At 55.4% G+C, this 271,929-nt stretch overlaps 19 protein-coding genes across 31 annotated transcripts; 10 read left to right on the top strand and 9 right to left on the bottom strand.

Moving 5' to 3' along the window:
• The first annotated feature begins 13,089 nt into the window (after window positions 1–13,089).
• Window positions 13,090–19,028, top strand: CSF3R (colony stimulating factor 3 receptor). Its single transcript, XM_050326626.1, has 16 exons — window positions 13,090–13,174; window positions 13,950–14,045; window positions 14,313–14,612; window positions 14,696–14,819; window positions 14,910–15,079; window positions 15,647–15,801; window positions 15,965–16,118; window positions 16,227–16,309; window positions 16,401–16,614; window positions 16,782–16,970; window positions 17,197–17,298; window positions 17,579–17,725; window positions 17,890–18,030; window positions 18,150–18,240; window positions 18,392–18,473; window positions 18,651–19,028. Exons 2-16 carry the CDS (start codon window positions 13,976–13,978, stop codon window positions 19,026–19,028), a joined length of 2,400 nt encoding a protein of 799 aa, XP_050182583.1. The 5' UTR covers window positions 13,090–13,174; window positions 13,950–13,975.
• Window positions 19,029–19,476: 448 nt separating this feature from the next.
• Window positions 19,477–24,582, top strand: MRPS15 (mitochondrial ribosomal protein S15). 2 transcript variants are annotated; one of them, XM_050326633.1, is made up of 8 exons: window positions 19,478–19,601; window positions 20,082–20,144; window positions 20,718–20,793; window positions 21,128–21,176; window positions 21,697–21,781; window positions 22,620–22,678; window positions 23,875–24,066; window positions 24,402–24,582. In XM_050326633.1, exons 1-8 carry the CDS (start codon window positions 19,511–19,513, stop codon window positions 24,537–24,539), a joined length of 753 nt encoding a protein of 250 aa, XP_050182590.1. In that variant the 5' UTR covers window positions 19,478–19,510; the 3' UTR covers window positions 24,540–24,582. The 2 variants fall into 2 exon arrangements, with proteins under 2 accessions (XP_050182591.1, XP_050182590.1); XM_050326634.1 differs by lacking the exon at window positions 20,082–20,144 and having other exon boundaries at window positions 19,477–19,601.
• Window positions 24,583–24,812: 230 nt separating this feature from the next.
• On the top strand, window positions 24,813–33,591 carry OSCP1 (organic solute carrier partner 1). Of its 3 annotated transcripts, none has more exons than XM_050326629.1 (11): window positions 24,813–24,988; window positions 26,270–26,299; window positions 29,274–29,428; window positions 29,940–30,107; window positions 30,499–30,579; window positions 31,107–31,210; window positions 31,501–31,629; window positions 32,104–32,173; window positions 32,627–32,766; window positions 33,044–33,107; window positions 33,340–33,591. In XM_050326629.1, exons 1-11 carry the CDS (start codon window positions 24,877–24,879, stop codon window positions 33,454–33,456), a joined length of 1,170 nt encoding a protein of 389 aa, XP_050182586.1. In that variant the 5' UTR covers window positions 24,813–24,876; the 3' UTR covers window positions 33,457–33,591. The 3 variants fall into 3 exon arrangements, with proteins under 3 accessions (XP_050182586.1, XP_050182585.1, XP_050182587.1); XM_050326628.1 differs by having other exon boundaries at window positions 26,195–26,299; XM_050326630.1 differs by lacking the exon at window positions 26,270–26,299.
• A 1,271-nt stretch (window positions 33,592–34,862) lies between these two features.
• Window positions 34,863–35,666, top strand: LSM10 (LSM10, U7 small nuclear RNA associated). Its single transcript, XM_050326636.1, has one exon. The coding sequence runs from the start codon at window positions 34,956–34,958 to the stop codon at window positions 35,535–35,537; it is 582 nt and encodes a 193-aa protein (XP_050182593.1). The 5' UTR covers window positions 34,863–34,955; the 3' UTR covers window positions 35,538–35,666.
• Window positions 35,667–36,496: 830 nt separating this feature from the next.
• Window positions 36,497–53,053, top strand: STK40 (serine/threonine kinase 40). The gene is made up of 12 exons (XM_050326627.1): window positions 36,497–36,564; window positions 40,351–40,463; window positions 41,849–41,968; window positions 42,774–42,859; window positions 43,072–43,215; window positions 43,717–43,944; window positions 44,721–44,773; window positions 46,955–47,070; window positions 49,386–49,530; window positions 49,843–49,962; window positions 50,215–50,299; window positions 50,949–53,053. Exons 3-12 carry the CDS (start codon window positions 41,857–41,859, stop codon window positions 51,165–51,167), a joined length of 1,308 nt encoding a protein of 435 aa, XP_050182584.1. The 5' UTR covers window positions 36,497–36,564; window positions 40,351–40,463; window positions 41,849–41,856; the 3' UTR covers window positions 51,168–53,053.
• Window positions 53,054–53,556: 503 nt separating this feature from the next.
• Window positions 53,557–56,444, top strand: EVA1B (eva-1 homolog B). The gene is made up of 3 exons (XM_050326635.1): window positions 53,557–53,781; window positions 55,440–55,556; window positions 55,643–56,444. The coding sequence occupies exons 1-3, from the start codon at window positions 53,709–53,711 to the stop codon at window positions 56,062–56,064; spliced, it is 612 nt and encodes a 203-aa protein (XP_050182592.1). The 5' UTR covers window positions 53,557–53,708; the 3' UTR covers window positions 56,065–56,444.
• Window positions 56,445–59,988: 3,544 nt separating this feature from the next.
• On the bottom strand, window positions 59,989–83,389 carry THRAP3 (thyroid hormone receptor associated protein 3). Of its 6 annotated transcripts, XM_050326619.1 has the most exons (13): window positions 83,325–83,389; window positions 79,560–79,625; window positions 76,659–76,741; window positions 73,054–73,214; window positions 69,169–70,074; window positions 67,068–67,808; window positions 66,535–66,707; window positions 65,997–66,108; window positions 65,670–65,754; window positions 63,290–63,474; window positions 62,538–62,730; window positions 61,737–61,886; window positions 59,989–61,482 (listed from the first exon to the last, which is right to left on the bottom strand). In XM_050326619.1, exons 4-13 carry the CDS (start codon window positions 73,188–73,190, stop codon window positions 61,261–61,263), a joined length of 2,904 nt encoding a protein of 967 aa, XP_050182576.1. In that variant the 5' UTR covers window positions 73,191–73,214; window positions 76,659–76,741; window positions 79,560–79,625; window positions 83,325–83,389; the 3' UTR covers window positions 59,989–61,260. The 6 variants fall into 6 exon arrangements, with proteins under 6 accessions (XP_050182576.1, XP_050182577.1, XP_050182578.1 ...); XM_050326620.1 differs by lacking the exon at window positions 79,560–79,625 and having other exon boundaries at window positions 83,325–83,387; XM_050326621.1 differs by lacking the exon at window positions 83,325–83,389 and having other exon boundaries at window positions 76,626–76,741.
• A 503-nt stretch (window positions 83,390–83,892) lies between these two features.
• On the bottom strand, window positions 83,893–98,361 carry MAP7D1 (MAP7 domain containing 1). Its single transcript, XM_050326637.1, has 18 exons — window positions 98,230–98,361; window positions 91,756–92,409; window positions 91,581–91,649; window positions 90,840–91,003; window positions 90,383–90,497; window positions 88,584–88,694; window positions 87,093–87,215; window positions 86,828–86,970; window positions 86,582–86,715; window positions 86,166–86,489; window positions 85,907–86,095; window positions 85,692–85,842; window positions 85,292–85,396; window positions 85,134–85,187; window positions 84,971–85,028; window positions 84,761–84,878; window positions 84,501–84,691; window positions 83,893–84,414 (listed from the first exon to the last, which is right to left on the bottom strand). The coding sequence occupies exons 1-18, from the start codon at window positions 98,285–98,287 to the stop codon at window positions 84,404–84,406; spliced, it is 2,772 nt and encodes a 923-aa protein (XP_050182594.1). The 5' UTR covers window positions 98,288–98,361; the 3' UTR covers window positions 83,893–84,403.
• Window positions 88,701–90,356, bottom strand: LOC126645812 (uncharacterized). Its single transcript, XM_050326631.1, has one exon. The coding sequence runs from the start codon at window positions 89,813–89,815 to the stop codon at window positions 88,820–88,822; it is 996 nt and encodes a 331-aa protein (XP_050182588.1). The 5' UTR covers window positions 89,816–90,356; the 3' UTR covers window positions 88,701–88,819.
• A 3,225-nt stretch (window positions 98,362–101,586) lies between the features above and the next one.
• On the bottom strand, window positions 101,587–106,073 carry LOC126645565 (xylan 1,4-beta-xylosidase-like). The gene is made up of 15 exons (XM_050326104.1): window positions 105,858–106,073; window positions 105,163–105,747; window positions 104,934–105,094; window positions 104,671–104,830; window positions 104,358–104,528; window positions 104,185–104,276; window positions 103,937–104,094; window positions 103,753–103,856; window positions 103,434–103,658; window positions 103,224–103,309; window positions 102,919–103,055; window positions 102,666–102,755; window positions 102,330–102,538; window positions 101,992–102,198; window positions 101,587–101,874 (listed from the first exon to the last, which is right to left on the bottom strand). The coding sequence occupies exons 1-15, from the start codon at window positions 106,071–106,073 to the stop codon at window positions 101,587–101,589; spliced, it is 2,889 nt and encodes a 962-aa protein (XP_050182061.1).
• A 745-nt stretch (window positions 106,074–106,818) lies between these two features.
• On the top strand, window positions 106,819–111,912 carry TRAPPC3 (trafficking protein particle complex subunit 3). Of its 2 annotated transcripts, XM_050326516.1 has the most exons (6): window positions 106,830–106,925; window positions 108,300–108,347; window positions 109,225–109,322; window positions 109,526–109,625; window positions 109,880–110,062; window positions 110,356–111,912. In XM_050326516.1, exons 1-6 carry the CDS (start codon window positions 106,884–106,886, stop codon window positions 110,473–110,475), a joined length of 591 nt encoding a protein of 196 aa, XP_050182473.1. In that variant the 5' UTR covers window positions 106,830–106,883; the 3' UTR covers window positions 110,476–111,912. The 2 variants fall into 2 exon arrangements, with proteins under 2 accessions (XP_050182474.1, XP_050182473.1); XM_050326517.1 differs by lacking the exon at window positions 108,300–108,347 and having other exon boundaries at window positions 106,819–106,925.
• Window positions 111,913–141,703: 29,791 nt separating this feature from the next.
• Window positions 141,704–153,558, top strand: COL8A2 (collagen type VIII alpha 2 chain). Its single transcript, XM_050326449.1, has 3 exons — window positions 141,704–141,816; window positions 144,042–144,277; window positions 148,699–153,558. Exons 1-3 carry the CDS (start codon window positions 141,776–141,778, stop codon window positions 150,618–150,620), a joined length of 2,199 nt encoding a protein of 732 aa, XP_050182406.1. The 5' UTR covers window positions 141,704–141,775; the 3' UTR covers window positions 150,621–153,558.
• Window positions 153,559–154,281: 723 nt separating this feature from the next.
• ADPRS (ADP-ribosylserine hydrolase) lies at window positions 154,282–159,279 on the bottom strand. Its single transcript, XM_050326452.1, has 6 exons — window positions 159,048–159,279; window positions 158,296–158,392; window positions 157,375–157,582; window positions 157,103–157,287; window positions 156,916–157,016; window positions 154,282–156,419 (listed from the first exon to the last, which is right to left on the bottom strand). Exons 1-6 carry the CDS (start codon window positions 159,277–159,279, stop codon window positions 156,127–156,129), a joined length of 1,116 nt encoding a protein of 371 aa, XP_050182409.1. The 3' UTR covers window positions 154,282–156,126.
• Window positions 159,280–159,389: 110 nt separating this feature from the next.
• On the bottom strand, window positions 159,390–164,315 carry TEKT2 (tektin 2). Its single transcript, XM_050326450.1, has 9 exons — window positions 164,017–164,315; window positions 163,626–163,751; window positions 162,893–163,098; window positions 162,254–162,397; window positions 161,627–161,741; window positions 161,181–161,288; window positions 160,700–160,843; window positions 160,415–160,494; window positions 159,390–159,916 (listed from the first exon to the last, which is right to left on the bottom strand). The coding sequence occupies exons 1-9, from the start codon at window positions 164,221–164,223 to the stop codon at window positions 159,715–159,717; spliced, it is 1,332 nt and encodes a 443-aa protein (XP_050182407.1). The 5' UTR covers window positions 164,224–164,315; the 3' UTR covers window positions 159,390–159,714.
• Window positions 164,316–165,602: 1,287 nt separating this feature from the next.
• AGO3 (argonaute RISC catalytic component 3) lies at window positions 165,603–197,875 on the bottom strand. 2 transcript variants are annotated; one of them, XM_050326445.1, is made up of 19 exons: window positions 197,709–197,875; window positions 191,175–191,346; window positions 189,984–190,104; window positions 189,245–189,453; window positions 187,925–188,061; window positions 186,592–186,726; window positions 184,791–184,878; window positions 184,530–184,677; window positions 184,119–184,238; window positions 183,514–183,636; window positions 183,205–183,338; window positions 182,592–182,776; window positions 182,154–182,313; window positions 181,363–181,453; window positions 180,422–180,616; window positions 179,958–180,092; window positions 179,306–179,407; window positions 178,055–178,254; window positions 165,603–177,017 (listed from the first exon to the last, which is right to left on the bottom strand). In XM_050326445.1, exons 1-19 carry the CDS (start codon window positions 197,725–197,727, stop codon window positions 176,909–176,911), a joined length of 2,583 nt encoding a protein of 860 aa, XP_050182402.1. In that variant the 5' UTR covers window positions 197,728–197,875; the 3' UTR covers window positions 165,603–176,908. The 2 variants fall into 2 exon arrangements, with proteins under 2 accessions (XP_050182402.1, XP_050182403.1); XM_050326446.1 differs by lacking the exons at window positions 189,984–190,104; window positions 191,175–191,346; window positions 197,709–197,875 and having other exon boundaries at window positions 189,376–189,394.
• Window positions 197,876–199,925: 2,050 nt separating this feature from the next.
• LOC126645724 (protein argonaute-1) lies at window positions 199,926–222,350 on the bottom strand. Its single transcript, XM_050326447.1, has 19 exons — window positions 222,228–222,350; window positions 215,354–215,537; window positions 214,582–214,702; window positions 214,271–214,452; window positions 213,882–214,018; window positions 213,647–213,781; window positions 213,303–213,390; window positions 212,071–212,218; window positions 211,857–211,976; window positions 210,979–211,101; window positions 210,464–210,597; window positions 209,069–209,253; window positions 208,756–208,915; window positions 208,523–208,613; window positions 206,719–206,913; window positions 206,457–206,591; window positions 205,520–205,621; window positions 204,519–204,718; window positions 199,926–204,095 (listed from the first exon to the last, which is right to left on the bottom strand). Exons 1-19 carry the CDS (start codon window positions 222,250–222,252, stop codon window positions 203,987–203,989), a joined length of 2,574 nt encoding a protein of 857 aa, XP_050182404.1. The 5' UTR covers window positions 222,253–222,350; the 3' UTR covers window positions 199,926–203,986.
• Window positions 222,351–223,737: 1,387 nt separating this feature from the next.
• Window positions 223,738–237,648, bottom strand: AGO4 (argonaute RISC component 4). The gene is made up of 18 exons (XM_050326444.1): window positions 237,447–237,648; window positions 234,832–234,997; window positions 234,040–234,160; window positions 233,465–233,646; window positions 232,931–233,067; window positions 232,717–232,851; window positions 232,465–232,552; window positions 231,891–232,038; window positions 231,687–231,806; window positions 231,346–231,474; window positions 231,093–231,226; window positions 230,393–230,577; window positions 229,962–230,121; window positions 229,157–229,472; window positions 228,735–228,869; window positions 227,894–227,995; window positions 227,480–227,679; window positions 223,738–227,388 (listed from the first exon to the last, which is right to left on the bottom strand). Exons 1-18 carry the CDS (start codon window positions 237,463–237,465, stop codon window positions 227,280–227,282), a joined length of 2,586 nt encoding a protein of 861 aa, XP_050182401.1. The 5' UTR covers window positions 237,466–237,648; the 3' UTR covers window positions 223,738–227,279.
• Window positions 237,649–241,312: 3,664 nt separating this feature from the next.
• CLSPN (claspin) lies at window positions 241,313–253,408 on the top strand. Of its 3 annotated transcripts, none has more exons than XM_050326442.1 (25): window positions 241,313–241,518; window positions 241,732–241,843; window positions 242,231–242,685; window positions 243,004–243,168; window positions 243,520–243,609; window positions 243,871–243,943; window positions 244,191–244,299; window positions 244,835–245,391; window positions 245,826–246,017; window positions 246,436–246,620; window positions 246,993–247,183; window positions 247,348–247,412; window positions 247,799–248,004; window positions 248,462–248,622; window positions 248,719–248,945; window positions 249,143–249,254; window positions 249,434–249,515; window positions 249,841–249,935; window positions 250,308–250,472; window positions 250,564–250,685; window positions 250,929–251,056; window positions 251,344–251,443; window positions 251,526–251,608; window positions 251,796–251,957; window positions 252,103–253,408. In XM_050326442.1, exons 1-25 carry the CDS (start codon window positions 241,516–241,518, stop codon window positions 252,214–252,216), a joined length of 3,954 nt encoding a protein of 1,317 aa, XP_050182399.1. In that variant the 5' UTR covers window positions 241,313–241,515; the 3' UTR covers window positions 252,217–253,408. The 3 variants fall into 3 exon arrangements, with proteins under 3 accessions (XP_050182399.1, XP_050182398.1, XP_050182400.1); XM_050326441.1 differs by having other exon boundaries at window positions 249,140–249,254; XM_050326443.1 differs by lacking the exons at window positions 241,313–241,518; window positions 241,732–241,843 and adding an exon at window positions 241,910–242,011 and having other exon boundaries at window positions 249,140–249,254.
• Window positions 253,409–265,779: 12,371 nt separating this feature from the next.
• On the top strand, window positions 265,780–269,216 carry CUNH1orf216 (chromosome unknown C1orf216 homolog). Its single transcript, XM_050326453.1, has 2 exons — window positions 265,780–265,978; window positions 267,102–269,216. The coding sequence occupies exons 1-2, from the start codon at window positions 265,791–265,793 to the stop codon at window positions 267,943–267,945; spliced, it is 1,032 nt and encodes a 343-aa protein (XP_050182410.1). The 5' UTR covers window positions 265,780–265,790; the 3' UTR covers window positions 267,946–269,216.
• The last annotated feature ends 2,713 nt before the right edge of the window (window positions 269,217–271,929 follow it).

Here is a 271,929-nt window from a genome sequence, read left to right as displayed (position 1 = left end):
AGCAGCTCAGCGCGGCAATCGTGCTCCCTGGCTGCGGCTCCGGGCCCTGCAGCCGCCGGAGCTCGGCGATAATGAACACAGACTGTACATTCCTGGTTACCCAGTGTTTCCAGCCCTGCTGACTGCTGGGGAACGGGCAGCCCAGGCCCGGTGCCCCTTGAAGGCTCCCAGTCCGCAGGGGAAGGGATGGTGAATTAGGGAGATGTCAGGGATTCTGCCAGTTCATCTGCAGCATGGAAAACCTGGTGTTTGGGGGTGGTTTGAAAGCCACTTTTCAAGCAATATTAGTTTTAGGTCAATCTGTGCCTATTCCTCTGCCTCAGGAGTGTCACCAGCAGGAGCTGGCTCAGAGGTGATGGAAGTGTTTGTGCCCCCTCTGCTCTGCTACCGCCCCCCGGCACTGCCCAGGCCCAGCCTGAGGGGATGGGGTGGGTGCCAAGCTTTAACTTCTCACCACAGTGAATAAATATCGTGTGCTTTTCACCACCCTGGTCCGTTCTGATTCCACCCTTACTCCTGAAAGGTTCCTAGCTCCTCTGACAAAGGCATTTTACAAGATGGGTCAGTCCTGTCTCCTGCTGTGAAAACCAGCAGGAGCATCAATGATCACAGGTGGCACATGGGAACCCCTCACCCTGGGGACCCCCTCACCACGAGAACGGGGGTCCCCAGCCGGGGAACCCTCCACAAGCCCAGTGCTGTAATCCCTCCTTAAGCACCTCGGTAATGAGAGGATTAACCAGGGATCCACCGTGCCAGGCGCAGCGGCTGAGCCTGAGAATTCCGGCGGGAACCCTGGTGCCCTCCCACATTTCCCTCCCACCGAGGGATGTTTTGCTTGTCCTCCTCCCCTGCATAAGGATGCTCCTCTGCTCCCAGCTGCGCTCCAGTCCCGGGTCGTGCCAAGCCCAGGGCCCTGTAAATGAGCAGCCCCCCGTCTTCCAGCCCTCGCTGAGATGTTGGTGGGCAGGACGCTTTTGCTCAGCACTTCTGCAGGACACCTGCAAACACGTGGAGGCTCCAAAATCCAAAGGCACAGATTATCCCCAAACTAACCCTTCCTATTCTGAACTGTCACCCCTCGGGTGCAGCCCCCTGTCCCTGGTTCCCAGCGGGATGTCCCTGGGACACATCCCCAGCTGCTGCCCAAGGGCTCCCTCAGGGGGCCAAGGAATTGTCCCACTGCTTCCAGCATCCTTTTCCACCTCTCTCTCTTCTGCCCCCTCCACTGCTGTGCAGTGGCACAGCATCTTCCCACAGCCCCCAGCTCTGCCTCCAGCACAGACATTACTTCTAATAATGTGCAAATTGGATTAGGACACAGCGATCAATCAGGGGCGAGAGGAGCCGGTGGTTCTTTGTCCAGGGGCAGGAGCTGCAGAGGAGGGAGGGAAGGAAGGCTGCAGCCTGGCCGGGCCCTGCCCGGGCGCCAGACACACAGGGATTGATTTGGGATTGTTTCTGTGCAGCAGGCGCTCCAACAATCAGATATATTTCTCTTGCAGGTCTGAGTGCAGAGCTCTATTATTCATACTCTGGCTTTAAGTTATAGCCAGTGTCGTGTCAAATGTACCAATTCCAGCAGCTTTAATGGAGTTGGCCTCTGCCCCCCTCGCCAAATGGCAGCTGATATTTTCTGCCCACGTCAGTTGTATCTACGAGGGAGAAATATCGAGTGCTCCCTGCGGGTCCAGCGCATGGGGAGGGCGGGGAGGTTTCCTGACCGCGCTGACGCCGCGTGTGCCGGTGGGCACGTGGCCAGGCACGTTGGCTCCTGGCACGTGTGGCTCCTGGCACGTGTGGCTCCCAGCATGGCCAAAGCCAGCGCTGCCACGCGGTGCTCAGCAGGGCCACGGGGCACCACGGTCCCCTCTGGGGGACCAGCCGGGCTGTGCCCCGCCGGTGGCACCCGGGGATCCTGGGCGGCCCAGAGGGACAGAGCCCAGCTCTGTGTCACAGCTTCCCCTGCCCTTTGCCCTCCTCTGTGCCACCCAACGGGCAGTGCACCCTGCCACGCGTGTGTTGGTGTGACAAGAAGCAGGACTTCCCTGGGAAGCCTGGGCAGGGAGCACACACAGCAGGATGCAGGGAGCACACACAGCAGGATGCAGGGTGCAGGATGCAGGATGCTCATTTCCAGCCGCCACTCACTCATCAGCCTCTCTCACCTGTGCATGGTGCTGCAGCTGCTGCCAGTGAAACACCTGAATGGGTGGGGGAGAAGCCTTTAAATTCTGCCACTGAGAAGCCCAGGGTTTCCCCTGAGCTGCTCTTGCTGCCTCCTCTTCCTCCTGCCCTGGCCCTGGAGAAGCTGCAGCACTGGTGAGTGTCGTGTGCTGGGCACGGGGATGTGGGGAGGAAACACTTCCCGTGGCTGGGATCACTCTCCAGAGAGGCAGTGGAGCAGGGCTGCCCCTGGGGATGAGGGAAGCAGGATGGGCTGTGCCCAGGGTGCTGCAGCCTCTCCCTTCCTGCACTCCCTGGACCTCGGTGTCTGGGAATGCTCCAGACAGCCTGAGCAGCATCTCCAGCACCCTGAGGGGCCAAGTGGGCTCAGGGCATGTTCCCATATTCCCTGCTGGGTGAAAGTCCTGTCCATGCTCCAATACTTCCCTGCAGCTGGGGCAGGGACCCCGTGAACATTCAGTTCATGCCCCGCTCCTGCTCAGAGCTCAGCCTTTGGTCCATAATTGAATCCATTGTTTTAAAACAAGCTTTGATCTCTGGAAAAGGCAGTTTTCCTGGCTGCCCTCATGGCCACGGCTCCTGTAAACAACTGGCAATCTGCCCACCTCCTAATTTTGGTAAATAATTACCTCTCGTTATCTTGCATCAGGCCGGTAGCCAACGTGTCACTAAGTGATTAATACAACACACACAGCAGCATGAAGCTGCGTCTTTCATTCACCACCAGAGTTATCCTGTTTGCCCCCTTGTTGTTTAGCTTAATAAAATGGTGAGAAAGGCAGGAAATGCAAGAAATCCATATTTGCTGTTGGATGAGCAGCTGGGAAGGCAAAGGCACAATAGGGCTGAGCCAGGATCTTCTGGGGGCAGGAGAACTGGCTCTGAGGAGTTTATAATCATGATTTAATGCACAGGAGCCTCTAGTGGGCTTGTAAATCCTCTGACCTCTGCGTGAGCAGCGCAGCCTTTGGCCTGCTGACACTCTGCAGGAGGCTTTTTAAACCTGAAGGTCTTGACCCACAACAGGACAATTTCCAGAAGAAGGAGAAATTTTTCTTTATTTGCTTTCCACAGGTTTTTTCCCCACAGCTTCTCCCATGTGGTCAGGAAGGACCCTCTTCCATCCTGTGCCATCGCTCAGCACGTGGCTGGTCATGGGGAGTGTGCACTGAGGCAATAAATTAAATTGGGGGGCTTCATCAATGTTAATTTTGATGCTACTCAGAACAGCCTGAGCAGAGGCACCAACCTTGCTCTCAAAAGCCAAAAGGACCCCTTTGTTCCCCTGGTTATGTCCCATTCCATCTGGGGCAGCCTGTGGCAGGAGCTCTGCACCTTGGCAGGGCTGCTGGGCTGGGGACATGGGTGGGCTGGGTAGGAGGAAGGTCTGGGTTGAGTGGGCAGGTTTGGGGTGTTCAGGACTTGGGGTGTTTGGGGCTCAGTCCCCTCCTTGCCCCAAGCTCAGTTCCCAACTCCTCCTGCCAGCAAGGGCAGGAGAGCACTTACAATAATGAGGAATTCAGCACTGACACCTTTTAATTCCCCAAATGATTAACTTGCAGCAGATTAGAGCTGGGAAGGCTATTTAATTAACAGACATGTCAGGCTTGCTTATGAGTCGTTAAAAAACCCCCACCCTAATGATTGACTTGTTAGAACGGAAGAAATCAATTAGATTTTTTTTTTTTTTTATTCCTCCTCTGAAGTTTTTGGCTGCAGCCAAAAGGATGGAGGAAGAAAGGATGCTGGGATTCAGTGGAGCTTTATCCTTTACAGAGGAGGCTGCAGGAACAGCTTGAGGCAGGGATTTTCAGGGTTTCTGGGAGGCAAGGACTGACCCCTGTCCCAGGATGCAGCAGAGGGCAGGAGCAGCCCCTCAACACTGGGTTGGTTGGGGTGGAAAGCTTCCCTGTCCCCTCTTGATCCCCCCATTCTCTCCTCCAGGGCCAAGTTCCAGGTGTCTCACTGCCCCTTCCCAAAGCCTCCTCCCCTGATCTGCCTGGCTCCCATGGCAGCTTTCCCAGAGAGCCTGGAAGTGGGGTGGGAATGGCTGGAGTGGGATGGGGGACACAGGAGGGCTGTCCTGGAGCTGGGGCAACTCCTCAGCTCAAAGCTGGGGTGACTGGTGCTGCTGGGGGAGGAGGGTTGTTGCTGACAGCAGCTGGGTTGGAGATGGATCCTGAAGGTGCTGAGTTAATGATGCATCCGTGGAAAACAGCGTGGCTTGGGCAGGAAAGGCCCGACCTGAGCAGGAATGGTCTGCTCAGGGAACAGCTGGGGAAGTTCCAGGGCAAAGAGGAATTGGCAGGATTTGGGAGCTGCAGCTGGGAGAGCCTCGAGCTCAGCAGGGTCAGGGCTGGGGAGGTCCAGGGGTCTCCGTGCCCCACCTGGGTGTCAGGGCACAGGGAGCTCCTGCTCCCCAGGGAAAGCACACGAGGGGTTAAATGCCTTTCTTACCCACAATTATGAATTGCTGTCTGCAGAGTCTGACTTAATGCACAGAAACTCTGATTGCTCAAGTTGTAGATTGCCTCTTGACATTAATTACTATGTAAATCCTGCAGATTAACATTGTCAGATGATGAGTGGCAAGCCTCACTCGCAGCCCATCTCCCAGGAGCGCCCCAGTTGCAGAAGTTGCCATAGCAATTTTTTCCTCTTGGAAAAAATAATAATAAAACAAACTCCAAACAAACCAGCGCATCCCTGTGCTCCTGCCAGACACTGGTGCTCTCCCTGATGATCCCAGGGCCTTGGGTGGACCCCACTGGGGCCGGAGCTGAAGTTGCATTTTGACCCGTTGGTGGGTTTAACACTCTTTAAGTGCTTGTCTGGCTCATCTGAGTGCTTCATGTCCATAACATGCCTAAATGCCCACGATGGGGAGATGATCCTGCACCACACAGGAGCTGCCTGCCTCCTGCTCCCTCACCTTTGCCCGCTCTGTGCTTCTCTTGTGCCCCTGGGCGCGGTCCCCGAGGCAGTGTGGTACTTTTGGGGGAGCAGAGCTGCAGCTGCCCCTCTGGGTCTGCCTGAGGAGGAGGTTTAATGTTATCTCAGTCTCTGAAGCCAAAGAGTGAAAAGAAAAGGCAAAAGAACTCGTTTTTTACTCGAGATTAAAGATGCATGAGCAGAATTGAGCAGGGCTCACCACGGAGTCAGGGGCTTTGAAGGTGAGCTGAAAGCTCACTACATAAATTGATAAACTGCCTCAGATCTCTGGTCAGGAGAGCACAGGCAGCCACCTTCAAGCCTCAGTGTGTCTGGAGGTGCTTTGGACTGGCCCCCCAGTCCTGTCCTGGCTCTGGTCAGTCCTGGTGCCCCAGGATACTGCTGGGGCTGCTCTGGTCCAGGACATCCCTGCCAGGGCCCTGCAGTGCCCTCCTGCAGGTCACCTAACTCCTGGTGGCTGAAATGGGGTTCCCCAGACCTCCCCAAATGCCACTGCTCTCCCAGCAGTGAGGCCTGGGATGAGCCCTGGTTCCCCAGGGATAGATTGTGGGGCTGGGTGGGCTCCACAGCGCCCGTCCCCCCCTGTCCCCCGAGGGAAGCTGCACAGCAGAGGCTGTTGATTGCCTTTGAAAGGCAAGAACGTGTTTCTCATCCATGTCACACTTCTGCAAACACCAGCCATGCTGCCCCATGTGCTGATGACAGCTGAGGGGCGATGGGTGTCACAGTGGGTGAGCAGCCAGAGCCTCTGGACCCCCGACAGGGCTGATTGTTCTGCTGGCAAGCCGTGTTAAAGAATGCCCTGTGACACAGAGGAGCAGTGATGTCAGGGAGCCCTGCTGCTGTCACCCTGATTAAATGAGTGCATGTCCTCCCTGCATCCCGGCAGTGCTCATGCCTGGGATGTGGGATATGGGATCCAGGAGCGGATCAGGGGCAGAGATGCTGCCAGACCTGCATGCCAGGGTGGTGTTCCACAGGGAATTCCTGCTCAGTCCATGGGATTTTCCTCAGCAAAAGGTAATTTGCAGGGTGGAGTGAAACCGTGCCAAACCCCATGGTTTTGACTCTGTGTTTCTCACCTCCAGAAGCCCATGGGAGTTCACTGGGGTTCCTGGCTGGGACACCCCTGCCCAGAGCTGGAGCCACCACCGCCCTCCCTGCAGACAGAGCTGCTGCCCAGCGCTCCTGCCTCCCCTCAGAAGGTAATTATGCTCTACTGGGATCTGCAAAATTCATGGCTATAAATTTCCCCACAAGAAAAAGGTGCTGTAACTCACGAAGAGTCAAATGGCAAAATGCCACTGAGGAAAGGCTGGAAAGGGCTTTAATTGCCCCAGTGAATCAGTGTCATCCCAGGTTTCCAAGGCATCACCACTTCACCCTCTGCACACCAGATCCATTGGCAGCCCCGGCTGGGGGTGCATTTTTGAAGGGGTTCCTAAACTGGCTCTGGATCCCCCTCCTCACTCCCACCTCTGGAAGCACAGCCCGAGTCCTGCATGGGGCTGGTCCTGGCTCACCACTTTGCCCCCATAAGAGCAGCATCTCTGTCTATCCGAGAAGGAAAGCACAGACAAGCCCGGGGAGCCACAGATCCAGCACCGGCGCTCCCGGCTGCAGGGATGGTTATTCCATAACTGCAGCAGCAGGGGGAGAACGAGGGACAGCGGGCTCAGGGTGCTTTAAGGAGCTGTGCAGGGTCTGCCCTGAGCTGGACTGTTTGAGGGGTGCCAACCTGCTGGGTGAGGGAGCCTGGACTCCCTTTGTGCTCGTAGCAACTGCCACCCACCCGAAGCATCACCTGCAAAATCCCAGAGTGATTTGGATTGGAAGGGACCTTAAAATTTATCTTGTTCCACCCCCTTGCCATGGACAGGAACACTGCTTGAAGCCCTGTCCAACCCGGCCTTGGACACTTCAGGGATGGGGCAGCCACAGCTGCTCTGGGCACCCTGTGCCAGGGCCTGCCCACCCTCACAGGGAGGAATTTCTTCCCAGTATCTAATCTAAGCCTACTGTCCCTCAGTTTAAAGCCATGTTTCAGGGGAGCCCAGGTCCATGCTCAGTCCATCTTGTTGAGGGCACCAAGCACAGCAGCTGGCACTGGCACAGCTCCCGTTAGCCAAGGCATGGGGTCAGCGTGCTTAACAACCTTTTTAAAAATTAACTCCCTGGGAACTTGTTATTCCAGGATTCCAGCCATTAAGGGCTAGTTAATATTTATGAAATAATTAATAGATGCACCTCTGTTCTTTAATGACTCATGTAAAGTTGTGCTGGGGAAGGCGGTACCAGAGCAGCTCAGAACAGGAGGGGCCCTTAATTATGTATTAAACACACACAGATTTATTACACAAAGTTGTGAAAAAATAAAGGCATTTAATTTAAGAAATAACGAGGCAAGTTCTGCCAGCTGGAGGTCTGTGTTAACGAGCTAACTGGCTGTAGAGCTCTGCCCCAAGGAAAAACATTTACAGGGAGGCCTGGCCCTGCTGGGGTGGGGTCTTTCTTTTTGTGGGAGATTCCGTGCTCACCACGTGGGTGTTGGGAAGGGCAGGCACACACACAAACATACACAAAGCTTTTTGGGGAGCTTTCCCACCTCCAGCTCCTCTCCATCAGCACAAGATGCTCCTTTGCTCCAGGGACCCCCCTGGAGCTGCCCCCCGTGTGGGCTGGGGGTCTCTGGAGCAGGGCTGGAGGCCCTGGCAGCAGCACACACACAGACTGCTGCCCAAACAATGATCTATATTTTCAATTTTCCAAAAGATTATGTTTTCATCTTAAAAGATGTTGTCTCCTGCTTTTTGACCTGAATAAAGTGAAAGATAATAGAATCCAGATGAAATATATATCTACATTAATCTTACACAGGGAGAGCTTTGTGCAGCTTCCAGGTGCTGTGGCAGGAGCGGATCCAGTTGCAATCAGATGCCCCTCTGGGTCTGAGCGATTCCCACTCTGATTTAATGGGATTAAGCCCTGCTGTGGCTGCAGCCAGTCCCGCTGTGGGGGGCACAGCTGCCTCCAGAGGGGGGTGGGAGAGCTCAGAGGTGCATTTACCCCAAACACAGCTGTGGGGGGAGGTGACCATGTCCCAGTGTCCAGAGGTGACACTGGGGTGTGATGGGACCTCTGCTCCAGGCTGGGATCCAGGGATGGTGCTGTGCTGGGCAGGATTGAGGCTGTGCTGGGCAGGATTGAGGCTGTGCTGGGCAGGATGAGGCTGTGCTGGACAAGATTATGCCTACTCAGCACTCGGACAGTCACTTTCACAGTGGATTTTGGCAGCTGCCAGGAGCTCCTGAGGGCTGCCCCGGCCCCAGCTGGGTTACCTGTGAGCTGCCACCTCGGTGCAGCAGAGAGGATTCACTTTGCTTTGTGTTCTCTCTGTTCCTCCTGCAGTTTGCCTTTGTGTCCTCTCTGTTCCTCCTGCAGTTTGCATTCCAAAGCCTCTCCCTGTGTCCCGGCCAGGCCTCTGCAGGCGCTCCCGTCCCGCAGTGACACCAGGGCAGGGTGAGAGGCACTCACAGGACAGGCTCCCCCAGCCCAGATCCCAGAGCCAGGCACGGCAGGGGCTCCAGCTGCAGCCAGAGAGGGCTGGGAGAAGGAGAGGGAGAGATTGGATTCAGAGGCAGCAAATGCAGCTCCCCAGAATGGATGTACATTTTCATTATACGCTGAGTAATTGGTGGTAATACAAGAGATATGGGCAGTATCATTATAGACCAGGCTGTGCTGGAGATGGATTATCATCATCTGTCATTATCTGGGCTTCCTTGTGGCTGCTAAAATTGTAGAACATGATTTTAATAACCCTGGAAGGCAAGAATCATTTTTCTTTTGTCACTTAACAACTTGGCCTCATTCACTGATACCTTTAAATAAGAAGGGGGGGATTAATTTCTAGTGGGATAAATGCAGACCTGCTTGTTTCCTCCTCTCTTCATTTGCAAAGGGGCCCCGGTGAGGCCTGACAGCTTTCAAGGAAATTGCAGATAATGGGGACAGGACGTCCGTGGGAGCCGGGGCACGGGAGCACCCGGGGGCAGGAGATGCTGAGCGGTGCCAGCCCGGGGGCCCTCACCCTGTGCCCCCCAGGCAGAGCACTGGCAGTGCTGGGAACCACAGCCTGAGCCTCGGGGGCTTTGGGCAGGAGATGTGGGCAAGATCAGAGCTCAGTCCCCTCTCGCAGGGCACAGACATGGCCCCGGAGCCGTCACTCCTGACCCCCCTGAGCACCGCCAGGGCTCCTCTGAGGGGGTCTCATCTGTCCCTGCCCTTGGCCACCGAACCAGCCAGCAGCAGGAGAGGGACAAATCAAATTACAAGGCAGCTAATGAAAATAATGGGGAGTAAAACACTTCTGGAGGCTGCTTGGTTGGATTCCTATTTCCTCGTGTCACTGGGTCTGGGCGGGGATGTTTGGAGCAGACATTTCATTGCCTTTGGGATTGGCTCAATTGCCCGTGGATTTCTGCTCTCACAGCCCTGAGCAGAGGCAGAGGAGAGGTGCCAGCTCCGAGCTGGGCTCCCACCCCACAGAGCACCCCGAGCCCCCCTGTGCCTTCCAGGGGCCTGGCACTGGCAGCATGCCCCATGGACAGAGAAAGGGGGGTTCCCCTGATGAGCACGGCCGAGATGGGGGAGCAGGAGCAAGGGGGGATCATTTGAGAGGGCTTTGCCCCTTTCCCATGCACTGTTCCAGCCACAAGCAGCTGCTGGCACCTGCCTGGGCTGGCGGCCCCCCCACCTGCCACTATTGACTCTGAGTAAATAATTCCCAGGTATCTTTTTCTCACAATGAAAGCTGATTTTTTTCCATTATTGTCAGAGGTGTTTATTAGAGCAGAAAAATAATAGTGCTGTGCTTGCAGCCTGATTGCTGGGAAGTGTCAGGAGGGGCCGTGCAGCCCCGGCAGCGGGATCAGACTCCGAGGGGCTGCCTGGCACTGCGGGCACGGGGCTGAGGGAGTGGGGGGGCAAACCCCCTGCCCTGGTGGTGTGATGGGGGACAGCATCGAAGGGAAACTTCTTTCCAGCGATGGCAGAAGGACAAGATGCTCCACAGGTCTGAGCTCTGGGGTGTCTCAGCAGAGAGGAGTGGGAATTTCCAGGAATGGCAGGGGATGAGGAGCTGGCACAGCTGGCCATGGGACACAGGGAGGTTCCTCTGCCACAGATACCTGAGCAACAGAGCCAGGAGTTCAGGGACAGGCAAGGTGTAGGTGGGCCCATGGAAGATCTCCCCCTCTCACCCCTGCACCCGTTGATCTCTCTGCCAAGACAGAGCTGTGGAGCCCTGGCATCCCTTTGGTGTCCCACAGGTTAGAGATGAATAATGGCAGCTCATCTCTCCCTCCTCCCCCTCCCCGTGCCCACCAGGGCCTCCCCAGATCTGCCACGCAGAAATTAATCCTCCTGCCTCATTAATTGCAGGGACGTGTTGGGAGCTGTTCAAGGTCAGCCCCTCAGCCCCCACCATCAATCCTCTCCAATCTGCAGCCGCCTCCCTGGGGAGGAGCTGGTGGTGGCAGAGGGCAGGGATGAGCTCGGGGCATCCCTGGTGTCTGGGAGATGGGAGCCTGCAGACAAAGGAGAGTCCCAGCTGGGCTCCTGTCCCTGGAGCAGCTCCATGCTGGCTCCACGTGTTCCCCTGTGTCCCCCTGTGCTGCTATCCCAAGTCGAGGGTCCCATCCTGACCCTCTCTGCCCACCCGTGGGGCAGCTTGGCAGGGAGCCCTCGACTCCCTCCCCTCTGCTGATGGCTGAGCAGGGGGGTTTGTTTCAATTAATCATGTTGAGCAGCAATTAACCAGCTCTCCTCATCCATTAGAGACTGCAGCAGCTTTTGCACTTAGATCTTGCATCTTACATGACTGGCAATATTTTATTTTTGTAGGGAATGAAAAGAAGAAAAGGAAAATCCCTTGAGGGGCCGGTTCTTGCTGCCAGTGGAGCTGATACATGCCAGGAATGTACTTTATTCTGCTTAAGAGCAATGATCCACCCAGCAGGGATGGAGTCAGGGGCACTGGGAACACAGGCTGCTGAGAGCCCCCCAGCACTGAATGTGGGGCTGCTGCCTGGAGATTGTGACCAGAGCCGTCCCTGGGGTCTGGCCTTGTCCGTGGGCCTTGCCCAGTGCCATCAGTCCCCATCCCACGCTCTGCAACCCAGGAAAAGCCCCACGGCCACTTCCCCTTTTCACCTTCCCCCTCGCCCCATGGCCTCGGATTTGGGAGGCTCTCGTGCCATGGACTGGGAGCTCACTGCCCCACCACCCACCCCAAAACCTGCCTCGTGAGCCCCCACCCACCATCCCCCCAGACTGCTACCCCACCCCACAGCCCGTGTCACCACCTGCCTCTGCACAGCCACGGCCTCACCCGGAACCCTCTGGCTTCAGGCCAGGCTTTTGCACCCAGGCAGCCCCCTCCCCATGCACCCTCCTGCCCCTGGGCTGCTGGGTTCTGGCTGCAGGGGCTCTGCAGGGATGGGACCCTGCACCCTCCCTCGACCCCTGTGCCATCCCAGGGCTTGTGAGGGTGACTCAGAGCTGAACGGGAACCGAGAGCAGTGTCAGGGAGGCAGGTCTGCTCCATCCCTGCTCACAGGGAGCCCCCCAGCAGATTGGAGTGCTGGGAGCCTCCTGGGACAGGCCCTTTCCCTGGGGAGCAGGGATGAGGTGAGGCTGGGGGCAGGTGGGGTCCCCTCCCCACGCTGGGCTGTGGGATCCCACTGCAGGGACCCCGTGGGGGCCCCACTGGTGGCAGGCTGGTGTCCAGCTGGGCGTTTGCAGCTACGCCCTCGTTCCCACGGAGATGCCCACATCACCATGGCTACCCGTGGATATTCCTGCTCTGCTGGTAAACAGCCTGCGCTTCCCTCCCGAAATGCTGGGGTTGCTACACCCCAGGGAGATGTTGCGAGGGCAGCTCCCCCGGCCCAGGCCGGCGCTGGGCATCGGCCCCGTGCCCCAGCCCAGGGTGCTGAGCCCCCAGCCCACCCCTGCCAGCAGCACAGCCCCCTCTGGGCAGGGCAGATTTGGGGAAAACGCCTTTGCCTGGACTGTGGGAGCTGGGAGGTCGGAGGTCAGAGCCATCCCCCCTCTGGCCAGTGCCTGGCTCTGCGGGAGGCAGTGCCAGATCCCCCACCACCCCAGGGCACTCTGCTCCCAGGGGGCTTGCTGGCCCCCCAGTTTTTGGCAGCGTGGGGCTGCGTGAGCCCTGTAACGTCCTGTGGAGGTGAAACACAGCCCTGACCCTGGAGTAAACAGCAGTTTGCACAACAGCAGCCGTGGTTGTGAAGGCTGTGAGTACGTGGTGGGTTGGGCAACCCCTGGTTACCCCTACACCAGCCCTGTCCCACCAGCCCTGGGGGTCCCTGCAGGGGCAGTGAGCCCTCAGGTCAGCCCTGGGCGAGGAGCTGCTGGAATAACCTGCGTAAACGGTCGGCACTGGGAGCACTGGTGGGAAGGTTGGGTCAGGGGCTGCCCTGGGGCATCTTGTGGGTCCCCTCACTCCAGGGCAAGCTGGACCACATGCACATGGACACAGACACGGGCTGGGGGATGTGAGCTGCACCCAGGCAGCAGCCACAGCTGAGTTTGCCTCCTGCTTTTGAGGCCACATCCCTAGCCCGTGTCCCCATGCAGGACCTGTCCCCCAAGTCCTCCACCATGTCCCCCAGCCCAGCCTGGTGGCCCCAGGGCAGTAGCAGTGAGGAACTGGTCCCGGTCCGGGCCGCTGGAGCGGGCAGGGTGGGGGCTGGCACTGCTCGGCATGTCTGCGTGCCCTGGGCTTTCCTGCCTGCGGCGAGCGAGGGGGTCTCAGCCTTCAGGGAAGTGTTTTGCAATCACCTTCTTCAGAGCGTCACAGCAATTAACGGCCCCGGTTTTGAGGAACTAACGGGGAAAGCAGCATGTTAGCAAACAGGCTGAGCACGGCCAGCCACCGGCAGCCCGAGCCCGGCGCTCGGAGCGGGCAGTGAGCGGCGACCGGGTACGGAGGAGAAGCAGGCATGGAGGCAAGGTAGGGACGATTGGGTGGTGCTCAGGTCCCACTGAGCACCGTGTCTGTGGCTGCTCTGCCCTGTCCCCTGCCTGGGACAGCCGCAGGTGCTGGGTGCTCAGGGGTGGCTGCTGTCCCGCTTTCCACACTCGAGTCCCTCATCTCCCTCTGGATGTTGGCTCTGAGTGGTGGGAGGGAACAGCTGTGGGCACCCAGGGCTGGACACAGCATGGGCAGCCCCTCCTGGGACACGGCTGGGACCCGGCCAGGGCAGAGGATGAGCCGGGCAGGGCCAGAGGCAGCCGCCGCTGGCAGGGCCATTGCCAGCCCCAGGCAGGGGGACAGCGGGGGGCGTGCGCAGGACCCCGCGGCTCCGGCCGGCTCCGCTGAGCTGCCGTCGGTCACTCGCTTCCCTCTCCCAGCTTATCGCCCTCCGCCGCCGCAGCGCTCACCCGCCCTCAAACCGCAAATCTCTGCCCGGCAGCGGCTGGAGATAGCGGAGATAAAATCAGCCCGTGCTGCGGCCGGGCATGGGGTGCAGTGCCCGGGATGGGCTGCGGGGCCGCGGCGGTGCCGACAGGCGGAGGGACCCCCGTCCCAGCGGCTCCGCTGCGCTGCCGGCGCCGGCGGGGGCGGCGGGGGCGGAGGTGTCGGAAGGGCTGGGGAGAGGCTGGCGCTGACAGCTAAAGGACATTCTGCTCCGGGAAGCGTCGGTGACGATGGAGCGCGGCTCCTCCAGCCCACCTCGCCCCCAGCCCTTGCCGACCCCCGGGACAAGCCGCTCTCTCCGTTCCAGGTGATGCCAGAGCCCCGGAGGACACCATGGCCAGGCGCGGTGCCGGGACACCCTCCCTGCTCCAGCTCTCCCTGCTCCTGCTGCTCTGCCCGAGCGGTGAGTGGGGCCCGTCCTGTGCTGTCCCCCAGCCTGTGGTCCCCGTGCCCATCCCGGCTGGCAGGAAGAGCAGCGGCACAGCGGGCACGGGCAGGATGGGGCCTGGCACGTGCCGGCAGCTTGCCCAACGCCCCGCTCTTCCTCTCCAGGGCTGGGGGGCCCGTCTAAGGGGAGAGGCTCATCCCTCTGTCCTGCCTGGGCACCGAGAAGCCGCGATGGCTCTGTCACAGCCGTGCCCAGGATGTGACACACTTTTCCTGCCTGCAGGGACTCTGGGGTGCGCCTCGGTGGCTGTGGGCTCACCCGTTGTGCCCCTGGGCTCGGCTGTCACAGCAACCTGCACCATCCGGAGGGAACTCTGCCAGGGCTTGGAGCAGGGGAAGGTCCGGATCAGCTGGATGCTGGACAACAAGCCCGTGGCTGGGAGCCAGCACCAGGGACCAGGGGGCACGGATGTGTCCAACCTCACCCTGCCCCGGTTCAACCGCACGCAGGCCAGGCTGTGGTGCTGCGTGGAGTGGAACGGGACCAAGCAGCGCGTGGGCATGGCCGAGATCAGGGCGGGCTGTAAGTGCTGCTGCCACGTGTCACCCTCCTCCCCACCCGCGATGGGCACTCGCTCAGGCTCTTCCCCGCCCGCTCTCCCCCAGACCCTCCCGCGAAGCCCCTCAACCTCAGCTGCATCCTGAACCTCGGTGACTACGGGCTGACGTGCCAGTGGGAGCAGGGAGCCGACAGCCACCTCCCCACCAGCGTGGCGCTCAAGTGTGCCGGGTAAGCCTCGAGGCCGCGTCCCCTGCCAAACCCACACCAAGCCTTGTCCCTGGTGGAGGGACCCCGAGCCCACTCCTCTGGCTGCCGCAGGAGCAGAGCCCAGGCGGTGACGGGCTGCACCCCCCGAGGCGGGCACAGCCACTGCACGGTGCCGCGCCCGCTGCTCCAGCTGTACCGGGAAATGGAGATCTGGGTGTCCGTCACCAACGCCCTGGGCACGGCCGAGTCGGAGCGTCTCTGCATCGACCCCATGGACGTGGGTGAGTGACGGCACGGGGGCCAGGGGCCAGGGAAGCTCGTCAGCGGTGACAGGGGTATTAAAGTGCCATTAAGGCACGTGGGGTTTTAGGTCAGATTTCCGGGCGGGTTCCGTGATGGATGTCCTGCCGGGATGAATCGGTGCCAGCGCCGCGTTACGCGAGCAGCGCGTGCGGCGGGTTATGAGCTGCCAGTTGACCTGGTGCACTCCACAGCTCCTCCAGCAATTGATTACCCATTTATTCAGGAGGTCTATTAATAATGGATCTAGTGCCTATAAATTATTTATAAAAGGAGCCTTTCCAGATGGAGCAGCTTATCCTCCTTGCTCTGCGCCCAGGGAAGGACTGCCCAGGAACCAGCTGAGCCCTCCCATGGCTGGGGCATGCACCAGCTCCTGTTCCCTGCCACGAGCTCTTTTCCTAAATTGTTTGAGGTGGTTTCTTGCCATTTCTTGCTGCAGCCCCCCAGCTGCAGCTCCTGGCATTAAGCAGAGACACACGTGAGGCCATGGCCTCTGGCTCTGCCCGCCAAGGCACCTCTCCAGCTCTCTCCTGCTCTTCCTCCAGCCAAGCTGGACCCCCCAAACCTGAGGAACATCCAGTCCATCCCCTTCCAGACCGACTGCGTTGCCCTGGCCTGGGAGGCGGCACGGGGCACGGAGCACATGGAGCTGCAGTGTGAGCTGCGCTACCGGGCACCCGAGGAGCCCGACTGGACGCTGGTGAGTGCAGCTGGGGCAGTGGGACCCTCCCTGTGCTCCGAGCAGTGGGAGCAGCAGGGTGCTCGTGTGGGAGGGGGACAACAAGGTGCCCCTTGCACCCACAGCAGGGCCGGCCCCTGCTTGAGGCAGGAGCCAGCACAGCCCTCACTCTGGCTGCCTCCAGGTGAGTGGCATCGTGGGCCGGGCCGGCACCGCGCAGCACTGCGGCTTCCTCTTCGGCACACGGTACCACTTCCAGATGCGGTGCCGGCGGAGCTCGGCACTGGCCTACTGGAGTGAGTGGAGCCCGGGCAGGAGCTACACCACCCATGAGAAAGGTTGGTGAGGAGTCACCCAGGGGTCCCCTCTGCCCGGGCAGGCAGCACAGTGCTGGGACATGGCCGTGCTGGCCTCTCTCAGCTCCTCCCGCCCTCCTCCTTCTGCAGCCCCCTCAGGGAAGCTGGACACGTGGTGGGGGGCTCGGCCGGCCGGGGCAGGGGGGCGGCTGGAGGTGCAGCTGCGCTGGAAGGTGAGCAGGGATGGGTGGGCACTCGGGCACTGCAGGGGCATCACCCCCGGGACTGAGATCCCCGCGGGGACTGACATCCCCCTGTGCCCAGGCCCCACGGCAGCACGAGGCCAACGGGCGAGTGCTGGGCTACCGTGTGACCCTGAGCCCCAGGAGGAGGGGCAGGGAACCCCCCACCGTCTGCAACACCACCCACACCCACTGCAACTTCTCGGCGCCCGCGGGGACCAGGAGGATCTATCTCTCCGTCTACAATGCTGCAGGAGAGTCAGCAGCAACCGAGGTTGTCCTCCTGGAGAGAAAAGGTGAGAGCAGAGCCCAAAACCTCCATGTGCTCCCCAGGGCTCTGCTCCCCCCAAACGGACTGCCATGGGGTGCACAACCAGGGCGAGGAGCAGGGCTGACTCTGGGGTGGGAGGCACAGTGGGGTGATGCAGGATGCTCCTGTCTCCCATCAACCTGTCCCATGCAGGTGAGCCCCTGGCCGGGCTCTGGGCCGGGCCTGGGGGCAACAGCAGCCTCAGGGTGCACTGGGAGGCACCGCCGGCCCCCGTGGTCGCCTATGTCCTGGAGTGGCAGCGGGTGACGTCGGAGCCCGGGCACTGCAGCGCCTGCTGGCAGATGGAGCATGATGGGGCGGCCACCGCAGCCCTCATCCAGGGTGAGTGGGGTCCCTGCCCTGCCGGGCGGTGCCTGCCCTCCTGGTTGGCTGTCCCAGGGGGCTGACAGCCGTCCTGACCAAACCCAGCCCCGAGCCCGCTCCCACCCTCCCTCCTTCCTCTGGATGCAGTCCCAGGGCAAGGCGGGCTGGCACTGGGGGGCAGGGGCGGCACAGCTGGGGGTCTCAGCAGCAGTGCCCCGAACACACCCCCTGCCCTGCATTGCAGACGGCATCGAGCCCTTCCAGCGCTACAGCATCTCACTGTACCCCCTCTACAAGGACGCCGTCGGGATGCCTGCCCACACCGCAGCCTACTGCCAGCAGAGGGGTACGTGTGCCCCCAGGGCTGCCCAGGGCCCACCACCGGGCCTCTGCCCTTCCAAAACGAGGGACAGGCACTCCCCCCGCAGCACCAGCAGGGGCTGTGCCCAAGGGCTCAGCCTGCAGGGCTGGGTTTGGCTCGTGTCTGAAGGTGTTCTCAGCTGCCCCACAGTGTGGGCAGGGCCTGATGCCCCCACCTCAGGAGTGGGACCCCCCCCACACATACCAGGCCCCACCCAAGGCAGCGGCTCTGCTCAGTGCCCGGTGCCTTGTCCTGCTCCTTCCAGCACCGTCCCATGCCCCAAAGCTCCTCCTGAGGAGCATCAGCAAGTCAGAGGCCGAGCTGTGCTGGGAGCCGCTGCCTGTGGAGATGCAGAACGGCTTCATCACCAACTACACCATCTTCTGGGCCAACAGCGTTGCCGACGTGGCCAGTGAGTCCCACCTGCAGCACCACTGACCCTGCCCTTCATCCTGCCTCGACGTGCTGGGTGTGCACATAGCAGACCCTGTGCCCTCAGAGGGGTCGGGTCTTGCCAGCAGAGACCCAAGGGGCCGTGCGGGGAGGAGGTTCCACCACAGCCCTGTGTGTCCCCAGGTGCCACCGTGAGCCCCTCTGTCAGCTCCTTTGTCATCCGGGGGCTGAGGCCCTCGACCCTGTACAAGGTGCACATCATGGCATCCACGGCTGCCGGCGGCACCAACGGCACCAGCCTGACCCTGGTGACCACAGTGCTTGGTGAGGGGGCAGCCACGTGGGGAGGGGACCCCTAGACCCCTGGTCCTGCCCTGGCCTCACGGCACAGCGCAGCTGACAGCGCCCACCGCAGTTCCCTGTGACCCTGTCCCACTTCCCAGATGACACCGAGATCCAGTTCCTGTTCCTGACCCTGGGGCTGGCCTTTCTCCTGCTCATCCTGTTGCTCATCTGCTTCCAGAAGAATGAGCGGTGAGTACCAGGAGCTCTGTCTGGGCTGGGCTGCCCCGGGAGCCCCTGGACAGGGAGCTGTGACATCCTGCCCTGAGCTTGGCAGGAGCCAGCCCAGCCCCAAGCCCACCCTTCCAGCCCCTGGCTGAGCACCCTCGTCCCTGGTCCCCAGGGTGAAGGAGCAGCTCTGGCCCAGTGTCCCCGACCCTGCCAACAGCAGCCTGGGCAAGTGGGTGCCGGCCGTGCTGCCGCAGGTGAGACCGGGGGGGCTGCTCCCCCAGCCCTGCTCCCCGCCGGGGCACGGCGAGGGCACCGGGCAGGTGGCACCGGGCAGGTGGCACCAGGGGCAGGTGGCACCAGGGGCAGGTGGCACCAGGGGCAGGTGGCACCAGGGGCAGGTGGCACCGGCCGTGACCTCCCGCTGTCCCCAGGAGCCGCTCCTGGTCCCCTCCGCGAAGGAGCCCGGCCCTGCCTCCATCTCCACCGTCACCGTGCTGGAAGGGGCCCCGGGGAAGCCGCCGGGGAAGGAGCCCCCCGGCCCGCCCGCCGCGCCCCCGGCGCTGCCCCGGCCCTACGTGCGGCAGGACGGCCCTGGAGAGCCCGTGCAGTACGCGCGGGTGGGCGGCGCGGGGTACCGGGGGCAGCGGCTGCTCCCCGAGCCCGGGCCCCGCTTCTACGAGAACCTGCGGGGCCGCGGGGACGGCGGCGGGGACTGGGGGGTCCCCGAGGAGCCCCCCGCCACCTTCCCGCTGCTGCAGGGGCTCCGCATCGGCGGGGCCGAGGAGCTGCACGAGTGCCGGGCGGACTAGCGCGGGATGGAGCCGGGCAGCGGCACCGGGAATGCCAGCCGAGACCCGGGATGCGGGACCCACCGCTGGCCGGCTCCATCCCGCGCTGCGTGTCCCCTCCTGCCACCCCTCCGCAATAAACGGGGACGTGCTGAGAGCAACCCGGGCGCCTCTGCTGGACCGGGAAGGGGCTGGGGCTGGGGATGAGGATGGGAACAGCGACGGGGACAGGGAAGAGACCGGGACCAGACAGGGGAGGGGACAGGACAAGGGCTGGGCTGGACCGGGCAGGGGCGGGGACAGGACAAGGGCTGGACCGGGACCGGACCGGGGCGGGGACAGGACAAGGGCTGGACCGGGACCGGGCAGGGGCGGGGACAGGACAAGGGCTGGACCGGGACCGGGCCGGGACAGCACCGGGATGGGGACTGATGCTCCCATCGACGCGCTCGGCGCTCGCTCGCCCCGCCCCGTCTCGGCGCTCTCCCCCGCGCCTGGGCAAGATGGCGGCGCCCACGGCGGGGGCGCTGAGCGCGGCCATGCTGGCCATGCTGGGCCGCGGCGCGGCCGCCGCGCTGGGCAGAGCGCGGCCCGGTGAGGGGCGCGGGGGCCGCGGGACGGGCGGGGAGGGAGGGGGAAGCGGGGCCCGGTGGAGGAACTGCGGAGCGGGCGGCGGGAGCGGAGGGTGCGGGGAAGGGGCGGTCCCGGGGCCTGAGCCCCCCGGCCCCTCAGCCCCCCGTGCAGGCGGGTCAGAGCCTGCGGGGCTGTGCCTGCGAACGCGGTGGAGGAACGGGGCAATAACCCCCGATTGCCGGGGCCCGGAGCAGCAGCGGGAAGAGCGTGTTCCTGGAAGGTCACAGAATAGCCGGTCCAGGCGGTGATGGATGTGTCACGCACAGGTTGTCCCCAGGGCTGAGCTCTGGCACTGGGGGTCCAGAGCAGCCCCTCCACCTCGCTCTTGACGTTACTGGAGTTCATTCATCAGCTTAAACCTTCTCAGTGAGCACATTCCTGCAGGGGAGCCTTCCCTGCAGCCTGTGCTGCTGCTCTGTAACTCTTTGTTTGTCCCCCCAGCCTGCAGCCCCGCTCTGCAGCAAGCCAGGGGCTATGCCAGACCCGTGACGAGGAGGAGGAGAGGTAGGTCAGGGCCCACGGGGCCAAATGCTGTGCCGTTGACGTGCTCAGAGTCGTACCCTCATGGCACAGAAATCATTCCAGAAATAATTCCTTGCTCAGAAGCCATCCAGAAGATTCAGCAGCTCCTGAATGTGGGAAAATCGGTGATTGTCAGTAGTGAGAGTGGGCAGGCCCTGGCACAGGGTGCCCAGAGAAGCTGTGGCTGCCCCATCCCTGGAAGTGCCCCAGGCCAGGTTGGATGGGCCTTGGAGCACCCTGGGCTGGTGGGAGGTGTCCCTGCCCAGGGCAGGGGGTGCGACTGGATGAGCTCTAAGGTCCTTTCCAACCCAAACCTTGCTGTGATCTCTGAGCTCAGTGGACTCTGTAAATCCATGTACACCACCTTGTAAGTCCAGAGTGCTGGAGGGAAGAGACTGAACCTGTTCGATTCACTCAACTCCTGCCAGCTTGGCTGGATCTGTTCAGTTTGGAGCACACAGTTTCCTTTGCAGCATTTTTCCTCTGATCCAGTTTGCCAGCTCAGAGCTCTGGCTCTGTCCTGCTCTTCCTCAAATGTTTGCCTCCTCTTTGTAGACATCCCCAGCCAGCTGGATGACCTCCCTCCCACCATGCTGAAGAAGGACTATGCCAATCTCCCAGTAATGAACAGGTATGGCACAGGGAGAGGGAGTGGCTGTTCTCTCCAGAGCTTTGTGTCTTACACAGACCCACAACATGTGGATGCTGCCACCTGCTCAGTAATTAACTAATTAATGCTCTGTGGGCACAAAAGTTGCAGTCAGTTTGAAAGGCAAATTTACAGACACAGTCAGTGATTAGGGCTGTGGGAGGTCTTTGTTTACTCCATGTGAGAGTAGTGCTCTACTCCATTGTAGAGTAAATGAAAGTTGAGGAAAGTGAGCATGTCCTGAAAACCTGAGCTCGTTTCTTTTGTTAAATAGACTTGATTCTAGCTTGTAAACTAACCTGCCATCTCCTTGCAGCGTGGATGATGTAGTGAGAAGGCTGTTGTCCCTGGAAATGGCAAGTCAGGTCAGTGCCATTCTGCTTGGGTGAAAAAAGTAGATTTAGTGAGCACGACTGTGTGAGACTTGTCTGTGTTGTTCAGTTACTGTATTTTTAAGTGACTGCAAATCTGGGGTGATTAAGTACATGAGAGTGATAATTCTTGTGGCTTCTAGAATTTACCCCCCAGTCTTCTTTAGGATAATAATTGCACATCAAAATGAGAGAAGAAAGTATTCAGCAGTCCCGGGGTGCTGAGCTGTGTTCTGTTGCTGCCAGTGGATCTAGAAACCAGTGCACTGGACAGCAGATATTCTTCAAGCTATTTTTACCTTTGTATGCCCAGCAAACCAAGTAAACAGATAATAAGGTGGCACACAGGTCTCGTCGCTCCTCACTGGTTGTCACTTCAGCTTAAAAGGATGTTAAACCACTGAGTAAAGCCCTTAATTGCAAAGCCTTTGCCTGGGTGTTTGTGGAGAGAGCTGGGTGTCTCTGACCTTTAGTGCTCCTGAGACAGTGACCAGCTCTTTGCTGTGACCCACAGAAGGAGAAGATGAAAATCAAGACGCAGCAGCTGGTGGAGAAGGTCAGGAGGTCTCCCAGCGACAACGGCTCCTTTGAGGTGCAAGGCAAGTTTAAAGCAGGAAGGTTATTGTTGGCAGATGAAACATCCCTGCTTTTATTCCGCTGTTCCCACCCCAGCACTTGCAGTTTGCTGCACAGTTTAGGAGAATCTCCTCCAGGAGAGCCCCCGAGAGGCAGGATGGCCTGCAGGGCTGCTCTGGGAGCACTGCAGAGGCAGTGCATGCTCTCTGGCAGAGGCTGCTGGGGTGCTTCCAAATTCCTGCTCCACATCCACCTTCCAAAGGCAGTGTGTGCATTACTCTGCTTGGAGTGCCCCTGGGACATTGAGCTGCATCTGTTACCAGAATGAAGCAGATTTAGCCATGGAACTCAAATTTCCCTTTGCATCAGAGAGCTGTGGCTGAAGCACGGTGTGGGGACAGTGCAGGGACAAAGGCCACGCTGCACTGACCAAGATGCATCTCCTCCTCATCAGTAAAGCCCTTCAGTTCCTCAGGATGCCACAAGCAACTCTCTCCAGAGCCCGAAATCCCAAAGAGCTGGCCTGGTGCTCTTGGAAAAAAACACCTTTATTGCTTTCTGTTCCTCCAGAGCTTGAACCACAGGGGGTGAAATGAATGTAAAGTCACTGGGAATTGAGTGCAAGAGGAGTTTCACAGATAAATTTATCCGATCTGTCGTTAAAATTTTCCCTTCTAATTAAGCAGCCTCTTAGCAGTCACAGCTCTGCAGGCTGTGTGTTGTGGTTTGGTGGGCAGTGTCTGTGTGGTGCTGTGGGTCCCTCAGGAGCAGCAGTGCTCAGCTGGCAGCTGCAGGGAAGGCAGATGATCCTGGGTCCCCTGGGAAGGCTGCTGCTCTCACAGCCCGCTCTGTTCTCCACAGTTGCAATTCTGACTGCCAGGATCCGCATGTTCGAGGAGCACCTCCAGAGGCACCCCAAGGTAACTCGGGCATCTGAGCCCACTCGCAGCAGCTGCTCCGGTGGTTCTCTTAGTTTAGAAGAAAAGGATTTTAATTCTAGGCTTTGTGGCTTTCCTGAGGAGGTTTATGGAACAGTTCCAGCTGTTCCTGGTGCCAGTGTGGGGAGCTGCTGGCTCAGGCACAGCCGGATCCTCACCGGCTCGGTGTGGAGGGTGTTCAGGTTTGTTCCTGCTGGAGGAAATGGCTGAGCAGATTGCTTTGGGCAGAGCTGAGCTCCATTTCTCCTCCCTGCAGATGTGGCTCCACTGCTTAGTTTTCACTGATTCATGTGCCACTGCAGCAGCTGCAGTGAGAGGCAAAGAGCAAAGTCTCTCCTGGTGCTGCTCACAGAAACATTTGGTGGACAGGACTGTGTGAATGTCCCAACAGCCACTTCCCTGCCTGCAGCTACCTGGGTTCGGGCCCAAACCTGAAACCTCACAGCTGAGTTTATGAATAAAAGTTACTAAAGGTTCTTTATGCAGGGCAAAAGGTGGGAAGTGAATTAACAAGTGCGTAATTGTTTGTTAATTGTGAAAACTTGAAGGGTAAAACAGAACAGAATTCAGCTTTTATTAAGAGCCAGAAGCTGTACCAAGTGTTCCAGCAAAGAGACCTTTTAGACTTCCTTGGCCGGAGCCTGTGCTTTACACAGGTCACTCCTATAGGGCAGGGAGGTGTCTCCCATGAGGGATTGCCCTGAGTGGTGTGGCTGAGGCTGCACGCATTCCCTTCCAGAGAACAACCAGACAGTCAGACAGAGCCAAGTCATGGGTTATTTTCACATTTGATTTCTGGCAAAACGAAGGTAAATGCCTCTGTGTTATTCTGGAGCAGTACACTTCAGGGGCAGCAGGTTTTAGCCAGCAGACCTTCCCTGCAGCTTTTGCCACCACCTGAAACTGCACGAGCTGAAAACAGTGTTTGGGGTCAAGGAGGAAGGGGAACGTGCAGCCAGGGAACGGAGAAAGCAATTCCAGTGCAAAGTAAATGAAATCTTCCTGGATCTCCCTGTACTGACCCGACACACTCACAGTATCTGCCAGGAAAAGCCATTCTGAGGGCCCATCCTTAACGTGGTTATTCCCTTTCAGCCCGACTGTGGTCTGTTCTCTGTAATTTGCTGGGATGGCAGGGCGATCTGCCTGCAGGCCAGTGAGCCCTGGGTGCTTTGCAGGACAAGAACAACCGTCGGCGGATGCTGATGGACGTGGACAAGCGGAAGAAGCTGCTGGGGTACCTGCGGCGGGTGCGCTACGACACCTTCGAGAACACCTGCCAGCAGCTGGGCATCCAGTACAGCCTCCCCGCGCCCTACACGCGGCGCGTCACCAAGCGCTGGCTGGTGAAGAAGGCCTTCTGCGTCAAGGTACGGGCTGCAGAGAGGGCACAGTTAGGACAGAAACCACTGATCTCATCACAGAGTCCTAATCCAGGCTTTGGGGTTGAGAATGTCGGTAGGGAACTGCCTAAGCCCAGCCGAGAGCTCCACGGGGGGCGGTTGTGTCATGGCGTTGAACACGTGTGCTGTGTTCAAGCCCTCCGGGCCGCGCTACTGCTCTGCTCGAAAAAAATGCATTTTTCAAACCAGCTTTTTTTTTTTTATCCCTGAAAGCCCCACGTGGGAATCGGAGCAGCAGGCTGCATGCGGGCAGCAGCTCCATCAACCCCCTGCCCCCCGCTTGTTTTTTTTTCCTCCCACAGGTGTTCCAGGAGGCGCGGAAGCTGAAAGCGGCGGAGAGGATGAAACAGAGGAGGGAGCGGCAGGCGAGAGGCAGGGCGGGGCAGGGGCAGGAGAAGGTGGCACAGGAGAAGCCAACACCGGAGGGGACTCCCGTCTAACAACACAGCCACTCTGACAATAAAAACACTCAAAGAACCAGAAGGGGGACTCCGTGCTCATGTGCGGGCGCGCCGGGATGAGCACCCGGGGGATCGGGGTGGGGGGGTATTGTTCGCGTGGTTTGGACGTTTAATTCCGGGATGGTCCCAGGGGATGCGTGGCCGCCGGGATGGTCCCGGTGGATGCGTGGCCGCCCCCGCCGCCGCCCGGTAACCGCGCCCCGCCGCAACCGCGCGCACGCGCGGTTGCGGCGGGCGCGGACCAGGCGGCGGCGGCGGCGGTGGCGACAGCGGGGACATCGAGTCTGGGACAGCGGGGACAGCGGGGACAGCGGCTATGTCGGCCCGGACGCTTCCTCTGCTGTTCCTCAACCTGGGCGGGGAGATGCTCTACATCCTGGACCAGCGGCTGCGCGCCCAGAGCATCCCGGGCGACAAGGCGCGCAAAGGTGGGGGTGATCCGCTCCCGCTCCGCTCCCGGCTCCCGGGATGCCGCCCCGTTACGGTGGCGGTGGTTAATTAATTAATTAATGTCGCGGTAATTAAACCCCTCGGTGTGTCCGCGCTGCCCGGCCGTGGCGGGCTCTGGGGAAGTTTTTTTGGGGATCACCCCCAAGGTGCTGCCGGGGCTGGTTTGGGAGATCCTCGCAGGGAAGCAGGGATTAAAGCCCCACTCGGGGCTTCTGGGCTTGGTTTTTGGGGGGGTTAAAGCTTCAGAAAGGTGCTCTGGGGGGCTCGAAATAACTCAGGGTCTGGTGATGCCAGCCCGGGTCATGAACTGTGCGCTTCGCAACGGGAAGGAGTTTCCGGGGATAAATTTGTGAAGCCTGCGCAGAAGCAGCACACGAAATTGTGTTGGAATTCAAATATAACACGAGCGCGGCTCCTGAAGCCCTTGTCTGGTTTTGCTTGATCTCTCAAGCAAAACCTCAATCCCTGTGCAGCCCTGTGCCTTCATGCGTGGCACCAAACTCCAGCTCACAGCCCCAACTCCTCTTTGTTTTCCACTTTAAATTACTGCAGCTTTGCTTTACAGCTCCTTGCAGCTCCCTGTCGTGGGATGGGGAAAGTGCCTGGGGAAGCTTTAGGATGTTTTAATGAAAAACCAACTTGATTTGAGCCCGGTATTGAAGAGATTGTTATGTTTATCCCTTCTGCCTGTCCTGTATGAAGTGCCAAACAACAAAGGGTTCAATGTTTAATTATCATATTATTGTGAGGGGGCAATTTGTAATTATTTATTTATTTATGGTGTGTCCTGAGAGAACGATCTGACAAAAGTTTACTGCTGTTCATACAGGGCTGAGTTTAGAGTTCAAACTAAATTACATCTCAGCAGGAGAATTGGATCTGTTCCAGTTTATCCACATGTGGATATTTATCTTCCAAAAAACTGAGTGGTAATTTCACTGAGATGTGGTTCGTCCACACCGAAATGTTTGTTAATGCTTAAAGCTGTTCACTCAAATATTGTTCACTGAAAATACAACTGAAAACTTCCCAAGCTCTATGCAAAGGGTAAAATTTGACGTGCATTGAAGCAGCAGGATTTTATCCAGGGGGAGGGCAGGATTCTCCAGTGCTACATGCTGATGAGAAGAGACAAAATCCATTCATTAGCTTTTCTATTTTTTTTCTTTTTTTTTTTTTTTTAGTTTATTTCTTTTCTTCTCCTTGCAACTCTTGTTCTTACGTCTCGAATGATGTTTTGTTTTATATGCTTCGTGTAGATGAATGGACAGATGTGGACAGGAAACGAGGTACAGTAACTGCTGGCTGCATGCACCAGTCCAACCCCACGTGCTCACCTGGGGCTCGTCCTGCCTGACCCCCCAGGCTGCTCCTGCAGCCTTCAGGCAGTGTCACACATGGACAGGAATGCTCACCTGGGCCTTAAAATGCACCCTGTAGATCTGAGAGAAAGCAGGCAGCATCCCGAAATCATAGGGCCTCAAAAACCGGTGGTTGGTTTAACAGAGACTGTAAATGAATCAAAACTTGTTATCTGAATGGCCTTTCCTGTCAAAATAATTTGTGTTTCTCTGGCATGGTTTTGATGCAAGCATGTAATCGTGTGAGCATTGTGGAGGTTGTTTGTCTGCTGAAATGCAGGAATGTTGGGGAAGCTCCGTTCTCCTAAGGCCTTTTCTAACTCGCTGCTCGGGGTCTGGACAGCTGAACTCCAGGGAGGGTTGAAGGCACTCCAGCCCTGCCTGCTCGCAGGCTGTGCTGGTGCTCACAGCTGGCAGGGTGAGCCCAAAGGAGCAGGTGCCCAGACCCCAGCCCAGCTCCTCCTGACTGGAATGATCCCGGGCTGGGGTTGAGCCCTCGGGTGTTGCAGGGGAGCAGCTGAGCTGGGAACACCTTTCCCTCGGGAACCTGCCTGGAACAGGAGCCTCCAGCAAGGGCTGTGCTGAAGGGCTGGGGGAGGAGATGAACCTCCTGAATCTCAGGTTTTTGCTCAGTGAGCACGAGCAGAACTTCCAGTGGCCTTCTGAGCAGCCCTTTCTTACGAGAGATCAGGGTTATGGTTCACCTTTTTCAGAATAAGCATCGTTGGCAGGGTTTAATGTTTACTGCAGGTAAGCACTGATGCCCTGGAGTTTGTCCCAGCTTGTTTTTGCTACCATTGCATCCTGTTTCCAAGAACACCCTTTTCCAGCCTTTAATATCTCAGAAGTTGTTCCATGTTATCCCATCCAGCGCAGTGAGGGGTTGCCTGGTTGGCTTTTCTGGTTTCCCTCCTGCCCCCCCAGTCGGTGCCCCCCTCTCTGCTCAGCTGCTTTCTGCTGTGTTGTTTGTGCCATGTCCCCAGGCCAGCTCCCCATTGTCCCCTGCCAGGGCCACACTGGTGTGTGCAGCTCCCCAGGCCCTCCCCGTGTCATCACTGAACACCTGACAGATTTATTGTCAAACTGTGGGAGATTTGCCCTTCACCGGGATTTTTTTATGTCTTTCTCAGTTCTTTTTATAGCCCACACAAGAGGTTTTAATTCCAGGAGATAATTTATGTCAGACTGGGTGTGTGGTTCACACAGAGCTTCAATTCCACGGAAAAATCACCGTACTGGGAGGTGTCTGTCTCCTGGTGGTGTTTTGGGTTATTTGTGACTCTGCAAAGACAGGAGGAGCCTTTGTGTGGGCAGCACACACAGGCAGCTTAAAAATACTTTCCTTGATAGCAGTATGAGGCTAAAGTTCTGATTTTTGTCAGAATTGACTCCCTGCAAAATGAAATAGATACTAATAATATTTGATTTTCTCCCTGAAATAGTGGGGGTTTCTGCCTCAGATTGCAAGTAGGGATCGCTTTTATGGACAGTTTATTTGAAAGGAACGGAGGAAGGAGGGATTTTTTTTTCCTGTTTGTGTTTAGGTGCATTTATAATCCACTGCTCAGACACTTTTGGGTACTTAAACCTGGACTGGGGAGCCCTGTCAGCTGCTGTGTGACCAGGCAGGAGGAACCTGTAACCAGCAGGTTTAGGGAGGACAGAGAAACATCCCAGGAGGCCCCTGCCCTCCCAGCTGTCCCTGCCCAGGCTCCCAGCATTCCCAGCAACGTTCCCAAGGAGTTAATCCTGTCAGGAAGAGGTGGAGTGACAGGGACATGACCTTTCATTTGGCTCTTGGTGTAGGACAGGTGTGAAAAGCCATGTGTCTGACCCCCCAGAGAATTGTTAGGGCAGCAGTTCAAAGCACTGATCACCACCACTATCTCTGTGTTCAATTTTTCTCTTTTTTCCTTTTCATTACTTATTCTGAGGTTTTTCTAATCCAGAAAGATTGTCTGGCATTGTGGGCTTCAGTAACAGTCACCTGCTTAGGAAGATCCATTCTTGTCCAGTAATCTGTGTGACCTGGCATTTTCATTTACCATTCTTTTGGTAGAGAAATAAATGTTTATTGGTGATAACTCTGTAGAGTCTATCAGGGAGATCATAAAATATCCAATCCAGCACAAAAGCTCATCTGCTTGAACCAGTGCAAAATGTTTTCCATCTTCTGTGCATTAAAAGCTGGATATCCAGAGCACAGCCCTCACACTCAGCACTCCTGGGCCCTACAAACTCTTCAGTAAGTCACAAAACTGTTCCAGGTCTAAATCTGCACATAAAAAAATGAACCACCCATAAGGAGGTTTGGAATTCTGCCTTTCAGCCACTCCAGTGCCTGCAGGTGTTACAGCTGTGAGAGCCCTGAATGGGCTGACATAGAACCCAGGGATATAAATGCTTCCTTAAATACCTGCCAGTTTTAATCCGTTTGGAATAAAGACTGCAGAGAGCCCTGAGTCATCCAGGAGCTTCTGTGGAGAGAGAAAAGACTGACAGGGTCAGAGGGGAACAGGCACAGCCAGTCTGCAGAGCTCAAGAGTGATGCAGAACAGTTTCCTTAGGAGGCAGAACTGGAGCTCTTCTAGATAATAACATGTCAGAGCAGCCTAGAAACGACATTATTTACAAGTGAGAAGTACCAAGCACAGCTGTAATGCCAGGGCAGCACAGCCAGCCTTATTCCCACTGGGAAGCAGGGACTGCTGCCTTCGGCTCAGGTGGTTTGTGCCCTGGGGAGCATCAGCAGGCTCAGCCTGGGCAGGGTGTTGGACTGGGAGGGGCTGTTTGTTCCCTCTCCTGGGATCTGTCCCTGCTCCTGCAGCTCCCGTGGGAGCCCTCAGTGACCCCAGGGCTGGGCTGCTGGGACCCAAACAACGGGGCCTCCTTGTCTTTGCAGTGATGAACGACATCATCAGCACCATGTTCAACAGGAAGTTCATGGAGGAGCTGTTCAAGCCCCAGGAATTGTATTCCAAGAAGGCCCTGAGGACGGTGTACGACCGGCTGGCCCACGCCTCCATCATGAGGCTGAACCAGGCCAGCATGGACAAGGTAACCCCCCCTCCTGGCTGTGCTTCCCTCACCAGGGAGGTGGGAGTGGGATTGCCCTTCACATGGGTGTCAGGGCTGCTGAAATTCATGGAATCATTGAGGCTGGAAAAGCCCTCGCAGCCCATGGATCCCCCTGTGCCCCATCCCCATCCTGTCCCCCAGCCCAGAGCACTGAGTGCCACCTCCAATCCTTCCTGGGACTCCTCCAGTGCTGGGGACTCCAAACCTCCCTGGGCAGCCCCTGCCAAGGCCTGACCACCCTTTCCATGAGAAATTCCTCCTGATGTCCCCCCTGCCCCTCCCCTGGCACAGCTGAGGCCGTTCCCTCTCCTCCTGTCCCTGTTCCCTGGGAGCAGAGCCCGACCCCCACCCCCGGCTCCCCCCTCCTGTCAAGGATTGCAGAGCCAGAAGGTCCCCCCTGAGCCTCCTTTTCTGCAGGCTGAGCCCCCCCAGCTCCCTCAGTTCTCCTGGTGCTCCAGCCCCTTCCCAGCTCTGTTCCCTTCTCTGGCAGCTCTACGACCTCATGACCATGGCCTTCAAGTACCAAGTGCTGCTGTGCCCTCGGCCCAGGGACATTCTGCTGGTCACGTTCAACCACCTGGATGCCATCAAGGATTTCATCTACGAGTCCCCTGGCATTCTGAACCAGGTGGACGAGACCTTCCGGCAGCTGATCGAAGTAAGAACGCTCAGAAAAAGGGTGGGACACACCTTGGTTTGATTTTATGGGTTTTTACCTCTTTCAAGTTAAATACTAAATACTGCACTGTACATGTCCGTGAGTCAAGTGGTATTTTGCTACTGGACCAGTTTAAATCAATATATTGCTTATTCAGCCTCATTTAAGTCTGCACTGACTTCAGCAGAAATTAAATCAGGCTTTTAGTCACAGGCATAATTACTGATAATGACCAGCAGCCCCCTTACAGCATCTCTGCTTCCCCTGCTAGTGGACCAGAATACACTGTATGTTCTGTGTGTCAGAATATCCTGAGGCACTGGTTTCCCCCTTTCCCTGGGTGGGACATGGAGCTCTTGCAAAGCCTCGTGTGATGGTTTTCCTTTTCCAGACATACAACTGTCTCTCTGATGGTGAATTCCAGCTCATCAGGCAAACGCTCCTCATTTTCTTTCAGGACATGCACATCAGGGTAAGAGCCCAGTTAAACTGGCAGGGAGAATGACAGGGAGTTGGGGCTGGAATACAGAGGGATTTGGTTATAAACACTGCAGGTTTGGGTTTGTGACTTGTGCTTTTCAGTCGATGTGCTCGTAATTGCACTCAAATTTCACAAATGGATCTACTGCAATAACACTGAATAATTCTAATATGTTATGAAAAAGGGAATCTCTACTAGGTATGATTTGCTAGTTGATAAATCTGTTTTTTCTTTTAGAAAGTTAATATGAAACTCAGAGCCTGAGCTTGAAACCTCGATATTCTCTAAGTAAACTGGTCACACTTGAGTGCATAAACACGGCATACTTTTTAATATAATTTTTTTAATCTTAGATCAGTTCCCACCCTCTGAAACACAGTTCCACACTGCTGGCTTCGTGTCCCGGTCTCTGCACAGGCATCCAAGCCTCCCCCAGGCTGGGCAGGGAGGCCCCAGCTCAGGCTCTGAGCAGTGGGGTCAGAGGGCTGGCTTTGCCCAGGCGTGCTCTCCTCTTGCAGGTCTCCATCTTCCTGAAGGACAAGGTGCAGAACTCCAACGGCCGCTTCGCTCTGCCCACCTCGGGGCCCGTGCCCTGGGGCACAGAGGTGCCAGGGCTCATCAGGTGAGTGGGGGCCCCTCCAAGTGCCATTCCTGGGGCACGGAGAGCTGGGCTCCAGTAAAATGCTCTTTAAAGGGCATGACCTGGGACTAAGTCACCCAGCAGTGAAATGCTGAGCTGCTTCTGGAATTCTCCATCCCGGTAAATGAGCTATTAGTAATTTATCCAGTAAAAGATGGATTTGCCAAGGTACAGAATAGGGTTTTAGTCCCCTCGTGTGGGAAGCAGAGGAAGTAGGGACTGAAAATCGGGAATAAAACAACTAAATGTTTCGATAATGCCTTGGTTTTAAGGATTTTCAATCAGAAAGGAGTGGAAGTTAAAAGGACTGAGTTCACCACTGCTGGGAATTACGTTACTCCCCAAAGGGAAGGATCCTTTGAGCTTTATGGAGACAGAGTCCTCAAACTTGGAACAAATATGTAAGTAATTTTTGTCCTGTGTAGAAACCTGAACCAAATGCTGATGATGTGGGTTGTTGAGAAGCTGTGTGGTTTTGCCTCTTTTGCCATTATCAGCCTGACTGTGTTACAAGGGGGCAGTGAGCATAAAGAGCTGTGGGAAAGAGCAAAACTTGGGTTTATGTCTCCAGCAGAGCTGAGTAAAGAGAGTTCTCACCTGGTGCTGCATAGTATGTGAAATGTGATTTAATTGAACCACTTTCAAGAAATCCGTGGAATTCTCCATGTTTTAACACACGTTTTCCATCCAAAGAGAGATCGCTGTTCCCTCTCACAGCTTTGTCCCCCCCACACTGCACCAGCCTGAGCTGTAACTCCTCATTGCAGCCGTTCAGAGTCTTCACAAAAATGCCCTGCAGTCCTGGATCCTGTGCTGCTCCCTGCAGTTACTGTCCTGAACCCCAGTAATCTCTTCCCTGTGTGTTTTCCCTCCAGGTACAGTGTGAGTCGGCCAGTGGAGACACACGTGGCAGGATCATCCAAAAACTTGGCATCCCGTGCAAAGGTCAGTGTTGTCATGGTCCTGTCACTGGTTGAGCTGGCCAACTTCTCTGGGGTACCTTCAAGGAAGCCCCTCTTTGTCCTCAGAGCCTCATCCAGTCCTTCCAGCTCCCTTTGGAGTCAGGGGAAGGGCACATTTTCCCAAGCAATCCACAGGCTTATGCAGGGATGTGCTTGCTTCTCTTTTAATCTCCTCAGAAAACAAAGCTGGATTTGCAGATTTCTCAGCTGTTCAATTTAGCTGGAAAATTACCTTGTCCTGGGACTGTAAATTCAAGCAGCCACTTCCAGTATGAGTCTGGTGGTTACTGGTTATGTGCACAGCCTGTCCCAGGAACAACACAGGAGTGTGTTTACCTGCCTCTGAAGAACATTTATGGGATATCAGGGAACAAAACTCCTTGCAGGCCCCATCTCCCTGGTAACTGCCCAGTGGGCCCGTTGCTGTTTCCTGCAGGAGAGCACAGTGCCCAACCCTCTTGCCAAGGAGGAGCTGAACTTCCTGGCCCGGCTGCTGGGGGGTCTGGACATCCAGAAACCTGCTGGTGGCGAGGCGGGCTTTCGGCTGAATTTGTTCACGACCGACGAGGAGGAGGAGTGAGTTCTTGTCCTGCTTGGTTTGGGGGCTGGGGGCCACGTGGGGAGCCCTCCACAGCTTTAGGGACAGCCCAGCAGGGTTTAGCCCTCTTGCTGTGCTCCAGGAGCCTCCTGTGCCCTGCTGGCAGTGCCACTTGGCTCCAAGCCCTGTTCCACCTGGCCCTGTAGACTTCCTCTGGGCATCCTGCGGGCCTACAGGAGCCTCATGAAACCTGATTTTTGTCATTGCCTTGTGTTGTTCATGGGATTAACCCCCCTTTTCATGTTTTCCGTCCAGACACGCTGCACAGACCCGGCCAGAGGACTTGTCCTACAAGGTCATCAACATTGAAGCCGCACAGGTACGTTCCGTGTCTCCCTCCGCTGGTTCTCACCGCTCCTGCCTTGCCGAATTTCACCCAGATCAGTGACTTACAAGTAGATTTTTTCCCATTTCACTTCAGTAACGTTAAGTTACACTGAGTAACTGATGGCCGATTTTCTGCCCGGCCGGTGGAACTGGTGATTGTTTACCAAGAGAACTCGGATCAGGGCAGGTTGGTGGGGGCTGAGCACGGCGTGTGTGTCCCGCAGGAGCCGGCCCGGCGGGAGGAGCTGTCCCGCATCCTGGGCGAGCTGGAGGTGGCCGAGCCGCGCCCGGACAGCGCCGGCAAGGGCGAGGACCTGCTGGCCCTGATGGATGGGCTGTGACTGGGACACAGCGGGACAGCCGCAGGACACACTGGGAGAGCCTTGGGACATACCAAGACAGCTCTGGGACATACCAGGACAGCCCCGGGACACAGCGGGACAGCCCCAGGACACACCAGGACATACCAGGACACAGCGGGACAGCCCCAGGACACACCAGGACATACTGGGACACACCGGGACAGCCCTGGGACATGCTGGGAGAGCCTTGGGACACACCGAGACAGCTCTGGGACATACTGGGACACACCAGGATACATCGGAACAGCCCCAGGACACACTGGGACACACCAGGACAGCCCTGGGACATACTGGGAGACACCGGGACAGCCCCGGGAGCACCGGGCGGGGCGCGGGGCTCGTTGGCCCCGCCCCTTCCTGGCGCGGGGCGGGGCCGCGCGTGCGCAGGGGGTGGGGCGGCGCGGGCGAGCGCGCGGGAAGGGGCGCGTGAGTGTGCGGGGAGCGCGCGGGGTGGGGGGACACGGGAGGGACACGGGACCCCCGGTGTGACGGGATGGGGATGGGGACACAGGACCCCCGGTGTGACGGGATGGGGGACACGGGACCCCGGGTGTGACGGGATGGGGGACACGGACCCCGTGTGACACGGATGGGGGACACGGGACCCCGGGATGGGAGACACGGGATCCCCGGTGTGACGGAGATGGGGGTGGGGGACACGGGACCCCCGGTGTGACGTAGGATGGGGGGGACACGGGACCCCTGGTGTGACGGGATGGGGGACACGGACCCCTGGTGTGACGGGATGGGGGGACACGGGACCCCCGGTGTGACGGGATGGGGATGGGGACACGGGACCCCCGGTGTGACGGGATGGGGATGGGGGACACGGGACCCCCGGTGTGACGGGATGGGGATGGGGGACACGGGACCCCCGGGGTGACGGGATGGGGGGACACGGGATCCCCGGGGTGACGGGATGGGGGGACACAGGATCCCCAGGGTGACAGGATGGGGGGACACGGGACCCCCGGTGTGACGGGATGGGGATGGGGACGCAGGACCCCCGGTGTGACGGGATGGGGGATGCGGGACCCCAGGGTGACAGGATGGGGGGGATACAGGACCCCGGGGTGACGGGGATGGGGGGACACGGGACCCCGGGAGTGACGGGATGGGGGGACACGGGAGGGACACGGGACCCCATGCGGTGACGGGATGGGGGACACAGGACCCCGGTGACGGGATGGGGGGACATGGGACCCCCGGGGTGACGGGATGGGGGGGGACACGGAGAGAATGGGGGTGACCCGGGAGGGGATGTGTGTGTGCGTGGGTGTGGGTGTGTAGGTGAGAGTGCACGGGGGGCGCGGAGGAGCCCAGCGTGCAAGGGTCAGGGGCTGGGGAGAGGGGCAGCGTGCGAGGAGGGGGTGAGGGCAGAGGAGAGGGCTGGTCCATGTGCAGATGAACGTGAGAGGTGGTGGTGTGTGTGTGTGTGCACGCGAGAGTTTGAGTGCGAGGGGTGTGGGAATGCAGGAATGTGCCACCCATTTGAGCGGGAAAGGGGTGGTACACGTGCGGGTAGGTGTGTCACGGGTGGGACCTGTGCAGGTGTGGGGTGTGCTGGGCGGGCGTGGGGGCGCAGCGTGCCCTGTTCCCTCAGCGCCGTCCCCCCAGCCGCCATGGAGGTGAGCCACTCGCTGACGGAGCGCACGATCGCCGAGAACAGCCTGGTGATCCTGCTGCAGGGGCTGCGGGGCCGCGTCACCACGGTGGAGCTGCGCGACGAGAGCGCGGCCGCGGGGCTGGTCACCGGCGTGGACGCCTTCATGAACGTGCGCCTGGCCGAGGTGACGCTGACGGACCGGCACGGCGCCGTGAGCCGCCTGGAGCAGCTCTTCGTCAGCGGCAGGAACGTGCGCTACGTGCACATCCCCGACGGCGTGGACATCAGGGCCACCATCGAGGAGCAGCTCCAGGCCATCCAGAGGGTGCGCTCCTTCGGGGCCCAGGACAGGGGCCGCAGGGAGTACCTTCCGGCCAAGGACAAGGGAGGGGGAAGCGCAAAGATGGGAAGCGCAAAGATGGACTCCAGTGAACCTGCCCCTTCCGTGGACTGACGCCCAGACACCCCGCGCAAGGACATCCCCCCAGGGACTCGGGGCTCTGCTGCTCCCAGGGCTGGTGCCTGCGGAGGAGCAGGGACAGTTTTTGTAATGATTGAGCCAAAATAATCCTGTTTAAAAGGCTCCTTCGTCTCTCTCTGCTCGCGTCCCTCCTCTCATGTCCAATGGGCCCTTCGGCCAGAGCTGCCATCCCGCTGCCACCCCCAGCTCGGCCCTTCCCTGCCCGCGGGGGCTCCAGCCCGGGTGCCCCAGCATGAGGGATCCCCATTCAGAGGGTTCCAGCCCGGGGTGCCCCAGCATGGGGGTTCCTCATTCAGAGGGTTCCAGCCCGGTGTACCCCAGCATGGGGGTTCCTCATTCAGAGGGTTCCAGCCCGGCATGCCCCAGCATGGGGGGGTCTGCATTTGGGGGGTTCCAGCCCGGGATGCCCCAGCATGGGGGGTCCTCATTTGGGGGTTCCAGCCCAGTGTGCCCCAGCATGGGGGGTCCCCATTCAGAGGTTCCAGCCCGGGGTACCCCAGCATGCGGGGTCCGCATTCAGAGGGTTCCAGCCCAGGGTGCCCCAGCATGGGGGGTCCCCATTCAGAGGGTTCCAGCCCGGGGTACCCCAGCATGCGGGGTCCGCATTCCGGGGGTGCCGGTCCGGGGGGCTTCTGTGGGCGTGGCCAGCGCGCCAGGCCCCGCCCCTCCGCCAATAAGCGCGTTCGAATCTCCCGCGTGCCCTCCGGTCCCTCGCGCCAATCAGCGACGGGCTCCTCGCGCCGCAGCCAATCAGCCTTCGCTGCTGCCTTCCTGCTGCGTGCGCCCCAACCAATCAGAGCCCGTCGCAAAGCCCCGGCCCGGCCTCCGCGCTCTGTCCAATCACAGCCCGGGTCTTCCCCACCGGCCAATCAGCGCCGGGACTGCCCCGGCCTGGCGGTGGCCGGCAGGGGACGGGCTGGGCTGGGCGTGGCGTCACTTCCGGTGCCAGGCGGGCCCCGGAGCGGAGCGAGGCCGGGCCGGGCCGGGCCCGGGGCCATGGGTGAGTGGGAATGGGAATGGGAACGGGAACAATGGGAACAATGGGAACAATGGGAACGGGAATGGGAACAATGGGAACAATGGGAACGGGAACAATGGGAATGGGAACAACGGGAATGCGAATGGGAACAACGGGGACGGGGCCATGGGTGAGTGAGGGGAACGGGAACAACAGGAATGGGAACAACGGGAATGGGAACGGGGCCATGGGTGAGTGAGGGGAACGGGAACGGGACCATGGGGGACTGAGGGAGTGACTGAGGGGAACAGGAACCTGCCCCAGGGGCTGAACCCGTTGAGCTCCCCGGGGGCTGAGGGATCTCCCGCACGCAGAGCCCGCTCTTGGTCCCTGCTGGTCCCTGCTGGTCTCTGCTGGTCCCTGCTGGTCTCTGCTGGTCCTTGCTGGTCCCTGGTGGTCCCTGGTGGTCTCTGCCGGTCCCTGGTGGTCCCTGCCGGTCCCTGCTCTCTCCTGTGCAGGCCCTGAGGCTGTTCGGGCTCTCCCTGGTGGGGGAGCCGTGGGGTGCCCTGGCCTGGCTGTGGGGGGATGTCCTGCACTGGGGTTGGGGGTTCAGTGCTTTGAGGAGCCTTTGAGAGCTGGAGGCGTGGGTTTCACACACCCTGCTGTGCTGGGGGTCGCGCTGCATCCTTTGGCTGTGTGTCTGTGGTGTCAGTGCCGAGGGGTCGGTCACAGCACCGTGTGCCCTAAAAGCAGAGCTCAGCTGGGGCTGATCCTCGGGATGTCCCGGAGCTGTGTCCGTGGAGCAGGCACCGAGCTGTGCTGTCCAAGGACAGGGAGCTGCTGGAGAAGTGCAGAGGAGGCACCAAGGTGATCAGAGGGCTGGAGCAGCTCTGCTGGAGGAAAGGCTGGGAGAGGTGGGATTGTTCAACCTGAAGAGAAGCTTTAGGGTGAACTAATTGTGGCCTTCTGGTGTCTGAATGAGCTGACAAGAAAGATGGAGAGAGACTATTGACGAGGGCCTGGGGTGACAGGACAAGGAGGCATGGCTTCCCACTGACAGAAGGTGGGTTTAGATTAGATATTGGGAAGAGATTCCCAAGGCACAGGTTGCTCAGAGAACCTGTGGCTGCCACATCTCTAGAAGTGTCCAAGGCCAGGTTGGATGGGGCTTGGAGCAACCTGGGCTGGTGGAAGGTGTCCCTGCCTGTGGCAGGGGGTGGAGTGGAATGGTCTTTAAGCTCCCTTCCAACCCAGACCATCCTGGGGTGCCTGAGCTGCCCACCCTGCACAGAGGGAATAAGGGGGTGTTACCAGTGCAGATATCCTGGCTGTTCCGCTGTGCCTCTCTCCTGCCCCGGAGCTCCAGCTGGAAGCTCTTGCTGGGCAGAGCTCTGTGTGCCCGTGGTCATTTCCTGCGTGAAACGCCTGTCTTTGGTGGGTGTTTTGGGTGAGCCTGTCGGTGTGTGCTGTCACACTGCAAACCCCAGCTGGCCTGGCACTGTGTGCAGGGAACTCCAATCCGCTCCTCTGCAGTCAGGGCCAGGTGAGTCACTGCTGGGAGGAGCCGGGGCCGCACCTGGCTGGGAGGTGTCAGCACGTGTGCGGGTCACACCTCGCGGGGCACAGCGCTCTGCTGCAGGGGCTGTGGCACAGCGGGGTGACACGAGCAATGAGGGACAAATAAAACCTCGGGATGCACCACACCCCTCCCCTGCTGGGGTCTGGAGGGGGAGCACAGCCTGGCACGGGAGCAGCCCGTGGCTGGGGACTGCACTGGGGCAGCGGCTCAGCCTCGGGTGCTGCAGCCACGGTTCCAGTGCTGGGAGGGTGCTGGGCTGGAGCAGGGATTTCTCCCGGGGCATGTGGCCTGTGCCGCAGCATGAAAGGGTTAAGCTGAGGTTGGTGTTTATGTAACCAAAGAGGGAACTCCCAGAGATGAGTCCTTGGCTATCTCATGTGTTGATGCATCAGAAGGGCTTGAAGAAAGCCCGGCTTGTTGCTTGCGCTGAAATTACGTACTGGAAGCCTGTGCTTCAGAGTTTCCCCGGCTGCCTGCGGGGAGCTGGGCTGGAATTTGCTTTCCCCATGTGTGGCTCGGACTGTGGAAGCCTGTTCTGTCCCTGAGGAGCTGTAGACTGGCCACAGCTGGCTGTGGGTGGAGGTAAGGTGTGCTGGGCTCCTGTACTGCCCGGTGCTGGCTGTGCCTTGCTCACGTGCCCGGGGCTCATCTGGTGGGCAGGTTGGCTGAGGAAGGAGTTTTTCTGGTGGGGGGGTTCAGTGGGGGCTGCCAGAGCCATTCCTGTCTCCCAGCTCGCAAAGCTCAGCCAGTCCTTGCTTTCCCAGGTGCTTTCTGACATGGCACAGGGGTGCCCCAGCCCCTCGTGCTGCCCAGTGCCCCGGGATTTGTCCTTCTCTGGTCAGACAGAGTCTGTGCCTGGTTTTGAGCGAACTGCTCGCTCAGGGAAGAAGTTGAATGAGTGTCCGTGCAGTTCCAAGAACCCTGTGAGTCAGGGCTCTGTTTCGGGAGCAGGCTTCCCTTCCCGGAAGGGCAGCAGAACACGGGCTGCACTGACTCATACAATGGGCTTTTTTTATTGAGACGGATATATATAGAGATACATATGTTTATTTCTCTCACAGAACGGTTCAGCTTCCAGAGCCCCGGTAACGGGAGCGTTCCTGCACAGGGAATCTCCCCCGTGCTGTGCAGAGGGAGGGGAGCAGAGCCCACCCCAGCCCGGGTGGGATAATGAGCCAGGGAAGGGCCACGGCTTCCCCTGTGCATTCCACGTTATCTTTGGGGATGGAACTGTGTCGGGAAGGCTGAGCTGGCCATGGGAGGAGGGACAGTGCAGACACGATGGGCCTGGTTTGGCGCTGAGGAGCAAAACAAAGTCCTGTGGCTGAAACTTTGAAGGACACTATGGCCAAAAAGTAACTTTTGCCTGATTAAGGGTCGTTCGTATTTTAAAATGCACGGCCTGCATAGGCTAATCAGCTTAATGAAGTACATGCTACCACATATGACTCTCACTCAACTCCCCAGGCAGGTCATGCTGTATGTGACACTGGAGGAGGAGGAGAAGGTTGGGCTGTGTATGAGGGGGGCAAAAAGTTCTCCTGGTGAGGAGGAAGAGCCAAAAGCCCTTGGGAGACAGTCAGTGGGAGACTTCCTCTCCCTGTTCCTAGGGTGGGATGATCCTGATCTCCAAGGACCAGCTGGGACACAAGGGGTGTGTTTTTGGCCAGATTTCATGCACTTAATGCAACAGGCTGCTTTCCTTGGGATGTGCCCTGCAAACATTCCCTGTAATCCCCCAGCCAGCGACTCCTCCGCAGGCCTGCCTGATCCAAGCTCCGCCTGCTCCCAGGAAAGCCCTTCCAATGGGAGCTGAGGCTCTGTCCCTGGGAGTGCTGATGACTCGGGTCTGAGCTGTCCCTGGCCAGGTTTGCCTGGGAAGGAGTGAGGCAACACTGGGACCTGCCTTCCCGTGCAGGAAGCTGGGCCGTGCTCCATCTACTGTTGTGTTCATGGAGGGTTTCTGCTCATGTCCCACACAGCTTCCCAGGAGCTGGGATTTGCTGTGAGCCAGGCTTAAACGTGAGCTTGGGTTAATCCTCACTGATAAATACTGCCCAGTGTGGTATTGGGGTGGGAGAAGATGCAGCCTGATGTTGCTCATGTGATTCCCTGTGAAGGCTGCACAGAGAGGGAACAGAGTGTGACAAAACCCTCTGGGCCAGGTCTCCAGCTCCGTCCCAAGTGCATTACTGTGGTCAGAATAACCCAGAACCGCAGCATCAAGTGCCTCTTGTTTCCTATTGCAGAGTCCTCGACCTTTTGCCCATCCAACCTTCTCCGAGGTGATGACTCCTGTCTCCTGAGACGTTGGAAAACCTAGTTTGGAGGAGGAGTAACGATACAGTTGATGCTGAACTACGTGAGTCGCTGTTTACAGTAACTCTCCTTGCGCCAGCGATTGCACAACGGGTCTATCCCAGAGTTCCTGTGCGGGGGGGTTCTCCAGTGGAAATGTTACTCACTTGTTTCCAGCAGAGATGACGATGTAGGAGGAGGGGAGGAGTTTATAAGGCACATCACATGTTGGGTCAGGGATGTGAAGGGAACAAGGAGCCTGTGGGGCTCAGGACTGTGTGCCCAGCTCTCTGGCCTGGTGACAGTGCTCTGCTGAGCTGTGAAGGCAGTGGGAGCTGGGAGTGCAGGGATGCAAAGTCTGCTGCAAGACCCCTCTCCTTATCTCCCTGGCTGTCCCTGCTCCTGGGGACAGGTGCTGCTGGGTGAATCAGTGCAGTGACATCAGCTGTGTGCATGGAAAGGGCGGGACTGCCAGAGGGGGAACTGCTCTCGGATCGAGTGCTTCATCACTCTCTTGCCTGGTGAAACACTGTGGCTCTTTTGAGACAAATAAGTGCAGCCCAAAAAATGTTTTCCACTCCACTGGAGTAACCTCTTAGGGAAGAACTCCCAGGGTTTGGTTTGAGTGAGGAAATGGAGCTGTGCTTGGTTCCTCTTCACACCCACCCCCCAAGATACCTTTAAAACGTGAGAGCACAAACACTGAACGTGATGATGTTTGTGAAAGCCTTTGAAGCTGTTTTCCAAGAGCTAGAGGTGAAGAGGTGGTGTGCTGGGAACAAAGCTTCCATTGGCTGGAGCTGGTGCATGCTGGACTCCATATTTCAGCTGCATTGGATGTAGGTAGATGGAGATGTAACTTTTTTCAAGGCTAAAAATAAATTTTTGAAAAGTCATTGTGAATTTAATTGGATCTCAGAATAACTAGCATGTTTATTTTCTATGCCCTTGTTGGGAAAGGTGAAAGATATTAATTTTTATAGTCAGTTTTGTGCATCCTTAGCTGTTTGAGGAACCAACTCAAGTCTCTGAGGGGCTTGGTGGGCGGCTGTGATGCCTTGTGGGGATCCCCCATGGAGGATCGCCCGAAAACCCCCGGCAGCAGCAGCAGCCACCCATACACAGGGATAACTTTGGCATCTTCTTTCAGAGGTTTTTTGGAATATGTTAATTTGCAAACTTGTTTTTGCTGTAAAACAAGCTTTAATTATCTTGACTTGTTCCCACTGTGTCTCTCAAACAACTGTTGTAAGAAATGTTGCTCTGAATAACGAGGCTGATTTGTGCCTGGAGTGCTCGGAGCCGCAGCCCACCCTGCTCTCTGTGTGCAGACACGAGTGGGCAGAGCCTCCAGTGCCTCTGTGGGTGAGAGCCTTCCAGCACAAACGAGGGGCAGCAGGAGGGAGGAACTCAGTGGCTCATGGGCCGTGGTGTCTCTTCCCTTTCAAGAGCCGAGGATGAAGCGGCGAGCATCGGACAGAGGAGCTGGGGAAACATCCGCCAAGGCGAAGGCTCTGTGCGCGGGCATTTCTGGGAATAACGCCAAGAGAGCAGGTCCTTTCATCCTGGGTAAGCAGGGACGGGGGCTCTGCACTTGTCAGGGGAGCTGCTGGTGGCAGAGCTGAGAACACAAGGCTCCATGGAACGAGGGAAGGCAGGTGTGGAACTTGATGTCTTTTTTTTTTTTAGTACGTTCTTAAACTTTGTTAAAGAACAAATTCCCCTGAGGGCTTTTTGGTTAAAGGTCTGGGAAGATGTTTGACCCTGCTGGCCTGGAATGTGCTGTCACATCAGCACAGGGACGATGTAATACTGCACTAGTGGCCTCTAGAAGTGGTATGTGCCAAGGCAAGGCTTCTCTGCCAGCTCTGAAGAGTTGCTAGAATAGTTGTTGTTTCAGAACTAGTTATATAAACTGTCAAAAATTGTAGACTTTACCGTGGAAATGATCAGTTGGAGCTGACTGATTTAAACTGAGAAGTAAAGACTCTTGTTAACCTGAAATTTGGGCAGATTTTGTCATGGGAGCCGTCCCTGCAGAGGTGGCAGCTGGTTCCCAGGTGTGGCAGGAGCAGTTGTTGCCATGGGTGTTGCTGTGTGGTTCAGACATGCAGAAATGAGGATTTCTGCGAACAGCTGGGCCACGTTTGGACCTTGATAAATATTTCTCCAGGGAACAAATGAAACGTTGTCCCAAAGGGTTTCAGAGTTTAAGGCCTTTGGGGTTTTTTAGCTGTCAATTTGTGGAAATGCAGTCAGGCTCCTGTGAAAAGGGAACTTGGTTTAAGCACACGTAGCAGCGTGACGCTGATGTAACCCGGGTTAGTCACTGCTGCTGGAGGGAAAACAAGTCTGTCTCTGCTTTCTGCTGTAGGTCCACGTTTAGGTAACTCCCCTGTGCCAAGTATTGTTCAGTGTTTGGCAAGAAAGGACGGGACAGATGACTTTTATCAGCTGAAGGTAAGCAAACTGCAGCTCCCAGATCTTCTGTGCAGGGAGTGGTGTGGGCTGAGCCAGTGCAGTCGGACACGGCTCAGCTGGGTCTGTGGCAAGGACATCCATGAGAGCAGTTCCATCAGCTGTTAAACACGTGGGGATGCCAGAACTGAGAGAGGGCTGGGGACATGTGGGTCTTTCTGGGAGCTGTGAAGATCTTTTCCCTTTTCCTGAAGATTCTCACCTTAGAAGAAAGGGGTGATAAAGGAATAGAAACCCAGGAGGAGCGACAGGGCAAGATGCTGCTGCACACCGAGTATTCTCTCCTGTCCCTGCTCCACAACCAGGAAGGAGTGGTCCATCACCATGGGCTCTTCCAGGTATGCTGGGCACTGTGCAGGCTGGGCAGTGCCAGGGCTGCTCGGCTCAAGGTGTCTGTGGATATGAACAGCATCAGCACTGACGTGGCACAGAGCTTCCTCTGCCTTCTGTACTCCTGTGAGGAAGAAATCCTTCCCTGGGAGGGTGGGCAGGCCCTGGTACAGGTTGCCTAGAGAAGCTGTGGCTGCTCCATCCCTGGAAGTGTCCAGGGCCAGCTTGGACGGGGCTTGGAGCAACCTGGGCTGGTGGGAGGTGTCCCTGCCCATGGCAGGGGGTGGGACTGGATGGGCTTTAATGTGCCTTCCAGCCAGTCTGGGATTCTGTTTGATTCGTGAAGCAGAGCTCCTGTATCTTTTTGAAATCCCACCTTGGGGCAAAGACCAAGCACTGTGGTTGCATTTGCGTGTTTTGAGATCCCCTGCAGTTATTTGTTCTCCCAGCTCTGTACACGTGCCCTGAGGCTGCCCTGAAGGGTTGCTGCTGTGTTTGCCTCCCCGCAGGACCGGGCTTGTGAAATTATAGAAGATCTGGAAGCCAACAGGATGGTGAGGAAGATGAAGAAGCGCATTTGCCTGGTGCTGGACTGTCTCTGTGCTCACGATTTCAGTGACAAAACGGCAGATCTGATCAATCTGCAGCATTATGTCATTAAGGAGAAGAGACTCAGCGAGCGCGAGACGGTGGTGATATTTTATGACGTGGTACGAGTGGTAGAAGCATTACACAAGGTGAGAGCTTCCTCAGCCCTTCCAGTGCTGGAGGCTGAGTTTTCCCATATTAGCATAATAGGTGCTTTCAGACTCCCCTGTGCAGGCAGTGGCCGGGTTACAGGAGATGGATGTCAGCAGTGTTCTGCATAAAACCTCGTGCCCCGAGCCCTAAAGAGCATTCCCTTCACTCCCCTCCCTGCTCCTCACGTTTCTGGATGATAAGGTGCTGTCTGTGGGCTGTGGACAGGGGCCAGCTGAGGGCAGGGCAGGGGAACCACAGCGTGGAAACCTCAGCCAGGGGAGAGCAGAGCCTGATCAAACACAGGAAACAAAAGCTGTTTCCTTTTGAAGCAAAATAAATCACAATGTAAGAATTGATTTGTGGGTTCAGAACCTCAAGCTATAAGTTTGAGATCAATGAACTAGAAACTATTGTGGTAAAAGTGGATTCTGTGGATGTTGGATTTCTTACCCAGGACACGGGGACACCTCTCCTGCAGCGCAGCATGGGTCTGGGGAGGCAATGCTCATCACAGTGCTCTTACTGAGCCTGCACACTTCAGTGTCAGGTCTCTCAAGGCTGTCTTTGTGTTCAGAGTAGCAAATTTGCTTGGTTTGTCCTGATCAAAGTGAAGTGCACAAAGTACCCAGGATGGAACCTGACCTGCAACCTTGACCTGGGTCATTTCTGAGAATGAAGTTGCCGTGATTTCTTTTTAGTGTTCTGGTCTGAGTATGGAATTTATGCTTCTAAATAGGCCTTTGCTTATGTTATACTCTTATATTTTTTGCAGAAAAATATTGTGCACAGAGACTTGAAACTAGGAAACATGGTGCTAAATAAAAGGTAAGAGTGCTGGAGAGCTGCTGTCCTGGCAGTGCTCTTGTTTCTTCCCCAAAGCAGATTTCTAATAGAAACACCACCAAAGGCAGCACTTGTTGAGCCCTCTCATGCAGGAGGGTGAGGGAAAAATACAGATCCAGCCCAAAGTTATATTAGTTCGTCTCCAAAAAGGAATTGAGCCCCACTTAGATGGTTTACTCTTCCCCCCAGCTTAGTGACCCCTTGTCAGCACTTCCTTTTGGATTCTAACTGCTGAAAACTGAATTCTGTAGTAAATGCAGAAGAAACCTTCAAGAGAAGTACTGATTTTATGTATGTTTAAAAAAAGAAGAATTATAGGTGGTGATTGGTTCTGTTCCCATCATTCGCTCTCCATTGTGCCAGAAGCATTCCCAGCCCTGCAGGCTGTCCTACAATCACAGCAGTGTTAGATCTGACTGCTGCACTGCTGTGTTTTTGCTAGCAGTAAAATATTGACTTATCTGAACAAAAGCTCTTCTGTGCAGGGTGTTTGTGTCTGAAGCAGCTCCCTCGTTCCACGGGGGGTTGGTGGAGCCTCCGTTTGTGCCGCGCCGGTGTCCGCCGGGGCTGGATGTGTGCACAGGGCAGTGGGTCATGGCCTGGCCCTGCTTGCTGGTTCCCTGGGGCTGTTCAGTGTCTTGGCTTCTGTGTTGTTTAGCTGGCACCTAGTTCAGCTCAGATATCTGCTCTGTCCTCCAGTATTACATTACTGGCTAAAAATTCTGCACTAACTTGAAGAATGAGTGGAATTCGTCCTTTTCACACTGTCTGGTTTTCTGTGGAAGGAATAAAAAGCTGGAAGGCTGGAGGTCTGCAGTCTCTGTTGTACAAAGCTTGCAGGCTCACTGGGCTCACAGCTTCTCCCTAACACTGAAAGCAAAGGGGTTTTACCTACAGAGGTTGAACTTGGTTCCCCACACACAGAACAGGTGCTGTGTGGCCACCTCTGAGTTGTTTCAAGTTGTTTCTGTAGAGCTGCTGTAACATAAATCTCTTCAGCTTGCTGCTTTGATTCTCCTCCTTGCTGAAGAGGCAGGCAAAGATTGGTGCTTTGAAGGATCCCCACAGAACTTCCCTTCTTTTGTGGGCTCAGAGTGCAGGGGAGCACCCACAGATGGGGCTGCACCCAGGGCACCAGTAACAAGGGGGAGGTATTTGGAGCTCTGTCAGCACACTGGCCAGAGTCATCCCTTGTGTTACATCTCTGGTTTTGCTTTTACTGACAAGCTTTGGTGAGGGAGGGCTGTAGCCTGTGCAGCAGTGAGTCATGGGAAGGGTGGGAGAGGCGTGAGAACCATCTCCATGGAGAGGGCCAGCCGGAGCAGGAACAAGGATCTGAGCTCACCAAGAGCCAGGTCCCTTCTCGTGCTGGGGAGTGAAGGTGGCACTGCAAGGTCCTGGCAGGCATGTCCCACCCGAGGGTCCCTCAGGCCTTGTCCCCCACGAGACATTAAAGCCTCTCAGGTTTCCCCACTAGGCAGTGCAGGAGTTGGGTGATTACAGATTAGATCAAATTTCAGGGACTGAATAAAACCGAGCAACCCTGAACATTTTAGTGTCCTGTAGAACACTTAGTCTTTTAAATCCTTAACAAATCCTGCAGCTTGTTATTCAGCCAGGGAAGTCTCCTGACAGTTGTAGCTAACACTTCTTAAACACAAGTCTGTCTGTTTTAATAACCAGCTCTCCGTTTCCAACCCACACTTGGTTCTATTTCACTTGTCTGTAAGACTGGCTGGGAAGGTTTTTTGGTTATTGTGACTGACTTAATCCATTCTCTCAGGCTCTGGTTGTGAAATACTTTTCAAGGATATAGAAATCTTCCAGACAGTGTTTTTCTGCTCACACCTTTAAGTTGTAAGTTAAAATCCAAATTATCTGATTGACGTGGGAGACTTAATGTGGCAGTAGTTTTGTAATGAGAAATGGAAAAATTCATTAATGGGAGCTGGCAGTGCCATAGGGAAGTAGGGGTGTCTTAACAGAGAAGTGTTGTGTGCCTGCAGCTCTGCCTTTTCTGTGGGAGGGCAGGCATGGGACAGCCCTTCCACTGCGTGTTTTCCCTCAGCTCCCAGGAAGTGCCCCCCAGGGCACACACCTCTGTCCTGGAGTTACCTCCCTGTGTCCGTGCTGTGTTCCCTGACACCCTGTGCTTCTCCCCAGGACTCACCGGATCACCATCACCAACTTCTGCCTGGGGAAGCACCTGGTGAGTGAGGACGACCTGCTGAAGGACCAGCGTGGCAGCCCTGCCTACATCAGCCCGGACGTGCTCAGCGGTAGGAACTGTCCCCAGCTGTTCAGTCAGCTGTGACTAAAACCACCTGTTGTGCTCCCACGTGTACCTGCCTTCATCAGGGTCCGGTTAGGAGACTTGGTCTGCTTTTCCGACTGGGAAAGTTGGAGGGAAGGAGTGAACGTGACTTTTTTTCTTAGGGCTTGTCTGGGTTTCAAAGCTAATTCAAAGCTGTTCCCTAGTAAGTCTGACTGCAGACAAGGCATTTGCTTTCCCATGTCTGCATGTTGTTTCTGAGGCTTCTCTTAAGCTGCAGGTAAATCCCTGGACCTGAGGGGCAGCCAGTCCAGATCCCACCGGGATGTCAGAGTATTCAAGCTGTGCACTAAGAGGAGCAGTTCCTGCAGCTGCTGCTCACTTCCAGCAGGAACTGGTGACCCTCTGGGCAGCTTCTGGGCCGACAGAGAGGAGTTACTTAAAAATAAAGGAATGATGATGGCAGGCCAGAGCTGTCTGGCTGGGCTGGATCCCCTCTCCAGCAGCCTGGCCTGGGCCTTGTCTCCAGCAGAGGCCTTGAGCTGAGTCTGGCACAGAACAGCATTCCCTGATGTCCTCCTGCCTTCAGCTCTTCCCAGTGCATGGGCTGTTGGAAGCAGCTGTGGTTTCTGTCTGTTCAGGAGGTTTCTCCTCCGTGAGCTGTAAGCTCTGCTCCTGTACCAGCCTTTGAGCAGGCCGTGGTGGTCCTGGTTGTCTGTGAAGTGTCCCAGGCATCATTTGGGGTGGTTTTCTTCTCACCCAGGTGAGCTGGCCTAGTGTTGAAGGGTGCACATACAGGTGGGACTGTGCCTAGGAAACCTCTCCCTCTGTAGATCAGATAGTGGGCATTAGCTCATGAGTTACCTATTCCTGGTGTCCCAGCTGTATTTCAGAAAGGCCCTCGGAGGGAGCCAGTCCTGGGACATCCAGCCCCAGTGGATTCCCCTCGAGAGGGAATCCTGTTTGTTTACAGGCAGCAGGAATCAATGTAGCTGAGCTCTTCCCTTGTGATCTGCCAGGCAGGTTGAGGTGCTTCCCTCCCGGGCAGGACTGAGCCAGGAAGGGAGCAGAGGCAGGCAGGGAGGTGGATCCCAGCTTTTTTGCAGGCCTTTCCTGTTCTGCAGGATATCCTGAGGCCCTTGTGACCAGATGGGTGACAGGAGCCAACTGCTGTGCAGGAGGTTGGAGCGGTTGTGGCTCAAGTGGTTGGAAGAGGCTGCAGGGAGCTGCTCCTTCCTGATCTGTCCGGGACTCCAGCCCAGCTGCCACCCTGTATTCCTTCTGAGGGCACTCTCGGAGGTGGAACTGGCCTGCCTGGAGGCCACAGGGCACTGAACAGGCTGTCTTGGCTGAGGTTGTTTGAGACCCTGCAAGGCACAGCCTTAGCTCAGGACTCATCCTGCACTGCCCAGCCTGGCCCTTGCTGCCGTTGCCCTGCCCCGGCTCTGGTGTCTGTGATCGGCCCTTCTCTCCAAAACGTTCTCCCAAAATGGCTCTGTCTGCAGTTCCCCTCCAAGCAGGGAGAAGTTACTTGAGGACATTCCAGGCGTCACCAGCAGCTCGGAGCATCCCTCTGTATCGCTGGTGCTCCTGTGCAGGGGAAGCTGGAACGCCTGAGGAATTAATCATTGTTGTGGGTCTCCAGGAGAAACTGTCTCTTCTGAGGGATGGCTGCTGAAATGTCACAGCAGGAAAAGTTGGAGGGGGAGGAGGGAGAGGTGCCTTTTTATGAGCATATAAAGCAAAGAATAATTAGTACAAATACCAAATGCTGCAGCAGTGACTCACTGTGTGAGTCAGAGGAAGTCGTTCCCTCAGTCCTGTGCTGTGCTGCAGCGCTGGGGTTTGGTTTGGTGACACTGGGGTTTGGTTTGGTGACCCTTGTCCATGCTGGGCTGATTGCTGTGACCGAAGGGGCTTTGAACCAACCTTTCCATCAGGTGAATCCCGGGGCTGCAGGAGCCTCGTGAATGTCTTTGTGCAGGGGAACACCCTGGGGGACGCTCAGTGAAGGGGGGCCATGCAGAGGGGACTCCAGTGCCTGCCATGTGGGGGGAGCAGGGTCCCCAGGCCTGTGCTCTGCAGGCTGTGTGTCCCCTGTGTGTCACCTGTGTGTCCCCTATGTGTCCCCTGTGTGCTCTGCAGCTCTGCAGCTCTGCAGGCTGCGTGTCCCCTGTGTGTCCCCTGTGTGCTCTGCAGCTCTGCAGCTCTGCAGGCTGCGTGTCCCCTGTGTGTCCCCTGTGTGCTCTGCAGCTCTGTAGGCCGTGTGTCCCCTGTCCAGGGCCTGTACTCTGCAGCTCTGCGTGTCCCCTGTCCCTGCAGGTCGGCCGTACCGAGGGAAGCCCAGCGACATGTGGGCGCTGGGGGTGGTGCTGTTCACGATGCTCTACGGCCAGTTCCCCTTCTACGACAGCATACCTCAGGAGCTCTTCCGCAAAATCAAGGCTGCCGAGTACACCATCCCCGAGTGAGTACAGCCTGACCCGCCCCGAGGGGGCCTCCCTGGGACAGCTGGAGCCGGAGGGGCTCCCCTCAGTGCCCCAGGGGTCGCAGCAGTCCTGAGGACGGGCTGTATGGGGTGGGCACTGAGGAGCAGCAGCACAGCTGGGACAGCTTGTGGGGAGGTGAGGGAGGTCCCGAGCTCAGCAACAGGGAATTAACCCCGGGTTAATTTGGGGCTCTCAGGGGTAGAGCAGTGGTGGCTCCTGCAGCTCCTGAGCTGTGCTCCCAGCGCATCCACCCTGCCTGCCCCGGGCTCACCGCAGGCTCTGCCCCCCAGGGACGGCCGGGTCTCGGAAAACACTGTGTGCTTGATCCGGAAACTGCTGGTCCTGGATCCGCAGCAGCGGCTGACAGCTTCTGAAGTGCTGGACTCCCTCAGCTCCATCATAGCGTCCTGGTACGTGCAAGGGGAGGCCAGGACATGCTGTCTCTGGCCACAGGCTGTGTTGTTCCAGCTGTGGTGGACTCAGCTCACCAGGAGGAGGCTCTGGGAGCTGCAGGAAGTCTTTGCATCCCACGTCTCTACCCCTGGAGAGGCCTGTGCCAATGCTGGTGGCAGCCACGGCCATCCCAGTGGGATCACCCAGGGGCCGGTGAGGGTGGTGGAGCCGGTGCCACGCTCCAGGTGCCAACGCTGTGCTCTCCCCAGGCAGTCCATGTCCTCGCTGAGTGGCCCTTTGCAAGTGGTGCCGGACATCGATGACCAAGTGGCTAATCCTGAAAACCCCCAGGAGGTAGGTTTTCCTGCTTTCCTTTCCAAGGAACTGCTTTTCCGTGCTGCTGTGCCAAGTCTGTGTGTAATGGGAAGGGATGGCAGCCCTTGTGCCCCCGAGCTGGGAAGGGGAGGGCAGGGAGGACGTGGCCGAGTCCCTCGTCACCCTGTGCAGCGGAAGGAAAGGGTGATGCTGATGGGACTGGCAGTCACATCCAGCTGGCCGAGCTGCCTGGAAGTGACTCGCTGGCCCCAGAGCCGGGGAGGGACAGCTCAGTGCACTCCCAGCAGTGCTCACTCCCTCACACAGCTGGGAATGCTGGGAGGAGGCAGCGGGGTTGGCTCCGGCTCCCGGAGAGCTCCGCCATGGGAGCAAACATCCTGTTTTCCTGCAGCGTTTCATGCTGGAGGTGCTGCCGTGGCCTGGCTGCCCGGGGACAGCCGTGCAGGATGTGCAGCAGGGATGGGGTCAGGCAGCTGCAGCCCCAGGGCCTGGCAGGGCTGGGATGAGCTGCATCAGGACACAGCCCTGTCCTGGTGGCACCGGTGGCTCACAGGGAGTCCTGCTTGTCCCGTTCCCACACGAGCACTCCCGTTATCCCGGGGTAGCCCCAGCCTGTCGGATGGACCATGGGGCTGCGGGCGTGGCTCTGACAGCTGGGTCTCTGCAGGTGAAGGTGACAGAGGAGTGCTCCCAGTACGAGTTCGAGAACTACATGAGGCAGCAGCTGCTCTTGGCTGAGGAGAAGAACACCTTGCATGAGGCCAAGAGCTTCCTGCAGAAGCGGCAGTTCGGGAACATCCCCCCGGTGCGGCGCCTGGGCCACGACGCGCAGCCCATGAACCCTTTGGACGCGGCCATCCTGGCCCAGAGGTACCTCCGGAAATAGCTCCCCACGCCCCCAGAGCACGAGCACCACCCTGCAGTCTGCCTTCACCTCGCCTGCTCCAGCCTACAGCAATACCGGTGTCCCACGGCGGGCAATAATGTAGCAATCCCGAGCTCTGTCCAGGGACACGCACTCACACCCGCTCCCGAGGGAGAAGACTTTTGGAAAAGCTAATTTTGGAAGCAGCAACCTCTCGGCATCTTCTGGAATCTGTTTTTTAAAATCGAAGCCTAGATGACTAATCTGCTTTTAATCATGACTGTAATCTACCTCTCTTGTCTTTTTAACCATGCTGTTCTCTGGATCGAGCAAAGCTTGTGGGAAAGGAGGAGACTTCCGAGGGTGAAGCTGCCGGCACAGAGCAGCCCCGTGCAGCACCCGCTCCGTGTGGTCTGAATAAGCTTGGATTTACCAGGGTTTCTCGAAAGGAAGAATTTCTTGAAACCTCCCACTTCCCTTCATCTGCATCAAATCTGTTTCTGACCTTACGTGCCACCTGGTCTGGCCGTGCTGACCAGCCCTCAGTGGCCGTGTGGCCACCGCTGTGACCAGAGAGCCATCGGGCACTCCGGCCACCACCTCGGGCAGGAGCCAAGGAGCCATCCCGGCAGCACCAGGGGTGGGATCCTGGCCCCAGCACAAAGGTTGCACAGGACTTGGCCCTCTGGGGCCTCTGCCCCCTCTCCCACCTTTCACTGATTCCTTTGGTTCATAAGAATCTATGATTTAATCTTATTTTTCAGTAGCTTGTCCCAGGTGCAGTTACAGTTGCATTAATTCTGATTTAGCGTTTTCCCCCTCAGTTGTGGTACAGATGTAATATATGAGTTATAATGTGAAAAGCTTCCCAAAGTAATCCACCTAGAGGTAGGAAGGGGCAGGCTGAAGTCTCTACTGTATTTGTTCCCAGCTTTTCTTGCCATCCCAGCCCAAAACTGGGGGCTGCCTCTGCCCTCCCGGCGTGCCAAGGTGGGGGAAGGACGTCCTGGCTTGTCACCTGGTGCCACTGGAAGAGTTTTGGCCTGTGCTGAGAACAGGAATGATTGTTTCTGAGCCTCATTTATGAACTGGATGCCTGTCTTGCCAGATGAACTGTTCTCACACAGAGCTCCCAGGGCTCACCGTGCCAGGGCTCCCGCTCGAGGCAGCGGCTCTCTGGCTGCCTCCTTCCCTGCTCCCGGCTGCTCCCAGCCCTGGCATCACCCTCCTGCCAGCCCTGGGAGCAGGGAGGGGCAGAGCTGGGGGCTGCCCTGCTTTTTGGGGCTGTCCTGCTCTTTGGGGCCACCGTGTTCTTTGGGCCCAGCCCCCCAGCACGGGGTGCGGGCAGGGAGCGAGTAGCAGATGTTTGTAGCGCGTTGTTGCCTTCTCTTGCCCCGGGCTGGGGAAGGGGACGGGGTCTAAGCTGGGCCACTGCACAGGTGGCTTTGTGGGGACGGGGATGGACCTGAAGCCTCCCCGGCCCCGTCGGGCATTACGTCCTGCCTGCGCCTCGCCAAGGCCCCGCGGGCAGGCAGGGCTTGTGAACACTAACACAGACCAGCTCCCTGCCCCGGCCCAGCTGAGCCAGTAGCCCCAGCTCTTTCGCCTTATTTATTTTGCAGATGGTGGTTCTGTCCCTGCACGCCCCAGAGTGGGCCCATCGCCCCCTGTGCCACCAGCAGCAGGGCAGGGACCCCCTGAGCACCCCACCAGGGCCCTGTTCTCTCCTCCTGGTTCTCTCCTGCCTCGCTCCCACCTCTTTATTTGTGTCTTTTTTTTTTCCCCCAAAGTTAAAGCAAAAAGCAATATTCTGGGACTCCCTGAGGCTGTGTCACACCAGGCTCCTGTGCCCTGGGCAGCACCGGTCAATCCCACTTGTGCTAAGGCAAACTGGAAGGGGGTGGTGTGGGGGCAGGACGGGGGGGCCCAGGGGCCGCGGCGGGACAGAGCCTGTTGTAAGGAAAAAAAGAAAAAGAAAAAAAAAAGAGGAAAAAAATTTGTATAAAGACGTTATTTTTGTACTACATGGGAACTGCTCCTGCATGTCGGCAATAAAACTTCATACGAGAGCCCGGCGACCCCACGGGAAGGGGTGGGAGGGGAGGGGCGTGGGGGGCTTGGGGGGCCGATGTGCTCCGGGAGCCGCAGGGGAGTGGGGCCAGACCCACGGAGCAGCCACCGTGAGTGACCCCACGGGGACCCCCAGCCCTGTCCTGCCCCAGGGCCCTCTCCGAGCCTGTCCCTCGCTGGGGTGGCCGCTGGGGACAGTGGCGGGAGGCAGAGCCTCGTGTCCCCGAGGTCCGGCCCCGGCTCCAGGGCTGGCAGGAGGGAATCCGAGCCCCTCCGACACCTCTGCCAGGGGGGTACAGGGCGAGGCGCTGCCCACGGCGTGGCCTGGCCAGGCGGGCTTGGGATGGGGCCGGGATGGGGCCGGAGCCGCCCGCGGGTCCCGGGGGAGCGGGACGAGCCCTGGCCCCGCCGAGCCCCGGCCGGGACTGCCATTGGCTCGGGGCGCGCTGACCGCCAGCCGCCTCCAAACTATTTCCTGTTGCTGCAGCGTTAATGCTAAACAGACCTTTCTCTCTCTTCCCTCGCTCCAGCCAAAGTGCAGCGGCTCCGCCGCCTTCCCAGCCCGGTGAGTACCAACCCCGCGTGGGTTCAGGGCCGAGGGCACCCCGAGGGACCCCAGGGGCACGGCGGGTGTCGGGCTCTGCCCTGTCCCTGCTCCAGGAGCTCCAGTTTGGGGGACGTGGGGCTGGGGGACACGGGAGCAGCTCAGGGACGCGTGGCTGAGTGTGCAGGGCTGGATGGAGAGCTCAGGGCGTGGGATGCAGCCAGAGAGGACGCGGAGTGTGGTACTGGCGGATACCGTGCTGAGGGACGCAGGGCTCGGCCCTTGGGGACACAGGGCTGAGTGCCTGGGGACACTTGGGGACCCCCCAGGCCCTTCATCAGCCCTGCAGTGCCGTCACCAGCACCGTTTGGGGCTCTGGGCATCCCTGGGGCCCCATGGCGGGATTGTGCCCCTCCAACCCGCAACCTTGGCGGGGCAAGGCCGGCGATGCAGCCTCGCCACGGCGAGGGCACCCACCCCTCCTGGGGACCCTGCTGACCTTGTTTTGGGGTGTCCCACTGGAGGGGCTGCCCAGCCCCGGGATGTGCTGCAGCCCCACAACTCAGGACTGTCCGGGATGGTTCTGCTGATGTGTCACATTTTCTGCATTTCTTTCCTCATTCCTCTCTCCCTGGAGCCCTTTCTGGGAAATGAGCTCGTCCCTTGTCAGGGCCAAATTGCCTCCCTCCCTGTCCATGCCCTGCCTGCTGTCCTGCCTCCCATCCTTCCCACTGTCCTGCTGCCCATCCTGCCCGCTCTCCTGGTGACCTTTGCACTGTACCTGTCCTTGTCCCTGCACTGCCGGGCCCCACGGGAAAGGGCCAAGGCTGGAGCTGGGCCAGAGCCTTGCAGGGATGAGGACAGGGACACTGACCAGAGGGGGTGTGTGGAGCACACACATACGTGTGTGTGTAGAACACGTGTGTGTGTGTGTGTGGAGCACACATATGTGTGTGTAGAACACGTGTGTGTGTGGAGCACACGTGTGTGTAGAACACGTGTGTGGAGCACACATACATGTGTGTGTAGAACACGTGTGTGTGGAGCACGTGTGTACAGCACACATATGTATGTGTGTGTAGAACACGTGTGTGCAGCGTGTGTGTGTGCAGTACATGTATGTGGGGGGGGTCACGTGTGTGCAGCACACGTGTGCATGTGTGTTTGCAGCACATGTGTGGGGGGGTTGTCACGTGTGTGTGCAGCACACGTGTGTGTGCAGCACATGTGTGGGGTGTGTGTGTGCCACGTGTGTGCGTGTGCAGCACACGTGTGTGGTGTGTGCAGCACACGTGTGTGTGTGTGTTTGTGTGTGTGTGTGTGTGTGTGCGCGCAGCACACGTGTGTGCACATGAGCACGGGCAGTTGTGTGCTGGGATCCCGCTGTGCCCCGTGAGCCACCCCAAGGCCAGGGCAGGGGCCGGAAAGCCTGGCCCGGTGCCCCAGATCCGCCTGATGCTGCGTCCAGGAGGAGCCACATCCGTCCCGGTCCCTCAGGAAGGACGGAGGGCGGTGGAGCGGGATGGCTCCAGTTCAGCATCTGTGGGATTCCAGCCCTGGATGGAGCAGCCCAGCCCAGGAATGAACCCCTGTTGAGTGAGGAGCCCCTGGGTGGGTGGGGGGACTTGCAGGAGTTCCCAGCCTCCTGCAGAGCCTCGCTCAGCCCCTGTGTCCCGCAGATGCCGAGCGTGTGCCGTCCCTGGAGCTGCTGAGACCCGCCAGGCTCAGGATGGAGAGTCGCCAGAGGGACATGGAGCTGCTCAGCAACAGCATGGCCGCCTACGCCCACATCCGAGGTGAGTTGGGACCCCAAGGCCCCCCCAGGGCCACTGCGGGCCCTCAGCAGCGCAGGCCAGTCCCTCAGCCCTCTGCTCCCCTGCAGCCAACCCCGAGAGCTTCGGGCTCTACTTCGTGCTGGGCGTGTGCTTCGGGCTGGTGCTGACCCTGTGCCTGCTGGTGCTGCGCTTGTCCTGCCGGCCCCCCCCGCGCCCCCCGGCCCGGCCCGGCCCCGCCAGCGAGGACGAGGATGAGGACGAGGACGAGGATGAAGAGGAGGACACCATTGACCGCGCGGTGTCGGAGTCGCTGCTGCCGGTGACCGAGATCCCTCTGGAGAGCCACGGCCCCGGGGACGGGGCGCTGGCCGTGAACGTGTTCGCGTCGGCGGAGGAGCTGGAGCGGGCCCAGCGGCTGGAGGAGCGCGAGCGCATCATCCGCGAGATCTGGCGCAACGGGCAGCCCGACATCCTGGGCTCCGGCACCATCGGCACCGTCGGCACCCTGGGCCGCGTCCACTACTACTGAGCGCCCTGGCACGGGGCCTGCTCCCCTGGCAGCTGATCCCAGGCCGTGCCAGGAGGGACCAGCAGGACATGGGGGCTGCTCACGGGCCCTGCCCTGGGCTGTCCCTGCAGCAGGGACAGCCGGACCACGGTGCCACAGGCACAGCCAGGGCTGGACTCTCCCGCCCCACCGCGGGACACGATGCACTTTGAGCCATTGGTACGACGGCTGGCACCAGCCAAGAGCCCCAGGACATGCAGGGACAGGGACATGGACGGGGCTGACCTTGATGGCCCATCTCAACAAGGATGGGCAGGGGTCACCCCATGGGGCAGGGCTGGGCTGTGGGTCCGTGTGAGCCCTGGGGTCCTGCCCCACAAACATGGTGCTGTTGTACACGAGCTGGAGCCCAGCGTGGTGGGGTCCTGAGTTTTGGGGGGCCTGGATGCCAGGACGGCCTCAGCCCCTCCCCGGGCCAATTCCCTCTTGGCCCCACTAAATTTAGCCGGATCCTTTCCGGCACCGCCCGCCGTGACCCAATGTCCTCCCGGCGGGACCAGGGCGGATGTTCCCGCTGGACTCTGGGATGGCCGCTGCTCCCCAGGGATGTGGCTGCTCCCACCAGGCTGAGCTGCATCCTGCCCTGCTCCCAGCCCCAGCACAGCCCCACAGGGTGCAGGGGCCCCACAGCCCCCTCCCCAGCTTTATAAAAATAGCTTCTTCCCAGGCTGGTCCCCCCTGCCGCCAGCGCCAGCAGGATCCAGATGTTTTCCAGATGTTCTTCAGTGGCTGGAGGCCAGGATGTGCTGGGCCTGGGAGTGGGGCTGGCCTGGGAAACTATGCGGGGGCTGGAGGAGGAGGAGGAGGAAGAGGAGGCCCTGTCCCAGCCTTGCTGCGGGCCCTGGTGGGACCCCCTGTGCCCAGCAGGACCTGCCCACAGGGACATGGCAGCCCCCAGCAGCTCCCTGAGGAGCCCCCACACAGAGATCCGTACCCAAAATAGTTTATTGTAAACAATTCCTATACACTCGGGCTACTGTGCCACAGGGAGCAGTACCTGGGCACAGGGTGGGCATTTTGTGCCCAGTGGGTGCAGATCCAGGCTGGGGGCAGCAGGGTTGGGGGGCACAGGGCACCATGTGCCCCCCACCTGCCCCGGGTGCAGCCCCCGCCACGCTAACAGGGCAGCCCCTTCCTCACCCGCTCGATCTCGGCCTGTGGGGAGAGGCTGTGAGTGCTGGGGGGCACAGGGGACCCCGGGACAGGGCAGCCCCTGGCAGGACTCACCTGCAGCGCCTGGCGCTGGCTCCGCTCCTGGCACAGCTCCAGCCGCAGGTCCTGCAGGTCCCGCCTGCAACGCCCGGACGGCTCAGCCGGGGCCAGCCCGGCAGGGAAGGGCCGGAGCCGCTGGGACCCCCACACCCATCCCCACTCACAGGTGCTGCACTCGCATCAGGTCCACGAGGATGTGCAGGGTCCGCACCTCGGCCTTCAGGTCCTGCAGGGCCAGCAGCCTCCCCTCCGGCCCCTCCGGCCCCTCCGCCTGCCCCGCGCTGGGGACAGGGGCACAGAGCCCGGCATGGGGCGGCCCCCAGGGCTGCTCCTCCCCACAGGGCCCCCCCGCGCTCCCCAGGACAAGGCTGGGTGGCCGCTGGCCGGGGACCCGTGGCCGTGTGGCCGTGGGGTGGCTCAGCCTGGCCGTGGTGACTGACACCGCGTTGAAGCCGTCGGCATCTGCCAAGGAAAGAGCGGGAATCGGTGCCTGGCACTGGGGGGGGGCCGACCCCCCTGCACCCACCCTGTGTGGCCACTGCACCCTACCTGGGTCACCGGTTCTGCCCCGCCCCGTGTCAGCCGTGGCGCTGGGCTGGGGGTCACCAGACCTGGGGACAGCAGAGGTGTGAAATGGCACAGCCAGTCCTGCTCCAGGGCCCAGACATGGCTGTGGGCACGGCCCCGATGCTGGGACATGGTGGTGGCTCCAGACATCCCAGCACGGCCACAGTGTCTTACTTGGTGGCCAGCACAGGGACTGGTTTGGCCTTGACAGGGACAGGGGGAGCAGGAGCCATCCTCTTGGTGAGCGGGAGCTTGGCCGGTTCCATCCTCAGCAGCGCTGGGAGCTCTGGGGAGAGGAGGCAGGAGCAGGGCTGGGGCTGGGACCAGCACTGCCAGGCACGAGCGGGGCAGGAACCTCTTCCTGCCCTGGCATGGGAGGCCTGTCCCCAGCACATCCCTGTCCTTCCCTCTCTCCCAGCCCAGGACTCACCTGGGGGCTCCCCGTCCTCAGGCTCCCTGTCCTTCGCTGTGGTTCCAACTGCCAGGGAGCAAAAGAGCTCCTGAGGCACCGGGGAAGGACCCTCTCCCAGCCCCACACCAGCCCCACACTGGCCCCGCTGCGGGCGGCGCTTCCTCTGTGCGCGGCAGAGCAGGCGAACCACGGGCACGACGTCATCCCCCCACCCCCGGCACAGCAGCATCCCTGTCCCACCGGGCCCTGGGGGCACAGCAGGGCAGGCCCACCAGCAGGGTGGGACACAGGGCACCAGGCCGTGGGCGTGTGCCAATGGGCCACCCTGTTCTCATGCCCAGCCCCGGAGCAGCTCAGCCACACACAGTGATGCTGTTGGGGTGGTTCCCACACACAGGACCCCCAGAGCAGCTGCGTCTCCCTCCTACCTGCCCTCCTGCTCCCTCCTACCTCTGCCCACGAGGTCGAGCCGTGCCGTGCCGGGCTCCCCTGGCCCACACTGCGCATGTGATGCCAGAGGAAATCGGCTCCGTGCTGGGAAGGAAGTCGAAGCAGAGAGAATCTCGGTGCTGGTCCACACCACATCCCTGTGCCCCACGGGGCTCTTCCTGCCCCTGGGCTGCCTGAGCCAGGTTGGGGTCTCAGCCTTGGCATCACGGACCCTGAACCCCGAACGCTGGGGAGAGTCAGGGCTGGCACAGCACAGAGCGAGGCACCTGGGCAGGATCCCAGCTGGCCCTGGGTGACAGCTCAGAACCAGGACAGGATCCCAGTTGGCCCTGGGTGACAGCTCACAGCCACCCGGGGCTCGCAGTGCTTCTGTCACCTTGGGCTGCAGGGGAAGTGAAACCCAAACCGCGGAGGGGCCGAAACCCACAGACAGTGAGCACAGGGGGTGCTGTGGCTGCGGTCCCTCCGCAGGGCCAGGTCAGTGTGACACTGTGACACCGCTGCTGCCGGCCCGTCCTGGCCAGCACCGAGCCCAGGGGCCAGCACAGATACTCCTTTTTTGGCCAAACGCATCTGATCCAGCAATGCTGAACCCAAGCAGGGGTTGGGGATCGACCACGGGCAGAGAAGGGCAGTGCAGTGGAGGTTCCATCACTGCAATTCCCAGGTGTGACCCCTGGGAGGGAGCTGGGAACACCGGGCACCCCTTTCCCCAGGTTGGCTCGAGGTCAAGGTCGAGGGGAAGCAGCAGCTGTTAATCCACATCCCTGTCCCAACAGCTCTTGGCTGTAACCCCACAGTGCTGGGAAAGCTGCTCTGCCCTGGGCAGCCCTGGACCCGCCCCAAGGCCACACACCCAGCACCCAGCTCGGCTGCGGGCAGGGACAGAGCTCCTCCCGGGCAGGGGTGACGCAATCCCTGCTGGCAACAGGCCTGGGAAGGGCCCACGGCTGTGTCACCTCTGTCCCCAGGCAATTAGTGCCAAAACAGGGGCTGAAAGGTCTATTAATGCATAAAAGCCAACAGGGAGTTGTTTCAGTACCTGAGTCAGGCCTTGACAAACCCCTGGTTTGTGCCCCTGCTGCTCTGTGACAGTTGAGGGCACCCGGTTGGGCTTCCCCTTCCATCCCTGGTGTCCCTCCAACCTCTCCTGCAGGCCCCTCGTGTCCCTCAGCTCCCCTGCAGCTCCAGGCACTCAGGTCCCTTGGCCTCTCCCGGCGACTCAGGACACAAAGCAAGCAGAGTTACACCTACTACGTATTTTATTGTATTTTATTTGCATAAACAAACTTCGGGGCTTTGCTAAACAGGAACTGTTCAAGTCAAAACAAACCAAACTCTAGCTGGTGTGTGGGGAACAGCACAGCAATCCTGGGGAGGGGGACAGGGGAGCGCGGGCACGGCTGTGCCTCCCCGCCCAGGCTCAAACCCGGCCGGGAGCCATCTGCAAACTGCTCCAGAAGACTTTTAGAGTAGAAGATAAAAAGAAACACCATCCTAAGGGCTGTCCTCAATCAGCTCAGGAGGGATCTGCCTTTTGGTTTTATAAAAAGATTAATAAAAAATATTGAAAAATTCTCATCTCCATTTATATTTTTCCCCAAGTAGAATTCGGAAGTTCCTTAGAAAACTGTCATCTTGGAAAGGGCACTCGGGTCACAACCAGCTGCAGGGAGGAGACACAAATGCTACAAGCAGTTTGGGGTTCAGCACACACCAGGCCTAACAGTGAACACAAACAGTGGCCAGAAGTAGGGTGTATTCTTTTTTTCTCTTTTAAACCATGCTAATTTTGTTAACTTCCAACATAAAAGGAAAACAATAATTTTTAAAAGGCCCTAAACTCAACTGTTACATAAAAAAAAAGTTTAAAAAAAAAAAAAAAAAATCATAGCAGTTTGGTCCCAACAAGTGAATATTTAGATGTTTACTCACATGCTTCATTGTTTTCTTATTTATAAGAACCAAAAATAGTTTCCAAAATTATCTTTGAATTGATGTTGCTACGTATGTAAAGGCCTAAAATAAGCAGAGTATGAATTTAGAAAACTGAATACACAATAGGGGAGGAAAATTTGAGCGGGTGAGCGAACCCCGACCGTCACTGGGTCAAATTAGAAAAGAGAAACAAAGGTCAGGACTGGTGGGGTCAGGTGGGCACAAACCGAAACCACATCGTCCTCAACGCCCATTACCAAAAAATAACCGACCGTCCATAAGGTCACAGAGAAGGGAAAATCCGGGATCTCACCCAGTGCTTGAGACCGTATCCAGTCCAGAGGGGAAGTCTTTGGGAAGAGAAACTCCAGGAGTGGATCCGAGCATAAATGATGGGTCAGTGAGTCCCAGCCCGTGCCTGGGGAGGCTGAACTCTGGCAATGCGGTTCACTAACGTCGGGATCGCTTCCGAGCTCCTCTCCAGGGCCCTGCTCAGCCCCTGGGGATCCCCCTGGCACCGCAGCACCAGCCCGATCCCCCCTCCCGCCGGGGCTCCCAGAGCCGCGCGGGCCCCGCGGCTACTCAGCCGCCGTCTGCAGGTTGTCCTTCTCCTCCCGGTTCTCCGTCCCGCTTTCGTCGTCCTCGATCTCCCCTTCCTCCCCACTGAACTTGTCGTGAGCCCACTTGGGGCTGGTGCTGGACTTGCGGAACATGAAGCGGCCCCGGCCCCGGGGGAAGGCGCCACGGCCACGGCCCCGGCTCACCCACTTGTCCGCGGCCTCGCCCTCGCGGTCGTCGTGCTGCAGGGTGAGACAGGACAGCGGGTGAGACAGGCTGGCACCACCCTGGCACCTGTCTCCTGTGCGAGACACTGGGTGGAATCCACTCTACAAGGAGCAGGAACAAGCTCTCCTTAGGCAGAGCCAGCAGCTTCCTGGGACGTGTCACCCGAAGCCTTGGCTGGTGGGTTAAGGACAGCCGGTGCTTTCGCCTCGAAAGCATCTGAGACCAGACACGCCTGGAGCACACAGATCTTTCAGCACCAGGTACGTACCAGGTAGTACTTCTTGCTCTTGGGTGTGTACTCAGGGTCCCACTCCTCCTCTCTGCTGCGCTTCTGGAAGTCGTTGTTGCCGCCGCTGTTGTTGTTGTTGTTGCCTGAGAAGTTTCCTCTGCCCCATCCTCTCCCTCGAGCTCTGAACTGCTGCAACAGCAACACAGAGCAGAAAAACAGTAAGGTTCCAGAGGCAGTGCCCTCCCATCCCAGCCACATTCCAGGGCTTCCAGGAGACCCAGCATCCCTTCTCTGATCATCCAAAACACCTCTATCATTAAAGCAAGAGGACTGCACACTTTGGGGTTTTCAGTTCATCTGATCATGCAGCACATCTCAGTTCCTATAAAGCTGCTGAGGATCACATGGAGGCATTTCCAGGGCATCCCAGAAAGCACCTGGCAGACACAACCAGCAGGTGAGACCCCTCTGTACCCAAGGCACGGGCACTGCAAACACCAGTGTGGTTGAACCCTCATCAGTCCCTGGGGTGGTCAAACCCCAACGCACTCAGGCACATCATGTGCCCATCAGGCTGCTCAGCCATCACCAACACACACAACCTCCCAGGTTTGGTTCTGCTCCTCCCATCTGGAGTTCCCTGCCCACAGCACATGCCCAGCAGCCTGGTCTGTGCCCTGTACCCACAGCGATCCCACTGGGGGCTCATCATTCACAATCAGACACTGCCTGGGGGGTTCTCCTCCAGGGCAGCTTTAACTGAAGGAACAACACACTAAGGGCCCAATTCCTACCCACTCTGGCAATCAACCCTGGGGCCAGGGGGTGGAGAACACTTACAAAGGTCCCTCTTGCTCTTCCTCTCTCATTTGGGCCAGTGAATTCCTTAGTCCCAAGCCGGGACTTGTCGAAGCCTGTGGAGCTCTCCTCCCTCTCCTCAGTCTCCTCGGGATACTCCTCTCCTTTGACTGAGTGAGAGGACCACGAGGACGACGAACTGGACCTGGATCTCTCACGCACCCGTCGGTGTTTCCTGTTTCAGTGATGGGAAATGCAGGGAGGGGGACACCAACAGGGTTAGGAACTCAGCTGTGACCCATCTGATACAGAACCACTGCCTCATCACTCCCTTCTCAATGCCACCACAAGAGGAAAAGCCATAGGAAGAGCTCGTGTTCTAACACAGGGCCCAAGTGCTCTCCAGGAGGAACTTGTTGCTCCTTCCTAAGGTGTTCACACCATCTGCTCTGAGCTAAGCATGCATCCAGACTTTTAGTGAATGGAAAATTGGGCTAACAGAGAACTATTACATTAACATCGAAGCCAAGTCATAGCAACGTGGCTGTTCTGACACAACAGGAACAAGAAGGAAAAGTGACTCACCCATCCTGACACATGGAGCCTTCCCATTTACCTTTTACAGTTACTTAGTGTTTGAGACAGATACAGTGATGAGGGGTAACTCAGGCCACAGGAGCAGTTATGTCCCAGGTGCACAGCCCCGGGTACAACTGTGTGTACGTGCTGTCGTCTCCCACCTGAGCAGCAGAGACATGAGGCAGAAGGAAATGGCTACTGGGTTTCCTACATACTTTTTCTTTGAGCCTTTGTGACTTTTCTCCGTTTTCTCAGTTGATCTTTCCCTTGAGTGACTTGAATCTCTTGAGTCCACCGACTCCCTGGATTTATCCCGTTTAAGATCTCTTTCCTTATGTTTTTTACGGCGTTCAATATCAAGGCGCAGATCAACAGGGTCATCCTTATATTTCCCTTCAGCCTACAAAGGCAGGGGAGAGGGGACAGTTGAACACAAGGTCTGCAGTGCCCCAGCTCAGCACCATTTACTTTGCTACTGACTGCACAGACTTGTGGAGAACTGGAGTTTAACTGAACTCTAATCAATATTCCATTTTAAGATGTACAATAATGCACTATTATAAAATTTAAGTTTTCATTTGTCAGAATTCAAACTTCATACACTTAAGATCACTGTTTTTTAAACTTTTAATTTCCTCTTTAAACAGCATTAGAATAAACAGCCTGGAACAGGGGAGGGAGAGACATGGAAGCTGGCACTTATTGTACACCACAGCCAGGTAGAGATGTGAACAACTTGGGAATCCCATCCAGCTGATTGTGTATCACCACTACAGCGTGGCAGAGCTGCCCAAGAGCCCGGGGATCCCAGACCTGGAAGTGGTACTTCAGGAGAAATAAGAGCTGTTTGCTGCTTGGAGATACCCAAAACTGCAATTACTGATCCAAGGGGCGGGAGAGGGAGGCCACTGAAATGCAGCACCCAGGGGGTCTGTGAGAAGGGCAAACATCCCATGGATAGGGAGGCTCCACTACGTCTGTCAGGGAGATTTACAGCTCCTCCCCCCGGGCTGGAGGCACCGTGTGACAGCTGCTCCACACAGCCCTGGCAAGTCTGCTAAGGCAAGCTGGTGTTTCACAGAGCAAAAAAACCCACCAGCTGCATGAAAAATTAAAAATAAATTTACATTGCTAATTAAAAACAAACATAAAAACCACCTGGCAGTGCTTGCTCTGAGCTGTATTTAAATGGGCACTTCAGGAACGGATTAGAAGCTTCTCTGGGAAATGAGCAGTTGTGTTCCCTGTGTCTCCTCTGAGCCCTGTGGTACCTGGGTGAGATTCTGCTGCCTGCCCAAACTGACAGTGGCTGTGGTTCTGACAAGCAGCAGGAGGGCTGTGGGAAGCCTTACACCATATGTTGGTAACAACACCCAGCCTCAGCCATCGCTACTGCATTTACACAACACTCATCCTGGGAACTGCACGACTTGATATGCAACATAACATCACATTAATCGTCTTCAATTAAATACAAAAGGATTAGTAATTCTCTAGCTGTTAAATTTTTTACTTACATGAGTTTCTAACCACTTTTTTGTTTAAATAAATATGTCAAATAACGCAGGAGTGAGAGCAGGCATTTTGTTTTGGTATTTTGCTCTTCTACTTTCCCCAGGCAAAGAGCTTTAATTTCTACTCTGAGAATAAAACTGCTCCCAACACGGTGGATGACAGATAAGTGACAAAATCGGCAGCAGCTCCCTTATGTGGCACAGCAAACACTATTTGGGGTTGGGAGGGCACGTCTGTTTCACGGAGGGCTGGCGAGCTGTTTGGAAACCACGTTTATAACACACTCTGCCAAGCTGATGCTCAGAGTTCAGGCCCATCAAATCCATCTCACCATCGTCCATGTCAAGCCACAAGTGTGTTTGGAAAAAATCGAAAACAAATATGAAACAAGTAAGGTTTCAGCAGGACTGGTTAAAATCTCTTCAATGTAAATATGTATGAAGGTGAATAAACAAAGGTTAAAATCTCAAACATTTTACGTTAAGCCTTTTTTATGATTGTTTACAGTGAGTGCAATGGCTTAACATTCATCTACTCAGCAAAGCTAAAACACTCAATCCCAAATGCTCTGGATCTAAGACAAGTGCTGAATGTTAAAGTAACAGCAATCAACAGAAACGGTACAGTAAGTTGTTAGAACAAAATTTATCATCTGCTTAACAGTGTATCTGCTTTAGCTCAGCATTTAGTTTTACTTTCCTCTTTTTGACATGCATGTCTTTGAAAACATGGTTGGCAATATTGCACGTAACAATGGAGTTAATTATACTTACAAGCAGAAAAATATCACAAAAAGTCTCTTCTCTCATCATGGGCACTTGTTCCAAAAATCCTCTCTTTTTTCTCAAGCTCACCTCAATTGACTTTGGGGTCATTTACCATAGTCTAACCACTTCACAAAGGTTGTTGATACATTTTTAATAAAAATTAACCCTTTGTAGTTCATTTTTAGAATTATGCCCATCCTTAAAAGAAAAACACAAACTTAAGTAGAGAGTAATTTAAACAAAAACATCACTGTTAAGTTCATGCCCAATGCACTCATTTTGTTGAATTAAACTAATCAGAGTAACTGTTCACCTTGAAGCCAGGATCTCTGGAGCTTTTCGATTCCTCTTGAGAGAATCCATGTTTTCTAAAAGTACTGGGAGATATATCTATCCTCCTAAAAGCAAACAAAACACAGATATAACATTACTTGTAAGAAGAATCTCAAGTTTTTAGATCAAATGCCATTTAAAGCAGACCAGTATTTCCAAAGGTACTTAAAACTCTCCATATTTTTCCATATATTTTTGGCTGAAGCCACTTATATATACTTGAATTATTCCGGAATTATTCCAGGGTTTAAGAAAATGAAATCTGAAATACCCCAGCAATGTTAAGACAGTGTCTAACAGCACCAACCTGTGGATTTCAGGGCTCTTTTTGTTTTTAGCTGCATCTTGTTCCATTCCTTTCTTTAGATATTTGGTAAAGCGTTCGTTCAGTGTCATTGTTGAGGACCCAAAGTGATGTTCTGTGGGGGGTTGAGGAAACAAGTGCCAAAACATTAGTGCCAGTTTTGTAAAAGGACAAAGACCACCCCAGATGCAGGACAGTGAAGCACCGTGGGATGAGCTCTAATGCTGCTGACAAATTCCAGTTTCAACCTTTAGTGTTTCAGTGAAATGAACCATTTCTGCCAGGGAGTCACGAATTCACCAGAACACGCAATTTTAAGTCACAGACTCTGAATATTTCTCAGGTAAAAACAGGAACAGCTTCTGCCTGTGCAGAAAGGTATTTATGTAAATAAAGGTGATCATGATCGGGCTGTTGGTCTCACCTCTGGAATATCTGCTGGAAAACCAACTCTGAGCATTAACCAGAGTGCACAAACCCCAGTTATTTGTACAAGGGAGGAGTGAACCCTCCCCTGAGGACACAGGGACTCGTGACCCACCTCTTACGTGGTGCACTATGGTCACTATGTGCTGAGCAAACAGCTCCGAGGGGCTGCGCTGCGACTGAGCCGACTGGATGTGGTGGAAAATGGAACGGAACTCCTGCTCCTTCTTGTTGCTGTGCACCAGGTCCCGGCACAGCTTGCGCTCCTGAGCCAATATGCCACTGGGACTGGGGAGAGAACAGAGCACAAGAAATGGAAGAGGGGGCTCAAGGGGAGCGGTTCAAGGTGATTAATGCTGCAGGAGCTGGAAGGACTGGGAAGGCACCTGAGAACACTCCACAGTGTGAGCAAGGAGCTTCCTTAAACACCCCCAAACACACTGATCTGGGGTTACTGACATTCTGAACTGATCTTACATCTAGTCATAGAAAAGGTCAGGAAAAAGTTAAGCTCTACCTCCCAAACAACAAACTGTGATGCAATATTGCTTAGCCTTCCTCACACTTGGCAAGCACATGGGGATCTCAGGAAGAGAAACAGGAAAAAACATCACTATTGAGGCTTTCCAAAAGCCAGCAGATCCTTACCGTGCGAGATCCTCATCGAAGGAATCCATCCGAATGTTCACCTGGGCCTCACGGGTAATGGAAAAGGAGGATTTGCCAGGAGTCAGCCCCTCCACTTTGGTACCTGGCTTTTCCTTCACCTCAGAAGGCTTCCTTGGTGGGGGGGAAGAGCTTTTTTCCTGGCTTGATTTGTAAGTGGTCACTCTAAAATTCTTTTCAGGAACAAACCCCCTGTGACCAGGTTCAGCTCTCTTAGATCCTGCTCTCTCTTCCTTTTTGGATCTTTCAGAATAGCTTTCCTCCTCCATTTCATCAGATTTCCTTTGCTTCTCTTTTCCAGGTGGCAGGAAAACCACACCTTCCCATTTTCCTGACCTATCCTCTTCTTGATTTTTACTTGAAGTCGCCACAACTTTAGACATAAATTTGGGCTCATCATCGAATTCCGAATCTTTCCGGCCTTTTCCCTTGTCTTTCTTGTCCTGCTCATCCGTCTCCTCTTTGCCATAATGACCTTCCTTGTGGAAGTCTGGGACCTTAATCTTGTCGAAGTCATCCCGGAATTTGTAGCGCTTGGGGGACTGGCTGCCGCGGTATCCCTTCTCCGAGTCGGCTTTGGAGCCGTACGAGTCAGACTTTGCCTTTCCATCAGTTGATCCCAACTCAGAGAAATTCCCTTTCTCTTTACTTTTTTCTTTCTCAACATTTGTTACTTTCTGGTCTTTGTCTTTCCCATTCTCAGCCTTCTGCTCTTCCAGATACCTGGTCACAAAAACATCACAGGAGTTTACTGATTAGAGATCAACGAGGTCAAGGAGTCACTTCAAAGAGTCAAACTTCAGAGGACACCAAGCTATGCATGTACACAAAGCTTCCTCTAGGCCCTAAAATAGTTCAAATGTCAAACTCAGCCCCGATTCAGACTTTAGTTCTCCCTAAATTCAGCAAATACACAAGGAAATGGATATGCAGGACCGATGAAATGAGGCTCAAGAACAACTCAAACCCAGCTGACCCACAGATGCATTGGAAGGAAAAGAGGAACATCTTACCCACTCTGTTTATTTACTTACAAACCTGGTTCAGGAGAACAACACATCAAACCTTTCAAACTGGGCTGTTCTGCTTTAAACAACACACTGGAAATAAAAGCCTCAAAAGCTACTTCAAATTTGGGATGCAAGTTTCATAGGTAAGCTAAATATTTCATGACAGACTGCAAATACAAATAAAAGCAAACAGGTTAACAGAGGAGAACGTGCTGCTAGGAGAGATAAAACACTTCTGGTGAGAACAATTCAGGTGGTTTATAGCATCACAACAGTTTTAAAGCATTCACAAAACAAACCCTGGCTCTGAGAAACAGAGCCATGGACATCAGCTTGGTGCTTTGGAAAGCCCAAACAACAGTCATAGGCTTTTTTTTTACTTTGTAGATTTCAGACATCCTTGATATTAAATCAGATCAAAACAACTCTAAAAATATTATAATAAATCTGAAATCACTTGTGAATGGTGCCCCATCTTTTAAAACAAAGCATCACCTTCAGGCACAATCTGCAGTGGACTATCCAAGAGAATCACAGAAGCAGATGCCTTCTGCATGGAAGGATGTCTTCATTTTAGGGACAATCTTGGTGCTTTAATTTCCCATCCTACCCACATTCATAGGCTCAAACACTGCAGCTGCACCTGCCTCGGGCTGTTTGCAGCAGGACAGGCAGTAGGATTTAATTAATTTCTTCTAATTTACGGTATCTAAGGCAATTCCATAATGCAACACTAAAAATGCCTTTTACTGACACATAAATAACTTGGGAAATGCAGCTTCCAGCTGCCAGGAAATCTCCTTGGGCACATCTTCAAGTATTCATGGGCTATGAATACTTTTGCAGGGAACATATACAATCTTTAGAACTATCCAAGTTGGAAAACCAATCCCAAGTTCCCACAAACTCAGGGCTCGGTCTGTATTCTGCTCTGGAGCTTAGACAGAAGCAGGTCCCTCAGTTGGAGCCTGCCCCAGAGCCCTCCCCCTGCTCCCAGAGAGCACCCACACGTGCAGCTGGCTCCTCAAAACTAACACAAAAGGCAGCCCAGCCCCACGAAACACATCACTTGCCTCTTGGAGAAGGCTCCTCCGCCGGGAGCTGTGCCTTCCTCCTTGGGAGTGGCCCCGTACAGCGAACTGACCGGGGTGGGGCTCTTGCACACCGGGCTCTTCCTGGTGGGGCTCAATACCGCCGAGCCGTGCTCGAAGGGGCTCTGGTGTGAGCCCCCCTGGAAGGAGCCGGAGCCGCTCTGGGCGGCAGAGCCCATGGGGGACGGGCTGGAGCGCGGCGGGCTCTGCTTCTGCACGGGGCTGGGCCGGGGCGAGCGGCGCCGCACCACCACCGACTGCAGCGGGCTCTTGAGGGCAGGGCTGCGCTCCCGCGGGCTCAGCTCCGACACCGAGCCCCGCGCCGCGGAGCCCGTGCCGTAGCCGCTCGCATCCTGCCAGGGCTTGGAGCCCTCGGGCGCCTTGGCGTCGGGAGCCCCCGCTCCCGAGAACGGCTGCTCCTTGGACTCGTCTCCCTGGCTCTCCCCCGCGGCCTGGGACGCCCGGGCGTCCTTGGAGGAGGATTTCTTCTCCTTCCCAGATTTGCGCTTGGAAGACTCAACCCGGCTGTGGTTCGAGGAGGAGCGGGAAGAGGAAGACCTCCTGGAGCGGTCGGAAGATGACTTGTCGGAATTCCTGGAGTGGCTCCTGGAGCGCGGGGACGGAGACCTCCTCTTGGGCGAGCGGGAGCGCGAGCGGCCCCTGCGAGGGCTGTAGGCCTGGCGGTAGTTCTGCCAGTTGGACCTGTAGTTGCCGTACCCTCCTCGGTTGTACTGGCCCCAGGGGTAGAACCCCCGGTTGCGGCCGCGGAAATAATACGGCCTGCGGTAGCCCCGGTTGTGGCCCCGGAAATCCCGGTTCTGGTAGACCCTGGGATGGTTCCTTTCTCTGTTGTGAGACGGAGAGTACGACCTTGAACGAGACCTAGAACTGACAGAAGAGAAGAAGTTACACAAATATTTTTTGTGTTAGTTTGTTTTTACGGTTTTACCCCTTGGCCACAACTTTGTATTTGACGCCTCGCAAAAAACAAATTTGAAAAGCTCATTTCTAGGGTTCTAAAAGTAATTTCTTTGGTTCACCCTTATCTGACTGAGGTATTTCACTTTGCCATGAATACATAGCCTGGAAATAACTTGTACCTGTGATACTGTCAAATATTTGACTCCAGGATCATTGCAGAGACTCTAATACAAGCACATGTTGCTCTCCATTTTCCTGGGATGAACGTGGTGCTATCCAGCTTCAGAAAAAGTGACAGATCTCAAACTTCCATTCATTTACAGCTCCAGATCAATCTTATACCTCATCCACAAAGAAGTATTTTTTATGCATATCACGCTGCTGTTATTGGAACAGATCCCAAATCTTCCTCCTGTGCCCCAACTTCTCGTGTACTTCAAAATTCTGATAACCAAGATGAAACCCCGCTTCTTTTGTCAGGTGACTTAAATAAATGCCACACCTCGAGAGGAGAAGGGCAGCCCTGGAGCAGAGGGCTGGCTGCTCCGTGGTTCTGAGTTCCAAGGGTGCATCCCCAGGCACAGCCCCGAGCTCGAGGAGCGGGACAATGGTGGGACACGCTGGCACCACCAGGGGGAGCTGTGGGTGCCCTGCCCGCATCCACAGAAACCCAATCCAAGAGCACAAAACCCTGGAAAAACAGGGATTGCAGTGGTCAGGCATTAGGGGCTAATTGTCCCAGCACTCTCTTCCATTAAATTGTTGGAGCTGCGGTTGTGTAACCACCTGCAGGCCCCACCGTAGCTCAGATCCCAGAGTTACAGGAAGGATTTCACAGCTGGTGGGAACACAAACTTCCACTCAAAGTCTCAGATTTTAAGCCAATTTGCATTAGTGAAACAGAGACAGTGTCCAAACTGAGAAGCTGAAACAGAAAGGAGATTTTTCCAAATGGAATTTTAGTCAATGACTTTCATTGGAACCATTTCCACAGCCCTTCCTTACACTCTGAGCTTTGGCCCTCGGTCATACTCCAATGGACGTGGCCTTCCTCACACAGACTGTGCTGCCTCTCACACCCCAAACCCCCAGAACCAGGGGAGCACCACCTGCTGTTAGAACTCTGCACCGTTAGCACACGGTGCAGTCAGAGATGCATTTCAGTTCTGTTTTCATTTCCTCCTCCTACCAAGCAGCTCATGGTTTAGCAGGAAACTCTTATTCATATTTCAGTCACTGCTAGCAAACAGTTTAATGATCATTTTAACAGATGCTTCATCCTTTAAACAACCAGAAAACTTATCTGAGACACTTCTTCATTGAAGCAGAAGGAAAAGCAGAGGGGCAGGAGGCAAGAACCACTTATAACAAGCTCTAGTCCAAGGCCCGAGGAACACAGACGCTCAATTTTCAGACAAGTGCTGCATCTGTGATCAATTATCAGCAGGGACCTGTTGCACGCCGCTTCCAAAGTCTGTTCTAGTGTTTTAGAGAGGCTGTAGCAGGAAGATTTCACTCCAAAAGTAGCAGAGACTATTTACCAGAAAATTCTTTCAAAAAATACAGTAAAAGTTACACAGTAAAAGGAACACCACAAGTGATAATTCGCCCAGCTCTGCCAGCCCCCGGAGCTGCTGGCACTGCACTGCTCCAGGGCTAAACCCCCAGCATTTACAAGAGGCAAAAAATGAGAAATAAAGTCATAGAGAAAGCAGGAAATATTAGGCAGACTCCAACATGGCATTGTAACATAGAAGAAACAGTAAACCTACTAAAGGAAGAGTAAAACAGTTTGTGGTGCATCCTGAAGTGCACAACAATGGACTTTTATGCCAAGATCCCACCAGACCTACCTTGGAGCACATCCCAAGGCCAGGCAGGGGGGCTGGGCTGGGCTGACCCCCTCCATTCTGAGGCTTTTTTTTTTTTAAAGAAGTTATTTACAATGCAAAAGTAGCTTCAGCAGTAGCAGCACAGAGGAAACAATCATGTTTGCAGGAGTTGCCTTTGTTTTCAACTGCCAAAGTTCCTTCAGAGCTAGAGGACAGTCCCAAATGAGCCTGGATCTTCCAGCATTCCAGCTCCCTTCTGAAAGGACTCGCTTGGAAGCCTCCGGGAAGTCTCCGCCTCTAATTTAGTTTTGTCATGTCACTCTTTCTCCAACTGCACATTCATTAGAGCCTCTGCATGTTAAAAATCCCTAACTGTTAACACTTGCATGAGCTCCCAGCCCAGCGTTTTCAGAATACGTGTCACTCATTGCAGAGGAGAAGCAGTGGAACACCATCACACCCCGCCCAGCTGCAACGGCTCTGCCAGGCACAGAACGCTGAGCCAAAAGGAAAGGAAAAACCAGAGATCCAGGGAAGGCACCAGCCTTTAACTGCCCTGCTCAGAAGCAATCCAGGGAGGAAAGAACAACTATTAAGCACATTAATGATTTCACAAAATTAACTGCAGCAAAATTACCTTTATCTACCTTATGCCTCCAGAAGGATCATTTCTGTTACCTGGTCCTTGCATGTTGAGGGGAGGGGCAAGGGAACAATAACTGTCCCAATCTTTCACAGCAGTGTCTTAAACTGACATTAAAACCTGTTTGAATTCATTTTTAGAGGAGGGAGGAAAACATGACGTCTGGAAAGGCCCCTCGAGTCTGGGATCAATTACATTAAAAGCCAAAAAAAACCCCAAGGTCTCAAAAGAAATATCTTGACAATAAACATTTTGTTCTCCTAATTTATTTATTTATTCACAAGCTATCCCCCTAAGTCACTGGAAACACCCAAGAGCACAGGTTGGCAGGAAACAGCCCGAGACTCGAGGTGTTATCTGTCCCAGGATCTAATCAAAGCCTCTCCCTGCAAAAGAGTTAAGTGACAAACCATCTGCACAGGGAGGAAAAGCCCCGTTCCACCCTTTGGCTCCAGGGCTGCCCACACTCACCTGAGTCTGCGCTTCCTGGAGCGGGAGACGGAGCGGGAACGGGAGCGGGACTTGGAGAAGGAACGGGAGCGCGACCTCGAGCCAGACCTCGAGCGGGAAGAACGGGACCCAGATTTGGATTTGTTAGTTTTGGACATCTTTGCAAGCACCTGTCAGTGCACCTGAGGGAAAGAGGGAAATAGAGGTATTTGAGAAATGAAGCATGTGGCTGATAGGAGAGATCAGGCACCTCCTGGCAGGCTGACAGATTCCAGGGACAGGGAGCTTGATAAGCTGGAAATAGGAATGTTTGAAGTGCCTGCTGAGAACAGATGAATGCTGCTGGGCTCAGAATAGAAGGCTTATTTCAGTCTAAGGAGGAAATCTGCAAAAAGAATAAAAGGCTTTAAACCCAGAGAAATCACAAACGTGAATGTGGCAGTGAAAAGCAGCACGTTCATGCAGCCCCACCTTTGGGGAGGCAAACCAGTCCCTGGAAGTGAAATTCCTTCTCACTCACTGCAGTCACACCACTGTCAGTACAGCCAGCTGCCACTGCTTTAAAGAACAGGGAAGAAATAAAAAGGCTTACCATTAAAAAACTCCCAAACCCCACCCCCTAAACTCTTATCTAAACTTTCAGAAGGAATCACGAAAAATCAGATACTCCAAGATACAGGAATAGGACCCCATTTGCACAGCTCTGCTCAGGTCCAACCCTGCCCTCTCTGCTGCTGCAGTTGCTGTGATCAGTCACCAGCACAGATCACCCAGTGAGGAGTTCTGTTGCAGCCAAAATAAATCAGATGTCCTTCCAAATATTCAGAGACAGAAGAGATTACACTGTAGCATTAAATGACTCAAAATAGCCATAATTATGAATTACCTGGGCTATTTTCAGGCATGTATCCAGGTAAAGATTAAAGAGTCCCTTAAAAGATGATTCAGGGAATAGTTTGACCACACAGATATTTCAGTTACACCCTCTCATCATCTGCTCCCTTATATCAACAAGCAATATTTGCATTAATTGAGTATTGCATAAGTTATCATAAAACTTTTTAGCCAAAATGACTAATGAAAAAGACCCAGAAATGAAAAGGAACTATATAACTTCATCTATTTTTCACCCACTGATTAAAAATAGAAGCATTCAGGTACATAAACACAACTGATCAAGTACTGCTGCTGTTATGTCCATTTTAAGGAAATTCCAGAGGACTGACTTGCAATGCCTTCACTTCACTCTCCAAAATTATATATATGGTTACCAAATACTGCAACTTCTGCCAGGGCACTTCCAGGAAGAGCACAATGCCCAGCCCAGGAGTGACTGCTGGGATAGTGGGTGGTGGTTCATCACCAGAAATGAGACTTTCCAGAAACGGGAAGTTGGCTTTCATTTTAAAAACTCACGTTACATGTTCCCATTCTTCCCTTTCCCTACACTGAAGATGTGATATCAATTCCAGTACTACAATACATTCCACACCAGAAAGCACTCAGGAAAAAGAAAAATAAAATTAATGCTTCCTGTTGTATTAGGAAACAATAAGTCGCCCCGGGGATGAAAATCAAAAGGCACTGTCACTGAGAACCAACGTTCATTCTTGTGCTTGGTCATTTTACAGGGACAGAATGTCTGAAAGGATCAGTCATAAGTATTTCCTTTTAATTTACTGAATGCTTCTGTTGAACCAGCAATACTTCCTACTCTGTTGGCCAAAGCAACCCAATGCTGAGCGCTGGAAACCAAAACACGAGAAAGAAGCAGAAGGAATAAGGGGTAACAGGAACTACTGGAAGACAGAAGATGTTGCAGTAACTCCCAGGAAGTCCTGAAAAGACCCCAAAGTAGATTTTAAGAGTATCACTGAGTTGTTTAGGAGTCTTTGTCTTTCACTTTGATCCCCAGCACTTCCCAGCCCGGTATGTGCGTTGTGTGCCAAACGTCTTGGAAGGGCTTCTTATCTTTGCCAACACTTTTAATGTTGATTCATTCCTAACACGTGAGGTAACTCCTACTGCAATAGAAACTGTGTTGCTGCGCTCTGTCAGCACTGAAAAGGTTAAACAAACTGAACGCTGGAGTCAGGTCAGCTCCCCTGAGTTAACTGTGCTTGTAAACTTATTGTGATGTACATTTAGTTGTTCTAAGAGTGACTGACCCAGATAAAATGTGTTCAGCGAGAAACCCTGCTCTGAAAGGATCTCTTCTTAGAAAAGGGATTTTATAAATACACTTTTTAAATAAAGAGGTGCCTGTAAGTGAAGCAAAGGCAAACTCTGAGAACAGCAGTTTGGGAGGCTGCTAACCTCCCATTCCCATTTTTCCCCTGCCCAGGGAGCTGTGCCCAAGGCACATAGTTCAGAAGAACGTGTCTGGCCCTGAGCAAGAACTGCAGCAGAAGCATTTACACAGTACTATGGAGATCTGTCCTTGCAATCTGCTCTGCCAGAGTCCCATTTCCTTCTTGTCCACAGCTACAGAGCCACCATCCCCAGCCCTGGCCCCATCTCTGCCTGGGAAGGGACACGGCTGATCCTGCTGCCTGATCCAGGTCCCCTCTCCCAGCAGAAAGCGTGACTGCACACATCTGGAGGGCATGTCCTGCTGGAAACACTGCCAGGGGTTTTCAACACTGTTTTTCAGTTTGTCTGGTCTGCAGTTCCAGCTCTGAGCCATCCAGCAGGTCTCCCCAAGGAGCGGAGTCTCGCATCCCAAATTATTGGCACTGATCTGAGTGTGCAGAGTTTAAAAGTTCTGATAAGGCATTACCTTGCTGGAAACTTGATCTGCCATAAAAACAAACTGTATAGAGCACTTCTTTGCCTTCTCCATTCCTAAGTCCTCGGGGCAATCCAGCACACCACTGGGAGATGGAAACAATAGAGGGACAAATGCTCCCACTGAGGCACCCCCACGGACTTTGCCCGGAAGACAAACTATTGTCAGGAAAGAGGGGCAGGAAAGTTAATGTTTTACCTCCTGACAGATCGCAAAAAACCAGCTCAGCTCTGCTCCACAGCAATAAAATAGGCCACCACTGAAAGTCTCTCACTGCTGTGCACTTCCACAGCTTTGGAATTTAAACATTCATGATAGTTAAGAACTTCTGTGGCCACTGACTGAAATCACTGCAATGCTCCAGCAAAAAAACAGATGTTGGAGGAGGACACAGGAGCACAATATGGGGTTTAACACCTAGACCAGTGTGACACTGAATAACCTGGCCAGTTAAGCTATCTGGGGGAAGCAGTCCTTTTCTCCCCAAAATCAACAGGGTGTAAATCCAAAAATCAGTCAATGTAGCACTAAAAAAACAAAAGCAGGTACTACTTCTTCCAGGACATCCAAGATTATTTCACTAAACTGTTCTCATTTACCCTTCTATTTAGCAGCTATTTGGGAAGACAGGTCCAAACATTCCAAGACACGAGGCAGAGATTTTTCTTCTAAACCTGTTCTGTACTTTTTGCAGAGCAACCCTAAGAACGAAAGCAGAATTCAAGCAACAGTTTAACCTGCAGCACACCCAGGGCAGAAGGGATATAAGAAGGTCTACTCCAAATCCCAAGACAAGCAGTTTTACCTCTTGTGAACACGTTTTCTGTTGAGTGCCTACCTGCTGGAGCAGGCTCACCCCTCACACCCTTCAGTCAGCTTTCAAAGTCTCAGAGCTGTCAGTTATGAAATCAGGAAGAAAACCTGAAATGAGAAGAAAACACACCTTTGTATGTGCATTTTTTGTGCTTACCACCAGTGATGAACAGGAGTCTGGCTGCCTTAAGCTCCTGCTGCACCCAAACCATTCATCAGATCCACATAAAGGAAAGCATGCACAGACTTTTTCAAACATTATTTTTACTGTTGCCTTCTCCATCTGTCTAAGTGTCCCTGAAGAAGAGAGATCTCACCTTACACCTTGAAAAGACCTTTGACTTTCAGCCTTTCACAGTGGCTGCCAGAACAGAGCTTGCCATACCCATTTTTTCTTGCTTTGTGACAGAACACTTGGTTTTTGTTTGCTTCTTCACCTATTTCCCAAACACCACCATTACCACCAAGTTTTGGCACAGTTCCCCTCAGAGGTGTTAGCCAGAGCAGGAGCTGGATTCTCCTTTAGAAAGGAAAACTGTTCTTGTACCTTGGAGAACTGCTACAGAAAAAGGAACCAAGACAACACAAAACAAGCAGGACTAGCAAACCTTTCTTCCAGACAGGGAAAGGAAAGCAGAAAACGTGGGAAAGAAAAGTAGGGAATGTGCTCAATACTCTCTGCTGAAGCACAAATCAAAGTCCAGGAGTTTCTTATTCCAGAACACCGCAAAGAACATTTCCATGTGCCAAGTCATGGGTTAACAGAAGAACATTGCTGGTTGTCACAATCCTTTTTTCCAAGAATTTGTTCCCTGCTTCCAACTGGCCTGTGTTACTTTATGGCTCTTTCCATCTTCCACTCCTTTGTTTGAAGTCTTTCAGGCAGCACTGGTTGGGATTTCAGCCCTTTCCCAGCTGCTGCAGCAGAACAGCCCTGCCCAGAGCTGACAGAAGTTACATCTGAGACCACTCCATCCCGAGGTGTCATTGAGAATTCCATACCAAGGAGCACCACAGTTTGGAGGCAAAAACACAGCAGGGACCTCCCAGCCACAGCAGCTGTTTATTTGTGTTCAGATCTGTCTGTACCACACTGAGCACAAACCCCAAACACCTGGAAACCAGTGACGTAGCTCGTGTAGGTACCTCAGACCTGAGCTCAGCACCATGAAACTCCTTACAGCGGTTTCAGTTTCTCACACCGTGTTTACAAACACTTAACTCATAAATATTAAATATTTTGTAAAAGCATTTGTAGAAAGCTCCACGGGATTGTGGTAGGAAAACCAAAATTTGCTTGTTCCTTTCTGTCCAGCTTTGGAGTGAAGCTGTGGAGGTTTCTTCTGCTGTCAGACCCAAAGCAAAGGAGGTGGCACCTCATTAGAGAGCACATTTCTGCCCGAGCCTCTTGGCATCCATTTGTGTTCTCCAGCACAGACATTCAGCTCGGGACGAGCAGCTGAGCTGCTCCTTACTTTGCTCACAACAGCCTTCATTACCAGGGAACAACCAAAATTAATTCTCCCTCAGCCAGCTCTACAATTCCTAATCCCGAGCCCCAAAACCCAAACAAGATTAGTTCACTCTAAAAAAAAAAAAGAATTATCCCACACAACACCTTACAAAGTGTGCTCTGTACAATGAGGCAACAGCAATCACAGCAGAAATGAGCTTATGAGGGGTTGCAGCTCTCTGCATGCCCCTGAAGTGCAGCAGTAAGGGCAGAGCAGAGCACACTCCAGCTCTGTTAGCTCAGAAATCCAACTCCAACACCTCACTTCCTACTGGATTCTTCCTTTTCCAGCTGATTTTTGGTGCAAGACCAAACCTTAAGCATGTTCTTGATAGCCACCTGCACAGCTGCCACTGCCAGCCAGGAGGGAGCAAATTAAAATGTCATTTCCAATCGAATTTCATTGGGGAAACAAAAAGCAGAACAATTTCTCTTCCTAGATCAGGGACCTGGTGTGTGTTTTCAGGAGATTCATGACCTGAGTTAACTAAAGCTACAACTGCACCTACCAACCTCTTCAGCAAAAAATGCCCTGGACAACACTGCTAAAAAATGACCAAAACCCCAAAACAAAGTGTTCTACTCTAACATGGGTCAAACACCCAGATTACTCTGCCACGGCAAGAGAAGCTCAGGTTTGTCAGCAGCAGCTCCAGTTTCTCTCTAGTCTATGTGCTTTCAAATTAAGATTTTCCTTCAAGTACATTTGGGTTTTCACACCATTAAATTAATCCCTAAAGAAGTTTAATCCTGAACTCCAGCCCTGGGTTTGGATAATTAGAAGCAGGTTCTATGGAATGGTTGGAAGAATATTTACAGGTCCTTCCAGAAAGGACTGATTCTGCAGACTGCAGTGCTGAACAACCCCTTTCCAAATAACTTGACCAGCTACAAACACCAATCAGTGACTTTAATCCTGAAACTGGCTACTTAATAAAAAACATTTTATGTCTCTTTGAGCTTAAAAAGTCGTATGTTGTTATTCAGACAGTTTAGTGACAGGGAGCTCAAGGAAACAAATCCAAGAAAAAGCTGATTAGAAATCTGGATGGTTTTCTTACAGAAGTCGGGCAGCTGGAACTTCTGTTACACACAGAAGAAAAACATCCATACTTAAAAAAAAAAAAAAGCAAAACCCTGTTTTATCAGCTTTTTCCTTCCAAACCTACACAACCTGGGAACAGAGAAGCTGAAAAATCAGGTGTAAGCATTTCCATGCCCTGGTGTAACATTTAACGTTCTTTAAAAAGAAATTTAAAAATCGTGGGGTTACTGTGAGCACAAGGCTCAGACCAGGCCACCCCTGCACTCTGCCAGACTACAGAGGGAACAGAGGGAATGCCTGTCCACGGGAATGCTGTACACATGGAATAAGCTTATTTGAACAGCATTTTCCACGCTGTGTTCACGTACCTTGTACAAGTGTCCTATCAATTCTGGTTCTGAACACTGCTTTTTTAGAAGCAGTTGAGCTCTCACCTAAGTAAGAAAGGGAAAATAACATTGAAACCACACAGATACCAACAAATCCTCACATTTTACCATCACAGAGAAGGACTCTGATGTTAGTCATTCACCCCAGCACCATTTCCCAGTAAAAAAAGGCTGCCAAAATAATTCAATCTAACCAGATAGTGCACAGACACATCCTTGAGTCAGGAAACCAAGCTCATGCAGAGCCCCACAGGAGCACTTACTGTAATTGCTGTAGGTGTGAATTACGATGCCCACCTGGCATGGTGTGTCCATCGAGGCACAGGTTACAGTTACACCACTACTGCTGAGCCTCACTGCCCTGAGGACACAACTCCAGCCTCACACCCCCCATCACCTTTAGTGATCCCACAGCAGAGCGCCTGGGGGGTTCCTCGCCCAGATTTCCTTCCTCCTTTCAGTCCCCCAAAGGCAGGAGGGAGTGGAGCAGCAGTGGGAGGACCCTGGGGCTGAGTGAGCCCCACACCCCTCGGTCACAGTGGGGGCTCTTCGGGGTTTGTGCAGCCACCTCACCCTGTAAATCATGGCAGGCTAAAAATGGCTGGGTGACGAATGTGGAGGTGAATTGTGAGCAGGGCACTTGCTCTGGGATCACAGAGCAGCAGCCATGAGCAGGGCTGAGCAGAGGCCTCGCTCTCCTACACCGGGGAGAGGCACAGAGTACGTTTATGTGTGACAGCAGAAAGGGCACGGGTAGAAAACTCTTCCTTGGGTGGGAAAGGAGCCCAGGCAGGGCTGGGTGTCATCTCTGTGAGCCATTATCTGAACTTTTTTGCTGTGGCCCGGCAGTTCCGGTTACCATGGAGTGAGGCAGTGCAAACACCATTCCCAGCTGGCACGAAACGTGATCCCGTGATTTCACTATTCATAGCTCTGACACGGTAAAGCTAAATTAAGCAGGAACTCTTTAACTTCTCCAACCTGCCAGCAGTGACTCCCTCTCCTCTGCTAACACAGTTTCCCAGTGCAGAGGGGAAGGATGTTTCCCTTAGGGCAGGAGACTCCAGCCCCACACACCCCGCCTGTCATCCGGAAACAAAATGGCACCGGCTCCTTCCCAGCCACCACCTCAGCCTGGCTCCAGCAGGAACACACACCAGATGAGCTCCTGGGCCAAACAAACACCTTCCTCTCTTGGGACTCGCTACAGAACCCCACTGAGCAGCCTAAGCCTCAATGCCAGGCCTGCCCAGGAGCAGGGGCAGCTCAAGGTGCAGCAGCACAGCTCCACTGCCCACCGGTCCCTGCCGCACCATTCCCTGGCACCATCACCTGGCACAGGCTCCCCAGGGACCCAGAACAGCTTCTGCAATCAGCACCACCCTCCTTCTCTCCTCCAGTACCCACGGCCTGAACTACACGGCTGAACACCCCGAAATTCCTGCCTTGGCGAGGAACCCCTGCACCCCCAGAACTCCGAGGAAACCACACCACGCTCCTGCCCTGGCACATGCAGCCACCAAACACAGCTCAGGATACTGTGAACTCCCCCAGATTTGGAGAAAAAGTTCCAGGGCTACGTGGCTGCTCAAACAATTAGTGAGTTCCAACACAAAATCTGTCGTTACACAAGGACAAAGCCAAGTGAGCTCAAAAACACTCAAACTCCTGGCACAACTGCACTGTTCTTTCAGGGACACAAGTGGGGGCCACCACGGCCTCACAATGAAAAGCATCCTCAGGCTCGTCCAGCCCTGCCCAGCATTCCCCAGTCCTCCCAAGGCAGTATTTCTTTTCCAGCAGAGAAAGAGGGAGCAGGTAGAACAAATTTAGATCTGCTGACGGACGTGGATCATCGCTTATTCTATGTCCTGATGTTTTATGCACATCACATTTTTGTTTTCCAGTAGCAGCACCCATGTGAGAAGGTGTTCACCAGCTCTCCTGAGGCACATCAGCCCCAAACACCTCACCCTGAGCCCACAGGCCTGGCCTGCCCTGAAGGACAAAGCTTTGCTTTCATGACAGAGAACAGCAGTGAAGTCAAGGTCAGGGCACACGGCTGCTCTGAAACCCCAGCACACAGGGAAACCTCTTCCCACACATCACCTCCTGAAGCACTGACAGCACCACCGCATTTTCCAGAGACAGGGAGCTCACGGAGAGCCCTTCCCTTGCTCTGTGCCAGGCAGGCTGTGAAGCGCTGGAGCAGGACACAGAGGAGCCTCGAGACACTCCAGGACAAGGCCCTGCCGTGTCCTAACGCGCGTTTTTCTGTCCCTACAATGGACTCCCCTCAAGGCAACCTGAGAGGGGAAGCTCCAAAACACCTCTTGGCTGAGTGGAGCCCAGGTCATGGCAGCCAAGCCCAGCACCCACACAGGGCAGGGAGAGCCCACCCAAAATGTCACACCCCACCAGCACTGACAGAGCACCTGTCCTCGCTCCCCCCCGCAGGGAACACTCAGGAGCCCTTCCAGGGAGCAACTGGATGATTAAACTGTCTGTGCTCTCAGCAAAGAGCAGCCTGCTGTGGCCCTGCAGCAATAAAAGCTCTGGTCTCCCACCTCAATGCACACTCCAAAATCAGGGAGTTCCCAGCTCCCACAGCCCCACGGGGAAACTGTTGCACACACACAGGCACACGGCAGTTCACCTCCCAGGGCAGGACAGGGAATGGCTCACACGGAGAGCAGGTTTAGATCAGAGTTTAGGGAGAACTCCTTCCCTGGGAGGGTGGGCAGGCCCTGGCACAGGTTTGCCCAGAGAAGCTGTGGCTGCCCCATCCCTGGAAGTGTCCAAGGTTGGTGGGAGGTGTCCCTGCCCACGGCACAGGGTGGCACTGGATGGGCATCAAAGTCCCTTCCAGCCCAAACCATCCTGTGACTCTATGGAGAACTGCTTATTCCAGACTTATCACGTCACCTTCTGGCACACAAACACCCAGAAACGCACCCAGGAGGAACTACAGTGACGATCACCTCGTGCAGAGCTTGAAATATATTTGTAGAAGCCTCCGGCATGTTTATTTCCCCAAATCAGTAAAACTGGGGAAGAAAACCTCTCATCGCCCTGGGAGAAGCAAGGCTCGGGGCTCCCACGTGGGTCTGAGCCGCCGCAGCGGCCCTGCTGCCACATCACCTGAAGTTCTGCCAAACTTCACGATCCAGCAACGCGATGCAGAGCGGGGAAGGCGAGGGCACAAACCCACCGGGGGCGGGCGGTGCCGAGCGCCGGGGACTGACCCTGCGGGAGCCGCACACCGGCACACCCGGCCCGCCCGGCCCCCCGAGCCGCGGCAGCGCGGCCGGACCGCGGGGGAACCTCCGGGGCGCGGGGGAGAACAGCGATGCCCCGGCACGGGGCAGGGGATGGGTCAGAGGGGAGCGGAGCGGGGCGCGGGCGGTGCCGGGACGGGCCCGGGCGGGCCCCACGGGCACGGGGAGGCGCCGAGGCCTGGCCGGGCCCGGCCCCGCCACGAGGCATGGCTGGGGCCGCGCCGGGCCGGCCCTGCGGGCTGCGAACGAGCCCGCCCGGGGCGCGGCGGGGCCGGGAGGGCGCGGGGAGGGCTCGGGGACAGCGCCGCGGGGAGGCCCGGGCGGGGCGCGGGGCGCAGAGCCGGGCGGGCGCGAAGGGGAAAGGGAAGGGAGGAGCGCGGTGGCGGCGGGGCAGGGTCCCGGCGCACAGATCCCCGGCCCGGGGCAGGGTCCCGGTCCCGGCCCCGCTCCCGCCGCCCTCACTCACCGGCCCCGCCGCGGCCGCTCCGCGCCAGGCGCCCCCTCCGCCGCCGCCTCGCGCACTTCCGGCCCGCGCGCGCGCGCGCTGCCCGCGCCGCGGGGGCCGCCGGGAGCCGTAGTCCAGCCCGCTCCGCGCTCCCGCCGCCCGCCCGCCCCGCCGCACTACGGCTCCCGGCGCGCCCCGCGCCACCGCCCCTTCCGCCTCCGCCCCGCCGCGCCGCGGAGGGAGCGGCGCTTCCGGGAGGGGGGCGGAAAATGGCGGCGGGGGCGGTGCTGGTGCCGGGGCTGCCCCGCCCGGCCCGGCCCGGCCTCCTCCGGCCCTGGGGGCTTCCTGGGCCTCTCTGTGCCCGGGCCCGCGCTCCCGGTTTGTCCCACGTGCAGAGGGTGCAAGGCCCTGCTGGGCGTTTGGGGCCGCGGGGACAAGAACCCCCCGTCCCGGGACGGAGCCATTGGCGAGTGGGCAGCGCTGGGGGCGAGCCCGGGGCATGGGGCCGAACCCGCCCCGCTGCTGCCGGGGGCCCGCAGAGCGCCCAGCCCGGCCCTGCCCTTCCCCGGACGCAGCGAGGCACGACACGGGCATTGTCCACTTTTATTGTTGGCAAAGGTTGTCTGGATGCAATAACACTGTCACAAGGGCACAGAGCAGCGTGGTGCCGGCCGGGCCCGGGGGCACCGGGCACACGGACACGTGGAGAGAACACGCGTGGGGATGGGGAGCTGTGACCCCTCTCCCTCGAGCTGCCCCCGGGGCACCCCCGCGCCCGGCCGGCTCTATTTACAGTATTCACAGACGTTGTACCCAGCGAGTTAAATAACTACATCGTTACACCACACGTCTGGGGCGGCTCCGGTGGGCTGCGGGGGTGGGGGCTGTCAGTCTGATAAGGTGCATGTTTAAAATAAAAATAAAAAAAACCAACAAAACGAAATAAAAACGAGGACAGAGAAGAGAGGAGCCAGGCGTCCCCGCCGGGGGGGTCCCACAGCCCCCCCGGGGGAGCGGCGAGGGTCACGCTGTGACGGCAGCTCCGGCTCCGGGCGGGCTCGGGGCGCAGGGGGCGGCCCCGTGGGGGCTCAGCCGGGCCCTCACAGCACCTCTGCGGGCAGGGAGAGCGTGGGGTGAGCCCCGGGCGGGCACAGAGCTGTGGGCACAGAGCTGCGCCCCTGCCCTCCCGCCACTCACCTGTCACCTGCGGGGGCTTCACCACGGCCTGCTTGAGGAAGGGCTCCTTGTCTCCGAAGGGGATGATGCTGCCGGGGCCGCCCCCGTGGTGCGGGAGGTCCCGCAGCTCCTTGGGGCCCTCGGTGCCCGCGAAGCCGTTCTCGTGCTTGCCGGCCTGCACGCCGTTCACCAGGGCCGCCGCCTCCTTGGCGCTGGGGGGGACGGAGGGCTGGGGTCACCCGGGCCCCGCCGCCCCCGGCCCCCGGCGGCCCCGCGCTCACCTCGGCTGCAGCCCCTCGCCCGCCGGGCCCTTCGTGCCCCCCGGCGTCCCCGCGCTCGGCGGCTCCGTCTCCGGGAGCTCCTCCGCCTTCGGGATCGGCCCCGGGTGCTTCTCGCGGCCTGGGGGGGTCACAGAGCCCTGCTCAGCCCCAGCCTGGGCCCCAGCGGGGCTGGGGGAGCGCGACCCCCGGCACCCCGAGGTGCCCACGCACCTGGGGCATCCTCCTGCTCTGCCGCCTTGCCGTTCACCACCTTCTTGTCCTCCTTCTTCTGCAGGGACAGCAGGGCCGTGAGGGGCGGCGGGGGCTGCGGACAGGGGGGTTCTGCACAGACCCCCGTGTCCCCAGCACCTCGGGGCAGGGGACAGGCCCCCACCTTGGCATCTGCTGCGTCTGACTTGCGCGTCCTCTTCATGATCTCCTCCAGGCGCTGAGGGCACACACAGGGGTCACACGCGGCCCTGGAGCCAGGCAGGACCCCCTCTGGGGAGCACCCTGCTGTGCCCTGCGCCCAGGGGTGCCCACAGCCCTCACCTTCTTCCTCTCCAGCCGCTCCTGCTCCTCACGCTGGAAGTGCTTCTCCCTCTCCAGGCGCTGCCGCTCAGCCTCTTCCCGTGCCCTCGCCTCAGCCTCTTCCCTCTGTGCCAGGGCAGGGCAGGGACAGGTGAGATGGGGCAAGGAGGGCTGCGATGGGACAGGGACAGTGGGGACAGGGCAGGGACAGTGGGGACAGGCTGCCACCCTGGGCGTCGAGGGGCTGGGCTGGTCCTCACCCCTGGATCCCGCTGGAGAAGGAACCAGAGGAGAGCATCCCTGCCTTTCCCCTCCATCCCCACCTTCATCCTCCATCCCTGCCTTCCCCCTCCATCCCCACCTTCATCCCCCACCCCTGCCTTCCCCCTGCAGCCCCTCACCCCGCACCCTGTCCCCCCACCTGTCTCTGCAGCCGCTCCGTCTCCTCGCGCTCGGCCCGGGCTCTCTCCTGGGCCTCTCTCTCCTCCTGCAGCCGCCGCTCCTCGTCCCTGCGCCGCGCCAGGGCCTCCCTGCGGCTCTGCTCCTCGGCCGCCCGCTCCTCCTGCGCCCGCCTGCGGGAAGGGGGCCCTCAGCACGGCAGGGGGCCGGGGCCGGGGCCGGGGGCGCAGCACCCACCTCTCCTGCTCCTCCTGCTCCCGGCGCTCCCGCTCCTCGCGCTCCCGCTGCTCCCGGGCCTGGCGCCGCTTCTCCGCCAGCAGCCGCGCGGCCTCCTCGCGGTCCGTGGTGCCGGCGGGGGGTCTGGCTGGGGGCTGGCCGGCATGGGGCTGGGGGCTGCAGGGGCTGGGGGCTGCAGGGGCTGGGGGGCTGCAGGGTGCGGGCAGAGTTAGGGCTGCTCTGGCTCCCCCTGGCCCCACCGCCCCACGGCCCCCCGTACCCACCTGCTGTCGGCTCCACAGGCACCTTGGGGGGCTCGGGAAGGGCTGGGGGCGCCGGGCCCCGCTCCTCCTCCTTCCTCTCCCGTGCCTTCGCTGGGCCCTCCTGCTCCCCTCGCTCCTCCCGTGCCCTGGCCCGCACCTTGGGGGAGGAGTGGGCGCTGCGGGGCAGGGGGGGCTTGTGGGGAGAGCCAAGGGCTGGGCTGGGGGATGCTGGGCGGGCTTTGGGTGTGGCAGGGGACGAGGGACGGTTCTTGGGAGTGGCAGGGGATGAAGGGCGATTCTTGGGGGTGGCAGGCGACGAGGGACGGTTCTTGGGGCCCGGGCTGCAAACAGAGCAAGAGGTGGTGTTACTGGGGCTGGGGCAGCCCTTGGGAAGGGGTCAGGGGGCCGGGCAGCCTCGGTGGGGGTTCCTGACCTGCTGTCGGCTGCAGGCAGGAGCCGGGGCTGCGCTGCCGGCAGCGACTGCCGCTTCTTGAGGCTGCGCTCGCGGGACAGGGCGCTGCGCTCCTTGGCGTTCTCCCGGTCCTTCTCCTTCTTCTCCTTCTTCTTCTGCTCCACGCAGGGACAGACAGAGACAGAGACAGTGTCAGCGCCAGGTGCTCAGCTCAGCCAGGAGCTGAGCACCTGTGGCCCCCGGGGTCCCCACAGAGGTGGCACTCACGGGCGAGGGCTCTGTCCTGCGGCGTGGCGTCACGTCGGGGCTGGCGGTGGCCGCCTTCCGCCGCTCCCAGCACCGGTGCGGCAGCCGGTGGTTGTGGCAGGGGCTGAGGGGGCTGGCGGAGGCCGAGCGGGGGCACACGGGCACTGGGGAGGAGCGGCCACAGTCAGGGCAGAGCCAGCACCAGCACCAGCTCCCTGCTGGCCCCAGGCTCCCTCATCCCAGTCCCTGTCTGTACCAGGTGTCCCTGTCCCCTCCGGGCGCTCACCCTGCTCCTTGCCGTTCCCAGCCAGCGTCACGGCACTCCGGCTGCGCGCCAGGAAGGACAGGGTGGGCGTCATCAGCCGGTCCACGATGCTGCTCTCCCACGGGCTCAGCTGCAAGCTCCGGTCTGGGGAGGGAGAGGGGCCATCAGTGCACCCTGAGCCCCCAGACCCCATTCCAGCCCCATGGCCTCCCCTGCGAGGGAACAGCCGTGTGGCTGCGGCAAGGCCGGGGCACACGTGTGGTTCCAGGAGTGCCCAGAGCTCAGACCTGCTGAGGAGGGGTCCCCACAGCCCTAGATAGCTGGAAGGGTCCCCACGGCCTCACACAGCTGAGCAGGATGAGGGGCCATGTGGGTGCATGCTGGCCATCTGTGGGACGGCGCTGTGGCAGGACGACGATGTTGTCCCCGTGTCCCACGGACACCTCAGTCACCAGGTAGCACTCTAGTGACTCCAGCCCCTCCACTGCACCCTCTCCTCGTGCTTGGCGATGGTGTGCACCCTCTGTGCCCCTGCCCTGTGTGACCGAAGACTTGTCACGTGCCAGCTGCTGTGGGGACACCGCAGTGTGCCCTCACCCCGCGGGAGCTGTGCCGAATCACCGAGTGTGCCGCAGGAGCCAGGCCAGGCTCATGGCACCCTACCAGCCACACTACTGGCTCAGCTGGGCACGGGGCTGTCCTGGCTGCCCTCCAGTGCCTGTCACCAGCACCAAACACCCCACGGCGCACGGGAAGCACCCACAGAGACGGGGCCCTCTCATCGAGGGGCCAGGCCGGGAGCAGCACCAGCTGCTGGGAGGGGAGAGCACAGACCCAGGGGTGCCACAAGGGGACAGGCCTGGCAGCGGCCCAGGGAGATGCTGCTCCCACCAGGGCAGTGCCAACAGCCCCCGGGTGCTGCCCCTGGGCCGAGCCCCAGCGCGGGGCGGTGGGAGCCGCTGCGTCACCGCCGCCTCAGCTGCTCCGGCTATTTATACCCGGCCGGGAAGGCGCCCATCGCCAGGCAACCCTGAAACACAACAGCCCCGGCGCTGGACACGTCCCTCCGGCACAGCCGCGGCCTCGGGCAGCGCTCCCAGGGCCGGGACGACCTTGCAGCACCACGGCCACGGCGCTCCATGGCACCAGCCCCAGGAGCCGGTGCCCAGCCCCGGGCGGGTCGATGACAGGCAGCCCCTCTGTGGCTGCACCTGCACCCACCAGAGCTGCCCTGGGGCAGGGAGCCAGGCTCCCATCCCTATCCTGGCGCCTCATGGGGCTGCCAGCACCCAGCTGCTCCTCCTCCTCCTCCTCCTCCTCCTCCTCCTTTTCCCAGCCTGCACAGCCTCAAGGAGCTGCCAGCCGGTTCCAGCCTCCTCCTGCTAACAGCAAACGGCTTCTCCTCTCTCCGCGGGCACTGGGGGACAGGGGACCCTGGCCTTGGGGGTCCCCAGCGCTGGGCGGGGACTGGGCTGTGCCCCCTGCGCTGGGGCAAACGCAAAGGGCTCTTACTTCTACTGGGAGAGTTCCAGAGGGTGGCGGAGGATTTGGAGAGCCGCTTGTTGATTATAGAGTCGACGTGTTTGGGGAGGTTTACAGCGGACACCGAGCACCGGCTCGCACCTGGAGGAGGGAAAAGACACAAGGGCATTAAGGTCCCAGGGCCGGGGCCAGGCCCCCCACATGCAGCATGCACGGCTGTGCCGGGGCACTGGGGTGGGAGCGGGAGGACACGGCACAGAGTGGGGTCAGGAGATGCTGGAGTCCAGGGACACGGCACAGAGTGGGGCCAGGGAGATTCTGGAGTCCAGGGACACAGCACAGAGTGGGGCCAGGGAGATTCTGGAGTCCAGGGACATGGCACAGAGTGGGGCAGGAGATGCTGGAGTCCAGGGACACGGCACAGAGTGGGGCCAGGGAGATGCTGGAGTCCAGGGACATGGCACAAACTGAGGCCAGGGGAGATGCTGGTGTCTGGGGACATGACACGCAGCACTGGCATTCGTCATGGCAGTGTCCAAACCCCACAGGGTCATGCTGGGATCATGCAGGGATCTGATCCTTGGGGAGGCAGGGCTGCTCCTGGACCATGCTACAACAGTCTCCCCAAAAACAGTCCTGGGAATGGGGAGCAGGGTTACCAGAGATCTCGGCGGCACTGGCAAGCAGCCACCCTGGGGAGCAGGGTGAGGTCCAGACAGACACAAGACAATGTCACAGTGGTGCTGGGTCAGTATGGCAGTGCCATGAGGGTGCTGGTGGCTGGCAACACCTCCACAGAGTGCTGCAATCTCCCCAGGCTCCTCCAGACAAAACAGCCAGGGGAGCTCTGGGCTGGTGGAGGTGGGACATTGGTGAGTGAGAGCTGGCAGCAGCTCCAGCAGCACATCCCTGCAGGAGGTGGCAGGGGAAGGTGTCCTCTTGCCAGACCCTTCTGGGTGTTGCACCACAGACACGTGGGGCTGTCCCCAAGTGTGCCACACACGGCACCTGGACAGGTGTACCCAGAACGTGGTGCCTGTACACACAGCCCAGCCAGCTACACACGTGGCACCAGGCACGTGGTGCCAGTACAGAGAGCCTGGCACACAACATCTGTACACAGCCTGGCCAGGTACAACCAGGAACACAACACCTGCACACAGCCCCACCAGGTACAGCCGGGGCCACCACAGCCACCCCACAGCACGAGCAGGGCAGACAGACCCTGGGGACACAGCACTCCCCTCTCTGTCACCATCCATGCCAGACAGTGCCAGCACCTGCCAGCACAGCCCTGTACCCTCAGCAGTCAGGGGACAGCGGAGAACCTCCACATGCCCAACGCTGGTGCCTAATTGCTCGAGGTATCCCCGAGGATCCCCTAAAGAGCAGGGCCACCTTCTGCGGCCACACACACGGCCACGGTCACCCCCACGGTCACTGGAGCTGGAGGGGCCAAGCGCTGCCCCACCCAGCTGGGGGACAAAAGGACAGCACAGACCCCAGTCAGAGCCTGCAGAAGCCCTGCACAGCTCCACAGCCCCTGCCTGGCTCCTCACAGCTGCTGGAGGCCCAGCAGCATGGCCACAGCATTCCACGACAGGCAGGGCTGTCCCTAAACACGCTCCTGTGAGGAGCAGGGACCGTGCTGCACGGCCTCCGGCTGGCACCCATCCCCACCAGAGCAGGGGAAAGCCAAGGGACCCCAGGGGTCCCCAGCAGAGCCCGGGGTGCCAGCAGTGTGACCCCACTGCGGTGGGGCTGCGCTGGCTGTGACGGTCCGGCGGAGCCACGGGGTCCCAGGTGCCCACGGCCAGCCCGGCACTCACCGTCCTTGTGTGCGGGGGAGCCGTGGTGCAGGGCCCCAGCCCAGGACCAGCGCTGCTGCCGGATCTCTGCCCACGTCTTCTTGGCCGACCGCTGGATCGCTGCCTCGTAGCGCTCCTGCCCGAGGGAGAGGGACAGGGTGAGCCCGGCGGCTGCCGGAGCAGGGCTGGGGCCGGCCAGAGCCTCCCGGCGTGAGGCCACCTCAGTGCTGGGTGCTGGGAGGGAAACAGGCCAGCGATGCCCACCCTGGCCAGGGCACACGTGCCAAGGAGCAGGGCACCATGGAGGCTTTGCACCGTGAGGGATGGGGCACAGCAGAGGACAGCCACAGTGGGCAGCTCCCAAAGGGCTAACGAAGCATCTCCCAAAGCACTTCTGGAGCCATAAGGACTCCACAGGGATCACATCCCGCGTGCCGCCCCAGCCTCCCGCCCACTGCACCGTGACCCCCATTCCCACCTTGTTCTTCTCCAGCTTCTGCCTCTGCCGCTCCTCCAGGACCGCCCGGCGCTTCTCCGCCCGCAGCCGCTGCTCCTCCAGCCGCTTGCGCCGCTCCTCCAGCTGCTTCTCCCGCAGCAGCCGGGCCTTCTCCTCCTTCTCCAGCCACAGCACCCGCTTGGCAGCTGCGGGGGGCAGCGGGGTCGCACCCGAGGCACAGCCCTGGGCAGCCCCGCGGCAGGGCTGTGTGCCCGAGCCGGTGGCGCGGGGCCGTGGGGCAGCGGTGGCCGGGGCACGCGGCGGCATCAGGGCCGGCCGGCCAGCGAGGGAGGGGTTTGGGCCAGGACAAAAGGGAGGCCGGGAGCCCGCCGGGAGCCCGCCGAGCCGCGCGGTGAACAATGGGGGAATGAGGGTGGAAAGAGCGCGGGGACAGGGAGGCCCCATGCGCGCGCGGGGGCCCCGCTCGCCTGGCGCCCCGAGCCACTGCACGGCTGCCTGGGGCTGCTGCACGCACAGCTGGGCACCGGGCTGGTGGCACCTGCACAGACCAGGGGGCACCCGTGTGCCCAGGGCTCAGCGGTGTGCCCAGGGGTCAGCACCGTGCTGGGGAGGCAGAGATGCCGGCACTGCAGCGCCCGCTCGGGCTCAGCCCACCACAGCTAATGGGATTGCCCATGACCCGGCAAAGCTCCTTTAGCCCCTGCCTCCCCCCAGACACTTTCCCTCCTGCCCCGCAGCCCCCTCTGCTCTCCAGCCCCATACCCAGGTACTTGGCCCGCTCCTCACGCCGCTCCTTCGCCTGCTTGTGCCTCGCCTGGGCTTTCTGGGCATCTGCAGTGGGGAGACATTGTCAGGGTATTGCCTGGCCCCTGTGGGCATCAAGCAGTGCCCGTGGGCTGCAGCATCACTGGGGAACCCCAACAACCCTGGCACCCACCTTGCTTGGGCCGGGGGCTGGCGGCAGGAGATGGTGAGGGGCGGTCACTCCGGGGGGCCACGTCCTTCGAGGGCCCGGCCGTGGCAGGCGGGGGGCTCTTGGCATCGGGGGGAGCCCCTTCACTGGCAGCTGGGGCTGGGGTTGGGCTCCCACGGGGCAGCGTCTCCGCCGGGCACAGGGCGTGGACGGGGCCCGGCTGTTCGGCAGCATGGGGCGATGCCTCTGCTTTGGGGTGCTCCGTCCCAGGGGGCTTGGGGGGCCCGGGGGGGGACTGGTCACACCAGGGGGGGACACTCTCTGCTGAGGGGGCCACAGCCGCAGGGCTGGGGGACATGGGCTGTCCTGACGGTGTGGCGGCTGGAGGGACAGGACGGTCACGCTGCGGGGGGCTGCTCTCGCAGGGGGGCATCACAGCTGGGGGGCACACGGGCTGCTGGGAGGGGGGCACGGCTCCAGGGCTGGGCAAGACGGTCTTTTCGGAGGGGGTGACGGCTGCAGGGACGGGTGGGACGGTCTTTTCGGAGGGGACGACGTCTGGAGGGGCGGGTCGGTCGCGCTGTGGGGGGGTGCGCTCTCTCTGCAGGGCATCCCCGGGCGAGGGGGGCGGCGAGGAGGGGGTGGGCACGCTGTCTCCCATCGGGGACGGTGGCTTCCCTGCAACAGGGACAGAGCAGAACAGAACAGTCTCTCAGTGGGGGAGCCCGGGGCACCCTTGTTCTCCCCAAGCAGAGCCCTCGGGGGGCACGGCCCTGTGCTCCCCAAACACAGCCCCCAGGAGCAAGGCTGCCCCTGGGTTCCCCTCTGGAAGGCAGTGAGACCCCCACCTGGGGGGCACCCATGGCGGGTGCCAGGCGCTGGGCACACAATGCACAGAGGGAGCGGCCGGCCTCTGCCAGGCACTGCCACCACAAAGCTGCCCTTCATCCCCCGGCAGCTGCCACTCAGCCCTGCCGTGGGGGGACATGGGGCCGGAGACCCTCCAGAGGCACAGGGACCCCGCTGCTGTCCCCGGAGGAGGGGGACGGAGGGGCTTCCGCCAGCACTGGCAGCGCGGCAGAGGCAGGATGGGCGCGGGCCCCCTGACGTCACCAGCCCACGGCCCCCGCTGGACCCGCAGCCATGAACTCACGGCCCAGGAATGCACACGAGGCCGCGGCAACGCAGCCCCCTCCCCGCGTGGGGCCGGCCAGGGGCTGGGGGGGCACGGGGACACTCTGTGCCCCTGAGGGGGGATCGTCCCCCACCCTGGCCAGCCCCGGGGGACCCCGAGGGAGCCGCTGTTTGTGCCGATGCGGTGCCAGCGCCCGGCGAAGCCGTGGCACGTGCCCTCTGCAGGAGTGGATGTGCCACAACTTCCCACAGTGCCACAGCAGTGGTGGCCTCCCTGGCCCCCGTTATCAGCCCTCTGCAAACAAACCTTCCAGGCACGTGCCGGGGTCCCAACCCCGACACCCACACAGTGGGCAGCACCATCACTCCTGCCCAGAACCATGCCTGACCCATGCCAGGGCACCCAGCTCCAGCCCCACTGGCACCGCTGCAGTGTGAGTCCCCAGCTCTGGGGGCTGGGATGGCAGGACCCCAGTGACCAGCACCTGCCGTGGGCTGATGTCACACGCCGGGTCAACCGTGTTTGCAGAGCTCTCCACAGCCCTCAGCGAGGGGCAAAGTGTGGGCTCTGCAAACACGGCCGGCGCCATCCTCACCCAGCCCATGGCTCCTCACCCAGCCCATTGCTCCTCACCCAGCCCATGGCTCCTCACCCAGCCCACGGCTCCTCACCCACCCCACGCCAGTGCCAGATGAGCCAGGGTCAGCCCCCCGTGTTGCAGACATGGGCACACCACAGGTCCCATGGGAGCTCCCCAGGCCAGGGCTGTGCCAGCTGGGTTCCCCCACCCCGGGCTCTGTGGGGACACAGCCAGCCCCAGCCCCCCCGCAGACCTTCCGGGTATTTTGTGCTGCAGGAAGCCGGCCCATCCCCTGGCCCCAACCCTGCACATCCCAACTCCCCAGTGCTGTGCCCTGCGGGGTGGCCATTGGTCCCATGCAGGGCTGGGACTACACTGGGGCTGCAGCTGAGGGGGTCCCCCGCCCTCTCCCCCAGGGCTGCCCCAGGTGGGCACCCACAGGCAGCGGGGCTCGGCAGCCCCCAGGTGCCAGATCCCAGGATAGTACCTGGGGTGGCACCGCTTGTGTCCCAGCTGGGAGGGGTGACCCCAGGAGCACTGCTGTGGCAGCCAGCCTGCGGGGCTGAGCAAAAAGCACCAGGGCCAGGCTGATCCTCCGAGCAGACAGAAATACCTGCCGGAGCCACGGGCGTGCAGGGAGCACTGGCGGGGGACAGCGGGTGCCTCCTGCCACGCCACACAGCCTGGCACAGAGCCCTGGGCAGGATCTGTCCTGCCCCGGTGGCTGGAGAGACGGCAGCACCCATGGCCAGGGCAGGGCAGTGGGCACGGCCAAGACCTCCAGGCACGGCCAAGACCCCAGCGCGGGGCCGGGCCAGCCCTGCTGCCATCTGTCCCTGTCGCTGCTCCAGCGCGGCAGCTGCCCTGAAACCCAACGCTGCCTGCACCCAGGCAGCGGCGCGGGCGTCCCCTCTCCCCCGGCCAGGGCATTCCACAGGGATTAGCTCCCGGCCCCCCAGACACGCAGGCACGGCCGCCCCGCAGCCCCCAGTCCCGGCAAGCCCACTGGGACGGCAGAACTGGTCCCGCTGCTGGCACCGGCACAGGGCCGTGCCCGGCTCAGGGCGAGGCGCTGCCCTCGACGCTGCGGCGCTCAGCCCATCCCGCCCCTCCCGCGGGTCCCACTGGTGCCAGTGCCTGTGCCACCGAGCACCAGTGGCACCTCCAGCAGGGCCGTGCCCGGCACAGCGCGGTTCCATGGCTGGCACATGGCCGGGGATGCTCAGCCAGGCGGAGGCAAATCCCCGGTGCCGTGAAGCGAGAGCACATCGAGGCCCGCGGGCGCCGCTCGGACCAGCGGCCCTCGTTAACCGTCCGCCACACATCCCCGCAGGGCACTGCCCATGAGGACAGGGGGGGCACCCACCTCGTGTCACCTCAGCTCCCCCCAGCTCCGTATCCTCGTGTTCCCGCTCCACGGCACAGCCGGGGCCGCCACGGGCTGCTCCACGTGTGGCACCCAGCGGGGCGGGGGGCATCAGCCAGCGCCCACCTCTGCCCTGAGGGCATGAGGAGAGCAGGGCTGGTGGGTGCAGTGGGGGTCAGTGGTGACCCCTGCAAAGCCACACAGAGGTACTGGTGTGACAGTGCCCAGCCACCCTGGCAATTGCACCGGTCCCTGCCGTGCCCAGGGACATGACCCCAAGGGGACCCCCAGCCCCGAGTGTCACTGCTGGCCTTGCAGGGCTGCTCCCCACTGCCCATGGGGACACCCACGTGCCCAGTTGCATCCCCCAACTCAATGGCAGCCCTACGGCCACCTGGAGGAGAGAAAAGATGGGTCCCAAGGTCTCCTGTTTCCAGCAGGTCCCAGTGCCAAGCAGGGAGGCAGCTGTGGCCTCTGTGTTCTGGTGCCCACCCTATCTGAGGCCACTGGAGTGCCCTGGAGTGCACGGGGGGTGCTCCAAGTGCTGGCACTGCCCGATCCCACTTCTGCCTCAACCTGTCTCGGACGTGCCTTGGGGCTGAGCCCTGCTGTGATACAGCACCCCTCACACCTGAATGACAGGGCAGTGAGCAAGTGCCCTTAACACATCCCTGGCAGGTCCCTGGCACATCCCCAACATGTTCTCAGCATGTCCTGTCTGCAGGCACAGCACTGACACACACCCTCAGTCCCAGCTCACACGCCTGGGCAGGGAGACGTGGACAGTGCCAGCAGCCCCCACCTCGGGGGCAGCCAGTGCCACCCTGGCAGCCGCCATCAGCAATGACACCCCGTCCCCCAAGGGACAGTCACCCCCAGCCTGTCCCCAGGTACACGGGCACTGTCACCCAAGGCTGGCTCCTCTCCCCGCCAGCTCGGAGCCAGTGAAACACAGATGGCAACACCAGGGCAAGCCGAGCATCAGCCCACGGTGCCCCACCACTGCCCACAGCATCGCTTCGGGGACAGGCAGGGCAGGAGGGGCACAGGCAGCAGGGCAGCTGGGAGGGCACAGCCAGGTGCCCGTGGTGGGTGCCAGGAAGAAGGAAGAGGCATCCAGCCCCCCTTCCCGAGGCCCGTGCCCTGTCAAGGTTCTGGGATGGGGTGTGGGGAGCAGCCATGGGGGAACCGCACCAACCCCTGGGCCAAGGCAGAGATCACCGAGCTCCCACGGCACAGCCGAGCTGGTGGTGACGTGCCGAGCTGGAGAGCAACAAGGGGAACTTGGGATCTCGTGGCCAGAGCACAGCCAGAGCTGCTGGGGGGTTTCCAGGGTTTAAAATACACGCGGAGGAAAGAGCTGGAGCTGCTGCCGCACCCCGGCACCCCCAGAGCAAACTGTGACTGTGGTCACAGCGCAGCCCCAAGCAGCCCAAGGGCAGGGGCAGGAACACCTGCCCACCATCCATCTGGGCACAGCAGCAGTGGCGACAGGAGTGCCCTCGTCCTTGGGGTGACCCGTGTGGCACCGTCAGTGCCGAGGGCAGCTGGCCCAGCCACAGTCCTGAGAACCTGTCTGCCAGCATCACACTGGGAAAACAGAAACCTGGCTGGAAGGCAGGGCATGGGATCCAGCCCTGCAGGGAGCAGGTGCTCAGCACCCCCCAAAAAACAGGGCCTTGCGCCTCGCAACGCGGATGCGGCACCTACCAGGGCTGGGGCCGTGCAGGATCCTGCTCCGCTCCCGGCAGGCTGCCTGTGGTGCTGCCCTGCCCTGTTCGGAGCCCTCCGAGGAGCGAGAGCTGTGCTAACTATTTTGGACGTGGCACCACGGGACTGTCACATCACCGCTCCGCACGTCGCATCACGTTGCTCTGACGGTTTCGCAGAGCGGCTCCCGCGCTGGGAGAGCTCCCGAGCTGCTGCTCCCAAACACAGGCGCTGGCGGGCAACCAGCTCAGCCTCCCTCTCCACCGTGCCAAGGGAGAAGGGTTGGAGAAGCCAGGGGAAGATGATAAGAACAGACCCCTGCCTGCTCCCCACCTTGGTCCTCGTCCCTCTGCCCGCCGCGTCCGCTGCCCACCTGGGCCGCTCCGCAGGGTCACACCCTGCCCTGGATGCCCTCTGTGAGTTCCTGGCCTCCAGTGCCGCTGGCTAACCCCACACCATAGTGGGACCCGGTCCCGGGAGTGAAATCCTGTCCCCACTGGCAGGCAGGACACGGCACACCAGGGGGGCCAGGGCACTGGGTGGCAAGACAGGGAGCAGCCAGGGCTGCCCAGCCACATGGGTCACCCACATGGGACGAGTCACGGATGGTCCTTGAAGAAGGACATGGTGCAAAACCGCCTGTACTCCTCTAACACCACCCTCTGCTCGCGCTAGAGCTGCCAGCGATCCACCCTGGGGGTGTGTGGGGGGACCAGGGTGGCCGGGAGCAGCCAGCCCTGGTCCCCCACGGTCCCGGGCAGTGCCGCGTCGAGCGGGCAGGGCACGGCGGGTGGGGAGGCGGCGAGCGGGGCTCAGACAACATGTCTGGCGCAGGACGCGTCGTTCGGGCAGTGATGCCGGGAACGGCGGCCGGCTGGTGCAGGAGTCTCCGGTTTTCAGCATCGCCGGGAGCCGCAGCCATTCCGCTCCTCCCGCCATCCCTCCCTTTCCGCGGGCCAGGGCCGTGGGCGATGGAGCACAGGGGCCGAGGGGGAGGGGAGCCGCCTCTGCTCTTCCTCCCGCGGTGGGAAGCGGCTCGGCCGCGGAGCTCTGCTTAGTCACAGCGAGAGCTGCGCTGGAGCCCCGGGAGGCAGCGCCAGCCCCGGCTCCGGCCCCAAGCGCGGCCCCGCCGCCGCCGCCCTCCCCGGTTCATCCTGGGGCAGCGGGACCGGCCCCGCCGGGACGAGCCCCGAGTCCACGCGGCGGGGCGAGGGCGGCCCCGGGCGGGCGGGGGGCAGCGGGTGGCTCCTACGGGGGGCATCGCCCACCGGCCGGCGGGGACGAGCCGGGGCAGCGCCGGCGCCGCCGCCCCGGGGGCTCCCCAAGGGCAGCCTCTCCGCACCCCCCCGGCGGCGGGGCCGGGGCCGCTCCGGCCCACCCCAAGATGGAAGGGCCGTGCCCGGGCTTGTCCCTCCCGGGAAGCCGCCCCGGCCCCGACAGCGCGTTTTCCCCCGCGGCTCCACCACCGCCGCCCCGGGCCGCCGCCCCGCTCCGCTCCGCCGCATCCCGCCAGCCCGGCTGCCGCCGCATCCCCACCGGCACCGCCGGCCGCATCCCACACCCCGGCGGACCCCACAGCCCCGGGTCGCATCCGCAGCCCCCTCGGCCGCATCCGCACCCCAGCTTCGTGCGGCCCCGCGGTGCGGGAGGGGGCCCCAGGCGCCCACCGGAGCCGGTACCGGAGGCGGTGCCGCCGCGAATCCTTACCGAGGGGCTGGGGCTGGGGCCGGGGCTGCGGCTCCCGCCCGGCGCGGCTCCGCTCCATGGCGCGGCAGGCGCAGGGGCTGGCCCAGCCCCGCTCCCCCCGGCCCGCGGGGGAGGACGCTCAGCGCTCCCCGCCCCGGCCCCGCGGTCCCGGCCGGGGGGAGCGGCCGGGGGATGCTCCGCCTCGCCCCGGCTCCAGGCGCGGCCCCGCAGCCCCGAGCCGGCGCCGCTCCTCCCGCAGCCGGAGCTGGGACCCCGCGCCCGTCACCGCGGCCTCGGGCCTGCCCCGCCGCCGGTCCCCGCGGTGCACGGTATCCCCCGGCTTTGCTCGGCAACTCGCCCGTCTTCAGCCCCTCCTCCCCCAGATTTGGGGCTCGCACACACATTTCACATTGCTTCGGTCACCCGCGAAGCGCTGGCCCCGCAGCGGCCACCGCCCGCCCCGGGCAGCCCCGCGATGCACAGCCAGCGCCAGCGGGATCAGCTGCCCCAGTCCCAGGCACCCCAAAAAGACACGGATTTCCCATCCCCGAGCCCCACCTCAGCTGCTCGAGAGGCCTTGGAGCTGCTGCTCCCCCTCCCCGTCACATGTGAGCCTTAATCACCGCCAGCAGCCGCCCCCACTCCCAGGGCTGCCCCCCGCATCCCACCCTGCCCCGGGAACCGGCAGAGAACAGAGGCCTCTCCCACTCCCCGGGCAGGGGCAGTGGCCCCGCTCAGGGGTGAAACCCCTCCTGGCCCGCAAGGAGCAGGGATGGGCTGGGAATGCTGCCCCGTCCCTGCCCAGGCAGAGGCATGGCCAGGGCAAGGGGGTATGTGGGCAGCACTAGCAGTGGGAGGAACATGGATTCAGGCTCTGAAGGGGCAGCAGGAGCCAGGGACACGTCCTTGTCCACCACGTGGCCAGTGTGCTCTGGGCATCCTGCACAGTGCCCGGGTTCACCGGGATGTGTGGATCAACAGAGCCAGTTTCCTGCAGGCAGCACCCATCAGAGATGCCTGTTTTGGGGATGATGTAACCATGGGCCAGGAGATCCCCTGCAACTCATCCTCCCTCACCTACCAGGCAAACAGGTTTCCCAAAATCCCAGCCCTTTCCTCTGGAAGCGTATTCCCCTGACTCAGAAGTGGGGAGCTCCTCAGCAGACAGGGTAGTCCCACTCTGTGATGCTGCAGGGGTGACTTTACACCCCAAATCATCCCAAAGTCACCACCTTCCCACAGCCCCCAGTCCTGTGCCGTCTCATCCAGCTCAGCCAGAGTAGAGGCTTCCTGAAACTCCCAGAGCCTCACCCTCTGGCTGACTCCCTGCTGGGGAATGCTGTGTGGCCAAGCCCTGGCTCTGGGAGCTGGGCACCCCAGGGAGATGGCAGGGAACAGGGGTGCATGGCACACACACAAAGGACTTGGCAGAGCAGGGCTGGGGCCACCCCATGACCTCTCCAAGGGTGCCCTTAGGTGGCTTTGCCTGGCAGGGCCACGTCCCTGTGGATCCTACAGCATCACCCAGAGTGGACAAACATCCTGAGACTCCAGGACAGCCTGGCACTGGGGCCAGCCATGCCTGAGGTCCTTCTCCCCACAGCAGAGCCAGCCTGGAGCGGGGGGCACAGTAGGGAAGGGGCAACTGTGAGAGTACAGGGCCTGTGGCCATGCTCTGACAGCATTCCCAGTGTGGGCAGAAGCACAGAGGACTCGTGGCCGCCACACCAGCCCAAGTCAATGGGCTTATACAAGCAGGGCATCGACCAATTGCTCCGCTGCAGGCAGAGCCCTGCTGTGTCGGGGTTCCTGGGTCCAGCCCCCCCAGTCCTGTGGTGCTGGGAACAGCCACCCCCCCTGCACTGATGGAAAATCCAATGAGCTCATGATGAGCACAGAGCCCAGCCCCAGCAGCTGCACGTCCCAGCACTCCCTGTGCTCCTCACCCCGTGGCGTGGGGTGCAGCACTGCCATGGCTCCCTCAGGGCAGCCTGGGGAGGGGGCTGCAGCCTGGGGAGGGGGCTGCACCCTGCAGCCATGGTTCTGGTCTCCTCAGCATGCCTCGACACTGCTGGTGGGGACCCAACGGGCTGAGCACCCCAAAGTCAAAGGACAACTACAGATACAGCTCGGCCCTGTGAGCCGGGAGGCTGGGAGCAAACAGGGATGAGGATAGCAAACAAACCCCGCCAGCACCTCTGGGCAAAGTATTGCGTGGGACACCCCATCCCACCCGCTCCCCACCCCTCTGCCCCCACCTCTCTCCTCATCCCCAGGACTTTGCCCCAGCCCCAGGCTGCTCCCACGCTGCTGCTCTGTGGCACTGTGGCCATGAGGGCTAATCTGAAGCCTTGTCCCCCAAACGCTCCAGCTGACCCCCACTAGCCCTGGGGCACTGACCCTGCAGGACCCTGGGGGCGAGTGTCTGTCCCTGTGTCCTGTCCTGGGCTGATGGGTACGGCAAGAGCCCGTCACCAGCAGCGTGCCAGGGCAGCCACCAGCCCCTCGGCATCTTGCCGTGGGGCCACACTGTGGCTGGTGGCAAATCCCGACTGCTGCAGGACAATCCCCCGTGGGTGCTGGTGACAAATGGGCCAGCGATGGGCTGAGCCCTGCCCTGCCCATGCCCGCTCTGTAATTATCCCAAGCCGTATCTGTAATTAGTGTCCTGATGTCATAGGGTCAGGCCTGGGCAGCCCCACGCGCTCCCCGCCACCCCCACCTTGGCCTCTGGCCCCAGGGCTGAAGGAGATCAGAGTCCTCCAACACCATCCGGAGGAGTTCCTGCCTGGCTCCAGCTCCCCGCCAGCACTGCTGCAGGAATCCTATCCTGGCCCTGTCCCACAGCCCCTAAGCTGCTGTAGGGCTGGATCTGCCCCTCTGACCAGCACAGGGCTCGGTTGCTCCCACTGCTGCACCTCTGCCCCGGCTGCACGGCTGAATTCTGCCAGGGACAGACCCTGCCTGCACAAGAGAGAGGCCAGCCTGCCCTCCCGAGCCTCCCAGGGCTGCCAGTGACCCGCTCCCTCTGCACAGGGAATGTGCTGGAGCAGCCCAGCAGCTATAAATAGAGCGGGAGGCACAGGCATGCGTGGCCACGGCACACACTGCCCGCTGGCTGGTGTGGGGCATGGGCAGGGGCTGGGGTGCAGGGGGTGGGACAGGGATGGGAGGAGGGAGAAAGCCCAAGGCAGAGAAAGGGCACTGCGGTCCTGCTGCAGGAGGATCCCAGCACTGTGCCAGGGGGACAGAGGGGAGGAGGCCCCACAAAGCTACCACGGAGCACCAGCACTTTATTGCAGGGCAGACAACCCCCGAGCTCCCCGTGGCACACCTCGCACCCCTTCCCTCGGCCAGCGCCCCGCTGCCACCGCACCCTCAGCACCCACGCAGGGGCCGGGCCGCGCCGGTGACGCCGAACCGCGCGCTCAGCACCTCCGAGGGCGCCCGCACCCGCTGGCCCGGCTGCTGCCCCCCGGCAAAGAGGGTGAAGGTGCCGGGCTCCAGGCGCCACTCCTGCGCCCACACCGCGCGCTGCTCGGCCAGCACCTGGAAGGACAGCTTGGTCTCCCGGCCGGCCAGCACGGCCACGCGCCGGAAAGCCACCAGCTGCCAGCGCGGCACCGGCACGGAGGACTGCTCCCAGCGCAGGTACAGCTGCACCACCTGCCCGGAGGGACAGCAGTCAGTGCCACAGGGACCCCTCAGCAGCCCCCTGGCAGGAGGGAGCCAGGGCACATCGGTGCCCGTGCAGCCCGCGCAGTGCAGAGCGGCCGTGCCCACCTCCTCGCCATCGCGTGGCCCCGTGTTCTCCAGCACCACAGACACCGTGAGGTTGGCACAGACAGGCAGCACCGAGGGGCTCAGCACCAGGTCCCGATAGTGGAAGGTGGTGTAGGAGAGCCCATACCCGAAGGGGTAGAGCGGGGCCTCCTGCCCATAGTACCGGTACGTCCGTCCCTCCATGGTGTAGTTCTCCATCGGCGGCACCTGCGGGACACAGGGCAGTGGAGCAGGGCAGGGCTGGGCGGCCATGGGCAAGCAGTAGCCCTGCATCCCGCCACCGCTATGGCCACTGAGGCAGGAGAGGGCTACAGGTGCCACCAGCACCCCCACCTTACCTGGTGCATGCCCGCGGGCCACGTGGCTGGCAGCCGCCCGGCTGGGTTGGCCCCTGCCTCGCCCAGCAGGACCCTGGCGATGGCCAAGCCAGTGGCCTGGGCAGGGAAGAAGCAGGCCAGGATGGCCCCCACACCATCGTGTGCCTGCGCCCAGCTCACGTCCAGGGGCCCCGCGTTGAACAGCAGCAGGATGACGGGGCGCCCGGCGGCTGCGGGGAGGTGACTGTCACTGAGAGCCCTGCACTGGCACTGCTGGGACGGCTCTGGGGTGTCCCGTGGATGGGGAACTCCTGGGAGGGTTGTGGCCCCACTCCCTGGGCCCCACAGAGCCCCTACCTGCCTGCACGGCGTCCTGCAGCAGCTCCAGCTGGTGCCCCGGTAAGGACAGGTCACTCCGGTCCTTCGCCTCTGTCTCCACATCCACCCCTGCGTGGGGAGAGCCAAGGGACAGCCCCTCACACCCACCCGGGGCACTGCAGGCACACAGGGCAGAGGGGCACTGCCTGCCTCAGAGGGAGCTCTTGGGCCCCCCTTCTCTCCCAGAGCGCTCCCCTTGCCCTGGCAGTGCCCACCCGGTGCTCCCACCTACCTGTGCCCAGGCAGACCACCACCACATCGGCCGCCCCCGCCGCCCTCACCACCTGTGCCCGGGAGTACCGCTGGCACCGGGGCTCGCCGCAGCCCGCCGCAAAGCTGACGTTGGCCCCCAGCATCTCCAGCCCCCTCCTGTGCCAGGGAAGAGCAGAGGGCACGGGGGCTGCTCTGCCCCAGGCTCGGGGCACATTGGGAACGTCCCCCTTGGCCTGGCCCCCAGCAAAGGGACGAGCAGCTCCGGCAGCAGCCCCAGGCAGTGCCCAGGACAAGCACACACGAGGTGGCACCGCGCTGTCTCACCAGGGAGTGTAGATGTACTGAGGCTCTGGCACCGGCGCGTAGTCCCCAAACAGCACCCTGGGGTTGTCGGCGAAGGGACCCACCACCTGTGGAGGGCAGATGGGTGACGGTGGGCACTGGCAGCCCTGTGCCACCTGTGTGCCCGGGTACAGAGCCAGCAGCAGTGCCTGGGTCACCGTGTCCCCCTGCCCGCCCTGTGTTGGGGCTCACCGCGAGGCGCTGGCCGGGCAGGTCCCAAGCCCGCAGGGGCAGCGTCCCCCGGATGTTCTTCAGCAGCACAAAGCTCTTGACAGCAGCTTCCAGCGAGAGGTTGCGGTGCTCGGGGCTCTGCACCACGCTCAGGTCCAGGGCACTGTAGGGGTTCATGTCTGGGGGGTCGAACTCCCCCAGCCGCATCCGTGTGTAGAAGAGGGGCCGGACCCGGTCACGCAGCATCTGTGGAGACCCCAACCCCAAAACCTCGGTTGTGCTTGGCAGGGACAGCCCAGGCTCCCTGCCCATGGCCCCAGCCCTGCTCCCCTTGGCTCACCTGCAGCGTGATGTTGCCCATGGCCAGAGCCTGAGGGATGTGCATGAAGACGTTGTTCCTCATGCCATAGGAGAGCTCCAGGTTGCAGCCGGCGTTCACCGAGGCTGCCATACCGGAGAGAAGGGAGAACGCCCGTCACAGCTGTGGGACGCCCAGGGACCCCACACCCAGCCCGTGAGCTCACCCACTGCCGTCTCCAGGAAGGTGTGTGTGTAGTGGTGCCCCAGCATGATGAGCTCCAGGGCCCCCTCATCGCTCACCACGTACCCCTCGAAGCCCCACTCGCCACGCAGGATGTCCGTCAGCAGCTTCTTGTTGGCACAGGCGGGAACACCGTTGATCCTGTCGGAGAGGGGATGGGGCAGCCCGGAGAGCCAGGCCAACCACACCATGGGCAGCCCAGCCCACGTGGTCCCCCGCCGCGCTCCCAACCTGTTGTAGCTGCACATGAAGCTGTAGGAGCCAGCACGGACACACGCCTGGAACTGGGGCAGGAAGGTCATGCGCCAGTCCCGCTCCAGCACCTGTGAGTGCCGCAGCAGAGCAAGGGTCAGCACCCGGAGTGTCACCTGCCCTCCTGCCACCCCCAGCCCCACCGCACTTGCCTTGGCGTCGAAGCTGAGCCTGGAGACGGGGATGTTCTCAGGGCCCCCGTGCACACTGAAGTGTTTGCAGCCAGCGCTGGCCTTGACGTAGCGGGGGTGTTGGCCCTGCAGCCCCTGCACAAAGCTGCGGGCCAGCTCCCCGCTCAGGAACGGGTCCTCCCCGTAGGTCTCCTGGCCAAGATGCGGGTGGGTCATCACCGAGACCCCCAGCCCCATGTCCCCACAGCTCCGTGAGCCACTGCCATGTCCAGCTGGTTGGCCACGGTCCCACATGGCCTGACCCCAGCTAGGGGCCACCCCTCCATGCTGGCACCTGGTTCCTGCCCCACAGCGGGTGCCTCATGATGTTCAGGACAGGGCTGAAGCAGCTGAGCCCAGTGTGGTCCCCGTAGCGGCCGGTGGCGGCGAAGTCGTTGTGCTTGGCTCTCACCTCAGTGGCCGTGGCGTTGGCCACCCGGTAGATGAGCTCGGGGCTGTGGGGACACCACGGGGGTTTTGGGGGGCGTGGGTGAGGGGGGACCTGTCTCACAGGTCACGTCCCACACCCCCGGGGTGCCCCGTCCCCGGTGCCGGTACCTGAAGGTGGCAGCGAGCCCCAGCGCCTGTGGGAAGGCCGTGGCCCACCCAGGCGCCTCGGCATCACCCCGCAGGCACTCCGTGTTCCAGTTGTAGGGCGCGATGCCCAACCGCGGGATGGGGGGCGCGGGGCCGTTGCCCATCGCTCCCCCCCTCGCCACCTGCGGGGCAGCGGCGCTGAGCGGGGGGTCCCGCGGGGGTCCCCGGGGGGGTCCCGCCGCCCCCTCACCTGCAGCACCAGCTCGGCGGGGCTCAGCCGGCCCAGCAGGTCATCGAGGCGGCGGTCCCAGGGCAGCGCGGGGTCCCAGAAGGGGAAGGGAGGCGGCCGCGCCCGCACCGGCCCCGCGCACAGCGCCGCGCACAGCACCAGGACCCGCAGCGCCAGCGCCGCTCCCGGGCTGGTCCCGCACGGCATGGCCCGGCTCGGCTCCCGGGGCCCGCACGGCATGACCCGGCTCGGCCCCGGCGCTGAGAGGCCCCGGCGCTGGGCGCGGCGGGGCGGAGAGTGGCGGAGCCGGAGAGTGGCGGAGCCGGAGAGTGGCGGAGCCGGTCCTGCGCCCCCGCACGGGGCGGAGCGCGGCGGGACGGGACGGGGGTCCCGGGGCTCTGTCGGGTCCCGGCCGCCCCCCGGACCCGTCAGCTGGATTCGTCGGGGTCTGTGTTTGGGGGCGGCTCCCGATGCCCCCCGGCTGCAGCGGGAGCTGCCCCACTTGTGAAGGGTCCCCACCGGGCGTCCCGGAGATCCAAGGAGCGAGGTGCCCTCTGTGCCCCACGTGCCCCCCAGCTCAGCTCGGCGGGGCACTGCCAGGGACCCCTGCGGTGACCAGGGACACAGGGTCTTTTTAGGTTGGCTATCAGGGAAATGTTCTTCCCATCACCTCCCTGGCACGGCGGAGGTGCCGCTGGCAGCCCCCCAGCCCGGACTGCCCCCGCCGTGCCCCGGTGCCAGGCCCGGTGCCTCGCCGTGTCCCGGGGACGCGGCCATGTAAGGCAATGCCCGCGGGCCCCGCAGCCCGGCCGGGCCCCGCACTGCCCGGCCCGGCGGGACGGACAGCCCGCTCCCAGCTGCCGGATTCCTGAGCAGCCGGCGGCGCTGGGGGGGACCCTCCGCGCCCACAGCACGTCCCGGCCCCGGCACATAGCCCCGGCCGAGTCACTCGCTCAGGGACAGGTCTGGAGTAGAGACATAATGGAATAAATAAATAAACAACAGGCGGATTAAAGAAATGAATGAATAAATGAATAAATTTTTAAAATTTAAATAACGCCAGGCTGCCCTTTCCCCGGGGTGCAGCCTCAGCCAGAGCCCCGAGCCAGCAGGGAGGGTGCTGGAACAGCTCTCCAGGGCAGCGGTCACGGCCCCGAGTCTGCCAGAGCTCAGGGAGCGTCTGGACAACAACCCCAGGCACAGGCGGGAATTCTGGGGTGTCTGGGCAGGGACAGGAGGGGGACTGGGTGGGCCTGGTGGGTCCCTCCAGCTCGGGCCGTTCCACACTCCATTCCCATTCCAAGGGGGCAGTGTGGGACCGGGCTGGGAGCGGGGCCCGCAGCCCAGGAGGGGCCCTTTCCCCACGGACAGAGCCTCGCTCCGCCCACGGCCGGTTCCGAGAGGAGCCACCGGCCCGGCCCCGCCCTCACCGGGAGCGGCCCGGACCGACAGGGCCGGGGGGAGCGGAACAGAACGGACCGGGCCCGGTGGGGCCTCGGCGGGGCGGGGACGCCCCCTTGCGGCGGGCGCCGCTCGGTCACCTGACCCTCTCCGCCCGCCGCCGTTGGTCGGTGTCGCGGCGGGGCGGTGGGTGCGCGGTGCACCCTGGGAGCTGTAGTCCCGGAGCGCGGGCGCGGCGCGGGGCGCGGCGCTGCGCGGACTGCGGGTCCCGGCGTGCCCCGCGCGGCCCGCGGTGCCTCGGGCGCGGAGCGGAGCCGGGCCGGTCGGGCCGGGCGGACACGATGTCGCGACAGGGCGGGCGCGGCACCGAGAGCAAGAAAATGGTAACGGCGGGGCCCGGCGGGGCCGGGGCGGCGAGCGCGGGGCGCGGCCCGGGGCGGGGGGCAGCGATCAGCCGGCACCGGGCGCGCCCGTTCGTGGGGCCTTCACACCCGAGACGCTTCCCCTCTCCAACCCCATTACCCGCTGAGGCAGGAACTGCGAGATGGAGCCCAAAGCTGCAGAGCTCGGCTCGAATTAATAAGTTTTTAATGTAAAATCGGTAATAAAGAATAAAATCTGGGTTATTTTTTTTTTTCCTCTCTGGCCGTGTGGAGGGGCTGGGTCAGGCTGAGCAGCCCCTCCGTGCCGTGGGGGATCCTCTTCCAGGGATTCAGCTCCTTAAACACAACGGTTATTTACGGATTTGGTGTTAACTCACTGGAATTCTGACACGTTTGTGTCCACAGAACACAGTATGGACACTGAGGACTGCTCTGCAGTAGGAAGTAACACAAACAATGGGAAAAGCTTTGGGCACTTTAATTCCGTCAGATGGGCTGAAAATGAAGAATTTCCGTACAAAAACGAATTAGAGGTTTGCCCTGTTTGCAGCTGTGTGAACAGCAGCGTCTCAGGCAGTGACTGTGCCCAGGCTGGGGCTGACAACAGCAGGTGACCCCTCTGTGGCCTCACTCAGTGACAGACCCTGGGAACAGCTGGATTCCCCCCTTCCATCCCCCCCCTCCACCTCTGTCTTTACTAAAACTACTGACACCCTCACAACCTGTTCTGCATGGATGTTAAAACTCTCTGCCGAGTGTCTGAGTCCAGCTGAGCCAAAGGAACTTCCACCTTGTCCTTCCGCTGGTGTGAGCTTGCCCAACCTTTAGTTTTACAAGAGAAAAGCAGAATTTTAAGTAAAAACCCACAAAGAATGTGTCAGTTCTTTAGAGCCAAAGTGGGGCAAAAGTTCCCACAGGAGCCCGACTGGTTCTTTTCTTACCTGAAGCCTTTGGGTCGTTGTTGTTCCTCAGAAATGGCAATCCCAGAATCATAGGATGGTTTGGGTTGGAAGGGACCTTGAAGACCATTTACTTCCACCCCCTGCCATGGGCAGGGACACCTCCCACTGTCCCAGGTTGTCCAAGCCCTGTCCAACCTGGCCTTGGACACTTCCAGGGGTGGGGCAGCCACAGCTTCTCTGGGCAACAGTGCCAGGGCCTACCCACCCTCCCAGGGAAGGATTTCTCCCTAATCGAGGAACAAGACAAGGTGGAATTCCCTGTGCCCTCTACAAACCCAGTTTCTGTTTGTTTGGGGGAGATTCCTCCGTGTGTTCGTTGTGGCTTTGTGTGAACTTTTCGTGGTCTGTGTTGTCACTTAACTCTGATCTTGTCTCTTTTCCCTCCCTGCCTGCTGCTGCTTTCATTCTCTAGTATTGGTATTTGCCATTCATTTCACCTTCTGCCTCTCTGCAGCTCATGGTAGGTGACAGATCCCAGATCAGCCCCTCTGATCCCCCTGCATGCCAAAACTGACAGCAGAAACCAGTGCTGGGGGTTTGTTTGTTCCCCAGAACACTTCCTTTTGCAGAGTTTCGTTCTACAGCCTGTAATGACTTTGTTAACCACTGGTCTGGCTTGATGGCTCCCAAAAAAATGCTCTTTGACATCATTTCAGGGTGAGGATCGAAGGTGGTGGCTGGGAGAGGAGAACTTTTCCCCTTGTCTGCAAATTTTCTGCAAATCTGACAACTGTGCAAAGAAAACCCGAGTGCCTTTGGTCCTGGGTGTGCACAGCACTCGAGTGCTGAGCTGGCCTGGGATCATCCTCCCTGAGCCTCTGCTGGGTCTGAGGAGCTCATTTTAATCTGTGAAGCAAATTCTGTGCCCGGAGAACTTTTTAGGGACATGAGGAGTCTTTTTTCTTAGTACAGAGTGTTGTAAATCCCTGGCTGGAGGAGCATTTTTGGCCTGTTGAAAGGAGCAGAGCTGGAGCCCACCGAGTGCTGCTTGTTTGTAACACGTTGGTGAAACACAGGCTTGAGCCAGATCTCAGCTCTAGGCCAGTGGCTGAGGTAAATTCAGGGCCCTGGCATGGCACCTTGAGCCATCCAGGAGCTGTTGGGCTCTTTCCCAGAATCCCAGAGTGGTTTGGGTTGGAAGGGACCCTAAAGCTCATCTGTAGGCAGGGACATCTTCCGCTGAATCAGACTGCTCAGAGCCCCCTTCTGAGGAGACACTGAAGTTGTTGCCAGAACTGGAGCTGGGGTCTCTCCTGAGTAGGCAGCAGATCCCTTTGGGAGTGCAGCAGGTGTCTGTCCCCTCTGTGTGCCGTGGCTGAGTCCCTTTTCCCGTGCAGAACTCGGAGCTGTTCACGCTGACCTACGGCGCCCTGGTCACCCAGCTCTGCAAGGACTACGAGAACGACGACGACGTCAACAAGCAGCTGGACAAGATGTGAGTGGATGCAGGGGTGGGATCTGCCCTGCTGGGGCCGGGATCACAGCAGGCACATCCCTGCGTGCTGCTCCAGGAGCAAAGTCCCTGCAGGCTGCAGTTACTTAGCACTGACATTTCTCAGGTGCAATTTCTCTTCTCCACTGTCTTCTTTTACAAATATCTGTTGCCTTTCTAAAGCTGTTGCTCTGGTCCCTTCCCAGGGGTTACAACATCGGGGTCCGGCTCATCGAGGACTTCCTGGCCCGCTCCAACGTCGGGAGGTGCCACGATTTCCGTGAGACTGCTGATGTTATTGCAAAGGTGAACGTCCAGGCACAGCCTCCTCGGGTTTTGGTGGGCTTTTGCATGTGAGATAGAATATTTACTACCCATGGGACTGTTCTGGCAGTCTGGCTGAGATTTTGGTGATGAAAAAGGGAGATTTAGCTCAACTACTGCTGGCTGGTGGGAACTGGGAGAAAGGAGAGGTGTTTGCAAACCCCTTCAGTAGTTTACAGAGGTAAAGCTGTGCTGTTCCTCACCTGTTCTTGTTCCTCCTCTGTTTGGCACAACAGATTGCATTTAAGATGTACCTGGGCATCACTCCCAGCATCACCAACTGGAGCCCTGGAGGTGATGAGTTCTCCCTGATCCTGGAAAACAATCCTTTAGTGGACTTTGTGGAGCTCCCTGACAACCACTCAACCCTCATCTACTCCAACCTGCTCTGTGGAGTGCTGCGGGGTGCCCTGGAAATGGTGAGCCATGTCTCTCTTCCCGTGGGATGGGGGTATGGATAGCCAGGTGCCAGCAGTTACTTTGATTCTAGTCTGTGTTCATGACTTCTGGTTCTGCTTTGGACTTGAAGTGCGTTCCCAGGGAACTGGCTGGGACAACAGAACAGCTCTGGCTCAAATTTCGGAGCCTGTAGAGCCCTGCATGTCATGCCATGTCCTCAGAGTCCTTAAGCTGGTGCTCCAGGATCATTCAGTGCCTGGAGAAGCTGCTGTGCAAAGGGAGATCCCAGCTGCCCTCTGCTCTCCCCTCCCAGGTGCAGATGGCCGTGGATGTGAAATTTGTGCAGGACACGCTGAAGGGCGACAGCGTCACAGAGATACGGATGAAGTTCATCAGGAGGATTGAGGACAACCTTCCAGCTGGGGAAGAGTGAAGCACAGCCCCATCTCCCTGGGGACTGCAGGGACCAGCTGGGCTTGGCCATTAGCTTTCCTCACGGGCCCACAGGGATCTCCTGCCCCTGCACACTCAGACTGACTCACTGACTGCTTCTGATGTTATTTTCTTCTACTGTCACCTCCATCCTCTGTAGAAGATGATTTTCTGGTTGGTGTTTGTTTCCCAGGTTCATTCTAAAGCTTTTTCATCAGGTGATGTGCTTTTCCTACTCCCCAGAGGCTTCCTGTCCTCAGTTTCCAGTTGTGACCTGGGCTGTGTGAGAACAACTGCTCAGACTCCAGGAGAGCTCCAGTCTGCTCACATCTGGATTGGTGCTGGATGTCCAGAATTGGAGACCAAGCGATGAGAGCCCACAAATTCCCTGCTAAACCCTGTCCTTCCTTAAATGAGGTGTATAAAATCCACTGGGAGAGAAGTGTGTGGTATTTCTGTAGACCAGACTGGCTTCCTGCACCTGATTCTGAGGTGACTGGTACATGCAAGCTTGATCTGAAGGGCTGGCTCGGCAGACCTGCTGCAGTGCTGGCACTGGCTCGGGGGCTGCTCTGCTCAGGGGGCTGTGGCACCACACAGGATGGCAGATTTGGGAGTCCTGTGACCTCTCCAGTGTCCCTTCCCCAGCAGCCTTACCGCTCCCCTCTCGGGAAGGGGGGGATGCTAAATTGCAGTGGAGCAGCAGGAAGTAGTTTACACAGAGAAAGGCAAGAGTGGCTCAAATGGCATCAGTGATCCACAGTGGGAACCAAACTCAGGCACAGGTCTGGGAGGTGTTAAAGGCATTTCAGACTCTCTTCTGCTGTTGGGGTGTGTAAACTGCATGGTGTGGAGGTGGTGCTGGGGTTTGTTCTCACAGATGTTCAGGTAACAGCAGAATTTCCCATGTTCCGTGACTGGCCACCTGTGGCACCTGCTACTCTGTAAAATACACAGTGTTAGACAACAAAAAGCAAGAGACTGGAAAATCAGCTCCCTCTGCCACCCAGAGCCAGCAAACACAGTCAGACATTGGGTTCCCAAATCACTTTACGTAGCATGAAGGCACAACCCCACCGAGGTCATGGGGAGCTCCAGTACCCGTGGGGTTTGGTGCCCGAGTGTGAGGTGAGAGGGAGTGACCTGCTGCTTGTTTGGGTTCTCTGGATGAATGCTGGGTCATCTGGTGCTGAATGACTCACCCTGTCCCTTTGTGGCCCAAATGAGTCCCTTTGGATGCCCCGTGAGATGTGAGGGGACAGTGAGTCACTGTAAGAGCAGCCAGAGAACAGCACTGCAGCGCGGTGTTGGGGGCAGAGGTGCTGCACAGTCACCTTGCAGAGCTCAAAACCATCCCTTGTTTCTCACTGTTGACCATTCCACATCGCTTTAAAGCTGCATTTTAGAAGCAATTGCATTAAAAGAATCCCAGTGTCAACTCTTTGGTCTCCTCTTGCCTTTGCTCTGGTGGCGGGTGCTGGTGTGGAGCAGCAGGCAGGGCTGGCAGGGTGACAGTGGTGATGGGGTGCCCGGGGCTGGCAGGGCAACAGCAGCACCACAGCAAGAATTCCTGGCTGCTGGCCCTCCCGGGAGCTGCTGCCCGGAGGAACCTGCCCAGTATTCCACACACGGAGGGCCGTGGCACTGGGGGCAGCAGAGGCTCAGTGTGGCTGGTTTGGGGACTGGCCTTTCTCTGCACTGTGAATGCTCCTGTGTGCTCAGTGGCCCGAGGCAGCCGCTGCAGAGCTGTTGGTGGGCATTCCCAGTGGCCAAAAATCACCTCTGGAGGCGTCTGCCCCCCTCCCACCCCGTGCCAGCTCAGTGCTGCTCCACGGCTGGCATCGGCCACGCGGTGCTGCTGCCGGGAGCGTGGAGACAAGGAACAGCGACGGCTGCTCTCCAGGAGCGGGAGTCTGTGCCTCCCTTGCTTGTGTAAGCGCTCCCCAGGAGTCCTGCTCTGTGCCAGTGGCCATCCCCCACTCCAGGGCTCACCCTGCAGCCTCTCTTGGCCCTGGGCACTGAGCACCCGGAGCTGTGCCCCACTATCTGCCAGCCCCGAGGACGGGGAAGTGGCAGCTTTTGCAGTGAAGTGGCTTTTCCCCTCTGGCTGGAGCTGGTGAGTGTCACGTGCCACCAGCCCTGCCAGCAGCAGGAGCCAGGCCTGGCCAGCCAGGATAGTCCTAAACAGCCCCCAAACCCACCCAGCTCCTGAGACTGTCCCCCAGAGGGTCTGGGGGGAGTGAGGTCCCGTGTCCTTGGGAGTGGATCCTGGACTCTTGCTCCCAGCCCCCCGGGAACTGCAGTAATTTGCTGGGGCGACTGGGTCAAAACCAGCCCAGACCTTCTGGAAGAAGAAAAAGCAGAAATAGCATTAAGTAAATTAAAACTGTCTACTACCGAGCAGCTCGCTGCAGACAAGGGAGAATATGCAAAAAGCTCTGTTTGAAACCTACTAAATATTACCATGTGCTGTTTATAGGAAACAAATGGGGAAAGGCATCTGCATCAATAAACCCCAACGTGGCTGGGCTTGGACTGAAGCCTTTCCCCTGCTCTCGGTTATTGAATACCCGTGGCTTTCATGTGGTGCCAGCCCTGACCCCTGACACATACCACAGAGGGGAAAGTTGACTTGTGGGAATAATAGACATTCCTGGAGAGAGATTTAACCTGGCAGGAAAAGGGGCGACTTCCAGCCTCTCACTTCCCTGTGTGATATTGGAGGTGACAACAGCGACAAGCTGAGGGGGGGACGCGGGGTGGGAGCGGTGCTGGAGAGTGATGCTGCAGGCCCCGGGTGCCTGGGGTGATCCCCCTGCCGTGCCCAGCCCCTGTGTGCCCCCAGCTTGCCCTCTCCAGGCTGAGCACCCTGAGATGGCAGCAGACAGACCCTGCATCGCCCACACGCCAGGTCCCGGCCACAGCATCGCATCCCAACCCCATCCCGCACTCCCACAACAACAGGATGCAGCAGCTTTAGTTGCCACAGCACCTTCAGAGGTGGAAGGAGCTTTCCCAGCCCTTGCCCTCCTCCAGCACTGTTCTCTGCTGCAGGACAGTGGGACCCTGGCTGGTTCCTCAGGGAGTGCACTGGCAGGAGCTGAAGTCCTGTGTGTGACTCGGGGTCCAGCGTGAGGGTTTAAACCAGTTCATGTCCCCAGCATGGAGACAACCTGGCCAGTGCTGGACAACCTGCTGCCAAACCCAGCCATGCTCCACACTGCCTCGTGCCCACAGCACCCTCATCCCACCCTTGTGCCAGCACAGAGCGAGGTGATCCCCTCTACCCTCACCACGGGCAAGCAAAGCTACCAGCCCTGCTCCTGACACCCAAACTGGGGCAGGTGACAGCCCTGGGCACCATCCCTCTGCAGACCCCACGGCCCAGAACCCACTGCAGGGGCAGGGATGGTGCCAGGATTGGATCCTGGATGGGACAGGAGACTCTCTCCGGGAGGGAATTGTTTCCGGGCTGGTGTCCTCAGTGCCGGGGCAATTCCCACAGCTTTCAGCCAGATGTGCTTGGCGCTCGCTGGGCTCTGCACAGGATGTTTCACCCAGGGGGGCTCGTGCAGTGGGGAGGGGGTTTGGTGGCAGGGCTGGCACGGTGCCGGTGGTCCCGAGCAGCCAAGGTGTGGGCAGTGCCAGTGGGGCTGGGCTGGCACCGGCACCAGCCCCTCAGGGGGCTCTGGCATCACCATATCCCTGAGCACCCAGCACAACAGGATGCTCTGGGGGTGTGTGCCAGCCAGAGATGGATCTGTCCCTCACAGGATTCCCACCCAGCTCTGTCTGACCTGGCCCAGCATCTCCCTGTGCTTGGCACCACCTCATACCAAACCCACGAGAACGTGTTCTCTGCCTGATAAGAGTCCGCAAGTTTGGGCACCTGGATGCTTTTCTAACCCTTCGCGGTCCCCTGGGCTGGCTGTGACACGTGTTTGGCTGCCCTGGAAGCCCAGGCAGCTCACAGAAATCCTCTCTCAAGGCACGGCCGCGCTGCAAACCCCCTGCCCTGGCCCAAAGGCAGTTCCCAAAGCTGGGAATGCCTCTGGCAGCAGCGCCGCGTCAGGGCAGCCCCTTGGCGATGCTCCTTGGCACCCGCCCTCCCGCAGCACCCCTTGCCAGGCCGAGGAAGAGGAGGAGGTGTCTGCAGTTCCTCCCCCGGGCCGGGGCACGCAGGAGCGACCCCGGCAGCGCCGCTCGGAGCGGTGCCACGTTCTGGTGGCGTTTGGTATTTGGGGTGACAGGAAGGAAGCTCCATTGTTCCTCTCTTATTGTTCTGTGTTTCCTAAGTGGGACCAGCACCCTCCTCCCACGCTCTGCCCGGCTGCGGAGCTGATCCAGCCCTGTGAGAGCCCGGAGGAGGCTGCTGAGAGCTGGGCAAAGGGAAATGCAGGGAGGAACGTCCCTGCTTCCAGCACTGGCTGGCACTGGCACCTGCTTTGCACCACAAACACCTAAGCCATGAGCTCTCTGCTCCCCAGAAATCCCGGGGCAGCAGGGCAGTGCTGTTACAGCCTTCCTGAATTTCCACAAAAAGTGCAAATTTCCAAGAAAAAAATGTCAATTTTCCCAACTGCAGCCAGGACCCCGAGGACCCAGCAAGGTGGGTTTGCCTGGAGGTGGCTGCTGGTACAGTGAGAGCCAGGAACAGGCAGGAATTTTGATGAGAAATGTTTGTTTTCTTTTAAAATAGTTTTAATTGTGGCTTCCAAGGAAGGGAGCCGCTGGAACAGTCCCTATTTCCCTGAGCCTGTCACAAATGAGGGGTTTGGGACGCTTGAAGAATCACCAGCAAAAGCAGGTTTGAAATAACTCTGTCACTCTACTGCTCACGGTGTAGATAAGGCACACCAAGGAAAACTGGATTAAAAGCAATCTCCAGTGATTCAGGCAGAAATGGGGACACAAAAAGGAAAGGAAGGAAAAGTCAGGGATGCAAAGGGGTAAGGGAGACCCCCTGAGCTGAGTCACCAGGTGCAGAGAGGAGCCCCTGGCTAAATTTAGCCTCAGACTGGATCACAGGTTTAAGTCTAAAGGATTTACCGGCACTTAATCATGACAATATCTCATGAACACAGCAATAGCAGCCCTTGGTCAATGGACTAATTTAACTCTGACAAAATGATTCAAATGTGATTTTCTATAACCATAACTGCAATTCAATTACAAATCCAAAGAGGCAACACTCATAACGCACATGCACATGGACATAAGGAAGGAACAGACCTGTGAGAAATTAAAGTTCATTGAAATACTCACATTGATGCATCTTCTCAGTGGTGAAGGGTTGAGCCTTGGGCAGTTGAGGGTATCATCCCACCCTGGCCACAATTCCAGTTGGTAGCTAGGGGAGTTTTCCTCAAAAAATCCAGTAACAAAAATAGGATTCCACTCGGGCTGTTGTTCAGGCAGAAAAATGAAGACTGGAGGCTGTCTGGGAGAAAACAGGAGCTTGTGAGAGACCAGGAGTTCTAGGACCAGAGAGAGTCTCATAAGCTCAAGGGGAGCCACCTGCCCAGACACCATTAATTAAGGTTTAATGAGCACTCCTGAGCCCATAGTGCACCTGAGGGAGGAAGGATGCACTGCAGAGCCACAGCAAGTGGTCAGCAGGGCACCTCACCCGCCTGCCACCCCAGTGAGGGGCTACTCTGCTGCATCTGGACTGCCCTGCACTCACCAAGGTGCCCAGTCCCTGCACAGCTGCCCCAAAGCTGCTCTGTTACAAACAGATGGGGCTGGGGGTTGTTTTTAAAGCCCCCACGCCTGCTCTGCCACTACACACATGGTCCCAACCTCAAAACACAGCCCATCCCTGATGCCACCTTGTCCCCTATCCCATCCCAACCCGTATCCCATCCCAACCCGTACCCCATGCCATGCCCACCGTGGTGAGCAGCTCACCACAGGCAGGACCGAACCAGATGCCTGGATGACCGGGGACTGCTGCAGTCAAGGCTTCCGAGCTGTTTAGTTCATAGAGAGAGGAGAAAAGAGTTCGAAAATTTAAAACCAATCCCCTCCCTGAATGAAGAGAAGGCCCAGACGTTCCTCACAGCCCCAGGATCCCGTTGGCTTCTCCCTGCCCATCACACACAGACACAGGAGCTGACTCGGGGGAAAGTGCTCGCCAGAACAATGCCTCTTCTTGCAGCAAAAAAATCCCGATTTTATTTTAATTAGTGCTAGTGCTGACACCCAAGAGCTCAGGGAGAAGTTGCCGGGCACAGGGCCGGCTCTGCCCCGGGCTGTGGCTCCGTGTCCCCATCCCATGGCGGGCACGGAGCCCCCCACGGCCGCCCGCGTGCCCCGGCTGGAGCCAGTGTGTGCCCGGGGCTGGGACCAGCACTGTGGCCTCTTGCCCAAGCTCCTGCTGGGGCTGTCACTGCTCCCCAGGCCCCGGAGCGACGAGCCATTGCTGGGAAAGCGCTTGAGCAAGAAGCCACTGAGGAGCTGGAGGGCGTCCCCTGCGGAGGGGAGAAATCCAGCGGCTTCCTCGAGCGTGGAACACCCAAACAACCCGGTGAGACCTCTGCTTGCCCGGTGCCCAGGAGCCTTCAGAGGGCAAACAGGAGGTGGGGCTGCCCTGGGCTCCTGCACCCCCCCACCTCCAGCATCCCTCCGCCCCACTCCTGCATCCCCTGAGCATCCTCCTATCCCAGGCTCCAGCATCCCCAGCTCCCCCAGCCCGGCGGGGCAGGGCACAGGGTGCTGTGCCGTGGGTGCCACCCGGCAGGAGCCGGGGAGCAGAGCGTTAACCGGGCCAGAGGGGCCGGGGAGAGGAGCCCGAGGAATGAGGAAGCCGGAGCGGGTACCGTAGTGGAAAGGGCTTGGCACGGGCTGTGGAAAATGGAGGCCTAGAGAAATGTGACAGCAGGCTGGCCTGGCCGGCGGTACCACACAGGCGTAGTTAAGCCTTCAAGCCTGCCATTGTTCTCCCCTAATTATTCCCACTCCCTGAGTATTACACCCCATAATTCAGGAAAGCTGAGTAATGGAAGAAACAACAGCAATTTTAATCTCTCAGTACCGGTGGTCTCCACCAAAAAAATGCTTTCAAGAGCTCTGCGGTTGCGACTTCCTCGGTTTGGTGGGCAGTGCAGGGGAGGGGCAGCACGGCCACCGGCCCACGGGGGCTCGACCAGACCAGGGGCCAGGAGGGGAGAGGGGCAGCACCAGGACCTCGCTCCAGGTGATGGGAGAGGAGCAGGAGGAACATGCTGGATGCTGGGAGCATCCCCATCAGGTACCACGAGCCCCGTGCCTGCAGCCAGGCTGCTGTTGGGGTGACATCCACTGGAGGGGGGGACTAGAGCCAGGCAAGGCACCCACCTCACACCACTGACTCTGTATCTTCTAGCTCTCAACTAAACCACAGAGAACTGGGCATGAGCTTTTGGTCAAAGCATGTTTTCCTTCCTGGGAACTGGCTTTCAGGAGAGGAAATTTGGAGCTCCCTAGAAATGCTCTTGCTTTTTGACAAAAGCAACTAACGGGTTTGTTCCCTGAGGAACAAGCTTTGGGTAAACACATTCCCACTCCCACAAGGAACAAGATCAGGAGTCAGCACTGGCAACACCTGGGTGATCCGGAGGAGCCCACATGGGGAGGGGGGACTCCCAGCCTGTGCCCCTCTGCCCACTCCAGCACCCCAGGCACCTGCACCATCCCACCAGCCCTGCTCCCACCGTGGCTCTGAGCATGAATAATGTGAGTGGTCGGTTGAAATGAACCTCTGGCTGATTTAGTATCACCTGCCCATCAGATCTTGGGGAGTAGGAAGGGAAGGACAGGCAGCAGTGCCATCCTTCCATCCAGCCTTTCCTCCCTCTTTCTCTCCATCCCCGCCTTCCTTCCTCCCTCCCTCCCTTCCTCCCTCTCTCCATCCATCCATCCATCCATCCATCCATCCATCCATCCATCCATCCATCCATCCATCCATCCCAGTGTCCCCTCTCAGCAGCTGCTCTGAGGTTTGGCTGCAGGATGCTCAGCCCCCTGTTCCCCTGGTGGAGGTCACATCCCTCACCCCAGGCACAAGCCTCTGCCATGCTGGGAGCCAGCAGACCTGGGGGCCAGGTCACCCTGCAGCCACGGTGATGTTTAACCCTGCTGACACAGCTCAGAGCGCTGCCCTTGGCCCTGTCCCTGTGCCCCTCGGCCCTGAGGTCCCCGAGCAGGGCAGGCCAGGTGGGCTGGGGTGGCCCGAAGGTGACGGTGGCGGCGGGCGCTGCCTCTGTGTGGTCTGAGCCATCTGGATGCACTTACAGCAAATGCTGCAGCAACTGCGGGAAGATCAAAACTCTCCGGGCCAACCTTGATTCCCAGAGCATTTTTTGCATTTTTGAGGACTCCAGTCTCTAACCTGACAGCGGGGAGGGGTGCTGCCTGCACAGCCCAGAGCCCTGGGCACGGCGCTGCCAGGCTCCGGGAGTGATGACCAGGCTGCCCTGGCATCACTGCAAGGACCCTGGGATCCTGGGAATGACCCCAAGGAAACGCTGCTGAGCCCTTTGTTCATACCTGTCACTCAGAGCTGGCACTGCTTCTGCTGGGGGTTCAAATCCCTGAGCAGGGCCATGCTGCACCCCGGGGCTCCCACTCACAGCAAGTGTCCCCATGCCTGGGGCCAGGGCAGATGCCAAGAAACAGCTGACACCCAGCCCTGGCCTTGGGAATGACACGGTCCCACCCAGCTGCCCCTCACTCCTGTGGCTTCCCATCTCCTTTGATGCTCAGATGGGAAAAATTGTCCCAGCACTCAACGTGGGCATAAAGGTGTCCTTGTGGTGGGGCAGTGGAGAGGGCACAGGGAAGGAAGAGGGGCACGGGGGTGTTGGAGGGGGCACAGGGGAGGTGGCTCCCATTCCCAGGGCAGTCCTGCCCATGCTGGCTGACTGGTTCAGTCATTAGCAGCAGTGGGGCCCTTTGGTTTTTCCCTTCTCCACCTGGAAAGGGGCCATTTACTGTTTTACAACTAAAATAACAAATTATTTCATAGAGGCTGGAGCTGCCGGGAGCTCTCAGGCCGAGCACGGTGTGGTGCTGGGGCAGGCACAGCCCCCTGAGCCCCCTCCCAGTGCTGGCCCCAGTGCTGGGACACCAGGCTGCCCATCCCCTGCCCACGTGGAGCACAGGCAGGGGCAGCTGGGTGTTGTGGGGTGACCCTGGCTCTGTGGCTGCAGCAGCCCCAGACCCCAGGATGGCATCCGCATCCTGCAGCCCTGCCCAGCAGTGCCACATCCCAGGCACTCGGCTTCCTCTGGGAAAGGGATGGCGAGCTGTGCCCCAGCTTCCTCTCCTGGGGAAGGCTCTGGGAACCATCCCTGTTCCCTGCTCCCTGCCCTGCAGTGGGAACCAGCCCTGTTCCCTGCCCCTGCCCTGCCCTCCGGAGCTGCTCACGCACTGTCTGGCCTCACAGGCGGATCTTGGGGTTCCACAGGATGCAGCACCCACTGAGCAGGGCCCCCCACGCCCCTCCCCAGGGTGACCTGCTGACAGCCCCAACAATGGCACGGCTGATAAAACCCTAAAGCCACACGTGCCCTTCCCTGTTCATCCTCGCTGTGGCCCCAAGTGCCAGCCTGGTGTTGGGGCTGGATGGGGGCTGGGGGAGCCAAGCCAGGGGTGTCAGGAGCCTGGAGCCCACCAGGACCTGGGCTGGAGCCTCTGCTCCGCCAGCCTGACCTCCTCAGAGAATGACCCTCATAAAACGAAGCAGCAGCTGTTTGGTGGATAATAAACCGTTATTTTTTTTTCCTGTTTTACAACTGGTTTACTGCATAAACGTTTCAGCAGCTCAGCAGAGCACTGGGGCAGCAAACCTCCTCCATGTGCTCTGGGCAGCTCCTGGATGGGTTCAGGACCCTGCTCTCATCCCATGGGATGAGTCCTTGGCACTCATGGGAGCACCCACACCAGTCACTGGTGCAGGAGTGGCACAGGGAGGAAGGAAGGATGTAAACTGGGAGGTGATAGCAGCTGGGTGACTGTGCTCCTGATGGCTTCTGTCCTAAGCCACCCCCATCCAGGGACAGCTGGATGTTGTGGGGTGACCCTGGCTCTGGGCTGGAGCAGCCCCCAGGACCCAGGGACTGCATTCACCCTCCACTCCAGAGGCAGATTTACTACCTCATAGCCAGGGGTGTTTATGGTGGGCTGGAATGCACGTCCCCAGCACGTGATGAATTTACAACGTGCCAACGAGTGGATTTATTCCTACCCCACTGTCAGTGAATTAATCACAGCAGCCACGGGAAAGCTGGAGGTGCAGGTGGGGAGAGGTGCCCGGAGAGGGGGTGACAGGGGCACATGGGGGGGCATCACAGGGACATCCTGGCTCTGGGTTGTGTTGGGTCATGATGAGCTCCAGGGCTGCTGTGTCCCCTCCAGCACTCCTGGGAAGGGCTGGGAGCCTCCAGGGCTGCTGTGGGGAAAGGTTTATCCTTCAACTTCCAATTCCACGTGCCATTTCCAAACAGAGGTCTGGGGGCCACCATCTCCCACCTGGGCTGGTGCTCTGCAGACAAGGGAGCCCTGGAAACCGTAGGTGAGTGCAGTTTTTCCATGCGTATGTATATAGGAGCAAAGTCAGCTGCCAAAGTAAATACAACCCTTCCCTTTCCAAAAATGTCCTCCAGGAATTGTAAAGGATCCTGGAGCAAGAATTCTGTCTCAGATCCTTTTTGCTTTCTACTGGGGGAAGCGCATAAAGCCGCTCCGATTCAGCCCGAGCAAAGGCAACGTGCTGAGAGTGTTTTTTTATGACATGCACCGAAGGTGCTGGGAGCTGGAGCCACGGCCATGTGTACCCCGGGCAGGGCTCACGCAGGAAAACAATCCCAGTAAAGAGCTTTACAGCCACCGAGGAATGTGGAACCTCCACCAGCCCGGCCGAGGCTTGCAAAGCTAATTGCTTTGGGATTTGCTCTTTGGGGGGGTCGAGTCTCCATGGTTGCTGCCTCAGAGGGTCCCGGCTGCCCTTGCGGTTCATTAGGATGCTGAGCGGGGAACTGGAGATGCTTTTAGGAGGCTGCAGCAGTTATGGGGTAAGGGAAGGAGCCCTGTGGTTCCCAGCTGCAGCCCTGCCTTCTCCCGTTACAGCCGGGGACCCTTCCTGCCCCGGCGGGGTCCGTGCTCGCAGCCGGCGGTGGCGGCGGTGGCCCCACGGCTGCTGAACCAGGAGCTGTCCCTGATTCCAGCGGGACCAATCCCTTCTATCTGACCCCCTGAGACCCATCTCAGGCTGAATCCGCAAGGAGAACCCCAGGGATGCTTTCTGAGGCTGGTGCATCCTCATGTGTCCCAGGGCGAAGGCTGCGGCGGTCGATTGGACGTGGTGCTGTGCCCGCAGCCCGTCCCCCCAGGCCCCGGCTGCCCACGTGTTTTCTTAACTGATCTTTTCTTGCTCATTTAAGTGACTTTAGAAAATGGGATTTTGGCTCTTAAATCGTTCAGGGGCTTTTGAAAATTTGACTCTAAATACTTTCCGAAGTGCATTTGTATGAAGTAATTCTCTCCAACCTCCCACAGTGGTAGTCAGATTGCATTTAATCCATCACTGAATGTTCCCGAAGGCTGGGATCTGGCACCGCGCTCCACACGGAGCCGTGGCTCGCCCCGGCACCACTGCTCCCTGCCCGGTGTCCTCCTGCCCAGAGCTCCTCTCACCTGAGCGTCACTGCCAGCAAAGCCACGGTGATGTCCCCAGGCCCCTTGTCCCTTCCCTTGGCACTTCATTCCAGCACCCTGAGTGGGCACTGCAGCTCACCCCAGCTCTGCTCAGCTCTGCCAGCCCAGCCCCTGGCCCCCTCCCACCCCCAAGGCACATTTTCCTGCAGAGCACCAAGGGCTGGTTTTCCGAGCACAATTATCCGTCTTGTGGAAACATGGAAACGATATTCCAGTGCACGGGGCTGATTCGATTACGTCCGTGACCCACCGAAATTAAGTTAAGGCATTTTTCAGCCCTAGATTGAATTATGTCTCCTCCCTCTCTTGTTCCTCCTGTATGGAGCAGAAGGATGGCTGGGATGGGGGTTTGGTGGGGGCAGCAAGCCCGGGACCCCAGGAGCAGCCCTGAGGTGCAGCAGTGCCCGGTGCTGCTGCGGCACTGGGGATGTCACTGGCTCACGTGTGGCCCTGGCAGGGCCAGCACGATGCCAGGGACACCACAGAGCCCTGGCACAGCAGTGGGTGCAGGGCTGCCAGGGGATAGAGGCAGTGGAGCCACTAAATCCCACACTAAGCCTGGCTTCCCTCTCCTGCTGGGAAGGAGAGCCCTCGGCAGCGGCTCGGCACAGTGCTGAGAGGTATCAGTTGTTTAGCTCAAATCAGTAAATTTTAACTAGAATGAGTTACACGGTTATGACACTGGGTGAGCTGGGATGTTGTTTGCCTTTCCTCACTCAGCATGAGGAGCTGGGTTTGCTGCAGCCTTGGGCCATGAGATGTGAGCTCACACCTGGACATGTTTTGGGCTGGAACAGAGTGGATTTCATAGTAATTTTCCCAGGAGCTGGTACAGTGCTGGGTTATGCCTTTAGTATGAGAACTGTATCGATAAGACACGGATGGTTTGGGGTGTTGCTCAGTAACATTCATCCAAACCTTACACTTTCTCAGTTGCCTGTGCTCTGCCAGTGAGCAGGTGCACCAGCACCCAAAACAGAGGATCAGGAGACTGCAACTGTGAGCAGAAACTGCAACTCCACAAGATGAAAGCAAGTGACCAGCCTGCAGGAAAGGGAGAAAGAATCTGATGGTGGGTTAGAAGACCCCAGCCCAAAAATGACCATTGCTGAGCAGCAGGAAGGAGCTGGTGTGGCCAGTGTGGCATGGTCAAGGTGGCATGGCCAAGGTGGCATGGCCAGGTGACAGGGCTGTACCCCAGGGTCCATCCCGGTGGAGGGACAGGCCTGCAGAGCAGGGAAGCAGCGTGGGAGCGATGACAGGAGGGAGAGGCCGGCGTGGAGCGGGGCTGCAGCTGATGGTTTGCTCTGCGGGACAGAGGAATGTCTATGCTGGTGAATGAGTCTGTGAGCAGAGGAAATGCTTTGCCAGTGAGAGCTCCGGTTAAACAAGGCTGGTCCGCTTGCAGGAACCACCGTGCTGGCAGAGGCCCCTCCACGCTCTGCCCAGTGCCCAGGGGTCTGCAGGTGGGACAAGGACATGGGAAAGAGAGCTGGCACTGCCGGGACACAGTGGTCGCAGGGCTGAGATGGTGGCAGAGCAGTTGCTGCCAGCAGCCATTCCCTGGGACTGCAGTACCCGAGCAGGTGACCCGTGCCGTGGTTCGGCCGAGTTCGGCCGTGGCCAGGAGCAGCCTTGAGGCTGCTCTGAGCTGCTCACCGTGGTCTGCGGCAGGGACCAGCCGCGGGTGGACCCCCAGCCCCGCCTGCCCGGGGCAAACGGGGGACCCCAGCCCCGTCCTCCCGAGCGGGGCACAGCACATCAGCATTCCTGGGAGCAGGGTCCGGCTGCTCGCCGGGGGAAGGCATTGAGGGGGGATTAGCCGTCTGATGCCCCCCTTGCTCAGGCGCTTAATACAGAAAACAAACACCCTTGTGCACCCAGCGGCTTCCATCCCGGCGGGCTTTCTCCGTGCCCGTTGCCTGAGCAACCCTAATCTGCCTGCCGGGGCACACCGGGGCCCTGCACCCCCGGCCCGTGCACCCCGGAGCTGCGGCAGCGCCGGCGCTGTCCCGGCTGTGCCTGGCACGCGGCTGCCAGCGGGACACCACGGCTCCTGCGCCTCGGGAACGGGCAGCACACGCTGGGTGGGCGAGGCGTGAGGTGGGGGCTGCGGGCACCCCACTGCCCCGGCATCGGGGCATCTCTCTGCCGGTGTGTGATCTGAATCTGTGCCGAGTCACGAGGCAGCAGGACCCGGCTGCACTGGCACCACATTTCCCAACCTTTCTGCCCAGGGCAACAGGATTTTCGGAGTGGTGAAGTGCCCGCACCCCAGAAAAGGGGGGCACCTATTGCTGTGTCCCTGTGACCACGAAGGGACCGGGCAGTGGGTCTGTGGGCCGACAGCACTCAGTCCCGGGGACTCATTTCCCACCCTGTGGCTGGTATTGGTGGTATCAGCATCCCCAGGGCGCTGGACATCCCTGCGTGGGGAGACGACAGCACTCCCGGGGGTCTGTGCCCACGGGCCCCCTCTCCTGCGTGGGGTGGCGAGGAGAGGGCGGGGGGCGGGGGCCGGGGCTCTCGGGGATGTGCGGTGAGTGCAGCCTCCTTCCCGCGCCGGAGCAATGAGCAGCGTGGCCGGGCTGGGACCGCCGGCGGGAGAGAGGGAAAAAGAGGGAAAAGAGAGAAAAGAAAGCAATCACAGAAGCCGGCCCGACGCGGCCCCGTAACGCACCCCCGTCCCACTCCGTATTCCCCCGCTCCGCATCCCCCGTCCAGCTTTGCATTCCCCCTCTCCGCATCCCCCCGTCCCGCTCCGCATCCTCCGCACCCCCCGCGCCCCCGGCCCCGCTCCGCCCTCCCGCCCGCCCCGCTCCGCCCCGCGGGTGCCCGGCCCGGCCCGGCCCGTCCCGCCGCTCCCGCCCGCGGCCGCCCGTGCCCGCAGCTCCGCTCCGCTCCGCCGCACCGAGGGCAAGGTAAGGGTCCGCTCCGCTGCGCCGGGATGGGGTCCGGGCTCCGCCGCTCCCGCTCCTCTGCGTGTCCCGCGGGTCGCCCCGGGCTCGGGCGGGAGTTGATCCCGTGGATTTCCCAGTCACGAGTCCCGCGGTTCTGATGCCTTTCCACGGAGGAACACCACCGAATGCTCCAACCATCCCTTCCCGGACAGGTCTGAGCCCACTTTCCTCTACTTTTCCTTTTCTCATCCTTTCTCCCTCCTTTGATCCACCTCAGTCGAGTTCCTTTCTCAGGGAATCCTCCCCGGAGCCTCTGCCATCTCCCAAAGACCAGACTTTTCTGTTGTTAGGAAATATGTTTGTGAGAGCAAAAGTGTTTTGGGGAAAGTGCCGTGACCTTTGGGACAGCCACTGCTGGCACTTGCTGCCCTGGCCCTTCCTGGAGCTTGTCCCCTCCTGCAGCTGCCAACATCTGCACCCAACGGGTCCCAGCACCATCCCTGGGTAGTGGCCTTCCACAGACACCTTGGGAAATACAAGGTGCTTATTTTATTTAGCTTTTTTTAAGAGCTTTGCTGTTAATTGGCTCCTGAGCTACCAGGTTCCCCAGCGTTGAACACTCCCAATAAGCCAGGAAAGATCCCCCCTGTACAGTAGCCTCAGGCCAGGCAATAACCTACCGGAGATATTTCTCATCTATGGGCAGCTTTGCTATAAGGAACATGTTTAATAAATCATAAGGCCGGTGAATTCCTGGGATTTTTATTGCTTCTGTAAAAATGCAGTTTTGATCCATCTGCGAGGGACACTGGGAAACAAAGCGGCTCCTTTCAGAGCCGGATCCTACGAATTTAGGACACGGAGCTGGCAGTGGGGCTGGTGGCTGTGAGCCCCTGGGGCAGGGGCAGTGTCGTGGTGGTGAATGAGGGCTCCAAGGGCTGTCCTGCCCCTGCTCTTTGAGGGACCAACGTAACCAGGGTGCCTGGAGCCCCGTCTTGGCTTCCCTCACGTCACCGGGCTGTGGACACGGCCGTGTGTGCGGAGCCGAGGCAGCGATGCCAGGGGAAACATCACAGCTGGAAACACGGCGAGGCTGCGCCAACCTTCCAGTTACATTTTTCCTCCTTGCCCTGTTGCCCAAAGGGGAAAAGAAGCAGCAAAACCCAAACTGCTAAAAAACGGGAGAGATTCTTGCAGGAAGGATCGCCTGGTTTCCATCAGCTGACTTGATCCCCCAGCAGTGGGGAGGTGGATTGTCCCAGCGAGTCTGGGCAGAGGAATGGCCGTAAAGAGATTTTCTTAGCCTGTTCCAATGTGAAAACTGGGGTTTAGGAGTGGGAGCAGAGCTGAAATGCGAACGGAGAACCTGGGAGATGTCAGGAATGCATCGGGATTTCGGAAACCGCGAGCGCCACGGCCGAGGAGTTGGTTGTGGGTTGGAGTGGGTGGTGGAGGGTGCTGGGCTCTGTCCCACCGCACTGGGCCAAACCCAGGGGCTGGGCTGCCCTTGGCTGCGGAGGCAGCGGTTTGGGGATGGGGATTTGTCCCGTCTCCTGCCATGCCTTTGTTTTAGGCTGTGCGGAGCCCGGCCACAGAGGCGGGGAGGGAGCGTTTCTTTGTACAGGGAAGCATTTAAATTCTTTACAGTGATTCATATATTCCATTCATATGAAACACAGTCCTGCAGAGTGTGAATGGGGACTGCGGGGGGATTTTTTTAAGGCAATAAGCCCTAGAAGTGTCAAAAGTTACTCACACCTTGGTGAAATCAAGGATATTTCTGTCCGTGGCTCTTGGCAGGGGCTCAGCACAGCTTGCCTTGCGTCGGGTTTTCGGTTTCCCACTTGGATACGGAGCGGGGGGAACATGGGGGCAGCACTCCCGTTGCCCCTGCCCAGCACTGGAATGTTTCTCAGGGCCAGAGGGGCCCAGCACAGGCTGTGCCCAGGGGTTGGGGGCTGTGGGGCAGCTCCTGTGCTCAGCCCCACCAGGGCTCGAACCCCTGTGGGTCACACCCCCAGAAAGTCCCAGGGCTGGGGAGCAGCTGCCCCTCCCTGAGCCCATGGCTGGGTGAGGGGCTGCCCCTCGAGTGGTGGTCACCAAGGCTGTGACCAAAGCTCCAAACCAGCTGTCCCTATGGGGGCAGAGCCTGCCCTGACAGGAACAGCCCAGCAAGGGGACAGGCCTCTCCTGGGCCTTTTCAGGGCATGCTGGGACCTTGGCAAGGGGCTCCAGGGTTCAGGCATGACCCTGGGGGCACTGACCTGCTCTGGGGGGCTGCCAACTTCCCACTGGGGTGCACTGGTTTGGGGTGAATCAAGCTGAGTGGCTGGGGGCCAAGAGGTGTGGGGGCATCACCCCAATGCCACGATGTGTCCCAAGTGTGGGGTCAGAGCCCGCCGGGGGCTCTGTCCCCCACCAGCCGCTCCGGGATGCTTTGGGCTGCTGTAAATCCTCTCTGAAGGAACTGGGAAGACAGTTTTATGGCTGCTGGGGAGGCAGATTAGCAGGGTGTTGTTTTCCGTGCTGATCCATCACGGGATGCCGGCGCTGTGTGGTGCATCTGAGCTCTCGGCTGCTGGCGGGCGGCGCAGCCTCTCCCGGGAAGGTGGAGATGAAACCGCCTGGTTTTAATGTCTGCCTGGTCCCGGGATCTGTGATGTGAGGGACAAAACCACCTCCATGGCTGCCCCATGGCTGGCAGCAGCCAGGCTCCTCATGCCAGGCAACAGCAGATCAAAGGCATTTGGGCACCTGTGGAAGGCATTAACCCTGCGGGGAGGGTGTGGGGGCTGATCCCGTCCCATCCCCACACACCCCTCTGTTATTCTCTCCTATTTCAGCTTGTCTGCAGCCTGGGAAGGAGCAGTGTTTCCATTCCCCTGCACTGAACAAAATGTCTGTGACAATAAAATCTCATAGTGCAGGAAGGGGAGGGATAAAAAGACATCAAACTGGATTTGTTTTCCCCCAGTTTCTCACTCCCAGCCCTTTTCCTGTGGGAGAAGGTGCAGGCCATTGGCTCTATTGGGCAAGTGCTGGTCTCTGAGCCTCCTCACTCCCCAGTATGCTCCATTACTGGCTAATTAGAGAGGGCAATTAACTGTCCTAGCAAAGGTGGTGGGGGGCGTTGGCTCATGGCCACTCCCTCCTTTGCACTCTGGGATTCCCTGCACTGGGCAATTGGGGAGCGGGGCTGGGTGCTGCTGGAACCCGGCTGTGTCCTGCAGCAGTCTCAGGGTGGCTGGTGAGATGGGGTGATGCTCCACACTGTTGACTCCCCAGCTCTCCCCTCCCGCCCAGGGCTCAGCTGCACGTTGCTTCCCTGCGTTGGCGACTTGGACGCCGTCACAGACATAATAAACCGCTTTTCCTTTTCCCCTTGTCACCGGAGCCGCTCCTGAGTCACATCCCTGGCTGCCTGGCTCTTCCCCAGGGCTGTCTGCTCTGCCTGCATAACCCTGTGCATCGGCTGCAGACTTCAAAGCGATGGGATCCATCCCGGCCGGGAAGGGCTGGAGGGATGGCAGCGCTCCGGGAAACATCTGCACAGGGCCAGGGGACAGCAGGGCCTGGTGGGGCTGGTGGGATGGGAGGCTCTGCTCCCCGAGGCCTGGCTCACCTCTGGGCATCACTTGGTCACTCCCAATGAGCTGCAGGAGCCAGACCCTTCACCAAATCCACCTTGTGCCCTTTACCCCCGAGTCCTCATGGGAACATCCTGTCAGGGACTCTGCACCTTCCACTGGCTGCTGCCTCCCTGCAGCACTCCTGAGCTGGGCTGGGGGCTGCAGGCTGGAGATGGGTGCTACCACGAATGAGGTGGGATTAAAAAGGAGCCAAAGGTGGCATTGTGAGGGTGTCTGTTGTCTCCTCAGCCGGTGGCCCCTGGACCTGGTGTCAGCCGAGTTCATGGAGCAAACTCCAGATCGCAGGAGCAACTGCAGCCAAAATCTGCAGAGCAGCCGAGTCTTGTCTCTGTGACCTTCCCTGGGGCTGAGCCCTTCCTGCTGGCCCATCTGGAGATGTTTGTCCTTAAAGGCTCTTCCAGGCACTTCTGTCCAGGACAGGGAGCAGTCAGGGAGGAGGACAACGACCTCAATGTCCACCTGCTGTGGGTGCAGCGGTCGATGCAAGGCCTTGCCCAGCTTGACTATTTTGCACCCAAAACCTGAGTCTCTATTTCTTGCAGTGTCTCCCAGCCCAAGCTCTGCCTTCCCTGGACAGGATGGGCCCCAAGAATTGCCCCAAACCAGCAGATTTCTGCAAACCTGCTGCACACCCGGGCAGCTCAGTGATGCTGGACCTCTGGGACCTCGCAGTGCTCCTGTGCCTGCCCCACAGAGCTCTGGCCATCGCTGAGAGCCTCTTTATTGTTCTGGGGGAGGGTTTTGTTTCACTGCTGCCTTCCAAGTTCCCAGGGATCTAAATTCTAAAGCAGGGTCTTGTAAAGAGCCCCGTCCAGATGGGTGAGATGATATTGCTGTATCAGATGAGATCTATCCCTGTCTTTATCCACAGACAATGCAGCAGTGGGAGCAAACAAGGATAGAGCTTTTCTTCGGAGGCACATTAGCCAAATAAGAGCCTTTGCTTTGTTTTGTGCTGAAACCCAAGACCTTGAGGCCAGACCACCTCGGGGAGCTGCCCCATCCCCGCAGCCACACGAGGATTTACCCCTTTCCCTGTTGCCCGTGTTCAGGCAGGGCAGGGCAGGGCAGGGCAGGGCAGGGCAGGGCAGGGGATGTCTCATTGCTGGGGTGTTCCCTGTCCTCCCCCGCTGTCGGAGCTGTGTCTCTGCCCCTGGGCTGCGAAGGTCTCAGTGTTGCCACAGGGACTGGGCAGCACTTGAGCCTCTTCTGTCCTTGGACACCACAAAGGTGGAGGATGCTTTGGCTGTGCCCCATAATTGCAGGAGAGTTGAGCCCACAGAGAACAAGTCAGGGCTGTCCGGAGCTGACGAGACCACTCCGTGCACTCACTTGTGGTGATGCTCAAACCCCGAGGCCAATTCACCTGCTTTCAGATTTCATTACAAGACCCAAAATTCAGCCCAGGTTTGTTTTAAGAAGTTACTGGAGGCTGAGAGAGCCTGGGACTGATTTATGGCTTCCCATCAAAATCATGTGGTTTCACCACAAAACTTGGAAGCTCTGGCTGCATTTTTTCCTTTGGAGATTTTGGCCTCACTCCAGAGGCGAGAGTGTGAATCCAGGGTGTGCATCAGGGCTGGAGTGTTCGGGTGCTGTGAGTGAAATGGAGGAGATATGGATCATCACAAGAATATTTAATGTCAGGACAACACAGCCATGGTTTTCAGGGAAGCACCGATAAGGTGGCAGGAGGCTTGGCATGGAGTGGAGCTGCAGCAGGTCCTTTGCTCTCATTGCAGCTTTCATTTCAACACTCACCACTTATCGCTCTCATATCCTGCTCCATGTCAGTGGCTGGAGCAGCTTCCCCCCGTGCCATTGTGCCCAGGCAGGCTGGGAAGTCCCACTGCCCTCCCCTCTCTGGACCCACGGGGTGAGGTGCTCGTGCCCACTGGGGTTAAATATGTGGGCTTTTGCCAGAAAAGCATATTTCCAGACTCAAACATGCATTGTCAAGGACTGCAGGAAGGTATTTCTCACTGCTCCATGTGCCATGAGCCAGCAGACAGAAACAAGCTGACTTTTATTGCTCTTTCTTCATATTTCCTGATATTGCCAGTCTGGCACTCACAACCCACAGGCAGATCCCAGTGGGATCCTGGGGTTGGATTACAGTGATGATACCTCTGTCTTTGCTTTGCCTTTAATTTCAGGTGCTTGGGCCCCAAAGGGCTGAGCTGATAACCGGGGAGGGCAGAGCCCACAGCCCTGAGGAGGGAAGGGAGGGCATCCAGAGCAGACCCCAAACCAGGCCAGTGATGAGGGATTGTGCCTGGGCACACAGAATCACTAAGGTTAGAAAAGCCCTCCAAGACCATCAAGTCAACCAAATACCCTCATGCCCACTAAACCATATCTTGAAATGCCATGTCTGCTTGTTTTCTGACACTTCCAGGGATCCTGACTCCACTACGGCCCTGGGGAGCCTGTCCCACAGTCGGAGCTGGGCTGTCCCCTGGTCACAGCAGCACGAGGAACTCAGCAAACACCCATGGACCCCCGAGGGTCACACTGTGGGGGGGTCTCAGCAGCTGGCTCGTGGCAGTGCATGAACAGAGGAAAAGAGCCCTGTGTTACATAAATAAGGAGGTCAGGGCCCTGCGAGCTGCTCCGGCTGCGCCAGTGCCGCGTCCTGCCGAGCATCCCCTGGCGCGGGGGCCGGCGGGACAGCGGAGTCGCTTCGGGGCTTGGGTGCCTTTGTGGTTTTAATTTAGCGTCTTTTTAAAGTCGAGATGAAAGGGAGAGCCGAGCAGGGCCACAGCAGTTCCCCTGTCTGCGTCCAAAGGAAGCCGGTGGGGCCGTGCTGAGCACCAGTGGCTCCGTGCCCGCTTCCCGAACCTCTGCTCGCTCCTTCCCACCGCTGGCACGGACACGTCTTTGCCACGAATGGACCTCGTCTGTGCCAGCACTGCACCGTGCTAGGAAGTGCCAGCTCATGGGGCAGTGTGAGATGATCCCACACGGCCCCAGTGAGGGATACTCAGTGTCCAGCACCTCTCCAACAGCCTGGCACGGTTGGTGCCGATGCCTGTTTCCATTACACCTTCTCCCATCACAGTTTATTGGGGACCGTGTGCGATGTCATTGCCAACCACCAGCTACGGGCCAGGACAAGACCCCAGCTCTCCTCAAGCAGCCATAAACTGAGCTGCACAAGGAGTCTGTAATTATTTTATGCCAAGCCTGGTATTTTCCTCCCCCCAGGGGAGGCACTAGAGCGAACAAGAGCGGGCCCGTGCCAAACCGTGCCCAGGCAGCGCTTTTATGAAATCTTGGGTTCGTCAGAATTAATTTCATTTAAAACATTCTTCTCGTTTTTCATAAAGCACAGCAAATCCGCGGTACTTAGGGCAGGAATGCAGCCAGAGCTGCCGGGCAGGCGGCGAATTTCCCGCGGCAGATGGGCCGTGACGGCGGGGTCGCCCCTGGTCCGGAGCTGCCTTCCTGGGGGCATCCAGCTGGGAAGAGGGGAGGTGTTGGAGTGACTGCCTGGGGCACAGTGGGGTGCAGGGCTCCCTCCCATCCTGTGCTCCCAAGGGATGTGGGAGCTCAGGCCTGTTGGTCCCCTAAGGTCAGTGAACGCCGTGGCTGTGGCCGTTCCCATCCCTGTGCCTGGTGCTGTGGGGCCGTGGTGTCCTGCACGAGGGGGACGTCACAGATCATCTGTTTGAGTCTCCTGGCTGGTGGCAGATGGTCCAGGAGTGGAACCTGGTCCAAAACCTAAGCAGAACTGCTCAGGTTGCCAATAATTCAAGTGAGTTTGGGGGCTGGGGTACCTGACCTGGGCTGCAGGGCCGGAGAGGTGCTCCAGGACAAGGCTGGCAGCTGGTGCTCCTGCCCTGCATGTGAAGGTGTGAAGATCAGGGCAGTGGGAGAAGCAAACCTCTGTCCACCAATTGCTGGAGGCATGGAAGGGGGATCTTCCCAAAAGCAAGACCCCTGCAGAGCTGCTGCTGGGGGGCTCCTGGCATAGGATGGCATTTTTTCCCTGGGGTCCAATCTCAACTGGAGGAATACGTCAAAAATCCCATGACTCTGCAGCACAGCCCAGCTGGGAAAGGGTTTAACTCCCCTCCCTTCACCCTTTCCTCTTCCTACAGCCCCCAGGACAGGACCCAGGTGGGCATCTCAGCCAGTGTGTCCTCTCAGGATGCAAATGGGTGCTCATGACCTTGGGTGACCCTGGGGGGTCTGGCCCTGAGAGCAGGCGTGGGACGTTCCCATGGGAGTTAGAAACCAGAGGGAGCTGATGGATTTGTCTGACTGGTCCCACTGTGGGCTGGGGTCACTCCCTGCTGTGCTGGGAACTTTGTTTGCTCCAAACCTGCACCTCCCACGGGAGCTGGTGGGCTCCAGCCTGCCGGAGAGCTGGCAGGGGTGAGGAGAGGGATTAGAGGGTTTAGCAGGTGTTGAGCCTCATCTTTCATCCTGCTCCAGAGAAATCCGTGGCTTGCTCGTTCCCGCTCCTGCAGAAGCCCCGCCAGACTGGGGCTGCCCTTTCCCTGCTGCTGACTGGGATGGACTGGGAGATGGCTTTGGAACAGCACTGGGAGTCTGCACTGTGCCCAGAGCCTTCCAGGCTTTGTCCAGCTCAGTTTTGTCTGGATGGAGCTCCAGAGGAGTGGTGGGCAGCTCTCTGGCACCGTGTGGCACAGCCAGGTGCCGGCTGGTGGTGTTTGCCAGCTGCAGGATCGGGTTGATCCATGTTGCTCCACGGTTTGCCGTGGAGTGTGAGAGTGCAGGGCTGGGCCTGCTGCTTGTTTTGGTTAAACTGAGTTTTCTCTGGGAGATTGGGGGTGCCGGGGGCCTCCAGACAAGGGGCTTTTGTGAGCCGGGCTGCAAACTGATCCCCTTTTGTGGTTTTGCTTTTTTGGATGATACAATTTGTTATTCCAAGAACTACCCAACGAATGGACCCCATTAGCCCAGTCCCTGGAGCAGCTGGAGCCGGTGCTCACGGTGCCTTTGTCTGTGCCCACCTTGGGCCTGATGGGAGCTGCTGTGCCCCTGGATGGTGCCTGGGGCAGGTGGGGGGCCAGGAGCTGCTGCCTCTCCTTGCTGGCTGTGCTGATAGGGCATCTTACGGGATTAGCCTGGACTGGGACCAGCAGAAAGCACAGGGTTTGTTTAATTCCCTGTCACACTCGTGTCCCTGGCACACACTGACAGTAACCCAGTTGTTGCCACTCTGCTGGGGGCTGGAGCCAGTGTTGGGGCAGTCCCTCTGTGGGGGTAGCCCTTTTGCCCCCTTGGACAGGGCTGGACCCTCATCCTCGTGCTTGGTGGGAGCTGTGGGAATTTACATCCCTCTCTGTGTTTGGCCATCCCGGGGGAAAGCACTGGCTGCCAGCAGGGCCCACTGTCCTGGTGAAGTGCCAGGGGAGCAGGATGGGAAGCAGGGGGAGGCTGCAGTGTCAGGGGTCCCACAGTGGCTCTGCAGACCCCGAGCAGGTCCCTGGCATGGAGCAGCAGCCCCTGCACTGGGGGTGCACACAGGGTCCTGCCAGCAGCTCCCCACCGGCTCCACGCAGCCCTGGCACAGCTGGGGCACCCAGGGCGGCTGGGTGGATGCCGTGGCAGCCTGTGCTGTGGGATCCCAGCCCTGGGGCCATGGTGCCAGGTCATGACCATCCTGCCAGATACCAGGGCTGGATGGTCCAGCCACAGCATCCTTGGCCCGCTTGGCGCTGCCTCCCTCGTGCAGGGATGCTGCTGGCTCTGTTTGTCTTGGCACCCATGGCATCTTTCCTGCATGTGAGTGACTGGAGCTGGGCAGGAGCCAGGGGGTTTATAAATAAAAGCGTCAGACACCTCTCTGGGTGGTGCTGAAATAGCCCCACCAACCTGCCATGGCATGTGTGGACTCCCTGCCCACAGAGAACACCACGGGGTCCCCGAGCTCCCTGACCCTGCCTTGGCTGGGCTCACAGACACCACTCCTGCAGCACCAGGGTGTGCTGCCCTGCCAGGGGATGGGTGCAGGGAGCATCCCTGGGGCACAGTGTGTGCCAGCACCACACAGAGGGGACATTGGCTGCCATAAAGTGAGCTCTTGGTGAGCTCTGGTTGATGGAGAAGAGCCGGGGGGAGAGCAGTGGCCTTGTGGCTTCACCTGCCGTTCCTGCCCGGTCACACACGGTGCTGGTGCCGCGGTGCTGGCCTGGCACGGGCAGGGATGGCCTGAGGCTGTGGGACACTGGCCTTGTATGGCATTTGCTTTCCATTGACTCATCGTGGCCGTGGTCTGGCCCTGGCAGAGCCCAGCGGGGGCCGTGGGAAGGGGCAGCCGTAACTTCCCAACAAAAGGAGCTCGGCAGTGGGCAGGAGACAGCGCTGGGAGCCAAGCGCCGGGGCAGGACCCCGGCCAGGACCGGCCGCAGGGTGCCAGGGGGACCACGGCGGCCTCAGCCCCCAGTGCCTCCCTTGGAGGCCAGAGGCCAGTGCAGAGTGGGGTTCCTGGCACCCAGCCATGGCCAGAGCCCTCCTCCCACCACGCCCCCGCCACATTCCATCCAGGGCCTGACATTTCAACGTGCCGAGCCTTCGGAAAACAGCATTTTAATGCTCTTGCTGGAAAGGCGGTGGAAAATGTCTGTGGGCTTGTGCAGGAAGGCTCCCAGGAGCCCTCTGGGCCGTGGGCGTGCTGGGCACTGGCTGAGCCCTGCCAGGGCAGCTGGGATGGGGTGGGAGCCTCCAGAGCCCTCTCCTCCCCGAGACACCCTGTGATGGCAGCCAGCTCTGCTCACCCTGCTTCTCTGGTTATTCCCACGGCAGCGGGGAGGCTGCTGCTGCCTGTCCTGGGTGGGTCCCACAGCCACTCAGGGCAGAGCTTTAGGACACCCCCTGACCCACCCATGGTGAGTGTGGAGGGGGCTGTCACCCTCCCTGGGCATTGCCTGCTGCTGTCCCTGCCTCCAGAGCCCTTCCCTACCCTGGTCCCACAGTAATTCGTGGTTGAAGGCTGAAGGTCTTCTTTTCCCTTCTTGGTGTTGGTTTGGGTTTTTTAAAGGATTGTCTTCTAGAAAAATGGGCTCAATCAGTCAATTTAATTTTTTCCCCATGTTTCACTGCTCATAAATGCCAGGCCAGTGTGGCACACACAGTAGATGCCCAGTACCTGCCCAAACTGGGCTGCCACGTGCCCACCACTTCCTAGAAGGCAGCAATGTGCCAGAGCCTGCCCCAGATCAGGTCTGATCCCCAGGTCTGGGTCTGTTCCCTGGGTCTGAATCTGCTCTTGTCGTGGAGAGACAATTGGGATCACCACTGGGGTTCCTTGGATGCAGTAGTGATGCCAGTCCCCTCCTGAGCACCACGGCACCCTCTCAATGCCTCTGCCCAAACAAGGGGGTGCCCCCATGGTAAGGCAGAGGGTGCTGGCTGGGCTCAGCACTGTGCCACTGGCAGGATGAGCCCCTCTGGGCAGTGGGTCCCACGTGGGGGCAGAGGGAGCTTCCCACATGACAGAGCCCAGAGGAAAACTCGAGTGAGTTGAGTGTTTTTCCAGCTTGAAGACTAAACAAAAAGTTTTGTAATAAGTGTCTCCCCGTTCCCCAGGGTCAGTGCCCAGCTTTGTGCCCGGGTGCTCCTGTTTAATCCCATCCTCCAGCAAGGACACTGCAGGGACACAGGGACAGCCCTGAGCACCACCGGCCGTGTGTCCGACCAGGGCTGGCGTCTCTAACAGAGACAAATGAGTCCCACTAAGAAAATATTCCATATATTCCGCACTGCTTTCCACTGGTGCTGGAGCTCCAGGTCCCTAATTTTGCTTGGCAAAGCGTCAGTGGTAACAGCGACGCCAAGGCAGATGCTCTGGAGCCGTGAAGGTCAACGGCTCCTCCGGGCCTTTCCCAGACTGCTCCCAACACTGTCCTGGCTGGATCCTTTCTACAGCCTGGGTCCAGAAGTGGTTCCTCCCCTGGAATGGTCTGGGACACATCAAATCCATCCCATTTCCTTATGGGCTGCCCTGTCAGGGTGTGGATGCTCCGTGGGCAGGGCGGCTCTGCCGATGGGCCGTGCTGGGACAGGTAGAGGTAGCAGGACATGAACGTGTCTGTGGGTGCAGGGTCCGGGCAAGGGGATCCTCCCTGGGACTTACTGTTGCCTCTACACGGGACTCAGGGGGACGGGGGGTTGGCCTAATCCCCAGGAAAGTGGGGCCACTGGAATTCCCCGTGAGGCTGTGGGCTCCAAGACAAAGGAAATGTGGAAACTGAAAAAAAAAAAATAATTAAAAAAAAAAATTAGAAATTTCAAATTGAAAAATCAAAGCAGCTGATTCAGCGATGGTGAAACATCTTGTGACAGTGTCACACAAATTCTTTCCAAGCAAAATTCTGGGAAAAAATCAGCTTGATTTTGCACAACCCGCGTCCGTCCCAACGGGAAGGCACGTGGGCGTTGCCCTTTGGGATGAGGGCACTGCAGGGCCCTGGGAGCACTGCCCCCCTGAAATGGGCATTACAGGGCACAGGGGAAATCTGAAATCCAGTTGGGAGTGTGGGAGTGTCTTGTCAGAGTTTCCACCAAACACCTCGGTCTGGCTGGGGTCTCACATCAGCTCACAGAAATTAAATTAAAGTAAATTAAGTTAAAGAACATAAATACAGCCTGAAACGTGCGCCCCATCCCCTTCCTGGGGTGTGGATATGGGGAAGCAGCTCCACTGCCGTGCCAGGAGTGCTCCTTTATGGTGCACAACCCTGGGGGCAGCAGGGAATGGGAACAGGGATGGGGATGGGAAAGGGGTGGGAATAGGGATGAGGATGGGGAGGGCATGGAAATAGAGGCAGGGACAGGCATGGGATGTGATGGAGATGGGGGTAGGGTTGGGATGGGGAGGGAATGGGGATAGGGATGGGAATGGGGAGGGCGAGGGCAGGATGGCACCGCCCCGGCAGGTAACCCCATCCCCCTGTGCCGCCCGCCAGGGAGGGACACAGCCCAGGCTCCTGCTCCTGAAATTTATTTTAATGTAAACCTAGCTGTAAGGCAGCTTTTTCTCATTTTTAAACTATTTCATATCAATCCTTGGCCTGCCATTTGTTTTCTTTGAGTGCGGTGGGGAGCGCGGTCGGCATTGCTGAGGATATCTCCTCTGGAATCTTGGCAGAGGCGGCTCCCTATCTTTGAAGAAACGGCAAATGCAAAACAGAAGGCCGATATTAGAGAAGCATAAACAGTATTTTCCCCCCGTTAACCCCAGGAGTGGAGCAGGGGCCAGCTCGGAGACACGGTGGTGGGGGGACACAGACCCCCCTACTGCACAGCACCTGCCTGGGCTGACCTCGGGGCAGGGGGACCCTGGCACTGCTCCAGACAGGTCCCATCAGCTGCAGCCAATGCAGTCCCCAAAGTTGTGACCGACCTGGTGGGACAGGGAGTGGTGGCAGCCAGGGAATGGTCATCCTTGGGGGGTTGCTGGTGCAGCCAAGGGGGGCCCCAAACACCGTCTTGCCCTGTTGGGGGCAGAGAGCCGGGCTCTGGGGTCACCCCCGAGGAGATGCAGCTCCAAGGGTGGAGCTGGTCTCACGGGGTGTTGTGGCAGAGGGGTTTGTGGAGGTGGACACTGAGGATGTGTGGGAGCAGCCTGGGCAGGCGCAGGCAGCAGCGCTGGCACCAGCCAGGCTCACCTGGGGGGTTGCTAAAAAGCTGGAAGAGGAGAGGAAATGGAGATCAAAGGACCCAGCAAAACCAGGGAGACAGGCTTTCAACCCCTGATGTTAAAATAAAATGACTGTTAGGATAAACACTGCAAGGCAAGTTCCCGTCCGGGCAGCTGGGGGCTGTTCCTGGAGCTCCTCGCAGGAGGGGATGGTTTCACACATTTGCTGCTGTACCTTGGGTGGGTTAGGAGCGCGGTGGAGGGCGGTGCAGGGGGTGGAGCGGCGGAAAACCGCGGTGTGGGGATGTGTGGAGGTGATGCTGTGTAGGGGAGGCCCCAGCTCAGGAGAGCCAGCTCAGGAGCTGCTGTCCCCACACACTCCCAGAGCCGGTCTCTGCCGTGGTGCAAGGTCACTATGGCTGGAGCGTGTCCATCCTGGGGCAGGGCAGGTGCTGCTGTTGAGGCTCCTTGTTGCACCCAGAGCCACCCTGGGCTCCCTGAGTGCTGTCACGGGCTCCCACCGGGATGCTGCATGGATGGGATGGGCTCCAGCAGCACCGGGGTGCTCTGTGCCATCACCCTGCTCTCATGGGGACAGCGTGGATGGGGACACAGGAGGGGGACACCCCTGCCCTGTGTGTCCCAGCCTGCAGCCCCCTGAGTGAGCTCTCCCTGCCCAGAGGGCTCTGGCCTGGGCCATAGCTCGTTCTGATGAAGCGGTGACCCCAGCACGAGGCTGGAGGTTTCGATGTCTGCGGTTGGTGGCCGCTTGCCCGCAAATTCCCTGAGACGGGAATCGCTCTCTGCAGGTCCCTGCAGGCTTAGCAGACTTCTCTGCAAAGCACCCGTTGCCTTAGAAAATGCTGTTCCTGCACAGGAGCCGTGAGGGCAAAGTGGGTCTGACCTGCAGACCTTGGGAAAATTCCCACTGCTTCCCACTGCTACCACCAGGGCTTCTGTGTCCCTGGGGCAGGGCTGGCTGAGCCAGCACATGTTCCTCAGGTAGTGACGCCTGATGCTCCAGCAGCTCACTGGGGCTCACAGCAGCTCACTGGGGCTCACAGCCCGTGTCCTTCCTGGTGGTGTCTGTGTGGATACTCCACATCCTGCCCCAGGATCCAGCAAGAAGCTGTGCTTGGTCGTGGCACGAGCCAGGGCTCACACAGAAATTTGGACCCCCACAGCCCCCTGGAGAGGGTCTCCAGACACTGCCAGTGTGGCCAAGGGGATGGGACCTTCTGAGACCCCCATCCCTACTGTGCCCCGGCTCTGGCACTTGGCTCCCGCTCTGCTCCATCCGGCCCTCAGGGACAGTGCCACCGCTGCCCTCCAGGCAGGCCAGCATCCCACTGGGAGGAGGAGGAGGAGGAGGCGGGAAGAAGAAGGGAAGAAAAAAAATGAATCCCCACAAAAATGTCTTCATAACAGGAAACGTCTCATAAAATACCTGTGGTTTGGCATGTGTGATCCGACTGGTCAAACTATGCACCTGGCAGGGAACCCTGCTATTAATGCTGCGAGTCTGGTATTTCGGTGCAGTGGAGGCTGGTGGGAGGGACGGGACCAGGGGGCTCGGGTGCAGAAACCCTCCATGGGGGCCGAGGCAAGAAGGGGACACATCCCTTGGGTCCCCCTCACCTCCATGGGAGATTTCCCAGCCATCGTTAGGTGAGGGGACTGCAGTACCCCAGGGATGCTGTGAGCCAGGCTGAGCCTCGCCCCCAGGGCAGGAACCCAGCGTTCCTGCAGCTTTGTGCCAAGGTTTTCCACCCAGACCCAGGGCCAAGCCAGTGCCAACCTGGGGTTCTCTGTCTGGGTTTCCCAAGCCCACGGTGCCCCCCATTCCTCAGGGATGGTGATGGCCAGGGCTCTGCTGTGCTCACGAGGAGTTTTGACAGCTGGAGGTGAGGGGTTAAGCCCTGAGCTGTGACCTGTGGCACACACGCCCGGGGTCATTAATCCGCCTGAGCTGAGCCCTGACCCGGTGGCCGTGGGATCAAGTGGTGGCACCAACGCCGGTGTCAGCACTGCTGCCGGACCCCAGGCTCCTTGGCTCTGGGCAGAGTGACCCATGGGCAGTTTGCACCATGTGCTGTGTCACACCATGCCATGCCATGCCATGCCATGATAGGCCGTGCCGTGCCGAGCCGTGCCGTGCCCATCCCACTCCGTGCGGGGCCAGGCGCGGGCACTGCTCAGGGGCAGCAGGTCCCTGCAGATGGGGTGGGGTGTTTTTTCTTCGTCAAGGAAAATGTTTTCTTGTTCTCTGGGCCGCTGGCGGGCGAGGCTCCGGCTCCGGCTCCGGCTCCGGCGGCGCGTACAGCAGCCTTGGATGGGATCAGGTGTCATGCAGTTAAGGACGGGCCGGTGCCAAGTCTCCCCCGAGCTCCGACGCTGCTCAGCCGAGCTGCTCCCGATGCCTTTGGCTTTCGCAGCCCGGCCTGTGGAAACAGCGTGCTGCTCTCCCTCTCCATAGCTCACTTTTCGTTTTTGACTCGGTTTATTATTATTTTTAAAGCATGTGTAGCGCAAAGCAAATCATCGACCTCCCGCTGGAGCAGGGCCAGCCCCGTGTTGGGCTTGGAAATCCTCCCTGCTTTATTTTTTATTGTAAATGACCGGAGGATGGAGCGGCTCGATGGGACACGGCGGCGGCCAAGCCCGCCTGCTCCAGCCCACCCACACGCGCCGGCTGCTCCCAGTGCTTCCCCTTCCCTGCCTGGGAGAGCGTGAGGTGCTTCCCACTGCCCCCCAAGGCCTGGGACCACTTCTGCCACCCCTTCCAGAGGCGGTGACTGTGCCTTGTGGTCCCAGAGCACAGAATGGGGACTGGGATGAGTGCAGGGACAGGGACGGGCTTGGGATCAGGAACAGGGACAGGATGAGGTCACACCAGTGGGCCTGGGTGTGCAGTTGAGGTGCATCAAATTCCCCACCCTGGCTCATCCCTCCACAGGGCTGGCACAGCCCCAGCGTGGATGTGGGACCGGAGCTGGGGTGAGGGCCAGCCAGCACACGCCGTGCCCTGCAATGACCGCGCTTTGACTGCCGGGTTTAAACAAATTCCCTGCTGCGCCGACCTTCAGTCGCAATGGCAGATCCCCCTTGGACCGCATATATTGACTTAAAAAATAATTAGCCTTGAAGGGAGCAGGCGCAGGGCCGGCCAGGCCCTTCATTAATATTTCAGTAACAGGGGCCATAAATCAGGCACAGCTCAGCCAACAGCCCCAGCTGTGTCCACAGGGAAGCACGGCCGTGGTGCTCGCAGGAACATTGCTCAGTCCACGGACATGGGAGTGCTGACACGGACACTGCAAGGAGAGGGGGTCAGTGTGAGGGCCAGCAGCCCCCTTCCATGGGGAATGACCAGGAGCAAACCAGGAGTATGCCAGGAGCTCATCAGGTTGCCCAGCACAAGCCACAGGCAGTTCTGAAGCGATGGGGGCGGCATGGGCTGGTTGTTTTCCCGCGAGAACAAGGTGACATTTCTTGTCTCTTTTCTCATGTTTTAAGTGTGAGATTTTTTTTCCCTGTTCCCGGCACTTTCATGGCGTGCCAGGGGTTTTTAACACGTCTGCTTGCTGCCTGCCAGGGGGCCGGCACTCGCACCTCCAGTGCGGCAGCAGTGGCTCTGAAGCTGTGCCAGGGGTCTCGGTGCCGGTTCAGGGCCCTGCTCCCCCAGAAGGACAGGCAGATGACCCCAGGAGGACAGGCAGGTGACCCCCAGGCACAGCTGCCCCATCCACACCACGGACCAGCCGCTGTTCACGACCTGCCCGGCGAGAAGGGAGCGTGGCGCGGCTGCTCCGTGTGATTAATTATCAGTTCATAACACAGGAGATTTCAGGCATGAAAGAGCCTCTCCACAGGCACGTTGTGCACACTTTATCCGTCATATGAGACTCCAGATGTTTCCATTTTATTCTCATTAAATCACTGCCTGGAGAGTGCGGGTAACAGGAGGCCTCCTGCCCCAGTGCCGGGCACCACTGGGGGGGACAGCACAGCACCAGAGACCCCCCCTCCTTAAGGGATGGACACACGTGCCTGGGGGACTCAGGCCAGGCTCCCCCATTGTCCCACAGCCCCTTGGGAGTGCAGGAGCAGGTGGAATGACCCGGCTGGACCCATGGAGAACACACAGGAGAGTCCGTGTCTGGAGCCACCGGGTAACAGAGGGCATAGGGAACTTAATTTTGTATCCAGTGCACAGCAAAATGTGGCCAGATTCCCTTGTCCTCCCTCTCCCTTCCCTCTGGCTCTGTTTTCCCTCCATCCTGTGTCTCCTCACAGGACAGGAGAAGCAGCACTCAGTAGTGAGGGGCTGAGCCACCCCAAGGCGCTTTTCCCATGGCAGCATCCTGAAACCAGCCTGGCAGAGGGGAGGAGCAGGGGTGACTCCAGCTCAGGTGGGAGAGGAGAGAGCTGGGAAGGGAGGGAGGCAGAGATGGAGGCACAGGGGTCATACCAGGTAAGGAAAACAAGTAAATAGCTGATTCAGGGGTTTGTTCTCCTCTTTTATTTAACAGAAACTCTATTTTTACAGCTGCAATCCCTTAAAATGGGATTCTTTTTCCCTTAAACAAATCCTTGTAAAATACTGCTTCATAAAAGAAGCGTTCCTCTCCTCGACCCTGAAGATAGAAAAACAATAAGGGCGGCGAGGCCCCGGCCGTGCTGCCAGGGAGGCTGGGGGTGGCTGTCACGCGTGTCCCTGGCAGTGCCACCCGACCCACGGCCACGGCTCCGGGTGCTGCCGTGGCTCCAGCACCGCTCCGGGCCTGCGGCTGCAGCGGGATGGGCAGGGCTGAGCTCCTCTCCCGGCATCTGCCCCAGACACCTGCATCCTCACAGCTCCAGTGGCAGGGCCATCCCTGTCCCCTGCTGCCCTCAGCTACTCCGAGGGCATTTTCCAGGCAGGAGAGCAGCAGTCAAGGCTTCCTCATCCCTGGAGACTTCAACAACCTGCCAAGCCCTTGTGGCATCAGAAACAATCTTGTGCCAGGGCTCCCCGCTCCCTTGACTTAATTTGGTTTAATTTTGTTCTAATTTGGGGGGGGGGGTGTGTGTGTTGTTTTTTCTCTAGTTTGCAGCTTTTTTTTTTCACTGCTGCTTCAGCAAAAGCAATTCAGGAAATTCTGATGAAATCCCGGCACGCAGCAGCCCTTCCCCTGCTCCCCAGCGGGACAGGCCAGGAGCTTAATTCTCATTAATAACCACCACGGGTCAATTATTGCGAGAAGGAGGAAAATCAGCAAAAAGCTCTTTGGCATCACGTGTTGTTTAAGCTTCCGAAAATAAATGTTCTTTGCAAATCAATCTGTTTGCAGCTCTGCACGTGGAGCCAGCAGGGAAAGTTGCTGGAGGAAGAGAGTATTTATAGAGGGGGTTTATTTTAAATAAACAAGCACTTAGGGCTGAGGCTGCTGCTCCCGTGTCGATCCCTCGTCCTCCGCGCGAGCTCCTGGCGCTGCCCGCGAAGCGCCGCAGTTGAGCCACAAATGGGAGCCTCCAGCTCCAGCACTGGGGGTTTGGTCCTGCACCCATCTGGGAGACTCAGCACTCACCTGGCTGTCCCCAGGGCAGGCAGAGTTTGGTGGTGACAGCCTGAGCCTCCCACAGGAGCCACGGCCACAGTGGCCACAGAGGCAGAGGGCACAAGGGGGGCTGTGGGTGCCCACTCTCACTGTTGTTTTGTCCACAGGAGCCGTGGCAGCAGGAGCAGGAGCAGGAGCAGGAGCAGGAGCAGGAGCAGGAGCAGGAGCAGGAGCAGGATGCTGCTGGACGCTGTGGCACTGCTGGTGACGATGGTGATGGTGGTTGGCCCTCGATCGGCCGTGGGAGGTGGCGTGGGGGGCTACGCCCAGGTCAAGTACATGCAGCCCATGGTGAAGGGACCCCTGGGACCCCCGTTCCGTGAAGGCAAAGGGCAGTACCTGGGTAAGGGCCGCACTCTGTGGGGGAATGGGAGGACACGGGAGAGCTGCTGGCACAGTGGGAAGGGGCTGTGGCATCCCACAGCCATTGGATACTTGTCACCCCCTACCCTCAGGATTGGAGCCCCTGGCAGTCACCTGGCACAGCTGAAGGTCCAAAACATCTTTGGCAAAGCACAGGAGGCCGTTTGAGTCTCCTTAACCCATTGCAAAAGGACAGGATGGACACAGGGAGAGCCTCAGAGGCCCCCCCTTTGCTGGGGCTGGGGGGTCACCCGTGGGTCCCTTGGTCTGGGAGCTGGGACACACAGGGGACTCCCCAGCCTCTTGCTCCCACCCTGCTGCCCATCCCAGCTGTGAGGCACAGGAGCCCCAGCACTCCCCCCCTCTGCCTCTCACTGCTGTTAAACCTGAGCCGTCCCAGCAAGGCTTTTTCCACTCCTCCACCTATTCCGTTTCCCTGTCTGTGTTTTGCACCAGCTGGGAAAGGAAAGAGTGCCAAGGCCGGAGCAGAAACCCAGACTGGCGAGGGAAGAGCAGGAGAGAGACATTTCCTCCCTCAGAGAGCAGCAACCAGAAACGCCTCACATGTTAAATCGTTCCCCATGGAGTGACATGTGCACTCAGAGGGGCAGAGGCACTGGGGCCATCACTCCACAGAGCCAGGGTTCTGGGCCTCCAGCCTTCTGTCACCCCTGCCCACAGCTGCCCTCGGGACCTGTGCCCATCCCAGGCTGCTGGCAGCACCACAGGATGGGGCAATGCTGGGTTTGGGTGCCCAGAGCTGCCAGGTCAGTGCCTGATGCTCAGGAAGAGCCATCAGAGTCTGTCTGTGGGTTCTCACAAACCCTGATGCTCCCAGGAGCTGAAGTCCTGGCTCTGGGAGGAAAACTGGAGAAGACTGAGCTGCCAGTGGCTGATTTACTGTGGGGCTGAATGGCTTATCAGGAGTTCAGCTCAGCACATGTGTCAGAAAACACACAGCAAAATCTGGAGCCGAAGCGTGCTCTGAGCCCCCCCCTCCCTGCCCCCTTCCCAGCTGTTGTAAAGCTGCTCCCTGAATCCCAGCCAGAGCCAAAACCTTCCAGCGTAGCACAGGAACACTTCAGCTGCTGGTGGGACTGGATTCAAATCTCTCCCTGCTGTTTCCCCTTCTCTTTTCTCCTTCTTCCTACGCACGGGAGCAGCCTGTGCTGCCTCAGAGCAGCACCGCTTGTGCTGGGGAGAGCAGCAAGTGCCAGGCTGGGGCAAGGTGTGGTTTGGGCAAGCTCTGCCAGGTTAGAGCAGGCACAGCAGGGACACTGAAGCAGGGCAGAGCACAGGAGTCCCATGGGCATTACTGTCCTAAACCCCTGGGAAAGAGAGGACAGGTGGGGGACAGGGGGACGCAGCAGGGACAGCTGCAGCCTGAGCCACTGGCTGCGGGGCTGCACGGAGGCAGCTGGGGAAGCCGGTGCCTCCTGGATCCCACCGAGCTCCCATCTCTGCTTAACCTCTAATTTGGCAAGGAAAATCCCTGCTGGCCTTCTGCCCTGCTCGGGGAGCTCAGCTGACTGCCGCGACGGCACAGGGCTGTTCCGTGCCCCCGCGGGTTACCCTGGCCCGGCGGGGAGCTGGGGGGGCCCCCTGGCTGCCCCAGGCCTGAGATCTCCAGCTGGGGAGGAACAGGGGGGGTCCCTCCTGCCTCCAGGTGCCATCTAGCGAGGGACAGGTGTCCTCAGGGTGCCAGACACCTTTTCTGACCCAAAAGCGGCTGCCCCAGGAGCATGGAGACAGCTCAGGGCAGGAGGTGCTGCTAAGTGCTAAAATGCTCCGAATATTGAAGCAGAGATTTGCACATTGGGGTTTATTTTTGGCATAATTGAAACCATGTCTATGGCCCTGCTGCCAGGTAAACCCACTGCTGGGTGCTGTGCTGGGACACCCACTGCCAGGGCAGAGGATGAGATCGGTGCTAAAACACCGATCCCACACAATGTCCCTGTGAAACTCTCTCACGAGACAGGGTTTGGCAGCAGCTCTGGAACGAGCTCGGCCGGGCTCCGCCACGGAGCAGCCAACCTCTCCTTCCTGCAGTGTCATCCGGCTGTGCTGGCCAGGCCTGCTGCTGGCTGGGAACCACTTCCCATCCCACTGGATTATTCCTCTGGTGGCCGGTCCGCGCTGCTGGGTCCCTCCTCCAGGCGTGAGGGGTCCTTACTGGGATGAGCACAGCTCTGGAGGGGCTGCAGCACCCACCTGGCCGTGTCCGTGCTCCTCAGGAGGTGGAACACTCCATGGTGCCCAGGTGGGAGCTCGCAGGGGCCATTCCTGCCCCGTGCTCTTCCCGCTGCCCCAGCTGGCTCTGCGTTAACATTCACGGCAGCTCGGGGGAACACAGAACCCCACGCTGCTGCTGTGAAGCGCAGAGCTCCGAGACGTGTCTGTGGTAAGACATGGGCTTTTGAAATCGGACACCAGCGTGGCTGCAGTGTCCCAGTTTCTCTCCGCTAACGGCCCCGGTTTGGTTTTCCCGTCTGCTTTTTTGGCCGCCTGCGAGCTGGCAGCTCCTGCCTGGCGTTTCTCTCCACTGCCTTGTGTGAGAGAGTGTGTGTGTGCTTTTTCCTTCCTTCGTGGGCTCAGCTGTAGATCCTTGTTCTGATTCCATGCAAAATGACCTAGAAAACTAATTCTTTTCAAACCGTTGCACGAAGAAAAAAAAAATAAAGAAAAAGTAGGGGGAGAAAACACATTGAAATAATTTTCTGGAGAAAATTTTTTCCAGGACTCAAACCCCAGAAACAGTGCAGCACAGTTCCCTCGCCCTCTTTCCCACACGGTTTTCCGGGGTGAGGAGCAGGAGTTTGCAGAAATCCAGTGGCAATGTCATGACAGACAAGTATTTCCTTCATCAAGGGAGCCAAGTGACCGCGGCTACAGCTGGGGCTGTGGGCCAGGCTTTGATTTATAGATAAGCTCTGAAAATGTTTCCATTACCCAAAGGAAAACACGCCGGCACCAGGCTGGGAAGGGCCAGAGCTAATTGCTGTGCTTAGGGCAGCAAAGCCACCTCCGATGCTCTGGGAGCAGTGCCTGCTGCTGCCACAGTTATTCTTTTCACGTGTCTCAAATCTCCCCTAAGCTTTTCCCATTGACTGAGGAAATCTCCGTGCTGGCAGACCCCAGCTTTATGGGTGTCCCTGCTCCCAGGGCCACGCTTGGCTCACTGAGGGGGCCAGGCTGGTAGACCCTGGGGACCTCACTGCCTCCTCCTCAACACCATGCCCAGGCACACAGCCTCATATCCTGCTCCCATCCCAGTCAGGATCCATTCCCATCCCACATGGGATCTCTTCCCAACTGGAATGATCTACCTCAGGCAGATTTGGTTACAATTCACCCAAGATGTCAAGGCCTTTTCCTCTGCCTTTTGCCTTTCTTGTCATCGTCCTGTGTAGGTGTGAATGTCAAGTGTTTCCTTCATTTCAAACTTCCCAAAAAAAGAGTTGGTCTGATTTATTCTTTTTCACCCATTCCCGGGGTCATGTGGGAGGTGACACCCTGCCCGGGCCAGCCTCGAGGAGTTATTTATGCTCACGTCTGCGCTTTCCATGCCGAGCTGCGGTGGGCATATCATCTGCCTCTCGTCGCCTTTGGAGACTCTCAGCCCATTAGTTTCTTTCTTATATCCGTTTGCAAAAGACCTCAATAAATTCTTGAAATGTCAAGTGGTTGCGGCCTATTCCCAGCTGGGCTGACTCATTTGGACAGAGCTGAGGCTGCATTTCCCTCCTAGCTCTTGGCTTCTCCTCCATCCTCAGTGCTTTTTTCCCTTTTGTTTTTTTCTCTGCCTTGCTGGACTAGGGAGCTGTGCCAGCGAGCACCGTGGGCATGGCCTAACCCACACATTCATCGCCTCCTCAGGCTTTCGAGTACATGTCCAAGAGTTTTCTTTCTAATCCAGAAGGATTAAAGGTCTCCCGAGGCCCTGGACACGCGGGATGGGGTGGAGGGATTATCCTCGGTCTTGGCTCGCTCTGTCGCCATCCTCTCAGCTGAGTCCAGGCAGGAGTGGCTGAATCCCACGGTGCTTTTGAGGCCTCTGGGAAGTGAGACAGTGGGAGATTTGAATCCAGCTCCCAAAGACACCCCGCAGTAACTCATCACAAAACAGTGTTGCCAGAGCCCACGGCAAGCGCTGGTTGTGCTGACACCTTCCATGGTGTCACCTGACATCATGTAAGGCTGGGATTAGCCTAGGTCTTGCCTCAGGACAGGCCTGCTGTTGTGAGCCACTGTGGCCATGTTTAAATGGAAGAGTGCTCCTGCAAGCCCAGCCCAGGCAGTGCAGAGGCCCCAGCTCCAGCATCCCAAGGACAACCCACAGTGGCACAGTCCTTGTCCACCACTGGCCCCAGTGACTCTCTGTGCCTCTTCTCTCCACAGACATGCCACCGCTGCTGCCCATGGACCTCAAAGGGGAGCCAGGACCGCCAGGGAAGCCTGGCCCACGTGGACCCCCTGGGCCCCCCGGTTACCCAGGAAAACCAGGCACAGGGAAGCCAGGAATGCACGGCCAGCCTGGCCCCGCTGGGCCTCCCGGCTTCTCAGGCATTGGGAAACCCGGCATCCCAGGACTCCCCGGAAAGGCGGGTATGAAAGGGATGCCTGGAGCCAAGGGTGAGCCTGGCATGCGAGGGGAGCAAGGGCCAAGAGGACTTCCCGGCCCCCCAGGGCTGCCCGGGCCAGCTGGACTCTCTGTCAATGGGAAGCCGGGTCCCCAGGGTGGGCCCGGTCTGCCCGGCTTTCGGGGTGAGCCTGGCCCGAAAGGGGAGCCAGGGCCCCGTGGAGAGCGAGGGATGAAGGGTGAAAACGGTGTGGGGAAGCCAGGGTTACCAGGGCCCCGGGGGAATGGGGGCCCTCCTGGCCCCGCAGGGCCCCCCGGGCCTGTCGGCATTGGGAAGCCCGGCCTTGATGGGTTGCCAGGAGCACCAGGGGACAAGGGTGACATGGGCCCCCCGGGCGGGCCTGGTGTCACCGGGGAGCCCGGCCCTGTGGGGCCACGAGGCCCCCCTGGGATTGACGGGATCGGGGTCCCGGGCGCTGCGGGGGTGCCAGGGATACAGGGCCCCATGGGACCGAAGGGAGAGCCCGGGATCCGCGGCCTCCCAGGTCTGCCAGGTCCAACGGGTTATGGGAAGCCGGGTTTGCCCGGCCTGAAAGGAGACCGTGGGCAGCCAGGGGCACAGGGAGCCATCGGCGACAAGGGGGAACCTGGCGTTGATGGGGAGCCGGGCGAGCCGGGCCCTGCTGGCATCATCGGCCCACCGGGCCCGCCAGGTTCCATGGGGCTGCCGGGCAAGCACGGGCTGCCCGGATCCAAGGGGGACGTGGGGCCGAGCGGGCCCCCAGGAATGCCGGGGATGCGTGGCGACCAGGGCCCAAATGGCTTTGCCGGGAAGCCAGGGGTGCCGGGAGAAAGGGGCCTGCCCGGGTCAGTGGGACCCCCCGGCCCGACAGGCCCCAAAGGAGAACCAGGGTTCATCGGTCTCCCGGGGGTGCCCGGATTAACGGGTGGCCCCGGGCCCAAAGGGGATGGTGGGATCCCAGGACAGCCAGGGCTGAGGGGCCCCTCAGGCATCCCAGGATTGCAAGGGCCCGCGGGTCCCATGGGGCCTCAAGGGTTACCAGGGCTGAAAGGGGAGCCCGGGCTCCCCGGTGTTCCTGGCGAGGGGAAGACTGGCGAGCCCGGAATGGCCGGACCCATTGGGCCGCCCGGAATGCCGGGAACGCCGGGGCTGAACGGGCCACCAGGCCCACCGGGGCCGCCTGGGCCACCGGGAGCGCCGGGGGTGCTGGACGAGACGGGCATCGCGGGGCTGCACCTGCCGGACGGCGGCGTGGAGGGCGCCGTGCTGGGCAACGGCAAGCCGGGCAAGCCGCAGTACGGCCGGGGGGAGCTCGCCGCCCGCATCGCGCCCGCCTTCACCGCCATCCTCACCTCCCCCTTCCCCGCCTCCGGCATGCCCGTCAAGTTTGACCGGACCTTGTACAATGGGCACAACGGCTACAACCCGGTCACCGGGATCTTCACCTGCCCCGTATCCGGAATCTACTACTTCGCCTACCACGTGCACGTCAAAGGGACCAACGTCTGGGTGGCCCTGTACAAGAACAACGTGCCGGCCACCTACACCTACGACGAGTACAAAAAGGGGTACCTGGACCAGGCCTCGGGCAGTGCCGTGCTTGAACTCAAGGAGAACGACCAGGTGTGGGTACAAATGCCCTCGGACCAGGCCAACGGGCTGTACTCCACGGAATACATCCACTCCTCCTTCTCCGGGTTCCTGCTCTGCCCCACATAACGGCTGTTGGGCACGTTTCCTTTTCACCCACTTTAGCCATAAACTCTCTTTTTTTTTTTTTTTTTTTGATAAAAAAGTGTTTTAAAATTAATACAAAAAAGAAAAGTCACTGGGAAGAACGCGCAAACCGCTGCTGTGGGACCTTGCTTCGCGCTGTTTGATCCAAGAGTCACAAGGGTAATTGGGAAGGAGATGTCTACCCATCTATCTTTCTTTTTTTGGGGGAGGGAGAAGGGAGGCAGGGGAGCAACTTCCTCAGCAAAGCATATTTGGAATAAATTTTACCCCAGTGACTGGACATCAAACACAGAAACGCGCTTGGGATGGCAAGGATCTGGCTCTGTGATCCAGAGAGGGTCGGCTGGAAGACCAGACCCTTCTGGTCTGTATCAAGTGCCCTCGTTTCCCATTTGGAATGCTGAATAAATAAATCCAGCTGTGTCACAGCTGGTGTGTTTGGTAACCTATGCAGGGTCCCAGCACTTACCCAAACCCGTACAGCAGCAGGGATCCACGCTGGATTGAGAAATTTCCTTCCCAACCATCAGATGCCCGAGTTCCAGGCTTGCTGACGCCTGTTTTTCCAGACTGTGCTTTGGGGCAGTCTCTCCGATTCACTCCGGATTCAGTGTGGTTGGATTTATAATCCTAAAAAAGTGGAACACTTTGCATAAGCACCTTCTAAGAAGTAAATATTATTTTGAACCCTCCCCCCATCACCTTTAGGAATTAAAACATCCAGGCACTGGTACCTGGGAGGATGGCACGACCTGTTCCAAAGGCAGTGAGGGAAGCTGGGACCCCTGGGATGAACAACGATCCGCTCTCTCCATTCACCTGCTGGGCAGTCCAAGGGCTGGTCCTGTCCCGTCTGTCTCTGCAGCCCAAAGACTTGCTTGGCCTCAGGAGCATCTCTGCCCACACAAGGATGGCACTGCGAGCCCGGCTCACGGTACTGCCAGCTGTAGTGACACAAGGAAGTGCCACTGACGGACAGCTTGCTTTTCCTGTTTGTTTTGGGATGTGGGAACTTTTGCATTGGTGTCCCCCCTTGCTCTGGGGATCTCAGAATTAAGAAAAAATGGGTTCTAATTGCCCATGCAGTGATTTCACCACGGTGCTATGATCCACTTCACAATGTTACTTACGAGTGTAGTGCAATATGTACCTGTGACAGGGCACCAAACACGGACCTGTGACAGGGCACCAACCCTGGTGCCACTCTGAGACTTAGGTTAAAAAAATCAGCATCTCTCTATTGTTACCACTTTGTCTCCCTAATACTGAAGCGTTACCGACCTGAGCATGAGCTGCAGGGCCAGGTGGCACCGCAATGCCCACCTGGCTGCTCTGTCCCTTGGCACAGGGAACAAGGGAATCCGTGGCTCTGCAGGTTTCTCACAGTAGAACAGTCACTGCCACTCACAGGCCAGGGATTCTGCTCATCCCGGGCCAGGAACACGCTGCTGAAGTCAATCCATGTGCATCCCACTGCATGTCCCTCTGCAAAGGCACATCCTTGAGAAACACCAACAATTTGGTCACCAGCTGAGCATCTCTGACCTTTGCATTTTCCTACAGCCTGTTCGATGGCCAAAGGAACACAGCAAGACCGGGACTGAATTTGTTCTCCAGACGAACTCTTCAAGATATTTAAACAACTTTTCTTTTCCTATTTTTGTTTTGTTTGTTTGTTTTTCTCCTCAAGCCTGTCCTGTCTTTCTGCCTCTTGCCATCCAGGGCTTCCTTTTAAAAACACACCTATTCCTGAAATTTAAAAAACACAAGAAGGAAATTGGCAGTTGGACAGGCAGTGCTCCAGCCACTGCCTGGTGGGGCTGTGTCCCCTCCTGGGATTTTCTCTCCTTAAAGTTGCAAGTTTCATGCAAAGATGAAACTTCTCAAGCTGAAAGATGTCTGATCCCACTGGACATTTTTAACTCCTGAGGGTGGGATGGGCTCAGGACCATTGGGGTTGTGACTGTAACAGGTTCTTTCCCAGCAGGAACAGGAGCATTTCCCAGCAGGAACAGGACCCGTACACAGAGAGTCCCTAAAACTAAAAGTGGAAGCTCAGATGTTTTTTCCAAGCCCAGGTTTGGGAGCGGAGGGTGCTGGCAGGGGATCTATCTCCTTCCCTGTGGAGAACTCAGCTGGTCTGGCCCCACACAACTGTGCAGGGCCAGGAGCTGCCACACCTGGTGGGAGCCTCACCCTGCTCCTCAAAGCGACTTATTTATACTGTGCCTACCCTACATCCCACCTCTTGTTGTTCTGTTCTGTCTCACTCCAAACTTCTCGTTCGAGCTGGCAAAAAGCAACGACCAAACTCCTCACTGTAACCACCCCCAGATTAACTCCTTCGTGCTGTAGATATTGTTTTGCAATTCCACTTTCCCTTCACGTGCAGAGCAAACCCATAATCACTCCTCGCAGCTATTTAACCTCTTACATTTACACACTAGTGGAAAGCAAAGATATTACACGCACATAGTTAGGCTAAAAAAACGATGCACAGGATGAGGGAGGCTGTTCACTCTCCAGAAGGATTTCCTTCTGGAATACTGAGTACATATTCGCCAGCAGAAAGGATTATTTTCTGTCGTGTGTGTGAGCGCATGGGATTTTGGTTTCAATCACAAGAATAAAAAAAAGGTTGGGTTGGATGAAGTGTCTATTTTTAATGCTGAAAACTGCATTACAATGTGCATTTTTATATACAAATTCTTACTATTTTTTTTAAATTTGCCTCTAGTATCTTCATTTCTAACCTAGTATATAGAGGTTTTTAGTTTTGTAAATACTTATTACATGCACTGTCCTAGTAAAAGTTGGTTTAAAATGCACTCTTTGTGACCCGAAACTGGCCTGCTCTTCACAACTAAAACTGCAGTACTTGATTGTATTGACAAAACATCAATAAAACTTATTGTATAAAGGTGGGCTCAGCTGTGCTTTGTCCTGGGACTTGCTCAGCCTCGCACAGTTCTCTTACACTCTCCTTCCTCAAATCTCACTCGTTCCCAGCACATTCCCCTGTTGATATCCTTATGCAAGAAGTTACTTCTTGTGATTAAGGAAAAGATTCCTGTCTCCAGAAGTTCAGTTATAAAAAAGGATGAAACCCAGACCCTTCCAGCCTGGCAGTTATTAATTTGAGGAATGGCAGGTAAAGCATTGGGGATTCCCTTCCCTTCTGTATGGGGGTTTTTCCCATGATTTTTTATTCTACAGCCAACCTCCATCCCGAATGATTCAGAAACACCTGTAGCAAAGCACCTTCTGAGGCTCAGAGTACAAAAAATAAAGAGAAGAAAACGTGTTTTCCCACCTGGCAAAGGTGTTCCTTGTAATGGGTGAAACGCTCCCAGGGAAGCCTGGCTGACATATGCAGGCACCTTCTAAAGTCACTCCAAGGAACAAGCCATCCTCGTGCTGCCAGTCCCAGGGCTCCCAGCACATTCCCTGCTCTCTGCTGGATCCCACACGCTGCATTCCAGCACCTGAACTCCTCTGCAGCCTGAGAAGGAAAGCACCTCTCCAGGGACCCTCCCTGCAATGCCCCACGTCGACTCATCCTGTTACCAAGAGCCACTCCTGGTACTCCTGGCATTAGGGAAACACAACTTCATGACTTGAATCAAAACACAAGAGCAGTGGCTAATTAACAAAGATAACTGAGGGATTTTATTTCTCTCCAAGGAAGCCAGAGCTAAAGGTTTCAGTACATGTTTAAATTTTGGCCTAAAATGAGCTCTAGTCTTTAAACAGGAGCTCTTTGCTCTCCGTGAGCTCCAAACATTTAAAATTATAAAGCTGCTTTAAAAGAAAAATATCTTCTTTTAAATAATTCCATGAATCTGGTCGCCTCTCTGGCAGAATAATGTGGAAAACCTGGCATTTTACAGCTCAGATCTGCAGCACAATACAGAAATACACAACAGACCAAAATTCCACATGTTCCCAGGACAAGAATCCACTTATACAAGGAAAACCCATTAAAGCATCACACAAAAGACTGGCACTTGAAGGAAGCAGGCTACAGGGAAAACTGGAAGGACCTGTGGCAGCCAGATTCCCACATGTGCATGCAGCCTGACACAGCCACCACGTGCCAACACCACCGGGGAGCACAACGGGCGCTTCCCGGTGTCACAAGAAATACTGGAGAAATAACAAGAGTCACACTGTCACATTCAAATTTATAAACGCTTCCACATGATGACTTTTTTGTTTTCAATTATTAAAAAAGCTTCCAGCCCTTTTCTAGACGTGCCATTCCCAAGCTGTTTCTCCCTTTTTGACCAGCTCCACCAGGAAAAGGTTTTGAATGTGAAATTCTGGAATACAGCTGGCTTAGAACATTCCTGGCCACCAGCACCAGCTGCTTCTAAACACTGATAAATTCTCCCCCAATTAACTCACCTTCCTCTCTAATTTTGGGTAATTCTTACCCAGCAGAGAGGACTAGAATTGTGAGAAGTAACTCCTGCACCTTGCTCAAGTCACTTTTATCACTGAACACAGGAGAACCAGGAATTCCTTGTAACACCAGGTTTCACAACTGTCTCCACCCTCATATTTGGTCTCCCTGGGAGCTGCACTCCCATGATCCTGGTGGGTCCCTTCCAACTCAGAGTAGTGTGATGCTGTGATTTGAACAGAAATCTCACTTGGTGCTCTGGGGATACACAGGACACTAAAAATGTGGGATGCACGAATGAGGAGCAGAGGAGCAGCCAGCGTGGCTGCAGCAGTGTGACAGCAGCTGGGCAAGGGAACACAAAGTGCAGCAGGTGACGGTGCCTGCTGGATCCCAGGGGCAAAGGACACAGGAGGAGCAGCAATCAGGGACACCCTCTCCCAGCAGGGATTGTCTGCAGGCACCAAAGGTCTCTCAGAGTGACTCCAGTGATGCAAAGAAATCCCTTCTTTCTCTGGCACTTCTCATTCTGCCTTTGGGGAAACAAATCTCCCTGGGAGGTCTGTGCTCTGGCATCCTCACTCAGCACAGGGGACAACCCAGGCCACCAGGCCTCTGGTGACTCCTGTGACATCCCTTGGCTGGCCAGCTGAGAGTGACCTGCTGCTGTGCGAGGGGTGTGGATGGGCCACCAACCACAACACAGGCCACGGACACAGGAGCAGAGGAAAACAGGGAAAAAGTCTGCAGATTTAGACACCCGCCAGTAACTGCAATGACAAATGGCACAACGGTGGACAAAGCAAGCAATCCCACGGAAAACAAGATGCTCCTGTACGCTCAGAAGAGCTGCACCCACTGTCCAAGGTGCCACGTGCAGCCACTTCCCAGCTGATCCATGGCTGCAGGGGATGTCCCCTCCTTTCCAAGGCAGCTCGTGCTCCCAGCTGACAGCAGCAGGCACCTTTCCCAGCTGAGGCTCGCTGGTGTCACCGATGGCGCGGATCCACCGCTGGATCTGACCACAAAGCCAGAGGTGACCACCCCTTTGCCTTCAGGAAACCCCTGGAGCTCCCCTGGAGCTCAGAGCCGCTGGCAGTAGAGTTCATACAAGCTCTTGGCCATCCTCTGGGTCTCCTGGAAAGCCTCACAGCTCTGCTCCCAGCTCGGGGGCACCTGCTCCTCGCCATAGTAGGCGCCGGCGATGGCCCCCGCCATGGTGGCGATGGTGTCCGTGTCCCCCCCCAGGGAGATGCAGTAGATGATGGTTCTCTGCAGGGCGTTGTAGTGCTCGGGAATGTCGGGATCAGTGTCCATGCAGCGCAGGAAGGAGTAAATGGCAGTGGGGACGGAGCGCAGAGCAGCGATGCCATTGCCTGGAACACACCCGGCCATCACCCTCAGGGCTTCCTTCCCTCTTCCCTTCCAACTGCAGCTTCCTGCTGCCACTGACTTTCCATACCAGTATCATGGGTTTTATCAGGAAAAGGTGCAAAGGTTTGTGCCTCAGAAATCCCCCCAGTTTCCCAGGATCACTCACATCCCAGAGAGCAACTCCCAGTTACACCAGTGTAGTCTGGCCATACACATCTACCTGTCCCCATTCAACATGACAACCCACTGGTCATTAAGAGATCTTCAAATATTAAGATGTATAATGCAAGACAAGTTTTCCTTAGCAAGACACAACACAGGGAATCAGTGGGTAGAGACTAGAATTCCTGACAGGTGAGCACAGGCAGCTTTTCCAGCACATTCTGTGCCCAACAGGCAGCACAAAGAGAAATCTGGGGGAAGACACAGCTACCAGTCTTGCTGAGTTAGTCCTGCTTCCAGCTCTTCCCTAATGCTAATAGTAAGAAAGGTACTCACCTAACTCAAACAACACATCTGCTTTGGGAACGCTGCTGAGCTCCAAAAACTCCTTGATTTTCTTTAGACGCCTGGAAAACGGTAAATCCTCAAACCCCAGCCTGCAAGCAGAGAGGGAAGGGGGGAGAACATGAGGAGCCAGAACAGGCCACCACAGCAGAGCTGGTGCTTCCTCACGGCTACTCACGCCCGGGCGTCGCTGAGGGACTTGTCATCTGCCTCCACGTGCTCCATGTGGCTGATGAGCTGCTCCAGGAAGGTCTCCCTGCTGAGCCCTCCCTGCAGCGCCAGGTGCACGGCCAGGGCCTGCAGGATGGCCCCGTTGTAGCCCAGGGAGTTGGCGTGGGTCAGCTCCGCGCTCAGCTTCGCAAACTGCCGAGGGAAGCCCGGCGTCAGCACAGCCATCCGGGGGCTGCCCCGGCTCCAGGGACACCCCGGGAGCCCAGAACAGTCCGGTACCTTCTTGACATCCTGGGTGTCAGCGTAGACGAGGGGGATGCCGGCCACCCTCATGGCCCCGCCGTTCCCGTAGGAGCCCTTCCCGTTGAACTGGGCCCTGGCGGGCTCGAACACATCGCTGCACTTGGGGCTCAGCAGCTTCTTGAAGACGTTGACCACGGCCATCCCATAACCCCTGTTGGGCTCCTTCTTGTACTCCTCTGCAAACCTGGCGTGGGCAGGGCAGGGCAAACACACGGGGGGGTTGGTCTGTTACTGGTGTTTGTGACTGGGTGAAGCCTCTTGCTAAACTGAATTAATAACACACGTGTGAATCAGTGACAGTCAGGGGGTCACTTCTGCCAGGAAACAATTCCTGAAAACCAGTGTGAAAGGAGGAAAGGGTGTATAAACATCACCTTCCACAAGCCACTTGTTTCCCTCTCAGCTTTGCCTCGAAATAGAAGCAAACTGGAAACATTTCCGTGGGTCACAACCACAAAGAAAGTCTTTTGTTCAAGTTCAGAGGGAGAGTTTTCTAAACAAAGAAACGCTCTCCCTTAAGTGGAACCAAATGCTCCCAGGGATGGGGATTCCAGAGGGAAATGGATCATAAACAAAGCCAAGCTGAGCTCACTCCCATTCCCTCACTAAATTAAGGGCAGTACGAACATAAATAGCAACAAATAAACATGAAATTAAGTGTTTCTGAACTCTCCAGGCATTCTGCTCCCCAAAAGTGAACACACACAGGGCTGACATGTCCAGGCAGACTCTGACCCCACACTGCAGCCGATGCTGCTGCAGGTCCAGGGCAGGGCTAAGCACACACCAAATTACAGGATCAATCATCACTTCCCTGATTTTCTCCCCTCCACAAATTACCAGCGACTCCACAGCCAGCCACAGTGATGGTTTCACCTTCAGGAGCTCCGTCCTCACCTCTTGGCCATGTCAACCTCGTCGAACTCCCCCTTGGCCAGCAGGGACTGCACCACCGACCTGCTCATGGCCGTGTCGTCCGTGTAGGGCAGCGACTCTGCGACAGGAGGGACAGGGTGACACCCCCAGCCAGGGACAAACCGCTCCTGCCCTCTGCCAGCACCCCCCTGACCCCCAAGGCCTGACTGGCACAGGGTGCCCAGAGAAGCTGTGGCTGCCCCATCCCTGGAAGTGTCCAAGGCCAGGTTGGACGGGGCTTGGAGCAACCTGGGCTGGTGGAAGGTGTCCCTGCCCACGGCAGGGGGTGGAATGAGATGTTTTTAAGGTCCTTTCCAACCAAAACCACTCTTGGCACAGCCAGGTAGCTGCACCCACAGCTAAAACCAGACAGAATGTACTTCATGGTTAACAGGATCCAGGAGAGGGTGATCGATATCCAGAAGCACATGAGAGTCAGGTCAGCACAGAAACAGAGCACCCCAGACTGGGGGGATTCTATGGAGAGAGGAGGGGGACACCCCCCCCTAAACCCCAATCCTGGGGGTGCTGAGGGGACACCCCCCCCTAAACCCCAATGCTGGGGGTGCTGAGGGGACACCCCCCCCAAAACCCAATGCTGGGGGTGCCGAGGAGGGAGGGGACACACGCACCCCAAAACCCGATCCCGGGGGGGGAGGAGGGGTATCGGGGTCCAACCCGAATCCCCGGGGATGCGTGAAGGGGCGGGACAAGGCCGACCTTCCCTCACCCACCTCCTCGCGCGCTCCCCGCCGCCTCTCCCCCTTCCTCCTCGGGCGGCGCCGGTTCCAGCCCTCCGAGGAAACTCAGCAGCTCCGGCAGCTTCACGACGCTCCTGCCTTCGAAAACGGCTCCCAGGCAATCCCCCAACAACGCCCCGGCTAAACAGCCCCGGAAACGAGCGGGGCCGGGCCGGGGACGAGGCGGGAGCCGCCCGGGGCCTGAGGCCGGACCGGCGGCCGCCATCTTGTCCCGAGCTGCGTCTTCCTCCACCGCGACGCTAGGGGGCAGTGTCCGCGGAAGCGCCGGGAGGCGCTTCCGCGGACACTGCCCCCTAGCGTCGCGGAGGACCGAGGCGCCCGACAGCAAACCCGCCCTAAAAAAACCAAAAAAATCCTGGAATCCACATGGATTTAATCCCACTCGGATGACAACTGGGGACAGACTGCTCTTCTTTTTTTTTTATTATTGTTTATAAATCTCCTCGGAGCGCGGGGACGCTGTAAACATCATCCAAGGGGCAGAGGTTTTTTTATAAAAGAAGAGCAGGGAGGTGTGGGGGGGGGGTGTGGCAGGGAAGGGGGAGAATTCCATTCTCCTAACGAGGTGCAGATGTTTCCCCCAACCTCCTGGCTCTATGGAATCGTGTCACCACCGGGAGTTTTTTGTGCAATTCCCAAGCTAAGCCAGCTCCAGCTGACTGTTCCTCGGGAGGTTCCTGGTCCGGTTGACAGCGTCAACCTCCGGATCAAATTTCTCCACGGGGATCACGAGTTTCCTCCGGGTGTCCATGCACTTGTTGTCCAGCTGCAGGGAGTTGGTTTTGTAGCCAATGTCGGTCTGGATGCGGTGAAGTTGTCTGTAAAGAGCGTCCAAGGCGTTCCTGGGAAGGGAGAGGAGTTGGGATTAAGCACTGCATTGCTCCCCGGGGACGTGGTTACAGCCCCCAACCTGCCAGAGCTCAAGGAGTGTTTGGACAACGCTCTCAGGGACAGGGTGGGATTTTGGGGTGTCTGTGCAGAGCCAAGAGTTGGACTCAATGATTCTTGTGGGTCCCTTTCAACTCAGGATATTCCATGATTCTAAATTAGACAGGAAACACCCAACTTCCCATCTTCTGGTAGCATTTGGCCCTGTGCAAAGAGCGAACTCATGAGATATTCCTCAGTGTGAGACACTCCTTGTTTGGGGCAGGGAATAGGGAGCCCACGCCCTGGCAGCTGCCAGCCCACAGCAGCATTTCTCTTGCTTCCTCTTCACCCTCCTTTTTGCCCCTTTTGGAGCCGTCTGTGCCATGGGAGTCCTGCTCCCCTCCCACCGCACCGACCCCTCGTGCTGCACCCCATGCCCACCCCTCCCTGGCAGGGAGCGGGACACTCACTGTGACTCTGTCCTCTTCTGCTGGAGCGCTCGGATCGCCGCCTCCAGGTCCTGCACCTCCCCTGTCAGCCCGAACTGCGCCTGCAGGGGGGAGGAAGGGCAGCGCTCAATGGGGACCGGGGCGGTTTGACCAAGGCCACACTTCTGCCATTCCCCTCCACCCCAGCTGTGACACTGATTCCTTGCTGTGCTCTGTCGCTGGAGGATCCAACGCTCAGCCCCTACAGAACTCATCCAGGTTTTCCAGAGGCCCCATCCCGCACAGGGGCTGTGCCAGGGCAGGTACCTGGTCCCGGCAGAGCTCCACGTGGGGCCGGTACGTGCGGGTCTCCAGGCGGGTGTGAGCCACTTTGAGATCCAGCGTTCTCTTCCGGAGATCTTCCTCCAGCTGCCGGATCTCCTCCTCCATCTCAGCAATTTCCTCCAAGGTCTGAGGAGATGAAGACATGTGTCATGAGGGACAGCCTAGGAGAGAGACTGGGATACAGCCCCCATGGCTCCAGGGATTTCACTGTGCTGGGGATGGATCTCTGAGAACTGAACACTCTGCTTCCACAAGGGCAAGGATGGTGCTGCTGGGGGGTGAGACCAGGGGGGAAATAAAAAGGCCCCAGAACAGCACCTGTGCGAGCTGCCAGGATTATACATGTGCCACTGAACAGCAAACGTGTGGAAACCATGCTCAGGCCAAGCTGCTTTCCATGTAACCCACAGCCTTTGGGATTCCCAGCCAGGTTGTGGTGGATGACCAAAGAAACAACACTTACGTTCTTCTCCTGCCATCTCAGTTCACTAAGGGCTCCTTCCATGTCTCTAATCCTCTTCCTCAGGGCAAACTCCGTCGCTATCCGCTGAGCCTCCAGCTCATTGTTTGTCTGAGGAGGGAACAGGCTCCAGTCACACGTGGCTACAGGGTGTCTGTGCCCCCAGCTGTGGCTGGGAGGCTGGGGCAAACCCAGGAGCAAAACCAGCTGGGTTTGGCCACTGCCAAAGGCATGCAGGTCATGCTCCCCTGGTAGCCAGAAGGCAGGGATCGGTGGACAGGTACGTGTCCGTCCACCTTGCTGACACTGCTGCAAGCTCCACAGCACAGCCAAGCTCCTCTCTTATACCAGGAGGTCAGCTGCTCCCAGACAGACCCAGAGACATGCCTGCCACTCTCCCACACTGGATCCAGGGCAGCACCATGGATCCACAGCCGAGAGGGCATTACCTGGGCAATGGTGAGCATGATGGCTCCTCGGAGATCGATCGAGGCTTTCATTTCTGCATCAGCACGATCCTTGTTGCACTGGCTGTTCAGTTCCCACTCACGAAGTGCAGTTGTTCTGTCAACAAATCAGTTAAGAAAATAAATTGAGTGTTTGCAAGACAGCTCAAAGGAACCACCTGCTGCAGGCCAGGATGGCTTTGTGCAGCACAAAATGATTCCAGAAATCTGGAGGTCACATCCTGCTTCATCTCCTCAGAGACTGAACCCCACTGAGCCCAACAGCTGCTCCACCAGGGACACATCCAAGCCATGGAAGGGAATGCCAAGTGAAAATGTGAAGCAGCTCCCCCATGAGCTGTGCCAGAGGTGACACCACACCACTGAGTGTCACCTACAGCCAGGCAAGAGGCCTGGCAGCTGGCCTGGGTTTGTGGTGACAAATTAGCTAGCTCTCAAAAGTCTGTGGCTTCACCATTCCACAGCAAATCCCAGAGCCAAATCCTGTTCTGAGCTCTCTCCAAAACTGTATCCATCAAACCAGGACACAGCACAGAAGGAAAAACCATCTCAGGGCTCTTCCAGGCACCAGCCCGGATTTGGCCACACAGGGGCAGGTTCTTTCCTTACCCGTCTGGGATCCGCGTTGGGTTGACCTTGAAGGAGATGTTGCCGGAGGTGACGTTGAAGGACAAGCACTGCCGATCCAGTTCCAGCGCCTCCACCTTGTGCCGGTGGTCACAGCTCAGCTGCTGCCGAGTTTCCTTCAGGAGGCTGCGGAGAGCCAGGCTGGAGTCAGTGGGAGCAGGCCAAGGGGAGCGGCAGCTCATGACTCCCAAAGCTTCATCACCATGCCAGTCATCTCTGAAAGGAGGGATGAGCTCCCACCCCCATTGGGAACTGGGCCCCCCCGCCCCAGCACTGCCTGCCTGGCTGTCCCAGGCTCTGCGCTGGCATCGCCCTGGAAAATGGAGCTGCAAAGGATTCCCATGGAGCATTAGGGCCTGGGAGCTTTAACACCTCCCAGCTGCTGATTCCTGAACCAAGGCAGGTGGTACAAGAGATCTGTCTGGGCCAAAATTTCCCAAGGGTACTTGTGAAGTCTCCCTTGACACACTTGCCCTTGCCAGTTCCGAGACCTTGCCAATAACCATCCAAGGCTCCTGTGTGGTTCCCTGCCTGCCCGTCTCAGCGTGGCATGAGAGGCACATTAAATATCTGGGGACAAGCAAGGAGGGCAGAGCTTGGCCAAACGCTGTCATTCCTCACCAGAGCTGTTTGAAGGCTTCGTCCACTCGCTGCTGCAGCTCCTTCTTGGTCTTCTCGATCACCTTCACCTCCCTGTGCAGCTCCTCCTCCACAGGGTCCCTCACCACATCGATGTCGCGGCGGCTCTCGCGGAACGTCAGGCACTCGATGGCAACATCCAAACACAAATTCTTTGCCTGGAGAGCATCTTCTGCTGCATCCTTCACCTGGAAGAAGCAGTCAGCCAGGTGTGTGGGGGAGGAAGAAAGGAAGGGCAACCCACCAATACACCTGTCACTGCCATTGGGAATCACACCTTGCTGGGGACAAACAACTCCAGGAGCAGCAGGTTTAGAACTCACAGAATCAGAGATGTCCCACTGCTATTCTCTAGTCAAAACCAAACATTTTTGAGGGACGGTGTTAACATGTTTCTCATTTTCCTTCAGGGCTCTAAAAAAAGCCTGAACAACAAAAAAAACACCCAGAAACCCAAACAGGAGCATGCAGTGCTCCATAACATGACTTGGCTCAGCCAAGAACACACAGGGGTTTGTCTTCCAGGAAGTCATTCCATCAGCTATAGATCCCAGTATAAAATATACATATATATATATATATAAAAATGTATCTAGTGAGAAGGCCTCTTTGAAATCCAGATGGGTTTGCCCATTGCACAAGACAAGCCTCAATTATTTCACATCCCATGTTGAGAGTGTAAGTTGATTTCCAGCCATCTGTTTTCCCAACATACTTTGGTTAAGGCATCGATTTCCAAGTCTATGTCTGTGAGGCATTTGGCCAGGACCTCTCTCCATCTGTCCACGCTGGTAATACGATCCTTCAGGCGGGTTCGGGTGTCACACTCATCCCATCTCGCCTGGAATTAGAGAGAAATGCCATTACTCTTTTCAAAATTGCGTTTACAAATCTTGCTGAAGCCTCTCCTTGTTTTTGGGACTGACTGACCCTACACAGGAGCACAACACGTTGCCATTTGGCCTAACAGCCATTTACACAAATGGAGAGCACAGAGAACACAAGTTGCAACAGACATGAGAATCACACAGGAGGGTTTCCTGACAGTACAGACACATACGTTACTGCAGGCAGATTTACAGCAGCCCCTCTGCCAGAAGGCGCACCTGGTTGCCGGTGTCGTTGCGGAGAGCTCGTGCTTCCTGCCGGATGTGGTGGGAAGTAGAACGCTGGTGTTCGGCATCGGCCGAGATGCGGTGGGCGTTGTTCTGCCAGTCCGGCAGGGTGAACCGCTGGCCCGGCTTTACGCTCAGCGAGGCCATCTCGCTCAGCAGGTGACTGCAAGGGAGGGGAAGATTTATCTGTTTATTCATGGGAGTACACCCGAAATGGGGCTGCAGAGCTCTTCAAAAGCAGCAGCAAACGGTGACCTGGCACCTGGCCTAGCACAGACACGTGTCCTCACGACGGGAAGGTGATCGGTGCCATTCCTCTGCCCAGCTCAGAGGGAAAGCCCTGTGCACCGGTCCCTCCCTGGGGAATGGAGACCTGTTTGCAGGGACAAGGAGCTGCTCACAGCCCCAGCTCCCACACCGTGTTCACTGAGCTTGGACAAAATGGCTGATGATGATGTGACTGACTCTGCCGTGCTACAGCTGCAGGCTGAGCCCAGGGCTGCGATGCCGGGGCACTCCAAGGCTCTGCAGGAACAGCAGAGTTTGCAGCCATCTCCCTTGTTCCCCAGCACATCCTGCACAGCGGGCAGGAGCTGCAGAGCCCTCTCCACAGACCCGGGGAGGGTCAGGTGCGGTTCTGGGGCAGGATAACCCCTGTCTGCCGCAGCCCCCTGGGGCACGGCCACCGACACCACAGGCTGACCGGGAGGGCAGCCCGGAGGAAGGGCACAAAGGACCGCGGGGCACAGGGGTGGAGGAGGCTGTGAGGGCACTCGGCAACTCCGAGCCTCTCCCTCGGGGCCGACCCTGCTCCGCTCTCCACCTCAGGACCGGTCCCGACCTCTTCTCTCCCCTCACAGCCCGGGCCGGTCCCGACGCCCTCTCTCCCCCCGCCATCAGAGTCGGTCCCGGCCCCGCTCTCTCCCCGCCCCAGGGCTGGTCCCGGCCCCGCTCGCTCCCCCTCAGGGCCGGTCCCGGCCGTGCTGCCCTCCCAGCCCGGGTCCCTGGCCGCGCTGTGCCCCCTCACCGTTCCCGGCCGATCCCCGGTCTCCCCTCACCGTTCCCGGCTCTCCCCGGGCTCGCGCGGGGCCGTTGCCGGGCGGTCCCGGGCAGCGGCGGGTGCGGCACCGGCTGCAGGGCGGGTGTCGGGGACAGGGACACTGCAAACCGCAGCCAAGCGGCACCCGAGGCAGCTAATGATAGTAATTAATACTACTTTAAAAAATCGCGACAAAATGACCCATAGAGCCGGAGGGAGTGCCCAGACACAGAGCCCCTTCCCCGTCCCCACAGCCGCCATCCCTGCCCAGGACTCCTGCACGCGGTCAGAGGGTTTAAACCACAACCTGAGCACTTCGAGCTCGGCCCCGTTTGGGGTTTTTTGTTTGTTTTTAAACTAAACGGCATTAAAATAAAATCAAACAGAAAAGATCAGAAGTAAGTGGTTTTCTGGCATGGGTGTGCCTGGAGCTCCCCGGAAATCCCACCACCCAGCCCAACACCTCCACCTCCATCTGCTCCTGGCCTTGGGAATAAATTAAAATGATGAAAGTAGAAATAAAGTAAGGTGTTACATATGCATTTCAAAAAAAAATTTATTTTTCAAATGAATACGGTTCGCTTACAATACACTCAAGTTGATGGTATCTATAGCCAGCAGAGATCGATGACTGCTGTGTCCTATACACAGTCGTACAGAGGTTACAGATGCCTACGAGAGGGAAGGAACAGTGAAAGAAGTCGACATTTTACTGTGCTGGAAAGAAAGCAACTCTTGCAACAGGTAGAAAATTTTGGCAAGAACAATTCGTCCGGAAAGGGAGAAGGGGCAGAGGACACGGCTTCTGCTTAGCAAGTACATCTCAAACACCGACACGTTCCCTCCCACCCCGCACGGCTGCAGCCCACGCCCGCGGTACAAAGAGGCACACATGGTCAAGATGGTTAAGTAAAAATAAAGGCTTTTACCAGTTTGTTTGCCACCCATCTACAATCTATTTGTGCAAGTCACAGCTCTGCTTTCCTCTTGAAAACAATTCCCTTTTGCTTCGAAAGCCCCCAGGACCTTTGCAGTGGGAACACATTCACGATCCTGCCGAAGCAAGGGGACACCAAAACAGGGGAGCAGTTACCAGCATATGAGAGAGAGCAGACACATGGGAGGGGATCAATCCACCGGGCTGGATTATTAGAATTTTATTCGGAAAAGAAATCCCAAACAGCACGATTTCTTTTTTTTTTTCTTAGCAATTTAAACACGTGATCTTAAATATGTAGGATTTCTATGCACAACATCGCTTCCAGCAGTCTCCAGAACTAACCCAGCTCACTAGCCAACAATGTGTATGGCACACACAATGCCACCTGAGCCACCTCCTCCTGAAGATCCTTTTAAGATTGGCTCATACCAAATGCTACTGATTACTGTGAAAGCTCTAAAGGACAACGTTCTTGTGCATGATCAGACACCTCCAGCCAGGTAAACAGCCCAGTTTTTCCCCAACAAGCACCATTTATCCACCATGAGGCTACCTGGGGGAGCTGAACTACTCGCACCAAGGGAAGGGACAAGAACAACAGACAGGAGGGTCTGTACCCTGTGAGCCCAAAGTGCCACCGCATCCGTGGAATGCTGATCCGCACACCAGTGCCTGTAAACCCAACATTTCCGACCCAAAACTCACCCTGCCAGCTCCACTGCTGTGCTGCAGCTCCCTTTCCACACCTGCCTGCAAACAGACACCGAACGCAACGAGCTAGAAGCAGGTTTTCCTACAGGAAACAACATGAAGTCGTCTCAAGGTGAGATTCAACACTGAAATCTGCAAAAATCAGAAGGTTTCGCTGCAAAACAGAAGTCAAGTCAAAGAAAACTAAACACTACAGCTACAGGAGGGGAGTGGTGTACAAAACTGAGTACCCAGGAGAAGCCATTCTTCACTGCAAAGTTGCTTCCTCTCACCGAGTTTTGTCGGTGTTCAATCGTCCTCGCTACCTGAGGAGCACTACTTAAGTTTCCACTTTGCTGGCACTCCATCAGGTTCCAAAACTTCCAAAAGTTCTTTAAAATTCTCCACTGCTCCAGTGGGCATCACTGCTATTATGTCTGAGTGGACACTAACCAGCAAGATGTGGATTTTTCTATCAAAGAAACTAGTTTTGAAGATATTTATGAGATCTGCAAGTGTAAGCATAATGAAACTTTATTAGTAACTATTTTTAAAAGCTAACTTTTGCACACCTGTACGTAAATGGGTTGTGGATCTATGATTTATTGGCCAGCATAGCCCTAAACACAACACAGTCGTGTATTTGTGTTGCTAGTGTTACAGTGTTAATTTTTCAACTGCCAAATGTGTTTGAAATACCTGTATACCTCCCAGCAATGAAAAAAGCCCCTTCATTTAAATAAACTTGCCCTCTGACTGTTTTACAAGAAATAGATTATTTAAAAAAGAAAGCAGCATGTCAAACATCATGGGATCGACCCCAAGGACCTTTGCCTCGGCAGAGCTGCGATGGGAGGGAAGGGAAGAGCTCAGGCTCCAAACAGAACCAGTCTCACTGAAGAGGCAAACGGGCAGAGGTGCACAGGTTTGTGTCAAGCAGTTACCACTGTCACGACACAGTTCACCCTCAGAACACCCAGTAACTCACTCTCATGAGGTGACCTGAACCACCACAAACATCTTCTGGATGAGAAACCAGGCAGAGTCGTTTCCCCCAGGTCAGAGAGGGAACTTGCTCCAGAGCCAGCTGGTACTGGAGCTCCTGGCTGGAAAACTCACCAATATCTCAAAACTGCATCAAATAGGACCTGTTGGAAAAACTGTTCCACTTTGGTCTGAAAATCCACTTTTTGTAGCAGCTTTAAGCCCAAACTGGCATCTAAGGACACAGGTATCTAATTCTGCACAGCACACTGTCTACAACAGGTAGCTGGTGTCAGAGGATGAGGGACTGTTCCTCCCCTCACACCCTTTGTCTCTCTTTCCACACCCAAGCGACCACACAATTCTGTTCCCTGACACCACCACCCCCTGCTGTTGGCAAACTGCTTCTTGAGGAATTATCTGTGATGTTTAACCCTCAGCTCCACATTCCCACTGAACCAGAGCTCTGCACTGCTCCCCGACATTCACTGGACAACATTCCCCACATCCCTGAGAGGGGAGAAGCGATGGAGTGTATGGAAAGCTGCAGGAGCACAGTAAAGAGTGAGGACATCACTGGACAGGCAACATTCAAATAAAGGCAGAATTACTGATTTTCATTAAGATAAACACATCAAGGTTAAATTTTATCTTAAAAAATTGCAAGTCTACCAGGAAGTAGGTTTATTTGATGACATTGTTCTTCAGAAACCACTTATTTTAAAAGCTTCTCCTCTCTGGGTAGTTCTAATTCATAAATAATTCAGGGCTCACTTTGATTAAATAATTCAAACACAAAACCAACTCCATTCTGACCAAGTACTTCTACCTTTAAAAACAGTTCCAGAAAAACACTAACCATCCTACCAATGCAAACACAGGTTCTTCCAGCTCCGTTCCTGGTCAGAAAAAGGCACATGCTTGCTCTCAGTGAGTTCAAGTCCAACACAAACAGCTCAGGACCACCAGGCTCAGGGCTGACGTCCCCATCAATGTCCCTGAAGGGCTCGAGCTGATCCCAGCTCACCCGACACCCACCCACCTCCTACCCAGTCCTTTATTTCTCCAGGCTTTGGTCACCCCAGAGCTAGTTTGTGTTCCACACAGCTACAGCATCCTCAACATGGCTAATTCCACACAGGCAGGGGAGGGAGAGTGACCCCGGTCAGGGAATGGGGAGGTGGGCAAGAGCTGAGGAGGAGCAGAGCAACTGTAGTGCTACAGCAAAATCACCTCTGCACCTGCCTGCTGCTGTTCCTGGGAGCCAGACACACCTCAGGGCGGCCAGGACTCTGTCAGGGCTTCTGTGTCGGACGGAGGGGTCAGATATTGCTCAGAAGCAACTGGAACCTGCACCTGGTCTGATCCAAGTAAAGGAGTTTCAAGGTTTGGATAAACCACAGTTTGATTTCAGGGTGCAGCGTTCCAGGCACTGCCACCTGCTCACAGCACAGCCCTGGAGGAGAACAGGCACTGCTAAAACACGCAGGAAAACGCTTTTCTCCTCATGTGATCACAGAATCAGAAAAGTTTGGGTTGGAAAGGACCTTTTAAGTGTCATCCAGTTCCAACCCAGGGACACCTTCCACTAGCCCAGGTTGCTCCAAGCCCCGTCCAAGCTGGCCTTGGACACTTTCAGGGCTGGGGCAGCCACAGCTTCTCTGGGCAACCTGTGCCAGGGCCTGCCCACCCTCATGATAAAAACCATCTTAGATATAATCAGAACTGACCCTCCTTCAGTTTAAAACCATCACCTCTTTTCCTATGGCAACAGGCCCTGCTAAAAGTTCATCCCCATGGTTATCAAAGGCCCCTTCAGGTACTGAAGGAAAACATCAGCTGTCAAGTTTTGCTTTTTTCTTTACTACAGGAAGCAAAGAAGGTTCTGCTGCCTCTTCATCAGCTTCAACATCCCATTTAGGTTCTCCCACCTGACGATTTTTAGAGCAGTTTGAACAACTTCTACTGGGATCTGCTACTTTCAGTCTGTTCTTGCTGCCTCTTTCCAACACCTTTCTTCCTCTTGCAGAGCTGCCCCAGCAGCTGCAGGATCTCAATGTCCCACAGGTTCTCCATCTCCCTGTCCACCCACAGCTACTCCTTGGGGTGTTTGGTTTGCTGTTTAGTTGTAGGGGTTTTTTTAATTTGAAGTATTTTAGTAGTGTCTCTTTTTAGTGGTTTATTAGCTCCTATTTAATTTGGATACTTTACATCATCATACACCTTCAAATGGCTGAAACAGAAACATTTCTGCTGGAATTAAACCTCGTGTGCGGCAGCTCATTGATACCAAGGTAAGAGATTTATGTCCAACAGAAACCTGCTCTGTCAGGTGTAAGTTCATTTCTTTTGATAGAAAGAAAAGGCAGCAACTTCTTTCTAAATTTCAACAGCTCCAGTATTAGCTAACTGTAGAGAGAAACAAACCGGTTCACAGGCGAGGGAGGAGATGGAGAATATTGCTGCAAACAAGCTAATGGTGCAACATTTTTGGCCCTTTTTAGTCTAAAAGATAAAAACAGCTACTACTAAAAAGGACAGGAGACACAGTTTTGGCTCAGAACTTAGACTCAAAAATGCTTTCTAAACCCTACTCTAGTAACACTAAGAAACTGGGAATATAAAACAATTGAACATCATGGCAAGCTTAAATACCAACACAGTGGCATTGGGCACTGTAATAAGACAAGAAAGTTGGTAACAAACTACAAGAGACATTGGCTCATGTCTCAAAGTTGAATCAATCAGAAGAAATTACAGAGCAAAAAGAGTCAACTTGTGTCTGGGGAGCGGAGCAGGGGCTGCACCGCGCGGGCCCCACGCAGCGTCCCCTCCACGAGGAGGTGTGAGCACCCAGCACTGCCCCACGCTGGCACTCTGGACCCTACACATTCCACTGATGATGTCCAGAAGCTCTGCTTGCTCCCAGAAAATGTCTGGACATGTACACGTTCCTGCAAAGATACCACTTGGGATTACTCAGTGAGTTCTGCGCTGAAGCTCCTGATATTCAAACCTACCCTGACTGATGTCAAGTTACTCCACATCTTAAATGCCCAACATTATAAACAGTAATAAAATGCACAAAATCATTTTAGTTGTAAAGAAACAAGGTACCAATGAAGCCTCTGTCTGTGGCTCCTCTCAAACACGACTGGTTAAGCTGAATTTGGAGAAGAAAACCAAAACATTCAGAAACTTCTCCCGCCCAAAAATAAAGTGTTAAAAGCAACACACAGAGCAGACACACAGACCTATGAGCTGCACACAGACCACCAATAAATATACAGAAATATCACAAGAAAGAACGAGGCTCATCATAAAAGAAAAGTCCCATAACTGCTACTCAGACCAAAGGAAAAAGGGAAGTGTGTGTTTTTTGCAGGCATGTGCAAGCACATTACAGTGTCATCAAAGCACAACTTTGCTATTATTATTACTTTATGCAGCATTACAAGGTTACTGAGGTGCAGTGTTTTAATAGTCTAGTCTACAGCTTTTCCTGACTGGAGGAACGCTCACCAAACTCACCAGGAACCCACCCCCTCCATGGCATCACCCACCCCCCAACCCGCTCCTGCCCAGAGCACCCAACTCCCAGCTGGGAATCACAAGGACACACTGGTCCATGACATCCCTCCTGGACACACACAAGCCATGAGAGGACCCACCATCTCCTAAGCCATCCTTAAGACATCCTCCTAAGACACCTTTCAGTTTGTCTTGATCTTTGGGATGTCTCTACCCCTAAGAGATGACATCCTCCAGTAGCTGTGGATTCCTTTGGACACTAACCACGTCCCCAGAGCTTCTCCCACACCCCACACCCCCAACCCCCTCAATATGAAGAGGCAAATCACATTGACCAAACCCAGCCCAAGCCCAGCCTACCAGCTGAGTTTGGTGATCGCTCCTCAATGCCTCTCCCTCCAAAGGAAAACACCTTCCTGGTTATTCTTGGTCCTGACTCAGAGAAGCTGATGCTTGAGAGTACCTAAAAGATACCATCAAACACTTGGCATTTTTCAATAATTTATCTTAAATTTGCAGCCACGTACAACTGGAAAATAAAAATCTACAGCACCATCTTCTAAAAAGGCACTTTCTGAGGACTGTCTTGCTTGGAAAAAAAAATAAAAAAAAGTCACTCCAAGTTTGGAAACAGTGGAACTGCTTTGTTTGAAAAGGACCCTACAGTAACGATCCGGAGCAGGTGGGGGGGTACCTCAGACAGGATCTGAAAGGCCAGGGCATGTGGGATGGAAAGATGGATGGAGTCTCCCCCACACCCTCATTTATGCCAAACTGATGCTTTGATGTTCTCCCTCACAAGCCTCTCCCTTACAACTCCTTCCCCTCCACATGCACCTTTGCCTACTCAGGGACCACAGTTTGGGTTTTAGTGTCACACAGATCAGGATTGTTAAGACTCTGCTCGGGAGGTAAAATGTAGGATCCTGTCTCCATCTCCCTCACACCTCAACTACAGAGAGTACAAAATCTTCTACCAGCAAAAAGCATTGACGAGCTCAAACTCCAACCGTGATATTGTACAAAACTCCAACCGTGATACTGTACAAAAACCAGGAGTGAATTGGCTAAGTGAAGTTTGATTTCAACACGTGCCAAAATAAAAACGATATTCTGACACCCAGCATCAACCTAAAGTACCATCTTTGGGTAGAAAAAGACAGGAATCTTTCCCTTTGATTTTTTCCATGGATCCAACCAATCTGCCAGCAGCAGCCACAAAGCCCCACGGCACTGAAAGGGACAGAGCATCAGCCTGGCCTGACCAGAGACCACGATGGCCATTGAGAAACAACCACCTTTGAAAACTGAATTTACAGGTCTGACGTACACAATAATCTGAGCTTCTGATTTCTTGGTTATAAAAGTGCTTCGAGAAAGGTTCTAAACCCTCAGTTCAAAAAACAGGGAAAATATCAGAACAGGACAAGATATGAAGAAAGTGTAGAAAAACAAAAGGCCTCAAGCTCAAGCTTGGAATTTCACCAGAGTGAATTTTAAGACTAGTAGAAAACCAGTATTTGTAGCTGGAATTTGTACAGCAGATGACTATCTGGTATTTCATGCTGAGCATTTTTTAGGACAAGAATTCATACATGAATGAGTGAAAATCATTTAGGACCAAGAGCATCTTGAAATAATTTGACTGACAGCTTCCAGAAACCCATTAACTCCTGAAAACCATTTCCGTGGCCAAACAAACTTCCAGAAGGATGCTGGAATGAACCCTATAAAAATAACTTTTGGACACGTGTAACCAGATGACACACTGAACAGTGACACAGCGCTCCTGAGTCAAATGGCCACGGCTGAAACCCCTACCAAGGAGAAAAGGCGACTTAGGGAGTCACTCCTTCTGTCTGCAGATGTCACAAGTTTAATGCCTCGACCACAAAACGTTCCAGGATTCCCTCCAACTCCGGATCTACCAGTGGCCTGATGGCAGGTTTCGGCACAGCTGGCAGCAAGTGAGGAGGGGCACTGACAGCAGCCCAGGATCCATCCCCAGGTGAGGAGGGGCACTGACAGCAGCCCAGGATCCATCCCCAGGTGAGGAGGGCACTGACAGCAGCCCAGGATCCATCCCCAGGTGAGGAGGGCACTGACAGCAGCCCAGGATCCATCCCCAGGTGAGGAGGGCATTGACAGCAGCCCAGGATCCATCCCCACAGCCAGCACCATTCCAGCAATACCCTACAGCCACTCCTGGCCCAGCCCTGGGGCTGCTCCCTCCACGGGAGCTCTCAGTGGCACTTGTTAAGCACAAGTGAGGTCTCAGTGTCTGAGGAGGCGGGAACTGCTTTTCCCGACAGGCATAAACCCGGTGTCTGCAAAGCAAGAAGAACCATCAGCCTGTGCCCACCTCCCTCTCTGGACTATCCACAGCCAGGAGAGGGGGGACCTGCTGTGCCACTCAAGGTTTCCTCAAACGGCACATAAAATTTGAGATTTTTTTTTTTTTTTAGTTTTTAAAGGAGAGCAGGTACAAAAATAAAAGAAATCCATATACTCTGAAAATATACTGGAAACTGCCACCACAGATGAGGTACCATTTATCCCGACCCCCCACCCCCAAACTGCAAACATCAAAATATATATGTTTTTAAACAAAAGAAGAATATCTGGCTATTTAATCTCAGTTAAAATGACAGCACCCTTTGTTACACTTGATATTTCACACCATTAATTCTCTTTTGAAAAAAAACCAAGATATCTAACTAACCTTGATTCCTTGCTTTTCTCCTCATTCCTTAGTGCAGTAATTGTCCATCTCCATTTAAATAAATATAGCAGCTACAGCATCATAAATGTGTGGCCCTCACAACGTCAGTAACTTGATATCGTAATACAAAGAAGTATCGGCACTTGACGTAGATATTTGCAAAACCAAGAAGAGAGATTAAAACTTCCAAATACTCTTCACATGAAAACCAGGTACAATGTTACCTTGACAACTGAAGTCACTTTGCCAGTGAAGGTTCTTTAGTTTTTGGTGAAAGTAGCGAGCAAAAAAGCTTCTCAAATCCGAGTTGCCGAGCGTGGGTGGCATGAGAAGCATCCAGCAGCTTTGAAAGGAGAGTCAAAAGGCTTTGTAAAAAGGAATTTTCACCTAAATGCCAGAACTCCGCAAGAACTCCTTGTAAAACAGAGAATTTTTTTAAAAAAGATTACCTTAAAACAAATTTCTGTAAAAAGCCTAAGCTGAACCTTTTACAAGCGGCACTGGTAGAGAGCTTTAGGAGAAAACTGTCAGGTCACAGACTGGGAAAAACATCTGAGAGACTTACTGAGAAACCACCTTGCTCAAAGGACTCTGCCCCACCACCTCCCTGCACCAGGCTTGTCTGCAGGTGCTGAGAGGGAACAGCCCTGGCTCCAGGGGTTCTGATCCCTTGGGATCTGCTGAACCCTCCCAGCCACCCCACACCTCCTCTCTGAGCACCCCCAGCCACTGCCCACCCTCATGACTGTTTTCAGTGCAATTTTAACGTTGCCAAGTTAGTCTGTTTCCATTATTTTCCTTGATTTTGGGAGGTAAAATAAGTATCTACACTAACTGTTAGTAAAGCTCTTGCAGACAGTTGTGAGCAGCACTACGGACATTTCCATACAATATACAAATGCACAAAATACAGTACTTGGTTTTCTGGCAGAAAAAAGGGAGGTTCATGCCTGGTGAAGCAAAACGGGCTCAGATTTTAGGCTCAAAATACAGTATATTGGCAAACAGTGGATTTGGTGAGAAAGAGGAGAGAAGCTACTTAGACCAACCCACTGGTTTTCATGTGAGAGCAGGTGGAGGTCAGGAGGGCTGGGATCACAGCAATGCCCATACAAACATCTGCAGTAAATACACTATGAACCAGTGCAAATAAAAACAGTCAAAAATGCAGTTCACGAGTTTACAAAGTGCAAAACTCCCCAGTCCCCTCGTTGAATAAACGCTTGTCTCTGACATCTTAAACATTGGTTTTAAAGTGGAATGAAAGAGTCCCATCGGTTTGTTTCACATTTCAGTGATTTAACATGTTAGAACTATCCCAGCCCTCTTTATTTGCGAAGTGAAATGAAGTTACCAATAACTTAATTTTAAAAGGAAAGTCATTATCAAAGAGGAAAAAAGCCTAAAAACTTTTTATTAATTCCAGACGTTTTACTGATGTCAAATAGGTTTAACTAAGCATGTAAAAACTGAGATCTTAATACAAAACCCTTTCCATTTAATTCAAATATGCTCCACATTTCAAAGCCAAAAATAAGGCCAATTCCTTTGTTAAATCAAAAGACTGCAGCGACAAGTAAAGCTTGCAGAAGTCTAGAAGCATTTTTGAAATTTTTTTTTTTTGATTTAAAAAAGGAAAATTCAAGATTCCTTCTGACTATAAAACTTTCCTTTCAAAATTAAGGCTTTTACTTTGTCCTTTTAAAATCCTGGAGGTGTCCATTCTCCCACGGTCCGTGGTACAGACACTGCTTCAGTACAGCTCAATGGACACAGTTTTTTCTTTAGAACGCTTATTGCACTAAAAGATAGCAAAACAAGTTGTCAGTTTCTTTTTTTAAAAATAAACATGGTTACATTTCTAAAAAATAAAAGTTGATGTTGACCATATGTTCTGTAATAATTAAATTAAAGCATTATTATTACTCTAATAAATATAAAAGAAACAAAAGGAAGCTAAACTTCAAACACACATACATATGAATCACATTAAGGTGTGAGAGGCAGCAAGTAAACTAGCAGGTTTCTTTTTTTTTTTTTTTTTCCAAAAAGACCTTAGCTCTAAAGTTTCAGTTCTGGTGGTTACTGTGTCATCCCAGAAAACCTGGGACATTGGATCTCACGTGAAGCTTCAACAGATTGGACTTGCCAGATAGGAAAAAATTGAAACTTTTGGACTAGGTGAAACAGCAGCTTTAGTAAATTCCCCAGGGAGCAAGAAGAGTTGGGTCACTACTGCCTGCACATGAACCACGAGCTTCTTGGATTGCTTTTGAAAGGGAACTCTTGGAGCTGAGAACTCCAAAGCTGTGAGAAAAGACACAAAGGCAGCCGTTGGCTAAATTAGGTTCAAATCATTGGATTAGTGTGCAAAACTTCCCCCTCTCTGTTTCCTAGCTAGTGCTGCACATTCCAAAGCACTCGGACATGTTCACATTCGAATGCTCGATGGCAATACTGGGAGGATTCCTCAATGCATGGGGGTTAAAAACTTAATTATTTGCTTTTTTTTTTGCACACTTTCCTCCCTCCAAACAATCACTGTGATTGTTCCTAAAAGGTGGTTTGCTTTTTGTTTTAAATTCCACAATAGATTTTAGTTTATTATTACTATTTTTTTTTTTTTTTGCAACAATAGTTGTGCTGCCGAGCAACTTGAGGTAAAGGCAGAAGAGGGTTAAACTACGAGAAATAATAATTAAAAAAAAAAAAAAAAAAAAAAGGACGGCGTGCTTCCCACGGGAGCCCGCCCCAAAAAAGCAGTTGGCTGGTTTCATATTGCATAATAGTGCTGTGTTCCTGGATGAAGTAAACAATCTTCCTCGTGTCAATTTAAGGGTGAGCCTCTCGCCCCTGCACAGCGTCAGCTCCAGCACGATGGGAGGCACGGCCCCTAAACCAACCCCCTGGGAACATACATTGTATGTGGCTTAAGTTCTCAGTTCTCCTCTCGGTGAGTGTCTCCCGGGTCGTTGACTTAAGCGAAGTACATCGTGCGTAAGGTGTCTTGGTGAATCTGTACAGCCTTCGCCAGGGCCTGGGGGTCTCGCCCGTTGCTCTGTCCTGACACGTGGCTCCCTTCAGCACTGCAGGGAACGAGGGAGAGACAGGCAGGGCTGTAAATTGCATTAATTCGGATCAAAAAGCTGCTTTCACATCTCTTCCGACAGAATCACCGAGGTTGGAAAAGGCCTCCAAGATCAGAGTCCAGCTGTGCCCCATCCCCACCCTGTCCCCCAGCCCAGAGCACTGAGTGCCACGGCCAGGCCTGCCTTGGACACCTCCAGGGCTGGGCACTCCAAACCTCCCTGGGCAGCCCCTGCCAAGGCCTGACCACCCTTTCCATGGAGAAATTCCTGCTGATGTCCCACCTGCCCCTCCCCTGGCACAGCTGAGGCCGTTCCCTCTCCTCCTGTCCCTGTTCCCTGGGAGCAGAGCCCGACCCCCCCCAGCTCCCCACTCCTGTCAGGGATTGCAGAGCCAGAAGGTCCCCCCTGAGCCTCCTTTTGTCCAGGCTGAGCCCCCCCAGCTCTCTCAGCTGCTCCTCATACAGCTCTCCAGACCCTTCACCACCGTTCAGCAGAGCAACACAGCACCAGGAAGAGAACTGAATACTGAGGAAAATCAACTCTTCTATTCACCCAGCAACCTCGAGGCTTTTCACAAATCCCTTCACCGTGGCTGCTCAGCTTGTTCATCTAAAAATAAGCCTGTTATAAATATATTGATGGCTTGAAGGTTATAAAATATTTCTGACGTACAGAGTTAGATAAGTGGAAGCACTTAACATCTGGTTCATTCATGGCAACTCTGATCCTAAAGCAAAAAACTAAACACGTCGCCTGATTCCCTCAGACTGCGCCAAAGCCATAACAAAACACTTCAGTAAATTAAACTTGATTCTTTTAGTGAGTGTTACTCCCCAGAATCCACCAACCCACCCTGGTCTGATGCAGAGCAGCAGCTGTCAGCAGTGATGATCTTAAGACTGGTCCCAGAGGTCACAAAAACTAAACACAAACCCAGCTGGGTTTGTTTTTTTTAACCGCAGTCAGGTGGCTTTAGGCCTGAGAGTGGAACAAAGGTTCAGTGGGGACACAAACCTGAGCACACAGTCACTCACCTGTCGTGTTCCTTGTCCACGAGGTGGTACCTGGCCCGGAATGCCACCAGGTGAGCGTAGTAGGCCGGGGCTGGGATGGACACGGAGCGGGTGCAGCGCACGTAGGTGTGGCACAGCTGGTACGTGAGGAGCTGCAGCTCATCCGCCGTGAAACAGTTGTCATCCCACAGCACGTGGTAGTGGGAGGGCCGGCTGGTTCCCTGTGGGAGGGGGACATCCATTCACTCGCCTGGTTTCCATACAGACAAGTCACAGTAAGTTCAGAAAGGGTCAGACTGCCCAGTCTGAACTCCTGCGGAACAGCAGCCCAAGAACATTCACTCTCAGTCAGCCCTAAGTGCAGCTAGAGATGAGTAAGTAACATTTACATGATTATACTGCTCTAACTGTTCTTGCTTGGATAAAACCCCACCTGCCTTCTACATAACCCTCAGCGATCTACACCTGCTCCCAGCACGACCAAAGCATGAGCACACCACTTCTCACCTACCTTCAGTTCAACTCTTTCTCACCAAGACCCATTTCCCAGAGAAATAACTGCTGCTTTTACTTCTTTCCGACTCCTGAGCATCCTAATTTCAAGTATGAGCACTAGAAACTACAGTTAAATCTTACATTGCACCTGAATCAGGTCAAGAGTTGTGCTTTAGCCAGGCAACAGGTCTCTCTTTTTAAAACATGTATCTGAAGTATAAATTTACTTGAGGCCTTTTTGTGGCTTGCTGTATGAAAATATAAATTGAGCTGAAATTACATCTGGTGTTTCTGCTTCAATTTATATTGATAACTTTTTTTTTTCCAAATGGCCAAAAGCCAGCTTGCCCAGACCTATGGACAGACAAAAAAACATAGCAATGACTCAGAACTGGAAAAGAAATCATGGCCATCCAACCTAAACAAAACTCATTCTAATGCGGTCACATTTACATGATAAAAACTAAAGAGTTAATTTTTTTTCTCATTTTAAGCAATATCCTGATACAAGTAGCAAGTTTAATTTTCAGAAGTAAAAAAGGTGCAAAAAAAAAGTGACCTCTTACAACATAAACTTTAAAAAGCATCACTTACCATCGGTGCAAGTTGAAAGGTGCAGAAGATACCACCACCACTTAAGCATATAATGTGGTATCATATAAAACTGAGCTAAAATGACATTTACCTCCTAAGTAACTGTTTGCAAACAGGTGTTGCGAAAAGGAGAAAAAAGAACACGTTCTAAATTCACATTTACTTACAAAGAAGCAACTGTACCTGTATTCCAGCATGGCTACAGAGGTAAAAATCGAACTCGTAGGGGTGTGTAATGTCTGTATCCACAGTTGTCCCCGCTGGAATATTGCCACTCCGTCCGACCTAGGGAACAGGTTTGTTAAGTGCAGCCTCAGCTGTTCATACAGCTCAACTCTAATGGAAAATACAACTTTCTATTCACCACTGGCAAGGGTCTGGCGCATGAAGTGCCTCAGGAATGTGCCGCTACGGCAGCCTTGGAGGTTTGACAAGGGCACTGGATGGCTCTTCAGCACCCCAACACTGCACCTACAGCACTTCAGAGCTTTCCACCTCAGACTCAAGAGCTGCACAGAGATTTGTACTTAGAATTGCCAGCTTGGATCGACTGCCTCAGAAGAAAGGCTCCACCATTTTGTACTTTCTTCTGTTCCAATTGCTGGGGATTGGTCCTGGTTACTCACATGAACATCAGTTCCAGTGGAGGTGTGTGGGGTTTAACCTACTCAGGTCAAGGATTTTTCAATTTGGGGCCACATTTTATCAGTCCAGCACTTCCCTGAGTGCACAGACAACCAGATGGACAGAGAAGCCCACACTATATTTCCTCCAGCAGCATAAGAGCTGGACACGAAGCTTTCCCCCCAGGCTCCCTGGAGAGGGCAGTGATTACCCTTTCTGTTCTGTCAGCACAGAACAACCGCGTATGGTGTCGTTTCTGCACCACGATGTAGGTTATCCCAGGCTGGTAATCCTTCTCCAAACTGATGCAGGCTTCTCTAATGGCCAGCAGCTCATAATACAAAACCTGTGAGAACAGAAGAGTTCAGGTTTTCCTTCCACTGCATTCTACTCACACCACCTAATAAAGGGGTTGTAGTTAACACCAAGTGCAACTTTGCTTTAGTAATCTTAGGAAGAACCTAGAAATACGTGGTTTCCCAAGTTCTAGGACTTCCCCTTCCCAGACAGGAAAGAAGCAGCAACTCTTCTTACCCAATGTGCTTAAGAAATTCTCGACCTCAAAGCACTTTGTGCTTCCTTGGTGTAAATGTAAGCAACTCAAACAGCACAAAATGAGACCTGGAGTTACTCTGGAGTAACAAAACCCTCCAAGAAACCCCCAGCTGAACCAACCTGTCGGAACTGTCCCTCAGAGACCCCGTCCCTGTAGAAGATGATACGGGTGGGCTTGAACCGTGTCGACTTGTAGAACTGGATGAGCAGCTCCCTGACCATGGAGGCCAGGTCCTGGATGATCTCCTGCCGGGGCCGCTGCACCCTCACCGTGGCACAGTACCGGCTGGGATGGGCGTCCATGCTGCCTACAACCTGCGGGGACAGGCGGGAGGGAAGGCTTCGAGATCCAACCCATCCAAATCATCAACGGCAAAAACACCGAGAGCAGCCATTTTCAAGTAAAAGGTGCTTATGTGAAACAAGAGTAACGCTTTATACTGGAAACCTGGAGTAGGTACAGGTTTAACAGCTTCTGAGAAGAGGTAACAAGAATTGTCCCCAAGCACCCTGAAAGTTTTCTCACTTTTTACACAGCCAAACACCTCAGTTTCCCTCAGTCGCTTTAAACATGGACACAGTTACCATAACTGCAACCAGTGGCAACTAAAATACCAAGGGGACAAACCAGAAGAGGACTGACCAAGCCTCCAACCATCACCTTCATCTCCTGGACTGTACCAATACAAAATGTAAGAAGTATCAGAAATATTTCTGCCAAACCAGGCCTTTAGTTACACTTTTTTCCTTTAAAAACACAAAGATGTTACTAGTTAACATCACCAAGCTGCATTATTTCCTTGAGAACATTTTTGCAGAAATGTATTATTTAACAATGCTATCTTACCTTGACTGAAAAATTAAAGAGCTAAGAAACCGGACTGAAGTATCAAACACTGTTTTTTCCTTTTAAAGACGTGACTTTTAATATCATTGGGAATGTGTACAAAGAACTGGCATAAGCCCTGACAGGTATTTGACACAGACATAGTCCGTGAGTTGCATTTAGTATTCTAACATTTACCCAAGATGAAAAAGCACATTAATGTAATAAAACTCACAGCAGCGATGGAGGGCTTCTTTCCATCTCCAGCTGGAGGGTGAGTGACATCAGCTCCCAAAAAGATCACTGGCTGCTGGAACACAGAAGGTCTTCAAAAAGAAAAAAGTGCTAAGTCACACTCGTAGCTGAGCAGCTGCCACAAGGTTGTCACTCACAGGGGGTTGTTTCTCTCTCAGCACTATCAGGTACTGGGGCCAAGGCTCAACAGTGGGGTCTCTGTGCACAGCAGGTGAACCTGGAACCCACCCCAGCAGAGAGTCCAACACACACTGGGAACACACTGCCAGAACTGGGGCAGGATTCTGGTGGGGAACAGGCACAGAGCTGTTCCAGGGGGGATTCTGGTGGGGAACAGGCACAGAGTTACACCTCAGTGGTACATCAGCTGCTTCCAGAGCCTGCTCTGCTGCAGGTGATCACAGCCGTGCCTGGAGATCACCCAAACCCCCCTGTGGAACAGTGTCAGCCCTGCAGCTGGGAGCAGTGGCACACACACTACTCTGGCTTACAGCACTTGAGCAGCAGGATGGTCTCCAGGGCCTTTAAAATACTCTCCCACACACCACTGCCTCACATCTCAACTTTGATACTGATCACACTTGGCTTAAGAACGAACTCACAGGCCAACAACCCACTCAGAACCTGTGCTGGAAGGAATTAATTCTACCTCTAATATCACATACTATTACCAGAAGAATGTTTCAACTTAAAACTTGGCCACATTTAAATTTTGGGTGCTAAGTAGCAAATCTGTTAAGAGAAAGCCCAAGTCAGCCTCCAGAGTCTTACCGTTGATGAGGTACAAGGATGTTGTTGATTCCTCCTAGTTTAACGTTGATCTTCAGGCACAGATTTGAGAGGGTCTGTGGAGATGTTTTAATGACGTTCTTGACCTGAACACACTGCGTGGCCATTCCCAACAATGTATCTCCCACGCGCTTCACCTCCGCTGAGAAGCAAATACGAGGAGACAACCTGAGTCCATCTGAGGTTATTGCTGCGCTTTGATCTTAGATCTGAGTCACAATAATTTCAGTGCACGTACTCTGCAGTAACTTTCGACTTATCTGCGTGCTCAGGCCTGCTTCCATTGTATCTTCAGACACAAAACGCTGGTTTCTAATGCCCAAAGAACGGTCCTGCACAATTTTCTAACAAACCCTGGGGACAGCACGTTTCTCCCAACGCTACCCGACCAAAGAGGAACAGACAGAGGAGTGCCCTTACCATACACAGGTGTCTTCCCGGGCAGGATGACAATGATGAGCTGAAGCCCCGAATAGGTGTTCTTGAGGTGTCGGAACATGGGCTCCACACTGTCTGCACCCTGGGCGTACTTGCAGAAGCAGGGCTGGCCCTGGATGGGCATCCCGGCGTCCTTGGAGATCTTGCGCAGCTGGTCTGTGAAACCCCTGAAGGGGAGTGCATTTTTGGATTTTTGCAGTAGCAGCAGCAGCACACAACAACCAAAGCACAAGGGGACTAAGGAACTGTGGTAGTCGAATGATAACGATTCCAAATAGGTTTTTAAAAAAACATTCACTATGTGGGGGCTGTGCAGCTGTGAAACACCACAGACCAGAATGGGAGGAAAACCCCAAAACATTTAGACACTTCAAGTATTTCATTCAAGATACCAGAAGGGACAGGACCAACACCCCACGGGGCTTCCAGGCAGTGTTTTGACAATACCTTCCAGCAAGGAAGCAAACCAGCCTGGGTTCTGTCTGTAACACCTCAGATGATTAACCCATTAATTAAAGTGCTCATTAGGAATCCCGTACTTGAGTTTCACTTCATTAAGAGAACAGTCCAAAGCCTGAACCACAACATGCCTTACTTCAGTATTTCTTCTCTGCATTGTCTCTGTGTTGCAAAGCAAGCTATAGCCCACATCTTGATCTCCACACCAGTGTGGAACTGCTTCCCTCTCATGTCCCACACTCCATGGCTTGGGGTTGCCACAGTCCGATTCTGGGGAAACAGAAGCAACAGACACTCAAGTGGCTGACAAAGAAGCTGCCTGTGCTATCTGCAGTTTCAGGATAACAAAAAAGAATTTATCACTCAAACTCTGATCTCTGTTTAGTCAAGGTGCACAGGAAATCCCTCCTCAAACTGGAAAGCAAAGGAAAAGCCAAAGCCTCACCCGTCCCCCGTACTGCAGCATCGGGGCTGGGAGCACACGCCCCGTCACATGGGCCATCTCATCCCGGACCTTGAACTGGAACTCTTGGACAAACGGATCTGCATCATAATTTGCACTTCTCACCTAGAAGAAGAGATTCTCCATGTTACAGAAGTATCTGACTGTAATTCAAATAACAAACAATAGACTAGCAGGAACACTGCAGGAGTGTTCTACAACAATTTCGCTGGAAAAGGCTCGGATTTAACTGCTCAATCCCCAGTAAAAACAATTACTACCATGAGTTATCTTGGATGACATGCTTTCTGGTTCCCACTTGTAACTGAAGTGCTCATTTGTAGCTTGCCTATTCAAAAGCACTTTGTTTCCTCCCAGTAAACAAAACACCTACTTGGAATTAACTGTAGAGATGATAATGCAAGAGCCTGTACTACAGACTCATGCTATTGTTGAGGGCTATTTGAAATAAATCCTATTAATAAAGTAGTGACAATCTGTTAAGTTAAAGGACAAGAAGGAATGAGAAGCCTAGGTTGGTATATAAGGAGTTTTGCATTGATGTAGTCTAGCCCAGTGTCACCCCGAGTTGGGCTCAGGGAACTCACCAATCTGCTGATTTCCTCCTGCCTGTCTGGGGCAGACCTGGCTGTGGCTTTTATCATGGTCGAGGTCTGATTGTCCGTGAGCTTCTTGATGCACCTCTGGCCAGCCACGATGTTACACACCTGAATGGGAAACCAGAGGCATTAATTCCCAACAGGAGCATTCAGACCCCACCCCACCCCACCCACAATACCATGCTGTCACTATAAACCACAACCCCAAGGTGTCTAAGCAACTGCAGGTTCTTTCCTGTAGTTCTAAACCTTAAAGCACTTTAAAATACAGACAGTCTTTAGTGAAATCAGAGTAAATGTGCAAACAAGCTCATACTGCAAAGAGCACTGATTCTTAACTTTTTGCAAACTGACAGACCCTACCCAAACCCTTCTGATTTATCAGAGTAAGGCCCTTACTTCTAAAGGCAGGTAGGTGTGTTTTTGTTCTTGTCCCACTTGCAGACAAGGGAGGTGAGGGTATTTCAGCTGGAGGTTGTATTTCTCTCTGAAATACTGTGCTACTGTCCTCTCCACAGTCTGGCCATTTTCCAGCTGTAAAGGAAAGCTGAAAAGACAGACATTTTAGTAAAATCTCAGTTGCCAAATACCATAATCTCCAAAATTAATGAACCATGAGGTCCCGTTACACACTTCACGCTCTGACAAAAGGCCTCTTACGTTTGATGACTTGCAGGTCGTCTCGTTACGTTACAGACACGGTACTTCCTTCTCATCGTCCCACAGTGAGTCACTTCTACCTTCAGACCTGCAGGAAAGCATCCAAACCTGGCGTCACAACTACCCAAGAATGTGCACAGGAGACACAGGGTTTCAAATGACAGAACACAACAGCTTTGGGGGCAGCATCAAATAGCACAAACATAAGGAAATATTACTCTCTAAACATTTTAGCTTTTATTATAATTTGAGTTCTGACTAATCCTGATTACTACCCTCAAAAAGAAATTATGATGTGTAACACTTAACATTCAGTGCCTTCTGAATCTCCTGTAGCACTTTCATTTAACAGGCACTGACTGAACTCAGAGGCCTGTTTTCACCGTATCCTCTTGTTCTCATTCTCAGTCTTGTACGACCCTCTTCAAACTACCAGTTCCAATGCAATTGAAATTAGAAGGGCAAACTCAAATTTCTACTTTATTGTCTTCCCCCCATCCCCCAGCTTTATGGCCACATTCAGCCTGCAGCTTTCTTTAATTTCACTGCCCAGGTTTAACTGCAGATTTTGAGCATTTCATCTCAGAGCGCTCAGCCCACAGAGCAGAGCCTCTCCAGCCTGATCTCTACCCATGATACGACAGTGGCAGCTCCCAAACCAGGTCCCCGTGTACCAGACAGCAGACTGTGTTTGGTTTACTGGGGACACAGACATCCCAAAGAATCACCAACTTTGCTCCCTGACAACACTAATTGCATCAATAACATCAGTATTACTCAGAGGACGGTACAGTCAAAAATAAACCACCACTGCCCTGACAGAGCATTAAGAGAAAACAAAGAAAAGCAACCACGGGGCACTGTGACCCCAGAAAGGGTTGTGAACACAGATATCTGGAACCCATCTCTGCTCTGCCATTCCTCTGCTCTGACACTACCAAGGCACTGCCCTCCCACGGTGCTGCTCACACACTGCCAGGGTTTTAATGCAGGGCTTGTTTTGCTGTGTGTGGTCACACCCTGGCTGCATTTCCCAGATCCTACAGCAGCAAAGACAAGTTTCAGAGCAAAGGCAGTATTTCAGTATTTTCTGACTATGGTAACAGAGTTTCTGAGGCACCTGAGATCAAGTAGAGGCAGCTCCTCACTCTCCAGCTACCCATCCTCCAGAACAAAGAGAAATGTAAAAGGTCTAATCTTGCATCGAGTGTTTAAGAGCTGAGCTCCTTCAAGGCTCCTCTCTCTGCAAGTTAACTGGAATGAAGGATATGGGGAAATGCAAGCCCAAGCAGCATATATGGAGTGAAACCACTCAAACCAGCAGCTTATGCAATTCCTTTGGAATGGAATTTGGCCTTCAGCTGCAAGTGGTACTTGTTTTTCCACAAGGCCATCAGTTATTAGAAGCCACTGCAAGAGCATTCTTTCAAAGAATCAATGCCAGCCTTGAGATCAGCGTTCACTTTGCCACAGGATCTGAACAGCAGGAGCCCACACACAATGCCAGGTGGCCTCAGGGACCCTGGCTTAGGAGGGGTTGGCACCAGCCACTTACCTCTGCCCAGGCAATGAACAACATGCTCTCTCTTTCCCTCTAAGCCACTGGGAATGTTTTTCAGCTTTCATTTCCGCAGAGCTGCATTGTTTCATTCAGGATTGGAACTGCAAACATGGATACTGCAATTCCCTTGGCAGTTCCAGGCCCTTCTGATGCATGCTAGCCAGGCTTCCAGTTAAAACAAATCCCTCAGGATTACTCTGATTGTGTTACCTGGGACTAAACAGACCCATTTCTACTCACCCTTTATCTCTTTGGTGAATTTTACCCGATGAGAATCAGTCAGAGGTCTTGGTTGTTCATCAATATTATGAATGTCGAGGACTTCACACATGAACTGAATTACGGGTTGTGCTTTGTAGAAGGCAGTGGCAGAAACTACAGAGAGCAAAATATTGAGTGTAAAAATAAAACCCCAAACCCAGTCAGAGTGTTGTGAAGCAGGACATAAACGAAGAGGCTCCTTAGAATTCCACGTAAACCTCAAGAAAAATGCTTGTTTAAAAACAGGTCAGCAAACCCTGCCACAGTGAAGTATCCACATGCCAGTGGAGGGCCCAGGGTGACACATCAGTCTCCAGCACAGTCATCCTGCCACTACTTTGCATTTCAGGGGTTTGAAGGGTTTTCCCCCAGAGAACACTTATTTCTAGAGAGCTGCAATGCCCCAGAGAGACATTCCCCTTCACCTCTGTACGGAGCTGCAGACACAGGATTAATATCTCTCTACTGCACTTTTTAATATTAAAAGCTAACATCATTCAACATGCAATATAATTCTGTCAATTATACAATCTACTCAATTACTGAACCAATATTTGGCAGAGCCATGAGCACTACTTTGACTGCACACAAATTGTGTTGGTATATTGGGGAGTGCAATCCTTGATCCACTCCAGTCTCTGACCCTTGGACTTGCAGATTTTCAGTGTGAAAGCTCAGTATCTCTGATATTTTATTCTGCTCCAAGACAGACGTGAAACACAACCTGACTGTCTAACCTAGAGCAAGACAGACTGTTTACCCTGGGTTTATAGAGCATTTCAGACAGTGAGAACTGAATGTGAATCAGAGGAAACTTCAGGCAGCACCTGCACCTCCACCACTGGCACTTTTCAATGGGGGTTTAAAAACTAAACAGACTCGAGTGCTCATGGAAGGCAGGAGTCTCACACAGGCACCCGCTGCTCTCAGATCCATTCATCTGGGGCTCAATCCAGTGTGCAGAGCAGATCTGCTTTTGCATAAGAAAGCCCAACCCAATCAGCCCTATTCACAGAAGTGTTTGGGATACGTTTTACAGAGTTTTCTTGGAAATACTGAGCACTACTCAGTGTACAGCTGCACAGAGACAACCTGCCCCTGTCACTGGGGATGGACCAATACAGAAATTCAGCAGGAAAACAAGCCATGTGCAATTCCTTCCTGTGCAGGAATATTAGGTTTTTTATGGCAGTTAAATTTCTGCTCAAACACTGACACAATGACAAATCCAGAGAAAAAAAAAGACTAGGACTTCTAGGCAGCTGTTCCCATCCAGGTCTGGTCAGAAGCTCAGCCCTGAATCTCAACTTACCATCGATGTTGAGCATCATCTTCCACATGGCAGGTCGGACTGACTGATGGAATCCAAACCAGACCTCCCTGCCCCCTCCCAGGGGGTGGTCATAGCCTTCTGGAGCTGAGAAGAAGGAGCGGCCCACAGGGGTGTACCTGGTGAAACAGGTGGCCACACGTTTTTGCTCCTGCCTTCCAAATGTAAAATTTATGCAATCGAGATTATAAACACACAGCACTATTATTTTTTGGAATTTTGTGCACCAGGAATCTGCGCCAAGAAGCAAGTTTAAACAATACACCCTGAATGCTTCTGTTCCCACTGCAGTGCTTTCAAATTTAGACAAAACACGTACTATTTTTAGAAACGCACAACCACTTTCAGTTTTTACAGCAAATCAAGAACTAAATGAACTTACCCTTCCCGATCTCCTACTTCAAGAAGGTGAAGTCTCCATCACAGCAGAGTCTGTACAACAGCCCTGTCTATACTGCCCTGACCCTCCAATACCATTTAGCCCGTTTCACTAAGGAACTTTTGAATACAGGATACACCGACAGAAGCCAAAGCTAGGGGGGAAAAAAAGAGCTAGAGGAACTACTGCTTCTCTGTCTGGCAGAAAACAGCTGCTCCTGAACCTCCACACCTCCTCAGTTTTGTAATCACAGGCATTAGCACAGAGAGAAACATCTGCATGTTTCCTTCAGCTGCAGGGAAGCTGAGGAACACTAGCTCCCATCAAACCACAAGCCCTTTTTTTAAGAGCCAGTTACACCCAGTGAAACCCATCAGGGCAAAGCCACCCAGGTGCCTAAAGCCAGCAAACTTCAAAAGTAACTCTCACTGACCAAATCAAGCAAAATTGACTCCTCTAAATGTCAGGGTTCTGAGATAAAAATAACAACTAAGAGACTTGGTTAGGATGGGTTTCAAGTCCCAGCCATGTATTTCAGCCCTGAGAAGCTCACACTGGTGATGGGTGTCAGTGGATTAAAGAGACTCCTGCCTTTCCACAGTCAATGCCATCAAGTGCAGACACTGGGCTCAAGCTGAGCAGACCCAGGACAGCAGAGCTCCAGCACATGGAACCTCTCGGCTTTGCAATTAAGGCCTATTGTAAATGCCTCCTGTTCCCTGATCACTTCACACACACATCACCTGCCCTGCCTACAGAAACAGCTTGTACACAATTGCACCAATCTCCCCATTCAGCTCACCAGCTGTGCTGCATAAGGGGAATGAGCAGCTTTCCTTTTCACCTGTGAAGAAACAGGGATGAAGGTGTCCCAGTGGGGATACTTCAGGTAAAGACAGACTGCAGGAAGACAGTGAACCTACTTCATGGAGGGGAGGTGTCGTAGCACCACATCGACAGCATGAACAGGGTTAGTGCTGATAGGTTTGTCTAGTTCCAGAGGCTCAGGCAAGGTTCTTCCTGTCAAAACTTCATGCAGCAAGTGCCAGCTCACCCGAGAAACAAACTTTATTGACACTTTGAAGGGACGGTCTTTTCCACCTTCTCCCGGTAGTGTCACATCCAAATCCACCTGGGCAGGGGAGGAAAGAAAGAAATAAAACCCAGCTGTTTAACCTGGAGTTTGGTAGCCTTGAGTTTCCACTCCTTCCCACGACTGGACCACAGACTCAGACACTGAGGGCAAAGCACATTTGATAAAATACATTATCAAATGCACAGAGTGAAGAGAGCTGGGCCCTGACCAAACAGAAGAGAATCACGTCACTTGTTGTCCCCTTGAACCAGAAACTCCTCATTCCAGAAAAAACGTGGTCTGACTCTTTTAATTCATCGTAAGAGCACGTACTGCAGTCTGCAAAACTGAGTGTTTGACAGATTTTGCTGTACAAAGTGGCCGCTAAATCCTAGGGGAGGTTCTGAATGCAACTATTACCTGCACATTTTCACACACTGGAACTTGCAGGAAATACAGCAGGACTCAGTTTCAGTACAGATACTGTAGGACACTTCCAGTCTTTCTGAACTCAGCAATATTAGAAGTTGTTTCTTTTTCCTTCCCACGAAGCTGCCACCAGGATAACGTTTCCCCAGTTATCTTACCCCAGTAGTGGCCACAGGAAGTGGATTGGCTGTATAGAGGCTTCTCTTCCCATCATAAACCGGTCTACGGTCCCCAAATATTGTCACTTTAAAATGCTGCACCATGGAGTCCACCACGTCCCTGGAAAGGGGGATATTTACACTGAAGATGTTTCCAAAAGGATCTGGCTCCCACCCCCTCCATGTTTTGCTGAAGTAGCTTCAACAAACAGCACTCAGTGAATTATAAACACCCACTGGAATTCCAAGAGGAGCTTCACATACTTCAACTAAAATAATAAATACTAAATAATAAATAATAAACCACAATCAATGCAAATGCTCAAATATTGGGAAATATTGGAACTGAAATAATTTCAGAAACTCCTAGAAATGACTGAGGCCTTTGTGTCACCTTTATTAGGGAAAACAAGGACACAGTTACCTTGGGAGAAACCCACGAGATGGTATTGTGATAAAAACCAGTGCAAACTCACAACTGGAAGCTCTGCCAGCTCATTGTATGATTGGCAGTAATGTTCACCTGCTCCTCTATTAACAAGAGTTTTGAATTCTGCCTACACTGGTTACAAACATGTGGTACCCTAACAAAACAGTCTTGACCTTAAGTCCTTAATAACCAGAGTTTTTACCACAAAATTAAGTAAAAGCCTGATCAAATTTGCACACAATTCATCTCCCTTGCTTTATTATAAGTTGATGGCAATAAAGATTAATCTGATATAAGCACTGAAATTAGACTTGAAGACACCATAAAATTTTTATACAAAAAAGGCTTCTCGATGCAAGTAGGAAGTAGAACCAGAGAGGCTTTTGCAACACCTCTGACTGAAACCTGCCCTCAGGATCTGAATTCTTTGGGGAGCCTTTGTGCTTCCATGGCACAACAACCATATCTCACTTGATACACAATTCCCTTATTCTACAGAATGGAAACACCTTCCTTAAGCACCTGCAAACCAAAATTCCTGCACAGCAGCAGCTTCCAGGCACCATTTCCTGGCCAGGCAATATTAACCCAAAGTACTTCAGGAAGGTGATAAACACTGACTTCCACTTCCAGCTAAATGAGCAGCAGCACTTTCACCTCCCAGCTGGGACGCTGGGGGAAGGAATTCTCCCTTTCAAGGTTCCTGATGCTCCTAAACATTCACCCTGGTACAATTATCAAGACAAACTTCATCTTCTCACCTGTTCACCCTCCGAGGACACTTATCTGGTTTGATGTCCACCTCATAGAGGTAGACATCAATCTTTGGGATTTCAACTTGGAAGCAGTTGGCCAGCAGTTTAATGGGCTTGCCCATGGTGCCATAGCCGGGACGTCTGGGCACCATGAGCAGGGGCTGTGCCCCCACGGGTCCTGCGGAAGGAAAAACCCACAGATTAGGAGGGAAGCACAACAGACAATGCCCTGAACCAGCTCCCAGGACAGCCAGGCTGGCAGCACAGCCAGCACTCAGGAAACTGGGAAATCAGCTGCCTCCAACAGCACGCATCCAACAGCCTGCTGCCCGTGGAATTCCAGACAAACATTTGCCCATTTTTAATTCTGGAGCCTCCACCCACATCTGGGCTGTTCTTTTACTGATGAGCTTCAGCTTCTGTGGTTACCATGAATAAAACCAGGAGATTTTGGTTAGGAGATTTCCTAAACAAAAATCAACCAGGTAAAAACCAAAACAAACAACAAAAACACCCCGCAAAAATATCAGAGGAAGTTTTACCAGTCTGTCCTGAACACCCTGGTAATAACAAAGTGGCTGCAGAGTACAAAAATGCATTAGTAGTTCTGGACTGACGCACATGGTTTGTGACAAACTCCTCATTTCAGTGCCATTATCAGCTTGGTCTCGGAAGACAGATTATTCTTGAACTTTGCTGGCTGAAAATGGATGAAGAGTAAGACCATTACCTCCTGTCTAACTGCCCCCACGAAGCCAATTTGCCTGAAGAGTAAAGACTCAGATTAAGACACAGGATTGTAAAACTCTTGATTACTCACAGACTAGAGAACACTCAGAGCTGCTCAGAGAAACATCCAAATCTGCAATGAGATGGGTATTTTGAAAGTCAGCTAAAAACACCTGCCCAGTAATCTGTTCCATTCTCCTCTATTTAATTTACTCTGCCCCATTTAGATGAGAATCCTGCATTCCAGATCTGCATTATTCATGCCTTACAAACCAAACACAGTAGTAAACACAGTCCATTTCCAAGAATTGTATTTCCACTTAAAAATACCTCTTTCCAGTCAAGAAGCAACAACAAACCCAAAATGCTTTGTAGCCTGAATTATAAGAAGTTGCTGGTGGTACAAATGCCCTGATTTACAGAGCACTTGAGTGAGTGCAAAGTTCTCCCCTCTCCTCCCACTCGGTGACGCAGGCGATTCCAGCCCACTCGTTTTCATTGCAGAGTTAAAATGTCAAGTGCTGGGAAAAATGTTTTTTATTTGCCTTCTGATTAATCTTCATAATTCCTGGAAAAAGAACTTGTGCTGTCTTGAAGGAAGCTGTGTCCTGAGAACAGGTGAACATCAAAGCCAAGCTCCCCTGTAACATTTGTCTGGCTCTACCCAGAAACCTCCCGAAAAATTCTGAGCAAGGCTGGCGTGGAGCCACGAGATAAAACAAAACAGAAACCAAGAAGCATCATTTAAAACCCGCTCACAGACTCTGCTTATGCAAAACTTGTTCCAAGCATCTGCTCTCTTCAACTTTCCCTTCATTTTAATACTCTCACACGAGCACGAGCAGCTCTACAATTCACTCCAGCTACACTGCAGAATATAATAAGCATATGCAAAAAGCAGTTACTACTAAACATTTGAGTGGCATAAAGGACTCAATAGCTCATTTTAATATTCCAAAGACATACACATCATAGTTTGTTTATATTTAGTTCCTATCTGTGGGAAAGACTAACAAAACTGCTGAAATAAAGATAAAAAGGTTATTTTAGTCTGGTCTGCCCTGTGTACCCCTCGCCCAGCTCAACCTGGAAGGAGTTAAAATCCAGATTTTGGCAATCAGGGATTAAGTGACCAATAAATGAATAAGAAGTGCAGGTCTGCACGCCGCTCAGGCACAATTTTTAAAAATTCAGCTATTTTGCTGTCATTGAACAAATGTTCCCTCGGACAAATTAACTTAAAAAACCCGAGCATGCTGTAAGTCAATTCTGCCATTACTGCCCACTCAGAAGATCCCGCTTTCCAGAGACTCTCTGAATTGCCAGATTGTGTGTTGTGAAAGTCTGTGTCACTGGCTTCAAAGCTGTGACTCAAAGCCCAGTAAAACACAAATAAGCAGCGACGCTCTGGGGACGGAGCTGCTGCCCAGCTCTCGGTGACTCACCCCACCTCATGCCTGAGTCCTGTGTCAAACTCATGGAAATAAACACACACCAAAAATACTCCAAGTGGCTCCAATCTGCAGAGCTCAGGACTCCTTCCCCTGAGTCACTGAACCACTGCGAAAACCAAGTGGCCAAAGCCTCAAAAACCTCTGTCAGAGCAGCAGCACTGCGGGGCCTCCTCCTGCTGTTCCTGCTTCCAGACAGCAGCTCTGCCCTGCTCAGCTGCCCGCAAATTTTGGAGTAGGAACTTCTTTGTGTTGGAGAAACCATTATACTCTGCCATTACAGCATCAGGAACAGCCATATCATGGAATCACAGACTGGTTTGGGCTGGAAGGGACCTTAAGGATCATCCAGTGCCACCCCCTGCCATGGGCAGGGACACCTTCCACCAGCCCAGGCTGCTCCAAGCCCCGTCCAACCTGGCCTTGGACACTTCCAGGGATGGGGCAGCCACAGCTTCTCTGGGCAACCTGTGCCAGGGCCTGCCCATCCTCACAGGGAAGGATTTCTTCCTGACAACCAACCTAAACCTCCTCTCTGTCAGTGGGAAGCCATTCCCCCTTGTCCTGGCACTCCAGGCCCTTGTAAACAGCCTCTCTCCATCTTTCTTGTCTGCTCCCTTAAGGTAAACACCAAAGATGTTCCTAAAAACCCAAGGAAAACCCTCTAAGCCAAGCCTGCTCAGCATGCCAGAGCAGAGTCCAATTCATAAAACCAGCTCAGGAAAGTCCCCAGCACTAAAAGTCAACTGATTTATAACAGAAAACAATGAACACACAAGGAGGAACTAAAACTGGTGCCTGGGACAGATTCTTGGAAAGCTTTTGTGCAGCCAGGGAGCACATCCCGGGACAGTTTGGGCTGGAAGGGACCTTAAAGCTCGCCCGGTTCTGGCCCCCTGTGGAAGTCCCTCTAAAGGTTTCAAGGAGCTCTGAATGCAGATCTTTCCCTCCGAGGGATTATCGATGTTCTGATCAGGCTCGCACGGCCCGGGCGGGCGGGGATTCCTCGGGCAGCACCCGGAGCACGCCTGGCCCGAGTCCAAACACCGCCTGCATCCACCTTGGCAACCAGAGGAGCCCTGCTCGGAGTGAAGCCCAAGCACAGCGAGCAGGGGCTCCCAAACCTGCAGCTGCTTCCAGCACAGCACTGCACGGACCACTGAAGCCTCTGGCAGGCACGGCAGTCTTACAGCACCGAGCAGAATCCTGAGCCCTGGCAGGATGCTCATAGGAAACGCAGATTTCCTTGCGTGATCCTTTCCTTACAGAAAGGCCTTCCAGCAGAAAACTATCCTCTCTCCTACCGTGGCTTCAGCATCACAAAACCGATCTGTATTACCAGAGGTAACTCAGTAGTTTTATTCTTGTTTATACAACCAGTCTAAATTTCTAACTGAACGGGTGATGGAACAGCCCAAAAGACATCATCGAGGCCTGAGCAGGTAAAATACAATTTACACTCTGGCTCAGGACCATGAGGCAGATTTGTGGAACAGATCCCGGCCTCAGGCTGGAGCTGCACCCAGGAGAGCTCCCCATGGAGGGGGAAAAATAAAAGATTCCCTTGCAGAGGGCCCCTGGCCTCTGCCTGGACTCAGAGGCCCAGCCTGTGGAGCTCTAAGAAAAGCCTAACACTACCAAAAAATAACCTAATTCTAGATTAAAAAAAATACAGAGGGAAGATCAGATTCAAACGTTGGTTTCAGTAACTGAGCCCCTCCTGCCAGAAATCAAGAATTGCCTCATTTCTGTTGCTGGGCCTCGCTGGGTGGCATTACATTATTCATGAGTAATGCAATCCACGTTTCCTAAACATTCCTCCTTGCAATTTAGGGTTTGGGGTGGTTTTTTTCAAGGTTTCAGGTATTAAGCCATGTTAAAAAAGCCAACATTTTGATGCCATGCTCAGTGACTGCCAACTGCACAAGCAAACACTGGTGTGGTAACTCCTTCTGGCCTAATGAAGTTACAGAAAACACACTGGAGTGTTTGGGGAGAATTTACAAGACAATAAATGCTTCTGAGCCATTAAAAAAAATCTAAATACTAAGAGCTTGAAGCTCGAAACAGCAGCTTATATGCACATAGTGAAGTTAATACCCAGCTGCTCTGGGAGAAGAGAGCATGCCAGCCCACACAAACCCTGGAAGACTTTTCCCTGGAAGGTATTTCCACAGACCAAAATCAGGAAGGTAAAAATTAGCTCAAGAAATACTCTTGACACCTTCCCGCCCCAGGAAGCAAAGCTCTGAGGATGAAACAATTTGTAAAGTTCACACTGTGAGTCAAACAGCTTCCACAGCAACTCCAGAGGAAATCTGCCATTGTATCTCACAGCACAGAGTAACTTTTGAAGGCACCTATGAATCACCCCCTTCCCTCCCCTACCCCACCCACAAAAATGGGACTTTTAATGGGCCTCCCAGATCACTACTCTGAACTCAGAAAAGCAACTTCTCAGGATTTTCTGCACCTAAGTTTGTACAGAAAAGCAAATGGAATATTAAAAATGCCTGTTAAAAAACAGAGCAAAAACTCCAAACAGCAATTCAACACTTTTAACTGCGAGCTTTGAAGGAACAATGCATGACATGGAAATAAAGGCACACACAGCACTGATCCAGCTCGGTTACACCAGGGAGCATCCCCAGCTGGTTGATGTCTCTGCCTTTTGGAAGTTCAGTTCCTGTTCTCCTGGTGGAAGTGCAGTGTGGGTCACTGGATTCAAGTACCAAGAGCTGCTTTTCCTCCACTGTACCTTCTCCCAGTGAACACTTTGCTCCCATTCCTCAGTTATTTTGACTTCACACACAACCTGCACCTTGAGCAGCCACCTTCACATCCTGCTCCTGCTTTAAGCCATGTTCCAATTCCATATTTTCTAGATTTCACAGGCTGAGCCTCTCACACAAACAGGACATCACCTACAGCACTGCTTCACCTGAGAGGTACCTGCACACACTTCCACACTCCAGGGACACTCACACCCCCATCTTTGCTCTCTCCTGCTTATTCTATCCCATGTTTTCCCTTCACACACAAAAAAGGAACCACGTCTCAGTGTCCTCCTTTTGATGGCAGAGCTTTAACCCTCCTTTGTTCTGCCAAGGATGTTTTGTGCCCTCCTGTTCCAACACCCCAAGACATCACACTTAAGGCTTCCCTCATCACACAGCAGAGGTGGAAGAGTCACCCATTGCGCTGGACACCGGCTGAGCCCACCAGGAACACTCAGATTTGCTAAACTCCAACATCTTGCAGCCCAACAACAGGTAAACTCATTCCAAAGGGAAACTAAAGGGTTTATGGGCTGCTCTTGCAAATCTGCTTATCAGGAGACAACTACCATTGCACCAGGTTATAATTACAGTTAACATGGGGTATGAGTGCATCATCTGAATTCCACCAGTCTGCTAAAATCCTGCATCTTCCCAAAATATTTTCAACTCCTCATTAAGCCAGGCAGCAGCTGAGAGAGGGAGTTTTTCCAGCCAAATCCATCCTTGTCTTTAAATCTCCAAGTAAGTTACAAAAGGATCTACAATGGAGGTGAAAAGGCATGGCTTGGGTTGGCACCTTCAGTCTCATATCTTCACTACCTGTGGCACCTCTTGGTGTGATACAGAACTCCAGGTGGCTTTGGACGTTCCCTTTGCCATCCAGGTTCATCAGGGAACTGCTGATTAAACACTGCCCACACCTGAAGTGTTCTGCCAACCTTGGAGATAAATTCTTTCAACAAACTAAAGCAGAAATTCCCTCTCTGATACTCAAAACCCATTTAAAACACAAAGCTTAATACCAAGCACGTGCTTCCCTGGCAAAGGGATCAAACGGCCAAAATGTGAAGATCCTCATAGAATGGTTTGGGCTGGAAAGGACCTTAAAGCCCATCCAGTCCCATCCCCTGCCATGGGCAGGGACACCTTCCACCAGCCCAGGGTGTTCCAAGCCCCGTCCAGCCTGGCCTTGGGCACTCCCAGGGATGGGGAAGCCACAGCTTCTCTGGGCAACAACCACCCTGGCGGCCGTGGAGCAGCACTCAGAGGAGCAGCACAGCCCGAGGAGCAGCACCCAGAGGGGCAGCACAGCCAGAGGAGCAGCACTCAGCCCTAAAGCTCAGCGTGCTCCGCGGCGGGGCCGTGCGCGGCAGGAGCTGCCCGGGGAGCCATCCCGGGCCGGTCCCGGCTCGGGGCGGGTTACGCAAGGCGGGCGCTCCGCTTATGAAACACCGCCCGTCCCCTCGGCCCCGCGGGGACCCGCTCGGCCGGCACCGGGGCCGTGCCCGCCGGGCCCCTCCCGGCCCCTCCCGGCGCGGGGGGCTGAGCGGCGCGGGGGGCCCCGCCAGGCCCGGGCTCACCTGCGCTGCCGATTTCCATTCATGGAGCTGGGGCGCAGCCGCTCGGGGGCTGCGGCGGCGGCGGGCGCGGGGCTGCGCTGGGCGGCGGCTCCCCCGCCGCGCTCGGGGCGTTCGCGGTGGCGCTGCCGGGCGGTCCCGGTGGCGCTGCCGGGCGGTCCCGGTGCCGCTGCCGGGCGGTCCCGGTGCGTTCGGCGGTGCCGGCGCTGCCGGCCCTGGCGCGGCGGCGGAAGTGGCGTGGCCGCCCCCAGCCCCGCTCCCCGCGCGGCCGCTCCCGCCCCGCTCCCGCCGGAAATCCCGCCCGCGCTTCCCCTGCCCCCGCGCGCGCCCCGGCCCTTTCCGGGGGAAGCGGAAGCGGGAGGGGCGCGGGGCCGGCGCGGTTGCCACGGGAACGGGGGGGGCGCGGCCCGGGCGGTGCGGGGGGACCCCCGCAGGTACCGGCGGATCCCCCGGAGCGGGTCCGGCCGTGCGGGAGGAGCGGCCTTGGGGCACCCCCCGCACGCGTGGCCGGGCCGGGACACGCCGACGCTTCCCCGGAGCTGCGGGACGTGGGACACACGGACCCCCCGAGGGGGGCGGGCACTGAACAGGCTCCCCAGGGCAGTGGGCACGGCCCCGAGGCCGACAGAGATCAGGGAGGGTTTGGGCAGCGCTCTGAGGGGCAGGGTGCGATTGTTGGGGTGTGTGTGCAGGGCCAGGGGTTGGACTCGTGATCCTTGGGGCCCCTTCCAGCTCAGGATCTGTGATTCAGATGTACCAGGCTCACTGCTGGGTTAGGCAATGGCACCTTTCTCATTTCCTCTGCCCCCAGAAGATCATTTTTCATAAGGACAGTGAATTGAGACTTGTTCAAGTGCTACCTGTGACGGAAAGTCACCTTTTCTGATGGTGAGACAGGCTCATCCCCAGGGAAACAGGTGAAGAACTGGAACTTTGGGCCAGCAGGAATTTGAGATTCAAAATCCAAATTTCAGGGTCATTATTAAGAATGACCATCTTGGAGACTCTCAGCTAAAAATGAAGTCTGTAAAAACCTAAGTGAGCCCCACGGTAAGGTTTCTAAACCCATGCAAATTAAAGGTAAATTACTAGAGAATTTCCTTAACTGAAATCCGGAACAGGGAGGGGGAATGTGATCAGCAAGATGAAGCAGATATGTGGGAGGGAGGGATCCCTGTACACACACATCCCTCAGGGGCAGCACGTCTGGTCCCGCAGCTGTAACCAGAACCAGGGCCAGGGCTCAAATGCCAATCTAACACCCGAAACCAGTTTTCCAACCCGTTTTCCAGGACTCCAGACCCAGCTGCACGAGGCACGATTTGCTGTTAAACCTCTCACAGAAGCAGCCCCCTTAAAACTGCAGGAGATTTCTGTTGTGTAGCAGAACTCATTTCAAAGAGGTGATACCCACAAAGCAGCCGATGAGTGCAGGATTGTGCTGCTGCCCAGCTCAGGACAGAACGTTCTGGTGCTGCACTTCAGGTAATTAACTAACGAGTGCCTGCCTGCCTGCCATTAGCGAGCACTTCCTTAAAATTCCTTGGCATTATTCAGAAACCCAGTTACAGCTCAACTGCTAAATCATTCATCGGGAAAGGTCTGTGCCTGCACCTTCGTGAGGTAAAACACGGGCAAAAAACTCAGAGGATGGAAACAACCTCCAGTTCTGGACCCTAAAAGTCAACCCTAAGCTGTTGGCACTGGAGAGGACTAGGATGTTTGCAAGAATTCTGAAGCTGGGAAATGTAAAACCCGATGGGAAATGTAAAACAGGATGGGAAATGTAAAACATGAGGCACTACAGAAACCCAGAGGATCAAGTTTAACCTCAATCCAAGAGGAGTCTGAAGTCTGTCCTTAAAGCACCTTGGAGCCAGCAGCCCCCAAAGCACTCGGTGAGGCTGCAGGAGCAGCAGATTTTGATGTCCCTTTCTGACAGAACCCAGGAGCCCCAGTTCAGTCAGTTCTCAGGTGACATTTTAATAAAAAGTAGAACTGGCTACTGTATTCCCAGAAGTTTTAAGCACGTATTTGTCCACTGAAGCGTTTCTCTCGTTAAATGCAGATCTGGACAGTGAGGGGTGCTGGATCCTCTGCAGTATCTGATGCAATTCAGCTCCAGTCAGCGTTTCCCTGTTTGTCCCCAGCCTTTCCCGAGGGAACGGGATGCGCATGTCCCTTCCCCACACGATGTGACTCAGGAGTGTCACCCCGACATATTCACATTGCTTTTATTTAGGTCTTCTGCCAACAGTTACAGGGTAACAGACACTTGGGACTGCAAAGTCGAAGTTGCAAGCAAAAATCAGGACCAAGGCAAAAAAAAAATAAAATCCACAAAGGCAATTAAATCAAATCCAATATAAATACAATGTTCTGGAACTCTTTAATCATACTGCTTTCTTTAATAAAGAGGTGGTTATGATCTTACAGTATTTTCTTTTGGCCTAATCCAAGGATTTTGTTACTCTTTACCAGTCTTAATTCCACACATACAAAAAAAAATTGATATTCAACCTTTAAAATATAAGCCATATTTTCTTAATAAAATAAGTTTTGTGCTGCTGCTTGTTTAGTAAGTACTGTACATCAACTGTTCACGGCTATTTAACAAATGGACCATACAGAATTCAAGCTAGAGCAAAAAAAACCCACGAGAAAAGTAACAACCCAAAGGGAGCATCCTGTAAACACCCTATGTACAGTCCCACACTTGCTCATAGAAAGGAGGTACGAAAGGGGCTGGAAATCGAACACAAAAGCACTGGAGTCCTGGAAATTTTCTTTCACAACTATTGAAGTGCAAATCACTCAGGCAAGATATGAATTTCACTTGTTTATTGCTCTCCTGCTGTCTGGCTTCCCTTCCTGAAACAATCACATTCTTTTATTTCACACTTGATTTTCCAAGAAGAAAACCTCCGGCGAGGCAACGCCGGGTGACACTGAGACATCGGCTCGGACACGCGCGGTCCCAGAACACACCGAGCGCCCTGGAGCTGCGGGGAGAGGGCAGAGCAGCCCTCCCGCCCCGTTCTGTCCAGGTCTGAGATAAGGGAACGACAGCGTTCAACAGGTAAATGAAAGCTACTCCTCTTCCCACAGAACCGCATGCACCCAGCGACGCTTCCAGCCGCAGACGAACTCGTGCGCGCGGAGGAGGCAGAGGCTCGGAGCCGATCGGGGTGTCCGTGTGGGGCTTGGGGCTAACTACAGTCCTGGCATGTACCTGGGGAACACCTATCGGCTACGGCAGCAAAACGCACCTCAACATGCAGCTACTCGTTTGCACCTCGCACAAGGAAGGGGGAAACGCCGGTGCCGGAGCGCGGAGAGGGCACGGTGCATAGTCTGGTACAGAAAACATGCGGGTCACTCCAACCTCTCTAAAGTTCTTCAGAGTGGAAACTGGGTTTACAGGGCACAGCAGCTACTGAGTTTGGCTTTTTTTATTTATCCAAAACCATGAAAACCCAATGCAGAGGGTGAAATCAGGGCAGAACACGATCTGCAAGTCAACAGCTAGGAGTTTCAGAAGCTGTGAAGCTTTTGTGTAGTTAAAATTGCTGTTAAAAGTAGGTGCTACATCAGCAAGTCTTCATTCATAGTTTTCTATGAACAGCCACCTTACAAATGAGTGCAAATCTTAAAGGTCCATTTTACATTTCAAGTCTCAAGGTTAAAAAAAATTGTTACAGAGCAACAAGCTGTTTCTGTAAATACCCACACTATCTCTTTTCAAATGGTTAAAAATGGCACGTGCTATGCCACAGCTACTAAAAGACATTTCTTAGTTCTAGACCCAACTAAAACACTAAAATAAAAACAAGGAACCAAAATCCCTTTGCCCCTCGCTGCAGAGCAGCAGCCAGGCGTGTTCTGTTGTAATGCTGGTGAACAAACTGATTTGCAGAGAGAACCTTGACCTTGACCCCGATTTTATTCTTAATGAGAAGCTTTCTAACACCAGGTGAGCGGGAACAGCCCCTCTGAGATCGCTTTGCTTTCAATGAACACAAGCCAGAGTTCGGAGGATGAGATGGAGGTGCTGATTGGTGTCACTATGCAGGCACTTGTGTAGAGGAATGTAGGCTTCTCATGTTGACACTTAGTGTTGATGCGTTCCCTACGCTCTAAAAGCCTTCCTAAGAGTTCCCTACCTACTGACCATGGATAGTTCCCGGTCTCCTCCTCGTCACCTTGAGGATATACAGCAGTGGAGGTTGACACAAGGTGCAAAGGAGAATATGAACCAAACACTGTGGTCTTGAGGAAAAACAGGACCGTGCTAAACGTAGGATCTTCACCAAACGTGACATCAGTGGGCTCAGCACTTAGTTTGCATAGCATAGTGATGTCTTCACTGTTCACAAACACGTTGCCCCAAAAGAAAACGGGAAGAGTGAATTCCCGGGTTAGGACAGCTCAATAGGCCAGCATGACCGGTGTGGTTTTCGTGAAGGCAAGGCAAGTTTCCAGGTCAGAGAGTACAAACCAAAGAGGTGTGGGTGTGCTCCTGTCCGCACGGGCCGGGGCAGCGCTCGCGTGGGGCTGCCTGGGACACACGGCGGGCAGGAAAATGAGACCAGAGCTCTTCCCCGCAGAGCGTGCGCCTCGTCTGTCCCTTGAAGGAAGCACTGGGAACACTTTCATGTCAAAAAGCCCAGATAATCTGCCCGGATGATATTGGTACTGAGCTGCCCCCACGGCCCCGCCGCCGTGCGTGCGGTCGCTGCGCAGCAAAACAGGCCTGAAAAGCAGTGACCAGGTTCCTGTGGGGAAAAAGGCTTTTTTCCTGCTACAAACACAAATCAGGAGCTTCCCTCATGACAACAACAAGGATTTCATCATTCTAAGGAACGATCTGGTGTGCTTTCAGAATCAAAACCCCGGGCATGAGAGCAGTGATGCCATGACACGAAGAGCAGCAAAACTGAGCAGCAGAGAGAGCGAGCCGGGAGGTGCTGGAGGTGGGGATGTGGTACGTCGGAAAGCAGCCGGCCCGGGCAGACACATGCTGAGTGCACACGGACCACGGGCACTGCGGAGCACCCGGCACGGAACGGGCTGCAGTCGGCAACTCATCGGACAGGAAACGCTGGAAAGCTCTGGCGTGAGCACACAGCCTCAGGAAGTGCAGGGATGTAAACTCTGAGAATGTTAATGACTTGTGGATTTTGGCAACAGACTCAGTATCATATAAAAATAATGTTTAGTAAAAAAATCCCGGTGTCCATCGTAAAAATTCAGGGGGGAAGAAAAAAAAAAAAGAAAGAAAAAATGGATAGCGCTTTCTGTCCTCATGGGATGGAGGTGCCCCCATTTGTCAGAAACAGTTTTAAATAACAAGTAGTACACTGGAAACAAAAATGGGTCAGCAGCCATTAAACGTGTCCTGTATGAAAGTGCACATCTTTCAATGGGGTTTAACCACCGTGAGGTCGTGATCTGACACAAACTGCAACTGAGGACCATAGAAATTAACTCCTTCCGATGGAAATATGGACCACCATCAAGACAAGATTACTAGTTTCCTTACAAGATTAAAAACATTGAAATTTTGCAGCATCATAGTAAGGCACTCACCCATGGAATAGTCTGTGACTGTTGCTTCGAGCGGCAGCAGCTGACTAGCTTGTAACACGAGGAAGACAGTTTTCAGTTCTGAGCTAAGTGCTAGGGTGCCTTACATTATCCGGGGGAAAATTACTCGGGAGGGGGGAGATGTTAGTGTTAGAATTCTCCTATAAACTAGTTGTTTGTTTGTTTTTTTTCCCCTTAACCCATTAAAGCATCTCATAATCTAAAATATTAGTTTTATAAATCTAGTCTTCTGTTTTAAGGCTCTAAAAATCCCCTCCCCCCAACCCCCACAAAAAATACCTACCAGCGCCTGGTGGGCAACGGAGGACCAAAGCCGCCAGTTCACAGTCAGGAGTCTCTAGTATTGCATCTTAAAAATGAAAACCTGCTTCCGCCTCCCGGGAGTTTTATCCCTTCCCTTGAATGCCTTCATGAGTTTGGTCAGGTCAAAATTTTGCAAAGCCAGAAAAAATTAAAAAAATAATCATCATCATCATCATCAGTCTCTTCCAATCCGACACAGGTGTTGGATCGTTCTGTCCCGTGGTGCTGGTCTCCTGCCTCGAGTCGACGCTGCCTGCCCTGCAGTGATTTCTCATTGGAAAAAAAAAAACAAGGTGTCCCAATGCTTCCTTTTTTGTATGGCTCCTACAAATCTGAAAGCTTTCTTGAGTGAGGTAACAAAAGTTAGGCTTTCAAGCAAAGTACATGGTACGTAAAGTGTCCTGATGAACCTGCACAGCCTTCGCCAAGGCCTGGGGGTCTCTGCCGTTGCTCTGTCCAGATATATGGCTGCCCTCGCCACTGAAAGTCAAGGAAATCACTGCATAATTATTTCATATTTTCCCCCCAGGAACACCGAGAAACTCCCCTGGAGATGGGAGTCAGCTGAGTGCTGGCAGCACAGGAAGGCACCTCACTGCAGTGCAAGGAGACGCTGCATGTGCCGGTGCCTGTGCCTGGACTGCAGAGATTCCAGCACCTCCAGGCAGCTGGGAATGCTCAGATAGCCCAGAGATGCTCCCACTGGCTGGGATGAGCTCAGGATGGGATTTAACCCTCTGTTACCCCCTGCTCCCCCTGTGCTGGGAGAGGATTCAGCTATGTGCAGGTCTGCCCCCCAGAAAGGCTGTGCTGCAGCACCACTCAGACACAGACACTTTCAGCCCTCTGTCCCCTGCCCATCCCTGGCTGTGCCCTCCCAGGGCCACAGGCTGAGCCCCTCACCTGTCGTGCTCCTTGTCCACGAGGTGGTACCTGGCCCGGAATGCCACCAGCCGGGCGTAGTAGGCCGGGGCTGGGATGGACACGGAGCGGGTGCAGCGCACGTAGGTGTGGCACAGCTGGTACGTGAGGATCTGCAGCTCATCCGCCGTGAACCGGTTGTCATCCCACAGCACGTAGTAGTGGGATGGCCGGCTCGTGCCCTGGGAAGGAGGGGGGGCAGTGTGAGAGGCGCTGCCAGCACCCGGACATGGGCAGCCACAGGCAGCTGCCTTGCATCCTCATCATCCCCACCCTGATCCAAATGATCTCTCAGACAGCCTGGGCAGGAGAGAGGCCTGTGTTTCCCTGATGTCAGAGCCCCTCATGAGGCAGGAAAGCCCTTGGCACCGAGGTGCAAAGCAGCACTAATGCCACTGCCCGGTGCCTGTTCCCTGTGTGCTGCTGCTCCTGGAGCGGCACAGCCCACGGGATCCCCACCGACCCCGGCCAGCTCCTGCTGTCCGCACAGGGGAGGGGAGGCCAAGCAGCCTCCCTTGTGGAAGCAGCTGCAGATTAAGTGAGAGCAGTTTTTCCAGGCCGGTTTCTGACTAATCTTGGCCGCCTGCAGCCAGGCAGCTGCAGAGCAGGCAGGGACGGCTGGCCCAGCTCTGCCGCCCACGGCCAGACAGCAGGTCCCTGCTGACAACCGGGCGCCTGGCGAGCCCAGCACGCTCAGACACCAGCTGACAAGCTGCTGAATTGGCTGCTCTGAAGGAGGAAAATCTCTCAGGAGAGATCCTTGGCTCCGGGAGAGAAATGGAGTACGTGCCACACAATGCAGCAGCAGTGCGGACCCGGCACCTGCTCGCCAAAGCACCGCAGCGGCAGCTCGGCTCCAACTGCCCTCGTCTCCGTGCCAGGGGGAGGCTGAACAGGGCTGGGATGGATGCACGAGAGCACAATCTGCCACACCAGCCAAAAAACCCAGCAGCACCACAACAGCCATCACTGCAGAGCGGTACCTGAATGCCTGCATGGCTGCACAGATAGAAGTCAAACTCAAAGGGGTGGGTGATGTTTGTATCCACTGTTGTTCCTGCTGGGATGTTCCCGCTCTTCCCAATCTACAGGGAATAGAAATAGAGATCCAAGTGTTGGGTTATTTCCAGGTGCCCAGAGCACCATCCCTAACACAGCTGCCCGGGTGCAGGGTCCCCATGTCAGTGCGAGAGCAGCATGCAGAGCCACTCCCCAAGTGTCGGTTCCAGGGGGACAGAGGCAGCTCCTCCTGCTCTGCTCCCTGTGTAAACAGGCCTGCTGGCATTCTCTGCAGGCAGCAACACCAGGTGTGACATGGAGACAGAGCCAACAGCAGGGTGAGGGTTGGGCATTGGCCCATCCTACTGCAGAGATGAGGCTTAGGGGAGCAAAACTCCAGGGTTCTCTGCAGAGCATGTGCTGGAGTCTGTGCCACAAGATACTGGGGCTTTTACATCCTGATCAGAACAGTCCTCAGTTCCCAGGATTAAATCTTGCTGCTCTAACCAGAGCAGTCTGGTTACACTCGATCTAACCACTAAATTCAGATGACATCTAGGAAGAGCGACAGCCTCAACGCTGCTGCAGAGCACACACAAACAAGCTGTGAGCAAGGGGTTATTCAGCCTGTCACGTCAGCAGCTCCAGCTATCACCAAAACAACAGATGTTTTCAAGCTGACAGAGGTTATTTCAAGAGTCACCAGGATCATCAGCACCCAGTAACTCATAATAACAGCAAACAGCTGGCTGGGGTTCTAGAGGCAGCCTAATCCACGTGGCTGTGGGAGTCCAGCGAGCAGCACGTTTCATTCAGAACAAGCTCTCCCTGCCAGTGATGAGATTCCCCCTTGGCAAAGCCAGGGCTGGCTCTTCCATCAGACAGGGATGAATCAGCTGCCTCCCACCCCACGGTGCTCACCCTCTCATTCTTGTCTGCACAGAAGAGACGGGTGTGATGCCTCTTCTGGACGACGATGTAGGTGATGCCAGGCTGGTAATCTTTTTCCAGTTTGATGCAAGCGTCTCGGATTGCCAGGAGCTCATAGTGAAGGATCTGGAGAGACAAGGGCATGCAGAGTGTGGGGATACACCGGCACCCAGCTGTCTCCCTGGCACCCTTGGGGAGCCCTGTGGGAGTTGGTGCATCCCTGCTGCCCGACGGGGATCTGAGGGGTCCTCACCTGTGGGAGCTGCCCCTCGGGAACACCATCGCGGTAGAAGATGATCCTGGTGGGTTTGAAGCGGGTGGATTTGTAGAACTGGATGAGGAGCTCCCTCACCATGTAGGACAGGTCCTCGATGATTTCCTGGCGCGGGCGCTGCACGCGCACCGTGGCACAGTACCGGCTGGGGTGGGCATCCATGCTGCCTACCACCTGCAGCGACAGGCCAGGCCCAAGCGTTACACCGGGAAGGACAGATGGGATGGGAGCATTCCCAGCCTCCACCTGCTTCCCCCACGTACAGCTGGCCGTGGGCAGAGCACCTGAGCTCACAGATCAGATGGGACAATACTGTACAGACAACCAGCACCCAAAAGGGACATCCCTGGTCGTGGCCACATCCCGGTGTCACAGTCTACCATGCCCTTTGCAACATTTATGAGAATTTTCAGCAAGACAACTTGGGCTGGTGCCATGGAGTGAGGTGCCTGTGGGGGCTGCTGCTGCTGCTCTGCCCACTGGTGAGGGGAACAGGACTGCCCCAGACAGCCATGGGCTGCCCGAGTTACTGCACGGCAGCCACCGAGTAGGGAGTTTCCGTCACAGTGGGTGCAGTGCAGGGGACACCTCAGAGACGTCAGAGCAAGAGGCCAAGAGCAGCCAGGCTCAGCTATGACACAGGGGCAGGGGTGCAGTGTGAATCAGGTGCTGGCCCACCCTTGGGGACATGCCCGGCTGCCTCGCTCACCACACTCGGCCGCGACTTTGTCATGTGCCCCACGTCCCCCTGAGCAAGGGGGAAGTACCAAATATCCCCCCCATCCCAGCGGTGTGAACCTGCTGCCCTTCCCCAGCGCTTTCACTTTTGCTTCACAAACAGCTCTGGGGTCGGGGTGCTGCACTGGAACCAAGGTGCACAACAGAAATAGTTCCTCCACCCATGGGACCCCCCTTGCCTAATCAACAACACACCAAGGACAAGGTCAAGTCCCTTGAAGGCTCTACCCTTTTCCTCCCCCGCACCTTCAAAAATGCTTTCATAAAAACTAAGAAAAAAGCCCCAGTGGTCCTGCACAAACCACAGAAGATGTTTTCAGAGGGGAAATGTCGCCGCCAGGAAACAGACTGTTCTGTCCCACCCACACCTACAGCAAACAGCCCAAAGCCTTTCCCAACCCCTTCTAATTAAGAAAAAACACTCCTCCAAAGATGCATTTGCATGCCAAGGAAAACCTGAGCTGTGAGTCCTGGAAAGTTAAGAACTTAGTAGGAAAATGCTGACGTGCTTAATTAAAACAGACTCTGAGAGAACCTGACACTCTCCTGTGCTCCAACGAGCAGCGTCTCCCAGCCTGAGAGAGGGCATGAGCTGCCTGCAGTGCTGCTGGCACTGAGCAGCACTTCGCTCCTGGATGCTCATTTTTCATTTGAGGAGAAGGCAGGTCCTCCTTCCCAAAAGGCTCAGAAGCTCAGTCCTCCCAGTTTCCCCCATCTTCAAAATCCCAGCTCTCCCACTGGGGAAGGTCCCTCCTGGGCTGCAGCTGGACCAGGATGCTCCAGGATGAGTTGGTGCAGCTCTGAGCTCCCTGCACATCATGAGCCCCATCTGGTGGCAGCTGCCAGCTCTCCCCGGGTCTCCCCAAAACTGCAGCTCCTCTGCCGAGAGGCAGAAGAGGATCAGGGAACCACCTCCCCAGGAATGGGATGAAACACCCGACAGAGCACAGGGTCACCCCAACAACTGTCACTATGGGGACAGCAGTAACACAGCCCCCTCAAGGACAACAGTCCCATTCCAGCTCCTGGGCTTTGGGGCACTTACAGCTGTTATGGAGGGTTTCTTCCCATCTCCTGCCGGTGGGTGAGTGACATCAGCCCCAAGGAAGATCACCGGCTGCTGAAAGACGGCAGAGCTGGTGGGAGAGTAGAGAAAGCCACGGTCAGCCTTTGGGGCCATCTCAGGGTGATGCAGGCCCCCTCGGAAAGCCAGGCAGCCAGCACCACCAGGGACTTGAAAACAACCCCAAAACTGTGAGAGGCAATGGCAGTACAAACCGCTGGTGAGGCACAAGGATGTTGTTGATCCCGCCAAGCTTGACGTTGATCTTGAGGCAGAGGTTGGAAAGGGTCTGCGGGGAGGTTTTCACCACGTTCTTGACCTGGACACACTGTGTGGCCATTCCCAGGAGAGTGTCCCCAACACGCTTCACCTCAGCTGCGGGCAGAGGAAGCAGATGAACACATGGGCAACCAGCACCACACTGCTTCCAGCAGCACCCTCAGGAATGTGGAGAGAGAGCACCGTGGGAGCCAACCCTGCTGAGCCAGAGCACAGCCCTTCTCCTCTCTCTACTCGCCCCAGACGCACCATACACTGGCGTCTTCCCGGGCAGGATGACAATGATGAGCTGAAGCCCCGAATAGGTGTTCTTGAGGTGTCGGAACATGGGCTCCACACTGTCTGCACCCTGGGCGTACTTGCAGAAGCAGGGCTGGCCCTGGATGGGCATCCCGGCGTCCTTGGAGATCTTGCGCAGCTGGTCTGTGAAGTTCCTGTGCCGGGAGGAGAAGCCGTGAGCCCCGAGCCCTCCCGATGGCAGCTGTGCCATCCCGGCACCGAGCGCGGAGCCCCTCGGCCGAGGGCTGCCTGTGGGACAGAGACAGGGCCACCCCAGCACCCTGTCATGGCTCTACAGCACCCACCAAGTGCATGGGACCAGCATGTGTTAGAGCTCACCTGCCCCCTCTCTGTGCCCTCTTACCCATGTACTGACTCTTCCTGACACAACAGAGCCCTTCTCTGTTGGGAAGCTGGAGAAGCAGGGAACGGAGCTGCTGCCTGGGACAGCTGATTTCCAGGTGATTGCAAAGCTGTTGCCAGCCTGACAAAGTGCTCAGCCAGACTCTGGATTTTTGGATTGCCAAGGATGGATTTGATGCAGTAAGAGCCAGAGGGAGCGCAGGGCTCTCAGCTCTGCCCCAAAAGGGGCAACGGGACGAGCATGGTGTCACTCCCACCTGCACCCAGGTACTGCAGACATGGACACTCTGAGCTGTTCCAAAACCCAAACTGACCATGCCAAACACCCAGAACAGGCACAAGAAGTGCTTGCCTTAATGCATCCACTCTCAGCCAGGAGAAACAGAGGCCCCATCAGAATCCAACACCAAAGGGACCATTTTCCCAAATCAAATAAGCTGTCACTGCTCTACATCACTTCACTACAGAAGCAGTTTCTCTAAGCTATCAAAGCTTTTCAGAAAGCCCAAAACTTCTCCACAATAACCCATGGGAACTTAGGATGCTTCCTACATGAAGTATGTTATTTCAGACAGATTATTGAGGAAACTTTAAATCAAATATCCCTCACAACCCGTTCTCTCTGAGGAGATTCAGCTAAAAGAGTTCAAATACAGCTTTAGTGCTGACAGCATCAGCCCACAATATTGCAGCTCCCTGATGCAAAGAGCAGATCGAGGAGAGCCTGACTGGCAGCTCATGGGTGTTCACTCCAACCTGACAGCTTTGGGATGGCTCAGGGACTGTTTGCAGCCAGGACAAACAGCCAGGCCCTCTGGATAAACAAGCAACAGGAACTGAACACCCCAGATCAGACTGGTACCATGAGCAGTGGAGCTCTGTGCAGCTCCAGCACCGGTGATGCTGGATGTGCAGCCCCAGGCTGGGAGTAGCATGGTGGCCACAACAGGAGCCACGGCCCCCCCAGCTCCCCCAGCCCACACGGGCTGCCCCTTTCCTTACTTCAGCACCTCCTCTCGACACTGCTTCTGCGGGGCAAAGCAGGCAATGGCCCAGACTTTGATCTCAATGCCGTTGTAGAACTGCTTCCCTCGCATGTCCCACACGCCCTGGTTGGGAGTTGCAATGGCCCGGTTCTGCAAGGCAAACAGAGGGTCAGAGCACTGCAGCCTGCCCAGCCCCGCAGCCCCAGAGCCCCGCACGGGCCAGGCTGTGCTCTCTGTCACAGCCTCAGCTCCTCAGCAGTGATGGGAAACTCACCCGACCTGTCCTACCCTGAGCATCCCTCTCCCCTTCACCTCTTGGTTTTGTCACCAATGGCTCTTGGCTACAAATTCCAGACCAGTTGTATTGCAAAAAACCCAAAAGACACAAACCCAAGGTACCCTGATAAAAAAATTCCAGCTCTAACCTACAAATGTGAAGGTAAGACAAATTTTGTTGAGAAGCAGTGTTTTCAGGGGTGACAGCATCTCCCTCACAATGCAGCTGAGCCCAGGCAGGGCAGCCTTGCTTACCCGGCCTCCATACTGCAGGATGGGCGCCGGCAGGACCCGCCCCGTCACCTCCGTCATGTCATCCTTCACCTTGATCCCAAACTCCTGAATGTACGGATCCAGGTTGTAGCTGGCGTTCTTCATCTGCAGAGGGAAGGCAGGGCCATGGGAGGGAGTGAGACCAACTGCTGCATCCCAGGCAGCTGCAGCTGGCTGGGAACTGTGGGCACTTGTGGGAACTCCTCTGTCACGGGAGGGCAAGTGGGTTAACACAAAGGTCCAGACCCCATCCTCCAAACTGACCCACGGGGACCTGATTTTGGAACACACTGACCAGTGCAACTGAGAGCAGAGCCTGCTCCTGAGATTTAAGGCTTCAACAGGATGGAGAGACTTATCAAGAGTCCCAGAAGGAATATCAAATGTCTCTGGCTTTGAAAGCCCAGAGACAGCCGTTTGGGGAACAACAGCCCCATTAACCAGCGGCCAGGCACAGAGTTCCTGTACTGCAGCCCCACCATGCACAGCCCCACGTACACCCACACCCAGGGGCATTTCTCTAATTTGTTTCCCTATTTTTAGTTCCAGCTCCCTTTGGGTCAGGTTCCATCAGCACGAAGACCTGAATTTGCCATACATGTATTTCTACGGTCACTTTGAGCTAGGCTCGCCTGTATCAGTGTCCACTACATGCAGGCATCTCTGACTGGAGATTCACTGGGAAGAGGAGGATAAACCCACTCCATTAACCCCACCAGCACCTTCTGAACAGGTCACAGCTCTTCAGTGCAGAGCAACTGAGGAGCAAGACCACGGCAAGGTCCATCACGGACACGGCACTGTGTTCTGCCCTCGGAGCCACAGCCCCAACACGTCCCCCAGGGACTCGTGCCACGTACCAGGCGGCTGATTTCCTCCTGCCTGTCTGGGGCAGACCTGGCTGTTGCTTTTATCATGGTTGATGTTTGATTGTCTGTGAGCTTCTTGATGCACCTCTGCCCAGCCACGATGTTACACACCTGCACGGGAGGGGACAGCACGTGTTGGGCACCAGGGCTGAGCACAGCACTCGGGCCCTGCAGCCAGCCCCAAACCAGAGGAGCCAACACTCACCTCCAAGGGCAGGTACGTGTGTTTCTGCTCCTGGCCGACCTGGAGACAGGGCAGGTGGGGGTATTTCAGCTGCAGGTTGTATTTCTGCTTAAAGTACTGAGCCACTGTGCACTCCACAGTCTGACCGCTCTCCAGCTGCAGAGGGAACCTGGCAGAGGGATGCACCTACTCAGAACAGACACTTCAGGCCTCAGGCACCATGTACCGTGCCTGGGAAGGGGGAGCTGCCAGGCTCCCACCCTCAGCTGCCGTACAATAAAATAAAAAGCATAAGTGTATTTTCAGAAGTGGAGTCAAGAATACTCTGACCTCAGTGTGGGACTGAGATCCCTAAATAAAGCTCTCCCTCACTAATCCAGCTAATCAGGGCAAATGTTTATTGCAGGACGTGCCACACATGCCACAGTCAGGTACGGAAATACAGCACACTGGCACTTGGGAGGGCCTGTGTGCCCAATGCCCTCTCTGTGAGCTGAGCTGAGCTCCAGAGACAGGCTGACCGGCCTCTCCTAGTATGGGGCACTAGCCCAGGGGTGGGCAGAGTGTGGGGGGCAGGAGGGAACATTTCCCTTCAGAAATACAGAAAAAATAAATCAAACTTCCTGGCTGCAGGGCTGAGGGGTGCCACAACACCCACAGCCAGAGCGTGATACCCAGTCTCACGCAGCACCAGCTGCTCCCAGCTCCATAAAGAGCTCCATGAAAATGCAGAATTGACTTGATATTCTTTATGGACCCAAAATTAGACAGGAGAGCCAGGCTGAACACCCCGGCGAGGCACCACATTCCTCCTGCGCTTGCCAAGCTCTGGGGCTGTGACCAGGGATGCTGGAGCACAGGGGACACCGAGGGGTGCCGAGGCCCAGCCTGCTCCCAGGCACATGCAAATAATTCCAAGGCAGACACTCGCGTTATCCCCTGACAAAGCCTCTGCTCTGGCAGTGGCTATTTTAAGAAAGAAGAAAACCAAACTCGGAGGTAAAAACTAGGACAATTCCTGGCACGTCAGCTCCCGCCCGCCGCCGCACTGCGCCTGCCAGACACAGCATCCTCTGTGCTCCCACCTCCCTGCATCCCGCTCTGCGCGTGGCACGGGGCTCCAGAGCCTCCCACGTGTCTCCTTTTGCCATCAAAGGCTGGAGCTTCCTGTCCAGCTCTCCCTAACAACACCAGCAGCTGTTACCAAGGAGAACAGCGTGGATTTTTCCGAGGGCACTGCCCACCCGCCTTACGTCTGGTGGCTGGCCGGACGCCGGGTAACGTTACACACGCGGTATTTCCTCTTCATCTGCCCACAGTGGGTCACCTCCACCTTCAGACCTGAAGGGACACACGGAGACACAGCACAGTCATGGTGAAGGCAGGAGCAATTCCCCTTTGCCCAATTCCCCGAAGGCAGTGCCAACACCTTCCTTAGCTAATCCCCCACTTGCAGACAACCCAGGGAGGCAATGGTGCCCCATGAGACATTTAAAATGTGCAACCCTTGTACCCCCACCTCTCTGCAGCGGCTGGGGGGGACACAGGCCATAGCAGCTCTCAGGGCACAGGTCCCAGTGTTCCCCGGGGGCTCTACCTTTGATCTCCTTGGTGAAACGCACTCTCTGCGAGTCCGTCAGGGGCTTGGGCTGCTCGTCGATGTTACGGATGTCCAGCACCTCACACATGAACTCGATGACAGGCTGGGCCTTGTAGAAGGCAGTGGCTGACACTGTGGAACAGACACCACGATGTGTCTCTGCCCCCCACCAGCCTCCCCAAACACACCCGGCCCCACCGCTGCAGCTCCCCAGCACGAGAAATAACGTCACCATCGATGTTGAGCATCATCTTCCACATGGCAGGCCGGACTGACTGGTGGAAGCCGAACCAGACCTCCCTGCCCCCTCCCAGGGGGTGGTAGTAGCCTTCGGGGGGGGAGAAGAAGGAGCGGCCGACAGGAGTGTACCTGTGAACGGGGGCAAACCACGTCACCCAGCGCACACCAGCCCTGTGGCATCACCCCCAGCCCCCCGAGCCAGTGCTCGCCCCACCGGCTGCACCACCCACTTTATTTCTTTTCCAGGAGCACCCAGAGACGCGGCAGGCACGGCCACCTCCTCCCAGCAACCGTCAAGGCCAGTCCCAGCCACAAGAGCCTGGCAAGGGCAGTGGTCCCCTTCCCTCCTGGCACAGCCTCGTCGCCCCTCAGCACAGGTACCTCATGGAAGCCAGGTGCCTCATGGCAACATCCAGCGCCTGGACAGACTCCAGCGGGACGGGGATCTGCCCGCTGACCAGGGCCTCGTGCAGCATGCGCCAGCTCACAATGGCCATCCATTTGATGGAGACCTTAAATATCCTGTCCTTGCCTTCCCCAGGGATTGTCACCTCAAAGTCAACCTGGGTGCAGGAGGGAAAGGAAAGTGACCATGGCATCCCCTCAGGGACAAGGTGGGGTTGTGTTCTGCTGGTCCTTCCCTGGCAGGAGGGAGGTTACACTGCCCACACGGGGCTCGCCACCCCTCTTACCCGCTCGTTCCCAATGGGCAAGGCCGTGACAGTGTAGATGTTCTTCTTCCCATCGTAGACTGGTTTTCGGTCACCGAAGATCTGCGGTTTGAAGTGCTGCACCATGTACTCCACGACTTCCCTATACAGGCAAGAAAGAGGGGCAGGGAAGGGAGAGGTTTGTTTTGCCAGCTTCTTTCCATCCTGACACCTTCTATGACCTGTCCCCCCAAGCAGGAAAGCCCCTGGACAAATGGCCATGTGCTCTGCCCCACAACTTGGTACACAGGTTGTATGTGGCACAGGGGAAGGCACAGCCGTCAGAGCTGCTGCAGACCCGCTGTGAGCACTGGGAGGGAGCGACTCGCTGCCCAAGGCATGTGCAGCATCTGCTCGCCGGCCTTCGGGTCACAGAGCTCCCCGGGCTGCGGGGGCAGGAGGGGACAGGCAGCAAACTGCACATCAAAAAGAAAAACAAAGGAAAGTAAAGTACATGATGGCCTAAGGTCCAGGCTCGCTATTTTTAAATCGGGGATTGCTGCCAAAATAACACAGCTGCTCTGGCAGCAGGGACCACTGAGGCTGCCGGGGAGGAACCAACGCTGCTGCACAGACATGGCTGGGGGTCCAGCCACCCATGGGCGCCGGGCAGCACCGTGACCCTGCCACTGCCGTGACCCAGCCACAACGTAACCCTGACGGCTTCCACTGCAAAGAGACAGGCACTTATGGAGCCTCCACAAGGAAACTGGAAGCAGGGAACAAGTGCCAAAACCTCTAATACTTGCCTTACCTGTTGACTCTGCGGGGACATTTGTCGGGCTTGATATCCACTTCATAATGATACACATCGATCTTGGGAATGTCCACTTCAAAGTAGTTGGCCAAGAGCTTGATGGGCTTCCCGACGGTTCCTATCCCAGGCCGACGCGGCGCCTGAAACACCTGCTGCAAGGGGGGCAGGTATGCGCCTGCAGCTGTGGGAGAGAGCACGGGTCAGTGCCCAGACAGACCACGCACAGTCACAGCGCCCTCCAGCACCGCAGCCCATGCCAGAAGGTCCCCACCACCCCTGCTCCTGGCAGGAGCTGGCAGTGGAAGAATTCAGAGCAGCACAGGAAGCAGCTTCCCTGGGCACTGTCTGGGGAGCGCCAGCACCAGCCAAGCCATCGCAGGGCAGTGCTACAGCAGCCCCACCACCTTCCTCAGCACGGGCTCTGGCACTGCCTCCTCTGATGGGAGAGCAGCACTGGCTCCACCAGCATGGAGTTGCACGTCTAGCCCTCTCCAAGAGGATGCAATTCCCTGGATACTCTGTCAGCAGGGACTTACAGACACGTGCATTTCCCCTCCATCCTCCAGCAAATTCCAACTTGCTGCCGGAGGGAGATGTCAAAGAAACAGGAAACACATTATTGCATCTGTACTACAGAACTGTTGAACTGCTGGGTTTTGAAATAAAAAACAAACCCAAACCAATCCTAAATCCCCACTTCAAGTAGTGTGGGGACCCATAAAGAGGGAGACACCACCAGTTTTTCCACAATTCCCATTACACAGAAAAAAACGAGGCTCTGGAGATATGGGATAGGAACAGTGCATGGCCACAGGACTGAGTGGTGTTTCTAAGCCAACAGCACCCTCAGACTCAAAGGTATTTAAAACACTGCCAAAAGAATTATGCCACTGCTCTCTGAGGTGAGCCCTGTCCTCCCTGCCCCATTCCCACTTTGCCATCTCCACCCATCCCAGTTTGCATCTTCTATGTGTTCCTCAAGCCCCGTGAGGTCTGGGCCAGCTGGGCCGGTGTGGGGAGCACGTGTGGGGGTATTCACAGCGCTCCATCTGCATAGCCAACTGTCCATGCCAGCCCCAAACAGCGTCCCAGCTCCACTTCAGCCTCCTGAACACATGGCGCTTTTAGCACCCCTTTCTCCCATCCACTTTCTTTTTAAACACAAATTTCAATTCCAGACTAAAAATACCAGGAGCAAAAAAACAGAAGAAGCAGCAAACTAAGCTTCAAATTTGTTTTTCACTTTTGTAACCAACCTCTGCAAGGCTTTTCCTGCTGATGAAATGCCGGACACCAAGGGGATGGGACAACTCTGGGGAGCATCCAGAGGCTGAACTGCAGAAGTTAATGCTCCAAAGACAACCTCTGCTCCAGCTTCTGCCCTGCAGCAGGAGCTCAAAAATCTGCCATGAGCCCTGAGACTGGGGCTAACTGGGCCCCAGCATCTTTTTGGGCAAGGCAGCATGGGACCTGGAGGAAGGTGGGGATCCCTGAGGGTGCTGCAGGGCTTGGACCCTGCAGGTACCCACAGCTGGCCCGGGACAGGGTGACTGCCAGACCCCCCAGACAAACAGCTGCACTCTGCTCCGGGGGCAGCTCGTTTTAAGGAACCGACTTTCAGATGAGTTGCTCCCGATGTAAGTCATGTCTCCACATGACTAACATTTCTTGGCAGTGGCCAGCTCCCTGCCTGCGAGCTGATGCGTTTTTAAATCATGGTTCACAATCAAAGAGGTATTTGCCAGCGCTGCGGGAGCCTCCGGTCCCTGAGTTTGAGTGAGGAACCACACAGCCCATCTGTGCAAGACCTGCCAGGCCACAGCAGCTCTGCTGCCTCCCTGCAGTCACATCACAGCCAGCACCTGCAGCTTCTCCTCCTCTGGATCATCTCATCCCCACGATGATCCCGACGGCCGTGTGTGAGCAGAACATCCACATGCATGCAAGGGATGCAGAGTGGCCACAGCTTGGCAGCTGCCCTGTGGCACTTGGGTGCCCTAGAGGAGCTGAAGCTGGTTTGGTGATTTTTGGCCTTTTTATTTTTGACCTCAACACACGTTCCTTGAATGTGACAAGTGGAAGCAGCAGCCACAGCACCTCCAGGATGCGAGCCGAGCTCTCACCCAGCCTTGGCTGCTCCAGCCCAGGTGAGAGGGACCCCAAAGCCCTTTGGTGAACACACAGGTTGGTTCATCCCTTCACACACTACATTCCTGCCCCAGGGTGCTCAGGGTCCCTCCATGATTTGCCTCAGGGCAAATCCTCCTGAAAACTGCCCTCCACCTGGCTTGGAGGATGCTGTGCCAGGGAATCCAGTGGCATCCCTGGGTACCTCCCTGGGTACCTTGTGTCCACAGCCCTGGCTGCAGCTCAGAGCAGCAGAAAAGCAGCAGCAATAAGAAGTCTCGTTAAAAAGTGACCCAAAGTGCATGAAAACAGGGGGGCTCCTGTACGTGGGGGGGCTCCTGCATACCTCGACTCTCCATGGCAAAGCTGCACAGGCTCCCACTTTGTCATGTAAATGTGGTCGCCGGGGCCGGGGGCTGCAGGGCGAGTGTTGTTCCTGCAGCACAATGCGGCCAGTGAGCGGGATGAAATCCGCTGCCATTAGGAATTCCGCGGCCCGGGAGGAACCACAGACTTTCGCACACAAAGCCGTGCCCTGGGGACGCGCCGGCGGCGGGAGCATCGCCGGGTACCGCGGGCAGAGACGGCGGCGAGGGCAGCGCTGCGAGGTGAAAGCAAGTTTGGGGTAATTAGCGCTGGAAAACGCTTTGTTTCTGTTATTTATTATAACAGCTGGGGAACACGACCCACTGCCCAACAGCTGCCTGCGCCGGGCGAAGCCGCCGGTGGGACGGCATGAAATTACCATGTCATTGAAATCCTCTCCAGCGCCGCATTCAGCCGAGGGGCCGCGGGAACGGCGCCCAGACAAAAGGGAATTTTATTGCGGCGGCGGCGGGTCCGCGCCGGCCCCCTCCCCGCACACCCACCGCCAAAACACAGCCGGGAACCGGAGAGCAGCAAACGGGGCCCGGCACCACAAACACCGCCACTCGTGCGGCGTGGCCCAACCTCACCCTGAGCCATCTCCCACCTTAAACCACCCCAGAAGCTAAACCTGGGAACTGAAACCCCTATCGGGGGGCAAAGCAAGGGGCAGCACCAGCACAAAAGACCACTGCTGGTGGGGTGAGCAATTGGCAATCCAAATCTCCAGGCTCGACATCTTCAAAACCACCAGCTCTAAGCAGTGCCCAATGCCATCCTATGCACCCCAAACTTCAAAAAGCCCCATCTCAGCTCTGCCAACCCAGACAACGCTGCCTGCTCCTTCCCGAGTCCCCTGATCACCCCAGGATCACGCAGCTGTGGTGTTTTTGAGTTCTACACCAAACTGAGTTCCAGCAGGTGATGCCCACGCAGGGTAGAGGCTCTGGCTGCAGCATCAAACCCATGTGTGCACCAGAGCCCAGCTCCTCAGGGCAAGGCCAGGCTGTCCAAGCACTGCTCTGGCCTCATGTCCAGGTGGCTGTGCCCAAAATATGAGCCAACACAAGCTTTCCTCTATTTTACCGTGGTACTGACTTCTGAAAGTAGCCGAGTTCTTTGTAGCCTCAAATCAAGTGCTGCAAAGGGCATCGTTGTGCCAAATCAACCCTCAGCTTCCCGCCTGGAAATCATGGGTGACAAACCCCAAAGTGCAAGTTATAAACCTGCCTGGCCAAGGTGGGTGTCCCTGCGGCCCTGCACCCTGGCAAGCGCAGTGCCACAGCCCGGGCCAGTCAGAGCAAAGCTGTGGGTGCTGTGACAGCACAAGGAGCAGAGCAAGAGCACCACCAGCTCCATCATGCAGGGGCTGCACTCCAGCTGCGCTGGCTCTGGAGAGCAGCGAGGTGATGCCAGCGGTGTGGTGATGCCAGCGGTGTGGACACATCTTGACCCTCAGTACCACGAGCCAACACATGAGGGTCCTGCCAAGCCAGTCCTTGGTGTCCAGCAGCTCCACAACCCTCTTTTCTACCCCTCTCATGAGCTGTGAGAAGCCAACACAGCAAGTGCCACCACCCCTGCTGAGCACACTGGGCGGCAGATCCAGGCTGTGTGACCCCAGTCCAGGAGCCCGGGGTGCCCCCTAACAGCGCCTGGACCAGGCAGGGACTGACATCCCCTGCCAGCCCTGCGGGGTCTCCCACCGCTCCCACACTGGCCAGGCAGCAGCCAGGGACACACAGAGCCAGGAGCTGCAGACAAAGGCGGCCCCCAGTGCTGGAGGGACAGGACAAAGGCGGCGCCAGCTCCTCTCCATGTCGCACCGTGGCCCCGCAGCCGCTGGATCCCAGCAGAGGCTGAACCTGCCCGCAGCCCCCCGCAGATCACCCGGCCCAAGGAGCAGCTCCTCTGCCTGATTTGCCTTCCTCTTCGTGTCTGCCATCTTAATAACTTGTCTGTGTTCTGTTCTTCCTGGGGTTTAGGGACAGGCTGCAGAGTGTTTAGAGATAAACCATACGTGCTGTGTCTCCAGGCAAGGTGTTTCTCCTGGCTTTGTTTCTCGGCCTAATCCGTTCCCAGAGCCAGGCACACACGATTTCGTGTTTCCTGAAGATAAAGAGCCCCAACAGACGGAGCAGCTTTGGGGTTTTTGCAGGGTTCAGCACAGGAAGACAACGGTTGAGATTAACAGCCTTTAGGAAGTTTGCGAGGGATAAAGAAAACTAAAAGTTGGGGGAAAATAAGTGTAGTTTTTAAAACCATCATTTCTGTGTGCCTCCCTGAGCGGTGCCTGCGGGTCCCAGGTTTCCCTTTCCAGGCACCTCCACGTTGGGCACATCCAGGCACACGCCAGTTTCTGCTTTATTGCCCTGACAGGCCACAGCACTGTCAGAGCTCGCATGTGAGGCTCAGCCCATACCCGGGGGCTGTCACAGGCAAAGGGGTGCCACGGCACAGCAGGATCCACAGCGGCTGTGGTGACACGGGGTTCATGTGCCCCCTGTACACAGGGTGACACAGGTGGGAGCAGACATCCTTCATCCAGACTTGGGTATGGAAAGGAAAACTCCCAAGGGCGCAGCATCAGAGCCCTGCTCCCAGTGCAGCCCCCTCCGTGGCCACGGGGATCGAAACCCAAATCTGTCCCCCAGGTGTGACCCCATTCCATCCAGGAGATTGTTTCAAAGCAGTTTAAGAGCATCAATTCGGCCTGGGGTAGGAGGGTGTAGGTGCCCAGCAGTGTTATCTGCGTGGCCCCGAGGCGGCAGTGCCGCTATCGCCCGAGGTGCCGGCACAGCCCGCGGTGCCGCCAAATCACGGCTTCCAGAGGCCATAAATCAGCCCCAAACACAAAGTGCCAGCAGCCAGAAGGTAACACAGACACAGTGAGATCTCTGTGCCAGACTTAAAAGTATACTGTAAGAAAGGACCAAACTTTGATTACAAACATGCAGCAGGTTTATGTCAACATCTCCCCGGGCCAACGCATTACTGTGGGTGCCAAACCCACCGGCATGAGAGCGGTGGCAGGGCAGCGACCCCTGCCCCCATCGCCCCGTCCCTCAGCACAGCAGCAGCTCCCTGTCTCCATCACCTCCCCTCATCCCTCCTGCCTTATTTTAGGCACCAAAATCTTCTGTAACTCAGAGCAGCACAAGTTCACGACGCTCACACAGGGCACGAGCGAGCAGCGGCCGACAACGGCAGAGTTTTGGGGCCTGGACCAAGAGCACCATCAGTGCTGCCGGTGTGCGAGACTGGGGTGGGGGACACAGGGCTGGCTCTGGAGCTCGGCCCTGGCGCCACGCATGCCCCGGCACTGAGAGACGAGACGCTTCGTGCTGTCACGGCATCGCCGGCCTCCCGCCAGCTCCAGCCTGTCCCTGCGCCCTGAAACCGGGGAAACGGGGAGCTGAGGGACGGACAGGGGGCTGGGGGATGGATGGGGAGCTGGGGGATAGATGGGAGCTGGGGGATGGATGGGAGGTTGAGGAGGAGAGATGGGGTCCTGGAGGATGGATGGAGTGCTGGGGGATAGATGGGGTGGGAGGGATGGGATGGGAGCTGGGGAGATGGAATGGTAGCTAGGGGAATGCAATAGGAGCTTGGGGGATGGAATGGGAGGTGGGTCATGGAATGGGAACTGGGGGCATGGAGTGGGAGCTGGGGACATGGAATGGGAGCTGGGGACATGGAATGGGGAGCTGGGGACATGGATGGGGAGCTGGAGGCACGGATGGGGAGCTGGGGGCACGGATGGGGAGCTGGGGGCACGGATGGGGAGCTGGGGGCATGGATGGGGAGCTAGGGGCACGGATGGGAGCTGGGGGCACGGATGGGAGCTGGGGGCATGGATGGGGAGCTGGGGGCATGGATGGGGAGCTGGGGGTACGGATGGGAGCTGGGGGCACAGATGGGAGCTGGGGCACGGATGGGGAGCTGGGGGCACGGATGGGAGCTGGGGGGATGCATGGGGAGCTGGGGGGATGCTGCTGCTGCTTTGTGCAGAACAGGCCCCTTGCGCCCCGGGGACCCTGCGGCCGGACGTGCCCCTGGGCCTGTCCTCCCTGCAGCGGGTGCTCTGCGGGCACGGACCCTCCGTCGCCCGCCCCCGCCGCTCCCGGGGACGCGCCCGCCCGGCGCCCCCGGCTCCGGCACAGCCCCCGCCGCTGCTCAGACCCCGCCGCGTCCCCCGGCACCCCCGACCCCGGCATCGCCCCCGCGACCCCGACGGTGCCGGGCACTGCCCCCCGCACGTCCCTCGCCCCCTCGCCCCGCCGCGGTCCCCGCCGCACGCCCGCCCCCGGTCCCACCGGCCCCATTCCCGGCCCCCGCCGCCCCCGCGGTGCGCAGCGCCCCGGTCCCCCGGCGGTACCTGCTCCCGAGGGTCCCGCTTCCATCCCATCCACGCGGGCGGCGCTCTGAGCCGGGGCCGGGGCAGGGCCGAGCCGGGGCCGGGCAGGGCCGGGGCCGGTGCCGCAGCCGCCTCACGCCCCTCGCGCCGCGCGCACGCGCCGCCAGCGCCCGGCCCCGCGCGCAACAAAGGCGGCGCCCGCCCGCCCCGCCGCCATCTTGGGCAGCGGGAGGGGCGGGGGGGGCCGGGCGGGCGCGGGGGATGCCCCGGTGGGACAGACGGGGATGCACACCGGGACACACCGGGGATGTCCTGCTGAGACACACCGGGGATGCACACCGGGACACGCCGGGGATGTCCTGCTGGGACACACCGGGGATGCACACTGGGACACACCGGGGATGTCCTGGTGGGACACACCGGGATACACACCGGGATGCACACCGGGACACACCGGGGATGTCCTGCTGGGACACACCGGGGATGTCCTGGTGGGACACACCGGGGATGCCCTGGTGGGATACACCGGGGATGCACCCCGGGACACGCGGGGGATGTCCCTCGGGACACGCGGGGGATGCCCCCCGGGACACGCCGGGGATGCTGAGAAGCAGTCCTTGTGTTCGGCAGCTTTTGGGTCACTGCTGAAGTGCCCTGGGCCTCGCTGGGCAGGGATGCCCCGTGGTCCTGCTCCGAGGGCAGAGCATCCCTTTTCCGTCTGCTTTCCACCCCTTTCCCACCACGCTTACCAGACTCGGCCTCCCCAGTGAGCGCAAACCCAGACCCCGTGCCCTGGTTTTGGTGACAGTCAGAAACCCCAGGAGTGTCATTCCCATGCCATGCCCAAGGAGCCCAGGTGTGCGATCCTCCCGGGCTGTTCCAGGGGAAGGAGGAAAAGCCACAGGGATTCAGTCAAAGTGTTCCCCCCTCGTGCTGCACCCCCAGAACGTGAGCAAGGAGCTCCAGGTTCCTGGGCGCTGATCTGAGAGATCTTTGCATGGTGTTTGGGAGACCCCAGGACTAGCCACCTTTGGCTTCCCAGCTCCTCAGGACTGCCTGACGCTGATCCACCTCAGTCCCACAGGATGTGCCCTGCAAACAGAACCCACACCTGACACGGGGGGCGGGAGGTGCCGGGGATTTCAGATAATCCTGTCCCGCTTTCAGTCACAGCTCCCACGCTCTGGCCTCCTCCAAAAGCTTTTCCTGTCCTTCCCGCGGTATTTTTAGTACCGTGCAGATGTCTGAAGAAACAAACCCTCACCTCACATACAGAAGATGAGGCAGCAAACAGCTCTTGGATTTATTCATTGTGACTCTCCTGCATAGAATCCCCTCTCCAGGCAGGTACAGTCCATTAACACCAAAATTTCTCTGTAGCTTCCCCAATATTATAAAAACAAGCCCATCCTGAACCCCTCCCCTGGAGTCTGCAACTTCAGCCTCCTTTCGGATCCCGGGAGATGTCACCCATATTTCTGTCACTTTCTAACTCCAAACGCATCAGAAATAGAGATATCGTGGCAATGAGTTCCACAGGTGACACGTTGTGTACAAGTTTTAATTAAAAGTTAAATAATTTAAGACATTTGTTTACAGGCAACGGTATCAGTTGCTCACTCTGTACATTGCATTTATTGGACAGCAACAAGGAAAAACAGAACATTTGGCACAAGAATGCCAATTTTTTTTTTATTATTATTATTAATATTTTTGGACACATGAACACAAAATATCCCTGCAGGCTAAAAAAAAAAAAAAAATACATTGCAATTGTACACGACCAGCACGGGGCTGAGACCCCCAGGACAGTTTAGAAAGTACCTCGTATTGCTAGAGACATACATCCAGTCCAAAGTTAATAAAATACCATTTGAAACGTTACAAGTCTAACAATATAGAAACCAAAAAATTACATCAGAAGTCAAACTGAACAAATGCAAACATTTTACATTGAAGTTGCAGCCTCTAGACATAGAAATATGAAAATGTCAATAGCAAGGTCTAAGAAAATCTGTAACTGATATTTAGTGCAAGATCTTTCCTGCAGTGCAAAGGGAAAGGAACTTGCAGTGGATCGGGGATGGGGATGGATCCAATGCCCTCTGGCCCTGCCTTCTGAAAATGAAAGCAGAGTCTCTCCCTCGCTATTGAGCAAGAAAACTCCTACAGCACATCCACAAAGGGGTCGGGGGTGTTGGACGCTGGCTCTGAACGAGGGGCTGAGCTGAGGGTGGGCATGGACACACCTGCCCGTCCGTGCCACCCCTGCTCCCTCGGGATGCAGCTCCAGCACCACCCTGCGGAGCTCACAGCGGTGGAGATGGGCTAGCCAGGGATTGCCAGAGCTCGTTCAGAACTCAGCAGGGACAAAGCAAGCAGAACTGGGTGGAAAACAGGATTTCTGCCCCCTCCCCCCACTTTTTTTATATATATTTTTTTATATTTTTTTTTAAATATGTCAACCACTCCCTCCCCCAACTCTTTGAACTTTGCTACATTTAAAATCTTTCACACCACAGAGCTAAACAGTGGCCAACAGGCTTTATTTATAAAAAACCAAAACAAAACAAACAAAACCAAAAAACAAAACACCCTAAAACTACAGCTACAGAATGCACATCTTCCCATTGATTGACACATGCAGAACGAGTCACTCAGGCCCACGGGGCTCACCCAGGTCCTCAAGTCCTCCAGACTTGGGCTCAGACCTGCCTAGGGCAGCACTGCTGTGACCTGGATCCTGAACTTCAGTGCCTTCCCCTCAAACTCCAGCCCTGTGCCCAGGCTGGGCTCACACCAGCCCTGCTCAGGTGCTGGCCCAGGGCTCCACCTGGTCTGAGGTCAAACATCCAGTCACAGGCAAACCAAGGAGAGGGTCTCCCTTCCCTCAGTCTCAACCAGGAGTGCTTGGCACTGGACAACTACTTGGTGATAAAATGAATTCATTTTTTTTATGCACCCTTATTAAACCAGCTCCATTCCTAGTGCACAAGCTCAAAACAGGGATCTTGGATCCTACCACCTCCAACAGGTGCTCAGGTGCTTTTCAAGGTGCCAAAGTTCTCTGTGTATGTTGGGTCAGTCAGAGTTCACTCTAAAAAGGGGTTTTTTTGTCTTCTCCCTGAACGAGTACTGAGAAAAGCAGCGGTCAGTCTCCCACCCACATGTCCTGATTTTATTACACAAGTGAGGTATTCTTTAAAAAAAATTAAAAAAAAAAAAGAAAAAAGAAAAAAAGAATCTTTCTGGTTTTTTCAGTCTAAACCTGTCCCAGCACATGCCATGGACAGGGTTCACTTCAGTCTCATTTTCAACAGAAATTAAAAGAGGTTAAACTTAATTTATGAGACGGACTACTGGCGAGGAGGTTACAAAACTGCTTGAAGAAGTTCAGTGTACTCTGGTACAAGTGAAAACAACAGCATTTAGAAATGTAAACTTTCATTTATTTACAAGCTTAAAGACTGAAGGAAACAGCATTTTCTATTGCTGAAATTTGGGGGGGGCTGGTTCCTAAGCTTTGGGACAGCAGACAACTTAGCAGCAAACCCCACAAGAGTATCAGAGACCACAGTGCAATCCTTGGGCTTCTCAAACTCCTCCTCGGTTTAGGAATAAGCTTTAATCTGCACTAACTCAGGTTTACACTAAGAGGAGTCTAGTCTTAAATTACTATGTTCATGGATTCCAGCAATACCCGGGGAAACCAGGCCCCTGGTCTGGATTACAGGTTGCAGCTGAAAAAAGCCAAGCAGATTAAAAACCCTAATTTCTAGGCTGGGATAGAATCAGTATTTGAGACTCACATGGGTTCAACATGCTATGAATGCAGTTGTGTGGGCAACCCAAATTCCCAGGAAAAAAACAGTTCAAAATGCTGGTACAAGTCCTCAGGTTGCCTGTCACACAATACATTTCGGCTGTACACATTGGCCTTTCCTACACGGAACACCCAGTTTCCAAGCTTATAAAAAATGTTGTAGACAGGACACCGACAGTGAATATAAAACAGTTAAAAATAATTCTTAAAAAAAGCATGGAAATGCGTCTTTTCTAATTAGTTTCAGAAACTGCCAAATTGTGTGTTCAGAAAACGACACGAGAATGTTGGTCAAACTCATGCACAATCCTCAGCTAGAAAATTACACTGTTGGGGGGGCTTAAAAAACAAAGATTTATTGCCAAAGTTAAACCTTCTATGAGAAAAAAGTTTTAAAATCACTTAGATTTATCAAACCACACAGCAGCATAAAGTGGGCACTTTTTGTAAAAGTTTGCAAAATACCTAAAAGCTAAATTTTTTTTTTTCTGTTTTATCATTTTTAGAGGGGGGAAATGATGGTTCAGTACTTGTTACGATACCATGGCAGTATTATTTATAACCATTATCATTAAAATCTACTGACAGGCATCACTATTGGTTATATTACACATTCACAGAACAAGAACCACCTATTAACTCGCAGTATAGTGCAATTGGTTTGCAGCCCAAGTCTGCAGAGATTAAAAAGATAATTAGTAAAACTGACAAAAAACTGCAATACCTGTGAAAGTTATGTTTGTTAAAAGGCATTTACAGTAGTGAAGTCTAAAATCTCCATTAAAAAATCTATGGCCCCACACGACAGAAGGATTACAGCAAGCTGGATAAAACATTTTGCCATCACATCATACTCACGAAGCAGGGCACGGAGACAGGGCAGCAGTCACCGTCAGCTCATGGGATGAGGAGAACTGAAAAACCACAGCTAGCAAAAGATTCGATAGAAACCTTTCGTGCCAAGTCCTTGAAAAATTTCAGGATGATCAGCCTTTGCGCTTTGAGGTAAAAATTCAGTCCAATGCATCAGAAAAGACAAGTCTATGGATTTCTAGTACAGAAAACAATGAAACAAATGGCTCAATTGTGTTGGTGCATCAGACGTTGCAGTGAAGAACAGATTCAGTGCGACTGTCCGGAGCTGCTGGTAGTGGGCAGTCCGAAACCCCCCGGCCCTGGCGAGAGCAGGAGGCTTCCAAACACTTCAGGACTGCGTGGGTTGTTGTCTTGCCTCATCTTCCCAGGTGCTCTCAAGCGAAATACATGGTGTGCTGGGTGTCGTGGTGGATCTGCACGGCCTTGGCCAGCGCCTGCGGATCGCGGCCGTTGCTCTGCCCCGACACGTGGCTGCCCTCGGCGCTGCGAGCAGACACACACCGTGAGCACCTGGGGCAAGCAGCACAGCTCAGCTTCCCCACCTGCCTACCAGGATGACAGGGCCATTCCTTACCTGTCATGATCCTTGTCCACGAGGTGGTACCTGGCCCGGAATGCCACCAGCCGGGCGTAGTAGGCCGGGGCTGGGATGGACACGGAGCGGGTGCAGCGCACGTAGGTGTGGCACAGCTGGTACGTGAGGAGCTGCAGCTCATCCGCCGTGAAACAGTTGTCATCCCACAGCACCTGGTAGTGGGAGGGCCGGCTGGTTCCCTGTGGAGAACAGGTGAGCACTCAGCTGCACAGCAAGGGCAGCAACAGAGGGGGTACCTGCGGGCTGCACCTTCCAGCAGGCACCGAGGAGTCAGTGCCAAGCGGGTACTGCTGCACTCTGAGTCTGCCAAGCTACCAACAGAAGTGACATTCCTCATGGGAACAACTACGAGGATTTAGTCCCACAGCCTGAGCACGGCAGAGCTGACATTACCTGAATTCCTGCATGGCTACAGAGGTAAAAGTCAAATTCAGAAGGATGTGTGATGGTGCTGTCCACAGTAGTGCCTGCTGGTACGTTGCCGCTCTTACCCACCTAGTGAGGAAAGTTTATTATTAGCCCACGCGTTTTTTGGAAGTGACCCAAAGCTACCTCCTAAGGTAGGTTCTACTGAAAGCTGCTGGAGAATTTACTGCTCAAAAAGGTGGAAAAATATTAAGGTTGTTTACACAGGAGGAATGAAAATGTTCTCTGCAAGTTCATTTTTAGAAACTTCACCAAATCCAGCTGGTGTGTCATCAGAGGAAAATAAAATCCTTGCCAGCACCATTAGAGCTGCAGAGTGGGATAAAGCCTACACGAGTAATTCAGGATCTGAAAACGCAGGCTTCTGAGATAAATTTATTTCATACCCTTGTTTGCCCTCACACCCCAGAGATCTGGGTTTTTAAGCAAAGCTGAGATCAAGAGCTTCCCTGCAGAAGGTTCCTTAGCTGGCCTGTGGATTTGTGCCACAGGTACATCCTAAATGCACCCAGAGACAGAACAGAAAACAGCTAGGTCAGCTCATAGTCAGGAATCCTGGACTATAAAAACCCAGGCTACAGCTCTAGGTACACAAATGCCACAATACAGAGCACACCTATTCCAAAAGGGGCTGGGAACAAGCTGTTCCATCTGATGCAGAGCAATAAAAAAGGGAGGAACTGGTTATTTTGGTAGAGAAAGCCTGTTACCAACCAGCTTTAGTTGGCAGGACAATTTCCCCCCCACTGAACCAAACAATCCCACTTCTCCTGTGCCACCACCTCCCCCTCATGGAGTGAGTACTTGCCCTTTCAGTTTTGTCAGCGCAGAACAGCCTGGTGTGATGCCTTTTCTGCACAACAATGTAGGTTATTCCTGGTCTGTAATCTTCCTCCAAACTAATGCAGGCCTTCCGGATCGCGATCAGCTCTGGCCAAGCTACCTACAAGTAGAAGATTTAAACATTAAATGATGAACTCAGGACACATAATATTAATTTTTTCCCGTGCACAAATGCCACATCATAAGAAGCATGATCAGATAGGAAAGCTGCACATTGTGCTTGCCCAGGAAAACTCAATGAAACTTCATTTTTCCAATTATCTCCAATAATAATTTTCCCAAGTATATGTTTTTTTTTTTCCCAGGGCCAATGCCTTGCAATCCACACAAATATATATTGAAAGGCATATCCCTTTTCACAAGCAAGAAAAAACAACCAGACAATACCTGTTTCATCTGTCCTTCCGACACTCCCCCTCTGTAGTAAATGATCCTCGTGGGCTTGAAACGGGTGGATTTGTAGAACTGGATCAGCAGCTCCCGCACCATGTTGGTGAGGTCCTGGATGACCTCCTGGCTGTAGAGCAGCTCCTGGGAGGTCTCCTGGCGCGAGGTCTGCACGCGCACGGTGGCGCAGTAGCGGCTGGGGTGCCCGTCCATGCTGCCCACCACGGCCGCGATCGACGGCTTCTTGCCGTCCCCGGCCGGGGGGTGGGTCACGTCTGCTCCCAGGAAGATCACTGGCTGCTGGAACACCGAGGGCCTGTGGGGGAAGATTAAGGTTTATTAGTTGGAATCATGGAATCCCAGAATGGGTTGGGTTGGAAAGGACCTTAAACATTATCCCATTCCACCCCCTGCCTTGGGCAGGGACACCTTCCACTAGCCCAGGTTGCTCAGAGCCCCATCCAACCTGGCCTTGGACATTTCCAGGGATGGGGTAGCCACAGCTTCTCTGAGCAACCTGTGCCAGGGCCTCCCCACCCTCACAGGGAAGAATTTCTCCTATATACCTAACCTAAATTTGGTGAACTTGTTTTCCCATGCAGTGCTGGATGGCTCCGACTCCCCTTGCTGCAGGGCTGACTGGGCAGACTGTGGATGCAGATGCATCCTCCTCTGTCCATTCCAGACTGTGGGCATCTCTAAAGCATGCTTTATTTTGAAATGTATCATTTCAGCAAACACAACAAAAGGACACTATTTTGTTTGACAATCCAGACATCAAGCAGAGCTTTCAGCTGCATCTCACCTTTGATGAGGTACCAGCACATTGTTGATTCCTCCGAGCTTCGCGTTGATCTTCAGACACAGGTTGGACAGAGTTTGTGGCGAGGTTTTGACCACATTCTTTACCTGAACACACTGTGTGGCCATGCCTAGAAGAGTGTCTCCAACCCGCTTGACTTCAGCTGTGACAGAAAAAGAAGTCAGTGGTTCCAATTACCCCAAGAGGCAGGAGCAATTCATTTGCTTGCTCTTGTTTTATTTTTTTGAAATGTTACTGTAATTCAGATCCTTGAAACTTCACTGAGAAAGGTTCAGTTTGCTCCTTGGAAATACACAAGTTCTCCAGTCAGATAAACCAGCTCCAAAACACCCTTTTAAAGGGAACACATTCCCTCCTTCCTGCTACCCACTTTCAGTACAACCCATTATCACTCTACAGCCCCTTCCCCGTACCATACACGGGCGTCTTCCCGGGCAGAATCACCACGATGAGCTGCAGGCCAACGTAAGTCAGCTTTAGGTGTTTAAACATGGGCTCCACACTGTCTGCACCCTGGGCATACTTGCAGAAGCAGGGCTGGCCCTGGATGGGCATCCCGGCGTCCTTGGAGATCTTGCGCAGCTGGTCTGTGAAACTCCTGAAATAGAAATGGATTTGTCCTGGCCTTTCCACCACGGGTCACTTTGCCATCAGTTTGATCAACCAGGTTTAAGCTGCTCCTGCTATTTCACAGCAGTACAGTAATTATTTTTTAGAAATTCTATCCCCATCAGGAACTCACTAATACGACTCTAATCCTCTCTGAGAAAGTTCATCAGCTTCTGTAATTTTACAAGTCTTACAGAAACAGACATTTGAGTTGAACACCCTGAGGCAGATTCTTAAACTAGTACTGATGCTCTGGTAGATTTTTATTCATCTACCCAACTTATCTGAGCAATGTTACAACCACGATTTTTGCCAGTCACTGGTTCACCCAAGCTCTATCTTTAGGATTCTGTAGAGTAATTTGAAAGACAGGAGACAAATTGTGGTGTAAGTTGCATCACTATTAGATGCATTAAAATCAACTTAAGACTGCACATCACCTCTCAGAAACATGAGAAAAATAAACCCTGAAATAGTGTCCTGAATAAATAGGAAAATACTTACTTTAGCAAGTCTTCCCTGCATTGTTTTTGAGGAGCAAAACAGGCAACAGCCCAAACTTTAATCTCAATGCCAGCATAGAACTGTTTCCCTCTCATGTCCCACACGCCTTGGTTTGGTGTGGCCACAGTCTTGTTCTAGGTAAAAACCAAAGGCAAATTAAAGTGCTGCTCTGTTTTGAGTGCAGCCCAACAGAGGAAATTTCATGAGAAGATACATGAAAGACTTCATGATTGCCAAAGACAGGGCAACTCACCCTGCCTCCATACTGCAGCATTGGGGCTGGCAGAACTCTGCCTGTCAGCTCTGTCATTTCATTGTGGACAACAATTCCAAACTCCTTCAGATACGGATCAGGCCCACCAACCATACTGTTACTCTTCACCTGGGGACAAGAGAAGTATTGATGTCAATACATTAAAGCTTCAGGTGACTCTGCCCTCTTTGCTTTCTCTTTAAAATGATTTGTTTTAAACAAGACAGATTTTTTTTTTTAACTTCTCTCTTGGTCATTGTGCTCATCATCACCTGCTCCAGTGCTCTGGAAGAGCCATGAGAAGTGACAAACACGGACTGTGCAGCTGGAATAGCACTCACCAGTCTGCTGATCTCCTCCTGCCGGTCCGGCGCCGACCGCGCGGTCGCTTTTATCATGGTCGAGGTCTGATTGTCCGTGAGCTTCTTGATGCACCTCTGCCCAGCCACGATGTTACACACCTGAATGGGAGAGTCAGAGGTGCTGTGCCACCACGGAACACATTTAACAGAGCACACCCCACAGTGCAAGAGCCAGACCCTCACCTCCAGCGGCAAGTACGTGTGTTTCTGTTCCTGTCCCACTTGGAGACAGGGCAGGTGAGGGTATTTCAGCTGCAGACTGTACTTCTGCTTAAAATACTGAGCCACTGTGCACTCCATGGCCTGCCCGTTCTCCAGCTGCAGAGGGAACCTAGAAAGGACATTTGTTTTGGTTAGACTTTGCAAGAATTTTTTAAAGGAAAAAATGGTATGGGAAACCTATTCCGGACAAGAAACATTGCAAACCTTTATTTTCCTTAGCTACTGGATCTCTTCTTCATGAAAAGATTTTTATAGACTATGGACTGAATTTCTCATATTTTAGCTGGTTTAAAAATTAGAACCTTTGATAACTCCATTCAAAAGCCAGGACACAGCTCAATTTTCCTTGGGTTGAAGGAAATAAAGCAGTGATCAAACCCCACAATATTCCTCTACTCCATTAAGCCTAAATATGCCTGTAAAGCCACATGGCTGCTTCATCATAGAATAATGTTTATTCCTGCATAAACAATACACCAAATACATTCAATAGGTTCAAGATTTTAAAAATTGCCAGGAATTGCTTGACACATACGTCTGGTGACTGGCTGGTCGCCGGGTAACGTTGCAAACTCGGTATTTTCTCTTCATCTGGCCACAGTGGGTAACCTCTACTTTTAGACCTGAAAAGCCAACAGAAAATAAATTCAGGCACAGGAACCAGCTTCGAGGAGGATGAAGGCACAAAGGAACAGCCCAGCTTCCCAAGTGCCTTGCCAATTTTCATTACAACATAATCTGAGCAGGTTTCAGTATTTTGTTGCAGCACCTTTAGGGTAAGCCTTACCTCTGATTTCTTTGGTAAACTTGACACGCTGGGAGTCTGTCAGGGGTTTGCTTTGCTCACTGATGTTCTGGATGTCCAAGACCTCACACATGAACTCAATGATAGGCTGGGCACGATAGAAAGCAGTGGCTGACACTAAGATAAGAAGAGAGGACAGTTAATGGAGAAGCAGAAAGAAGCCTGTTATGTGGGTGAGACAGACTCTCCTACACACCGTCGATGTTGAGCATCATGTTCCACATGGCAGGACGGACCGACTGGTGGAAACCAAACCAGACCTCCCTGCCCCCTCCCAGGGGGTGGTAATAACCTTCAGGGGGGGAGAAGAAGGAGCGACCCACAGGGGTGTACCTGAAAAAAAAAAAAAAAGAAAATTAACACTTGGGTAATTTCTTTCTGATACACCTTTTTACAGTGACACCTGTAGGGTTTGAAACACATTTCTACAGCATGTTAGAACCATCAGAGCTCACTTAAGACCACAAAGCCTTTTCCGACTGTGCAGCTGGAAAGGCTACAGCAAATTCCTGTTAGAAACATGACCAGCAGGCACAAGGCCTGAGTTCAGATCACATTTCCCCATTCTAGTGCAAATTTGCGAGGCAGCATTGAATTACACAGCTGCATCCTCATCCCTTCTGCCACAGGGTAGTGTGACGGCAGCAGAGCAGCAGCAAGGAATAACTAACACAAATGTTAAGATGGATAGAGGATGAATCCAGCCAGGAAGGCCCCACAGGTAACTCACCTCATGGAGGGAAGGTGCCGTGTGATTACGTCCAGTGCCTGCACAGAATCTTCAGGAACTTCATTCAGGTGCCCTGCCAGAGCTTCCAGCAGCATCTGAAGGCTGACGACTGACACCCACTGAATGGAAACCTTAAATGTCTGGTCCTTCCCCTCTCCTGGAAGTGTCACCTCCATATCCACCTGCCATGGGCACAACAGAATCATGCACAAGCTTTGGTAATGGACTGCAGACAGACACAGCACTCAGCAATGGTATGGTTTTCTCCTAGGTGTCCTCTGAATCTCTATTTTTGATGATTAGTTTGTGTAATGACCTTAAAATATGACAATTGGTTTCCTCAGGACTTTGAAAGTTTATCATTTATTCATCTGAGAAACTGCACTGGGGCATCTTTAAATGAAAATTTTAAGCAGTAATTAGCATGGTGACATCAAAGCTCTGGAGAACGGTGAGTCATTTTTTTAAGTCAGCCAGTTAACAGCAAGATGTTTTGTGAACCGAACAGTTCACAAAGAACACTTTCCAAATGACACTGTAACAGTATTCCCCCAGAAACTCAGAGCAACGCTTACCCTGTCCCTGCCGATGGGTAAGGGGTGTGCCGTGTACATGTTCCGCTTCCCATCGTAGCCAGGCTGCCGATCCCCGAATATCTGCATCTTAAAGTGCCTCACCATCGTATCCACCACCTCCCTGCGGAGGGATTCAGCGAGTTAGGGGGAAGAACAGAAAATCCAGCCATGGTCTTACGCAGTTTAAAAGTCCTTTTTCACATTTTTCTTAAAGGTCTGATAAAGAACAATGCAACAGAGCACCCCCAGGTCACACCAGGGCTGTAAATGTCACCTCCAGCTTGAGACACCCAAGTGTCACACACTGCACTGGTATCTGTGTTGTCAGCAGAGCTACAGCTGAAACAGGCAGAGGAACCTGGAGAGCTGCTCACACACAGGAGCAGACACAAGCACCTGCCTTGGGGTGGGTGGGAGCACTCCATGGGTTGGTTCCACTGACAAAGCATCCATGTGTGGACTCCAAAATCTACAAGCTGAATTCCCTCCCTGCAGCTGCTACACACATTTGTGTAACAGACTGTGGAACAATTATCAGGGACATTCACTTGTAGACTGTAAAATAAAACCAGTTCAACACTCAGTACATTTCCCAGAGCCTTCCAGATTACAGGCCAATTGCAACACATCTTCATAAAAACAAGGAGAACAGTACAGTTCACCGCAAAGCTGACCACAGAAGAGACAGGAACAGGCCTTCAGCAGATGGAGAATTCCAAGGATGTACAGTTTCCTTACATTCAGGCATGTACTCCTAATTTCATTAATAAATCTTTATTAAGCAACTCCTACCTGTTGACTCTTCGGGGGCGTTTCTCTGGTTTGATATCAACATCGTAGTGATAGACATCGATCTTGGGGATCTGCACCTGGAAGTGATTGGCCAGGAGGCGGATGGGTTTCCCAACAGTGCCCAGGCCTGGGCGGCGGGGCGGCTGGAAGAGGCTGGCTGGGGGCCCTGGGAAGTCAATAAACACGTGTGAGATGGGATGGCTCGCTCTGTGCACCTCTCAGGGCTTTGGGTGACCTTCTGACAGGAAGAAATCTCCAGCAGCTTTCTGAGGTTGCAAACAGAGGTGTTCCAAGAGGCTCAGCCTTCCAGCTGCTTGGAACTTCCTGGGAAAAAATGTGTGCCCCAACACACGTACAGGTTGGTACCATAATTCATTCTTCAAATTTTAGTGGCATTTATCCATGACCCTGGTTATGAACTTCACAAGAGTCCCAAGATGGAACCATGCAGATATTACGTATTTTAACGTAATGTAAAGATAAATACATCCCTGCCTCCATTTCTAAACCAAACCAACAGCCACACAAGCCACATTTTGTCATTGTTTTCATTATAAACTTCAGATGTTAATGATCCAATCAAAAATTCCAACACAAAGACAGGAGTGAGGAAAGGTTTACGCTTTCTTCTAAATAGAAGGGTAAGGGAGAAAACAAGCAAGAACTCCTCAAAGATGTAGAGATAATTTATTTGGATAAAAAGAGCTTCAGGAACAGCTCTAAGGAGGAAATTCTTAGAGGCCTGGACATGTTACTCACACACAAGCTGGTCACTGGGGAAACCTTTAGTTACCTTCCTCAAAGTGCTAAGATCTGAGATACCATGTTAACAAGATTAAACTGACTGTTTTTTTAAATCGATCACAGCCTCAGTTGACACCGCACATAAAGCAAATGGCATTGGTATATTTGCATGGGTTTGGCTATATCTGCCAGTGCTCAATGTGATCAAAGTCTCTTCCCCCTGGTGTAGAGTAGCAAAGGAAAGGAGAAAAAGTATCACAAGAACTCAGAAATAAACCAATCATAAAAATTAGGGCATATGTAGTATCGTGACCTGAGAGCACCCAGGTAAGTCAAAGGCTCACAGGTGAGATCAGGAGGGAAGAGAGGTAAGTAACTCCTATCCGGATAAATTTCAATACAACCATAAACTGAACCCAGGACCAATCTAAGGAGATTCCACACTGGATTTACAAGCCATCCACTGGTTACTGCATTACTTAATAAAAGTACCAATCTGAGGACACCAGCCCTGGAATATTTTTAAGCAGAAGGAACACGGAATGTGTAAGCAGCTGGAGCCCACTGCCAGGTCAGCTCCCCAAAGCCACAGTGGCAGGGGGCTCCAGGGCCACAGGCAGCCCTCAGGACACATTCTGGGCTCTGCACCCTCCGTCCCGGAGCAGCTCACAGCAACACAGTCACACCAGTTGTGGGGTACAGTTGGTGCTTAAAAAAACTACAGCTGTCTTGACAAGCGTGAATCATTGAGGGCAATCAAAGTTTGCTGTGCTTATTTGGATACGAGAGATGATCCATTAATCCCATGCTAATTAGTCTGAAGGAAGTGCAGGCACTGACCTCCTGCAAGAGATTAAATGACAACTATATTTACCTATTTTCCTCCCTCAGCATTGACAAGTTCTGCAAACAGGCACAGCAATGCTGCCCTCGGTGTTGACCAAAGGAGAGAAATCTTACATCTCCTCCTTCCTAAAGTTATTTCCCAAAGGATTCCAGAGAAGCAGCTAAAAAGTGTTTTCCCTTTTGAAGCCAGGCTGCCCTGGCATCACAGGATTTTTACCTGATCAGCCTGACAAGGGTTGTGTGTGCTGCTCTATTTCAGCTTCTTCTACCCCACGACAATGACATTCTAAGCACCTCAACTGAGTTGCTTCAGACAGGAAGCAGTTTTCAAAACTGAAAGAGGATCTGCTTCTCCAGCTGTAAGTCAGGGAGGCCACCATACACCACACACATACAGCAGGCTCTGAGTCAGCCCTCGCTACCTCAAACTCTGGATTCTTCTGGAATTGCACCTCCGTGTCAAAAAACATTTCCTATCACACCAAAATTAACGCCACTTCGATTATACCAATCGTTTGAATGGGAAACTCAATAGGTCAGGTGTGCAGGCCACTGAGGGCAAGAAATATATCCTGCAGGCATTTGATGGGAGAATAATCTTAGAATAAGGCAAGAGTAGGAAAATGCCACATGCAGAAACCCACCAAGTTTGTTAGAGAAATAAACAACCCTATTTTCAGACAGCATCACCTTAAACTCTCAGCAACGGCTCAATGTCAAATGTAAAACTTATCACCGCACAGGTTGTGGGCTGTGACAGCCCCGCCTGTCCCCGTCCCCTCGCTGTCCCGTTCACCTCGCCGAGGGCGAACCGAGTCCCCCGGCACCCCCGGGGCCGTGCGAGCACCGCGAACCCCCCGCGCGAAGTTTCGGACCCGCCGCGGCTCCTCCGCGGCGGCGGCGGCGGCTCCGAGCGGGGCCCGCTGTCACCGGGCAGCCCCGGCGGGCCCGCGGCCTCCGTCCCTCCCTTCCCCGCTGCCACGGCCCGCCAGGCCGCGGCCCCGCGCCCCCCCCGCGGCTCTCACCGGGTCCCAGCGCCTCCATGGCGGCGGTGGCGGCGGCCTCGCTGCTCCGCCGCCGGCCCCGCCGCCCGCCCGGGCCCCGCCGCCGGCCCCGCCGCCGCCGCGTAGCGCTTGATCTCGGGAATATTGGCGGCGGGGTGGGCGCCCGGCGAGGACACGGGGGCGGTGGGGCGGGGGGCGGCGGCCGAGGAGGTGGCTGAGGGGGAGGCAGCGGGGGCGCGGCGGGGAGCGCTCCCCGCGTTCCGCTTCCCCGAGCGGCGGCGCGAACAATCCCCGCGCGGCGCCCCCGCCGAGCCCGCGCGCGCCCCCGCCGCCGCCAGCACGCGCCCGGGCGCGCTCCCGGGGACGGGGGTGAGCAGGAGGAGGAGGAGGAGGAGGAGGAAGAGGAGGAGGAGGATGAAGAAGAGGCCTCTCCGCGCTGCCCGGCGCCGCCGGCTCGCGCACGCGCCGCCCGCGGGAGCGCGCACGCCGCCCGCGCGGCCCCGCGGCCGCAACAGGTGACGGGTGTGAATGACAGAACCCCGGGATATTTGGGGAGGGGGTCCCCAGTCCGAACCCCCTGCCAAGGCAGGGTCACCTGGAGCAGCTGGCACAGCAACCGCGTGGGGTTGGGATGTCTCCAGGAGGGAGACTCCGCGCCCCTCCCTGGGCACCTGTTCCAGGGCTCTCCATCCTCCATGGAAAGAAGTTCTTCCTCATGTTGAGGAAGTGTTTGAGTTTATGGCCACTGCTCATCGTCCTGTTACTGGGCACCTCTGAAAAGGCTCTTTTCTCTTGTGCAGCAACACGATAAGGAGCAATGGCCACAAACTAAAATGCGACAAGCTCCACCTCAGCACGAGGCAGAACTTCTTTCCATGGAGGGTGGGACAGCTGTCCAGGGAGTCTCCCTCTCTGGAGACATCCCAAACCCACCTGGACACGTTCCTGTGCCACCTGCTGCAGGTGAGCCTGCCTGGGACCCGGCTGTGCCCCACAGCTCCTGGGGGTCCCCATGCCGGTCACTGCCCCTCAGCCCAGAGGATCCCCAGCCACATCGAGGCACAGACAATAAATGTGTCCTTTTTCAAAAGTCAACATCTATTTAAGTGTCCTTAAATAAAGGGGCTGGGGACTTGTGGCCTTTCTAAGCAGCTCGTGCTGTTTCAGGGAGCTGCTCCCTCACGCACCCCCCGGGTTCTGTTCAGCCAACAACCCTCTGCTGACTCACCAGGAGGTCAGAAGTCAAAACATTTTATAAATAATAAATGCCGAGTCCACTTTATTTGCCTTTTATAACCTGCAGGGTTGATGTTTTCCAAGTTGAAACATCAAAAACCTATTTTAAAATGAAATGAAATCTGAGACTCTCGTAGAGATCTGGGATTCTCATATAATTCCCTGACAGCAGCTGATGAACACTTGAGGGAAGCACCAGTTTTACAAGACCAGTAACAAACCCCACGGTGTCTGGCAACATTTCCATGCTATTATTCAGCATATCTATGTATAAAACACATGTATGTAGGGCTACACAAATAGGACTTAAAAAAACCCACCAAAGATACAATCTCTACCTCAAGAAATCTGCCATACAAAGGCTCAGTCCTATAAGACGCTGAGTATGGCAAGCAAAGCCTATACTTAAAGCATTATAAATTCAATTAGGTTGATAAATATTCCATACATATTGAGACATCCTGACTGCCAGAGGGGTCAGAACCCCATTTCTACATGTTAACCCACACCTGTATTGAAAACAGCCACATTTCCAGGGGCAAGACTGGATTTGGGAATGACAGGCCATAGTTATGACAGGGTTTGTTATGAATATTTGCTTCTAAAGACCTCACTTTTTACAACTTGGGGAAGGAGTATGTTGTTTAATAAAAAACAGATTCATAAACCAGTTTTTAAAATATTAATATCTTAATACAGTGCTTTATGCAGTGCTGGAAGTCTGTGGTTAGTTCAGAACCTCCTGAATGGCAAACATTTACCTGTTCCACTGCCTCTGTGTGCCAGGTATGAGTAAGAACTCGGGAGCAGAAATTACCTAATAAGGCTTGTGGCCAATCTTTTTTGCCACCTTATTCTTGTCAGCTGACTCTGAACTATTCCTGACACAGCAATGAGAGCACAGCTCTGAGGAGGTGTTTTTGTGCAGAGCCAGCATCTGTCCCCTATTACTAAACACTAACTATTAAATTAATTACTGTAGCTCCTGCAGCAGCTACAGGAAAGCAGAATTGTGGTGGTTGTGGTGGGTTTCATAGACATTTGATTTTCTCACTTCCTCCATTCTCAGGCTCGTTGGCTCCATGGGAACTGTCGTGGTAGATCAGTTCTTCTGCTCCTTGTCCCTCACAAAACTGTGGCTCTTCTGCTAAGGAGCAGAAAGCTGCAAAGGTTAAGAAAAGAAGCCATCAAACAACTACACGGTGTGAGACCAATGACTTATTAGAGGTAAAACTTGAATTCTCTGTATGCAGAGGGGTATAAACTATTGTGAAATTCAAGGGAGAAATTGAAAGGATTCACCCAAAAGGCTCGAGCCTTCATTAAACCCTTGATGGGGTTGTCCCAGAGCGCGGCTGTACAGAAACCAATGGAAGATGGATATCTTTGATTCCAAACAGGACAGCGCTGGCGCTTACAGCTGTGTGTGTCTAATGTCCATGAGCACAGCGCAGCCAGCAAGGCAACACCCAGTTACTTTTTAACCATGTGCATTGTCTTGGAGAAGTTTACAAAGCCGTCACTTAGAACCTGGGGGCTTCAGACAGAGAAGACCACCAAGGTCCCTGATGAAGGCCCTCAGAAGCCTTGTAAGGACACAGATATATGCATTAGGAAATGTCATGAATGTGTAAGAGGAATGTGGGGAATGAAAACTGAATAATCATGCCATGCTAACCTATAAGCTGTAGTGAACATACCTCGGTGTGCACTTTGGTGAAATGATTCCCAGGGCACCCGTCGTGCTGCAACAGTGCAGGGCGTCGAGTTAAAGGAATGCCTGGCTCCTGAAACTCACAAATTGAGCCTTAGAAGTTTAAGTGCCGCTTCTAGGCAACAGAGGTAAAAGATAAAAGGACACAGGCTCAGTTTAGCCCACGGACACGACGTGAAATTTGAAACGCTGCCGCCCGTCCCCACACGGGCAGGAACGGCCCTCATGGCCCCTCACGGCCCCTCACGGGCCCCGCGCGGGCAGCGCCCCCGCCGCCAGGCGGCGCCAGAGAGCGCGGGCGGACTCGCAGCGCGAGCAACGATTGGCCCAGCTCGAGGGGCGGGGCTACGCGGGAAACCCGCCCAATGGCGCAGCGAGGGGAGGGGCTCCCGGGGCCGTTCCGCGCGACCATTGGCTGTCCCGCGGCAAGGGGCGGGGCCAAGGCAGCGCGCGAAGGCTCAAAGCGGTTCCCGGGCGGCGGGAGCTCGGGTGGAACATGGCGGCGGCACCGGCAGCGGCGACAGCGGCGACAGCGGCGACAGCGGCGACAGCGGCGACAGCGGCGACAGCGGCGACAGCGGCGACAGCGGCGACAGCGGCACCGGCAGCAGCGATAGCGGCGAGCCTCGCCGAGGTGAGTGCTGCCGCTTCCCTCTGCTCTGCACGGACAGGCGGCTGCCTGCGGCCTCGCGGCTCCTCTGGCAGAGGGGCAGCGAGGGAGGTGACGGTAGCGGTGCCGGTGCCAGTGGCGGTACAGCTATGGGCACTGGTGGCTGTAGCCATCCCTGCCCGCCGCCCTCGCTGCCGCGCCGCCACCGGGCTTGCTGCCCCTCGCGGACTACAACTCCCGGCGTGCCCCGCGCTCGCCCTTCCGGCCGCGGGGCACGCCGGGACGGCCGCGCGCGGCCGGTGCCCGCGGGCGCGGTGCATGACGGGAGGGGCCCGGGCCGGGGGCTGTGGGGGCAATCAGAGAATAATGAAATAACGCCTAAAAGTCCCCCAGTCTGAATAAAATCCCATCGCCCACTGTGGATCCTCTTATTCTTCTACGCAAACTCGCCTTTAAATTCTAGGGAAAGCTGACGTAGTGTCACACACACACACACACCCTTTTGTAAATACCCTTTTGCCTTGGTCAATATGGTAAATACCATTAATAAATATCAGTAAACGTGTAGATACCAAGAGTTAGAATATAACACGGTAATGGATGCCTGTTCCGTTGTGCACGAGGTCGGCTGGGTTTGGGAATGGGCTGGGAGTCAAACCACGACACCAATGATGTTTGCCACGACACCAATGTTTGTTTGCCGTGACAGATGAATTGTGAATTGTGAATTGTGCTTTGCTTTGTAGTTGCCGTTGGCAGATTTGAACCCAGGCTTGCAGAAGGGCCTGGACAGCGACTCTGACAGTGGCCAGGGCAGCTGCGAGACGGGCCAGGGCTCGGCCTCCTGCGAGGACAGAGGTCTGTAACCTTCCCCTACAGCGCCGCAGTGTTTGTTCCATAAATGCCTCTCGAGGAACTTGCCGTTGCTCGGCCTGCAGGAATCCAAACTCCTTTTTGCTGCTCAGGCATCTGTAAACCTCTGAAAAGCATTTTTTGAGGTACAGAAAGGAAAACAGTGAATGGGATGTGAGTCCCTTAACTGCTTGTTCCCTTTCGTTGCCTTTTTTTTTTTTTTTTTAAATAGGTTAAAAATCTTTAACATCAGTTTGGGTTTAATTAAATGCTGTACTATGGGGAGAAGTGGGTTTTGAAAAAGCTGAATTCAAGCTGTTTTTTGGTGTAGATGGTGATACCTCTGACCGCTTGTTAATTAACTTGTGGCATTTCCCTGTTTTATTTTGTCAGATTCAGAGGAAGAGATCTTTGTCCGTAAGAAAGCAAAAAGCAAGCAGGTGCTCCAGGACAGCGAGAGTGAAGATGGAGAGGAGGGAGGCCCGTCCCTGCAGGAGGAGACTCTGGGAGGAGACAAGAAAGATGGGGAGGCGAAGGAGAACACTGCTGCCCAGAGGAACAAGAAATGCCATCGGATTCGCCAGGCTCCGCTGGACAGCGAGGACAGCGACACTGGGGACCAGCTGCAGATTGAAAACCTGGAAACAAGCAGGGTGTCTGGCTTGGCTCAGGGAGAGCTGGGAGAGGAGAGACCCCTAAAATCTGGGAAAAAGTACAGGAAACACAAACACGATGCTGAAGAGGAGACGGAGAGAAAAGCTGTGGGGAAATCGAGAAGAAGGAAGGAGAAGGAGAAAAGAATGGAGGTCCTGAAACAGCTGAAAAAAGAAAAGAAGCCTGGGGCAGAGGTGGGTTTTTTGGCAGAAAATCTCAGAAATTTTCTCATCTAAGTTCAATTTCTTGCTGCTTGTGGTTGTTCTGTTCCAGTGCTTCAGTGTTGTGGTGTCCACGTTCCTGCAGCAGGTGTGGGATCCACAGGGATCCACAGAGCACCAGACAAGTCTAATCTGCGACATTTGCGGATTAGATTAAATTAAACTAGATTAAATTTGCAGTTTAATCTGCATCTGAGGCTCGAGGATTTAATGTCATCTTAAATTAGGGCCAAAGAACCAAAGGAAGCTTCTGAAATGAATCACACAAACACTTCTCTCTTCTGGGAGCAGGTGGATGGTGGTGAGAGGTTTCCCTTCAATGACAGTGGGTGTCTTCTGGATGACAAAGAGCTCTTTGATAATGGCTTAGAGGAGGAGGACGATCACCCCCCCGAGGATGAGGAGTCCATAGAATCCATACGAGCAGCAGTGAGAAACAAAGTAAAAAAATACAAGGTAACAGTTGATTGTGATGGGAGATAGTTGTAAATACACTGTCTTTCAAACTGCCCGATGGCAGGGTTAGATGGATATTGGGAAGGAATCCTTCCCTGTGAGGAGGGGAGGCCCTGGCACAGGTTGCCCAGAGAAGCTGTGGCTGCCCCTGTTGGGGGGATGTTGTCCTGGCAATTTAGGAAGCCCCAGCAAGTCCTGCTGGGGCAGGACCTTTGGAAATCTGCCATTGTGTGGGATTTGTGGTGGGTCTGCTGACCAATGGTGGTTCTGTACAGTTACTTTTCATTGGTTTGCCCTTGGTAGTGCCTTTGTATCAAAATAAATAACTGAATCTCTTCTTATGTCCTGTAGAACAAGGAATGTTTTCCGGAGGGTGAAGGCCACAAACACGTGTTTGATAAGGAGGATGAGGAGCCTGTACTAAAGGAACCAAAGAGGAAGGTGAGCTGGTATTCTTTTTAAAGCTCTGGTGTTCTTTTTAAAGCTCTGGTATTCTTTTTAAAGCTGTGTTGTGACACAAACGTATGCACAGTGTCCAATGACTTTGCTGGTTTGCTATTTTTAATTTATTATTTTTTTTAAACTGGCCGCTTTATTCTGACCCCTTTCTGTTTGAAGGGAAAAGTAAGCTGTTTAAGAAGTAGAGAGAGAGCCCCATGTTTTGTTTCCTGACTTCAGAAACCTTTCTTTTCTTCCCTGAAGGAGCGGAAAGCAGCAAGGTTAAGTAAAGAGGCCATTAAACAACTGCACAGTGAGACCCAACGACTTATTAGAGGTAAAACTTAAATTCTTGGTGTGTAGAGGGGTATAAACTTCTCAGAAATTTGGGGGAGAAATTGAAAGGATTTACCCAAAAGGCTCAAGCCTTCTTTGACCTGATAGGAGTTACTGAGGGGTTGAAGGGCTGTTATTGAAGGACCTGTTAAAGGTATTTTTGTAACTAATGAATACAAAGATACTTGTTATCAAACAAATGTCTCAGATGGCGTTTCAAGTTTTCTCTCACCTTCTTCCTTTGGCAGAATCATCTGTGTCTCTGCCATATCATGTGCCTGAGACCAAAACCGTCCACGACTTCTACAAGCGCAGGCCTCGACCAGCCTGCCAAGGAAATGCCATGGCCTTGCTCAAGTAAGGACTTAAACCTTCCTCGTGGTTTTTTTCAGAAGTTTCAAGGATCTCCCACCTTTGCTTTTAAGGATAACCAGGCTTTGTTAGGCTCCTTTAATTCCTTGAACACCTGGGCATTAGGAGAACATCCTGTTGGCATAAAGCACTGCTGCACTCGTGACACAGGGCTGCTGTTGGAGTAATCAGAGCCCAGTTGTAACTCAGATGAATGAACTTCTCTTGCAAAGTTACTTTAATGGGGTTTAGGCTGGACCCAGGCTGGACTGGGTTTTTTTTGAGTAATGAGTAGTAAAATACTGAAGCTACAGTGATCACAAAATCCCTCAGGAATTTGATACTGTGATAATGGAACTAGTACAAAATCTTTGCACTTCCTTCTGTTCTCAAAATGGTTTTCCAGATTTCTGTCCTTCACCTCTTCCTGCACACTGATGACAATAATTAGAAAATGGTTTCTTTCTCTTAGGGTTTGTTCTCACCCTCTGCTCCCTTTCACACCAGCCATGGATGATACATTTCTTTCTTCCTTCATTAGGTCCTCAAAATACCAGCTGCCCCTAAATGAAGAATCTGCAGCCACTGGGAGCTTGGGCAGGGATTGCAAAGAGGGGCCAGTGGAGGAAGGTGATCAATCAGCAGCTGCTGAACCAGAAGGGAGCCTTGGCAGAGATGTTGATGCTGCTGTGGACGAGCCTCTTGCTGCTGCAGGGAAGAACTTACCAGAGGACTATGCTAAGCAGCCCAGGCAGGATAGTGAGGGTTCCTGTGCAGCTGGGACTGTAACAACTGGTGATAACACAGAGGGGCAGCAGCTCTCCAACTTCCTGAGCACTGACTGTGGTGAGCAAAAGGAGGGTGAAATTCCTGCAGCAGCTGGAGATGCCCTTGAGCAAAGAGACCAAACAGCACCAGAGGTACAAGGTGAAACAAAGAGTCACCAGGCAGGGCCTGGATTGGTGGCACAGCCTGGAAAAGTGAGGAGATCCAAGCTGGATAAACTTCGTGAGCTGGGAATAGACCTGTCCATCAAGCCAAGAATCTGCTCTGAGAACGAATCCTTCATAAACCTCGATGAAGCTGATTCAAACAAAGGTATCATTGTGTTGTAATCCCGAGCAGCATTGACCTGACTTTAGCTGGAAGATCTCTGGGAAGTGTTTAGGTGATAGAACAGTCAGGCACACTCACTAGTGTGATGCTTTGAGACATGTTAATGGAAATTTGGAATTGCCTGGTGTCTGGGAGGCTGGGCTGGAAGTGAGGTCTTGTGGATAAATGGTAGTCACTGGTAATGTAATTCAATATTAGCTAATATCAATTAAATACAAATTACAGCAAAAATATCCTGTAATGATTTATTATTAAAAAATAGAATGGTTTTGCAAGTATCTTAGTATTAAAGATTTAATTTTTAAACTACCTTTAAGAAAAAAAAAATTCAAGACCTACTCTTGCTGCAACTTTTAGTGGTTGATGCTTTTAAATGCTATCAAACTAATTTAATTTAATTTAATATGCCTTTAAAGAACTAGAAGCCCTGAAGGCACGTTTCTTGAAGCACACGCTCAGAACATCAAAATCCAGGCCAGAACGGGCCGTAAACATGAACATCATTCGTAAGGAGACAACATCTGATGGGAAGGAGGAACTGAGAGCAGATGTGGTGCCAGCAGTGTTGGCTGCAGAGAGCCTGGAGGAAATGGCCCACACCAAGCCAGGTTGGTGGGGCAGAAGTGATGAGGATTGAATTGGAAAACGCTTGGTCTTTGTTCCCCTCTCTCATTCTCTGTTTCCCAGCACTGCCCTTGGAAATGCAGGTGAAGGGATCTTCATCTGTGGGATGACTGTGGTCCCTCTCTGTCTTTAAAAAAATAGATCTTGGTAGACCTCTTAAACAGCAGTGGCCAGTGTAGAACAGCCTCAGTCAGATCTCTACAACTGGTTCCTGGCATTTTTCATGCTTCCATGAGAAGCTGTGCCTGCCCCATCCCTGGAAGTGTCCAAGGCCAGCTTGGACGGGGCTTGGAGCAACCTGGGCTGGTGGAAGGTGTCCCTGCCCATGGCAGGGGCGTGGAACTGGATGGTGTTTAGGGTCCCTTCCAACTCAAGCCATTCCCTGGTTCTCTTGCTGCCCAGGGGAGAAGCTGCAGGCCCTGAAGGCCAAGCTGCAGGAGGCCATGAAGCTCCGCAGGACCGAGGAGCGCCAGAAGCGGCAGGCGCTGTTCAGACTGGATAACGAGGAGGTGCTGGAGGAGGAGGAGGAGGAGGAGGAGGAAGAGATGACAGATGAGTCTGAGGAGGAGGAAGAAGGTGACCACGAGGTCTGTATGCAACACTTTCCCATAACCTCGTCAGCTTCTCTGTTCCGCTTCCTCTCCCCAGTGGAACGTGACCTTTGTACGCTGCTAATTAGGGAAAGTGCTAAGAATTCTTCCTAGAAGCTAAAAAATCACTGTAGTTGTCACTTTCAGGGTTTGGATTGTCTGAAACTGTGTTTATTAGTATTTTCTTTATTTGTCCAAACACTATTAGAACCAAACAGAAGCGTACAAAAGATTCTGATGCTCCTTTCTCTTTTTACATACCCTTGGCTTGTCCCTGGCAGGGCCAAACAGGTCACCTGCCTGACCTGGGGTAGGGTTTGCCATGGCAATAATCACCATCTCTGTGCCATATTTGGGGATCTCTTTTAGGAGTCAGAATTTCTGCTTGATGAAGCTGAGGAGGATAATGAAGATACAGAAGAGAAACATGTTGAAGATGGTGATAAAGAATCAGCTGATGGAGAAAAGCTGGAGAAATCTGAGCAGTGTGATTCTGTTCTAAAACATCCTTCCACAGAGTCTACACTGATGCTTTTTAAGGACAGCTCCTCAAAAATGGGGTAAATAGCCTTAAAAATGCTGACTGAGCAATTTTAAATTGGATCAGCACATGTAGATGTTTTTATTTGAAGTGCCTTTTATAGGAACTTTTGTTTGTTACCTTGTTTGTTTTGCAATTCATCCTGAATTTATTAGGAAATACCTTTTATTTAATGAATTGCAGATATTCTCTTCCTGATGAGAAACTGGAAATGGAAGAAGTTGCAGACAAAGGCTCTACCAAGTTAGGTGAGGTAGAATTCTCATCCTAGCTAGCAATTTTTGTCACTTGGCACAAGTAGATGTTTAAATTTGAGATTGGTACTCAGTATGTCTGTTATTTCATCAACTGAACAGTTATACAGCATGATTATAAAACTTTAGATTGATGAAAAAAATGGGAGGGCTTGAAAAAACTAGAGGAAAATAAAGTTCAAAATAATACTGGAATATCAGGAATCAATAATATGAAATTCCATACAAAAAGTGTAACATGCATCCTCTGAGAAGAAGGATATCCAATCTGACCAAAAAAATAATTAATTTTTAGCAAAGTGCAAGCTTTTGAAATATTATATTGAGGTTTTGCCGGATCACACACACAAAAGTTAAGCACTGTATTTTTTTATTTCCAGAGGATGATGATTCATTTTCTCTGCCAACACTGGCAAAGGACAACAGCCACAACAGCAGCTTTGAGTTCATTGGCTCCATGATCCCGTCCTACCAGCCCTGTAACAAACAGGCCTCCCGGGGAGGGACCTTCTTCCCTGCAGCAGGAGGGTTCAGGTCACCCTCCCCAGGCTTCTTCAAAACCAGCTTTATCAGCTCTGCTTCCAAGGTGAGCTTCTCAGCCTCACTGTCTTCTGTTAACACACTGGGGGAGGAATAAATGTATTTTATGCTGATGGTCAGAGCTACCAAAGAAATCAAACCAGACAAATGCTTTGGGAAGAGTAAGATTTCAAAAGAGCAAACTGTCCCTGGAGCTTACAGTGTGTCCACACTGGAATGGGTAGAAATGACATTATAAAAACTTACATTCTAAAGCATCAAAGATGCTATAATCTGGTTTTTATATCTAAAATGTGTACATCATAAGTATGGTTTCTAAGTGTATTTACATGGACTGCACAACACCTGATGTCAGTGGACTCCTGTAATTTATTGGAGCAGTGGGGACAGACTTGACTCCTGCAGTCTTAATCCTTTAAAATGACTTAATTGTTTTATTCCATTCTTGTTTTTGAATTTAGTTGTGCAAAACAACTTAGATATTTTCATGTTCCTTTGAATAGAGCTCAGGAAAGACATCTGAGCCCTCTCTTCCCATAGAAGATTCCCAGGACCTGTATAATGCCTCTCCTGAGCCCAAGAGTTTATTTCCAGGGGCTGGGGAGTCTCGCTTTCAGTTTTCCCTGGAAGATGACACTCAGAGCCAGCTGCTTGATGCAGATGGGTGAGTGATGGGTGTAAAGGGTGGTGTTTTGTGCCTCTTAACATAAACAGGATGTCCTGGCCAGCAAGAGTTTTCTAACTGCAGCCTTTCTCTCAGGTTCTTGAATGTTGGACAACACAGGAATAAATACCAGTCCTCCAAGCATCCCCTGCCCCTGGCAAGCATGGATGAGAATGCCATGGATGCCAACATGGATGAGTTACTGGACCTGTGCTCTGGACAGTTCAGCAGCCAAGCTGAGCATGTGCCAAACCCCAGCAGCAGCAAAAAGCAGAACATGGAAGAACTGCTCAATCTTTGTTCAGGAAAATTCGTGTCTCAGGGTATGTCCCGAATTCTCTTTTCAGCTTTGCTGGTTGCTTCCTTTAGAAGCTTTTTGCTGGGCTACCTTCAGGTCTGGGCACTGGTGCCACGTGTGGAATTTCATCTTTGTTGGGAGCTTGCACACTGTTGTTTCTAGGAAGTTCTCTGACACTTCAGGAGTAGAAATAAGTTGCCATCTTACTGCTTTCTGTAGCAGGTTCTCCAACATGGGCTTCTTCGGTGTCTACCAAGCCAGAAAAAGACAGTGACATAGAAGATCCAATGGCAGAGGCTCTGGAGCTCTGTTCAGGCTCCTTTCCCACAGACAGGTTAGCATTGCTCTCCTCAGATTTACAGAAGCTTTTGCTGGTACCTGTCTCGTTTCACTCTTGCTGTCAGCAAAAGTGGGGTTTGTTTTGGAGCTGAAGGGGAGGAATATTGCAAATTTTTCAGCAGTCACTCTCTAAATTGGCAGGATAAGCATTTTTCCAATTTACTTTTCCCTTAGGGAAGAGGAAGAGGAGGAGGAACAAGAAGAAGTGGATGATTTTCAGCTCTTAACAGATGAAGATGCCTTTGCAAGTGAAGAGGTGGGGACTGATAGGAGCCAGGCAGCTGCTACAGCTCCTGACTAAGATAATTCAGTTTATTTTCCTAGTTTTTTAATATATCCATCAATGCAAAGTATCACAACTTCCATACCAAGCTACTGAGACACTTTCAAGAGTGAAGTCTGGATCATTCAAAAGGTCTCTTTAATATTATGATACATTGGACAATGTATCAGCATAGCAAGTCCTCTGAAAAACCTCTGGTGTTTTAGTCTGTTTGTTGTTTGAGAACAGAAGAATCTGTCTTTACAAAGCAATCTACTGCTGAAAGTACCGTTATTTCTGAAAATTTTCTCTTCGACAGGATGAAAAAGATGCAGACAGTGCTGCTGAAGAGGCAGAAACAAGTGACGAGGAGGAAGCAGTGCTGAGACATAGACAGGGCTTGAAGAAGAAACTGTAAGAACTTTTTTTTTTTTTTTAAATTACTTGCCAGACAGAATAGAATATTAATAGCACTAGAAATGTGATTTGTAATTGTTCCCTCTCCAGCATTAGTAGCTGATGTTTATCTGGTCTGGTTTCTCGTATGTCTCTGGTTTTTTGCTTTGGTGCTGTCACACTGTGTGACTTTGGGGTGCTGCATGTTGACAGGCCGTGTGTGTGAAGGTGCAAGAACTCAGGGCTCGGTCTTTCCAAAACTTACATGAGAAATTGATACATCCTTAGGAAATGCGTTAGTTTTATGTCAAAACATCAGTCTTGCTTCCTGAAGATTTGTGTGATGATTGTTGTGTGCCCAAACTGAACTCTTTTAACATCCCTTCACAGAAAAGTGCGTGATTTCATGGAAGACGAGGCAGAGCTGTCGGGCAGTGATGTGGGCAGCGAGGATGAGTACGATGGCGAAGACCTGAACGAGTATGAAGAGGAGATGATCGACGAGGAGCTGCCCAGTGAAGTGGAATTAGGAAAACAAATACATAAACTTCACATGTCAGTGACAGGACCAGCAGATACCTGTGTGTGTGAGGTCTTGGCTCTGGGGTGTGCCCTGGGCTGAGCTCTCCTGTGCCCTGTGCTGCAGGAAGGCGATGCTGGATGATGACAAGCGCCAGCTGCGGCTGTACCAGGAGCGGTACCTGCCCGATGGGGACCTGCACAGCGACGGCCCGGGCAGGACCAGGAGGTTCCGCTGGAAAAACATAGGTGACCTGGGATCCAGAGCTGCTGGAGGGGGAGGCCTTGGAAACAGAGCCTGTCTGTCCTGCAACAGCACTCAGGGATCCTTAGTGGTCCAAAACAAAGCACTTCAGGGATAAATCGGGGGGTGGTTCTGGGTTTTTGTTCTGTTTGTTTGATTGTTTTTATTTTGGATGTTTTTTGTTGTTGTATTTTTTACTAGTCTGCATTTTTAAAATGGATAGATAACTGTCTTGTTTCTTTGCCTAGATTTTGCTTCACAGATGGACATGTTCCAGGGAGAGTCAGATAACGATGAGGACAATGAGCAGTTTGATGAGACAGAAGTGAAGTGGAGGAAGGAGCGATTTGAGCGAGAGCAGTGGCTTCGAGAGCAGGTATTGCTGAGCTGCAAGACAGGCTGGCTCAGTCTCTGTCAACTGCTGAATGTGACATTGTTTGTTCTTCAAGTTAAACTTCACGATTAGGTCACATTTCTCAGCTGACTGTGATGCTGTTCATTAATAGGACAAGGATGAGAGAGTATCTAAGAAATTGTGATAAACTCTTCCAGTAGGAAGTAAATAATATATTAATTTACATAAAGAAAATACTTGGTCCACTTAAAATACCGAATGAAATGTTCATTCTTAATAGGAATTTTCTTCATTTTTCTCTGTTACAGAAGGAAAAAAATAAAGAGCAGGAGGAGGAAGAAATCGGTGACGACAGTGAATTCATGAAACTAGCAAAAAAAGTGACTGCCAAGTCCCTGCAGAAGAAAGGTAAGCTTGAATTTTATTGAAATGATAAGCAAATAAAGAGGAGGAAAGGTCAGTCTCTGAACTCTCTGTGTGTCTCTGCCAGCCAGCCCAGCAGTGGAGGCACAGGACACAGCCCTGGTACCCAGGAACCCCTTTGAAGCGTTCAAACCTGCCAGCGACAGCCAGGTGGGTAATGGTCCTGAAAATGGCATTTCCCAGCACAGCCCAGTCTGCTGCCCCTGCTTTCTGGGCACTCCTGCTTTGTATTGTAGTAACATTTGAGTAGGGAGTGGTTTTTCTATGAAGAGTAATTTGCTAAACAACCTCTCATGTTCCTGTGAGTGGTTTAACACAGCTTTTCTTTGTCCTTCAGATAAAAAATGGGTCTCTCTTGAAGAGGCCTAAAGCTGTCCTTCAGAAACTGGCAGCAATGTCAGATCTGAATCCAAATGCCCCTCGAAATTCAAGGAATTTTGTCTTTCATACACTTTCCCCAGAGAAGAGTGAAGAGGCAAAAGAGAAATCCAAACCTCAGGTAAAGATGGGGGTGGCAGGTGCTGCCAGCTGTGTAGATTATTTGAACACTGAACTCTGCCAAGCAGTTCACACCAAATAATTATAACTCAGAATTGAAACTTTTGGGAGGTTTTGTGTATCTTGATATGTTTTACTGCCCTTAGGTGAAGAAGAGAGGCCCTTCTGCAGCAGTGACATCGCAGGCCAAGCGGCCCCGCGTAGAGAGCACAGAGGACTCCAGTCAGAGCAGAAGCATCTTCCAGTTCTTGGAGAGCTGAATATTCCTGCTTAGGGCCAGGAGCCCTGGCTCCTCTTTGCCAGCTGCAGTTTGCTTTGCCAATCTGCCAGCAGTCACCAGGCAGGGAAACAAACTGCTGCCACCTCCTTCACAAGTTCCAGTCATTTCCAGGCAGTGGTTTTGTGCGTTCCCCTTTGGTGTTGTCAGCTCTCCACGGCAAATGGGAGCACAGAATCCATTCCTGGTTTGGAATGAAATGCTAACCTGGTCTTGCCCAAGCATTAAGGAACCTGCCACTGCTGTGGGCTGCCCTCACAGGTGTTGCAGTGGTATCAGTTCCACCTGGAAATGCCACTTGTGTGACAGGTGTGACACAGAAATGCCTCATTTAGCTGAAAGCACAAGAAAGGAGGGATTTCTGCAGCTCTGGGGGAGAAGGAAGCCGTGCTGGCTGTGGCAGGACACTGTCATTTACACCTGCAGCACAAAGCTTTAGCTGTGCCTTCCTCCAGTGTCTTGTTTTCTCTAACGTTGAGCATTTATTAAGCTTCACCTTTTAAGAAGCTCTAATTTATCTTTGAAATGTTTACTTTGTAAAAAAGGTCCCAGTCTCTTCTGAGACAGTATGAGAAGGGTTTCTTTCCAAGGTTTTATTACTGTTGATATCCTTAAGCATGCAGATGAATGTGTGTGTGGAGGGGGAAGGATGTGAGTGACGTGGGAGAGGAGGTATGTGGGATTTTTATTTGCTTTGGTGGGGAGAGTTGGTTGGTTTGCCCAACTTCAGACTGTCTTAAATTATCCATTCTGTTGTTTTCATGGAAGCTGCACTCATCCAGGAGAAGCTCCATTTCTGAGCTGCCAGTAAGGAAAGGGCTGGTCTAGGATGAGGAATTTAAGAGGGAACCATCAATCACAACTATTCTAAATAGTGTGAGAGAAACTTGAGCCAGAGTATCCAGCATTCCTGACGTTTCTGATCACATGTTGAATGTGTTGGAGAGCGGATAACGGTGCCACAGGGTCCTCTGTGAGACTGAACATCTCTGGGACTGGATGTCACATTCTCGAGGTGCCAACACTGTCGGAGAAGTGTCTGGGCTGTAAATTTTGTACCATCGTGAGCACACGCCTGGTGTGCTGTGTGTAAAATGTTTTATTGTACATTATGTTTATAAAGAATTATGGTACTAATTGAAGTGCAAGTTTACAATAAAATGTGGTTTTAATTTTGGAGGCAGCTGGAATTAATTTGCAGGATTGCACTCAGTTGTATATATTCGTGTTGGGGTTTTTTCCCCAGTATTTTTGTCTGTCTCTTTATTTTCATTGCTTTTGTAGCCACACTACAAGCCCTTCACTAGGAACAGCTGCAATAATACTGGAATACAACACAAACAACCCCCTGTGTTTATTGGAGTGTGAATTCTCAACTCCCCAAGTCCCCCAGTTGGGTTTGCATAAAATTCTAAGCCTGAAGGAATATGTTGCTTTTTTTCTTGCTTCAATGGTTTTGGGTTTTTTAGTTGCTAGACAAAACTTCCTTTATCCCAGGCTTGAGGAGTGCCTGTTTCAGCTCATTCCAGCAATTCTAGTAATTGGTGTTACCTGGATTTGGGATTGGAGGTTTAAAGGAATAGAAATAGGCTTTGCTCCTTCATTATCAGAAGTTTCCTAAAGAACAGGGTACCTGCAAGGTGATTTCTGAACATCCTCTTAATTCCCTGTCTTGGTGTTTCTCTGATATGTGAGTTGTACTAATTCAGCACAAATTTATTGGATAAAATTATTCCAAGCTGCAAAATTGGGCATTTTCTCTGAATTTTGCCACTAGAGAGCAGCAAGAGAATGTGCTTCCTCTGGCAAAAGGGGAAGGCAGAATCACTAAACCTTAAACTGTCTTGACTCCAGGGGAAATTCTTGCAGTTGTCCATGCTCTGGCATTGGAAAGGATTACATTTACAGAGACCTGAAATTGCTCCATTTTTGCTTTAGAAGGTGGTAGCTTGAAGAGCACCTTTAGAGGGTTGGCCTGTGTCCTGGTGGCTTTCTGGCCTCTCCTCAGCACATGCTGGCCATAATTCTGGCTTTTATTTTGTTTTCCCTTCAGAATTTTCCCTTTAAGACAGGTTTTGCTTATTCCAGAGGCAAGAGTAGAAAAAGATTGTTGGACCCGAAAAGCTTGTGAATTAAAATACATAGAATGGGAAGGTTTCTGGCTGCATTTCCCCCACAACAACTTTGCAGTAGTTCAGGGTTTGTGAGGTGCTGCTGGAAGCACTGCAGCACATCCCAAAGATGGATGTGGGAGCTGGAATCTCAACAGGAGGGTCGAGCCTCGTGCTGAGGTGATGCTGCTGCTCCTTGGGCCAGACTCCATCCCCAGAGCTGTGGGTCTGGGCCTGGCCCTCACCTGTGCTCCCACCCCTGTCCTGCCCTGCTCCCAATCCATCTCCTCCCTCTGGCCTTTCCAGGGCTCCCCTGCTCCTGTCTGGCACATTGACTCAGCTTTGCCTTCTCATTTTCAGGTATCGATTCAGCTCCCCCCTCCTGGCACTGACATGAGGCTGCTGTGTTAACAGGGAGAAAAATCCTCCCTCTTGCAGCTGGAAGTGCCAGGAGTGAGCTGGGAAGGAGGGGATGCCTGGGCAGGGCGGGATGAGGGTCCTGTGCCCAGCCCTGGGCAGTGCTGCAGCTCAGCCTGAGCAGGAGCTGCTCAAGGGTTGGACTCTGATCCTGGAGGTCTTTTCCATCCTAAATGCTCCTGTGAAGTGCTGTCTGCAGGGCTGTCCTGGGCTGAAGGAAGAGCTGCTCCTGCCTCCCTGCCTGCTTTTCCCCTCTAATTGTTCCTTGGGATAGCTTTGGGCAGTTCCAGCTGCGAGTCGGGATCGGTGATGTTTGGGTTTGATTTATTTGGTGCAGAAGTGGCTGCAGCCTGGCAGGATGTGGATTTTCAGCCGAGTTGAGCAGCTCTAACAATAACACCTCTGTGCCTCAGTTTCCCCTTCCCCTCCAGGGGACAGGAGGAGTAAATCCTTTGGGATCCGAGCCCCTGATCCTTGACAGCACCGCAGCGCTGCTGAGATGTAATGTTACCTGCTGAGTTTGCAGACAGAATGAGCCTTTAGGAACCCAAATGATAATGAAGAAATTAAAAAAAAGGACTTAAAAGCAGAGGGAGGAGCAGCCTTGGGTGTGTGGTCCAGGTTGACATTGCAGACACGTTTATAATCCCAGCTCCTGCCGCCACACGGCTCCTCGGGGCTCAAGGCACTCACTGAATTATGTTTTCTTTCCCTTTTTTTGCCAAGAGACTGAAAGGGGGAGAGAAAAAAAACTATTTGTTTGTCTTGTCTAATTTAATTTATGTTATTTATCAAGTAGACAGGTTATTTGGGAAACCAGATGGACCCAGGCTAAAATCATCTGTATTTCCAACGTGTGAAAAATTATGTCGGAGTGGACACATGAAAAGCAGCGTGGGGCAGGTTTGGTGAGCACTCACCACGTGAGCTCTGCACCTCATCTGTCCTGGGCCTCTAATCAGTTGTCCCAGACCCATTATGGGGGTTAAAGGACAAAAAGACCCCCAGGCACACACCGAGGTGTCTGCCAGAGCAGCCATGTCACAATTATTTACCCTCTCTATTTTTCCCCTGCTCATGGGCTGGTGCAGCCCTTGCCCAGTGATGGATGGGGCAGGTTTTTGGGCCCATACAAGCATTTTTAACATGTGTTGGGTTTGGGAACAGAGCAGGTGATGGTTTCGGTGTTTGTTTCTTTTGCTTTGAGTTCTCTTGATGGAAAAGGAAACGGAGGAGGCAGAGAGCAGCAGGGATGGCTGAACTTGAACTGACATGGAGGAGATAAATCCAGAAATAGAGAAATACAGCAGGAATACAGTGAAAACAAGAGCCCTCTGTTACTGGTAGGTTGGACACTCTGATTGCTGCTGTATTCCCAAAAGCTGAGCCTGAGACAGCCCCCCCTCACCGGAATTCCTCGTGCCCCAAGGCAGGACCCCAGCAGCCAGGGGGGCTCCTGGGTGTGCAGAGTCCAGACAAGCTCATGGCATGGAAAACAGCTCTGAGAGACCTGCAGGGCTGGGTTTAGTGGGTGACCTGTAAAGCAGCAGTTTCATCCCCTGTTAACCATCAGCCAGCACTGTTAATCCCAGCACTGTGTGCTCGGGGTGGGCAGATGTTCAGTCCTTGGGGTTGTTATTTTCTCTTGTATCATCCAGAAGCCCAATTCAGGGCTGACTCCAGCTCTGCTTCTCCGGGCAGCAGAGATCTAAACCAGCTGTAATTAAAGAAAATGACATAAAAGATTGCAGTGGATGGGGAGGGGGAAGCAGAAATCTTACAGCTTTGTAAGAGATTAATTTTATTTTTAGCTAATATTTTTTCTCTGCTCCTCAGGGCTGTTTTCATGCAACACGCTCTGTGCTGCTTCCCTTGCAGTGGCCCATTGATTTTCAATATTTGATGGTGTTTGTGCCTGCAGTGGTGGGGATCAGTATCCACGGGGCACGTTCACGTGTGTCCTGGCACCCACTGGCACCGCAGAAGCCCCTGTGGTGTCCAAGCCCTCCCCTCTGCCGTGGGGACGCTGCACAGGGTCCAGGATGCCCCTGCACCCCAGCATGGCTGGTTGAGGTCCCTGTGCCAGGCTCAGCCCCGAGGTCCTGGCTGGAGGTGGACGTGGCCCAGCCCTGCAGCACCTTCCTGCACTGCCCAATTTCCAGCTGCCACTCCACCGACTCTCCTTTCTGTGCAGGAAGAATAATTAACCACAAGGCACTGGCACTGCCTTCCCAGCTGCTCAGGATCCAGAGGTGGTGTTCCCACGTTCCTGTTTTACAGGAAACCCGAAGGAGGGCCTTGAAACCCCCAATCTTTCCCAATTAAACACTAGATTCAGAGAAAAATTGTTTTTTCCTTCCTGCTCCTCAGTGAGCCTGGCTGGGGTACAGGGGCTTGATCCTGCCTGGGAATGGGAGAGCTGGGAGCTGCCACTTGGGCTGGCTTGTTCCCAGTCCCAGCTCCATCCAGTGTCCCACGATGGGAGGGGACATTGCTGCAGGTCCCCAGGGCACCCTGAGCCCACAGGCTGGCAGGTGGTGGTGCCTGAATGAGCCACCCCACAGCAACCTCCCAGTTAAGGACCCACACAGAGGTTTTGGCATCCAGGACGTTTCCCATCCCATCCCAGCTCCATGGCAGGGGCCAGCATCTCCTGCAGGATGCACATCCCAGCTGTCCCAGCCAAAGGCAATGCCAACCCTTCCAGCCACTGCTGTGAGATGATAATTAAAGCAACAGGCAATCAGACCCCCCATGTGGTCCCCATTTCGCGACGCTCGGGGTACAAAGCTCTGAGCGAGGCATCCGGGATGAGCTCACAGGCAGAGCTGGGCCGGTGTTGGTGGCCTTCGCTCCACCTACGGCTTTGCTGAGTGCGTGTGATCTCCGGAGCTGGGATGACACGAGCCCCAAAGCATGAAAACAACTCCTGAGATGTCCCTGCAGCCACCCCCCAGCACAGCCTCCCAGCGTGGTGCTGCTGCTGACCCCGGGGTGGGGAGCCTGGTGCCAGTGGGCTGGGGCTGCTCCCTGAAGCCACAGCTGTCCCTAGAGCTGTGCCATGGTGACCACAGGGGCCTTTTAATTCAAAATTCAGGGACTTGACAACCAGATCCTCACCCAAAATTCACCAGCACCACAAACAAGGGCATGGGGCTGATGTGGCCCCACTGCCCTAGAGGGCCAATGTGATCCCCAGCAATGGGGGACAAGGGGACATCACTCCCCGCTGTGCCCTGGTCCCCCCACAGTCCCCCGGGCTCTGGGGGTCGAGGCAGCTGAGCCGGCGTTGCCGGGAGCCACGTGCACATCCTGCGAGGGGAAGAGCCCTGCTCCCAACATCTGCTTGGCGTTTGTTTGTCTTTCATTCCCATTCCTGCCCTGCCTCCCCCTCCGCTTTCATCCCTCCATCTGCACAGGCCTAAAAATAGGGCCGTGGCCGGGCTGGGTCTGTGTCTCATCAGCCCGTCGGGACCTCGGCGTGATCCCGTCTGGGGAGGGGACGGGACCTGCTGGTGTCCCTCTGGTGCCACTGCCCTGCCAGAGCGTTGATGACAAAGTGGCCATGTTGGGGTCCCCAACCGTTCCCTCCCCTAGCTTTTGTCCCAGGCACTGTTCCCTGCTCCCAGCCCAAAATGCATGGGGGGGTCTCAGGCTGAGCCTCATGTCAGCCCCTACACGGCCCTACTGCTGCTCCTGGGGCAGGGGTGACACCAGCTGCAGAGATGCCCATGTGGCAGAGGAAGAGCAGAGGGGTGTCCCCAAACCCCTGGCTCGTGCACCCCCAAAAAGCGCCTGGGGTGAAGAAGTGGAGCCACAGGGACACCCTCACCGGGTGGCTGGGGCTGCAGCAGGACCTGGCTCTGCCACCTGGGCTGCTCCAGGGCCCCTGTGTGCTGCTCTAGGGTCCCTGTGTGCTGCTCTGGGGTCCCTGTGTGCTGCTCCAGGGTCCCTGTGTGCTGCTCCAGGGTCCCTGTGTGCTGCTCTGGGGTCCCTGTGTGCTGCTCTGGGGTCCCCACGGGCTGCTCTGGGGGTCCCCATGCCTCCCACTCCCCGGGCAGGCTCATTCCCTGAGCCTCTCCCAGGCACAGAGCAGGGCAAGCATCACTTCGCTGGATCCCGGTGCCCTCCCGCCCCTTCCCCAAGTCGCTATGAATAAATCATTGTTTTATTAAAGAGAAGCAGCTGCTTTTTTTCTTCTCCCCTTTTTTTTTTTTTTTTTGACACCCCATCCGCACCCACTCGAGCCCTTTGGCACATGCTCGAACGCCGGAGCCCCATTGAGGGCCCCCGGAGCATAGCAATTGATACACAGACATCCCCAAATCCTATTCAGGGCCCGCTTTTCTGCACGAGCAGCCTCTAAACAGCTCATTCACTGCTCTTTTTGTCGCCGGGGTTAAGTGGTTAAGTGTGTGTGGATCCCATAAAAGGCCTTTACTCCATGAAAAGCTATATTTACATTGTAATCACCAAAGAACTGTTTAGGCAGTCAATAGTGGGGCAGGACGGTGGGGGGCTCAGCGATGTGTCCTTCACCTCTCCCGCTGAGCCCCCCGGAGCAGGACTTTTGTGGGATTAGGTCCCCCCACACCAGCTGCCGGGGGCTGCCGACGCTCTTTGTCTGGACACGGAGCTGGGGACAGCCCAGGGACAGCCCAGGCTCCCGGCACAGCATCCTGGTGGCCCTGGCACCCTGGGCAGGGGTGGCACCCTGAGTGGGGTCCCACTCAGCACTGGGGGCCCGGGATGAGCCTGCTGGTTTGGGTGCTCGTGGCCACAAAGGCGCCTGGTGGAGTCCATCCCAGCATCACTGGGAGGTTTAGGTTGGATCCCAGGGAAAGGTTCTTCCCCCAGAGGGTGGTGGGCACTGAACAGGCTCCCCAGGGCAGTGGGCACAGCCCCAAGGCTGCCAGAGCTCCAGGAGGGTTTGGATGATGCTCTCAGGGACAGGGTGGGATTGTTGGGGTGTCTGTACAGGGCCAGGAGTTGGACTGGATGATCCTTGGGGGGGGGGTCTCTTCCAGCTCAGGGTATTCCATGATTCTATTCTATGATTAACCAACCTCCCAGTTACCCACCAGGGCCTCCCCGGTACCCGTGAGTGAAGTGTGAGCTAAAATTGTATCACTTTAACAAGATTAATTGAGCACAGCCAAGAATGGCAAAAGCGAAATTAATTCACCGAGAGCAAGGCAAGGGCTTCCCTTTCCACCAGCAGCAATTTCCATGTAATCAATTAGATGATGTTCCAACTGATATCCCCGTTGGGGAAGGGGGAACGCGCCTGCTCTCCCCGTGTGGGTGTGAGTATTCACAACACGGCTCTCGAGGAGGAAATATGGGAGAATCCCCCCTTATTCCCCTAGAAACCCCCATGGGGTGTGCCCAGGAGTGACCAGTGGGAATGGGGTGCTGCATTCCAGCAGGCACTGGGAGGGGGATGGAGATAGGAATGGGGTCGGGAATGAGGCTGGAGATGGAGATGGGAATGGCATGAGGATAGAAATGGGGATAGAGATGAGCATAAGGATGGGGACAGGGATAAGGAAGTGGATGAGGATGAGATGGGGATGGGGATGGTGGTGGGGATGGGATGAGCTTTTCCTGGTGCTCCCTCTGAGCTCTGCAATACAAGTTCAGAAATGTTTTACTTCACGCTCCTGCTCAATGGGAATTGGAATTGTGAGGCTGAAGAGGCTGGATAAGCAGAGGAGGTGATTTTTCCAGGGGGCAAACCCTGCCATGGGTGGGGCTGTCTGCTCCAGCATGGCCTGAAGGCTGACATTCCCTGGATAGGAGCTGGGACACGGGTGCTGGTGCCCTGCCTGTCCCTGTGCCGTGCCCTGCCCTGGCAGCACCACAGATCTTTCCAGCATCGTGACTGGAGTCTCCAGCACCGGCTCTGGTCCCGGCCCTGCCTGCTGAGCCATTCACAGCATCCCAGGGTTTTGTTTTCCCTCTGGTTTGGCTCCCGCCTGGATTTTTCAAAGGCTCTGGAGCAGCGAGGGCCCTTCCTCCCCCGGCCGGCGCACATTGTTCGAATTAGTGCCTAAATGAAAGGATATTGTTGGTTCCTGTTGGGAGATAATAACCTCGGTAGCGGAGGGAATTTCACCCATGCAGAGAGAATTTGCTGGGCTGTTCCCGCCAGCAGAGCCCCTCGCCGGGGTCCGTCTCGCTGGGACGATGGCGGATGGGAACGGATCCGCCAGGAAGCGGGGATTTATCTTGGCATGCCGCTCTAATTGCTGAAAACTCCGCTTTCTGACCTCAAAAACGTACCACTGCTCCCTGTCCAGCACGGGCACACCTGTGGCACAGCCCGGGCACAGCAGGGATCAGGCTGCCTGCTCACACCATGCCTGTTGGAAAAGCATTCCTCTTCCCAAATTCCCATGGGATTTTGGTTTTCCCTCTTCCTTCCCATTCCTCTGCCTTCTGCCGCAGATTGGAGCAGATGTAAACCCCTCACCCTGCCATGGAAGAGGACGAGAGGATGGAAAATGAACCCAAGCCTGGAACCCCGGTCATTTTGTTGGTGTTAAAGTGCCACTCCCACGTCCTGCCATCCCACCTGGCTGCAACCTGGACAGTCATTTCATTGTACACCCCAAATTTTATTTTTTTTTCATCCAGTTTTGCTCTGGTTGAATTTTTAACAGATGTTTTGACTTGTTATAGGTGAAGGAAAAATAACTCAGAGTGTTTCTTGATTAGAGCTTGTTCAAAGTTCTCCAGTGGAGCTGCTTCCACATCAGAAAATCCTGACTATGTGCAATCAAACATTTAATTTCCATGGACGCAATATCAGAGGATTCCTCCAGGTTAGAATCTGTTACAGTTATTAATCAAAGCAGTGCAGCTGAAACGAAACCTTTTATTGAATGTTGTGACAAAGGGATAAATTAAAGCATTTGTGGAATGTATCAGATTTGGGTCCAAGACTGAAATTTCAAAATCCTGAAGTTTTTCTGCTTTATGAGGTCCAAATGTGGAGCCTTTCTGTGTCAGGACAAGTGTGCAGCAGTTGGGGGGTGGTGGGAGCCGCAGGGCCATCGCTGTTCCATCTGCAGGGAGGGAGGGGGCTGGGCTGCAGGACACGTCACAGTTCTCCTTCCACTCTAAAGACATCAGCCCTTCCAGGGACACTCGAGCTGAGGATCCCGTGCCCAGAGGCTGATGAGGCTCCCAGCTACAGGTACCACACGATGGGAATGTTTCCCTGCCTGCCACAGCCCGGCACAGCAGTCAAATAAAAAATATACTCTTCAGTGGAAACAGAGATTTTCATCCCCCAGCCCTTGCAGACAGACAGATCCATCCACTGGGGAGCTCTGCCTGCAGCCAGGGACGGGCCCAAGGCCAGAGCAGGTTTGGGGATCCCCAGGCAGGGACCTGCCCGTGGCACCGGGAGGTGATGCCGAGGGGCAAAGACACCCAGAGGCACTGGCTGCAGTGACAGCCCAGCCCTCCCCCTTCCTCTCCATTTCCCAAACAATTTTCTAATCAGACCTTTCTGTCTGGAGTTTATTAGTGATTCACAGGCCAAGAGGAAATGGTGAGTTTGGGTCCTGGGCTGATGGGAGGGGTGGAGTCGGCAGCAATATTCCCTTTTTGTGGCTCAGCAGCAGATGAACTGCAGAGGGAACGTCTGTGGAACTCCAGCCCCGCTCCCTTGGCCAAGAGAAACCCCAAACCAAGAGAAACCCTTTTTTTGGAGTTTTTAGGGAAGCAAAGAGGAAGGAGGCTTCTCCCCAACATGAGTGGTTTGGTGAGGGTGTCTCCCCTCTCCAGGTGATCCGAGTCCCCATCACCGATGGCTCAACCCTCTGCAGGGAGGTTCACACCTCCTCTGGGCTCCCCAGCCCTGCAGCCCCTTCCTCCACCTCCTCTTCCTCTCCCTGGTGCCACCCAAAGGCTGTCCCAGGGCTGGGAGCTGTTGCAGGGAGCAGGCTCTGACCTCCACTCCGGTGCAAGTGGTCTGACCTCGGCGGGATTTTGGGATCCTCTGAAATCCAGTCTGGCTGCAGATTCCTGACTGAAATGGAATCTGGGTTGCAGGTAGATCAGGGAGCCAGGATTGGCCAGGGGCTGGGGCTGAGGGCAGGGGAGAGGGATTGCCTGGATCCGACCCCCTCTGCCTCTTCCTCAGCCTTCCAGTCGTGTTTTCCACAGAAAATCCTGTTGGAAAGGCAGACAATGGGATGCTGCATGAGAGGGCAGGACAGGGATAGGATGGGGATGGGGATGGAGACAGGGATGAGGATGGAGTGAGGCTAGGGATGGGGCTGGGCTGGCAGCGATGCTTCCCCCATCCTGGCCAGAGGCTTTTCCTGCCCCTCTCCAGAGAGGAATGCCAGCACTTGTACAGCCTGGGGTTGCTTTTGTTTCCCTCAGCCTACAAAAATGCCCAGGATCTACGAAAATAAGAGCATTGTTTTGAAATTTTGTGAGGCCAAGAGGACAAACCCTTTATAGCATCCTCCTCCTCCTCCCTCCATCAGCAGAACCCGCCAGCGCTCCTGACACGAGGTTTTCCAGCCCCAACCCTGCAGTCCTGGGGCAGGGTGAAGGTGCCAGTGGCTCTTGTTCCCACTGGCAGTGTCAGACCTGAAGCCTCGACCACATGAAGCCCCTCCCAGCCAGGGGTGTCCGTGCCCAGGGAGCCCAGACCCCCAGCCCGCGGTGTCTCCCACGGCTCTGAGCTGATGCTCAGCCCGGATTTCTGCCCATTATGGGGGGTGCTGCTCCCCCGGGACCCCCCCAGGGCCCCCCCTCGTATTTACCCGAATGTGTTTACAATTACAGGGGATGCCAGGGAAGGCAGAGCGCCGTGGCCGGCGAGTCAGCGGCGGGGCAGCGCGGGCTGGAGGTCAGCACGCTGTTTACTTTAATTTCTCAGAGAGCTTTTTGGGAGATTTCCCTGCTCCGTTATTAAACTCAGATGAGCCGCTGGGGAGGTTAGGTTGCATGTGGTTCAGGGCACTTCTTTCTTTTGTAATTCTTTTTTTTTTTGTTTGCAGTGCTTCACCCTTAACTCTTTCGGGACAAGATCCTCCTCTCAGCACTGGGGTCCTGGGATGAGCCTGCTGGTTGGATGGTGGCTGCTGGGTGACCTGTGCCCTGGGTGGACTGATGCTGGTGTGCTCATGGCCAGCTGAGCCCATCCCAGCATCACTGGGAGGTTTAGGTTGGATCTCAGGGAAAGGTTCTTCCCCCAGAGGGTGGTGGGCACTGAACAGGCTCCCCAGGGCAGTGGGTGCAGCCCCAAGGCTGCCAGAGCTCCAGGAGGGTTTGGACAATGCTCCCAGGCACGTGGTGGATTCTCAGGGTGGTTCTGTGCAGGGGGCACAGGGGCTGCAGGCAGACCCTGGGGAGCTGCACATCAGGTCCTATGCTCGGCCTTCTTAAATTATTTTTAATTTCCTGAAGGGAGAGCTTTTAATTTATTTCTGGAACAAAGTGGTTGAAGGGGAGGGGAAGATGACTGAAATCTATCACTAAGCCCTCTCCCTCCAAACCTTCCCTCTCCCACTGTCCCCAAAGGGAGCAGCTCAGCCCTCTCCCAGTCCCCACATTGCCTCTGTCCTGCACCCCGAGCTGGGGTTCCCTGTTCTGGGGTTCCTCGTAGGTGGCTAAAAAAAGCTCAGCTCAAAGCAAAGGCTGAGCTGAGTCCATTGTGTGCCCAAATTCCTGCCCATTCCCAGACGCCTGAGTCAGCTCCTGCCTTTCCTGTGCAACGGGAAGGGTTTGTTTCTTTAATCCCAGGCTTCCCCTGGAGCTGCAGCCCGAGTGTCCCAGTTACAGCTCTCGTCCTCCCCTCTGACTGCTCCTCCATGGAGGAGTCGAAGCCTTTGGAGCAGCCGAGAACAGGAGAAGCTGCCGAGGGGCCTGTCAGGCAGATGAGAACTTAAATCAACTTATTTAGCACTTATAAGTGATACTCACTGCTCCAAACCCTCACAATGTCATGGGGGAACTCTCGGTGTTTCTCTCCCACACCCCATCTCCAACAGTCCAGAGCTTTTGAGAGGATCTTTGTCTGCCCTGAAAGGACCCTCATTCCCTCCTTCCTCCCCCTCGGGGCGGGTGGGAGGTGCCGTGCACAGGGTGGGCTTGTGCTGCAGAGCCCTTGGGATGACAGTGCTGTGCTTGTGCCACATCCATCCCAGAGCTCCCACGGGATGGTGAAGGCCACATCGGGAGGACCTGGCAGGAGATGGGACCATCCCTGCCTGGGGCAGCTCTGTGGGTGACAGGGAATCTGTGGCACCAGCTGCCCCCCCCTCCCCATGACCCCCAGTCCACAAAGCCTCTTTATCTCCCGGTGCTTCATGTGACTCCTGAGCTGGGCTGGAGCTCGTGGGAACTGTTTGATGTTCCTGAGCCTCTTCCTTTCCCAGCGTGGACATCCCAGCTCCGGGCATAAAGGGAATAAAGAACCCACTGAGCATCCAGCACCCGTGTTTCACCCATCCCCATCCCCACGGGGACCTGCTGAGGCTCACGGGACCCACGGACCAGCAGGAAGGAGCCAGTGTGTCCCAAACCATCTGCCCTGCCCGTGTCGGGGGGCATCCACCAGCACCCACCCGGCGCCAAGCTGGGGATGACAGGGGCTCCAGCTCCTTCTCCCTGACACGGGTGGGAGTTTTCCCCTTTCCCCCCGAGGCCGGGTGGACACGGGTGGGAGTTTCCCCAGGGATGCAGTGGGTGCACATGGACCCATAGGGATACAGGCAGTCACGGCGGCACCGGGGGGCACCCGGGCAGGACCGGGGGGCACGGGACTGCCCCAGGAGCCGCCGCGCAGCTCCATCTCCCCTATAACCTCCGTCCCCCTCCCGAGCATCCTCGTCTCACGTCCCCCCCCCGCCATCATCCTGGTCCGCCCCCCATCATCCCGTCCCCTCCATCATCCCGTCCCCTGCATCATCCCGTCCCCCGCATCATCCCGTCCCCCGCCATCATCCCGGTTCCCCCCCCATCATCCCGGTTCCCCCGCCATCATCCCGGTTCCCCCCCCATGATCCCGGTTCCCCCCCATCATCCCGGTCCCCCCCAGCCCCGCCGGCTCTGTCGGAAGTGCTGCCGTGACGCCTCCCCACGCGGGGCCGCTTCCGCTCCCGCTCCCACCCGCGGCGGCGGCGGCTCACGGAGCCCGGGGCCGGGCCGGGGCTGGGGACGGGGCCGGACCGGGGCTGGGAGCGGGCGGTGAGTGCTCGGGGCCGGGCGGGCGGTGGGAGCGCACCGGAGGGTCCCGGGGGTCGCATCCCCCCCGGCCGGGCTGGGGGCTCGGGGGGCTCTGTGGGAGCTTGGAGGGGGGGAACAGAACCCCCGCGCGGGGCTGGGAGCTCGGGGGGCTCTGCGGGGGCTCTGTGGGGCAGGGATGCTCCTGGGCTCGCCCCCCGCCGGTCCGAGCATCTCCCCGGCGGAGCGCCGCCCGCCTGCGGGGGGGGCAGCGCTTCTATGGGGGGGTGCAGCGCTTTTGGGGTGCAGCGCTTTTGGGGTGCAGCGCTTTTACCGGGGTGGCACCCAGCAGATGGGGGGGAGGGAAGGATGCTGTGGGGAGGGGGTCCCGGGGTCCTAGACCTCCTGCAGCCCCCTGAGCTGGGCACGGGGCACCTGCACCCCTCCTGCTACTGCCCTGCGGGGTCACACCGGGACACTCGATGGGCTCCTTCATGGGATTCCTGGGAGCGTGTCCTTGAGGGAGAGAGCTCAGAGAGCGGCTGTCGCTGCCAGTGACCCGGCAAGGAGCGCTGGCATAACCTTTCCTTTTCTGGCCCAGTCTGCTCCCAGCCCTGCAGAGGAAACACAGTGGGATGACTGGTTTGGACACTGGAAGGGACCAGCCCCCACAGCCCAAGGCAGGGTTGATGGCAGAGGTTGTGCAGAGGAGCCTGAGCAGTGTTTGGGCTGTGTCCCTGTGCCCTGGGATGCCCTCTGGCATCACCCAGGGGAAGCCATGGGAGCATGGGGTTGGGCTGGAGCTCACAGGGAGGAGAAATAGGCTGGGAGGTGCCTTCTTGAACTTCTGCATCAGGTGGGAAGTTGCCCTTGAATGGGTGGCATCCCTGCCCATGGCAGAGGGTTGGAACTAGCTGGGCTTTAAGGCCCCTTCCAACCCAATCCATTCTGTGATTCCATGAGTGGCCTGGGGACACGCTGAGAGCAGTGGCCAAACACCCAGGAATGTTGAGCTCTTGATGGCTCCAGTAGCTTTAAAGAGGTAAATAAAGTAAGAGGGTGTTTCCCCCGCTGCAGCTGCCCTGGGGTCCGGCCGTGCCAGCCCCTGTGCCCGCAGTCCTGTCATGGATCCTCGTTTCCCTTGCAGGCAGGACACCGGCGAGATGTTTGCTGTCTGCTCGGCCAACGCCCCGTTCCGGCAGGGCCGGGGGGCCCCGGCGCTGGGCACGGCCATGCCGGGGGCCGGGCACGGGCAGGACTCCAACTCCAACTTCGTGGGAGAGGTGTGTGACAGCAACGAGAACTGGAGCCAGCCCGCGCCGGGGTCCCCGCCGGAGGAGGGCTCCAGCCGGAGCGAAAACACCGCAAATCCGTCCGATAATCTGCTGTTATTAATGCAGAGACAGATGGTCCAGGGCCGGCTTACGGACGCCGCCCCGGGCCCGGGCGCCGCGCGGCCGCGGCTCCCCGAGCAGGGGGTGCGCAGCCCCCCCGAGGGAGCGGAGGTCGGAGGGGCCGGGGGGCAGAACGGCACCGAGGAGGCGGCCGGGGGATGTGTCAAACCCCCCAGCTCCCCCGCAGAGGACAACGGCTACGCCAGCAGCTCCCTGAGCATCGACAGCCCCGACAGCGCCTGCAGCAGCACCTGGGACCCTCCCGCCTCTGCCCCCCGAGCCGGGAGCCACCCCGAGCCGGGCACGGCCGAGCCCGAGCCAGGGCCCCTCTTGCCGGCGCTGGCAGAGGCCGTGCAGCACCTCCAGGACAAGGAGCGCTTCAAGGAGCAGGAGAAGGAGAAGCACCACATCCAGCTGGTGATGTACCGGCGCCTGGCCCTGCTGCGCTGGATCCACGGCCTGCAGCAGAAAGTGGTGGACCAGCAGAACCGGTTGCAGGAGAGTTTCGACACCATCCTGGATAACCGCAAGGAGCTCATCCGCTGCATGCAGCAGGGCCCGGCCTACCTGGCTGCCACGGCTGCCCCCGGCCCCTGAGGTGCTGCCCCTGAGGTGCCACCCCTGCAGAGCCACCAGCCCAGCCCTCTCACTCTGGCTGGTGTGGCATTGGCTGGTGGCATCTCCATCCTGTGCAAAGCGCTCACTGGGCCCCTGGGTGCCCGCCCTGCCCTTCCCTTGCCATCTCTCTCTAACGCAGCCAAGAGTCCCTGAACATTCATCTCCATTTTCCCTCTGCATGGGAGTTCATTTTGTCCTGCACCCCGTCCTGCTGGGCTGGGCCAACCTCAGGACCTTGGGGTTTGCTGAGCCCTGGGTGACCAGGCTCGTCTTTAATCTAGTCCTTTGAATGAGCTTGGCTGAGCCTGTGCCAGGATGGGCCTGCATGGAAGCTGCAGGGCAGGGAGGGCCTCAGGGCAGCAAAGCTTCTAAACCCACCTGGGCAAAGCACTTGGGCAGGAGCTTCATCCCCACATCCCACCTGCACTAGAGTGTCTGCACAGCCACAGCCCAGCCACTGGTGAACATTGCTCGCTGGGGAGAGTGAGGTGTCCTGGGCTGTGAGAGAGAAAAAAGTCATTCTGAAAAGTGACCTCAGAGTCCTGAAAAGTAAATTTAAGTGTCAAATGATCCAATGCCAATGTATGTTTTTAGTGTCAGTATTAGAGAAGAGTTAATTTAGGTCTGTGTGTGTGTGCACGTCTGTCTGTTGCAGGCGATGCTCTAACACTGCATGATCCCAAAGCTGCTCATGAATTTGTGCTGTTGGTGTTTATATTAATTTATCATTTGAGAGCAAAGAGTATTTTTTTCTAATCTGCATTTTATTCAGCAAGGACTGCACACAGAACCCAAAGAACAGTTGTCTTAACTAGAGGTGGAAAAGGAGCTGCTGTGTGTGTTTGCTGTGCTTCGCTGTGTTTCCATAGGACACGTATTCCTTTTAAGTGCTGATGTGGAGGAGTGGCAGCAGGACAGCGAGGGCTCGGCTGGAGGGGGTCGTGCTCCCCTTCCTGCCCCACTGCACTAATTCCATTTCTCATGGCAAAAGGAGGGTGATGAGGGATTCCAGAGCTGCTGCCAGCAGGTAAAGTGAGGAGATCCACAAAACTCCACCTCCAGAAATGACATTTTGGTGGCAGAGGGGACACGTGTGGCAGCACTGCAGGATTCCAGCAGCCTCCACAAGGCTCGCGCTGCCCTCGCCGCCCTCCTGCTCACTCACGTCCTGCTGCCTCTGTCGTACCCCAGACCTGTGATCCTGGGCATGGTGCACACCTGAATAAAAGCCTTGCAGCTGAAGGAGCCAAGTGCCGCCTGGATCTGTGCCTTTATTTCCCTTCCCGAGCCTGCCAGGCTGGGAGCAGCCAGCCCGTGCTCACTGCAGGGGCTGGAGCGCACCTGGGTGGGTTGAGGGCACAGGTCTTGGCACCTTCCTCCCATCCCTGCACCCCTGGGCACACTCCAGCTGGCAACACGCTGTGCCAGCACCTGCAGTTCATCCAGGCTCAATTTAGAAGCCTTTTTTTTTTCCTTTGAAAAATTGAAGTCACATAAAGTGCCGTGCCGTGGGGCAGCAGGGAGTGGTGCTGGGGTGTGGTGTCAGTGCAGGATTTACCCTCTGCCCCTGGAGAGGGTGGCTGGAACTGGGGGATCCGGATTCCCAGCACCCTGCCCTGCAGCCCCGCTGATGGGGAGGGCTGGGGGCAGCTCTGGGTGATGGGGATTGCAGATAACAACACCTGAGTGTTGACCCAAGGGTGACTTCGCCTCAGGCCTCGCAGAGATTAACTAGAGATGAAAAACCGAGGCTGTAGCAGCCCTTTGAACCTTCCCTCACCTTTCTACCCCCCCTTCCTGCTTCTCCTTTCCAGCCTCTGAGTCTGTGGGAATTCAGGGATGCAATAGTCCGTGTAGGGACACAGCAAGGCATGAAGGGCAGGGTGGCTGCATTTTTCCATTGTTATCCATGCCCTGCAGCCAGGGCTGCTGGGAGGTTTGTCCCAGCCCTCGGGGGTTCCATAGGATGTGGGGTGCTCTGCTCCAAGCCCATTTCTCACCTCATCCCCTTTGCAGGGAGCCCACGCTCCGGCAGGTTTGGGGGAACACGAGCCCTCCCAGCCCCGCAGCGACACCGAGCGAGTCTCTGTTTATCTTGGTCGAATGCTTTACACAAATAATTATTTCCAAGGTAAATATTGTGAAAATCCAGATTATTTGCTCAAGAAATGAAAGAATAACTGAGGGAGCACATCAAAGAGGTGGATCTGCTCTGGCAGTGAGAGGCTTCCTCCCTGGTTATTGGGAGCCCGATGCTCCTGCCCCGGGACCCGGGTGGAGGTGGCCAGAGCTGATTTGCAAAATCAACTTCAGACAGAGTTTTTCCACCCCCAGCTCCAGTGCCCAAATGAGATTTGGGAATTAATTAAAAACCCAACCAACTGCAGGGGGAAAAGTAATAAAGACACAAAATACTGCAGGGCTGAGCCTGGGCCAGCTTAGGGGCGGGCAGGGCCCCCCTCTGCCCCTGGCACCCTCCTCCAGGGACACTATGACCCTGCACCCTGTGCTCAGCCCCCTCTGGGTGCAATCCAGATGGGATGGGTGCCATGGGCAGAACCAGCACGGGGCTGGGCACAGGGACAGGCCCCAGGACCCCATGCCAGGGATGTCCCTTCCCAGGGATTGCCAAGCGTCAGTGAATAAGGGGCTGGATTCTCAGCTCAGGGGTGGATAACTTGGCTCTCAGGGGGGATTCTCTGGCTCCAAACCCCTCAGGTCAGTGGGAACACCGGCAGCAGGATCTGGATGCAGTCATTGTGCCAGGCAGGAGTGGGGAGTTGGGGTTCCCCCAGGCACAGACCCCGTGGCAGCTGAGCTTGAATTCCTCTGCCCAGCCAACAACCCCTTTGGATTCAAGGTCTCCTCTGGAAGTTTATTGTTATTGTATCAAATCCCTGTGACACTGGGCTGGTTTTACTGCAGAAAGTGAGCTTTGGCAAATGTTGCCTTGCTTTGGAAGTTAAAATAATGGCATTAAACCAAAATCAAGTATTTATGAAGCTTTGGAGGGAAATATTTTACCTTGTAATTGGAATCCACTCTAACCCTTTCCAGTATTTTGTGGGCTTAAAAAAAAGTCTTTAAAAATAAAATCGAATGATGTGATAACTGATGCCATGAAAGTACAAAAGAAAATTAATCATCTCAGGACATGAACATCCAGAGGTCCAGACTGGGACACACTTAAAGCATCCTGGAATCCCTTGTTTATTGTGTCTTGGAGACTTCCAAATCCCACATGTTTGGTTTACAGCAGGAAAAGGGCTTTCCTTGCTCTCGGCTGGGAGGGTGAGCCAGGCTCCCTTTCCCTGCAGCCCTGGGTAAGTGGCACCGAGGAGTGGGAACCGGAGGGTTGGGGGCAGATCCTGGGAGTTCATGAGTGACCCTGAGCCTTGGTGCATCCCTCCTTTTCCAGCAGCATCCACTGGGACAGAACCACCATTCACAGGATTTTCAGTCTACCCTCGCTCCCTGGCATTTTGTATTTCATTATAACTGACTCACGCTGGTAGAATAAATACAGAATAAGTGGAGAATAAATGCAGAATAAATACAGAATAAATACAGTCATCTCCTGCTTGAAACAGAGTGGGGCAGTGCCAGTCCCGAGAGCTCAGGGTGGACAGGGAGGAGGCAGGATTGGGAGTACCGGGATCTTCCCCCCACATGCACTGCTGGGGGCCCAGGACACATTGCAAACCCTGCTGCCCTTCCAGGGCACTTCCAAAACCTCTGGATGCGTTAAAATCTGGGCATCATCCCAGCTTGATTCCCAGCTGCCCATCCACACCCAGAGCTGGACCACGCCAGCCCCACTCAGCATGAGCATCCTCCTCAGCCTGGCTTGGAAGGCTCATTCTCCAAGAGCTGCTCCCTGCTCGCCCCTTCCAGCGGCGCTGGGCTGGGCAGGACCCCGAGTGCCGGCTCTGCCGCGGTATCTGATGGAAACGCGGTCTGAGC

Source organism: Myiozetetes cayanensis, unplaced genomic scaffold (assembly GCF_022539395.1).
Source record: "Myiozetetes cayanensis isolate MyiCay16 unplaced genomic scaffold, myiCay2020 scf31, whole genome shotgun sequence".
Lineage (NCBI taxonomy): Eukaryota > Metazoa > Chordata > Aves > Passeriformes > Tyrannidae > Myiozetetes > Myiozetetes cayanensis.
Note: the sequence above shows the minus strand (reverse complement) of the source record. Positions and strands in the feature narration are given on the sequence as shown.

Bases quoted from the DNA above. Each gene is read 5' to 3' on its own strand.
- CSF3R (XM_050326626.1), top strand. From the start codon at position 13,976: ATGGCCAGGCGCGGTGCCGGGACACCCTCCCTGCTCCAGCTCTCCCTG. The intron at 14,613-14,695 runs GTAAGTGCTGCT...GCTCTCCCCCAG, and splicing joins GGCCGAGATCAGGGCGGGCT to ACCCTCCCGCGAAGCCCCTC. The intron at 14,820-14,909 runs GTAAGCCTCGAG...TGGCTGCCGCAG, and splicing joins GTGGCGCTCAAGTGTGCCGG to GAGCAGAGCCCAGGCGGTGA.
- MRPS15 (XM_050326633.1), top strand. From the start codon at position 19,511: ATGGCGGCGCCCACGGCGGGGGCGCTGAGCGCGGCCATGCTGGCCATG. The intron at 20,794-21,127 runs GTATGGCACAGG...ATCTCCTTGCAG, and splicing joins AATCTCCCAGTAATGAACAG to CGTGGATGATGTAGTGAGAA. The intron at 21,177-21,696 runs GTCAGTGCCATT...TGTGACCCACAG, and splicing joins CCCTGGAAATGGCAAGTCAG to AAGGAGAAGATGAAAATCAA.
- OSCP1 (XM_050326628.1), top strand. From the start codon at position 24,877: ATGTCGGCCCGGACGCTTCCTCTGCTGTTCCTCAACCTGGGCGGGGAG. The intron at 29,429-29,939 runs GTAACCCCCCCT...CTTCTCTGGCAG, and splicing joins ACCAGGCCAGCATGGACAAG to CTCTACGACCTCATGACCAT. The intron at 31,211-31,500 runs GTGAGTGGGGGC...CTTGGTTTTAAG, and splicing joins GAGGTGCCAGGGCTCATCAG to GATTTTCAATCAGAAAGGAG.
- LSM10 (XM_050326636.1), top strand. From the start codon at position 34,956: ATGTGCCACCCATTTGAGCGGGAAAGGGGTGGTACACGTGCGGGTAGG.
- STK40 (XM_050326627.1), top strand. From the start codon at position 41,857: ATGAAGCGGCGAGCATCGGACAGAGGAGCTGGGGAAACATCCGCCAAG. The intron at 49,531-49,842 runs GTGAGTACAGCC...TCTGCCCCCCAG, and splicing joins GCCGAGTACACCATCCCCGA to GGACGGCCGGGTCTCGGAAA. The intron at 50,300-50,948 runs GTAGGTTTTCCT...GGGTCTCTGCAG, and splicing joins ATCCTGAAAACCCCCAGGAG to GTGAAGGTGACAGAGGAGTG.
- EVA1B (XM_050326635.1), top strand. From the start codon at position 53,709: ATGCTAAACAGACCTTTCTCTCTCTTCCCTCGCTCCAGCCAAAGTGCA. The intron at 53,782-55,439 runs GTGAGTACCAAC...TGTGTCCCGCAG, and splicing joins TCCGCCGCCTTCCCAGCCCG to ATGCCGAGCGTGTGCCGTCC. The intron at 55,557-55,642 runs GTGAGTTGGGAC...GCTCCCCTGCAG, and splicing joins CGCCTACGCCCACATCCGAG to CCAACCCCGAGAGCTTCGGG.
- THRAP3 (XM_050326619.1), bottom strand. From the start codon at position 73,190: ATGTCCAAAACTAACAAATCCAAATCTGGGTCCCGTTCTTCCCGCTCG. The intron at 67,809-69,168 runs GCAAGTGATGTG...TTTTGTGACCAG, and splicing joins GGAGGAGCCTTCTCCAAGAG to GTATCTGGAAGAGCAGAAGG. The intron at 61,887-62,537 runs GTAAGTGTTCTC...TTGCTGTTGCAG, and splicing joins GAAGAGCAAGAGGGACCTTT to CAGTTCAGAGCTCGAGGGAG.
- LOC126645812 (XM_050326631.1), bottom strand. From the start codon at position 89,815: ATGGATGGTGACAGAGAGGGGAGTGCTGTGTCCCCAGGGTCTGTCTGC.
- MAP7D1 (XM_050326637.1), bottom strand. From the start codon at position 98,287: ATGGAGCGGAGCCGCGCCGGGCGGGAGCCGCAGCCCCGGCCCCAGCCC. The intron at 91,650-91,755 runs GTGGGTGCCAGG...TCCCCACTGCAG, and splicing joins CAGCCCCCGGCCCAAGCAAG to ATGCCCAGAAAGCCCAGGCG. The intron at 86,490-86,581 runs GTCAGGAACCCC...CTCTGTTTGCAG, and splicing joins CTGCCTGCAGCCGACAGCAG to CCCGGGCCCCAAGAACCGTC.
- LOC126645565 (XM_050326104.1), bottom strand. From the start codon at position 106,073: ATGTGCCGGGGCCGGGACGTGCTGTGGGCGCGGAGGGTCCCCCCCAGC. The intron at 104,095-104,184 runs GTTGGGAGCGCG...CCTCTCCGACAG, and splicing joins TTCATGTGCAGCTACAACAG to GATCAACGGTGTTCCCGCCT. The intron at 103,310-103,433 runs GTGAGCCCCAAC...TGCCCTCCACAG, and splicing joins TGCCCGGCCAGCGCCTCGCG to GTGGTGGGTCCCTTCGCCGA.
- TRAPPC3 (XM_050326516.1), top strand. From the start codon at position 106,884: ATGTCGCGACAGGGCGGGCGCGGCACCGAGAGCAAGAAAATG. The intron at 106,926-108,299 runs GTAACGGCGGGG...TTCATTCTCTAG, and splicing joins GCACCGAGAGCAAGAAAATG to TATTGGTATTTGCCATTCAT. The intron at 109,323-109,525 runs GTGAGTGGATGC...GTCCCTTCCCAG, and splicing joins AACAAGCAGCTGGACAAGAT to GGGTTACAACATCGGGGTCC.
- COL8A2 (XM_050326449.1), top strand. From the start codon at position 141,776: ATGGGGGCGGCATGGGCTGGTTGTTTTCCCGCGAGAACAAG. The intron at 141,817-144,041 runs GTGACATTTCTT...TTTTGTCCACAG, and splicing joins TGTTTTCCCGCGAGAACAAG to GAGCCGTGGCAGCAGGAGCA. The intron at 144,278-148,698 runs GTAAGGGCCGCA...TTCTCTCCACAG, and splicing joins AGGCAAAGGGCAGTACCTGG to ACATGCCACCGCTGCTGCCC.
- ADPRS (XM_050326452.1), bottom strand. From the start codon at position 159,279: ATGGCGGCCGCCGGTCCGGCCTCAGGCCCCGGGCGGCTCCCGCCTCGT. The intron at 157,583-158,295 runs GTGAGGACGGAG...TGCCCACGCCAG, and splicing joins GAGGTTGACATGGCCAAGAG to GTTTGCAGAGGAGTACAAGA. The intron at 157,288-157,374 runs GTACCGGACTGT...TTCCCTCGGCAG, and splicing joins ACACCCAGGATGTCAAGAAG to TTTGCGAAGCTGAGCGCGGA.
- TEKT2 (XM_050326450.1), bottom strand. From the start codon at position 164,223: ATGAATAAACAGATAAATCTTCCCCTCCCTTGCAGTCACCTGCTGAGC. The intron at 161,742-162,253 runs GTAAGGAAAGAA...ATTTGTTGACAG, and splicing joins CCAACGCGGATCCCAGACGG to AACAACTGCACTTCGTGAGT. The intron at 161,289-161,626 runs GTAATGCCCTCT...TTCCCTCCTCAG, and splicing joins TCATGCTCACCATTGCCCAG to ACAAACAATGAGCTGGAGGC.
- AGO3 (XM_050326445.1), bottom strand. The intron at 183,637-184,118 runs GTGAGTTCCCTG...CTCTTCTTCTAG, and splicing joins AGGAGGAAATCAGCAGATTG to GTGAGAAGTGCAAATTATGA. The intron at 180,093-180,421 runs GTTGGTTCAGCT...CTGTTCTCACAG, and splicing joins CTGAGGGACAGTTCCGACAG to GTTTTGTATTATGAGCTGCT.
- LOC126645724 (XM_050326447.1), bottom strand. From the start codon at position 222,252: ATGGAAGCGGGACCCTCGGGAGCAG. The intron at 209,254-210,463 runs GTAAGGAAAGGG...CTCCCGGCACAG, and splicing joins TGTCGAGAGGAGGTGCTGAA to GAACTTCACAGACCAGCTGC. The intron at 208,614-208,755 runs GTTTGTACTGCC...CTCTCCCACCAG, and splicing joins ATCCTTGTGCCTCACCAGCG to CTCTGCCGTCTTTCAGCAGC.
- AGO4 (XM_050326444.1), bottom strand. The intron at 232,039-232,464 runs GTATGTGTCAAG...TGTCCTTTCTAG, and splicing joins CGACCAGCCAGTCACCAGAC to GTTCCCTCTGCAGCTGGAGA. The intron at 227,680-227,893 runs GTAATGTCAGCT...TGTTCTCCACAG, and splicing joins GTAGCCATGCAGGAATTCAG to GGAACCAGCCGGCCCTCCCA.
- CLSPN (XM_050326441.1), top strand. The intron at 249,255-249,433 runs GTTAGCATTGCT...CTTTTCCCTTAG, and splicing joins GGCTCCTTTCCCACAGACAG to GGAAGAGGAAGAGGAGGAGG. The intron at 251,958-252,102 runs GTAAAGATGGGG...TACTGCCCTTAG, and splicing joins AAGAGAAATCCAAACCTCAG to GTGAAGAAGAGAGGCCCTTC.
- CUNH1orf216 (XM_050326453.1), top strand. From the start codon at position 265,791: ATGATCCCGGTTCCCCCCCATCATCCCGGTCCCCCCCAGCCCCGCCGG. The intron at 265,979-267,101 runs GTGAGTGCTCGG...TTTCCCTTGCAG, and splicing joins ACCGGGGCTGGGAGCGGGCG to GCAGGACACCGGCGAGATGT.